General features: G+C 50.1%; 1 protein-coding gene across 3 annotated transcripts; it reads left to right on the top strand.

Annotated features, from left to right (window-relative positions):
• Nucleotides 1–49,623: 49,623 nt before the first annotated feature.
• GRM4 (glutamate metabotropic receptor 4) lies at nt 49,624–258,135 on the top strand. Of its 3 annotated transcripts, none has more exons than XM_074935866.1 (11): nt 49,624–50,158; nt 77,146–78,123; nt 121,880–122,096; nt 176,930–177,065; nt 182,295–182,449; nt 188,978–189,118; nt 211,007–211,207; nt 217,050–217,186; nt 228,210–229,145; nt 243,988–244,234; nt 257,296–258,132. In XM_074935866.1, the coding sequence occupies exons 2-11, from the start codon at nt 77,596–77,598 to the stop codon at nt 257,343–257,345; spliced, it is 2,748 nt and encodes a 915-aa protein (XP_074791967.1). In that variant the 5' UTR covers nt 49,624–50,158; nt 77,146–77,595; the 3' UTR covers nt 257,346–258,132. The 3 variants fall into 3 exon arrangements, with proteins under 3 accessions (XP_074791967.1, XP_074791969.1, XP_074791968.1); XM_074935867.1 differs by lacking the exon at nt 49,624–50,158 and adding an exon at nt 50,467–50,584; XM_074935868.1 differs by lacking the exon at nt 211,007–211,207 and having other exon boundaries at nt 257,296–258,135.
• The last annotated feature ends 28,229 nt before the right edge of the window (nt 258,136–286,364 follow it).

Raw genomic sequence — 286,364 nt, 5'->3', positions numbered from 1 at the left:
GTGTGCTGTGACTGTGTGACACTTTTGTATTTTTGTGTCTGAGTCTGTAAGCAAGTCGTGTTTATGTGAGGTGAAACTTGGGGGTACGCAAGACAAATCAGACTCCTGAAAGGGGTATGGTCATCTGGAAAGGCTGAGAGCCACTGAGCTAGAGTACAGCTCTCTAATGTATCCCTGCTGATGGAGCCTAGGTATCCAGACAGGCAGGTGAGTCATGTGTTTATCTGTGAGCTTTTGTGTACTGACTACGGGGGATGTATCAGAGGAGCATGTGGGAGTCTCACCTTGGACTGGTGTTAAGATAGAGGTGGGGGGAAGGGTTCTTCAGCACTGCAGTCGAAGGTGTATTTCCCAGCTGGGGTTAGGCCTCAAATGCGGAAAGAGCTGTCTGCAGATAAGTAGGAATATTTGAATGAGAGCACGCCAAGGCATGCACCTCCCTGCTACGGTGTACCCACCCTGGTCCTATAGCGCACACTAGCTCACCTCCCACAGCCAGCCTATTCTCCCACCCTCTCCTAATAAGTGTGGTACCTATGATAGTTGTGAATGGTTCATCAGCTCTTCCCTTACTAAGCTAGCCCCAGTGAGACAAGCCTGGGTTTTCTGTGGTGTCCTGGGGAACATCCCTTCAAAATCTGTGGCCAGGACTTTGGAACAATCAAAGACCTCGTCTACACTATAAATGCTTTGCCCGTAGAGCTACGCTGGGAGAGCCCACCAGCCTCCTCTCTGAATGACCCTCTGTTGTCATTGCTGGGGTTTTTCCCAGAAATAGCTATGTCACTGGGGGACTCACGAGAGACAGACAGACATGTCTGAGGGGCTGCCAGTCACCTGGGCCATCCCTCCCTCTGCATATATTGAGTCATTGGGGGACTCACGAGAGACAGACAGACATGTCCGAGGGGCTGCCAGTCACCTGGGCCATCCCTCCCTCTGCATACATTGAGGTTGCTTCTACACAGGTAGAAATGGGACCCACAATCCCTCGGCAGTGCAACTGTATCGGTGGTGGAGGCTGTAGTGTAGACAGGGCTCCATCTTTTAACCACTGAGCTAGGTGCTTCCCCTGTGTCCTGTCTACAGTAGCACTCCTGTAGGTGGAGCTGCTCTGGTGAGGAATTATGAGTCCCATTTTGCCAGCACAGACACAGTCTTATTTCGTCCAAATCTATTCTCTTTCCACCAGCTAAAGCTGCTCCTGGGTCCTGCTGAGGAGCCCTGATGATGGCACAGCTATCCCTGGTTGCTTGCTTCTTGGATAAGCTATGGTTGCAACTAAGCCCCGTGCGGTGGCATTGCAGGTGGGAATTTGATTCAAGAGGTATGTGGGAACTTTATACTTACAGACGTACTGTCTGCTTACAGAATACTTCTGTGTCACTTCCCCAGCCATCTCCCAGCCCTCAGCTGTTCTGCAGTAGGGATGTGCTGGGCCCGAGCTCTGGGAAAAGCTTAGTCTGGTGGGACTGTTACCCCGTTTCTGCTTTGTACCCCATAGTCTGCCTTGCTCAGGAAGTATTTACATTGTTGTCTGAGCCTCCCCAGGTTGGCCAGAATTTTCCTAAGGGCTCAGCGCCCTCATGGGAGACCCGATTGTGAAAAAGAGCTCAGCATATGGGTTGCTGAGCTCTTCAGAAAATCTGACTCTGACTCTGGGTGCTGCTCAGCATTTGAAAATCCTTCCCTGACATTGGAACTCTGGCTTGGTATCGCTGGGCCAGGTTCTCTGCTGGCGTGACCCCCTCAATCTCAGTTACAGTATTGCCACCGCTAAGCGTTCGAAAATAGCTAGTCAGGCCTCCCTAAAAATCATCCGATTGGCTTCAAAATCAAGAGTGTTTTTGATTTATTTTAAAAGTTGGTTCTTTTAATGTGCCTGCTGGTTTCTGAACCTTTAGAATTCATGTTTTCAGGCTTTCCCCCCAAAATACAAGGGTGAGGAATATACTTTAAAAATATATATATTACTCAATCACATGACTCCGGGAGCTGGGGGCTTTAAGAGAATCCCCAAATAGCACAAGAGTTACGACAGTATCCCAAGAGGTGGCAATGCTGCGTTACACTGTGGGAGAATTTGGCTCGCTGAGGCTGTCCAATGGATTTGCCTCCTTGGGAAATAGAATTGCGTTCAGGCCCAGAAGATGTAGCACCCCAGCTTCACCCCTCTTCGGGGCAGGGACTGTCTACTACTCTGTGTCTGCACAGTGCCTGGCACAATGGGGCCCCATTCTTGGTTGGCCCTTAGGCAGTGTCGTAATGCACATGATTAAACCACCAGGGCTTGAAGGGCCTGGTTTTCCAGGAGTGTTGAATAATTGCAACTCCAGTTGACCTGAATGGGAGCAAGAGGTGCCTTGCAAATCCGACCCTAATTGTACCAATGGGGCACGGGGTTAGTGGGAAGTAACAGGGGTGCTGGAAATAATTTCTGACTCATAAGATGGGCCTGAATTTTACTGCCAGGTCTAAAAGGGAGTTGGCAGCGGGAATCCAGAGATAGTGGGAGACAATCTATTTACCCTGCCACACCTACTAGAGTGTTTGTCTATCCCTTCCTCCTCCCATGCATGCACAAACAGGCTAGGTACTAACCCATAAAAATCCCCACTGTCCACCCCCAGGCTCCTGGGTATCTATTCTGCTGGGAGCTGCTGCTGGCCTCCATGCTTGTTTATCCAGGGGCTGCACTTTGCTTCTTAACACCTGCCAGTCGGCTGAGCTGCGGTTTTCCTGGAGGAGGAGGAAAGAAACATTTCTGAAGCATGTGGGTGGGTGGCAGGGGCTGGGGGATGCTAGGAAAAGGCCCAGCTGAGCTTGTACAGTTTAGCTGCCACTGTCCTCCATGTGCCCAGGATTTAAAAGTAAAAGGTTGAGAGAGGAGTCTGGTTTGATCTGAAATTTTGCATCCAAACATCCCAGAGCTCGGATCCCCATAATGGGCTTGCCTGAAATACTAAATGCAGCAGGCTAGGATGCAGGGGAAGCTTGAGTCTAGGTTCTGATCCAAATTGTGTAGCTGGGGTCCATCTCTTTAAATAAAACAGAGAAATCTGTTCATGCTGAAGGTATCACTTGATATTTCTCTGAGCAACTAAGCGATAGTTAGTTTTAAAAATTCCTGTGCCCTGCCCATTCTGTACCCTGGGTCCCACCCACACCGTCTCTTTTTCCCCCTCCCACTCTGTCTTTGTCCCTGGACCTTGCCCGCTCCTGAGGCTTTGTTTCCCCAAGTCCCTCCCCACTCCATACCCTTCTGCCCACAACACAACTTCTCCTTTCTCACGCTCAGTTGCTCCTGTGCATTTTTTCCATCCAAGAGGCAGCTGGATTTCAGATATTAAGTGATTTCTGCATGTCTAATCTATGAAGCATTATGAGACTTTCAGATGAAAATGCTCCATAAATCTCATTGTTAGTCAGGGTGGATTGATTTAAATCAGCCATTTAAATCATGATTTAACTCATCAAACAGAAACCCTTGATTTAAATAGTTGATTTTAATCTCATTTTACATTGCACTTTTTATTTACCTAGGGAAGTGGTCATTCTGATTGGTTGGTATAACCACGAAAACATAGAATCATAGACATGTAGGGCTGAAAGGGACTTTGGGAGGTCATTTAGTCCAATCCCCTGCATTTAAGCAGAACCAAGTATATCTAGATATATGTTGATTTGCAATTAACTTTGGACTAAATTTGGGACTTCTTTTTGCTAAGCAGGAGCAAACACTGTATCTATACACATTTATTTAAGCATTTATGTAGTTTAACATATGTGTGTACAGATTCTTATCTTTTATGATGTTAGAAAATGGTGAATGACGCATTTTGTATGATGATTTTCTACTTGGGATTTGTGCCAAGCGGCATTTGGATGGAAATGAGAATTCAGTGGGAATGTGCAATATTGTTTTTAATTAGTTAAATAAAACTACCTGTCATGTACTGGATACGTGAGGAGAAAAAAGTAAGTTTATCTAAACATGTTTTAAATTTAAAACTCATTTATTAAACAAAGGAAGTATTAATTGCAGGTGGTGAATGGACTGATTGCTTCTGGTTCCCAAGGGCAAGAATTTCAAAGGTATTTAGATGCTTAAAAATGCAGATAGATGCCTGGTGCAATTTTCAAAAGTGGCTAACTGGGTTAGATGCCTAACTCTACTGAAATCTAATCTGCTTATGTGCTTCTGAAAATTGCTCTAGGCGACTCTCTATAGCTTTAGATGCCTAAAGTCCTTTGAAAACCTGGCTCCATGTCCTTCAGCTTTTTAGAATTAGTAGATCTCATCCTCTCCCACCTGGTTTTTATTCATAGAGTGGAAGAGGAAAACAAGTTTTCCTGCTTTTTCCATTCAACTAGACCAAATGAAGAGAGTTTTCTCTCTGCATCCACTAGTTAAACTGAAAGCCAGAGTAATTGAGGCAAAAGCTTTTCAGTCCACCAGAAACTGAAAGTACTTACTTTTGGATATATCTAAATGCCAGCATTTGCTCCATTGTGAAGACTGAAAATCATAGAGACAGTTAACACAGCACATGCTATGGTGACAAATTCATACAGCTTGAGTTGACCTCAAAAGTTAAAGATGTTTTTCCCCTGATCCTGTATATAATTAAAAAACTCGTTAAATATTGAGGAGTGCTTATGGATGCAGCATTTATTTATTTAGATCATTCTAATAGAACACAGTAAATTTGGGCCTTCCCATAGGTTGTCATAATTTCAAATTTAATTTTAAGCAGGTGCATTTTTAAAAAGAAAAATGTATTTTATTTTAATTTAAAAAATCTGATTTTTATTTATTGTTTTTAAAAATCAATTTCTATCCACCCTGTTGTTACCAGTACTAATAAGAGAAACTGGTATAGCTGTGGTCTCATAGCTGAGCTGTAGAAATACTTCTTCTGGGTGCTGTCTCCTTGTCCCTTTGCACCAGTATTTCTCAAACCGTGGTCCAGGGTGCACGTGGTGGTCCGCAGAGAGCTGACTGGTCACAAGGTGCTGGCCCCTCCCCTTTGCTTCCAGCTGCAAAATTCCATTAAAGACAGCTACTCTTCTGCTACTACAGTGTTACCTATGCTCGCAACAGGTGGTGTTTTTGTTAAAGCTCGAACTCCTGGAGTCACTGGATTACATGAAAAATTCTTTTTTTCTCTTTTTCTTTCCTTTTCTCTCTTTCTTTCCTTTTTTCTTTCATAAGGTTTCCAGCTCATGTGGTTGTGGAGAAAAACATGACCTGTGAAGGCTCAGAAACTAGAAGACAAACTCAAAAGAACCCCAGATTGTATTAGTTTTTCAACCGAGTTTTTTAACTTGGTCTCATGGGTTTTGGGGGCCTGACTCATGATCTTTGAATGCCTGGGACAGGCAGTACTACACTATTCCATCCAAAGCAATTGCTGTATTGTTCACAATGATGTTACACAATTGGGAATGGGATGGGAGGCATCCCTGAGATTATCCCTCTGTTAAAATGTGGTTTCCAGTCGGAGGAAGTAGGAGAGTTCTAGGTTTCTAGGTAGAGCTGACTGGGAACATTCTAATGAACCACTTGTTATTGGAATTTTCCAATTTGTTGAAATGGAAACAGTTTGCAGAGACAGTTCAATTTTCATGACGTTCCGACAGAAACCTGCCAGCTTGCCTGTGCATCTCTGGGGCAGCCTCCGGGCTGCTAGAGATGTCAGGGCTTCCGGATGCAGAGCTGTGGGTCAGCCCTGGCATTCAGAGTGCCCTGGGGCAAGGGGCACCAGGGCTTCCAAATCCGGGGCTCTGGAGTAGCCTGCTGAGTGGGCTGCCCAAGAGCCGGGGCTCCATTCCCATTTGCAGAGAATTTTGAAAATTTTGGGGTTTGTTCCAAACTGGAATGAAACCGAATTTTGAAATATCGAGCTCCTCCCCCAGATGGAACGACCTTTATATTCCCATCCCTCGGCCTGCTCCGAGACAGACTCACTCTCGTCTCCCGCTAACATGAAACCTTTGTCGGGCAGCCTTCTTGGCCACAAAGCACAGGATGGTGGAAGCAATGAACCTGCAGCTCCACATGGTAAATGCGGACAATGGAGCCAGAGCTGAACTTCCCCAAAGTTTGAGATGTGCGCGCCGGTATGTTGAGGCACGGTGTGTGTGCACATGTATGTTGGGGGGGTGTGTGCGCATGCATATTGGTGGCTGCGTGTTCATTATCTCACACGTGGTTCTGGAGCAGACCTGTCTGACAAAGCAGGGGTAGTAAGGACGTTGGGTGGTGAGGCTCACGGGCGCCTTTGGCTCAGTGAAGATGAGCAGCCCCTCTGGAGTCTGTATCTGAGGCTGCTGCCATGTGCTTGGAGGCTAGTGAGCTGATAAGTTGCATTAAGGACTCCTACTCTTGGAGCTTGGAATCCAGGCCTGATACTGAGATTGGCCTGTCAACCTGAGCCCTTGGGGGGTTAACCACAGCTTGAGTCACAAAGGCAGCATGGGGGAGACTGAATCTGCTCTGGGGAGCAAAGTGCTCCAGCAAGAGTATGGAGGGTGGGAGGGCAGAGCTTGGAGACTGTACACAAGAATGTACCTGCCAGCCTCCTCCCACTGAACAAATCCTCCCTCAGCCCCAGCCAGCTGGCACGAGGGATACGAACAAAGAGTTGTAAAAAGGCCAGAGAGGAAAATTATTAACTTGGGGAATGCTGCTAAGGAGGAATGCAAAGGGACAATTAATTGAGGACTCAGTGCTTGGCTCAGAGGTCTTCTCTTGCAAATGGAGCATCCAAATTAAGCTGCAGGAAAAATATTGTAGCAATTCCATGAGCGCCTACAACATCATCTCTCTCATTGTGCTGCTTGCCACAGCCACAGGGAACTTCGCAGCAGCAGGGATACTGCACAGATGGTCCTGTTCTGAGAGCACTGGCCTTTACCCTTTGTGCTGACAGAGAATCTCCATTAGCAGTATAAGGCCTATGATACATAGCTGAGCAGTTCTGACTCCACCCAGTAGAGGGCAAGACACACACACACACACACACACACACACACACACACGCATGCACACGCTAGCCAGCTCATTATTTGTCATCACATTCAAATATGCAAATCGATTTTACAGTTTCCAATGAGCTGTGCAGCATTTTTATTTATCCAGCACCTAACATTCGTTAGTGCTTTAGAGGTAAACAAAGAAACAAGGTTCCTGCTTTAAGGAGCTTGCCAATCAAAATATCAGCTGATGGCACTTCTGGGTCTGATTCTCCCTGGCCATGCATTATGGGCAGCCATTTTTATCCGTGCAAAGTAGGTGTAAAAAGCATTCTCCACTCATGGTGGTGGGACTGTTTTGAAACCCTTGCCCGGGTATAAATTACGCCAGGGTGCAAAGCAGTGAAGAATCAGGCCCACTGGCAATAGCAATAGAAAAAAGCTTGTGGAATATTTGAGCGGCTGCTTGTGTTTCTGTGAAGCATTTTCAGTTTCTAGCTGGATTCCTGCAGCTGCTCTGTTTTGGGTCAATGTCCCCCCCCCGCCACCCCCGGGCTTTTGGTCTCCGCTAGTCGCACAAGTTCACTGTGGCAAAGGGGAATAACTCAGGCAAACAGAGAGCTTGTCCCAGCGCCAAGAAAACATTCTTCCAGGCCAAATTCCTTGACACTTTCCCTTTTACTCAGCTCCGGTTTGAAAAGTACCCTGGTGGAGGGACTTCCCTTCTGTGAGTCACCCCTTGGTCATGAGGGGTGACTCAGCACTCAGACACGAGGCCAGCCACTGGCCTGGGACTCCTGCAGGAAACTGGAAGGAAGGCGACTGGAGAACAAAGGCTCAGGGGAGGCGAGGCGGGAATGGAGGTGGCGGGGGTGTGTGTGTGTGTGGGGGGAGAATTACAGGTGATAGGCAGGAAGCGGGCAGAATGAGAGATGGGGATAATGCCAGGGGAAGAGAAGGAGCAAAGGGGATTAAAAGAGATAGAAGGAGCCAAATTCTCTGCTGGTGTAAATGGATAAACTCCACTGATGTCAGTGGAGCTGCTGTGCCCATTTACACCCCCAGAGAATTTGCCTTCCCTCCCTCCCCCCCCCAGCTACTACAGCATGGAGAAGGCAAAAGAACAAAGAAAAGGAGACGGACGCCGGGGCCAGATCCTCAGCTTGTGTCCCTCCAACAGAGTGACACTGATTTACACCAGGGAGTGAGCGAGGAGAGGTGGAAGGGAGAGACAGGTGGGAACAAAGGGAAAAACGAGACAGGAGAAAGGAAGAGGCAGGGACGGAGAACCGGGAAGTAAAAACAAGCACCCAACTAAATGAGTTTATTATGGCTTGTCTGGACTGGAGAAATTTGTACTCATGTTGTTACACTGGTAATACTCTAGCACACATCTGCTGCACCAGTGTGACCCCTCCCTCTTGCCCCCGCCCCCCAGTACAGGGGCCCTGCGCCAGCTGATTCTGTGGCTTTACCTAAATCAGACTCTCTTGAGGCGCTGCACACCTGCTCCGATACAAACTAGCCCTGGAACGAGCCCACACTGAAGTCAAAGGAAGTCAAGCTGGGCCCAGTGTTTCAAAGCCCGTGGTCTGACCCAGGAGTCCATCTCCTTTTGCACATTGTACAAAGCACCATTGATCAGCTGGGAATGACTGATGCTCTATGACATAAACTAACCTGCTGCAGACCCTGCTCAGAGTTACAACTCTTCCAAGGCTCCTCCCGCTCCTGCCTCCGAAAGGATTAACCATTATTTCTGCCCCTAGAGTGAAAAAAGGGCTAAGATCAGGGACCCAGCATCTCATCATCTGGGTGATGGCTTGCAGAACCACTTGCTTCTAGGCTGCTGACCTGAGTCCAGCCCACATCAGTAGTGAGGGGCTAGTCTCACTGTGTGAAATGAGCTGGGGTGGGGGAAGTGAAGGTTTCAGTCCCATTTGCCACCGGGACAAGTTTCTACATCAGAAAAACCTTCAATTGGTGCTGTGTGGTCTCTTTTTCAGCAGCTGCAGCAGAATGGCCAAAGAGACTGAACTCCCCTGTAATTGCTAACTCTGCGGCTGTACTTCAAATAAAAGACTTCAGGGCCCGATTTTGGTTTACACCAAGGCCCCTTTACATCGCTCTGCCTTTAAGGGGGTGTAAACTTGACACCTGATGAATTATTATTTTATTACAGGAGTACCCAGAAGCCCCATGTAAGATCAGGGCTTACAAGCTTTCAGCGCTTTTCACCCACACACAGATTCACTGACATTTATTTTAAAGAGAAAATAAAAGAAAGCCAGGCCCATGCTTAGCATACTGGAGTTCTGATCCATGACTGGGGCCCCTAGGTGCTACCACACTGTAAATAATTAATAAGGCTTAAGCTGCAGCTATATGTCTAAAATGTTCATCACCCTCTCCCCCCTGCAAATATTTACTGTGCTGTTACTTCTCCTTAATACAGTACCTCCGTTTCAGATGATGGAAAACTCAGGAATTATATGATAAAAAACATAGCTTCCACCATGCATTTGGATTCGTTTGGGTCGCTTTCAGCAGGTTTCATCTGATCTGGTGATGGAGATTTGACCTTTAATTAATAATATAAAGGCCGAAATGGAGACAGAAGGGAGAAAAAGAAATAGATATGTGGGATAATTTAAAATATACTCCCACTCCATGTGGCATTATTCAAACATTGTAACTAGAGCTGTTCGAAACTTGGAATTTCCGTGGCCGTGGGAAATACCAGCATTTTGGGGGGAAATAAAAAAGTTCTGGATCAGAATGAAAAGTTGAACTTTCAAAAGTTTCCGCTACATAAAATTTACAATAAAATGCATTTTGGATCAGTTGAAATGTTTCCATTTTTACCTTTTAATATATTATTTTTATTATTTTTCCATTGGATTTGATTTTTTTATTTGATTGTATAATTTGGCAATTGGTTTGGTATTTGGTATTCTAATTGGTTTGGTAATTTGCATGGTCACTGGTCATTTGTAATTTGTTCTCTAATTGGTAATTGGTGTTGAGATTGGTATAATATAAACATAATATAAAAATAAAATTAAAAAATATACAATAAACTTGGATATAAAAAGGCATTTTGAAATGAAAATTCGAAACAATTCATTCTGAGAAGGTCAAATCGGAACATGTTGGATTGATTGAAATGCTCCATTTGGATTTGGGTTCTAAATTGAAATTGCCTTGAGATTGATATGTTGCCGTGGAATGTTCCGAGTTTGATGAAGTGGTATTTTCCGACAGAAAAACATTCCATTGGAAAATTTTCAGCCTGCTCTAATTGCTACTGATATTATGGCATTGCTTTGTGCCAATGGCAGCATGGCCCCGGTGGGTAAGTGCATGACAAGCTCAGGGCTGCTTTCAAGCCGTGTAAATCAGCATAGCACCATTGATTTTAAGGGAACTATGCTGATTTACACCACCTGGGGTTCTGGCCTTTGGACTTCAATAGAGCAACTAGGGTGACCAGATAGCAAGTGTAAAAAATCAGGGTGGGGGGTATAACAGGTGCCTATATAAGAAAAATCCCCCAAAATCGGGACTGTCCCTATAAAATCGGGACATCTGGTCACCCTAAGAGCAACACCAATTTATACCAGCTGAGAGTCTGGCCCAAGATATTTAAGCAAGTGCTTGAGTTGCCATTCTTGCTATATCCCAAATATTGTGTGCGTGAGCGTCTGCGTGTGCATGCCTTTGTGTAAATTTGTCAAGAGCCTTCGAGCAGAGGACTAAGGACAATGTGGTCTGGAGGAATGTGAATGAGAAGAAGAGCCCTTAAGTTCCATGCCGGATCTGTGACTGACTCACTCTGTTTCCTCAGGCAAGTCACTTCATCCCTCTGTGTCTGTCCCTCCCCACGCCCAGCAAAAGGGGAATACCAATATTGACCTAACTCATGGGCAGATTGAACTTCCACTAGCACTGTCCATGCAGGCACTGACACAAAAGCAAAGAGCCTAGGGGATGCACAGGCTTTTAAAGAGCTGATTCTAATTTTCTGTGTTGCTCAAGTCTTCCTCTGACCGTGCCGTTCTCTACTTTTTACACGCAGCACGGTTAGCCTGTGGAACTCATTGCCACATGAGATCACTGACGGCAAGAGTTTAGCTCTAGAAGGACCCGTGGGCTGATCCAGTCTGGCAACCTGTGTTCCTATGCTCTGTACGGCACTCTACATGCTACCAGCATGCAGCAAATCATCAACAATAATCAGGTTGAGTTTGGATTCAGAGGTTTCTGAGTTTTGTGTTTTTAACTTTACCCGCATCCAGCTGTGCCACTGACTCGCTGTGTGATGAGAACTTCAGAAAGTTATTGCTCTTCTCCGGGCCTCAGTTTCTCCATCTGAAAAAATGGGGGTAATGACACTGAGCTGCCTCCAGAGGGGCTGTGAGGCTTAACTTTTTAACAAGAGCCTCAGATGAATTACACTCTATAAAAGGCAAAATGAAATCATTTTTTTAAAACAGGGAGAGGCAATATGGTCCAGTAGATAGTGCACTGGCCTGGGACTCAGAAGACCTGGGTTCTGTTCCCCGCTTGACCTGGGGCAAGTGTATCGCCTCTTTCTGACTCTGTTTCCCCTCCCACTCTTTGTCTATTTAGTCTGTAAGCTCTTTGGGACAGGGATTGTCTCTCACTATGTGTCTGTACAGCTCCTAGCATGATGGGACACAGTGATCTTGGCTGGGACTTGTAGCTGCTACTGTAATACAAACAATTAATCAGACTCAGGAAAGATGAGCCATACAGGTCCATCCGCCAGACTGTGGTTTCCTGCTGCCATCTAATGTGCAAATGGGGCACGGCAGCCCTAGCTGTTTGGGAGGATGTACAGCGATTTGGCTTGTGGAATGCAATGAATGCAGGGGAATAAGGTTACATTCCCTTGCGGGATCTGTGCTCTCTGTTCCCTTGGGAAGATTTTTGCTTTACAGCGTAGGAGTCATCTGGGCCTCAGAGCTGCTTTCCTGGGCAGGGCCCGCCACCAGCTCTTGCCAATCCATTTTATGTGCTCATGGCATTTGCAGCATTCACCCTAAGTGCCGCAGGAGCTGGCCCCCCTGGGCTCTAGTTCTCCCCTGTCTGGCGCCTTGTGGCGTCATTTGCACCTGTGCACAATGAACGCAGAGCAAATTCTGATCGGGTAGCGTGCTCCACACGCCCACCTTGCGGAGACGGCACAAGGCAGGAGCCAGCGGGGAATCGAGTGCACGGAGACAATAGATTGTCTCAAGAGCTCAGCTCCCATTTAGGCCCCACAGGTAGGAGTTTGGGCCAAAGCTGAGTGCGTTGGAAATGTACACCCCAGAAGAGCTGTTCATGCTGGTTGCTAATTTAGGTGTCACACAATGGGAGCTGAGTGCTTGTGAAAACCTGGCCCCAGCTGCGGGGGGATGAGCCCATGAAAATCTAGCCCTATTTCGCTCTTCCTCTATGGTGAGAAGTGAGCACTTCCTTGTTTGCCACCATACCCGGTTGGATATGAGTATCTCCCATAGGACTCAGAGCTCACAGGGGAAGAATGGAGCCCTTGTATGAGATAGCATGGGTGCTTTTCATGATGTCTCCTTTTGGCCTAGTGGATCAAGCAGTGGACTGGGACTCAAGGGACCTGGGTTCTAATCCCAGCTTCACCACTAGCCCAGGCAAATAGCTTCCTGTGCCTCAGTTTCCCTAACTGTAAAATAGTGATACTGACCTTCTTTGTAAAGTGCTTTGAGACCTACTGGTGAAAAGTCCTCCACAGGCGCTAGGTATTATTATGAGTGAGATTGTACGGTAATGTGACATAACAACAGTGGCGAATCATGGTGCCCGAGACACTGTGCTACCCTGTGAACTCAACTCAAAGGCTGTGTCCTTGACCAATGGGGCGACCTCATGGATTCTGCGGTGGAGGGGTGTGCACCTAGCGACAATTTGGGCTTGCAAATGCGAAGTGCTTCCAAATCCTCCTGCCAGCCTCGGGCAGAAACCGGGAACCAGGAGGAAGGAGGGGCAAGCTGGCAATGCCAGCAGCCAGGAGAAACAGCAGTGCCAGGGGCCGGAAAAGTAGTCAGTGTCACTTAGGAGTGGAAGCCGTGCCAGCTAAGAGAAGCAGGAGTGCCAGCAGAGCAGGTAATGCCAGCCCAGAGGAGGTATTAGTGGCAAGGAGAGGTCGCATGGTTGTTCCCAGTATACAGGCTCCTGGATAATTTCCACACTTGTAATTTGCCATGTTGAGTCTTGCACTCAAATGCAGGACAAGACCACAGCTTGGCATAAGGAGCGTCTAGATATCTTAGTATTTATATGGCCCCCCCTCACTGGAGTATTTGAGCATCTCACAATCTTTCATATATTTATCCTTACAACACCCCTGTGAGGCAGGGCAGCCCCATGTTACGGAGGGGAAACTGAGGCACAGAACAACTCAGATCCTCAAAGGTATTTAGTCTTCTAAGGCCCATTGATTTCAAGGAGCTTAAATATCTTTCAGGATCTGGGCCTCAGTGACTTGCCCAGGGTCATCCAGGGTGTTTGTGGCAGAGTACAAATTGAACCCAGAAGCTCCTACGGTCTAGGCTAGTGTGCTAACCACGGGACCCTCACCAGTATAGCTTATTCATCTACAGGAAGGAGAGTCAGCTGTACCAGTATAGTGCTGTCCACACTAGGTGTTGAACTAATATCTCACTAGAAAATCACATCCCTGACCAATACAGTCATGCCAAGACAAAAGCTTGCTCAGGCCAGGCCTAACCCATGGTGTTAACACCAGCCAGCTGCTAGCTCACACGCAAATGAAGTGTTTCAGCCACAGCTGGCCTTAGAGCTGAATCACTTAGCCCAGAAGGCTGAGCTTCTCGAGGTGCACAGTTATATAAACCCCCAATTTGCAGGGCCTGCTTTCTGTACAGAGTAAGGTATCTGTGGCTTGGAGCTGGTGGGCTTGGCTGCTCTCTGTGGGCCAGAAAGTCAACAGGAGAGATGAGCGGAGAGGTTTTCCCTTTGTGCAATTTAAGCAGTGTTGTGTTTGAGATTCTGCCTATACAATTAAGAGCAAACTCCCATAAGAGATGGGTTCCTAATCAGCCCTTTGTGTTTGTAGCAGCCTAGCCAGCCCCAGGGAAGAAACAAAGAGAGAAAAGGGAGTGCTTGATATCTACCCCCCAGAGCTCTGCTTTCAGGGCCCCTCAAACAAAAGAGCAGCCCCTCTTGCTGTGAGTTTGCTGCTACTCAGACCCCAGCTGTTCCTGAAAATTAGCTCTTCTCTTTCCCTCTGAACTAGGGAAGCCACTCCTTTGCATTCCCTATTTATCTCTGTGTGGTGATAACCCTTGAGCCTAATGAAGGTCAGGGAAATGGGCAGGGTTGGCAATGACCGAATCCCTTAGTCTGCAGAGAAATCAGCTGAACATGAGGCAACGGGTAACTTTCTGCATGGGAGGTTTAATTTGAAGTCAAATGGATGAACACTGTTGTAGCTGGCTGGTGTCCTGGGCAGCATATTTTGCGTGGAAGGGAAACTGAGGCACGATGTGTTTTAATGGTCCTGTGGTGGAAGGCTAGTATGACACCTTGGCGTCGTGGTACGAGAGTGATCTTTAGTATCTGATCCAAGCGGCTTCTGGGTAACAGAAGGTTAATACAGCAGGAGAATACTGCAGTAGCTGCTGTTGTGTGGTACAGCCATAGAATCTGGTGTCACTAGGGCATAGCATGGGGTGGTTCATTTCCCAAATGATATGGGAGCGTTATTTGTGTTGTGGTAGCACCTCAGAGCCTCAATCGTGGGTCAGGGTCCCGTTGTGCTAGGTGCAGTACAAACACTGAACAAAGACGGCCCCTGCCTCAAAGATCTTACACTCTGAGCTTAAGAAAAGGGATCACAGGTGGCTACAGGCAGACAGACTGGGAACACAAGGAAACAGGAAGGTAGTATTGGAAGTGTCGTGATGACTCCACAGGAAAGCCATTCTTAAGCTAAAGATGGGCCCACAGCCTTGGTTCTGAACAACCCCAGCGTGGCTTGGGGCAGCATCCTGACCCAGATTTATCTACTTGGGTCTATATCTCGATGCTCAAAGATGCATCAGATACTCTTTAGCTATGTCTTTGAGGGGTGGGGTGGTGGTGAAGGAGAGGTGGTACTTAAATATAACAAAGCCCTGTAGAAAGGGTACAACAGGCAAACGGCCAGTGGTTTGGGGAAGATGCTTCATTGATCGAAATAGGGGTGCATGTCAAATTTTAGCACAGGATGGGTTTCCATGGGGTTTGAGTGGGGAAAGTGTATTCCTATGTATCTGTAGTTATGCGATTCAGCGGCTAGATGTCTCTGTGTGCTGCATAAACTTCCAGACAGCATATAGTACCTGATTTTTAAAAAAATGCCAGCTGCAAAGCGGGAGCTCAAGCTGTGTGGAAGACAAGCCTGTCTGTCTGTAGTTGAAGTTGTTTTGGATGACTGGCACTTGCTGTTTAAGTGGGACTAGGATTCCTTATATCCTGACGGGAACCTTTCCTGTCGATTTTCCATTTAGCCTTGGTGTGCAGTGCTCTGAATTAACGATGTGCTCTGACTCTAGTGAGCCCCAATGTCCGTTTGATACTTTGGCATTTACTGCAGTCTTGGCAACTTGGAGCCTGCCCTGGGCTCGGGCTCATGCTAGCTTTTTAGGGCCCTTTGTGAAGTCAAGTTGTGGGCTCTCCTCCAGCCCCATCCTGTCACTGAGGGTGGTCCCTTTGCATTAGGGTGACCAGACAGCAAGTGTGAAAAATCGGGATGGGGTGGGGGGGTTAATAGGTGCCTATATAAGAAAAAGACCCCAAAATTGGGATTGTCCCTATAAAATTGGGACATCTGGTTACCCTACTTTGCATACTCCCCTCCTTCCCCCCAGGAGCCATCACCACAGGCTGTTCACTTGCAACCCAGCCCATTGGGATGGGGAGAGCATCTCTGCCCCAGTGTATGAGCCTCCGTGTCCTAGAGTGATTCTTTATACGAGCAGGAAGGGGAACCCAGATTCATGTCCTTATGGTGGGCAGTTAGGGAGTTCGCCATCTGCTGTGATAAAGCTGATGCAGGGGTTGGATGAAGCCAGAAATGGGTCTGTGTGTGTGCTGTATACATATGATCAGGGACAGATCCTGTTCACTACGGAGATCTTCCGTTCGAGTGATAGGGGCTGGTGCCAGAAAGGAAAGGCCAGGTTCTCGTCTGGGCGGTGCAGGTGTTTGTGGGTGATGCAGCTAATAACTGTGTCATGCATATGTGTTACACCGGTGTCAGGGGCAGGCATGTAGTATGGAGCCAGGGGAAGAAGGGACTCCTGTGTGGACTGTGCAGGCCAATGGGCCACCCTGGTTCTGTTCTCCCAAGTTTATTGTGTAAGCTGCAGTTTATTGCATACTCCAGTCTCCCACCATCCATCATTCAAGCAGCTCAGTGGGAGTTTACAAGGTTGTAATTTACCTTCCTGAATGGCTCTCGGACTGACTAATTACTTGCTTAGCAACTGTTCATTTGTATGTTGCTGGTGAAGCCAGGGGAGGAACAGAAGGGAAATATGCATGTCTTACCTAGAATGGGACACTCACTGTGGAGCAGGGTGGCTCTGCATGGCTGAGCAGGGGTGGGAGGTGCAGATGAGGGGTTCTAAAAACAAACGTGGGCCTTTCTTGCTGATGAATGAGCCTAAGAACCCAACCGTGCTTCCTCCATAGGAGATGAAGTGTTAAACCTCCATTGATACAGGGAATGTATACCAGCCCTAAATGAAACCATCTGCTTTCAAGCATAGTCATTCATGGGTGAGATGAGTAGTTAGTCTCAGCTCTGCAGTGTCATACGGAACTGTCCCTCCTTGTGGGGGATGAGGGGAAGGTGTTTATTGTATTGATTGATTTTTTTTATTGGGCAAAATGTTTAATTTTTCAAGTCTCTCCTTCCAATACCTCCACCCCCCTAGATTGATCATCTGTGCTATTGTAGCTTGGAGAGGTCCCATTGTGTTAGGCACTGCACAGGCAGCCCCTGAAAACTGAAGGGTACTGAATGAGGAAGTGACTTGCCAAAGGTCAAGCGGGGAGTCGGTGGCAAAGGTGGGAATTGAGCTCAGCTCTCCTGAGTTCTAGTCAGTGCCTTCAGCATGGGGTGGTCCTTCCTCTCAGGGCACTTTGGAAGTCAAGCCCAGTTCCTCTCTGCAAAGGCTCTAATTTATACATTTCAGAGCTGGTTGTTTTTATGTGCAAGCTCATCGGCTGTAGTGTCGTAGCTGCCTCCCTCGTTCAGACCTGGGCCGTCTTGCAGTCTGTGCTGCACAGGGGAGCTGCTGCCGCCCCAGCAATAAGTCAGGTTTTGCTGCAGTTGGGAGCAGCTAGTGCAGGGAGTGGAAGGAGTGGCCGATCTTTCCTAGGCACCACAGATGCATAAGCGGCCTCTATGCAGAGGCTCCCCATTCATGTCGGCTTTGGACTGCAAGGAAACTGAAGGTGAAGCTGGGACTTGAGGGCTGGAGTGAAGGACGGGTGGTGATTGAAAGAGGGGTTTTTTGCACTTGCTCTGTTTCAAAGGAGCCCAATCAAGACAGCACTTGCAGTGCGGAGGGAGGGGGCTGCTGGGAGTACAGGGGGACCACGGGCTGATGGGACAATTGGAATGAACCATTATGAACTGTAGGCACAAAAAGATCCAAAGGGTTAATGAGTTCTACCTATCTATTGCAGGGCTCCATCGCTGTAACATCTGGGGACCTCGTAATGCTTGTCTTGACAATGCCCCCGGGAGGTAGGGCAGTGCTAGTAGCCCCATCGTACGCATAGGGAGCTGGGGCGTAGAGAGATGAAGGGACATGCCAAAGATCACTCAGGAAGTCTGTGGCAGATCTGGGAATTGCGCCTGGTGTCCCCAGTCCCAGGGCAGTATCCTAACCACTGGACCAGCCTTCCTGCTTCCACTGGTTTCAGTGGAGGAAGATCAATCCTGGGGCAAGGAGCGATGGGCCTGAACGGGAATCCCAAATCCGAACAGCCTCAGACTGTGTGTTGTGTTTGCATTCGGAACCCGGGTTGGAATTCCACCGCTGGCTCGAATGGATGGGAGGAGAGAGAGCCGCAGATCTGAGCACTTCTGAATTTTGGGGGTGTTTGAAATCTGGAGCCAATCTGAAATTTGGGCGTTTGAAATCTGAATCACAGGAATAAATCACCGAGGCCCTTCTCAAACTCTGCCATCATCTCTGGAATCCCAGGAGAAGGTGAAACCCCAGATCCAAGCAGCCCTGAGTCTCAGGAAAGTCTGGGTCTGGAGCTTAACGTTGCGGGCTCACTCCCAGCTCTTGTCCCCACTGACCTGCACCTTTGCTGGCTTTCAGCCCAGCCGTGTGGACCCGTCTCACCAGCCAGGATTCCAGCTCCTGCCTGCAGCACGAAGCACAAACCTTTTTGTGCCGTTCACCTTTGCACGAAGCACAGCGAGCGGGCTGCGGAAGGAGAGAGCCTCTCAAAGCAAGGGAGTGAGAGCTACAGGCACAGACTGAGGGCAGCCTGCGGCTTCTTGGTGTCAAATGATCCTTAAAATAGATCTTAAGCCCTGGCTTCAAGGAACAGTCTTGTGTGCAGCTTCAAAGACCTGTTCCGTGAATCTTTAGTGACCCCTCCCCTTCGAGACCCATCCTGTTCTAAATTATTAGAGATGGGCACTAAACTCTAGACCCAAACACCCCCTGCCCCAATTTTCTGCAGGTTGGAGCTCCTTAGTAGCAGGTTCCTGGCTTTACAACAGGTTGAACCAAAACCCAGGACTTAAATGCCCCAGGTATAACTTTTGGTATCACAACAGCTCCTAGAGTACTAGATGGTTTGCATTACTACGGTCCCATCTTGCTGGCCACTGTACATGCACATCATGAGAGACAGATGTTCCCTCCTAGAACTTGGTCGACGAGTAGACAATGCAGCAAAAACACACATTATCTGAGGCAGAGAGATGGAGTGACTTCCCCAAGGCCACACAGGCAGTCTGTGGCAGAGCTGGGAATTGAAGCCCAGATTCATGGAGGGTCCCAACCCAGTGACTTAACCACAAGACCATCCTTCCTTTTGACCTAGGCTCAGGATTGCTGCTAACCCTGAGCTCCTGTGTACGATTTGTTTAGTGCAGTCTATGTATAGTAACAGCGTACATTTGCAAAGCGCCTTTCAGTGTGTAAGGAATGCTTCAGTGACTCTATGTGGGGAATGCCACATTGCTGAACTGCAGCCACCTCTAGGGTGGGGCGCAGCCACTGTAAAACAGTGCACAGCAACACCATACTACAAAGTGAGAACTTTGCTCCATTCCCGCTGCGGTTTCAAATGGATGCAAGTGCTCAAACTGGAATCTGGCCAGGAGCTAGGTTCATACCCTCAATTGTTGCATTGAGCGCCCTGGGGTCCATAATAACCAAGTGGTTGGGATCTTGCGTTTCGTGAGTGGCTGCGCCTCCAGCAGCACAGGGCGGACCCCTCGCCAGGCTGGGGCATGGAGTCTTTTGTGACTCCAGGGGAGAGAACCACTTGCTCAAGAGCCAGCACCGGTGCTTGCAGCAGCCTGCTGGATTTTTCTTGTGGGTCTCGCATCCAGGCAATAAATCTGGCCTGACCCCGTCCAGCAGGTGAGATGGTGGCCCGCTGGAGCTGGGCCGTAAGTGCCTTCCTGTTAATTAACCAGCCTAGAAAGTGCCTGGTCCCTTCAGAGTCCCTGGAGTGCCATGTGGCTGACATCTCAGTGCCATGGCTGGAGCCTGTGTGGAGCAGCCTCACAGCTGTGGCTCATCCCTCCTGGTGCCTGTGCCTCTCCTGTTCTCTCTCCCATCACTCTCCCCGGCTGTCCATCTGGCTCCTGCCAGCCCCCATCCTCTGGCATCTGCCTCTGCCGTCAGACGTGCTAGCACTCTGGTCTCCCCGTATCTTATTTCAGTCTCAGGTCCGCTTCCAAAAAGAAGAGTCACTGGCTCCGATTGAATGAACGGGAGTGTTTCCAGCTAGTGGATTCCACAGTTTGCTCGCACCACTGGCTACTGCTACATCCCACGTCTAACTTCCCTGTCGGTCCCCATGGCACAGCTTGGGCCGTATTGCTAGGGATGGGTGCAGGCTCCCTGGGCAGACTCTGGCCATTGGGCTCCTGCAGCTACAGGCCACTAATGTGACTGTTTCCCAGCCTGGTTCTTGGAGGCAGCAGGTCCTGGCCTGTTCCTCAGTGGCCTGGACTAGGGTGAGAGCAGACCCAAGGGGACCCACCCCAGAGGAAAGAGCGACCCTGTTGGTTGGCCCATTCTCAGGCATCACCAACACCAACCTTGGCTGCCCTTCAGCCTCATCCCACCATGAAACCTGTCTGACCTGCCTAGTCCACTCTCTGCTCATCTGGCTGTGGAGGCTATTGTCAAATGCAGGGCTCTTCTTCCCAGCCTTCCTAATGGCCACTGAGCTCAGCAGGGCTGGACACTTCTCTGGCCTTGGGGCCCATCCTTGGAAAGTTGCTTGGGAAGACTCTGCGTTGCAGGGTTTTATTGCAGTGTACCGTGTAGACTCCCCCAGAACTGCCTTGCTCTGAGCATGGCTCAGGGCTTTTCCTCTAAGGCAGAAGCCTCTGGTACCAGTGTCTGGGGCTGAAAGAGGGATCACGTCCATGCAATTCACCCTGCCACCAGTACAGCAGTCTCTTGCATGAGATTCTCTTTTACAGAAGAGCCTAGAGATGCCTAACAAGGGCCCCACTGTGTAGGGCACCGTACAGACCCATAGGAAGACACTGTCCCTGCCCCACTGACCTTACACATAAGAGCGGGGAGAACAGACAAGGAACCAGGCCACAGAGAAATGACAGCAGTGCTGGGAATTAAATGCAGATCTCCTAAGCCCCCAGTCCATCCCGGCCTTCCCTTCTGTGCCTTGCTGTTGTACATTCTGCCTTTCCCTGCGCTGTGACACCGGCTGCATGGACTGCAGGTGTGCAGGGGGAGAGCTTGAGTTCTGTTCTCTCCGCTCACCTACCAAGCAAATAAAATTAAACTAATGAAGTGCAGCTCACCTCCTGGCACGCGCCGTCGTGCTCAAGGGACTGCAGGATGAGTCATGCGTGCTGCTGGGGGCTGTGCATGGACCAGAACTGCCTCCGATTATACTGCTCTGCGGGTACCTGAGAGCAGGGGCTGGATGAGTCAAATCCATTCGGGATCTGGACCTGCAGCTTTCTTTCATTTTGTTTTTTTTTTTAAAAAAAAAAAAGATGCTCTCCCCAGCCCGGCCTTGCTGAGTTCCTGGAGCGATCCTAGCTAATGACTGGTGCCCCTCGCCTCTCCCTCTGCCAGCTCCTGTGCAATCCCTGCCTGGTGCTAGCCAGCCTGCCAGGACGCTGACTTGTGCCTCTATTGCGTGTACACTGCAGTTCACGTCTCCCTGCTTTTACTCTGTTCCCGTCTCTGTACATCACTGCCCCTTTCTGCCTGTAGGACTGTTGCAGCCCTTACTCCTCCTGCATGAGGTACCCCCCACCAAGGGGAGCATCAGGTAGAGACTATGGGGTGCACGAGAGGTTGCTGCACTCCCAGAAGCCCACCCACCACTCCCTTTTGCGGGGGTTCTGGAGGTGCTGGCCTATTGTACATTGACGCCTGGCTTCAGCAGCAGCAGCTTTGCTGAAATTGATGAGACTGACCATACTTATGGGGCCTGATCCAAAGCTCAGTCTTTCCATTGACTCCAACAGGCTTCAGATTTGGTCCATAACGCCAGAGCTGGATCTGACCCAGGAGCAAAAAAATGCTTGTCTCCTCCCCTGTGTGAATCCACACGTTTGTCATATTGGTGAGCAGGGGGGGAATATGCTGTAACAAGAGCATCTGACGACTGCAGTATCCTGTTGTCTGGTCTGGCTTGCGGCATGATATAATGTGGTGTGCTGGAAGCTCAGTTCCTCTATGATCCCCCCCAGACACTGGCATTCTTGCTGTGCAGGGCCCCAGCTTCTGACTTGACTGACACAAACAAGCCTTGGCTTGCCTCAGCCCCATAGAGCGAACGCGCTATGGGAGAGCCAGCAGGAGTCTATTCTGCTGCCACCTCAGCAGCCCTGTTCTGAGGGCAGCACCTGTATGTGGGGATGATGTGAGAAGTGGAGAGACCCAGCTGCATCTGGCAGTTCAGTCAGAAAAATCCTTGTCTGTCTTTTTTTTCTAATCAGTATTGATTTTTTTATGCAAGTCTTGCCTAAAGATCAAAAGGATACAAATGGATATTACATCTGCAGAGAGGCTTGGCATAGCTTCACGCCTAGGAGACCGGGAATATCATCGTTTTGACTCCTACGCTTTGCAAACAAGATCTGGATTTGCAGGGAGGCTCCATGAGGCATTTCCAACTCGGGGCGCAGATGGGAGTTGGAAGCTGTTTGGGGCAGGCACTGTTGTACTGTGGACAGACCCTGGCATGGTGAGATCCCAATCCAGATGTGGAAAGATACCAGGCTCTTCTTAAGTTAATTCTGGCTCAACAGGGACTAAGAAGAATCAGAAGCCTCCCCAAACCCAGGCGAGATTCCCAGTCTGATCCCCAAGGTGCAGAGAGATTGCGTAAGCTATAGTGAAGCCACTGAGCTTCTTGGTGTTTGTTCAAATGCAGCCATCAAAGCCCATGGCATTCTCCCATCCCTGCTGCTGCGAAAAGCAACATCTGCCTGGCATCATCTCTCTATTGCAGAGCTTAATTTTCCTCTTTTAAAACAAAGGGAACTATCTCCTCCAGATGTTTCGGGGCAGGGGAGAGGGGGAAGGAATCTGTCTTTCTAGAAGCCATCTGTTCTAGTCAGAACCCCAGATCCAAGCTTTGGAAGTCTAGGCGTGGAACCCTGGTCTGTTCGTGTAGCAGTGTAATGCCTAACCAAAATCCAAGCCCTGTGTCTCTGTAGGCAGAGTAAGACCGTTGTTGATCCCAACAGCTTCCAATCTAAATAGACCAGACTGATAGGTAGGAGTAAGGATTATCCCCATTTTACAGATAGGGGAATTGAGGCATAGCGGTGAAGTGACTGACCCAAGGCAGAGGGAGTCTGTAACAGATCCAGAGCTCTGTTCTCTTGCCTCCCACTCCTGTGCCCTAGCCTGTTCTTTTTTCCTGGGGGTGGCTCTAAAATTTGCAATTGGTCCCAGCCTTTTAAATAGGCTGCACCAGAATCCTGGGCCCAAACACCCTGGAGCTTTGACATTTCAATCGTGTGTTTGCCTTGGGCCCTGTTCTGGCTTCTGTTTTACTGTGCAATGAGTCTGGACAGCCCAGGCCCTGGTAGAACTGGAGCAGAAGCCACGTGAACCCATTTTAAGCACCGTCCAAAGCGGACTCTTAATCCTGGATCACATTGTGTATCAGTTTCTCCAAGTTGTTTTTCATCGTTTGGTGAAAAGTAATCCATCAAGCTGTTTGTTTGTTTTTTTTTTTTAACCTGTCTCCTGTGGCCTTTTGTCTGGTTTTATGCCGCCGTCTCACATGATCGTGCAGAGATCTCTCTCTCCTATTGCTTGACTGCTGGGATTCGGCAAGGAGCCTCTTCGCTGTGTGATGTACCTGATTTATTCTTTCTCCGCTTCTCATGCACTGGGGTCTCTTTACATGGGCTTGTTAAGGTTACTGCTGCTGCTAGTGTTAAAATCCACCCACTGAAGGAGGTCAGCATTGTACCCAAGTGTCTTGCACTGCCATGGCAGGGCGGGGTGGGGGGAAGGTGTTGATTGGGGGTGGTGTGTGTGTGTGTGTGTGTATACACACGTATCTCCTGATTCTCCAAGTTCAAGGCAAAGCTTGAGTAATTAAAGCAGACCTGTTGTCAGAGGCAGTTTTTAATTGGCTTATAGTGTGAAAAACCATGAAATCTGGGCCATGTTTTATTAGCGTTCATATCGCTCTGAACAAGATGGGAGTAATTAAACTAATGCTGTCATTTTAACTCTGTTCCAAGAGAGGGTTTACTTTTAAGCTGTACAGATACAGTGTAGCTCTCTGATTGCAAAGTCAGGGATATCTTTTTTTTCCCCCTCTTTGTACATATCTCTGTGCTTGCCCGTACCCTGGATGGAACTGCAGCTTGTGAAACAATGGGGACTATCTCCTTAGCCAGAAGATTTAATCCTTCAGCCCGGGCTGTGAGCAGCCGATTGTTCTGCAGCTACCAAGCAGAACAGTACTGCAGAATCTATTTCATGTAGGCCTGATCTTAAACAGTCTTTTGTACTGGTGTTAGCAAAGTGACTTGAACCAAAATAGCTCACTCAGTACAACACCTAGCGTAGATGCGGGTTTATTGATATAAAGGTGTCTTAAACTGGTATCGTTCCCTGACATTATGGGAATAACCTATAGCCGTGTAAGCATCGTTATAGCAATGTTATTGCACCCACACTTGGGGGGTTGTCACTTCAGCTAGATCTGTCTCAAATTGATATAGTTAAAGAAATCCTGTTAGACAAGCCCTTGGGGTGCACGTGTCTGTTTCTAACCCTCATCACTAAGCTAAATTTGAAAACATGAACTGACTGTAAACTGCTGTATTGTCATCTCGGGCAGAATTCTCTGCCCAACTGGGTGGTTTTTTTTGTTTGTTCGTTTTGTTTTCTGTGGTGTGCCTTCATTGACTTCAGTGGAGTTACTCCTTATTTATACCCCCATGAAAGCTGTGTCTGCAGAGGTTCTGAAACAGCTGTGAGAAGTACAGACAATCTCTGTTCCTCTGTGGGGTGGTGACTCTGGAGCCTAATGATGGCAGCTGCTTTTTAAAAACTACTCAACTATTTCACAGCTGCTTGCAGAAAGAGAAACATCTAGCTGGAGCATTCCTCCTCTTCCCTGCAACTTGATACAAAAAAAATCCACAGCATGATAGCTTGCAGTGAATTTGCAGTGGGAGGCTGGAATCCGTGCTGTGTGTGAAGGAGAGGTCATAAGACCCCTCCCTCACTCTAGCACCTCTCCCTCCCCCAGTGCAGAGGCCACCGGTCATTGTGGTCTCTGTGCTCCTCCAAGCGCAAGGTCCATACAGGGCTCTTGCCACGATCCGGGAGGGGATGGGTTGGCGGCCCAGCCCTTTAGAGAGGTAGTGGGCTGGGAAGGAGAATGCATGCTGCTTTCCCCCTGCAGGCTGTGCAGTGCCCCCTGGTGTTCCCCCATGGAGCAGATCCGCTCCACTCCACCCAGAGTACTTTAAAGGCACCGTAGCCCCCTTATTGTATTAAGTCTATTCTCCTCTCCCTTGACCTGCACAAATGGATGTGCCCCCTCCATATGAGCCCGTATGGGGGCAGTGTGGTGGTTCTGTGCCTAGGCTCTAGGCCCCTCTTTCCCAGGAATGGTCCCAGCCCTGAAGCACTTCCCAGCCCCAGCATAGCAGCCTTGCTGTTCTCCTCTTTCTTTCCCTGGCTGGGGGAGGGAAGCAGTGAAAGCTTTCCTGGCTCTTTCCGCAGATACGGCCCCAGGCTGCGCGGCTGCTCTGGGGAGGTATTCGGTGTCGGGAGCGCTGGCTTCTGTCCAGACAAGGAAAGAAAGGAGAGGTTCCTTAAGGATACACCCTACTTGGCAGTGTGCCTGCCTGCTCCTCATAGAGCTGAGCAAGAGCTGGGAGGGAAGAGACAGGGGTGGCTAGGGTAGAATGCTGCTGGCAGGAGCGATGCCAAGAGAGGAGAACTCTGTGCCTGCTCCTGGCATCAACGGGATTAATCACGTGGGCCAGGATGGCTGGATGCAGCTCTGAACTGTTTCCATCGCACCAGTTCTCATGTTGCTCAAAGTCCCGGGATCTGCCCCAGTGCAGCTCACTCACACTTTTGCTTCTAGATCTGAATGCCCTCTCCCTTGGGGTAGCTTCGCAACCGGAGCTGGTGTGACCTGGTCCGTACAGTGCGAATGGCTCTTCTCCATCATAGGATGGACTGAAAACCCAGATCCGAATGCTCCTGACTCTGAACCACTTGATTTTTTTTTTTCCTGTGGCTCAAGCTCATGTCTCTTAAAAAACATCAGCAGGGAGTCATTGACTGACTGCACTTAAGGCCTAAGATGGTGGAAAAGCAGGATTAATTTGAGATAGTCTTCCTTAATGGGTATTGCTCTGAGATCTGCAGTCAGCCTAGTCCCATCCAAAGCAAGGGGAGTCTCACCCAGTTATTTGTGTTATGGTAGCACCTAGAGGCCTTAACTGAGATGGTGCTGGGTGCTGCACAGACATGTTGTAAAGGACAGGCCCTGCCCCCCAAAAGCGGTCAGTCTGAATAGCAAGAGTCTGGAAAGGGGTGGGAGGAATACAGGATTGTTCCTTTTTTATAAATGGGGAATTGAGGCACAGGCCGGCTAAGTGACTGGCACAGAGGTACAACAGAAGTATCTGGCAGAGCTCAGAAATGAGCCCAAATTTCCTGTCTTAACCACAAGCCCACCTTTCCTGGAGCGGAAGGTGTGACTCCTCTTCCAAAACCTAAGCAATTATACTCTCAAATAATCAAGTGGTCCATTGCTTTGGACTTCTCCGTTTAAGTCCCCTTTAGTCTGATTGCTGGGGAGCTGAGCTCCTGTTATCAGCTGCGAGACCGCAACGCTCAGCACCCGACAGGACCTGACTCTGAATGCAGAAGAGCCCTTGCTTGGGCCATTGAAAAGGAGATGAGATTGGGCAGGATCACATTTTAATAGTGATTGTCTTGTGGGCCCCTCCCCTAACATTAGTGATCACAGAATATCCCTGAAGGCAACTCCAGCCCCCACTGTCATGGAAAAGCAACCTAGGGATGCCCTGAATGTTTCCCCAGCTACATTGAATGCAACCCAACAGCTGGAAATGAAGAGAACCAGCCCCATGGCTCAGACCCTCCAAGGTGCCAAATTCCCATAGGGAATTTGAGGCCTAAATACTCTTGAGGATCTGGTCCCATGTAGCCAGCATCATCAAGTGCTCTGCAGATAAGTTTGGGACCTGCTGCCACTTTAGACAGCGAGCGGTGGGGGAACAAAACATCTGTCTCCAACATTGATGGAGAGGGACAAGCACATGCAACCTTAATTCGGGCATTTGCTGACTTTGGAGTGTTTGGCTTTGCAAACTTCATGTAGCTTTTTGGGTGTAATTAAATCTAGGACTGTGTGCAGGGAATGGGGTGCAGCTGCCCCCCTGAATCCTCCCATCTGTCTGCTCTCGCCATTCCCTAATCAAATCACTTCTATCCTTGACACACAGCGGACAGGAGCTCTGTTAACTGCTCACATATGAGGACAAAGACCAGACTGTTGTGTGCTCTGCCCCCGCAGTTGGGGCCAGATATTCAGAAGGGCTCAGCACCCAACGCTCAGAGCCATTCTGAAAACCCAACCTCTTCTCTGGGTGCCTTAAACAGGAGCTGAGCTAGTTGGGAAACTCTAGTCCAAGGGGTTGGTGGGGAGATGGGCCGGGAACAGGTCAGGGAGGGGGATCAGCTGGGAACATGATGCCACGGAAAGGGGGGTGGAGATGGATGTAGGAGGGTCAGGATCCTTGCAGATGGGGAGCTGCGAGACTGCAACGCTCCAGAGCCGGGAGTGGTTGAAGGGAGGTTTTTGCCTTTGCCATCAATAAAGGTTTTCTTGGCAGCATTTCGGTCCCTGGGATTCATGTCAGTAATACCCAGTGGCTCATTTGGAAGACAGGTGGGAGCCCAAGGGAGAGCTGAGGAGTGAGAGAGGGATGGAGATGGAGCTGATGACAGGGACACAGCTTATGGGCGGCTCTGGGCCGGCAGGAGGGCATTGTGGCCCCTCCGATATGGGTGAGCATTTTTTGGCGGGGCTGGCCCTCAAATGGGGATGAGACCTTGGGCAGATGCCTGTAGCCCATCTCTAGGGGTTAGAGGGCTTGATGGCTCAGTGGGTCAAGGCCGCTCACTGGTAGAGGAATGCTGATGGGGTGGCCCGAAGGGTTTCATCAGCTGGAAGAGAGATAGGGAAGGGTTTTGGTACATGGGGGGCAGGGGGGTTCCTTGGGGGCTGTTGGGGAGGTAATGGGGGGGCTTTTGGCAGCTGCGGGGGGTTTATGGTGGCTAGTGTGGTGCTGGGAGGGGGATAATGGGTTCATGGGAGCCTATTGTGGGGGGGGGTTGTAGGCTGCTGGGGGTAATGGAGTGGGGTTTGATGGTGGTTTGGTGGGGTGGGAGTACTGAAGCATGGGGTTCTGGTGCACTTTTTGGGTGGGGAGGTGCTGGGAGGCATTGCAGGAGGTCCCTGGAGGGCTCGTGGGGAGGGGTCGGGGAAGGGGGTAGTGAGGAAGCTGCCCCCCGCCTCTCCAGCTCCTTAGCTCCCATGATGACGGGCTGTCCCCAGGGAACTTTCAGCTGCTGCTGGTTTCTTCCGCCACGATGGAATTGGCCAAACACCAAACGGCCCTGAGCAGGCGCAAGGTGCAGCTGGACCCGTGACTGTGGTGAGCTCGGACTCCTAGAGTGGGGGGCATCCCCCTTCCCCTCTGCCAGCACCCTAACAGCTCTCCTGGCTGGCGTGTGTGTGTGGCCTGCCTAGGGCGGGACGCAGAGCCTGCTCGGACCCCGCCACAGTGGAGCCGGCTCTGTGGGTGGCGCACACTGTCATTTGCTGCAGAGCTGGGATGGGAGAGCAAGGAATGGGGCCATGGGGAGCTGGCGCTGTATGGGAGGGAAATGGATGGCCTGACTTGGCACCAAGTACAAGGCAAGGGAACCAGCAGCTTCTTATTTAGCCTCCCAGACATTTGTTCCTCTCCTTGTGTTTGTGTTTAACCCTTCTGGTGCCAGGATGCTCAGAGCGAGTGAGTGGGGTAAGAGAGGTGCGGATTAACATGGGATCCTTTCAGATCTCAGCATTTGGTAGTGGTGGTGGGGGGGTTGGAATGTAGAACCAAGGACTGGTCTGTCCTGAGTGAAATGGGGTCATCTGGATGATTGGCGGGGAGGTAGAGGGAAGGTTAGTCCAGACTGGAAGAGAGATTCTGTCCCTGGTGGTGGGAGGGGGGGATGTCTCGGGGGTGGGGTGGGGCTGGCTTGACTTACTGGTGAAGGGCCCCTTTTTTGTCTCCCTTCATGGGAAGAAGGGGATCCCCAATGGCTGGGTTCAAGGTGAGAATGGGCGTGTGTCTCCAAACTGAACTCGGAAGGGAAGTAGAGAATAACCTACAACTGGTGGCTACCTGGGGCTGCATTCATTAACATGGCATTACCAAATCTTGCTACGTTTAGTGTGTGTCTTAAAGCCTCAGCTTCTGGGGTCCTATGACGTTAAGAGAATCTCAGCTTTCATTTACAAAAACTAGTAGTTTCTCTGCAACCACAGGGGCTAGAGACACTTAGAGACATGACTCATGTGTCCCCTGATCGCTCAGAAACCAGAAGGCAAAGGAACAATGCAGAATATTTTTTTAAAATCTCATGACTTTTAAACTAATCTCATGGTTTTCGAGAGACCTGATGGATTTTTTTTTGTTTTTAATGCTTGGGGTTGGAGACACTGTTTCCATGGCCCCAGTAAAGAATAAAGTTAGCAGACCTGAGAGTAAGACAGGTTTTGGGCAAGCAGCCCTAGAGCACTGAGGAATGGGAGAGAGAGAAGGGCTGTGCTGTTTTACTTCCCAAAGTGCAGCCTTTTCATCATAACACTGAATCAATAAGAAACATAATTACTTTAACAAAGGAAAATCCATGCTGGCCTTGAGGGTTTGGGCGTGCCCACAGGAGGAGGCGGTTTCATTACAAAGTATTAGGACATGAATATTTTATGCCTGAGAGGATTTTCCTTTTGGGAGATGGTTGTATGAATTATGAAAAAGTTCCAAAAAGAACACAAGCCATTATTTCTGCCGGGCTGTTTCCCCCTGTGCTCCCAGGGCTGTCTCCTCTCTCTCATCACTGGTGCCTTTCAGGAGCACTGGCGAGGATCGAGGGAGGGGTGGGGGGGTTCTGTGGTTGAACTGGATTTGGAACCGGAGAGACCTGGGTTTGTTTCCTTGCTCTGTCAGACTCCCTTGGTAGACCCGGGATAAGTCATTTTAAGGGTTGTCTACGCTACAGGGACTATACTTACGGCGCCAGAGCTATGCTGCCATAAAGTCTTAGCATAGACGCCGTCTGCAGTGACTGAAAGGGTTTTCCTGTCGCTGTAAGAACTCCGCTCCCTGAGCACCAGTTGCTACATCACTGGAAGCGTTCTGCTGTGGACCTACCTACGTCTCTAGCAGGGGTTAGGTCGGCTTAGTTGTAGCACTGTGGGGTGTGTGAATTTTTCACACCCCTGAGTGCTGCAGCTGTGTCTAATTACATTTCAAGTGTAGACCAGGCTTTAGACTCTGTGCCTCAGTTCCCTGTCTGTAAAAGCAGGCTAAATTGTAAACTCAGGGCCCATCTCACTCTGTCTGTATAGCCCCTAACCCTGTGGGCCCCGGTCTCCGTTGTGGCCTCTAGGGGCTTCTGAAATAGTCAATACCTCTGGTATTTTCTGCACATCTTGCAGCAGTGTTCAGGTAGCCAGCCAGCATAGGCAGTTACTCCAACCCTCAAGTGTATATCTTTGTCAGGAGGACTCGAAGGCAGGCCCTTTGATGCCAAAGAAGAGCTGCTCTTGTGTGTTACCTCCACCAGCTAGTGGACAGAATGCTGAATGAGCCCGTCTTTTCGCAGAGGCTTGAGGAAGAGGAGCCCATAGTGTCATAACCTGTTGAATATAAAAAGCACCATAAAAGGTAGGCCTGGAAGGGACCTCAAGAGGGCATCCCATCCAGCCTTTTGTGCTGAGGTAGGACCTAATACACCTACACCACCCCTGACAGGCATTTGTCCAATCTGTTCTTAAAAACCTCTGGTAACAGGGATCCCAGCTTGTTCCAGAGCTTAGCTATCCTTCTAGTTATTCTCCCCCCGCCCCCACATCTAACCTATATCTCCGTTGCTGCGGAGTAAACCCATGACTTCTTGTGGCCCTCATCACCATAGCATCTAAGCACCTTCATTTATCCTTGCACCACCCTGTGAGGCAGGGCAGGGCTGTTGTCCCCACTGGCTCAGTTCCCATCTATACATAGGGGCTGAGTGCATCTTCACCAGGAAAAAAGCTGGGTTCTGACCTTGGGTTGGCTCGTGTGAGGTAAAAGCCTAGTGAAGACTAGGCACGCTGTAGCTTTCACCAAAGTTAGCAGGTCCCATTAAAGATCAAGGGGGAGCCTAGGTCCCATACCTATCCCTCAACCTGCTAACTCATGTGAAAACTACACACTACCTGGGCTTTGCTTGGATTTTTATCTCATGGTGGCTACCATGTTTTAGTGAACCGGAGTTAAAACACACGTTTTCCCCACCCCTGTCAAGACCAAGCTTTCAAGAGGCTGTCAAGTGACTTGCCTGAGGGCATGCAGGGATTCTTACAAGGCAGGGAATTGAACCAGGCCTCCTGAGTTTGAGGCTAATAGCCTACCCACTACACCTACCGCTTCTGTAAACTGGACTGGCCAGGTGCAGCAGTCTGAGCGGATTAACCCCCACAGGTTTTGCTTTGGCTAATGTGTAAAGATTTTTCTCTAATCATCCTGTCAGGAGCTGAGGGAGCATGTGCTGTCTGGCCGTCACTGTTAATTTTACTACCAAATGCTGCTGCTGCGTTTTTAGTTTTTTTTTAAAACTGCTACCGAATGATTGCTGCAGGTGGAAACAGCCCCCACACATCAAATGGAAACCCTAATGATGTGTCTGTTCTCTCTCTGGAAATCTTCTGAGCTGGAGTTTGAGGACACGAGCGCATTTCTGGAGTATTGCACGTCCGCGGGACAAGGGGAAACTTCTTTGCTTTTTTTTAAAAAAGAGACCCAACACTGTGCAGCATACTAGGCAGGGTTGCAGGGCAGCACCCACAGGAAAAATCCAGCTGAAGATGCTGCTTTCCTCTCGTGGATCTTCCATGCCTCCAGCTTCCACTCCACCCAAGATAATTCATCGCCCTGCTGATTATTTTATGATGCATGACAGTTTGTGCCTGGGGCTCCCATATTGGCTCGAATCTGCTAGGCACTATTCAGACACACGAGTCCGTGCCCTGAAGAGTTTACAGTCTGAATGGACAAAGGGATTATCATTAGCCCTGTTTTACAGATGGGGAAACTGAGGCACGGTGTGATGAAGTGACTTGGCCAAGGTCAATCTGTGGTGTAGCCCAGAGTGGAATCCACTTCTCTTGAGTCCTGGTCCCCATCCTTCCTCCTACTGCTGAGGGGAAAACTTTAAACGATACCTGGTGGGCCTGGCGTGCTGGAAACAAATTTCCCAGTGAAAAGATAACCTCGAGGGGATGACCGAGATGCCTTCCGTGTGTGCTGCCATTGTCTGTTCTGTGTAGCCAGGTCACTCCTAATGGCTGCCCCCTGCGGGTACAAAAGCCTGTTCCTTTTTTAGGCATCTGAAGGAGTTTTAGCGGTGCTGAAGGAGCTAGGTCTGAGCCACACTAACAACCGTGATCGCTGTACCACTCCAGCAATGGCTCACTGCACATTGTGTCTTACAACGGGGTCTCCAGGGCTCCCCTGGTTGCTCTGCATCTCAGATGCATAAGGGCAGCGCACACAGACTAACGTTCTAGCAGGCCAGCATTCAGGCTGTAAAACGGATTGCTTCTATGCACCGCTTTCTTGGTAATCTGCAAGACCAGAAATGGAAATGGAGACTGGACTAAACTCAGGCCTGGTGTAAGGAAGCACAGTGGAGTTGCACCCACTTACATTAGGCCCGGAAGGTATAGTAGACTCGGGGGTGGGATAAAATCTTATAGGCCAGATTTATCTCTGGTGTAATTCTTGTGCCCAAGTGAATTTTGCCCTTGCGTGCAGAGGTGTCACTTTAAAGCGTGTGTCGAGCCCCCTGTCATTCTGCCGGTGCTGGGCTGTGTGGTGCATGCCACGTGGAAGCCCTTTTAAAGCATAAGGTAGGAGTTGTAAGCTCCCACTTGGGGCTCCTGCAGCCGTGTCCATGAGATGACTTTTTTTAAAAAATAGGCAGGCAATAACGGCCCCCTCCAGTCATCGCCCTGGGCTTCTTTTAAACTGAGATGAAAATGGGTTTTGCTTTGCGCAATAGTTAGCCTAAAACAAATGGCAGCTCTCATGATATTCGCCTGGCCAACGTTCTGTGCTTATTAGCCAACTCTGTCACTTGGTCACTGGAAGGAATCCCTCCAGGGCTTGATACTCACTGGCTTCATGTTATTACTGTAACAGCGTGGCTGCTGCTCCAGCTCCCAGCCAAAGGGAGAAGAGAACAGAGATGTTTCTAAACTCGTCGTTGGCTTATTTCATTTTTTTTTTAATTCCGTTTCCTGCGTGACCTTGGGCGAGCCACTTAGATTCCCTGAGACTCAGCTCCTCACCTGTTACACAGGGATCCAAAGGCTTCCTCGTCTGGTATTCCTGTATCGCAAGCTCTTCGAGTCGCTTACCATGTGCCTGGACAGCACCTAGCCCCATGGGGTCCTGGTCTCCAGTTAGCTGCTGAGATGCAAGCAACTGCTGGTTTCCATGCATCGTCTGACCTTTCACCCCCACGCTTGTGCCTCTGGTGAGGTGCGTGAATCCCACGGGGGATCTGTAATGGGGGAAGACATTGCTGTGTCACTGCTGTGGATGTGAGGTGACTGGGGAGGGGGGTTGCTCTCTTTTTAAGCCAATGGCAGAGGGGTCAGGTTAGCCCCAGGGTTCAGTCACAATCTGCTGAGCCATTCATTTCTAGATCTGTGGTTCAGATCCCAGCTCAAGAGTGATGGGAAGCTGTTTTTGGTTGGTGTCCACTGGGTGTACATGTCACTCCAGGCCTTGGTGGCAAGGGTCCCCATTGTGGTCTGGTCCCAGTGGCTGGCCCTTTCAGTAGAAGACAATTGGCAATTAATTGATCTTTGACTATTAGCGGTAAATATGCCCAATGGCCTGGGATGTTAGATGGGGTGGGATCTGAGTTACTACAGAGAATTCTTTCCTGGGTGCTGGCTGATGAGTCTTGCCCATATGCTCAGGGTTTAGCTGATCACCATATTTGGGGTCGGGAAGGAATTTTCCTCCAGGGCAGATTGGCAGAGGCCCTGGGGGTTTTTTGCATTCCTCTGCAGTGTGGGGCACGGGTCACTTGCTGGAGGATTCTCTGCACCTTGAAGTCTTTAAACCATGATTTGAGGACTTCAATAGCTCAGACATAGGTTAGGGGTTTTATTACAGGAGTGGGTGGATGAGATTCTGTGGCCTGCGTTGTGCAGGAGGTCGGAGTAGATGATCATAATGATCCCTTCTGACCTTAAAGTCTATCAGGTAAGACTGAATGGGACACAGAGACTGAACCCCTCTGTCTCAGATGCGGTCCCACTGTCGGGGCTGGGGCTTGCTGGCAGGGAAGTGTGGGGGAAGGGTAGACAATTGCACTCCTCAGGGCTATCAGTCACACACTTGATGCCAGCACAGACATTCTTGGTGAGCAAAGGGGTGATCAGACCCCCCCTCCCCTGCCAGCCTGTGTAAATGGGCACACGGCCCTTCTAAAGTATTTGCAAAGCCTCCCGCATGGCTCTGGGCTGAGACTCATCTGCCCTCGTTTGAATGTGACCAAGTAATCCGCAGCGAAGTTGGGAATTGTTCTAATTGCTGAGTGTGTGCTTTCCCGCTGAGACGTGCTCGCCTTCCTCCAGCTCTCTCTGGCTGTGATGGTTAATTAGCGTAAGTTTTAACATAATCTCCTCTGATCCCGTGGCCTCGGTTTGTTAGTGTTGTAAAGAGACCATGACAAGCGCTAATAGAATCCCCCCTTCCTGCAAATTCCATATGAGGCTCCCCCATCCGCCTTTGCTGGTTGAGAGGCGTATGCAGAATGATCTTACTCTTCCCTGTCTAGTGTAGTGCAGAAATCGCCAAAGTTTCCTCTCCTCTAGCTTTGCATGTAGGGTTTCCAGGGAAAGAGTCACTGGTCTCTCTCGGAGATTGGTCAGCTGCTGGGCTTCACCCATTCCCGGATTGCACCAAGAGAGCCTCATTCATTGTATGGGTGAAATCCACTCAAGTCCTATCTTAAGTGGTGCATGAGCCTTTGCAGTGTTGTAGCGCACAGAGGCTCTAATGAGGGATCCGGGCCGCAAGGTGCTGTACGTACGCTTGGGATGTGAAGATTCCACACCCCCAAGGAGCTTGCGATCTCAGGGCCAGATGCCGCTTGCGTGGCCTTTCTGCTGGGGGTGAATTTCACCCTCTGACTTGCTCAATCTACTGCAGAGGGTTTTGCTGGCACCTCGTGGATTTCCCTGTGTCCACCTAACAATTTGGTCTCTGCTTGCCCTTTACTCAGTGACTTGACTTGTCTCTGTCTGCCCATTTGCAAAGAGGAGGGGAGACTGCTCCAGGTGGGAACAAAAATCCACACAGGGCTCCTTTCCGCCCATCAAGGCTTCATCCCAGAGTCCATTTCAGGATGATCCCTAGAGATTCAGTCCCAGTTCTCCCTGCATCCTCAGCAGTTCAGTCTCATCATGAGGCAGAGGTGATGTGCTGGTGGCTTGGGGTGTATGTTAAGATTTCCCAGCAAAATCCTGCAGCTCTAGAAATGTATTTGGTACAGAGAGAGGCTGCTGGACAAGGGCCAAGCAGCTCAGAGGCAGGGATGGCACTCTTAGCTCACCCTCCTCCTTGAGGTCCCCAACACCCCCAAAGGTATGAGTTAAGGATGGATCTGTTCTGCAGCTGGGTGATCTGCAGTCAGGTGACCTGCACCCTTGGCTGTGCATTTCCTGCTGGCTGTTCAAACACTTCATTACTAAATCTATGCACACTTAGTGCTGGGGAAAGCTTCTGGACTGACAGCCCTGGAGACTGAACTATTCGCTCACAGAAGAGGGAAACCTAGGTGCCAGCAGGACAATCGTGCCTGCCCTGCACAATTCCCTGCTGATGTGCCTCAATGCAAACTCTTTGGATGAGTCTCAATGGCCCATATAGTCCTTCCAGTTTTAGGTCTTGATCCTGCAAGAATGTACCCACTCAAGTACTTAAAGTAAAACCCTTTGCTGGATGGGGGCGGAGTACTCTGAACCTTGCAGGGTTGAGCCCTATGCAAGTTCTTATCCTGCACTCATCACTGGATCACCTTCCAGAAGTGCACTGGGTACCACAGAGAGCATCTCTGGTTATTTGGCCTTTCTGCTGAGAGCAGCAACTGGCCCCCTTTGCCGGCTAACGGGTGGTGTGGTTTTTTTTTTCTTCACTGAAGAGACTAGCAAAGTCTCAGGCCAGATCCTCAGCGGGTGTGAATCAGCATAAATGGGCATCAGTGGAGATGAGCTGGCTTCTCCCAGCTGGGGGTCTGGCCCCTTGCTATTCTTAAACATCCTTGTTGGGCCCCTAAATGTACAACTTACACAGGATTCACGAATGACTTCCCAGGTACAGACCATGGGCAGAGCTGGCTTTTTTAATAGAACAGGTTCCATGAATTCTCCACCTTTGGTGTCTAATTTCAGAACTAGGCCATGCATTCTCCTGAGCCCTATCAAAAATGTGCTAAGAGTGCACAATGGGAGGTATTTCAGACTTAACACTGTGTCTCAGCTTTTCTTGTTTCTTTGTTGTTTAGACCAAAAAAAAAAATGGAGTAATCGCTTACCCAAAATAGCCTCTTTCTTTCAAACCATGTCACTGGTTTTGAACCATGTAAGCATCTGCCCTCCAGAGGGGGGAAAAAAGCTTTTAAAAACCAATTCATGTGACAAATTTAGTGACTCTAAGCCTACAGTAGAACCTTAGAGTTACGAACACCGGAGTTACGAACTGACCGGTCAACCACACACCTCATTTGGAGCCAGAAGTATGCAATCATGCAGCTGCAGAGATGAAAAAAAAAAAAGCAAATACAGTGCAGTACTGTGTTAAACTATTAAATATAAAGAGAAAGTTTAAAGATTTGACAAGGTAAGGAAACTGTGCTTGTTTTGTTTAAATTTAAGATGGCTAAAAGCAGCATTTTTCTTCTACATAGTGAAGTTTCAAAGCTGTATTAAGTCAATGTTCAATTGTAAACTTTTGAAAGAACAACCAAAACATTTTGTTCAGAGTTATGACCATTTCAGAGAAACGAACAACCTCCGTTCTTGAGGTGTTTGTAACTCTGAGGTTCTATTGTAGTAGCAACAAATGTTAATGTGGAGGAAGAGACTTTCAAACATATTGATACAGAGGTGATATAATGTGCTTAGATGTTCTTTATTAATTGCAACAGTGACTGGGAGCCCTAGTCATGGACCCAGGGCCCATTGTGTTCAGAGCTGTATGGACACAGAACAAAAGATGGCCCTGCCCCTAAAGATCCGACAGCCCAAGTAACACCAGGGTTAGAGCAGGTTGGGAACTTTCTAAGGGAAAGCTTTTTCCACCAGAAAATGTCAATTTGTCAAAACTGAAACGGTTGACGAAAACAGGTTGGTTTAGACAAATCTGATTTGAAACCATTTTGAAATGTCCAGTTTTGATATTTTGAAAATGAAAAGCTTAATATTTCAATCTGAAATGATTTTTTGGGGTTTGAGAGTTTTAGTTCAGCTATATTAATTTTTAAAAAAAAGTAAATAAAGCTCCTAAACAGAAATTCAGCATACTGAAATGTTTTGCTTGACTCAATCCAAATTGTTTTTGGGTTTCTTGGTTCACAGGTTTTTTTCCCCAAGATTTGATGTTTTGTTCTGATTTGAGAATGAAATGTCAACCTCTTTTCCTAACTTTTGAGGATGTGACTTCCTGCTCCTCTCTAACTGGGATACTAGGAACCTGGCTGATGGGGTGGGTAGGCAGGGCAGAACAAGTGGGTAAATCGAGAAAGAATAAGTTGCAATTAAGCAAAGGGAAACGTAAGTGGCATATCAGGAAAAGCCTCCTAGTGGTGAGCTGTATCGAGGTTTCTGTGAGGTTGCCCATTAAAGTGGTATCTGGGCGCTGTAAGGCTGGAATGATCTCCCCAAGGGACATGGTGGCAGCCCCATGGCTTGGAATGTTTAAAAGTGGCCTGGTAAAAGCATTAAAATATGTAGGGGCTGATGGCAGTGGTGCTGTAGCCATGTTGGTCCTGGGATATCGGAGCGATCAGGTGGGTGAGGTGATATCTTCTATTGGACCAACGTCTGAAGGTATTGCCTGACTCACTGTCTCTGGCGGCTGATTGTCAGTTAAGCTAAAGTCCCCTCTGATGCCTTTCTGGCCACACAAAGGGGCCTTAGAGTGGGTGAAAAGGGCCCTTGAGAATCCTCCCTTGAGCTGGCATAAAGGCTCCCAGCCTCCCCCTGGATTGGGGGCATAGATAGAAAGCCAGAGAGTGTTGCAATTCTCTGCCTCTCATGCCACATGGTTTGAGAGGCTGCTCGTAGGGGGAGTGGGGGTGATGGTGGTGGGCAGGGCCAGAACGTGTGGAGTGCAAAGGTGCCTCAAAAAGCCAACTTTGCCTCTTCCTCTGTGTGCTGGGCCCAGGTGCGGGAATGGAGCAAGTGAGAGTGAGGCTCTTAGCGTAGGGACTAATCCTAGATTGGAGGGGTCTCCCGGTCTGACTCTCTGAACTCCTAGGGAACTGGGGTGAGCATTCTAAGCTCCCAACTGAGCGTTTGGAGTTGCAATGGTGGGTGTGGTCCTGTGTGTTCATATAGCCAATGCTAAGCATCTGAAAATCACAGGCAGTGGTGTCTCTGGGCTTTGGTGCCCGGTATTTAGAGGCTGTCATTCTATTTGCTCAAGCTCCAGAAACCAAACTTTTTTTTTTATTCCCTCTCCCTCTCTCCCTCCCTCCCTCCCCATGCACAGTTTGGTTGCACTTCAAGCCAAGAGACTCTCCTTACCAGCGTATTAGTCATCTTTCTGAAACGATTGCTAGAAGCAGCTACGCTGGTTCTTTAATAACGGAGTATCCGCCATGTTGTAGATTGCACAGGTGATAAATGCTGAACAGACAATGCTGAGGATGATGGACTCTTATAAAGATTGTTACACAGTGTCAACACAATGTGTGTTGGCTGAATGCACGAGTTTGTTAGAAAGCTGGCTGTACAATTTAATTAGGCATTGTTTCCAGTTGGGCTTGCCACTACCTGGCAACTTCCCAGAAAAGTCCCAGTCCTGTATATGGGGAACACTCAAAACTCCCACCCAATACTCCTCATATCTTTCTTGGTGTGATCCTAGATCCACTAGTTCACGAGGTTCAGTGGCCTCAGAGGCATCCTTTAATGACAGGTGTTTCTGGGACTAGGTCTATGACAATGGTGCGGGCAGAAGTGAGGACATCTGATGTGTCTCTCTGGGATGAGTCTCTGAGGTTGGTTTTATCCGAGGCATGTGCTAGCCAAGTTTGCTTCTCTTTACAGCAGTTCCGCCTTCAGGGGAAAGTGTTGCTGAAGAGAAGAAACTGGTTGCTTTATTCTGCCTTGGGTTCGCAGAGCAGCTCAAACAGATAGTGAAGGTGCAGTGAACTCCAGAATAGATTCTCCACTCCTTTTTTTCATAATGTGGCAAAGGGGTACATGTTTTAGGGGATGACAATGACCCAAGGGAAAATTGTAAGCTGAATGTCTGCCAGAGCAATTCCTGCCAGTGGGAGAGTCTGGCAAGGGGAAGATTTAAAGTCCAACTGCTTGAGTCATTCAAGTCTCAAGCCCCAGTTGCAGGAGGGTACCGTTACCACAGTTCCCTGATTGATTGTGGATGTTCACTTCTTTATTCAACGACAACACACAGCTTTAAACATAGACAGGCACATTCTCTTTCCTTCCCTCTGCTGTCCAGGACCTCCCTGGAGCACAAGTTCTAGGGCAGCAGTACTCAAAGTGGTGGTCCGCAGACTGGTGCCGGTCCGCGAGCCATCCGCTGCCGGTCTGCACGCACGTTGGGGGGGGGAACACACAGATAGCTTGAGAAGCACTGTGCTAGGGGACTCTTTCAATAAGACTTTACAATGATCAGGTGTATTTGTGAACTTACCCACAAGTTATTTATTATTTGTATTAATGTAGCATCTAGGCCCCTTGTCATAGACCAGGCTCCTCTTCTACAGCACACAGGTTGTGTGGGTGTGCAAACATCTGTAGGTCTGCACACTTGCATGAGTGTGTGTACACACACCTAACTGTGTGTAATGTGAGTGCATGATTCTGTGTAGGGATGTTGTATCATTCCATGCAAAGATGCTGTTGCATTTGCAGTCTATTCTCCTCACTCTTTTTTTCACCTCTTCCATGCACTTTTCATCTGATGGGAGCAAACTTTTGCCTGCGCCCGGCAGCTGTGGATTTCAGCAGGTGCCTGTGCGCAGGGAGGCTCTCAGGCTGGCCCTGCTGCAGCCTGGATGCAAACTCAGCTAATCCAGCCAGCCAAGCAGGATGCATCTGAGCACTAGACGGCGCCTCAGTCCACAAAAGAATTCCCTGCTCTGCACACGCCAAAGAGTCTGGGTAGCATCCCAGCCTTTGCAAAGTAATGCGGGCGTGGGGGAGAAGGACTCCCAAGAGCTCTCTGAACGGCCCCCCACCGCAAACCTGGCAGATAGTCGACACTGCTTTCTTCAGTGATTATCGCTGACTCCAGAGGAGGAGGTGTCAGACAAAGAACAGGCATCCCTCTTTTCATTACTGATTCCTTCACATGATCCCGGATGCTTAAAATGCAACACTTTCCATAGAGAGCTAGTTGAGTCATGAGGCAACATACAAGGTTTTTTTATCTCTATCTATCCAAAAATGGTCTGTCATGCGGCATCATGTTGTTCTTTCTGTTCTGGGAAAGCACGGGCTAGATGTGTGAATGTTGATCCAATATGAGAGCCATCTTATTCACTGAAATATCCATATCTATTCCCCACATTCATGTGCTGTTTGTGTGTAGGAGTTATTTTTTTCTTGCAGAAAGAAATCGGAGATTGGTATTTTTTTTTGTGCCTGTTTTTATTTTTTATATTTATTTAATGTTTTGGCAGATCTGTTCTCCCTCCTGACCACCCCACCCCCACATCCCTTGGTAACTTAAATCTAGGCTTTCATTGCAAAACACAGAAATGCTGGATTTTGCAAGTGGCTGATTTGATTTCAAAGTGCTGGACCGGATGTTCGGCTGGAGTATTTCTATGTAGCTCTGTTGACTCCATTGACCAACGCTAGTTTACACCAGTTGGGGATTGGGCCCATGGGCTCAAATGAAGAGATGCTGATTTACACTTACTGAATATCTGGTCCTTAGACATCAGCCGGCATAACTGTATTGAAGCTGACAGAGCTGTGACACAAGACTGAGCTGAGTCTCTCACCCAAGATTTTTAGCATAAACTTTTTTTTAATGGGCCCTTCTCTTCATTTGATGTAGCTTCCCTGCTTTGCTCCAGCTGAGGATCTAGCGCGCTCTTCTCTAATAAACAGCTGAACAAAAATGGCATTGTGTTTATCTTTTGGTCTTCACTTCTCCACCCCCCCCCCGCCCCGGTTTAGAAATTGGCCCTTTGACTTCCACTGAGTCACTGGCACAGAACAGGAGCCTTGAACTGAACAACAAAACACCTCGTTCCTCTGTCTGATCTTGCGGCAACTCGAGCGAGAAGATTTCTAGTCTTTGTTCTATTTCCGCACAAGGGGGATGCTCTTTAAAAAGCAATGGCCCCTCCCTCCTGAAACATATATGTGCACGCATGTTCTTGCCAGGACCCTTTATGGCTTTAATTGTGTGGATATTATGCCTAGTTATAGTTCTATTAATATTTCGGTTTGAATTAGATTTGTCTCCCCTCCTAGCCCCCTCCCCATTCTTACCAGCAGGGAATTCGCTATGTACCAAATCCAATCAAACACAATTCAAAGGGAACCCATAGGAAAAGGCCCGTGTTTTTGTGTGTTTCAGACTTTTTTTGACTGACACATAGAGGGGTATGAGGCGATGGCTTTGGCATAAATCATTGAACTGTTTCTGCAGAACAGAGGAGAGACCAGGTCATATGATGTGGTTTCCTTTTATTAAAGAAAATTTGCGGATGGCACCTCTGCGTGCTTATGCTGAAATGATAGGAGCCAGTGGATGAAATGACCTTCTGGGCTGGAGAGGAGCCAGGCACTTTGAGGCTGGATAATATTTGTACCTACCGATTTTTTTTTAAATTGGTTAGGAGTTGGTGCCCATGGTCCCCACGCTCTGCTGATCTAAGGCTTTGGTGAAGGCGATACCGTTTATACAGGCCCTAATCCTGCACTACGCTCGCTGTGGGTGGATCCTTGTGCCATGCCCCACTGGAATGAAGGATTAAGTAGCACCTGGGCCTCGTCAATGGGGCTTTGCATTGGCTGCAGGTGCACATCCACGCAGAGATCCGTGAAGAGGGGCACTTTATGGCCATGGCTGCTTGCTGGGAGTGGTACCTTGTTCTGGGATTAGCCCCATTTGCAATCAGTTGGACTACCAGTGGAGTAAGGAGCTGCTTGGCTGGTGGAATTTCCCCAACCTTTTCAGAAGGCCGGCACTTGGGTCCCTCTGGTTTACGTGTTGCATAGGCCTGGTGTTTGCCATTTGCACGGGTGAATGACCCCCACTGCGAGTAAGTATGGCAGAGCCATAACCCTACAGGGCCAGCTCCCAAGCAGGTGAAAACCAGCAGGATGTGTGGCGCTATTCCCATTTACACAAGCTGTCTCCTGGATTGCAAACTCCACCACAGGGGAGGTTGTTCTCTAGTGGCTTAGTGCCCTGCCTCCCAAGATGGGCGAGCAGTTGATCTGTTTGAATTCCTGTCACTTGACTCCAATGAAGCCGTATCGATCTTTGCGGATGATGAATATTGTATTTCATACTGCATACGGCAAGCCATTTGCTGATGGGACTGAATTCACGGAGTGTTTTATCCTTTTGTTTTTTTTTTTAATATGATCAGCCGTCTGAAGAATCGGATCTCCGCAGCCCCATTCAGCAATCATTTTTGCATTATTTGATAAACGCTTCCTGTGTGCTCCCAACAGCTTCGAAGATGAGCAGTCTGTGGCGGAGGAAAAATATTATCTTAAAAACATCCCCACGCAAACTGTGCTTCACTCAGTCCTAATGAAACAACATATACCTTTATTTTACTGCAGTAGAAACTTGTCTTTTCCCCCCGCCGCACTCAGAATCAAACGTGCTTCCCTCCTTGACTGTCACGTTTAGGCCTCTCTGCTTCTGCCGGGAGATGTTATGCCACTGAATGGCACAATGTGTGCTGGGAGTTGGGACGAGCCAGGTTTTTAAATGTCAATTGTATTTTGACATTTTGCTTGTGACACCCATGTTGAGGATGGTTGACTCCCGGCTGTCAGAGTGCACAGAAAGAGGAGAAGTCACAGCTGTTTTGAAGGGGGATGTGCTGTTTGTGAGTCTTGGAGGAAATCAGGAAGTGATGGTGTCATAGGATGCTTTGGAAAACGTGGTTGCATAAATCTGAGTAACTCTGTGTCTGGGTCCCTAGTTTGAGGCCCCTGTGGCCTGAGGTTTTTTTGGCTGGGCACTTGAAGCTCTGACTTCAGCTGGAGTGACAGTGGCTTAGCACCTCTGTGGTTCAAGGTGAGAAGCCAGAATCAGTGGCCCCTTTTGAAAAGTATGGCATGGATGCAGAATGAATCAAATCGACTGTTTGGGATTTTTGGAGTGGGAGGGAGGATGACCGAGAGACAGGCACAGTGGGAAAGGAGAGGAGAAAACTTAAAGCGTCCACCACAATCCCTTGCTTCGGAATTGGTTCTTTCTCTGTCACGGTTGCCTGTGGAATTAAATGTAGGCACAAACTATTTGTCCCACTGTATCCGATGGTACATTGCTTCCAACGATCTGCTTCTGGCAGTGGGTGGTATGCGATGCTTAAGAGGAAGGTGGTTCTCCACTGCCCATGCAGTAGATAGGGCTGGTTGCATGATGCTATTTGTGGTGAAAACTGTTCCTTATACCTGTTTGTGGTCATGATGTTATGTTTGACTATGATATTGGCTTATCTTGCTTTAGCCTACTAGAGAAAAGATGAAATTACTTTCCTCTTACCATGTGCCCGTATCTGTAGCTCTCAAAGCACTTGAGTCAAGCATGTAAGTGCTGTTTTCCCCGACTGAATGAGGCACAGAGAACTAAGAGCTTTACCCAACTCCCTCTGGAAAGACTTGAATGGGAGTTGGGCCAATCGCTTGAGGCCTGGCCCAAGGTTGACAGCCAGGAATAGAATCCAGGTCTCCTGACTCCAAGCTTTCCATTCCCTCCACTGATTCCAGCTGCCCCTTGGCTGTGGTCTCAGACTGGGGCTGGACCAATTGATCCACCACTCTAGTATCTAGGCATGTTCATTATCCCAAGCATGAACTTACTCGGGGTATTTGTATTGTCCCCACTGAGTCCCCAAGCAGTGTTAGAGCCAACAGTCAGCTAGGAACTTTTCACCATATGGTAACTGGGGGAGAAGAATGTGTCACCAGCTGAGCAGATCCTTAGATTAAGGTCAGATGGGACAAACATGATCTAGTCTTTACCCAGGGATTCTTGCATCTCACCCTTATCTTATGGTTGAGTGTGCGCGCATGTGTGTCTAATGAAGACATTGTCCTCTTTCAAACCAAAGATCTTTAGTTTGTTTTCCTCTATTCAACTGTCCTTATTACACAGGGACTAGAACCAAAGGATTTGCAATGGGATATGGAGACTTTTCACCTGTTGCTCACTGTTGTGAATTTACTTGCCGCCAAGGAAAACTGACACTTGTGCCATCGCTGGCTGTTCACTGGCCTGTGGGAGCCGAGTTTGGTGGGACTCCATCCAGTCCCTGGTTGGTGTTGTGAAAACCACCACCAGACCTGGTCCCTGTTGGCAGCTTCCAGCCAAGATGCCAGTGATTGAAGGGGAACAGACAGTGAATAACTCACTGACATTTAGAATAGCTCCTCCTTCCCTCCCTGGTAGGGTTGACGTGAGGTTAAAGCCATGCTTGCTTGTGAGCTGATCTGATAGTATGATCAGCATTATAGAAAAGCTCACATTAATAAATACACAAAGATAGAGCCCCTCCAGGGCAGGGTATCTGGTCACTGGCATGGGGGAAAAGTAGGGCTGTCTGGGCCATACCCATTTTGCAGAGGATTACGGCCCTCCAGGGCTGTCAATCTACTTTAAAATCAGTGGTGTTTTCTAGTAGCCACTTATTTAAACTGATGGGAAGGGACAGTCGTCATTTCAATGTTTTTTAAACAAGAACTGTCTTCACTTCCTGCAGTGGAGGGCCAGGACCCTTGCCTCCGGCAGGTGGGGCTCCAAAATCACATTAACGAGTGATTTGCAAGCTCTGGTGGTGGCTTTTGCTACGGGAGTTGGACTCTCACCTGGAGGAGGAAAAACATCTACTTTGGGCTGCCACAACCTTGATTCCAGGCATGCGGGAGTCAGCGGGGCTCTATTCCTGATTCCTGCCCTCATGGAACGGGGATGGGGAGTAGGTGGAGTCTTGCCCAGAATATCTTGAGCTTAATCCCCCAGGGATAAGGAGAAAACGGGAGAAACTGTGTCAGAGTCCCAGCACTTCCTATAGATATTTCTGAGGGTGGGGAGTACAGCTTATTCTGTCATTTCCTTAGCCTCTTAGCTCCCTTTTTGTAACCACCCCATTGCTCAGGGCTGCCTAATGCCCCAATCCAGCCATAAACTTGCCATTCCACCCAGCTCTGGCTGGGGCTTGGCTCAGAGCACCCCATATTCTGGATTTGTAAGGGTCGGGGGAGGAGAGGGCTGCTTCTATGTTCCTCGCAGTCATGACTAAGCTGCTCATGTGGTGACATTCCCTTCTCAACAGAGACACTGTTGGGTGTGCATGTTCTATATTCTTCTCAGATGCGTGAGGCAATTCCCACAGCCTGATTGGCTGACGTCCCAGGCTTTCATTGTCTTCTAGGGATGCTCCTCTGACAGCAATAAAGACCTTGATGCAGGGTGCTGAATGGCTTGCTTGTGTCTCTAGGATCATCCCTTCCCCACAGTCAGTCGCTGACCCCCACCAAATGCCTTGCACTGGGATGATGGTTGTTTTAAGTAGCCCCTCCTGATGCAGATCTTTCCAAGTGAGGGTCTTCTCATGGGAGTGGTTGGGTTCAGAGGAGTCCCAAGGGCTATATTATGTCCTTAAGCTGCTGCAGGTGGGAGGGGGCCATTCAGACCAGACTTGTCACCATCAGTCCTATGGGAGCCTGACCTCTCCATGCCCATTGCAGAAGGGGCAGGGTGCAGCCTATACTGTGCAGGCCGTGAGGTAGGACTGTGGTCCCATGCAGTCTCCCTGCCTTTGGAGAGGGTGCCCTAGATTCCAATAGCGCTCAGGCTGAGAGGTTTGATCCTGCAGCTGTTAGAGATCAATGGGATCCGTAGAAGTAGAAGCCTGGCCATTGTTGAGAGGAGCAAAGTAAGAGTGGCTCCTTGTAGCCTCTGGGACCAGGGATGTTGGAGCATAGTGACTGCAGGTTGTATTCAGGTGAACAAGTCTGTTGCTGGGAGCAGTCATTAATATGCTATTTAAAATGTCTGGAGATATTTTATTCTCTTTAGCTTCTTTTCCCCCCTCCCCATCTCAGAATAACATTGAAATGGCCCACTATACTTTCCATCATGAGATGTTCAATTCTTAAAAAAACAACCCAACAACCACCCCCAAAGGGCCGGATTCTGATCCAGGTATGCCAGTGTAGATTTGGAGTAACTTCACTGCCTTCAGTAGAGTTATTCTGGATTTACACTGGTGTAAATGAATGAGATTTGGCCTAAGGGGTCTGAATCTCCTCTTACTTGCACACACTTTACAGGTTGAACGTTTTGGGAGGCTTTGGGGATTGATTTGATTTCAGGACCCCTCCTCCCTCTTCCAGACCAGAACAGCAACAAAAATCCCAACTACTGTAGCTTTCTATAAATGAGATCATTTTAACAAAATAAGCTGCAGGACTGAAGCTAGGAACATGATCCTGCAGGCATCCAAGTCAGTTAGAATGTGGCCATTGGCTTCATTAGGAATAGGGGCTATTTTCAGAAGAACACATGGGTTTGGGTGCTAGGCTCTGTTGCAACTTGCTGATGGTGTGTTACTGGGAGCTGCTGGATGCTCTTTCGGTTCCTCAAAGGGCTCTGAGCTCTTTGGGAAGTCCAGCCTCTGAGCATTCAAATATCAGACCCTGAAGTCTTGAAAATCCAGCTCTGTAACAATAGCTAATGGCTGGAGCACTGGACAGGGCCACGGAGACCTGGGTTCTGCTGCTGGGTGACCTTGGGCATGTCCATGTCTCCACTCCGTACCTCAGTTTCCACACCTGTGAAATGGGGGTAATGATACTGACCTCCTTTGATGTTTTGAGATCTATGGATGAAAAATGTTTATATAAGAGCTTGGTGGTAGTGGTATTATTTATTAAGGATCTTACTTAACCCTACATTGGGGCATAAGATATCTTGGTATGTGCTCAAGCTCCCTGCTGTACACCTAGATACATTATTTCAGGCAGGCCTGAGAAGCGCACTTCAGAAAGTCCTGATTACCTTTGTAGGTGAAAATCAAGCTCTAAACCTTCATTTTAAGAGTTGGTTTGTATTTAATTTCACCCGTTAAAGGGTGAGACAGGGAAGCAAATCAAATTAGTGACTCCCAATGCAGGGCCAGATCCTCACTGGGGTAAACAGCTGTCAATGGAGCAGTCACACTAGCTGAGGATCTAGCCCATGGTTTCTATTGTGTTCTTAACTCCTTTTGCTTTAGGTGGCTTAAAGAGACACTTTGGTACACACTCCAGTTACAGCTTTCAGTGGTCTCCGAGCGCCATGCTATGGAGTGAAAGGCACATTTCAGAAGCCCTCTAGTGACCGATTAGCGACCAGTCATTACCATGATGGATTAAAGCAGTTGCTGTGTCAATGGTTATTACTAGGGGCCTCTTTCCTGCCCCCCTCTGGATTAATGAATTGATAGACCGCAACGACTTCTTCAGAGCCACTAGAGTCTGCCAATGAGTTGGTTTATTAGCAAAACAAGACACTATTCAACCCACATGCTGTGCTGACCATGTGCAGGAAACAAAAATATTATTTGTACTGCTGGAGTGCCTGGGGGACCCAGACCCAGAGATCAGAACCCTCTTGTGCTTGTGTGTGTGTGATTTACTTACACACACACACACACACTCTCTCTCTCTCTCTCTCTCTCAGACAGTCCTTGCCCCAAAGAGTGTCCTCCTATAATAATGCCTTTCATTTGAGGATCTCAAAGTGCTCTCTGTAAAGAGCGATTGCTTAAGTTTTGCCGCACTCCTGAGCGGTAGTCGATACAATTATCCCCATTTTACAGGTGGGGAAATTGAGGCATGGGGAGGGGCTTTCTTAACACTCTTCATTTTGAACCGTAGCAGAGGCATGACTAGACTCCAGGGAGCCTGAGCGTTGTAACCACTGTCATACTGTAAAAATACTCTCGGAAAATTAGTTGTTGCCCCCAGGCACTGATCTGTCTATCAAACACCTACTGCCAGGTACCCAACCTCCTTAGAGACCGCACCGTGCCTTGATTTTAACCAGACGTTTCTTGTATTAAAGGGGTGAAAATATGTCCTAGAAATGTTAAGGGATGAGGTTATCTATCAATCCCCTCCTTCCCGGGGCTTAGAGAAGGGTGTGTGTGTGGGGGGGGTTAGTTCTGAACAGGGAGTCCTAGCATGGCCAGCTAGCCTCCAGTCGCAGACCTGGCGCGGAGGGGTGCGTTGTTTTGACAGCCCTATCTGAAAAGGGGCCCGAGTGGGGTGGAAGGGGGGTTTCTGATGGAATCCCTGCCTTCGCTGCCCGGTGTGCGGGGAGGCCGAGGGGCCGTTCGGTGTGAGGTGTGGCCGGGTTAGTGCGTGGAGGGGGTGTGCGTCGGGCTTTGTGGGTGGGTGTAGGATGGCTGTGAAGTGCATTTGCACACACGATCCTCTCGCTGCCCACCGCCAAGGTGCACTAGTGCTTTAAAAGGCTGGCCGCAATCAGAGCCTTGGGCTTCACCGCAGCTCGCTCTGCAAAACTTCCAAGGCTCGCTCGCTCGCTCTCGCTGGCTGCTCTGTGTGCTGCTCAGCAGATGTTATCCGACTGAATTTAGTTTAGCGTGACTGCAGCTCCCTTCCTCTGGCTCATCTCCTACATCTCTCTCTCGCTCTTTTTTTTTTTTTTTTTTTTGCAGTGCTGGGGGGCGGGAGGATGCACGGACCGTTCCCTCGCAGCTGATCTCTCTCGTTCTTCCTGGAGGACCCTTTTTGAGGTTTTAAATCAACCGCTGACGGTCAGCCAGGATTCTCCTTCCCCCCCCTCCCCCGACGCCAGCCAGCAGCTCCCCTTTTCTCTTCCCCCGCTCCCCAGCGGCAGTTCCGCCGCCTTATGCGTCAAATTTAAAGGGTTTCTTTTAAATTCATAAAGCAATTGGATGACGCGCGCTGGCGGAAGCGGGTTCATCTCATTGCCCCTGGAATACAGCTTTCTTTCAGCAAGATCTGGGGTGGATAACAGAGCCCCCTCCCCCCCACCCCCCTTCCAACTCCCTATCTGGCTGGCCTGGCTTGGGAATCTCCTTCAGCACCATGCAAGTGGGCAGCTCCTCTGGGTGAGCCGTGTGTACCTAAACCGGCTTGTCCAAGGGGGTGTGTGCGTGTGTAGGGGGGGATTGGCACCCCCACAAAACCAGGACCGAGTCTGCATTATTCCTTGCTATCGAGGCGTAGAGTGGAGGAAGCCGGGTCTCCGTTGCAGCCCCGCGGAAGGGCTCGGAGATTACTATTGCTGGAGTGGGGAACTGGCCGTGCCCAGGTAAAAGAAGCCAAAGAAATTAGCCACCGCTCTCCGGGCTGCCCTGGGTGCTGGGCAGACGCGCGCCCCGCTATAAGGCTCGGGGAAGGAGACGAGTGAAACCTGCCATCGGTCGAGCCGCTGGGCAAAAGGCCAGGGGAGGGTGGGAAGGCAGCCAGAGGCTTCAGCACCTTAGGATTCGTGGACAGCTCCTTGCGAGGCTGCTCCGGGAAGCCAGGGGCTTGGAAAGCGCCGAGAGGATTCGGATTTCGCCCAACTTTGCCCGGGTGCGGAGGGGTAAGTTCTTCAATTTCTCCTCCCCCCACACCCCTTGATCCCCGTCGGTGCGATTCTCGTGGGGTGGGGGTTTCAGTCAGGCCGGACGGGGCTTCTCGCCATGAGCCAAAAGTGGCTTTTAAGGAGCAATCCCGGGGACCGATCTCCTTCTCCAAGACCAAAAATGCCCCCTCTTGGAAAGCATCTGACCTGCAGGGCTGTAATTAACAAGGTGTGTGTATGGGGGGGGAGCCTAGGTCCCATTGAGCTATCCGATCCTTATTACTATTTCGATGGGGGGGGCAGGAGTGGGAAGACGGTTTACCTCTGAATTGGGGGCTTTGCTTGTTCGAGGACATGCTAATGAAGCCATCAGCACAGCCAGGGGCTTTGGCTAGGCGATGAAGGGTCCTGCTGATGGATTGCAACGCCTCATTGGGATTGCAGGTTTGAACAGGAAGGGGATGGGACGGGGGTGGTGGTGGTGGTGGGGGGGAACCCTTCCCTCTCCTGCCATAAATATAACCGCACCCCAATACCACAGGGGCAGAGAGAGATACGGCAAAGGAACCTTAAGTCAAGATGTATCTTCCGGAGCAGGCTGGGTTCTGTTCCTTCTCCCCCTTGTTCTTTTAATGTGGCATCTGCATCAAGATTGAGGTATTGTTTGAACCCCGATAACAGTTTTAAGGGGGGGGGAGGCAGACTGCGCCAATCTAAGGTTCAGCAGAAAGACTTTCAATAAGGATTAAATCGAGCCTAACGTGGAGAAAGATGCTTGCCCGGGCAGCCAGGGAAAGCAAAGGAAAGGAACTAAGGAGGAGACGATTGAAACCGGTCCGGACGCTGGCGGGGTGAGCCGGATTCAATGTGCTTTCCGAGGCTGCTTGGCTATTTCAATTTCACTCTTTCCTCAACTAATTTGCATCGTTAGTAGTTTGCATCCGCAGCGCCCCCAGTCGTGCTGGGGACTTTCTCCCCCCCCCCCCCCCTGCAGGTCTGGCTGGCTAATCCTGCCTGGTAATTAGCCCCACCACCTTCCCCAGAGCGTGGCTCCGGGACTGGAAATCAGTCTGGCTTTTGCTAACCGCTAACACCCCCCCGCCCTGCTTGCTTGCTTCTTGGCTTGCACACCCAGTCCCCCCGCTAACTCATGTCCGTCTAGCGGAGGCTGGGATCCTAGCACAGCGGTTAGGGGAGGGGATGCGTTTCCCAGGGCTCTCTGCAGGAGCGAATAAGAAGGGAGGCCGGGGAAGATATTGCAAATGCGAGAGCCGCGGACTGTGACTCTCTGTGTGGACCGGTCCAGTAGATCCAGGCATGTGTAGTTACTGGTCAGGCTGTCTCGTCCCTGGCATCTGCTTGGCATTGCTGCCCTGGCCTCGAGCCCTCCGGGCTCCCACCCACAGCAGAAGGGCAAAGGGGCGTGTTGCCATTGCAGAGGAAATTGCAGCTGCCCCTGTTAGGCCAGTGGGAAATCTCGGTTGTCAATGGAGTGTGAGAAGGCCAGGTGTTATCTCGGCTGTCTGTAAAGAGCAGGGGCATGAGCCTAGCTTCCCAACAGCCTTTACATTTCCAATAAGCCGGAGGTGCTGGTGATCCGCGCCTTGCCTGTGTCCTGGGTACAAACGCATCCCTGTGTGTGTTTCTTTCCAGGGCTGTGGCTCTCTCTCTAGTCAGAGCTGTTGTAACAGCAGAGCTGGGATTTCTTTTGAAAAGGAAATCTGATTGGTACCTGACAGCCCAAAGATTGGTACCTGGTCTCTTCCCCCCCATCCCCCACTTTTCTATTGTAATGTATTTTAAATGTCATAAGTTTGCTGGGCTCAGCTCATCCCTAGCAGGGCGCTTTTGTCTCCAAAAACCACCACCATCATTTTGCTTGTGTCTGCACTTAGGAGGCTCAGGGATGAGTCATCCTTGTTGCTGGCTGACCTTTGGCTCTGGGTTTGAAGAGGGAACGATACAAGGCTGGGTTGGAGGAGAGAAGCGGAGGAGGTCCCACGTGCTGGCTGGTTGCCCTAGGCACAGCCTGTGGGTGAGGAGAGACCATCCGATCCGTTGAATGCCTCCAGGAGCTCAGGGAAATACCAGCAGTTAGATCAAGAGCTCATCTCACTTCTCCATTCCTCCTACAGCATCTTGTTTCCTTCAACTACCAGGGAGAGCCTGAGTCGAGGGCGCCTTCCTTGTGGAAGTTCCTGCTGCTCTGGGGGAGAGGAGGCATTGGCCTGGGAAAAGGCTCACCCCTGCCTTGCAGTGCAGCTCAGGACTGAAGGGGAGAGGGTGAGGAGGGGACACCCCTCCCCCCATCAATCCCAGCTGCAGTTCCAAAACAACATGCTCCAAGGTGCAGTGCTCCTTTTCTTCTGCCAGGAATACCTCACACTTCTCCTTCATTCAGCTATCAGAGCCATTTCGCCAGGGGATTGGCCCTGGGGTGGGAGCTCTCTGAGGGGAGTGAGGGGTAAATCACAGGAACGTAGGTCATCCCAGGTCAGACACTGTCTCCCACAATGGCCAGCACAAGCTGCTTCTGAAAGCAGGTTCTCCCTGGCTCCCCACAGTTTGGGCAGCTTTCCTGCTTCCTAGCATGCTCTAAGGGAGGAAGGGTTGGCTCCATGGTTAGTGTGCTAGCCTTGGACTTTATAGACCCAGTTTCAATTTCCTGCGTGATGTGCCCTTGGGCAAGTCTCTCTGTGCCTCAGTTCCCCATCTGTACAATAGGGATAATAGCCTTCCCTACCTCACAGGCTGCTGTCAGGATAAATGATTGTGAGAGGCTCAGATACTCTGGTGTTAGATCTAGAGATACAAAAAGCAGAGAGAGAAGTGAAATAGAAGTTTACACTCAAAACAAAATCCCCCCTCCCCGCCACGATGCTGATCCTTGCAGTCCCAATCCCCTTCCGTAACCGCTTTCCATGGCCTCAGTGCTTAATTTGTAATGAACGAGATACCAGGGCTCCAGCAATTTTTTTACTTTGATAACTGATACAGCAACCCCAGAAGTGCTGGGGCTCAGCCCTTGCAAGCCCTGCCACAAATTAAGCCCTGCATGGCCTCTTGTCAATATCAGACTGGAAAGTGCATGGGGCTATTGGCTGACAGTTCCTCTGTCAGCTGAGGCCCAGAAATATTGTCACAAAATACCAGGGGGAAAAATGTGCTTTTCAACTCTTGCGTTGCTTGCCTGATTGTCTTTCGGCCTCCTGAATATTTGAAGGAGGTGGAAGAAAATCGATGTGCTGAAAACAGCTTCACCTAATCATAAACCACCATAAAATACCCCTCTCCTCTTCTCCCACCCTGAGTATTCTTCCGCTAATTTTGTGCTGGCCCCTTAATCTTGCTGTTGCTGCTTGGCTCGGTCAGTCTCTTTCCCCCATTGTCGTCTTGTAGCAATAAGGGTGTCGCCTCTCTGAAATGTAAGGACTTTACAAGCACATGCATTACACATCACGGCCTAGCAAGAAGCCTCTCTGGGGACATCAGGATATGCTCCACTGAAACTGCCTTGCCAATGATGGCTGGTTAGAAAAGGGGTGTGTGGAAGGGGGGGTAGTCCGTTAATAATACCGTGATATCCTGGGACTTGCACATGGGGTGGGGGCGATGTACCTGTGCATCTGGCAAGATCCTGGGCCCCCGTTTGCGGCTGATGATTTCTGATGAGATGAAAGTTGGGCAGTTCTGTCATTCTAGGCCTGAGCTGCCCCAGTGAGCGAGTGGTTATCAAAAATTAACGTAAAGTTTTCATTGCATTTGTACATGCAGAAATGAAGACCGACTTCTTCCAACTCCCATACATCGGTTGGGATTGTTTATTAGTACAATCAGCTGGTTCAAATCAGAAACCCTGCTTTGCTTTTCTGCCTGTCGCTCTGTGAACTCCTCTGATCTCTGGCTGATACATTCTCCCAGTCCTCTTCGATGTTCCTTTTTGGTGCGATACAATCCGTGAAAGCAAGGGATTAAAACTGGCTCTTTTTTCCAAAGAACAAGAGAGGGAGAACTTGCCTGCAGTTACATATATTCAGATGGCCTGATCTTTCTGTTGACTTCAATGGGCTTTGGGTCAGGCCCCACGTGTGTGTGTGTGGGGGGCGAGAATAGTTTTATAAGGATCTAAATGAAGGCTGCTACTTCCCTTTGGAATGTTGTTTATTATTTATGAACTTTATTTATTATGAACAGTATGGTTCAGAGATTTCTACTTAGTAGCGCTCCGCTTTCCTTTTAAAAAATGAGCATGCAGAAGATGTGGCCATTAGCTGGACCACATCCAGTGGAGGTAGATATTAGCTCTCTTTTAATTGGGTCACCATTGCGTAAGAGCTCATGGTACTGGCCATGCTAGTTAATCCAGACATCATTGAATTGGGGCCATATTTTAATTAATTTTCTTGTTGTTTAAAGTACAGGATCTGTGTTTTTCTACTAAGACCTTGCTCATAGGCCTGGGGCTACTTTTCTAGCTTAGGCAAACAAATACTGGGCTACTTAAACCTGAATTCTTTAGGCTTCCACTTTGTTTCAGCCCTTTCTTGACTAATTCTTCGCCCGCCCTGCTTCTGCTATACTTAACACAGGCTTGGCAGCAAAATCTACAGCCAAAGCAAAGTCCCCCATAATAGCCTCTCAAGTGGGGGGAAAACTAGTGCAAGATAATTGGAATATTATGCTTTGATGAGATGGTCCTCGCTCTCCAAAGGGTTAGCAGGTGGAGAAAAGGGTCTTGATGCTGGTTTAAACTCAGAACAGCCACAGCAACGGAACAAAGGGAGGATCTCTCCTTGTTGAGCTTTTGCACTGGGGAGTCCATGCTATTTAGGATTAGTGGATTTTAATCACTTCATTGGCAGCGCCTCTTTCCAGTAGGGAGGAGGAACTGCGGTTTAGGGGTTAAAGCGGGGGACTGGGAGCAGGGGCATAATTTGCTATGTGTCAAGGGGGGCAGTTGTCTCCCCGGACCTTTAGTCTGGCACTTCCTCAGACTTCTGACAGGTGTATATGCTCCACTCCTTTGCCTCCCCCGATGTCGCAGGAGATAACCTATTAACCTAACATTTTCTATATGCTGACGCAGTTTTGCCCCCCCGGTCCCTTCTGCCCCAAATTTTTCTGAAATGGTTCCCCTGCCTGGGAGGCAGGAATACTAGGTTCTGCTCTCCAGCTCTGTAAAGGTGTGGATTAGTGGTTAGAGCAGGGGACTAGGAGGCAGAACTCCTGGGTTCTATTTCCAGCTGAACAGGTGACTTTGGTGGGTGAAGTTACATAAGAATGGCCATACTGGGTCAGACCAATGGTCCATCTAGCCCAGTATCCTGTCTTCCAACAGTGGCCAGTGCCAGGTTTCCCCAGAGGGAATGAACAGAACAGGGAATCATCAAGTGATCCATTTCCTGTCGCTCATTCCCAGCTTCTGGCAAACAGGGGTTAGGAACACCATCCCTGCCCATTCTGGCTAATAGCCATTGAGTTGGGCAAATAATTTCAATCTCTCTGTGCCTCAGTTTACCCATCTGTAATTTGGGTGTGATAATATTTTCCTTCCGACCTTGCACAGGCTGGTGAAGCTGAATGAATGCCTCTACGTCCCTCTGAAATCATGGGGCAGGGGACACAACCGTGTGATGTGATGATGTTACAATACAGCTCCAATAAACTCACCTTTGTATTGCAGAGCTGTTATGGTGACCTAAATCATAACCGTTTGGGAATCCCAGCCCAAATTCTGCTCCCAGTCACATGGATGTAACTGCATAGAAATCAATGTGGTTGCAGCGTTCGGAGTAAGAGTTTGTCCCCTCCTAGAGCTGGTATGTAGTGTGCAAAGAACTGCCCTGGTGTTGTGAAATCCTGTGATCTGTGTGCTGCAATCACACAGTTGCCCCTGTTTTCCCTTTGGATATGATCTAATCCTTGAAACCACTAGGAGGGCCATTTGGTTTATGGTGTTGTGGAAGAATTTAGCTTAACCGTTCTGCAATGAGGACCTCTAACCACTTCTGGTTCCTCGCTGAATTTCTACCCCTCTAATTTGAAGGCTCTGTTTGTGCCCATTTCACTTGTCAGGTGTCAAGATTCCTTCCCCACTCTGAACTCTAGGGTACAGATGTGGGGACCTGCATGAAAACCCCCTAAGCTTATTTTTATCAGCTTAAGTTAAAACTTCCCCAAGGTACAAACTATTTTACCTTTTGCCCTTGGACTTTATTGCTGCCAACACCAAGCGTCTAACAAATATATAATAGGGAAAGAGCCCACTTGGAAACGTCTTTCCCCCCAAAATCCTCCCCGAAACCTACACCCCCTTTCCTGGGGAAGGCTTGATAAAAATCCTCACCAATTTGCATAGGTGAACACAGGCCCAAACCCTTGGATCTTAAGAACAATGAAAAAGCAATCAGGTTCTTAAAAGAATTTTAATTGAAGAAAAAAAGTAAAAGAATCACCTCTGTAAAATCAGGATGGTAAATACCTTACAGGGTAATCAGATTCAAAACATAGAGAATCCCTCTAGGCAAAACCTTAAGTTACAAAGAGACACAAAAACAGACACATCCATTCCATTCAGCACAGCTTATTTTATCAGCCATTTAAACAAAACAGAATCTAACACATATCTAGCTAGATTACTTACTAAGTTCTAAGACTCCATTCCTGTTCTGTTCCTGGCAAAAGCATCACGCAGACAGAGCCTTTGTTTCTTTCCCCCCTCCAGTTTTGAAAGTATCTTGTCTCCTCATTGGTCATTGTGGTCAGGTGCCAGCAAGGTTATCCTAGCTTCTTAACCCTTTACAGGTGAAAGGGTTTTTCCTCTGGCCAGGAGGGATTTTAAAGGGGTTTACCCTTCCTTTTATGTTTATGACAACAGGCAAACAATGTGGCTTCAGTATGGGTGTTACTTTATACACCTTAAGGGCCAGCTGCTGTACATTGACATGCCTCTAGTGAAGTCAACAGAGCCCCATTAATTTCCGTCAGGTGAAGAACTGGCCCAAGCTTTTCAAAGGGGCTCAATCCTGCTCCCATTCACTGCCGAGCTTCCACTGACTTAAATGAGACCAGGATCTGGCCCCATAATTCTCACTGCCTCTACTGGGAGCTCTGTGGTTGGTATCCCAGAGACTTTTTGGCAGCACAGTAGTTGCAATGTGGCTTCTGCTCCATGAAGTCGGACAGTGCGGGGGTGCGATATTTTTGTCTATGCCAACATATCTGTGCCAGTACAGTCTCTGTAGCATAGACATACCCTCAACGATTGCCAGACCAAATTGGCTCTTTACAAGTCAAAAGTGGATGGCCTCTTGCTGCTGGAACTGCCAACTCCAGCTGAGGTCTGAATAACCCTGCCAGGTGTCTTCTGCTTGGTACATCAGGGCCGGCAATAAAGACTCTGGAATTGAAGTTTAACTGTTAGTGGTGGCCCGTGGGGACAGGCAGTACAGTCTGCTTGAAATCGCATGGAAAAACCTTTGTTGAGAGCAGATTGGTCCCTTCAAGAATAGTTTGACTGAAACCTCTGCAGACAAGGCACTACAGGCTTCAAGTGTTTCATGCCACATTTGCTGAATTGATGGCTAAAAACACATTTCCCCCCTAATTGCCAGTCCTGAAAATTCACCCTAAAATCTGGGATTCAAGGTGGGAGTGGGGGTGGGGGGAGAGGTGGTATCTTTTATTACTCATGCAGAATTATCATAGGTAACAGATTCTGTAGCCAGGTGGTCACGATAGGGTTAACTGGGATACCCGGAGTATTTTAGGGGAGAGCTATGTTCCACCCTTCCCTTACTTCCTGATTTAGTTACCCCTGCTTTGTTGTGATGCAGTTTAAATAAAGCAGCAAGCTCCCAGCCTGCAGTCTTGAATAGACTTAATTTTGCTACCCTGAGCGGTCCCTTCACAAATGATTCCATGGGCCTGTCTAGACAGCTCCAACGCAGGGTAGAACGTGGTTCGGCAATGCAAACTCTGCCCACAATTTTGGTGCTGCTGCATGAGCCGGAGCGGAATCCGCTTCCCCCTCCCACAGCTGCGTTGGCTCAGCTGGCTAAACAGGAGGAAAAAGAAAGTAACCGCCGATGTTTGTAAGTCCTGCAGGGAGGAAGGCATTTGTAACATAGCTGCTTTTCAGAGCAGAACCCCACTTTAATGGAGACCCCTATAGCCAGCTCGGGGGGGGGGGTGTGTTCGGCATGAATTCAGCCTCTGTTGCAGAATTTAGAATATTTTCCAGCAGCAACATGGGAGTGGGAATGTGCCCTGAGTCTGTTTGTAGGATACAATGAGCAAGCCAAATTCTGCTCAAATTGCACGTCTGCACCCTTGTTGACTTCAAAGTGCCTTTGGGCTTTGAGAGCTTGGATGAAAGTGCCCTTGAAATTGCCCTGTAAGGAGTGTACTCGATTTAAACTGAATGTGGAATTTGGCCTGGCAAGTTGATGTCTAGCTCCATTGCTTAAGCGCGAGGATACTGTGGCCTGACTGTTTCCCCGGCTCTGAAGTGCTTGTGCTGCATTGGGAGTGGATCTCATCTTGTGATCTCATCTTTGAATCTGACATAGCCGGGACAAGCCACAGCTACTCTCTAAGTGCAAAGCATCGGCCACTCCCTTGCATTGGAAGCCTCGCTGCCCAAGATCTGCCGTAATTCCCACCACCAGCGTCTGACTTATTGATACCCTGGTGGATTTGCATAGCACATCGTGACTACGGAAAGCTGAGCAAATGGAAGGTGCAGATCTGTTAACATTGTTCTCTCTTTGTCCCACTCACCGGATAAAGCTATCCATGAGAGAAACAACCACACTGCAGCCAGGACAGAGCCGCTCACCCAGTCCACGTCTCACTGCCCTTTATGGAAAAGATTACGCAGGTGGAGCGAAGTTTTCAAAAGAGCCCAGCACCAACGTAAGTGGTCAGATTTTTCACAAGAGCTTAGGATGCTGGGTGCTGAGCTCTTGTGAAAATCCGGCTGTCGGTGTCACGACGCCAGCTGCTGGGCGGCTAAGCTGTCTTTGAAATCTGGTCTTTCTTTAGGTGCCTAAATGGGAGGAGAGCTCTTACGGATGCTGAATCCTTAAAAACGTGGCCCCGAGGACCCTGGAAATCAATCCCTGTTGGCCAGAGATGCTGAGGCCACACTATCAATTGATTTCCCTGAGCACTGAGCATTGTAGGGCCAGATTAACTTGATTGCATAACACCATGTCTCTGGGTGGATCTCACTGGCAGAGGGAATTGAACCCAGGAGCTCTGGTCCGAAAAGCAGGAGCCTCTATTGCCTTAGCCAAAAGACCTGACTCTGCTAGCCAGGGCTGTAGCAGGCTCTGTATCTGCAGCCCTGTCCTCCGCGAGAGGGTGACAGAGCACCGCAGTGAGTGGGCTACAACTGCACCATTTGTCGGTGATGTAGAAGTAAGGTGGGGGCTCCCTTGAATCCAGTAGGGACAATGTAATAATACTCTGTACCGAGATGACAGCTTTCAGCTGGGGATCTCCAAGTGCTTCATGCGAGGTAGTGGTGTGTTAGGAGGGATGGGTATCCTATTTTACAGATGACTAAAGAGAGATCGCTTATCACTCCTGGGAGGTAGGTGAGGGCTATAACGGACTGGTTAATGTACATAAGCACCACTGCCCTGTATTGGATGGAACTGTGTGACATAGGTCCTGTATGGTGAACAGCTAATGGAGATTCTCCGTCACAGAGGGAGGGCTTTTGGAGCAGGAAGGTCTGGGTTCTACCCTCACTGTTGTTGTGAAGTTCCCAGTGGCCACAGGCACAGGGGGTGGCATGTGACAGCTGTGAACTACTGGGTGGCCCTGGGTTTAGTATGATATTCCTGTGTAAGAGGGGTGTGTGTGTGTGTGTGAGTGTGTGGAGGGGTGGGTAACACAGAGGCTGTTGTCCTGTCTATGCTGCATTCAGATGTGTGATTGCACCACGTGGAGACGTGCCCAAGCTAGCTGTGGTCTCGCCAGCTCCAGCAACAAGAGCAGCTGAGGTAGCATGAGCTAGCCTAGGGTACATACCCAGGGCCCTGGGTGGGTTGTACAGCCCAGGCTGCCATGGCTTCATGCTATTGTTACTCAAGCTAGCCTGGATATGTCTGTGGGCTGCAGCCACACCTCTGCTTCCTGTGCAGACAGACCTTAAGTGACGGGCCTGAGTGAGTCACCGGCTCTGAGTGAGTTCCAGCTCCTGGTCCTCCAGCTATCAGACAACACGCCTGCTACGGAAACCATTGATTGTAGGCAGCTGGCAGAGACCGCTCTAGAGGAGTTGTCAGTCAGATGCAAGCAGGGAAGTCAGTCACATAAGGGGCCTACAAATCAGGCTGGGAAGTACGAACCCTCTAGAGCGACAGCTGTAAACCACCAGCACTTAATGCAACACAGTGGTTTATTTAAAGCATCCTGTGTTCAAGGCCATTGCAATCAAGCTTAGTGAGAAATGATGCCACGTAAAAATGGGTCTGAATACATCGGGATGACGCCAGTGAGAGCCTAGGTGCGTTATAGAGGACAAGATGCAGGCAGGATGTCAGGGCTATATAGAATAATGGACAGTTAGGGCCAGTTCCTCAGCTGGTGGAAATTACCAGAGACCCACTGGAGGCAAGGTGGTTATGCCTGTTTATGACAGCTGAGGATCTGACCCTTAGCACGTAAACAGGGCTCTGCTGCAAAGAACTGTGAAAAGATGGACTCAGTCCCTCAGCTTGAGGGTGCTCAGAACCTTAATGGGTTGGACACACAAACCCTAGCTACAAACCCTGCTGTGACGTGGGTTACTATTTTTCTCTTCATTTGGGGAAACTGAGGCAGAGAAGGGCTGGGAGTTGTCTAAGTTTCTACAGTGAGTCACGGGCAAAGCTAAAACCAGGCTTAGTGTATTCCTAGCGGTGTGCTCCGTGCACTAGACGCTGCTGCTTCTGCCCCGCCCCCAACCCCCCACCTTTTGCTGTCCTATGGCCAAGACACAAGTTCCAGGTATAATTCAGTCTGCAGCACAAGGCAGCTTGCAAACAAGGTCCCACCCTCACAGCAGCTTCCCTGTGTAACAGAGCGGGTGACGCAGCAGTAATATGGATGCGCGGCCCTCTCCATCCAAAGACAGACCTGAACCATTCCTTGAACACCTCTTAGCGCTTCCCAGGCACTTTTCCAACTCCTCATTGGTGGCATTGTCCGCAGGAAGGGCCACCCAGCTGTGCGCTGGAGACACTAAAGCGGGCCGTTTTGCCGAGCGTCGAAAGAGAGATGTGGAAAAACTCCCTAGCCCAGTGCTTCCATCTCCCTTCGTGGGATAATGCCATCTCCCAGCCAAGTGCCATTCGCCCACTGCTGTGCCCAGGAACTGCAGCGTGGTTCCTGGCACGCGCTGTGCTCTCAAGGAACAGGCACAAGTAGTGCAACGACTGCTGAGAAGCACCATAAACGCTGGGTATTTTTGCAGTTGGACGTGTCAGATCTCAAAGACCACCCCTGTGGCGGTAGCCGGTATGGAGACTGTGGTGTTGACAGGACTCAGGTGGCCTCAGGTTCGATGACCACGTGTTAAAATCCTAAATCCTGCCCACACTACAGTCTGCACCAGGGGAACTGCACCCACTGGGAATGAAGGGTCCAACCCTCCCTAGCACAGACCCAGCCTAAGGTACCCTTCCCACATGGCACCTTTCCTCCGCTTCCCAGGCGAGGAGATGACACTAACAAATGCTAATTAACGGCTCAATAACATTAAGCTGAGCCGCTCTCCGAATGCTTCCATTGATGATCGAGTTACAGAAAGTCAGCCCAGGAGCAGGGCGCTCAGAGCGGGGTAAGTGGACTTGGCAGTTCTTTCCGAGCAGGATAGATGGAGCAGGCAGACCAGAACTGGCCAGCAGCATTAATATCCACTTGTGAAATTCCTGATGTTCGTTAAGTGGGTTTGACTCTGGCTGAGCGATAACCAGAGCTGGGGATTTACGGCCAAGGAACCCGGAAATGCACACATCATCTGATTAGTTATCGTGCCTTTTGCCAGATTTCAGATCCAGCCTTTGGAGCCGGGAGTGCGGCGGGGCGGGGGGGGGGGGGGGGGCGAATGTCTCATTTGAAATAGAACGAGCCATCGAGATGGGCTCATTATGCGCTGATCAAGCGCTCGTCTGGCGTGGAGAGGCTGGAGTTGTGCTTTGCTTTCCTCTGGCTTCCGTGAATAAATCTCAGGCTCTCTCGCTGTCCAAATAGCTCAGCTACAGCTGAGCTGAGTGGAAACAGAGAAGGGGAAATGCACCAGCACACGCTTTCTGTGTGTTTGCAGCTCTGTGGGTTTTGTTTTTTTGTTTTTTGTAACTGAAAATCTGGGATGGGGGGGACACGATATTCTAGATCTGCGGATGTAACACTAACATGGCCGTTGTTCCTAGAGGCTTCAAACAAATCAGGGCTCCGTTGTGCTAGGCGCTGTACAAACATGGATGCTGTATTTTGAAATGGTGAACAGGAAGGGGAGCCTATCTTTTGCTTTAGCCGCTCAGTCCTGTGTAGTGACTCATGGGCTGTCACATACAGCTGCCTGTGTGGATCCCCTGGTGGAATGAGCAGAATTACCCTTGAACAGCTGCTCCTGTATCATTTTGGCAAGCGCTGGGATAGGTGCAGAGCACAAAGATGGGGGATCTGTTGATTTAACTCTGATTTTCTTTTCTTATGCTTCTGGGTGGGATGGGTGCCCCAGGGCTAGAGCCGCTGCTGCAATATCCATTGCCTTTGAACTAGGATTCCCCCCCATCTTAATTGTGCAGCTCAGACTCACCCCCAAGTCCAGATATTTAGGCCTTGCTGTATGCAGGGGATAGCTGAGTGCTTTGCAGCAGGAGTGAAATACCTACGGAGCTAGGCTGACTTGCACCAGCTGAGGATCTGGCCCCCTGGCTCAGTGGAATCGCCGGCTTCGGTATCTAAATGACTCTGTGCCAGCTTTCAGAGGCGAGGTTCGGTCTGCATGGGGATTTGGGCGTTTGCAGCTCTGCCATGCGTCTGCATCCAGTGGCACTTTTCGTGAGAGTGGGGGTTTGCCTCTGTATCCCTATCCAAAATACCTGCTCCCCCACATCCCCCTTAGCGTGCTATGTGCTGGGCAACTGCCGCCACCCCCCAGAGGTGAGTGCATTCCAGTGGGGGGGTGATTCTTGTGTAAGTGCTTTGGGATGCAAGTTGCCATCTAGATGTAAGATGCAGTTATATAAAAGAATAACCTAGCTCAAGGGGAAGAGTCCCCAGGCCTGGAGGATGCACCAGTAAAGCTGTTAGCAGCTGAATTATTCATCCACTGAGTATGTTAGACTTCCCAAGTCCTCTCTCCCCATCCTCCCACCCAGTGCTGCTTTCGTCCTTGTTCAGCTTCCCAGAACTGCAGGAATCCAGGGGAATGGATGGGGAGAGCGGCGGGTAACAGCCAGGTAATCTGGACTGTTTGCAGAGTCTGAACAGAGGAAATCAGCTAGGGCTCTGAAGCACATTGGTCATTTTAGAGCTGGGGGTAGGGGGTGGAAACTCACTTTCCAATTTTGTCTTTTCAGACTCAAGATTGTATCCTCTTTTTGGCGCAAGAGGAGGGGGTCAGGGTGTGTGTGTGTGTGTCTTGTGGGGAGGGGTGGGAATCACTCCTTTCCTGCCCCATTTCTATCACACTCCTTGGATCCTCTCTGGCTCCTTGTAGCATCTCATTTGAGATCAGGAGGGGGATTCAGGGGAGCTCTTGTCCTCTCATTATTTGCACTTCTTTGTTACCTGCTGTGATATTTTTGCTTTCAGCTCATTCAGATCATATGATCAAAAGTTACATGAAAAAGGGAGAGAGAACAGGAGGGAAATTATTTTATTTTAAAAGGGAAGCAGCTTTCTGGGTGCTCCAGGCTCTGCTGACCTTTGCTGTTGGGCCTCATTCCAGGGCTGGGATATTTCCCTCATGGTTTCGTGGCTGATGTCACAGAAGCTGGGACCAGCTGAGCAGGGTATCTCGTCTTGCCCCGCCCAGCCCTCCTTGCATTGTGCAGAAATGTTCTGGCTTGTTGCATTTGCAGTCTGAGCCAGTGAGATGGGCTTTGGGTCACTCAGTCCTCAAAAGGAAACCCACAGAACGGCTGGCTGCTGAATGGGTCTTTAATCAAAGGGCGAGCCGCATGGGGATGCTTTAGAGATCGCTAGATAAGGGATTTCAGGGATCCTGGGCACATCCCTTCCCTTCCCTCCCCTGCCCCCTGTATTCTGGCCCTGTCCATGCTTAGCAAGGGCAATTGGCATACAAGGTGATTGGTGGGAGTCTGGGGGGAATCTCTTCTTCCTAGATCACCACCCTGTCTCTTCTGAGTGTCTGGGTTTCACTGAGGGAGGAGGACTCTGCACCTGCTTCCCCAAGCAGAGAGTACTTCTGCTTCCTGGAGCAGAGAACATTGCATATGTGGGTCCCTCGCTGCTCAGTGTCAAGGCCCTTAGCACTTAAGCGTGTTCTAGCTTGCGCATTCCTAGTGTTAAAACCAAACCCACATTTGTTAGTATTAACTAATAGAACAAAAAGTTGTTAATTTGGTTCAATGCCAAGATCAAGCTCCTTATTCACTCCAGAAGTGGCTGCATTTTGGTGGGGGAAGAAGTGGTTCCTGTATATTCACAGAATGTATAAGGAAGGCTGCCCCCCTTAACTACAGGTCCCTAAACAGGCCTGCAAAGTTCTGATGAACCTACAACGGCTGCATTTGTGCATCAAAATGTGGGTTTGAATGCGAGAACCAGGTGTTTGTGTGTAGGTGTGCAGGGATAGTTACCTGTGTAATTACCCAATCTGTGTGCTCACACAGGTGGGTTTGGGCAAGCTGCTTAAATGTACAGAGCAAAGACAGCTTAGCCGTTAAGGTAGTGGGCTGGGACTCAGGATATCTGGGTTCTAATCACTCGATATGTCTAGGTCCTCTTCTGGGTTAAGGTTTCTAGGCACAACTAGAATACAAATAATCAATCAGTGTTGCATGCTTAGCTTAGGCATGTGCATAGAAACGCTTTGTTCTGTAGCTTTCCAGGAGTTATGTACCTGTGCAAGATTTATTATTCAGATTGAACAATGAATATTTATCTAGCTCAGCATTGCAAGAGTGCAAGGACAACATACTGGTCCAGGCACAGAATCTCAACTACCCTTTTACAATCAGTGATGGAGGGAAAACTAACTTTGTTCACCTGTCTCAAAAATATTATGGACCCAGGGTGAATCAAGTTCTGCAAGGGTGTATTACCTAGACGTGGATCCCAAGCCCAGTCAGCGTGGCCAAGTAGCCACTGGTTGTACAGTCCTTTTGTGGCAGGGGAGATAGGACTTGGCAATAAAAGCAATTATTTGAGGCTGCTGGACACAGACAGACCCTGAGGTGCTCCGTGGAGCCCTGATTTTGTTGTCTAGTCTCACCATCTATGGTTTCCCGCAGTCATGGAATAGATCGCTAGCCGCTCTCCTTTAGCTCAGGAGTGAGGAGAAACGGGTCTGCTCCTCAGTGATTGGCTCTGAACGCTAAGCTTCCCTACAGGTTGGAAGTATCTAGGTCTGGTGTTTGGGCCTATGGCCATTTCTACTGGTGATAGTTTTGGGGCCTGATTCTCCATTTTCCTGGACCCTGCCTAGTTACTTGCACCGCCGCAGGGGAAGTGTAAACTGCTACCAGAACAGAAGGGTAGCGTTTATCCCCCCTGTGCACTGGTGCAAACTGTCCCGCGCCGATGTAAAGAGCTACACAAAGGAATCCACTTGCAGCGTGCAACGAGAAGTTTTATAGGTCCTGGGTTCTGCAGGACCAATGCTACATGTAAGTTGCCGGCAGATGGTCCTCCAGAACAAGTGACATTTATACACACCCAGAGCACTCTTGTAACCTCAAGGACAGCCCACGAGTCCCGGCAAAAAACTGGGCACTTGCTCTGCCAAATGCAGCAAGAGGGCGGATGCCTCACGGGGAGAAACGCCACTTCAGACTTCATCCCTGTGAGAACTGCTACTGTTGTTGCTTAATTAAATCCTGTCCTATTGACAAGGCTGCTCTGAAGCTCAGGCCCGGCCGGGGTAGCTCTGTCAATCGAAACAATTGATTGCTTTGTTGTAAATTAATCTTTGGCTTGGGTTTCTTTTGTGACCAAGATTTAGGTCAACCCTCATTTATATAAGGCCAACATTCCTCTTCAGCCAGTCAATGTGGTGATGCGGGAATCGGACAGTAATGAGAGTATATGGCACATGCCATTCATGGGTCTGAAAGCCAGGTCAAGTATCGCTAGCCAGGTTTAAAGGTGGGGAGATTGAAGCAGAGAGAGGCCAATGGCCTCATTTTTATTTTTTATTTTTTTTAAAGTGTAGTGAGCACTGGTGTCCATTTACCCATGCAATGAGCCCAAGAGCTTGTGTGTGGCTAAAGCGTATCTTCCAGAAAGGCAACCAGCCTGGATTTGAAGACATCTGGAGAGAATCAACCACTTCCTGTGCTAACTGTCCTGGTCATCTTTCACTATGTGCCTTCTTTCTCAATTTGAATTTGTATGGCTTTAACCTTCCAGACACCTTTTCTTGTTCGGCTTTACAGAAAGAGCCCTTTAGTACCTGCTATTTTTCTCCCCAGGAAGGTACTTACATTTAAGTGCTCAGCACTTGATAAAATCTGGCCCTAAGGGATTTTCTCCGAGTTCAGCAGCAAGGCAGTGGAAGACAGGGAGAAGAACCTGACTCCTATGACCCCACTGGCCTGTGCTGCCCATCATTGCAGAACTTTGTTGAGGGTTGAAACTCTCAAACCCCTTGTCCTGGGTGTCCAGGACTTCTGGATGTCCCTGGTTTTGGATCACTGGGCTCTCCATACTTGCATCTTTGAGCCAAGCCTCTGTTGGCTAGGACCATGAGGCACTGTTACGATGTGGTAAGCACGTCTTCCCAGCGCGTGAGATCCAGGGCTTTCTGGCTGGGAATTTACTTTGAAACTACAGCGGAGGCAGCCTGGGAATCGGAGGCTTTCATGCTGTAAAGCTCAGATGCTCCTTCACTTTTTGAAGCAAACAGCTTGGCTCTGGGTAATTCTGATTGCTTAAAAGCCCCGGCTGTCAGAAATGCTTTGGAAATTGGCCTTCAGAGCAGCTTTGACAGGCGGAGACGTACATAATTTATTGGGGTTAGTTCAGGCAGGGCCCCTCCCATCCGGGAAAGCCACAGATCAGCCAGATCCTCAGGTGGTGTAAATGGGAGGCGCTTTGGTGACTTCAGCAGAGCAGTGCCCATTTACATCCGCTGGGGATCTGGCCCGACACATCTAGCTCAGATACCAAGTTCTGTGTTTAAAACAAGATTAAATGAAACTGTTTCCTTGTGCTAAATTGTCAAGAGCTTCCCGCTCAGGGAATGCATTTGCCTGCTCCGCCTCTCTGTTTTTTCTGTGGTTTGCATTAATAATGCACCATCCTTAGAATAGCCAGCGTCTCTCATCCCCGTATCTCAGAGGCTTTGTAAAGGTGGGTGAGAATCATTGGCCCCATTTTCCAGATGAGGAAACTGAGGCACAAAGGTGGAGCTTCTCAAAGCACAGAGGCAAAATGACTTGCCCAAAGTCGCCCAGTAGCCGAGCGAGGACTAGGACTCAGGCTTCTGAGTCCCTGTCCAGTGCTCCAGCCACTAGGCCGGAAGGGCTGTGCAGACAAATTGATTGATGTTTGAGGTCCATGGATGCCTGAATATCAATGCGATAAGGAGGGCAATAAACCCCCTAGTGGGTTTTGAGACTCACAACTGAAGGGGTCATGTGACTTGTCCTAGGCTAGACAATAAGTCAGGCGGAATCAAAACAGAACGTAGCGCTCCTGGCTCCCAGACTGTTGTGTTAGCCACAAGACCGACCTCCTCCTCCCGTTATGATATGCTAAGTATATGACGTGCTCTTTGGCCCACCGCTTTGGGGCCTTTGCAGTGGCTACCCAGGACAAACCTCAGCTAGGTCAAGCATTATCTCTACCACACAAGTGGGGAAACTGAGGCACAGAGGTGAAGCAACTTGCCCAAGGTCACATGTTGAGTCAGTGTCCAAGCGGGGGTCAGTTCTGTCTCCCAGTCCCCTGCGTGAAGTCCTAGACCCTGTTGCCTTCTCTAGATGGGGCTCACATTCAGTGCACTTTGAGCTGGACTTAAACAAGGACATAAATGAACCGAGTGGGTGGGGGGAAAGAGGGCAGCCTCTGGCTGAGGATGGAAGAGTGCTTAAAAAGAAAGCAGGAAATAGCTTTATAATGGGAGGAGTTTCTTGCAGCCAGGGATCCTTTTGAGAGCCCCCAGATCACCCCAGGTGAAACCCAGCTGCTACCGTTGAGCCTGGCTGAGCCGCGAGCCCCTAGAGTGATCCATTTGTGTGTCAGGCTTTGAGAATCCCGGGGCTTTGAGAACCCATGGGGAAAGTCAGAACATGCTTCCCTCCCCCTGTGTGCCAATACCTGGGGGGCGGGGGGGAGGGGGAGATGGGACTGAGCCGGGGCTTCTGTTGCTGCCCAGCTTTCAATGCAGGTAATGGGGAAAGAGGGACTGGCTCAGGGGGGATCTCTCATGGGGGATACCATTTGCTTGTGTAAACTGCTGGAGCACTCTTGCAAGGCATCACAGCCCAGCTGGCAGGGCGAGGAACAGTGGAATGTGAATGCCAGAGAAGGCTTTGGCAGAAGGGATGCATCTTCCCTTGGTTCTAGCAATGGAATCGGTTTAAACGCTAACCGTTAGGTGCATTGTATCTTTGTGTGGGTGCTCTTCCCTCTGAGTCAATGCCCCAGCATGGTGGAGAAGGGCACTGCTCTGTACCACAGGGCTCCTCTTTCGCAGGAGACGTAAGGTGGATCTCCTGATCATTTCTGGCCATTAAAGAGCCCGTGGCCCTTAAGAGTGCGGGCCTTTGGGGCTAGTGCTTTGATCTGATTCTGGTGACTTCCCATTCTGCCTCCCTAAAATGAATCCTTGTTGTTTCAATGTAATAAAACATTGTTCATTGCTTCCTGTCCTAAGTTCCTTGGTATGCCCGAGAGGTGGCTGCCTTGCTATGTTGGGGTGTGTAGACCGATAATAGGTTTGTAAAGTGCTTTGGGATGAAAGGTGCTGTGGCAGGAGGTTCTCAAACTTGTTTTCCAAGGCTGGGCTAATTCTTCACAGCAAGCCAGTCTTGTGGACACCTTCCTCCCGCTCCCCTGTTTTTCCTGTTTCTCTGCTATCTGGTCCCCTGCTCCTCCTTCCCACTGCAAGTTCTACCTAGACACCCTATCATCTCCCTTTGCTCCCTGGGACCCTCCTCTCCCTCTGGCAGCTTCAGTCCCCTTAGTGGCTCGTGTGGTGGTCTTTACATTCCAAGCTATGAATGCTTCTGAGCAATTAAATTATTCCTTTCTTCAAACATTATGTAGCCCAGTAGCCACAGCCTGTTATTCCGATGGTCCCCACAGTCCCACCCCCCCGCCTACCAAAATGGAGGCCCCACCAACCTGTGGTCTCTGCAGCTGAATTCTTACCCCCAAAATCACAGAATATCAGGGTTGGAAGGGACCTCAGGAGGTCATCTAGTCCCACCCCCTGCTCAAAGCAGGGCCAATCCCCAATTTTTGCCCCCAATCCCAAATGGCCCCCTCAAGGATTGAACTCACAACCCTGGGTTTAGCAGGCCAGTGCTCCAACCACTGAGCTATCCCTGCCCCCAAAAGACCCCCTCCTCCACACAGGCCCTGCAGGGCAGCTCCTGGTTCCTCCCCTCCCCGTGGAATGGTGTTCCCAAATATGGACCACTTGGGTAGCCTCTCCTTATTTCTTGCTCCTCCAGTGAGGAGCTTGGAGACCTGCAGAGGCAGCTCCATGTGGTAACTAGCCGCCTCTCCCTGCACCATCAGCCCATGTGGACCACTGTACTGTCACACTGCAAGATGATGATGTGAAAGCATAAGTGCTAGTGACTGCTGCTGGAGTATTGTGGGTCAGCTTGCTTACCCAGGGATGCGAACAGCTCTCTGTGTACGAGTGCTATAAGCAGGGCAGCGCCTACATCTTCTCACAGAAAATGGCAATGGAGCAGAAAGCACGGAGATCTGGGCTCCCGTTAGACCGGTGCGGGTGAGAAATGATGAACGGCCATGGGACTTGGAGAGGGAGCGAGTAATCGGAGGTTGGTGCAATATTTTGATGTGCGTGGTTCAGGCATGAAGGAATGAGTCTCGCCCGTGGGAAATCTAAGCTATGGTAAGGGATGTATGTGTGTTCAGGGAGTCTCGGTGAATTGTGCTTTCATGAAAAAGACACTGAGAGAGACCGGCATCCTAGATAATTTCACACTCCACATCTCATGCCCATTTGCCAGCTCAGTGTCACTTTACAGGGGAAATTTGAGAGCACAGATGCAAATTTCCCTCTACATGCAGTTAGCATGGAAATGAATTGGAGAAATGTTGACTTGGCTGGATGGAGACAGAGGAAGTGGGGTTTGCATGACCCAGAAAGATGATTCCCCTGGAGTTGCGGGCGAAGCTGACTGTGGTAGGGTAGCACTGTCTCCGTTGTTTGTATTCCAATAGCTTCTAGAGGCCTCTTTGTGCTGGAGGCTGCATGTACACAGAGTGAAAGACAGTCCCTGCCCCAGAGGCTAAATAGAGCAGACAGAGTGGGAGGGAAAACAGTGTTGTTAGTCCCACTTTAAAGAGAGGGAGCTGAGGCCCAGAGAGATGAAGTGACTTGCCCCAGGTCACAGAGAATCTGTGGCAGAGACAGGAACTGAACCCAGGTCTTTTTGCATGCCAGGCCACAAGACCAGCTGTCCTCTTGCCGCTTTTGACGGGCTGAGCTGGTGGTCTCATGGGAGCCCTTATGGGGAATTTCATGCTCGCTGGGGGTTCAATCCTACAGGGCACTTAGCGTCTGCAGCCCCCATTGATTTCAATGGTAGTTGGGGGTGCTCAGCAGCACCAGGAGTTGCTCAGCTCCTTGGGGAAGTGAGGCCTGGGTCAGCAGGGTCCAGATGTGCTGTGGAGACAGGGATGGGAATGCTTTGTATGGCTTTCAAGAGGCCTCCTTTAGCCAGTGCTCTGGGAGGAACTGAAGACCCCTAGCAGGACCAGGGTCCAGCCCTACTGAGGTCACACCAGGCACGGGCAGAGCTGGCCTTTCTGCTGTGAGGCAGTGTGGGAATCAGGCAGGGAGGGTCAGGATGAGGGGGCCATTTTATCTCACAGCTGTTGGTGAGCAATTGGTCGGACAGGAGCATGGGGTGCCGTGCAAGGGAGCACATCATATTACCAAAGGGGCCATGTGAGTCCACGGCAGCTGGAAGGAGGGTGGGGTGCAATGAGGTCCCTCTGGGAGGGAGACTGATTTGGGAAATGGTGGAGAAAATGGGGGATCCCTTCTCCTCATCCCCTGCGATCTCCCACACATGGATGCCACCCTCAGCCAAGTGTCAAGGAAGACCCGATCCGGGAGAAGGAGAGGAGCTGGAGCCTGGATCGCGACTGATGGAGAAAGGAGAGGTTCCTGGCATGCTCATGCAGCAGGGTGGGGAGGGAATGCCGTATTGCTTCGGCATCACTTAACAGCAGCTAAGTGCAGCCCAGGTCAGAGTCACTTGAAGACCTGAGCAGGGACCAGATGGGGGTTGGGAGGCAATGGAAGAAAGGTATGTGGTGAGGTGTGAAACCGCCAGGTCCATACGAATGGACACTGTGCTAAGGGAAGTGTCAGCATCAGCATTGCTGCTTAGCTCAATGAGCCGAGGAGGATCCGCTCCATTTAGCCCAATGGGCCAGTTTCTGCTTTATCCTCAAGCACCTCAGTGTAAATGCAGAGGGAACCCTCCAGCTTTGCTCGAGTGAGCTGGATGGTTTACTTCACTGTACAACCTGCATCGTACTGGTTAGTGCAGTGTTCAGGAATTGAGGAGCATCCCTTTAAATAGCTTGTGAAGCCTCTACTGGTGCTCGCCGCCTTCTATACGTTGCTCTTCTGGGGGCTTCCCATGTGTAGGTGGGGCGAGGCCTGATGTGTTGTGTATAGTCAGTAAACATGGGGATTTGGATGCTGCCGTGCCCATGTGGTTCCTCCCTGACACCTTTCCATCAAGAGCAAAAGACTTAGCTCGTTTCCTGCTAAGTCACTGAATCAGGGGAGAGAGACGGTAGCCGCGGACACATGTAACCAATAACCAGCCCGGTGCAGATGTGGAAATGGGGACTTTCCCACTCCCTGTTCGCCCTGCAGAGCCAGCACGGCTCAGGGGAGAGGGAGCCGGGTTCTGGCCTGGCTCATGCATCTTCAGTGCAAGTGTTAGCAGTGTCCTGACTAGCAGGCGCTGCCCAGCCCTGGCAGTGGATGGAGGTGGGGTGGTGGGGGAATCTCAGGCCACACCTGGCACATTGGTGGGTGGGGAGCTGTGTGGAAGCCCTGCTGTACCCAAGCCAGGGATGGGGGGGAGTGGGCTCCCCTGTTTTATAGCATGGGAGGGGCGGCTGTGCTTCCCTTCACCATCCGCTCTATTTAAAACGCCTGGTGATTGCATCCCCTCATGAGGTAAAGACCAATGGGGGCAGGAGTCCATGGGAGAAGTGGACTCTGAGGCTCTCCCATATGGACATCGGGGGGGGGGGGGGGATGACTCATTTTCACACACCCCCTCCCCCTGGAGGAAAAGGCCATGAAGCCAAACCTGGGAAATCTCAAGGGATCTGTGGAAGGCCAGTGCCCTCTATCTTGAGGCCCTGTGCCTCCATACTAGGCTTTAGTCCACAAGCACCCCCATCGCAACTCCTTAGCCACATGACTCCCCTTGGGGGTTGGGGTTGGCTCTATGGAACAGATAAAACAGCCCTAGGCCTGGGGACGGTGTGTCCCCTGCAACCCCTTCCCCGCGACTCATCGTCTCTATCCTCCTCTCTCTGTGCAGACCTCTGAGCCATGCAGGGCCTTAGGGGTCTGCAGCGCATGAGGGGTAGGGATGAGGGGCAGTGCTGTGCAGGCAAATGACCCCTCCCTTCCCCACTGGAGGGCCAACGTCAGCACCCAGAGGGTCCTCTCTGTGCATTGTGCTGAGGGTACAATCCAGGCCGGGGACTCTGCATCCTTGGTGATGGTGCAGATACCACAATGCACTGTTTGACTCTCGGAGCCCAGGTAGAGTTTGTGGGGCTGGCCATCAGTAAAACCATTCCTCCTCCCCCCCCCCGCCCCCCCGGGTGTAGACTGAACAAATCTAATCTGGAGTTGCTGAGACCATAAACCTGGAACCCCAGAGTGCTATTTTTAATGGGCCGTTCTCCAGAACTGAGCTGCTCTTTAATTACGTCTCTTCAGGGGGACCAACTGTTAATGCTAAAATGATTCCACTTTGTTTCTTTTGCAGACTTTTTTTGGTGCTGGAATGTAATATTTCATTTTCTCCTATCTCCTCCCTCCTCTTGGGGCTGACTCTAGGCCTATAGATCTGTGAGCAGATATAATAATGGGAGTCAAATTCTGCAGTCCTCCCTTGAGCAAAGCTTGCAGCAACTCCATCTCCAAAGTCCAGGCCTCCACCCCTAGAGAATTGACCCAAATGCTCACGCCCTTTTGGGAGCAACCAGTTCTTGCTGGAAGTTTCTTGCAGTCCAGATGCTCTGCTCAGTTGCAGACAGATCGGTCCTGGCAGCTTTAGCCTCCAAAGCCTCACAAAGGAGTTAAAGGCTGAAGTGAAATTAGCTCGTAGCTAAGGCCAGTCCTTTTTGCTCTGTCACTACTTGGCTCTAGACATCCCCAATACCTGACGGTTTCAAGGTAGGTGAACGCTCTTCATAATGCACCTGGCCAATTGTACCAGGAGATACATGGGGATATTTGAAGCAGCGTTGCACATTGGCCATTTTTTGGTGGGTTTTTCCCCCCCCCCCTTGAAACTTTAGCTCCTGGAATCGTTCTTACATGACCATCTTAGTTTACATTTAAAAAAAAAACGTTTCTAGCCCTTGTGGGTTGTGGAGAAAAGCTCAAAAACATGAAGTCTAAAGGCTCAAAAGGCCAATAAAAACCTCAGACATATTCTATTTTAAACCCCATGGGGTTTGGAAGCTTGATGAATGATTTTTCAATGCTGGGAAGAGGCAAGGCTATAGGCTAGAATAGGCAATGCTCCTACAAAATCCCTGCAGTTCCAGTTGGTTCCCTGAAATCTGAGATTGGATTGCCCCAGCCTCAGCTCTTGAATAGCTCCAGCTGTTGCTATGGCAGATGGACAGTTGCTCTGTAATCATTTTTTATGAATCCTGTGTGTGACAGAATCTTGGAGATGGACTGTCTAGCTAGATTGCATTTATGCACGTTACCCACCATCCATATGTCACTGTATGACCCCCTCTTCTTGTATGGTTGGGCAGTGTAGAAGGGAGGCCATGATGAGTTACGTAGAGCCAGCTTTTCTGAAACACTCAGGCTGGCATCATACCAGGGTGCGGGATGCAATGAAGAACTAGACTAGGCAGATCAGATCGAGGTGTGAGTCTCAGGGCTGGTGTACAGGAGCATTGCTCCACTGAAATCAACAGAGCTACATGGACTCATACCAGCTGAGGACCCGACTGTGTGCATCCATCATGGATATACGGAGTGCCCCTTGCCTCACCTCTTCGGATTTGTGCCGGATGTGTTGGTGGAATGCATCTAGAGCATAAAGGGGTGAATTTTTCTGGGATGGAGGAAGAGGGCTTTCTGGAACAGAGGTGCAGCAGCCATCGCTAGAAGAAATTTCAGAGGCTGCGTCCCTTTGCAAGACATGTCCACGTCTGTATGTTTGTTGTCTCTGCTTTACAAACCCTTATCCCCTCAAATGGGTTGTGTGCATGGGATCTGATTAGGATCTGGTCCAACGGTTTTAAAGATAAGAATGACACTCTCAGCAATGACATCTCTTAAATGGCACCAGCCAAAAAGAAAGAAATTAATAAAATCGTTAATTAATTTTTTTTCAAAACCTCAAACACTGCCCCAAGCCAAGTTTTTTACCCTGCAAATGGAGAAGAGCCAGAGACTCCATGGAGTCTGCTAGGGACTTTGCTATTGCTATTGATTTTACGGGGAAGTCGCTTGGATACTATGGCGATAGGCAGCAGGATAAAACCCTCCCACAGACCAGTGAAGCAGCCCTATGCCTGGTGCAGTCGCCCGCAGGAGACAGCCTTCTGTAGAGCATTACATAGCTGCCTCTTTTGGGATTAGTAGCAATAGAAATCTAAATAAAATATAGCAGTGAGAATATTTCCACTGGGTGGAATTCACCCCTCTACACAAGGGCTGGCTCCAGGATTGAATTTCACCTCCCAGTGAGCAAAAGTTTCCACTGATGCTCTCGCTTTCTGCGGAAGTTCTCAAGACTAGACCCTTGCTTGCCCAGGTGTTGGTGCACTAGCAAACACAAGGGAGGGCGTGAATCCCCGCGGATCGGGGCGATCGAATTCTTTCGCTCTATTCGCCCAGCTCTGATTGAGGCCGGTCAGCCCGGAGGTTCTTTGGCAGAGTGTGTGTGTGGGAGCTCAGGATGGTACCGCCAGGAATGCTGCAAGGCAGGCTGAATATATATCAATAATTCAGGCCATGCAATTTTGGGTGATTTTATTTAAAAAAAAAAAAAAAAGGACTTAGAGGATTTTTCTCTCCCTTGTTGTTTATCCAGCTGTGATTAGAAGGGAGGAGATGATCCGCTGTGGAGCGGGGAAATGTTGCAGGATTGGAACTGCAGACCGAGCTGCAGGTCAGGGGTGTGAGTGCCGATGGGATCCTGGCTGCACTCTGCTTGGCTCTTATCAGTCTCTCAGCTCCATGATTGAGGAATGTCCCCATTTGTTCTCCTGTAGGCAGCTCTGCGCCCCCCTCCAGTCCCCAGGACCCTGGATCTCTGCTGGGGGAGATGGGTGACACGGTGGAGGGAGCTGTTTGCACACTTGCATTGAGTTGCTCTAGGAAGGAGGGAACAGAAGGTTGTACCCTAAGATTTGTGTTCAGCTGTGACTAACAACTTCTCCTGGAGGGGCTTTCTTCGCAGACAGATGTTTCTCTCTCTGAGGTTAGGGTAGTACCATACACCAATCCTGTTCCTTTTCTTCTGCTTCCTTGCTCTTCTTTAGAGCCTTTCAATAAGTAGCATCATCCCAAAGTGGGGCCTGAGGATCAGATTTACTCTGAGGTGTCTGTGACCACAGAAGCCCAGTCCGCAAGGACTACCACTCCCAGCATACAATGCTTCCTCTTGATCTGAGTAGCTTTGAGCAGGGGAGAAAACAGACTAGAGGAAAAGAGCTGGCTCTGGAGAGCTGGTGAGTGCCCAAAAGAATAGACTGAGGGCAAATGCCATCCCAATGGTGGAAGGAGGGATGCATTGTCCCAGCATCCAATTGCAGATTATTAGCTCCTGTAGCTGACATGGTGCCTGTTAGCAAACGGGGCCTGGCCCTGTAATTCCCCAGCCCAGCGAACTCCAGTTAACATTGGTGTAATGCATGCACGCTCAGGCCTGACAGCAGTGAGGATGCATTTCCTAGAGGTTAAAGCTTGAGGCTGGGGTGTGAGGAGATGTGGCTTGCACCCATCTGCCACTAGCATTGTGTAACTAGTCTAGTTGCCGCCCCTCTCTGTGCCTCAGTTTCTCCATGTGTAAAAGGAGGAGAATAATGTTTTCCTAACAGAGTTAGGCGTGAGGCTTAATTAATGCTTTGAGATCCTTGGCTGTGGACAAGCCCCTCCCAGAGCAGTCAGCATCTCTTCTGTGGCTGCTGAGCCTGGCTCAGAATTTAGGGAGAGACCCAGCGCGGTGACACTGGGCAGCACAGGCTGGGAGTTACAGAGAACCACAGGGTCATTTCTGTTGAGCTCCCTGATGAAAGGTCTGAATAGCTGATGTCCTCTTTATGCCATGATTTAATGCTTTCTCTCTTTCTCTCTTTTTATCCCTTTCAAGGATTGTGGAGACAGGAACAGAGGGTTTTGGTTGGTTTGTTTCTTCACCCTCTTCTTAGCAGAAAGTTATGCAAAGCCCAGAGCCTTCCTCTGGCTGCTCAGCTGGAATCCTCCAAAGGGCCGGGCAAAGGACTTTGTAAAAACCAGCCCAACCTAGGAACCTCCTGTGCTTGGCCTCCTGCTGCGAGATGGATGCTGGAGCAGACCAGAGCTGCTGATGGGAAAGTGACCGAGAGGGGAGACAGAAACCATGCTGCGTCTCCTTGGAAAGGCTGCAGCCGACCTTGACGCTGCCTCTTCCTTGGCTCTCTGAGAAGCTACCTCCCACGCTCCCTCCCTGGTAAGACTTAAAGGTGGAGCCGGGCTGTGGAGCCAGGGAGACGAAGGGGGCTTGGTGCCGCATGGCTCTCTAGGCTGCGTATTGGGGCAGGGTTTCGGCGTGTTGTTGGCGATGCCTGGGAAGAGCCGGGGATCTGTTTGCATGGAGCAGCTCTCCTTCTGCCTACTCCTGAGTGTTTGCAGTTGCTGGTGGAACCCAGCCGGCTCGGCTAAACCAAAGGGCCAGGGGCATCCACACATGAACTCCATCCGCCTCGACGGGGATATCACCCTGGGAGGCCTCTTCCCTGTGCATGGCCGGGGCACCGAGGGCAAGGCCTGCGGTGAGTTGAAGAAAGAGAAGGGCATTCACCGGCTGGAGGCCATGCTCTTTGCCCTGGATCGCATCAACAACGACCCTGACCTGCTCCCGAACATCACCCTGGGCGCTCGCATCCTGGACACCTGCTCCCGGGACACCCACGCCTTGGAGCAGTCGTTGACCTTTGTCCAGGCCTTGATCGAGAAGGACAGTACTGAGGTGCGGTGCATTAATGGTGGGCCCCCCATCATCACCAAGCCGGAGCGTGTGGTGGGGGTGATCGGTGCCTCGGGCAGCTCCGTCTCCATCATGGTGGCCAACATTCTGCGCTTGTTTAAGGTAATGTCCCATCCCCTGCCCTGCCGGGAACCCCTCCCGCCTTCCCTCCACCCCTTGCAGCCGGGGAAAGGAGCACATGGGGTGACTGATGGTAGCGGCTAAACTAACCCACCAGCGACCGTTCAGAGCAAAGTATTGCAGGCATTTTAACAATAATGAACGGCACTAACTGCTCCCTACCAGGCAGGGGAAGCAAAGAAGGTGGGCAGGTGGGGAGTGCGAACTCTCTGCGGGTGTCCAAAGAATCCCCCATCTCTCCAGGGGATTCTGGTTCTGCCCTTCTCTCCCCCTCCCACCCCCATGATGATACCTTTAGTTAAAGGGCTCCCGCACCCACCCCTTTGTTCTCTCCTGCATGTGTCCCTGATTTTAATGCAATTGGATGCTCTGCAGAGGGCACGGGGAGGAATTATTGTAGGGCTCTTTGCAGATGAGAGAAATATGCATGCTGCTGGTGTGGGCAGGTGGGTGAAGGGAACGGGAGGTTGGCCGTGTGACAGGCATTCCTCACCTGCAGGAGGAGGGAGATCCGTGCCCATGCATGGGGTGAGTTCCTTTGCCTTGCGGGGGCGGCTTACCAGGTTCACGTTTCGCTGGCCGTTTTAGAGGCAGAAGGGATGACCTTGTGATGGAGATGTGAGGGCTCCTGGGTTCTATTTCCAGCTCCGCCACTGATTCACTGTGTGAGTTTGGGCAAGTCTTGTCACTTCTGAGTCGCAAATTCCTGGGTCGGTAAAATAGGCAATAATGACACTCAAAGGCTGGCCTACTGGTTGGGGCGCTAGCGTGGGCCTTGGGAGACAAGGGTTCAATGCCCAGCTCTCCCAGACTTCCTACATGACTTTGGCAAATCACTTAATGTCTCTCTGCCTCGGTTCCCCATCTGTACCATGGGGTTAATAGCACTGCTGGGCATCGCAGGTGAGGATCAATACAGTAAAGATTCTGAGATGCTGATTAGCTGCGGGCCATATAAGTTAGACATTTGCCTCTTCTACCATCTGGGGCAGTGGTACTGGAATAGTTTGTATAGTGTGGGTGCTGAGAACCATGGAAGCAAACTGTAAACCCTGGATACGATGGAAACCATGTCAATCCAGGGGGTGCTGCTGCACCCCTAGTGCCAGCACCCTTGGTCTGGGGTAGAGCTCCGAGCCTCTCCGTTCCAAAGCTCCTAGTGCTTGAGCTACAGGCGAATCACAGGTGGTGGTACTGGGCCTGTGACACACAGGTGATCAGTTCTGATTTCCTCCACTAGAGGGCAGTGCCCACACACACCAGGTTGCTAATAACCTCCAGGCAGCAAAATTAACTCACTGTTTGCAGAGCAGGGTTCCCGCTCCCTGATAGAAGGTGCTATATCAGGGTAAAATACTTTACCTTGTGGTCCCATGCTGATCTGGTACTGTAGTCCCTCCCTCTCCACCCAGAATGAGTATCTGAATCCCACCCCTCCTGTCTGCTTAACAGGCTTGCAGCGTCTCCTTTCTCTGCGGCATGTGGACAATTGGCTGAGCAAAGCCCTGTGGGGTTACAGGTGGAATGTGCTAAGCGTGTTTGGTGTCCCTCTGAGTGAGCACTCCCTGGTGCCTCGTGGCCTTGTGGCTTCATTATTGAGACAACTGGCCTTGAGATACTTTGGGAGCCTAATCAGAGCTGGGTGTCTGGGAGGACACGCTGTCAGTGGGTGTGAGAGAAGGAAACTGATTAAATGGATTTGAAAGGCCAGTTTCAAAATACAAACACTGCTCTGTTGCCCTGGGGGGTGATGAGGGACCCAAGGGAAAGCCTGGGCGCACCATAGGAAATGGAGTTGGGGGTTCAACGGATGGCACTGATCAGTTCCCCATATTCTAGCAGGATTCCATGCAGTGCCAGCTCCCAGAGCAGGTCTGAAACTGAGGTCCTGACCTCTCGGGTCGTTAAAGGTTCCGTGGCAACTTTTGAAAGAGTTATGGCCGAATTCCTAATGATTTATAAATGGGGGATGACAGCACTTCCGCACCTCCCAGGGGTGCTGTGAGCATGGTGAAGCCCGGTGTTGCTAATGGAGATTCTCCTTTAGCTCAAATTGCAGGGGTGTGTGCTTGTAAGAGTGGGGAGTGAGGGTGATCAGAGATCTACCGCAAAGTGACCACAAGGTGCAGCCTAGTAACAGCTGTGAATTTCCTGGGGGTGGGGTGGGAGAGTTTTGTTGCACTGTACAGTGAAGTGAGAAAAGTCGGTACCTCGTGTGGAAACCCCGCTGTCTGGCGATACCACTATGCTGTTGGAGGACAACCTGCAAATTCCTCCCATCACTCATATTCTACTCTCCTTGCCATGCTGCTGCTTGGTTGCATTCCTACTGCCTGGGGCGATGAACTTGGCAGCTCTCCTGAACTAGCAGGCTGGAGCCTGGTGTGCGTGTGGACGGGAGACCTCCAAGGGAAACCCAGGGTGCCGCAAGAAGGGGGCTTGATTTAGCAGGCTATGCTTTTCCTCTCAGGTCAGTAACGAGCTAGTGCCCCGTGCTGCCAGAGATGCCTTCTTAGGGATGAGACATAAAATTGAGGTCCTGACCACATGAGTTCTTCTAAAATAAAACAACAAAAGCCAACAAGCCCGGGGCGTTTTTCATAAAAGCAGGTCTGTTAGCACCAGTGGCTAAATTCCAACCCAGGTAACCTTTTCAGCAGCTCAGATCTCATCTGGAGACTGGTTTACTAATATGAACAAATTGCACAACAGAAATCAACCTAGGAGTCACTTGCGGGGGTCCTTTTTGCAGTGTTGTCAGTGTTCTAACGGCCAGTTGGAGCTGTTCATCATGCAGCTCTTAGTCATGCATGGATTCCATGGAGGTCATTGGCAGGGTTTTTAACAAAATACTGTTCCACTGAGTTCTTATGGTGGCTGCTCAGCAGATGGAGGGACTTGGTAAAGTCTATAACCCCTCCTAGGAGAGAACAAGCACGTTGGAAACTCTTCCAAATGGCGAGATGCGTTCTACTGTTCCTATGATGGCATTATGGGATTGTGTCCCACTCTGATAGTTGCTGCATAGTTGGGCATGTCTACACCTACCTCTGGAGCGATCGATCCAGTAGGGGTCGATTTATCACGTCTAGTGAAGATGCGATAAATCGACCGCCGAGTGCTCTCCAGGACCCCACCAGAGGGAGAAGCGCAGGCGGAATTAACGGGGGAGCGTCAGCAGTCGACCTATCACAGTAAGGACGCTGCGGTAAATAGATCTAAGGACGTCGACTTCAGCTATGTTGTTCACGCAGCTGAAGTTGTGTAACTTAGATCGATCCTCCCCTCCCCCAGTGTAGACCAGGCCTAAGTAAAGGACAGGACCAGCCCAGCAGAGCTTGCTGGGTAAATAAAGATGGGCTGTAAAAGATGGGTGTGGGGGAGAGAGAGCCCATGGCTACACAGACCGGCTGTATAGACTGTATTGTAATGCGTGTGCAGAAGGGCACAGATTAAAGGTTGCAAGGGCAGCCTAAACACGGGCATTTCTACCGTGGGAGTGTTTGACTTTACAGCCTGTGTCGTTATTGGTATGACCGAAGCCCCTCGGAGTACATCTGTACTGCAGTTGGGGGTGTAATTGCACCATGGGTCAACAGACAATGGCTAATGCTTGCCTGGCTAAGAATAGTGGTGCAGCCACAGTGGCGTGGGCTGTACAAGCCTTGCAGGGATTCTGCGTGCATACCCGCTTTGCTAGCCCACACTGAAGCCCTTCCTGCTTTGTCTACACTGCTATTTTTAGCCCTGCTAGCTGGGGTACGTCTACCTGAGGCACTATTGCACCTCAGATTGCAATATAGACCTACCTGTAGAGGCCCTGTGTATAGACATTGTCCCCCAAACAGCTCACCATCTGAACAGACAAGATGAGCCAAGGGTGAGAGAAAGGAAGGATTATCATCGCCATTTTACAGATGGGGAACTGAGGCCCAGTGAGATGAAGTGACTTGACTAAAGTCACCTGGGCAGTCTGTGGCAGAGGTGGGGTTTGAATGCAGAGCCCTAACCCCAAGGTGATCCTTTCTCTCTAGCTAACTATGGGGAATACAAGCGGTGGGAAACAATTCTGCCAGGGCTTTGTTTGCTCTCCCGTTCTGTGGGCTGATAAGCCCTTCCCATCTTTCATGGTTGTGATGGGAGCAGTCAGATATGTTTGAGACTCCCTCCACGCAGTTATCATCTATAGAAGGATGCTCTCAATTCATCTGCCTGCAAACAGATAGCACACTGAGGCATTTTAATGTATATCATCATGACACCAGTTATTGCAGATGATTGGATAATGGGCTATGGATTATATACCCAAAGCTTGAGATCATATTTTCCCTTAATTCCTGAGGAGCAGAATGATTGCCATAGCTTAAACTGTTTATCACTGGGAGATGAAGGCAGCTATCTGTTACAGAGTCATGGTAAGGACACCATTGTGAAGACCGCATCTGTACTCCAGGGGATTCACGGTGTCCTGTTGCTCCTGGCATTTGTAGCATGTGAGAGTGTTGTGAGAAATGTATGCAAAGCGTGAATAGCCACATGATGGACTGATGCTTCTTGGCACCTCTCTGTTGCTGTTATGAGCTAAAAGCTTGTGGCTCTGAAGTCCATCCGCAGGTGCAACCTGCCTTCTGGGAGTTGGATGAGTAAGGTCAAAAATGGTATTTTGGTTCTACTTCGGTCTAGCTTTGTCCCTCTGAAGGACCGGGTATGGATTAGCTAATCAGTTCCTATGGATCAATACCCCCTGTTGAAAATTATTTACTTTAGGTCTCTAAGTATCCTACCCTTCCTAGTTCAACCTCTTAGAGGATTATTAGTAGCTGATCTGACTACCTTCTCTCTCACCTCATGTGTGTTATCTTATTGCCAGGCTTAGTATTTTACTCCTGGGGGAATTCTGCGCCAAAAAAATAAACAATTCTGCGCACAATATTTTAAAATTCTGCATGTTTTATTTGTCAAAATAACACAATATAATCACGCCAGTTTTCAATAATTTTGTCATTTCTCTCAAAATACCTGTCAGCAAATGTCTGTAACAATGCAGACCAAAAAAAAAAGAAAAGAAAAGAAAAAGAAAAAAACAAACCAGGAAATGGTTTTTGATAAATAGATTCCTTACTAGGCATATTAATACAGAACTTTGAGTAATTCATTTAAACTACAATATAGAAATGTATTTTCTGCACCCCTCAGAAGCAGTTCAAAGGCTTGGGGGAGTCAGGATAACGGAGGAGCTGAGGGAGAGGTATGGAGCCTGGGAGTAAACCTGGAGGGTTGTTGGGTGTGGGTGGGAGAGTATGGAACAGGATTTTTTTGGGGGGGGAGTTGGATCATAAGGGAGTTGGGGAGCCTCCCCCATGCAGATGTTGGCTGACCGCAAGCCTCTCCCATTGAGTCAGGCACATCTGGCTCTGTCCCCATGTGGCCCTGCAGCCCACCTCCCATTCAGCCCCTGGCTCAATGCTGTCACCCCACTAGCTCTTGGGTCTGTGATCCCCAGGTGCCCCACTCTGTCTGTCGTAACCTGGCTCCATGGGCAAGGTGCTGTGATGAATGCAGCTGGCTGTGGGCTGTTCTGGCCTCTGGGCGTGAAAGGCAGAACTGCAGCATTTCTTGGCTCAGTGTATTTTCTGAGGTGGGTGGGGAAACTCTGTGCCTGACATGAATTCTGCGCATGTGCAGTGGCACAGAATTCTCCCAGGAGTAGTATTGGTTAGCCATTTGGTCTAGCCACTTGTGTGGCTGGCCTGTTGGTTGGTGTATAGGATGTGGCATTACTGTAGGAACCTCTGGGTTCTATGCCTGGTTCCCCTGTGAAGCCTTTGTGTGACACTGAGTAGCCATGTGGCTTTTGTGTGCCTCACTTTCCCATGTGTAAAATCAGGAGGAGGCCTAGCGGATAAAACACTGGACTGTGACCCAGGAGACCTGGGTTCTATTGGTAGCTCTACCCCGGCCTTCTGTGTGACTTTGGGAAAATCATGTCATTTCCCTGTGCCTCAGTGTCCCCATATGTAAAATGGCGTAAGGATACTAGCCTCCTTTATAAAGCACTTTGAGATCTATGGATGAAAAGTGTTAGATAAAAACTAAGCCTTATTAGTATTATTTGTCTTGTGCCATTTAGATTGTAAAGCATTTCAGGCAGGGTCTGTCTCTTACAAAGGTGGGGTGGACAGTCATGGCACTCTGGAATCCTAGATGCCACTGTAATACAAAGAACAATGAAGAGTCTTGAAACTCTGATCCTTCTGGGTGAACGGGGCTGTCTCTAATGCAGAAAGTTCTGTTCTGATTTTTGTCCCCACCTCCATGTAATCCCAGTAGAATTCCAAGGACTCTTTAATTACTTTCTTTCTTGCTGAGCACTTATTTATACACGGTAATGTCCCTGGGCTAGAAAGTGTGTTTGAACAAGAGCCCCCTTAGCAGCAACCGGCAGAGATACAGGGACACGCATAGATAAATGTAAATATAATGCAAATGTAGAAGCAGCTGCAGTGGAATATCTACAAGCAGAAAACGTGGACCAAGAGCAAATTCTTCGCCCAGAGTGCAGGTTCCCAGCTCTGGTTCACGGCATCTATTTCCTTTCCCAATATCTTGGCATTCACTGTCTTCTCTCCAAGATTTTTTTTGGGGGGTTTTTTTTTTGTCCCTCTCCTCTTCGTCCCTTTGCCCTGCAAGCTGCAATGAGTTTTGTGCTCTCCTGGGAGAGCTGGAGGCTGTTAGCTGAGACAGCAAAACAGATCACTGATGGAGTTTGATTTTTCCTGGGTCCCTTTTAAAAACACGTTAATGTTCCAGACGATGAGCGAGAGGGCTATTCAATAATTAAAATAATATAAATTGGAGAGAATGGGAGAAAACTTAAAAGCCATTTGCTGAGACAAAAAAGATTGAATGCATTCACTTCAGAGAGGAATGGAGAGGGAGGGAGAGAGGAGGCAAGAATGAGAGACAGGTGGAGGAGAGAGGAGAAATGTTCTTTAATTTTTGGTTTCAGAGTAACAGCCGTGTTAGTCTGTATTCGCAAAAAGAAAAGGAGGACTTGTGGCACCTTAGAGACTAACCAATTTATTTGAGCAAAGCTTATGCTCAAATAAATTGGTTAGTCTCTAAGGTGCCACAAGTACTCCTTTTCTCTTTAATTTTTATTATTTTAACCTCAGTCCATTTTTATTTTTATGCAAAGAGCCATGTAAAAGTGGCAGGAAGGAGGCTGCACAACCCTGTCTAGGGTTCAGTCTGTCTTAGGTGCTTATCCGGCCTCTGCCACCATAGTGTAATCTGAGCCCCTCACAATCTTTTACGTATTTATCCTCACAACTGCCCTGGGCAGGGCAGGGCTATTACCCCATTGTACAAATGGGGAACTGAGGCACAGAGGCGCTAAGTGACTTGCCCAGGGTCACACGGGGTGGGAGTGGGGGTCTGTGGCAGAGCAGGGAATTGAACCTAGGTCTCTGTGTGCCTTGGCTACACAGGAAAGCTTTAATGGTTCTACTGATGTAGTGATACCCGTGTGAACCCCTGTGTGGACGCTTATTCTGGTCTCAATGGATTTTTTCTGTTTAGCATAACCCCTTTTCCAAGCTGCATCTGCTACACCAAAGACAGGCACTTTTATACTGGAATAAGAGTGTCCAAATGCGGGATTATACTGGTATAACTATATAAGTTTAAATTTACATCCCTTTTTTTCCCCTCATGTAGACAAGGCCTAAGATATGGCTTTGACACACCTTGCAGGAATTAATCTATTGCTTTTCCTGTGCTAGAGGAACACAGGAATTGCCACATTGGAGCAGACCACCTAGTCTAGTATCCTGTCTCCAACGGTAGCCAGCAAAAAGCTGCCTCAGGGAAAGGAGCAAGAGCCCCCTGGAGGAGCCAGAGGTGGGATAACCTGCTCCCAGGGGAAGTTTCTTCCTGACCCCCAATAGTTGGAGCCTGTTTCGCTGTTAACCTGCTAGAGGTCTAACTGGTAGGTTTCGATTGCTCCCCAAGCTCTTTGTGGTTTTTCATCTGTCACTGTTAGAACTCGCAAAAAGAAAAGGAGGACTTGTGGCACCTTAGAGACTGACCAATTTATTTGAGCATAAGCTTTCGTGAGCTACAGCTCACTTCATCGGATGCTCACGAAAGCTTACGCTCAAATAAATTGGTTAGTCTCTAAGGTGCCACAAGTCCTCCTTTTCTTTTTGCGAATACAGACTAACATGGCTGTTACTCTGAAACCTGTTAGAACTCGGATATTTTCATGATCCATGTAAACATCCAGTCTTTGTATGCTGGTAGGTTCCCCCTCCCCCCCCCCCCCCCCGGCCCCGGTTATCTTGTGGCAATGAGTCGCACAGGTTGATCATGCATCGTGTGGGAAAATCTCTCCTATCTTTTCATCGGGTTTAAATTGGGTGCTTAAGTAGCCTTTGTTTCCTCTAGCACGATTGTGGAAGAGCCCTTTCTCCCTGTCCGTGTACATAATCTCCCCAATTGGTTAACAACCATGCTAAATGCACTGGGGTATTCTTAGGGCTCAGTATCAACTCAAACTCAGTCTCAGTATCCACCTCTGTCCTTTTTAGCAACAAAATAGAAAGTGGTCCTGAGTGCAGTAGCACAGCTCGTGTAAATGGTTTTCCTGCTGCTATCCCACATTGCCCTGGTTCACGGCTGAGGAGGCTTGTGTGGTTTCTTTTCTGATCTTCAGTGCACTGGAGAGAACTGGGCACTTTCCAGTACAAACAGTGTTGCACGCGCCTGGCCCCTCTGTGGTGACCAGCTTCTATTGGCATTGGGCTGTGATCTGACCTAGACAATGACCATTGTTAGTAGCCACTCTTCTTCTGGGAGCAGGGTTGCATCAGATAAATCTGGTCCCTTGCAAAGTCATGGGCTCCAGTCCATGGAGAGACCCAGATTCCAGTTTTGTGACGTCTTCTCCTTCTGCCTGCCCCAAACTCCTACACCATGCAGGCTGTGTGGGTGGGGGGGGGGGAAGGGGGGGAATGGGGTGTTGAATCTGTAGCATTGGGCCTTGCAGTGCATGCATGTGTCCCAGTGTGCCTGTTATGGTTGTCTAAAACAGGGCTGTAGTCTCAGCATATGAGGAGGAATAGGCATGTGACCTACGGGAAGCCAAATGTAAGGCTTTCTGCTTCTTAGGCAGGGTCAGCAGCCAGGAGAGGCCCAAGGCTCAGAGAAACTCTGGGTGTTTCATGTACTGCATGGTGGAAAATAACATGGGAGGACTCCATGTTTGTAAAATGAAACTGTCTCTTTAAGAGAACTGTTTACAGAGATGCTGCAGTTGTAACAGCATTCTAGCCATGTGCACACAGACTGACTTCCCTGGTATCTTCTCCAAACTCATTCTTCCTACAACCTGTGCTTCTCTCTTCAAATTCTGTGCAGAATTGATACACCAGGGGTATGGGGTCAGAGGATCTCTCCATAATAGCCAGCAAGGGCTATAATAGTGTGTCCTCTCCCCTCCCAGCTGGGAAAGCCTTGGGTGGTTAGTCTCTGGTATCCGAGTTTATTTGGCATCTTGTTAGCTGACAATAAAGTGATCCCCAGGCATGGGGACTTGATGTGCCTTGTAGTTTGAAGTTTCACAGCAGCTTACACTTAAAATGTAGGGGTTTCCAGTGGGGGAGAGAATATAGGGGGCAGGCAAGCCCCCTGTATCTAGAGTCAATGGGACAAAACCAGGGTCCTCCCATGAGGATCAGATTGCGTGACTGAGGCCTGAGCAGAAAACTAACATTTCCGGGCGGTGAAATGATGCTGAATTTTGCAGGAGGTCTCCCCTTCGAATTTTTGTGTGATTCTAATCACCCTCCCCTCCCCCATGATCTTGGAGCCTGGGGGATTTTTAACGGTCAGACCACGCAAAGATCGGACAAATGTCCCTTGTGCTGGAGAGCATCCTGCAGAGAGAGTTGCTGGTAAAGGAGCCCTGTGGGCTGGTGCTAAAGTCGGCTCAATCAGTCAGGATGCGTGAGCAGCTTGTGGTGGTAAAGGGGTTGTTTATGCAGCTGCAAGAATTTTGTGTAAGAAGAAATTGACTGAAAATAAAACGGGAAAAGGAAACGTGAGGGAGGAAAATAGAGAGAGAAAAGAAAAGCTTCTAAATGGAACCGTAAAACCAATAAACAAAGCCTAATTATTGTACAGCTAAAAGCGAGATCTTAAGGACGCAACTTCCTCCTTTTGTTCCGGGGAGAGTCTTTTGTGGTGGCTTAATTAAAAACAAGTGTTTTATTTGCAGTGGAATCTGAACGCTTAAGCTTAAGCATGCACTTTGCTGGATTGGGGCCCCCAAGAGAACGTGAGCAGGATGTCAGCTGTTCCTTCCATGCTCTGCCGTCTCATGGAGGCTTCTCTTCCTCCAGGTATCCGCCTTGATCATAGCCAGCAAGGGGGGGATGCGGAACAGAGCTCCCCACCTGAACTAATTTCAAACCCTTGCTGAATTCTCCCCTTCTCTGACAGCCAGTACCCCTGTCCCCCCATGGCTGATGGACAGGTGTGGTAGCTTAGCTTGGATACACTCGCTAAGCAAGCTGGCCTCTTGTTTTGTATGCATGGTACCTAAGGAATCTTTATTGATCTCGGAAATGTGGCTGCAGCACCATGTTTCCTCGAGGCCTGAAGGCAATCCCTGGGTGACCTGTTAAGTGCGGGTTGCATTCCGGGAAAGGAGGAGTGCGTGCGAGTGACAGGTGGGGCTTAGCATTGAGTCGAGGCATTGTTTGTTTGGCTCCAGGGCATATGCCGCCCCAGATGCGGTCGCTGCTGCAGCGGTATTTCATCAGAATTAAATTGTTTGTGAATTACGCTTGCTGCTGCTTTCGGGGCTGAGCCAAAGCTGTTGGAGATAATTGCGGCGAGGCCCAAGGTGGGCTTTCTCCATAAGGCTTGGGCTTTCTCCATGGGCTTTCTCCCCTCTGAGGCAGGCTGAGAAGGGTAAATGCCCCCACACAAGGCTGTAACAGGAGCAGGTTCTTTGCACTCAGAATATGTCCACGGCATGGCTGTGGCTGGCCCAGGTCAGCTGACCCTGGCTTGGGCTGCAGGGCTATAAAATCGACATGTAGATGGTCAGGCTTGGGCTGGAACCCAGGCTCCGGGACCCCGTGAGGGCCTGAGCCCAAACATCTGCACTGCAATTTTTAACCCCGCAGCCTGATCCCTGGGAGCCTGAGTCAGCTGACCCACGATCTGCGATTCGGTCCCTTGGGGGTTGTATGGCAGTGTAGACGTACCCTGAAAGGATGGGCTCTGAGCTCAGCTGTCTGTCTCTCTTGAACGCTCACTTTCTATCCAAGCCATTGCAAACACGAATGAGTCAAACCTCCAAGCCTCGAGGGGCAGGTTCGTGTCAATGTCCCCATTGCGCAGATGGGGACCCCAGGATAGACCCTCCGTCAAAGGGCCTGCAGCTCTTAATTGCTGACTTCACTGGGACTGCTTCCATGAGCACAGAGCGGTTGGCGACCTGCACCAAATCACGCGGAGAGGCTGTGGCAGAGAGGAACAGAACCCGGGAGTCCTGCTTCCCAGGCCTGTGCTTGTAAAGTCATAATTTCTCTGTGCCCCTGACCGTCTCTGATGCGGAGAAGTCAGGAAGGCATCCCTCTCCGGTAGGTCCGGACTGGATACACTCAGTCAGATGCATTGTGGCAGTGGATCACCATCTTCTCAAGGAGCAGGCACTGGCCGCCACTGGAAGCAGGATCCCAGGTTTGATGGATCTTATATCCCTAATGCTCCCTCTGTTCTAGCTGGGGATGGGGGAACCGGTTGGGGTAAAATAACTGGTCTGGCTGTGAGAGTTTAATTCCCTTCCCCATCACTTCCTGCTCTACACTGCCTGGACTAACCTAACCTTTCTTCATAGCAAGAAAGCACCAGTAAGAGTCTCCGACTCGGAGATCTCTGTCCCACTTCTGTCTGCCTCAGCAGTCTAGACATTTCAGATCCAACTTAGGGGTGCTTCTGTTGAGATCATTATACCTCACCCATCACAGCATCACTGAGGGTATGTCTACGTAGCAACTGGAGGCGTGTGCTTGCAGCCTGCGTACGCATAACCCAGCTAGCTTGAATCAACTTAGCTCAGGTACCAGAACAGCGAAGCTTCAGCACAGACTAGCCGCCCAAGTAATTCCCCAGTGGCCTAGGGCTAGGAGAGCTCACACTGAAGCCTGCCGTGGCATCACTGTTAACTAGCTAGACAAAGGTGAGCTAGCTCTCCTCCGAGCTGCAGTCACAGCAGGGGAGACATACCCAGTACTGTTCCCACTGCATGTGGATCTAATCTCTCACTGTCGTATTGCGCTCTGTTAGAATGCTTCCTCTGTTATCACTTTGTCTCAGAAGGCCACTCTTGTACGTTGGACCCTGTTCCAGTCCGTCGGTGTAGAACTTACTCGACTTAGACGTGTCCGCCAAACTCACCACCACGGTGTCTGTGGGCCCTTATGAGAGGCCGTCTTTAGACAGTGCTCAGCCCACTTGGCTGGCATTTTATGGGGGCTGGCAGCAAGGAGAAGGGGCCAAGCCTTCTCCCAAATGAGGTTCGCCCCAAACCATGCCTGTTCTTGACGTGTTGTGGGATGTTTGACACTCTCTCTCGTGTGTCCAGATGTCATCATCTATGTGCTGCTCTGGAAACCAAACAGAAGAGTCGACAGATTCCAGGCAGAATTGCCCCCTTGATTCAGGGCTGGGTGAGTGCGTGCACACCCCCTTTGATTTGAAGGAAAGCACCTGTCCCCAGCAGCCAGTTTGCATCCGATGCGGCTGCATTCACTTCTGAGGAGCTGGATGAATTTGGCATTTTAATACGTGGCCTTGTTGTCTTTCATCTCCTCCTTCCTTATTTCATTTAGAGGTACTGTTGCAAGCTCCTTTGATGGCAGAGCTAACACCCTCTGGAGGTTACTCCAGTCACGTTTTTCCTTTAGGCCCATCTGTCCTGCTGTATGTTGTTCCACTCTATGGAAATACAACTCCCAGTCCACCCCTGCTCTTGCATCAAAACTGTGAGGTTTGCCCCTTCCCTGCAACAGGACCAAAGAACAGAGATGGCCCTATGTGGCAATGTCCCTGTCCCAAAATCAATCACTGCTCTGTTCTTCTTTCCTTGGGTCAGAACCCAGCTCAGCCATTACTCAAGATTTACTCATTCTAGTGCAAGCAAAATTACCGCTGAAGCCAATAGGAGCTTGAATGAGTAAGGTTGGAGTAAAACCTCCTTGAAGGATATCAGGATTTTGGCCCTTTGTCTGTATAATTCCCTACTTCAAAAGGGTTTCCCTATTTCTGCTCAGTGGGGCAGAGGGCATAGCTTGAGATCCAAACTGCTCTGAACCCACCTACAATAATGAGTCCTTATGGGGCCTGATTCAGATTTCACTTCATTGACTTCACCTACCCCTGATTTACATCAATGGTTATGCTGGTCCATGTTTCATTGGAAATTTTTTTCATGGAAAAATAGCTTGTTTCATAGATACTGAGGTCAGAAGGGACTATTATGATCATTTAGTCTGACCTCCTGCACAACGCAGGCCACAGAATCTCACCCACCCACTCCTGTAACAAACCCCTAACCTATGTCTGATCTATTGAAGTCCTCAAATTGTGTTTTAAAGACTTCAAGAAGCAGAGAATCCTCCAGCAAGTCAGCAATTAAGAGCTGCAGGCCCTTTGACAGAGGGTCTATCCTGGGGTCCCCATATGCACAATGGGGACATTGAGACGAACCTGCCCCTCGAGGCTTGGAGGTTTGACTCATTCGTGTTTGCAATGGCTTGGATAGAAAGTGAGCGTTCAAGAGAGACAGACAGCTGAGCTCAGAGCCCATCCTTTCAGGGTACGTCTACACTGCCATACAACCCCCAAGGGACCGAATCGCAGATCGTGGGTCAGCTGACTCAGGCTCCCAGGGATCAGGCTGCGGGGTTAAAAATTGCAGTGCAGATGTTTGGGCTCAGGCTCCAGCCCAAGCCTGACCATCTACATGTCGATTTTATAGCCCTGCAGCCCAAGCCAGGGTCAGCTGACCTGGGCCAGCCACAGCCATGCCGTGGACATATTCTGAGTGCAAAGAACCTGCTCCTGTTACAGCCATGCTACAGAGGAAGGCGAAAAACCTCCAGGGCCTCTTCCAATCTGCCCTGGAGGAAAATTCCTTCCCGACCCAAATATGGCGATCAGCTGAACCCTGAGCATATGGGCATATTCATCAACATGGAAAATCCCCTTGGAAATGGATGACTTCAGCCGAAATATTTTTGGTTAGTTTTAGTTGAAAAAACAAACCCTGAAACACTTTAGGTTTTCAGGAGTTGAAAATTTGTGGCTGAAAACCCCTTGCATTTGGAACTGGATTCCATTCGGAATCCTGGTTAGTACGAGGCACACGGCTGCCTTTCGTGGCCGCAGCCTGAAACATGAACCTTGTGGGTTTTTTTTTCTTGCTGGAGGAAGGAGCCCCGCCAAGCTTACAGTGAACACACATGGGGTAGTGCTGTCAGGTGTGAAATTTGCAATCGACAATGCAAATTTACAGCACTTACCCCTCAGCAGCTTCTCCCTTCTTCCCATACCCAAACTACCTATGTGGCTTCATTAAAACACACCCCTGCCCCAAGTTCTGTCTGAGCCATATGGGTGGAATCCTGTAGTCCTCACACAGGCAGAACTCCCACTGACATCCATGTATGTGTATATTTGTGATGCGGGGGGTGGGGGGGCCAGACAGCAGCCTGAATCCAAACCGCCCCCTGTGCGAAGTCCGGAGCTGAGAAGGAGCACAGAGAAATGCACCAGTCACTGGGCCTGGAAGCAGAATTGTCTCTAAATGGGGAATTTGGCACTGCAAAGGCCCAATCCTGCGACGCACTGAGTGCCACCCGATGCCTATATCGAGGACAGCTGCGGCTGAAGGTGCGCCACGTGTTGCAGGATCGGGGCCCTACTTGGCCCAATAAGGAAGGGCAACGAGAATGGGAAGCTGAAAGGGAAGAGGCCTCTCTGTCCTTGGGGCCAGATCTGTTGCTGGTGTGAATTGGCCTTGCTGCATTAAATGGAATGGAGGCTAATGCTGGTTTATACCGGCTGGGGATGTGACGCCTGTATTTTATAGGAAAGCCCACAGGATTAAACCTCCATTGTTCTGGTTACATTTTATTATCCCTCCCGCCCTCTCCTGCTCCTTCGGCCAATGGAGGGCATCCGGGCTATCTCCTGTAACAGATCCATGCACCGCCTAATCAGCCTCCCCCAAAGCAATTAAATGGGCGAAACCCCCACCCACCCTAAAATGCACCTGCCATCAACTCAGCTTTCCTGAGAGTGACTGACTGATTCTCGGACACAAGCAGCAGGAAACACAGGAGACACTCAGAGCTTTTAGGAAACATTTGGGCTGCTAATGATGCTGAGCAGCAGCCTGATCTATTAGGCAGTGGAATGGTCTCCTAAGGGAGGGCCTTTTATAGTCGGCCTGGAGAACAGACTGCAGGGAATGATCCTGCACTCCCAAGGAGGTAGCTCTTTCCCACTGCTAATGTCTGCGGCTAATTCGGCAACCGTCACTCACGTTGAACAGTGCTTACTTGCCCTGAGCTCAATGGCTCTCCTTGCACGAGTAGTGATGGGGTTGGGGCTGTTTCTGTACCGGTCCCAGGGTCCATTAGTGCAGCCTTGAGGCTGCTCTAAAGTACTCTAGCTGGTAATGGCTCTTAAGGGGTTGTGCACAGGCTGGGGAATGCTGGAGCACAGTCATCTCTGGCCATACCCCTTTGTGCTCCTCCTCTGTACCTGCTATGCACCATGGGGGAAGAGGATGGGGTCTGGCGCCTGTGCAAGCTGGCTTGCCTCCCCCACCCTACACTTTTGTTGGAGAAAATCCTTGTCTGTGGAGATGTGTCCAAGTTATGGCCCATGTTTTGCCACTGAAGCAGCGCAAAGGGGCTATCTCGAGGTAGAGGATCCAGCCTGTAGTGAATAAGGGATGCAGAGTCGGGCAGGATTTGTGAAGATGGAGGAACAGCAGCGGGTAATTACCGAGTGTGAGATGTATCCAGGGGGCTTGGAGGGGATGCTGTGAGGGCAATGGAAACGTTAAAATGCTCCCTTGCCGTGACACCTACAGAAAACTTGACTTTGGTTAGGCTGCTGGTGTGTAGAGACCACTGCCCCGCGTGCTGCCCACTACTGTCTCCTTGTACTCCCTTGCCTTGCTGTATCCATCTGTAGTTTGTTGTCTCAGACTGGAAGCTCTTTGGAGCAAGAGCCGTGTGTTTGTACTGCACCTAGCACAGAGGGGCCCTGGTGCATGACTGGAGCGCCTAGACTCTTCTGCAATACAAATAAGAATAACAGAGCCACAGCCTGAAGACCAGAGGAATCCAAGTGGAAACAGGGGTGTGAAAAATGCAATAACCCTCTCCTCTAACAAATACGACCTGTCAAAGGATAAGGCCTGAGAGTCCGTTCAACCCTTCCCTTTCAGCATGTTTCCTGGTTGTGGCCAGGGGATTTGGTAGGAAGTGCGAAGTGTTGGGAAAAGTTAAGTGGCTTATGAGTACTTTGATTATTTTAAATGGCTTAAGTGCCTTTCTGAGATAGTCGTCAGGCAGCCCGGTAAGTGACACAGATGCAAAATCAGTTACGAAGTACAAGCTCATTTCAAGAAAACTGGATTCCCTTCCTTTCTCCCACCCTCCGATGTTTTGTGATTTGGGAATTCTCAGCCAGATGGGAGGGATTCTTGGAGCCAGCGTTTATCAGCCAATTCTTGAGCTGTGTTGGGAATTTGCCCTCTTCCAATCAGTGCCAGGAATGGGGAAAAATTGCACAGGTGCAAATGGCAGCTTTGTCTGTATGCATGTGGGGTTTGCATTGGTACAGCTATAAAATCCCAGAAGGAAGAGAGATGCCATAGCAAGCTAATCTAGCAACAGCACCAAGGAATTTCCCTTACAGATGTTCGATCCAGATCCTCGTCCAAGCCATCTTTGCACTCCCCAGATCCTGGATCAGCTATGAGCCAAGCTACTTTCCTGATGTAACTTCCCCAAGTGGTGATTCAGACAACTGGGGATTGCTGCGGTACAAGGAAACCTGAAACACACCCTGTTTCCTGTTCCTATGGCCAGGCCTCTTGAACAGACCACAAGGAAGGGGAAGGGAGGTAGGAACCGCTACACCAGCTCTAGACCACGGGGAGGTCTGGTTGGATTGGCTTTGCAGCTGCTTTCTCCCAGTGGCACTGCAGGAAGCGGCCCAAATGCACAGGAGAATTCTGGTCCTTTGTTTCTAATTGCTGTTTTTAAATGTTTGGGGGTGCATTTGAGATCTTACCAGAATGGGAGACTCAGCCAAGCTCGGTGCAGGCTGTTTTCACACAGCTCTGTCAGTCCACCTCCTTTATGAGCTAGTTCCACCCACGTTCCGGTTCTGAGCCCCTCTCCCCTGCCTGTCACCTTCACTATTCCAGTCCCAGGTCCCCTCATGCTTGGCTAATGCACCGGGCTCATGAAATACAAACCTCTCTGCTGTCCCAGTCCTGGGAGGCCCACGAGCTCTTCTGATGCATTTCATTCCTGATCTGCAGCAATCCCAGTTCTGCTAGTCCAGGGGGCCCATAGCTCTGCCATGGGTGTTTGTATTACCATAGTGGGTAGGAACCTGAGTCGTGGACCTGGATCCTTCTGTGCTAGGCGCTATACTAACCCAGATGAGAGAGACTTTCCCTGCCATTGTTAATCATTCATAAACCATGATCCCAGGGCTCTCCTGGCACTCTGCTAATTCAGAGCTGCCTAACTGGTAAGTCGGTCTTGCCTGTCACTTAAATGCGGAGGACAGGTGGGAGGCATTGTCACTAGCTCTAGCTTGCAGGAGCAAACACCATTTCTACGCATCCCGCCAGCACTTTCAATATTTGATGAGCGGTTTTTAGCTGCTGTTCAGAGTGTGTGTTTTGTCATTTTGTGTCTATATGAATAAATAAAGTGCCCTTTATTAGATGCCATGGACTAATTAAAGCTGTACATCAGAAGAACAGCTTTCAGATGTGGAGCCTCTTCTGCATGCTGGTTTGATCAGCCCTGATGGTTTGGTATGCAAGAAAATTTCGTAGGATTAGAGAGCTTGCAGTCTCCTGTCTCATCTGTTGCTTGCTCACTGTTGCTTCCGCAATGCACGCTCCCCCTCCAGCCAGCTCTCACGATCTTCCATGCTCATCTCCCTTGTCAAAAACACCTCCTTCCCTCAAGTCGTCTTGCTTGACACCCTCAAATGCCCCCACCTCACCACACTATCCCAATCCCAACAGTGACGCTGTCAAACAAGGAAATTCCCATGCCGAAAACACTCTTAGCGGAAGGGTCTGGTTGCATGCATGCCCTTCCGCCACACATGGACAAATCTAGGAAGTGAGGAGCAGTGCTGTGGTCTCTGGCTGCTGCCGTTGGTATGTGCAAATGGGGCAGGGATATGGTTGGGGGCCGGGGGGATGAGGCAGTAGTGGGAGTTCTGCTGTTTGCAAACAGGGCTGCCATGGTTCATAGCGGCACTGGGCTAAAAAGTCTGGATGGGGAGCAGGGGCCACTGATCCTGCTTCAATGAGAGCAGTGCAGCCTGTATGCTAGGCCTCTGTGTCCCAGCAGGGGTGAGGCCTCAGATGGGAACACACTAAGCTCCTTGTTGGGACGATGAACCACTCTCTGCCTGGGTCTCCTCAGCCAGACCCGAGCAGAGGAAGGGTGATCTTGTGGGTCAGGCACTAGACTCGTACTAAGATGACCTAGGTTCTGCTCCCAGCTGTTCTACTGATTTGCTTTGTGACCATGCCTAAGCGAATACCTACGCTGCAATAAAAGACCTGCAGCTCGGCCACAGCTGGTTAGATGGATTTTTCAAGTGGGGCACCTATCCCCTATTTAAATCAATGGGAGTTAGGCACCTAGTGGGATTTTACCAAAGTCCCAAAGCAGGTTAGGTGCCTATCTGTCTTTAGGCACCTAAATATCTTTGTCTCTCTGGCCGTTCGTCTCTGTGCTTCAGTCATCAATCTGCAAAAGGGAGATAACGATTCCGTTTTGTGTATGGCATCTGTAAGGGGTTCAGAAAAGGGAACGTCGTATTGTGGATATGGACAGCACCTTGCACAACGGGACCCTGATCTCAGTGGGGGCCTCTTGGTGCTACTGTAATATACATAACAAAGTCCCCTCTCTCTTGTGCTTTTGTGGGAGCAGGTGTGCAAGGGGTTTGGGCCTGCTCCGTGTCAGGGGGGCCATGATGCCCAGTGCTTGCCCTTGTGTACCTGTGCCCAGGCGTAACCTTCGAGGATACTTAGCTGGGAGGGCGACTATCCTTTTGCCTCATAGACTATCAGGGTTGGAAGGGACCTCAGGAAGTCATCTAGTCCAACCCCCTGCTCAAAGCAGGACCAGTCCCCAATTTTTGCCCCAGATCCCAAATGGCCTCCTCAAGGATTGAACTCACAACCCTGGGTTTAGCAGGCCAATGCTCAAACCACTGAGCTATCCCTCCCCCTTATGATGTGGATCAAGGCCAAGCGATGGCCTCACTCTCTAGTGTACGTTTGTAGCTTTTCTCCTCTAATTTTTATTATTCAAGCTGTAAGATGCTGCTGTCTGCAAAAGGAAGGCAAGAGCGATTCCCATTTTCCTCTGGTGTCCACCGCTGTGAATGTCGCCCAGCCCTGAACTGGAACAGTGCTGGTTGTTTCGAAGAACCCCCAGCTCAGGAGGTGCTGTCCACTGTTCTGAAATAGCTTGCATTCCTGCCCCTGCCATTGCCGGGAGGCACAGAGACCAGCAGGCAGGCTGTCAGCCGGACTGGAAATGGGCACACATCCCTTGATGTCCAGGACGCTCTTGGGGGGGGGAGAACGTGTGTCTTAGGAAAACATGTTAGACAAATAGATGCTTTTGATGTTTTAATTGAAGCCTAGAGGGAGCCGCTGTCTTTAGCGTGCTAACAATGTATGGAATAAATAATTCAGCTAAAGAAGGATTTGCCGGCTGCCTGCGTTCATGGGAGTATGTGCGTGCACACTTTTGCTGGAAGATTTTGTTCAGGGGTAGAAGGCCATTCTGAGGTGCAGCATGGTCCGGTGGCTAGGACACTGGCCGCAGACCCAGGAGCCCTGCATTCTATCTCTGATTCGGCACTTCCCCTCTCTGTGCCTCAGTTTCCCCCCCCAACTTTTGTCTGCTGTGTCTGTGTGGAGTGCAAACTCTGGAAGGGCTGTGTCTCATTATGTGCACTTACAGCGCCCAGTGCGATGGGGCCCTGACCTCCGCTGGTGCTGCTGTAACACAAATAAGTAATAAGAGTTAGGGCCAGAGGCCGAGCTTTGGGTAGGATGTAGACCAGGGGTCGGCAACCTTTCAGAAGCGGTGTCCCGAGTCTTCATGTATTCACTCTAATGTAAGGTTTTGCGTGCCAGTAATACATTTTAACGTTTTTAGAAGGTCTCTTTCTATAAGTCTATAATATATAGCTAAACTATTTGTATGTAAAGTAAATAAGGTTTTTAAAATGTTTAAGAAGCTCATTTAAAATTAATGAAATAAATGAAAATGCAGAGCCCCTCGGACTGGTGGCCAGGACCCAGGCAGCGTGAGTGCCACTGAAAATCAGCTCGCTCACTGTCTTTGGCACGCGTGCCATAGGTTCCCTACCCCTAATGTAGACGGACTCTGGTTAATCATACAAGGAGGGGTTAGGAGTGGAATGACAGAAGGTTCCCTGTAACCAGCACCTTCCACTTTGCTACTAGGAAAAACTGCATGAGACAAAAGCAGTTTTGTTCTCCATGGTGGCCAGCAGCTGTCCTGTATGGGTTCATACTCGGGCTGTTCGTGGTGCTCCCAGTTGGGGGAGTAGCTGTGAACGCCTTCCTCTGCCTTTGTAGTGACTTCTGCTGGCAAAGGCTGGGATTGGCGTATCTGGGAGCTTGCTAGCACCTGTGCCCCCACACTGTTCCCTGCAGTGTCCTTCTGGGCGAGGCTGGGAGGGGAGTAGCTGGAAGGGCTCCAAGCCAGCGTTCCCAGGCTGGTCCCTGTGGGCACTCCAGCAGGGAGGGGCTCTGACTGGCAGTGCTTCCAGGCTAGATGGTCTCTTGCTCTGCCAGTGCACAGGGGTCAGGAAGAAATGCACCCCAATGCATAGATTCCAAGGCCCAAAGAGACCATTGTGATCATCTAGTCTGACCTCCTCATAACACAGGCCAGAGACCTGCCCCACAATAATCCCTAGAGCAGCGTTAATAAAAGGGTGTAGCAGGGTCTACTCCTCTACATAGTCCCTCCTCCTACTGCTTGCCTGCCTCTGGATGTGGGTATGTGCCTGCAGCCCCTCACCTGCCTCCAGGCTTGCAATCTTGCTCTGCTGCAGGGGCCTGGAGGAGCCTGCAACGGAGCATCCTTGCTGTTTTCGGTGGGTCTTGTGCGCTGAGCGCAAACCGCGGGAGCGAACTGCCTGCCCGCCCCCTCTGTTGAACACGCTCAGAGGCAGCATTTTAATAAACCCCCATCCTGCCTCCCTTCAGATTCTGTATAGAGAGAGAATCCAGCCACACGTTTAGCCTCCCTGAGAACAAGGGAGGGAGGAGAAATAAGTCATTCAAGTCCATGTGTTCTCACTTAGCGGATAAGTAACCTTCATTAAGATGGGAAGGTGGAAATCGGGCAGGGAAAACTGATTAATCTCCAGCTCTCTTCGCACTTGTTAATTTCCTTGTGCTTCACTGGGATTATTAAAACAAATAGCAGCTGCATTCCTCCCCCCCGGGCTGCTCAAGCGAGCCAGCCTCCGCACGCAGCCCCGCCAAACCTGTTTCCTTGCAACTTTGTCTTGCTTTTGTTTTCCCCTTCTTCCTCCCAACCAGTTCGTGACAAACGAAATCCACCTGCATGGCTCCAGAAAGCCCACGTTCCCTTTGTGGGAAGCCTTCCATTCTCCTCCCCCCAACTTGAGATCTTGGGGTGCATAATCAGACAAAGAAGAATAAGGGCCTGATTAGCAGGGAAACAAAGCAGATGGCAGCCTGCTTGACGTACCGCTCCAGAGCATGGGCCACGTGTCTACCGCCTCCGTCGCTGCTGGGTGACCAGGTGTCCTGCTTCTGTGGAACAGAGCCGTCCGGCTACGCTGGTTCCATTTCTGCTGTGTCATCCCTTTGTGCCACTCTGCCAGTGCAATGGGTCTGACAGCATCTGCGTGGCCTCCCTAGCAGCCCCTCATATGGGGCTCACGAGTGACCATGGCTGGTGAAATGGCCACAGGGGCCATAGCCAGTTGGCGTAGTTTAAAGCAGCCCTGAGACTGCTCTAACCTATACTGAAGCTAGCATAGCGTCTGCTCCAGAATCAGGAAGAAGCCACAGCCCATGGCTACTCCTTTCAGCAGATACCAGGTGGCACTGAGAATCTGGCCTGTAGGATTTGCCTGTAGGATCTGGCCTGTAGGATCAGTCTATCTAGTTTGATACCTTGCCCGATAGCTGATGTGTCAGCAGAAGACCTTCTCTTGCTCCAGAACGTGCCTTGCCGATTATTATGGGGATGCCCAGAAATGGCTGGCTGCCCCCTGCAGGTACATCCTGAATCATTGGAAGTGATGGCCCTTAGCTTAGCTCGAATAGCTGCATATGTTAGAACTGGCCATAAAACAATCCTAGCCAGTACTGCCAGGAAGGTTAATAGATCTGCCATCCCTTCTAATGGGGATTCCTTTCAGCACACTCATGAAATATGGATTGGTTTGACGCATGGGAAATTCATCCCTTTGTTCGAAGCTGTTCCTTTTACCTGGCTGGCTTTCTAACACAGCTTCCCCTCCTGGTGTAGTGGGAGGGTACTTTTATGACTGGCTTGTCCCTTTCTCTGTTAGTCATTTAAATGGACCCTCATTTGCACAGCGGGACTTAGTGCTTCAGTGGTGCATTTCATCTTGAAAGCACTTTGCAGCGCCAGGTCCGTGTCAGCACAAGCACCAGGGTCCCAGCAGCAGAAAGGCCAAGCTTGCAGGGGCCGAAGGCTCCGCCAGTGGGAAACCAAAGCAATCTGAAATCTGTAGAGGAGTGGGCATGGAGGATTCAGTGGCTACCCTGGGCCCTATGGTTGGAATTAAAGCTCCTTTCCGTAGTAGAGAGATCTTCCCTCCTTCAACCCCCTTCTTGAAACTCTCCTTTGCCCCACCGCCTACAAAAAGATTGGCATTGACTAGGGTGCTGAGACCCTGGCCCATCCTTCCGGCCAATATTGTCTCATTGTTTCCTTGTGCTCCCGCCGTCTGTCTGTCCCCACTTGTTGTCTCTTGGGGCAAGGGCCATTTTTCTGCGGTGTTTGTACAGCGCCTGGCAAAATGGGATCCTGGGCCAGGACTGGGGCTTTTTCAGGGGTACAACCAGAATGTTCCTAAGGCAGGGGCCCAGAATGCTCCCACACTGACCTCTTGCCCTGCCACTCCCCCATGCCCAGCAAAGCTGTCTCACATGGTCTCTCCACCCAGACCCATGTTCTTCCCCCTGCATCTAGCTCCACTCCTGCTCCCCTCCTACTGCCCCACACCTGTCTCTGTTCTTTTCCCCCCACATTACCCCACACCCAGCTCCGTGGTCTCCTCACCCGGCCCTGAGCTCTTACCCAAAGAGGCTGTTAGGCTGCGGAGCAAACCCCCAGCAGATGCCAGGCAATTCTGGGAACGGCATCTCTCCTTCCCCAGGAAGCACCAAAAGCCCAGATCCAATCCTCCCATTCTCCTGGGACCTGGGGGTTCCTGGCCTGCTGCTCCCCAGGGGCTGGGAGTGCCCTGTGCCCATGGGTGCTGGAAGGATTGCAAAGGTTGGGGGGGGCCAAGCAGGGGTTGCAGCACCACTCAAATTTGTTCCAGTTGCCCCTCTGTCTTGTCAGCAGGGGAAGGGGGTCTGCCATTTTACCCCTTCCCTCCTGCCCTGTTGTGCCCCTGGGCGCCGAGGCACTATGGCAATACAAATACGTAATAGAGAACCTGGGGCAGGGAGATGCTGGGAGCATCCACCCCTGCCCCCCCTGCCCGGGGATAACCCCCTCTCTGGCTCACCTCCCTGTGCTAGGTTCCATGAATCATCCTATTGATTGTGTTCTGTTCAAGTTCTTATCCCGCCTTCATCACCGCCTAGTATCTGAGCCCTCTCCAGTCGTGTATTAAGTGCTGTGACTAATATCTGTCAGATGTCTCTCTCTCCCTTTGCTCCTCGATGGGAAAATCATGGGAAGGGTGTTTTGGTTTTAAATATTTGCTTGTGTGTGTTGTGTTGTTGAAGGAGGGTGCTATGCACTCAGAACTTCCTCATACCTCCTCCTGCGGGGAGATTATGGGTCTCTGAGGCAGGGGGAATTACTATTATTTGTATAATGGTAGCATCTAGGGTCTCTGTCGTGGCCCAGAACCCATTGTACTAGGTACTGTATGGACAGAGAACAAGTCCTTGTGGATCACAACCTAAATATGAGTGAACAGTGTAACCCTGTTGCAAAAAAAAAAAAAAAGTGAACATCATTCGGGGATGTATTAGCAAGAGTGTTGTAAGCAAGACACGAGAAGTAATTCTTCCGCTCTACTCCACACTGATTAGGCCTCAACTGGAGTATTGTGTCCAGTTCTGGGCACCACATTTCAGGAAGGATGTGGACAAATTGGAGAAAGTCCAGAGAACAGAAACAAAAATGATTAAAGGTCTAGAAAACATGACCTATGAGGAAAGATTGAAATAATGGGGTTTGTTTAGTCTGGAGAAGAGAAGACGGAGAGGGGACATAACCATTTTCAAGTACATAAAAGGTTGTTACAAGGAAGAAGGAGAGAAATTGTTCTCCTTAATCTCTGAGGATAGGCAAGAAGCAATGGGCTTAAATTGCAGCAAGAGTGGTTTAGATTGGACAGCAGGAAACACTTCCTGACTGTTAGGGTAATTAAGCACTGAAATAAATTGCCTAGGGAGGTTGTGGAATCTCCGTTACTGGGTGCAGACGTTGGGAGGGGAAGGGTGTGCAATCTAACCCTTAAGAGCAGGTTAGACAAACGTCTTTCAGGGATGGTCTAAATAATACTTAGTCCTGCCATGAGTGCAGGGGACTGGACTAGATGACCTATCAAGGTGCCTTCCAGTCCTATGATTCGATTAACAAAAAGATGGCTCTGACCCAAAGAGCCGACAATCTAAATGACACGAAACAACACTCCCAAGGCAACATCAGCAGGATTTGTTGTTGGAGCTGGGATGACATCTTGGGGGCTCCTGACTGCCAGTCCTATGCTCAGGACACTGGGTTATGCCGCCTCCCTTCATGCTTGGTTGGAAAATGTGTGCTCTAGATACACAGGTGATGCTTACACCCCTCACAGCTCAGCTGGGCTCCCATCTTTTAGCTTCATTGACTCCATGTCATACTCCTGGTTTAATTTACTTTGCTTTGCATTGGAGCGGTGTTGTTCAGAAAACACGACACACATTTGCTTTGCTTCTTGGGTCCATCAAGCTCAGCTCCTCTCAGGTTGGGCTCCCAGGCGGGTTTGGGTTCGATTGCAACCCCTTCCCCTGCCAACATCTGCACACAGAGAGAAACAAAAATCCATTTCCCGGTCTTTCGCTCCTGTGTGCTGTAACCAGAGCCCATTCCAGGTGGGTACATCCAGTCCATGTCTTGCTTCTAAAGACAGAGCTGAGGAATTCTTCACCTCTACAGCTCTGGCTCTGGATTTCTGCGTACAGCCCCATGGAAAGGCGGAAGGAAGGAAGGGAACTGGATTTCTGTGGCCACCTGGAAGGGACAACAGCACCAGTCCCCCAGAGCTCTTTTGGGTCACTGCTCTTTCAAGGGTGGGGTGGCAGCAGGCAGAGAGCAGCTGTCTAATCTCCCATATTTATATAGCTCCAATAGCCGCTGTATTGAGGTGCTGGAAAGCCAGAAAGAAAATGGAGGCATCTTGAAAACGGGAAAAGGGTGTGAAAGCGAACACAAAGCAGAAGAGAAGTCGGAGCCCTCTCCAAGGAAGGGAGAGCTCCAGAGTATGTACAGCATTATCGATGAAATAATAGGCCGGCTGCAATATCCAATTACTTTAGATCTTAATTATCGATTGCACCACAGCAAAAGCCGGTCTCCATATATTAAAACACAGGCTAAGTACTGGTGCCTGATGACAGATGGGGAAATTGACAGGCCTCATTGGAAGGCAAAGCCATCGGCACATGTGCTGAGAGCCCCCGAGAGACTGGAGACTTGAAGGGGATGTGTGTGTGGATGGAGTTTTGGTCTTGTTTTCCCTGCATCTTTCTTGATCTATACCTCGCTTGGAGCTTGGTGGATCTGCCATGTTCCTGCTAGTCAATCACCTCACTTCCTCTGCTTTTTGCACCAAGAGATGAGAGGAGAGATAGTCCTGGCCTTGAGCGTACTCCAGCCTCTCCAGCTCTCTCTTCCCCAGCTGTGCAGTGGGCAAGCGCCAACAAATGCACAGGGGCTGGAGAGAATTGCTCTTGGCTTCTCATTAATCAGGAAATCCCCCACCCGCCCCTGGCATTTATTTCCCCTTCCACCTTCTGGAGGGTTGAACAGAGGAATGGTGAGCTGCTGGCTCAGGTCGGCCTCTTGCTGCACGAAGCCTGCCTTCCATCGGGGCTAGTAGCTGATACTTTGCAGGAAGATGTAAATACTCCATAGACAGACGATGGAAACTTCAGGTGTCCCTCCTAGGGTACAGGTACTACCGCTGTTGGGAAAGTCGTGTTCCAAGCAGCCTGAGGGCAGCAGCTACCTCCGTCTGTAAAGGAAGGTTTGCTTTATTGGCACAGATTTGATGTTCGCATCAGATACCTACTGATGTGCAGTTTCACGGTCGACACTGTGAGTGTAAGCCAGGGCTAGCAGATGGCCCTATGCCCTGCAGCAGGTGTGCTGGTGGCTCGAGAGATCTTGCAACGGCTACAATTGTTTGTTTCTTTAATAGGTCCCATATAATTCAATGATGCAGTGCAGACTGTCAGGGCCAGAGCCCCAGCTGGTGCAAATCGGCACGGGAAATGCATCGATTTACATGGGCTGAGGATCTGGCCCGCAAAGCTTCACTGGAATGGAGGAAGATAACAAAAGCAGCAGTTTCTGGGGCAATATTTAAAAGAATTGGATCAATCAGCTGTGTGGAAAAGATGATTTTTTGTTGTTGCTTGCACATCTATTTGCCCACCCTCTCAGCAAGGAGCTCCGGGGTTGGATTTACCCACAACTGGTTAAAAAACCCTGTATTGGCTAATGAATTAGCCCAAAGGCACAACTGATTACAATGGGATAGAGTCATGGGATATAGGACACTTCGGTGCTTCCTCCACATACTGTGTATGTGTTACGCAGCTGCCACGGTCCATTCCAGAGGTGGCTGCTTTTCACTGCTGGGTAGAGCTGGGTGAATTAATTATCTGTGATATTTATACAGCTCCCACATTACCACAGTATCTGGGATCTTACTATTTTTAACCTATTTATCCTCGCAAGCCCCCTGTGAGGCAGGACAGAGCCTTCTCCATTGTGCAGCTGGGGAACTGAGGCATGGAGAGACTGAGTGACTTGCCCAAGGTCACACAGGCAGTCAGTGACAGAGCTGGGAATTGATCTTGTGCTGCTCTAACTGCACCCCACACTCCCTAATTGCCTTCAAAACTACCACAGTAGCTTCGGGGGCCAGCTTTTTTCAGAGGCACTGAGGGCTGAAGTCTGTGGAGCTGCAGAGCGCTCAGCTTTATTGCAGATCAGATCCCGGGTATCTCCCTTTGCAGAGGGTGGTTGATGTGATGCATGGGGGTTCTCTCCCCACCGCCTCCCTGGATCTTGGTGGGGGAGCCAGGCCTAGAGGTTAGCAATTTCCCTTTGCTCACGTGCAAGGAATCCGATAAGGGGGGAGGAACAGACTTCTTAGAAGAGCCAGAGGGGGAGATGATAAGCAAAAGACCCTGCAGCTCTCTCCAGGCCCAAGAGAGGGGGGAGAGAGAGAGAGGTGATTAAGCTGCCTGACTCTCCGCCTGGAGAATGGGAAGGGTGGAAGGAGGCGACAGCTTCCTTCCTAGCTTGCCTTACACCCTGCCCATGTGTTTCTTCTTTGGCTTGGCTCCCTTTCCTGGCTTGGCATCCCCCTTTCCTTGGCTGATGTATCACGCTTGACAAGGTTATGGAGTCAGCATGTTAAACCTCGAAAAGTGAGTGTAATTTATTGATCTACATTTCACTTATGAAATAGGACAAGTGCTGATTTGAGAATCTTGTTTCCTCTCTTTCTCTCTCCCATGTGCGCGCGCTCTCTCTCTCTGCTTCTCTTATCTTCAGTAATTCCTCTGAGCTTGCATCAAAACTCCCTGATCCTTTTGTTAGCCCTTTCGATTCAGTGGCAGAGTCTGAGCTGTCTATTCTTCCCCAGCTGCCTCACCTTATCTCCCTTCCCCTCTGCCCCCCCCCCATCTCTTTTCTTTCTAAGAAAACACATAGGCGGGCCAGAATCATCCCTGCTGTAACTTCGTTGATTTTGCTGGCATTTGCACCAGGGATAAATCTGGTTCCTAATGCTTGAGCGAAGGGATTGAATAAAGTGGTTTTGTGTGGAATTAAGCCCCAATCCTGCAAGCACTGACTCTTGTGCGTGGTCCTTGCTCGCAAGAGCAGCCTTATTGAAGTCAACAGGACTAACCTGGGTGAGTAAAGGCTACTCGATCGAGTAAGGGATGGCAGGATCAGGCCTATATTCATTCAAAAGCCCATCCTTTAAAACATCTGGGCTCCCTGGCAGAAAACTTATTTCCACCTTTATTCAGGGCCAGGCTTGGCTGTCAATTACGCTGGTGTCAATCAGGAATAACTCAGCAGCAGTTGGTCTGTGGGCATTAATATGTGTTTCCAGCTTTTCTCGTGCAGGGGGGTGGATCAAGGGCCTGTCAAGGTTTAGAAGACCAGATTCTGACCTCTTCTACTTAATTGAAGTAATTGACTTAATCTGCAGCAAAGGAGATTTAGGTTAAAATTAGGAAAATCTTTAACTGTAGGGGTAGCTAAACTCTGGAATAGGCTTCCAAGGGAGGTTGTGGAATCCCTGTCATTGGAGGGTTTTAAGAACAGGCTGGAAAAATACCTGTCAGGGGTGGTCTAGGTTTACCTGGTCCTGTGACAGTGCAGGGAGTTGCACTTGATGACTTCTCGTGGTCCCTTCCAGCCCTACATTTAATAGGCAGCGGGTTTAGAACAAATAAAAGGAAGTATTTCTTCACACAATGCACAGTCAACCTGCGCCAGAGGATGTTGTAAAGGCCAAGACCATAACAGAGTTCAAAAAAGAATTAGATAAGTTCATGGAGGATAGGTCCATCAATGGCTATTAGCCAGGATGGGCAGGAATGATGTCCCTCACCTCTGTTTGCCAGAAGCTGGGAATGAGCGACAGGGGATGGATCACTTGATGATTCCCTGTTCTGTTCATTCCCTCTGGGGCACCTGGCATTGGCCACTCTTGGATGACAGGATACTGGGCTAGATGGACCTTTGGTCTGACCCGGTAGGACCATTCTTAAGTTCTTATGTACATTTCTATGATTTTATGGTGTTGTGGCTCTGGCCTGGAGTGTTAACAGGAAGTTGAGTCCTGCCTGCATGTGCTGGAGTTGACACTTGCTCACAGAATCGCGTGGATTTACGGCGACACTGCAAGTACTACAATATCTAGGCTATTTAGCTGCAGTTTCCCGGGAGCTAGGATCAGGAAGCTGCCAATAGCCCCAAAAGGCCAATGAACTAACAGCATCTCTACTGCCCTGCTTATTCCAACCACCCATTCCAGAAAGAGTCTTCCAGTGGCAACATGACAACAAATGCCTCTGCATTAATCTAGAGTCCTAGATCTCATGGGGTCAATGCAGGAATCACTGGGTGAAGTTCTGTGGCCTGTGTTATACAGGAGGTCAGACATCACCATAATGGTCCCTTCTGGTCTTAGAATCTAGAAATCTTAGCCAGGGAGACCTCAATGGTGTATGCAATGATGTGGCTTGGGGGTTCTGTGCCCTGGCTATTCCCTGGATGCTACAAGGTCTGTAGAGACCTCACGCAGCTGAGTCCAAGTGAGGACAGCTCTTAGGAGCTAGGGTGTCAAATGGCCCAGGAAGTCAGTCCTTGCACAGGGCTCTGCACCAGTGCAGGGAAAAATAAGACCCCTTCTCTATCTCCTCTCCCTTCCTCAGAAAGGAATCTTCCCTTCTGTTCAATTAATTCTCTCCGCCCCTCCTTCGTTACGACACGTCAGACTACAATTATCTTCGCCCCTCAGAAGCGAAGGGGGAGGCAGGAGGAGGATGTGTACCAGATATGGTTTTAGGAGCAGCTAATTCCTAAACATAATTATTAATTTCATGCTTATCTTATACTAACCTCTGGTTCACAGAGAAGATGGAATTGATTTAATTAGAATTTCCATCATCAAGCAATTTGGATCAGAGCTTTTAATTAGGATAGCGTAATAAACCGCAGGGGCTGTTGGAACAAGGGTTTCTAATTGATGCCTGCTGGCCTTTTTAATCAGCGCTGGAAGGTAAGGCAGTCTCTCACACAGCCCACTACCCCTACCAACTCCCCGCAGGAAATGCCGGAGGTATGGGGTGGTAAATCTGGCCTTGTGAAGTGTGATGGGCCAAACTGCAGACCCTACCCTTTCAGGCCACCTTCAGGGAATCCCCATGCGCACGTCCCACCAGTAGACGTTTCGCGATGGTTGTTCCAATGGCCAGCACAACCCTTTGAATAAAGGTAGCTGCATCCCAGGCAGACCGCAGGCTGCAAACACATATGAGCTCTCTGTCAAGGGATATAGAATCACAGAATATCAGGGTTGGAAGGGACCTCAGGAGGTCATCTAGTCCAGCCCCCTGCTCAAAGCAGGACCAATCCCCAATTTTTGCCCCAGATCCCTAAATGGCCCCCTCAAGGATTGAACTCACAACCCTGGGTTTAGCAGACCAATGCTCAAACCACTGAGCTATCCCTCCCCGCCCCGCCCCGCCCCGCCCCGCCACCCAAGCATCTGAGCACCTTCAGATGGGGCCGCCTTCAGGTCCTGCGACCTGGGCAATGCTGTTGAACAGCAGGTCCGTCCAGCCCGGTCAATGTTTTTCAGTATGACCACTGATCTTTGGGGGCCCAGCTTGGGACACCTTAGGGGGCCATTTTTCATAGGTGCTGAGCACCCGGGGCTTCATAGGGAGGTGTGGGTACCCAGATCTTTCTGAAAATCAGCCCCCTCAGCTGTCTCCAGTTGAGCTTCCAAAAATCTAAAGGCACCCCCCAAAAAATCAGCGTGCAGTGAATATTTTGCCCTAGGTGGCCACTGGCCAGCACCAGGCGCTTCCAAGAAAGGACCTCATTGCTCGGTGCTGGAGGAAGGGCTGGTGGGGGAAGGTTATTCCTGACCCCACATGGTAGCCAGCATCTGCCCGAGACTGATCTCCTCTGGGAACCCACCCTCATGGGGATAGCAGCTCTGTGACTATGCATGGGGACATCATTTTGCTCTCCCTACCAGCATCGTTTCTAATGCACCTGATCCTGTAGTCACTGCTGATGGGCCCATGACTCCCAGCACTGGGTGTCTCCACCCTCCAGGCCCTAGAACACCAGTTAATTTGCAAGACCAGAGTGACCTCCACACCCTTTGTGCCTCCCCCCCAGGGGAACCTCCCAGTGCCCAGCCCACCTCAGGGAATTACTATGGGTGGCCAGAGAGAGTGCCCTGCAGAGCCAGGCAAGGGTTGTTTCCACTGAGTCACTCCCCCCAGCCCTCACTTAGGGTTTGTGCCTTAGCCTTTCTGATTTTGTTCCTACATGTTTATGCTATTCGATTGTACCCCTCCTTAGCAATCTGTCCATATTTCCACTGTTTGTAGGATTCCTTTTTGAGTTTCGGGTAATTAAAAGCTCCTGATGGAGACATATTGGCCTCTTACTACTGTTGTCTTTCCTTCGCATTGGGATAGTTTTCCAGTTGTGTTGGCTCCTTGAGAAACAGCCAGCTCTCCTGAGCTCCTTTTTCCCTTCGATTTTCTTCCCATAGGACCTGACCTACCAGTTCTCTGCATTTGTTAAAATTGGCTTTTTGAAGTCCATTGTCCTTGTTCTGTTGCTCTGACTCCTTCCTTGCCTTAGAATTGTGAAATCTATCATTTGATGATCAGTTTCACCCAAGTTGCCTGCCACCTTCAGTTACACTACCAATTCAACCCTGTTGGTCAGAATCAAATCTAAATCCTTGGTTTCTTCCTCCACTTTCTGGAACAAAACGTTGTTGCCAGGACATTCCAAGAACTTACTGGAAATTCTGTGTTTTGCATACAAGACAACAGCTTAATACTAAGATAAAGATATAGCACCATCTACCAGTGGAGGTGCTGTCTACACTAATCATTACAATATTTTGGGGTTCTGTTAAGGAAACAAGACATCCTTTGGATTCTCTGGCTAGGTTTTTTAGGAGTTGCTATCACAGTATTGATCAGACGAGATCAGGACTCCACAAAATCCTCCAAATGAGTCACGGAAATAAGACGGGTCACTTGATCACTGTTCATAATCAGGATGACAGCCCTCAGGGTCTCTGTGACTCCAGGTCCTGTTCCACAGGGGGACTTTCCTCTGGCTGCTATGGCATTTGGTTCTGAAATTTCCCTTTAGAACTCTTTTTGTTTTTTTCCCCAGCTATTACAGCTCTAGCTAATTGTGCTGGGGCTCAAATTGATGGTTTAAGTTCAAGAATTCCATCCCTGCAAACCTCGGCTGGTGGGATAACAGAAAATTGCTGTCTTTGTCTAATTTTCTTCAATCTGAAATTGATTCAGTTAAATTGGTGCCTTCCACTGTTATTAAATAAAAATGGTCTATTAGCTCATAAACTGGCAGTAATGAAATATATAAGAAATCAAGGCACCTTTTCATTTTGACTGTCAGGAGGGAGAGGCAGCTCTTAAGGTAGATCACAATGATCCTTTGATAGGAAATGTTACCCACCACTTCACGCCAAAGATGACTTGCAGTCCCCGGGGCTCCCTATGTGCTATCTAACTCTGCAGGTGAATCTGATGGGATTCCCAAGGCAAAGGGCCTTCTGTAATGATCTTCGGTCTGTTCTGATTAAGATAAGGAGGGTCTGAGTCTCCATTCAGTTGTTCCCAGAGTAACTCAGCTGACTTCAGTGTGTACTGATCACACAGGGAAGCTGGTGTAACTCTGTGAGGCCTGATTCTCAGCAGCTCCACTCATGTGCTTGGGATGGACCGAAGGGAGGGCTGCAAAAGGGGTCTTTGTGCTCTCCATCTTTTGGGGATGGCCAGCATACAGCCTTAGGGTCACTCTGCTTTGCATGGCTCTGCAGGGCAAGTGAAGAATACTGCTCTCCAGCCATGCCCTAGTCTCACCCTGACCTGCTGTCTATGCTAGGAGCTGGAATTGGGGGGGCCCCGTTGATCTCTTATGCCAGCAATATATCGGCCAGGGAGACCCCTAGCTACCAGCATAAAGGGGCCTTGGTTTACTGAACATTTGCCCATTGACTTCAGTGGAATTCCTCGCACCCCAGCTGGGTATCTGGCCCTGGGAGTGGATGGCGTTGGGTCAGTTGCCGATTACCTGACACCTCTGTCCTTAGACTGTCAAGAGTGGGGAATGGGGAGGGGAGGTGATCAGGGATTCTCCTCATGGAACCTGCTCATCAGTATCTCTATTGAATAAAGATAAGTGGAGGATGGTGGCGTCAAACCTCTGCCAGGCCTCCTTTACTGCATCCTCTGCTCTTAATGGGAACGGAATGGGGTTTCCCCCCATCTCTCTTCTGGCTTCTGGGGGAATAGGGAATCGTGTGGCTGCTGAGAAGCTGGGAGAGGAAGGGATGTCAGCCCTTTCTGATGCTGACAGCAGTTCAGGAGGATCAGTGTTCAGTTGTGCTGTGAGAGAGGCTGGATTTCAGACGCTGCTGGATTTCAGGTTTTTTGGGGTTTCAGGAGGTGCTGCCTCTATTTGCAGTAGAATTGTCCTTCCCCCTTCGTTTCTTTTCTTTTAAAAACTTTGAATTCTCTGCATGCGGTTGCTTTTATGTATCTAAAAGCACTTTTGTCTTTCATCTGAGAAAAAAGCTGATGTCGGGAGTTAGGCTATTGTAGAACAAGAGATCAAAAAGGAGGGAAAAAAAAAACCCAGGCAGAAGGATTGTTATGAAACTGTAATTGGGAACTGGCATTTTATTTCCGCCCTTCTCCCCCGAATCCAAAGCAGGTTATAGAGGAAAAGTCCCTCGGTTTCTTTGTTCAGTTATTTAAACTAGAGCTTACAGTTTGTAGCTTGAAGATCAACAGGTATTTCCGAGGCTCAGTGTAGTAACAGGCTAAAACAAAATCTGCAGACCAAATTTGCCAAAAGAGGGACTTTGCCTAAAGGTAGGCATAGCTGTGCAAACTCCTATGCAGTCCTGCCACACACTTCAATTGTAGCTCTGAGTTCCCTCTGCTATACCAGTAGTGAGGACCCCCCCCCCAACTCTCCCAATGCACTTAATCTTGACCTTCAGCACCCTCTGCTATTGCAGTCCTGGGCCACTCGTATAAAGAACATCAGCTGTATGTAGCAAATCCTGCTCAGTTTGATGTGTGAACAAGGGACTCCTTAGGAGCTAGGTTGATGTCACTGAAGTTTGTGATCAAAGTCAGGTTTAAATCCAGCTGTATTGAGATCAAAGGCTATCTTGGCGTATACCCATTGATCTTCTCTCTGCCCATCCATATTCCATATGGGAACTGTGTGAGGATTTGGGTTTCCACCTTGTGTATGTACCGTGTGTGCATTTGGCATGTCTGTAGATGTCCGCGGGTGTAATATACTTGTTCTGTTTGTGTCATCTTGCCTGGCAATAACAACCTGCTATGTACTCCCAGCGAGGGAAGGCACTCTTTTGACTCCAATGGTAGGGACTTGCCCATGAAGAACCAGGGTTCAATCCCCAGCGATGCCATGGTGTCTCTGTACATAGCTGTGATTCATTTGGGATACAGGCACCCATGTCTCCCTTGGGAACTGCGTGTGTGTGCAGATGGATGTCTGCATATGCATCTGTATATGCATCGGCCATGGCTGTGTATGCATCTATGACAGGACTTGCAGCTGAGAAGACACAGGTCTCCACGGTAATGAATACAAAGGGGATTGTTTATTGAGACCGACTCAGGCTCTCTCTAGCTCCTAGCCTGGGCTGCCTTGCCTCACTACACAGGAGCTCCTTAAGTCCTGGCCTGGGTGAAGCGAGCCTGGAGTGGACTGGTGTGAATTCTGCTCATGCTGTTTCCCAGCCCACTTTGCGAAGCTAGACCAGCCCTATGTCAGTGGATGAATCTCAAAGCCCGAGGCTGAACGTTGGAAGCAGCAGAGCAGGCTCAACCAGGGCATTTTCTTTCATTTCTTCGCCCCTGCTCCCGCAGCCTCCCCCTTGGGAAGAGGGCTGCTCTTGGTTTCCGTCTGGCTGGGTTTCGATCTGAAGAGACAAAAGCAGAGATGTGCGACTCTCTGGGCGCCAGGGTTTTGTGCAGGCTCCCGCTTGTGGGATCAGGAGCAAGGCACAATGCACAATGAGCTCCAAGTTAATGCATGGAAGGTGAGGCTGCCGCTGGGAAGCAGGTGCTGGAGGGCGTGGAGGGGAGAGGCTGGGAGCCTGCACTCCTCTGCTCAGAAACTCATCCGGATCCTGAGACCCTGGGGATGCGTGAGATAGGATGGGCCCACTGTGAATGTACTGAGTCTGAGCAGCCCATGGCCACTAAGTCTACAGGTGAGATAGCGCCTTCAGGGGAAGCATGGTTGAGCGGTTAGAGCTCTAGCCTACAATGGAAAGACCTGAATTCAGTTCCTTGCTTCCCCATGGACTCCCGTGTTAACCTTGAGCAAAAGTCCCCTAGTCTCTCTCTCCAATGGAGGACAATAGCACTGCTCTATCTCACAGAGGCGGCGTGAGATAAATGCACTGAAGGTTGGGAGGTGCTCTGGTGTGACTGTGATGGGGGCCAGGTAGATATCTTACAGGTTGGGGATGCTGGATCTTGGTGGAGCCGGATGAAACTTTTTCATCTGAAACTTTTTTTGGCAAAACCATGTAGATTTGGCGACACTGAAGCGTTTTGCCCCCTGGTCCTGTTTTCGCTGAATTGCTCCTTTCGGGAGAAACCAGCAAAAATTCCAAGGAGTTGAAATGTTCCATTCTGACATGATCAAAATGGGACCATTTGGATTTTTCAGCGGCAGCATGGCTTTTGGTCTTGACTTTTCCTTCCGTTTCATTTAAAACCATTAAAAAAAAAAAAAATTTGGTTTGGGCCCAAACCATTTTTATTTTTTTCCCCCAACTATACGATTTGCTGAATTTTTTTAAAAAAATTTGGTTTTGGGGCAACCCAAAATGACCCCTCCCTCCGTGCACGCAATTTTTTGGGAATCGCCTGCCAACCACTAATCTGTTTGCGCAGCTGTAGTCCTGGGTACCAGCACATAGCTCCTTCTTTGTTTCGTTCCTGCTCCCTAACTGTAAATCTCTCTAGTGTCAGGGGATGTTAAAACGAGGCCCTTTTACAAAGGCAGAGCTCAACATGGGTCTCAGTGGAGCTGGGAAGTTTATGATGAGCTTCAGAAGGTGGGAGCTGCACTCCATTAAGCAGCTGTGGGCCTGGTGGATTGGTGCTTGGAAGAAAGATGGGCAGCCAATTGGATTTTGCAGGGTCTTTCCGTGATTCCCCTGCTCTAGGGGGTGACCTGACAGCAGCGACTTTGACGTTACCAACCCTACCTCTGCAGTGGAACAGCCCTACCGCTCACATGCACTCTGACACACGCATCCGGGGCACATTCTAATCCAGATGAGCACACCTGTGCACACTTGTCTGTGGCACATTCTAATCCAGATGCACACACTCATCCAAACTCACATAGGCACGCTAACCCACATGTAAACGTGCACTCACCGCACGCCCGGACACAAACACAGCCCTACTCCAGCACTCCTCCTGTCTCTCTCTCTCATCCCTTCCCTCCCTCACCTTCTTGCAAAACATGCTATGCCTCTTCTTTGTGTGTCATTTTTGACTGCACAACTTCCACCATCTTTGTCTCAATGAGAAAGGAAGGAAGAAGAAATGGAGACAGGAAACAACCCCCTCCCCCCCAACCGAAAACCAGTTACAAGATGAGCGCTTTATTGGCTGAGCAGAATTTCAATGACGTGTCTCACACAGACACACGCACTCTCTCTCCTGGTCACAGATATCCAATAAGCAGATCACAGCATCTTGGAATGGAGCACAAAGCAGATTGTCACACAGAATAATCCTATTTGTGCCCTGATAAAGTTTCTCTCTCTCTCCCTCTCTCCAGGTAGTTAAAACAGAAGCCACCACTTTACAAGGGGCTTTTAATATTCTGGTGGAGTCGTGGGCTAACAACACTGGCATTACATTTAATGGGGGTGGGGGGGGACTAGAGTGAAAGAGAAAAGCAAATAAATAAGAGAATCTGAGAGATGCAGCAAGGGGAAAAGAGCCAACTAGAGTGAGAAAGAGAGGAAGAGGAAGACGAGAAAAGAGGGCTGTGGCCACAGGGAATGCAGTGTGTCAGGGGAGCACCCACTATGGGATTTGGTAGAAATGGGGATTTGCCATTTGGGGTTCTTTATATGAGAGCTTTCTTTGCTTGTTGCCCCTTTCTGGACAAAGGCAAGAATGAAGGATGCTGGGGTGTTCCTTTGCAGGATAACCTCTGACTCGGTTGGTCATTCCCATCTGTTCACTGGAGTGAGACCCTCAGCTGGGTTTTGAACCCCTTAGCCCTGGGATGCAGATACCCCATGTGGCAGTCCTGGGGGTGCATTGCCGGAGGACTGCAGTGGGAAGCTTTTGCCTGAGCCAAAGCGTGCAGTCTTTGCTCTGTTATTCTAACAGACCACAACCCGTGTCTGCTGTTCCCTTCTAACGGCTCTCTGGATGCCTTGGGTCTTTGTTTTCATTTGCTGGTGACTCAGCCAACAAGTAACTTCTATTCATCTATCAAGGACAACATAAATACAAGAAAATCGTAGGCTTGTGTGCGTTGATTTCTGGGAGGGAAGAGTGACTGCTTCTGTGCAAGTTCATGTTGCCCTTGAGGTCCATGCCATGTACCAATACGCTTCTCGATTCCAGGGCATTTGAGTGCCCCACTTAGCACAAGTCTTCCCTATAGCTCTGCCAGGCTACCTCCTAGCAATTGCCTTATCAGGAAGGTGGCCTACAGAGTCCTGTTTTTGAAACACACAGGCAAGGGCGGCTTGTGGGTGATCACCCTAAAGGGCGCTGGGTTACACCACTAGTTATGCAGGAGCAAACCACTTCATGTGTACCCATAATTAGAGGGGGCGTATAATCAAGCTCAGGGCCAACACTACAATTGCTTGATCTTGTAGCTTTCATTATGAACAGCCTAGCACGCAGCTTCTGGGCATCTAATCTACTTCAAAGGCTCAGGTCAGACTGACCTGTCCCTCCCTCTGCCTCCGCTTTTAGGCTGTGGGCTACCTGATTGCTTGACCCAGGTGTTATGCCTCCTTCAGAGTGAGCACAGTCTGTGCCAATTTGCCTGCATTCAGTGTATATCCAAGTAGCCTGTGCTGATTGCAGCATTGCTATAACCTCTAGCAGTCTTCTGGGGCTATTCCCTGATTTTAAACTATATGGGGTGGAGGACAAAGATTTAGGTTGTAGCTCCTAAACTGATGGTTTTGGTAACCCAAATCAGATTTGACTCCTGGCTTCCAGAAGGGAAAGATGGGTTTAGGTAACATTCCCTTGCTGCCCCAGCTCTCAATCCGTTCTGAACCATTGCTCTAGCATGGTGTTCGAGGACACTGTACTGCCAGACCATCTTTCAGATGAGATGCAAAACCCAGCTCCTGATCCTTTTCACGAAAGATTCCTGAGCAATTCAGGTTTTTTTTTTGGCTACCGAAGAGTGATACCCTCATATCCTGGCAACACTCCAACTCGGGTAACTACATTTCCCCAGGTCTTTTAAAAAAAAAAATCCCCTGAAGTTTTAATTGAGCTCCACTGTTTTTCTTCACTTCCTGCCCTCAAGTGCTGCACTGTATTGTTGTGTGCTGTTAGACAGCTGTTGAGTTCTACCCCAGAGGTGGCTGCCTTTAAGTGGTGGCGGGATTGATTCCTGTACACATTGTTTGCAAAGTGCTTTAGGAAACGAGGCAAGGTAGCAATATAAGCCTGAAGCCAACAAACTCGTAGCTGAGAAAGCACACGACCAATTTAACACTGGATACATCTCCTATAAGGGAACAGCGGGTTGGTGAGGGGAGGATGGACTTGATTTAATAGGCCTTTTCTATCGCTAAGATTAATTAATGTCTGCAGAGCGTTTTGAAGTGCTATATAAGTGCTAAGCAGCTCAAGATCATAAATCATTCTAATGCACCATTCAATGCAAGTCAGCTCTGATTAATTTTAAAGGCATATTTATTGCTTTGTTTGGGGAGAATTTCAGAACCTACACCTAGCGGAGGGTGAAGTCAGGGTCCTCTCCTTCCCCCAGGCTCACTTGGATGGTGGACTGTGCCAAAACTAAATCCTGGAGAGGCTCTTTAAGGCTATGGGGCCTCGCTATCATGGTTGGCAGGCGGAGTTCCTCTTGGCATTGTCTGGGATTCTCTATTTGGCGGCTCCTCCTGGTTGCCTTATTTGGTATGTCTTACCTTCACCCCATCCCTGTCTTTTTCCATTGGTTGTCCCTGATTTCTGGGCTCTGTAGCTCCTCCTTTGACTGGGGGGGGCGGGCCTTTTGTTCTGGTGGACTCCACCCATCTTCTCCAGAATTCAAATAAGCTGCCTCCCCTCCCCTCCCCATGGTCTTTCCTTGGTTGTCCCCCCGGCCGTTTAGTTAATCTTTGTGGTTCCTCCCTTCTCCTGATGGGGAGCTGCTGTTATTGTTCCAGTGGTGGAGTTCTTTCCCAGGGGTCAAATGGCTGGACCTCCTCCCATCCTTGTTCTCCTTGAGTTGCCCCAAGTTATCAGTCCACCCCAGTCCCTTTTTGGCTCCTCCCCTTCTCTGAGAGTGGGCAAGGTAAGCGGGAGGAGCCTTTTGGGGGCTTTTCTTGTCAACCTGGGCTGCTAGTGGTGATATAGACTGTACTAAGGCTGGGCCTCTGCTCTCTGGGGTTGCACTTTTGCTTCCAAGCCTTGTCAGCTGAGAAACGGTCCTAAGCTTGACTGGCGAAGAATGCTTACGCTCTCATGCATGCAGAGAGCACACATAGGAGATCAAAGTGGCCCGACAGGCCAATGCAGAGCATACTACACTCAGAAAGCTGGGGAGGGGAAGCGGGGTGCGGGAGGTGTTAACTGCTCTCTGTCAGCCAGCCAGGCACAGAGTTCCCATGCTACTCCAAAGGCAATCAAAGAGACTTGTTGAGAGCTCAGTTGCTCTGTGGTTCTTCCCCCACCCTCTTCTGGGAGTTGAGGGCTGTCCCCTTTGAAGATCGACATAATTAGGCTCAAAGCGTGGGAGGAGGAGAGGCTGGTGAGAGAAAAGAGGAGATAAAAAGGGGGAAAAACTAAAGCATCACAGAACCGTTTTGCCGGCTGTTTAGGCAGCATCAGACCTGGCTGACACAAGCCCTTTAGTTCCTCTTTTCCGGCAGGGCCTGGGAGAAGGGTTTAGAATTGATCTAGATTTGTTGTGTTCTCTTCTTTTTCCTCTTGTATTTTTCAGGAGAAGAGGGTTGGTTTCTTTTCTTCTCGGGGAGACTCTGGAGTCTCCCCATCTGCTTGGCTCTGTTGCAAAGCTAAGAACTTTTGTGGGAGAAAATACAAAGGAGCAACTGTGTTTTTTATTTTTCCCCCTCCCAGCTCTTTGTATGTGTCATCAAACCGACTCTGTTAATCGGGGAGCGAGGAGGAGAAAAATATCCCCGTCCTTTTTTGTTTCCTCTCCCAGGCTCCTCAGTGCAAGAAGCTTTCCAGAGCTCAGGTCAAAGCCCTTGGAGTGTCAAAAAGTCATGGCACTTGGAATCAAGATCCCTCAGTCTTTTCATCTTCCCTCACTCTGTTTTCTCCTTGCGTCGCTGGCCTCTGGCTGCTGTATTTGGAAAGCATAGAATCATAGAAATGACAAGCTGGAAAGGACCTGAAGAGGTCACCATGTCCAGCCCCCTTTGCTGAGGCAGGACCAAGTCAAACCTAGCTCATCCCTGACAGGTGTTTGTCCAATGTGTTCTTAAACTTCCAATGATGGGGATTCCACAACCTCCCTTGGAAGCCTGTTCCAGAGTTTAGTTACCCTTCTAATAATAGTTTATTTTTCCTGATAGCTAACCTAAATCTCCCTTGCTGCAGATTAAACCCGTAACTTCTTGTTTTGCCTTCAGTGGACATGGAGAACAATTGATCACTGTCCTCTTTATAACAGCCCTTTACATATTGGAAGTTATCAGGTCAACCCACCATCTCCTTTTCTCAAGACTAAACATACCCTTTTTTTTTTTTTAACCTTTCCTCACAGGTCAGGTTTTCTAAACCTTTGCTCATGTTTTGTTGCTATCCTCCGGACTCTTCAGTTTTTCCACATCTTTCCCAAAGTGTGGTGCCTGGAATTGGACACAGTACTCCAGCACAGTACTCCAGTGCTGAGTAGAGTGGGACAATTACCTCCTGTGTCTCACATACAACACTCCTGTTAATACTCCCCAGAATGATGTTAGCATCACGTTGTTGATTTATATTCAGTTTGTGATCCTCTATCGCCCCAGATCCCTTTTGGCGGTACTGCCACCTAGCCAATTATTCCCTGTTCTGTAGTTATGCATTTGATTTTTCCTTCCCAAGCGAAGTACTTTGCACCTGTCTTTACTGAATTTCATCTTGTGGAATTCAGACCAATTCTTCCAATTTGTCAAGGTTGTTTTGAATTTTGAGCCTGTCTTCCAAAGTGCTTGTAACTCCTCCTGGCCTGGTGTCATCCGCAAATTTTATAAGCATACTCACCACTCCATTAGTCACATCATTAATAAAAATACTGAATAGTACTGGACCCAGGACAGAATATGCCCTCCCAGTTGGACAGTAAACCATTAATAACTACTCTTTTGAGTACGGTCTTTCAACCAGTTTGTGCACTCACCTTATAGTAACTTCATCTAGCTCACATTTCCCTACTTTGCTTATGAGAATGTCATGTGGGATTGTATCAACAGACTTTCTAAAAATCAAGATGTATCACATTTACTGCTTTCCCCCCCATCCATTAGGCCAATAACTCTGTCAAAGAAGGAAATTAGCTTGCATTTGCATGATTTGTTCTTGAGAAATCCATGCTGGCTATGCCTTATAACCCTATTATCCTCCAGGTTCTTACAAATTGATTAATAATTTGTTCCAGTATCTTTCCAAGTATTGAAGTTAGGCTGACTGGTCTACAATTCCCTGGGCTCTCTTTGTTCCCCTTTTTAAAGATAGGTACTGTTTGCCGTTCTCTAGTCCTCTGAGATCTCACGCTCCCCCTATGAGTTCTTGAAAACCATTGCCAATGTGTGGTCCGTTGGACTGGGCCAAAGGAGACCAGAGTTCTATTCAGCGCCAGCTCGGTGGGCAGGCGAGCAGAATGGATGCCCTGAGTGCCAGTGTCCACAGAGTGTGTTTTTGTTCTTTGCTTAGCTGCTGGTGTGGGCGGTGCGAAAAAGTTTTCCTCTGCCCAGGCCGGCACAACAGCTAGGGCCATTCCTGGTTCTATTCTTAACCCGCTGTTTGACGTTGGGCAAGTCACTGCCAGTCCGTGCCTCAGTTTCCCCATCTGTAAAACAGGGGAAATGATACAGACCTGCCTTTATGAAGTGCTTTCAGATGTGGATGGAAAGTTTCTGTACAAGAACACTGTTATGATCTTATTGCACCTAGATGCATCTACAAAACACTTGTCTACTCCTCAGCTCCACCCCCGTATTGCTCAGGTGCTGGTAGAGAGCTGGGGAAAAACTTTCAGTGTTCTGCTGGCATTGAGTTGCTTGCACCCAAGAGTCCTCACGGTGCCGTGACTGGGAGAAGCCCAGATCGGATTGCTGAAGAACTGCTGCTGGAGGGAGAACTGGAGTATCCCCTGGTAGCATGCAAGCAAAAGTCTTTGTTTTCTTCCTTCCCAGCCCCCTTATTTGAAGTCCAAGGGTTGGTGAACATATCTTAGTGCCCGGGAAGGTGCAGTATTATTGGGAATCTAAGTCCGGGTTTCTATCTCTAGTGGTGACCGATGGTGCGCTTATTCCAATAGCGAGAAAAATCGGTTTAAAAAAATAAGACTTGAGGGGTGGGAATGGGTTTTCAAACACAAGGGTAGACAATGATTGTGAATGTGAGTCAACAAGGCTCATCCGTCGGTACTTCATATATCCACAACACCCCCGTCTTGCCTTCTTCAACTGTTGCACCTGCTGTGTGATTTGTGTGCCCTCCCTCAAGCCGTCCCGGGTCATGTCAGTGAGATGGCTTGTGGTCTAAGGCTCCTGCAGTTTGCTCCTCTTTATTTCAGTGACCTCTCTTTCCTTGCCCCCGCAGATACCCCAGATAAGCTATGCTTCCACTGCCCCCGACCTGAGCGACAACAGTCGGTACGACTTCTTCTCCCGCGTTGTTCCCTCCGACACCTACCAGGCCCAAGCAATGGTGGACATAGTCAAGGAGCTCAAGTGGAATTACGTCTCCACCTTAGCCTCCGAGGGAAGCTACGGCGAGAGTGGGGTGGAGGCCTTCATCCAGAAGTCCAGAGAGGACGGTGAGTGAACTTCCTGCCGAGATACAGGCCATGGGGTTGAAATGGGGTCTGGGAGCAAAATACAGCTGGATCTCTTGGGGTGAACTGCATTATGGGTCATGGTGTCGGGAACTGCAGGGAAGTGGGGGGCGGGGGGTAGAACGTATCTGGACACAGCTGGGGTTGAGTTAGTCCTTAAGCTTGGACGGCAACGTCTGCAGATTGGAAGCTGAAGGACGTGGGTTCTAGGCCCACCTCTAATCTCTCTCCGTCACTGATCTGTCCATACAGCTGAATATATCAAGCAGGTGAGGAATGGCCTCTCTCTGGCTAGCTAGCAAAGACAGAGGTGATAACTGAAGGGGAAAGGGCTGGTTTTTATGAAGCTTCTTGTGCGATCATCCTAGGGGCACTTGTCCTCAACTGCAAGTGTAAACTTTGTGAGGCAGCTGTGGCTCGGTCTGCTGTGGTAACAGCTGCCCATTGGAGGTGCTGCATTAGCCCGCACCCAGGTCGTGTTGCCGGCACGGCAGAATTGGGAAGCGCCTGTTGGCATCTGGGAACAGCGACCACTGCGGCCTGTCGGCAGATTGTTGCAGCTCCCTGAGGCCCGTCTGTGGCACTGGGGGTTAGGCTGCTTTTTGAATTGGGGGGGGCAGCTTGTGGGGGACTTGTGTGGTAGCATAACATAAAGCTCTGTCCACGTGGTTAGGCTCATACAATTCAACCTCAGTCATGATCCACCCTAGGGGGCCTTAGGGTCCGGCGCACGACCCAGGTGCAATCGAGAGATGCTAGTGTCTGGCACGGGGCATGTGAAGAGTCAGGCCGAAGGGAACAATCAGCATGAAACGCGACTAGAACACCGAGTCGAGACGAGGCCTGTGCTGGAGAGAGGAAATATATGTGGAATGGGACGGATCCTGCTGTCTTTGCTTGCTCAGGGTTGGGCCCACTTGGAGTTTTGCCTGAACAAGGGTCTCTGGATTTATCCCTCTTTCCACCTCTTCCTCTTTCCCTGTGCTAAATCCCCAAATAGCCTAATGCGTGCTAATGCCTCTGTATATGTGCTTTCGGCCCATCAACCGTATTGTAATTGCTTATTCCTGCAGACCACATGGTGACCAAGTGCTCTACATTGGTACCACCCTGCAGCTAGAATGCCACCATAAATCTCGCCTAAGCACTTTTAATTGCACCGCTAAGGGTCACAGCAACGGTCTGCGGGGGAACGGCAGTTTGTGAGGCATCCCTGATGGCTGGGACTTGATGTCCAGGCTCTGCCTGGGCAGTCCCTGTGAGACTAAGGGAACTCTAGCGGTCCGGAGAGGAAGAAGCAATGCAGGGTGGGAATGAAGTGATAGACAAGCCCTCTCCCTTGCTCCTCTTCTCCCCCTCTAAGGTGCAGTCTCTGGCACAGGTGAGAGTTGCATTGGGGGCAGACTTAACCTGTCTGCAGCTGCTTAGCCACTGTGAGCTATTGGGGTGACTAAGATGAGCCGCCCCCTCCCCCTCCTGCCCTGACACCCCTCCGGCTCCAGGGTGGTTCCTGAGGGGCATGTGCCAGTGGGGATATTCCCTATGGGGAGTGTTGCCTGGCTGCCTTGTGGCCCCCTTGCACCTGCACAGCTGACAAACGGACCCAGAGTGTGGGGCTGTATCTCCCCCCACCAGTGGAGCATTGCATCTCTCCTGTTAACTCTGACCTCTCCTTCCAATGGGGTCTCTCCCCAGGCAGCCCCCGGTACCTGGGCGCCCTTCTGTGTCGCTAGCACGGACAAAATAGCCAGCCCATTACAGCGGTGCCCGCCTGCTAAATGAAGTTTGATGTTTCCAACTTCTTTAACTGCGGTGCAAGAAAAGAAGGAAGGCAGGAGAGGGAGAGAAGAAAGAGAGGCGCTGATCTCCAAATTGAAATCTGAATGGAACGGCTGTGGGCTGCTGCTGACGTCCCCCTCTGCAGCCTAATCCTTCTGCAAGATTAAAGATGTCTTTGGCCACATATTGTATTGATTCATTCCCTGAAGTATAAATCATCCCTTTGCAGGCTGGCAACGAGTGGCTACAGCTGGGAGATTTTAAAAAAATGATTCTGGACCAATGATGAACCAGGCACGACACAAATTTCAAAGCCTTGATTAAGACTCTTTGTGTGAGCTGCACTGCCTATTGCTCCTGGAGGCCAGTGAGATGGGGGGCTAGGATGCTGAGGAGGAATGTTAGGGGCTCAGGGAGAAATTGTCTGCAAGGTCAATGCAGTCCTTTGTCGTTTATCCCCATCTGGTACTGTGTGATCCAGGCCAGGACTCAGAGGAGACCTGGTGTTGGAGTCTGGAGTAGCAGAGGCTGCCTCAGTCTGGGAGTTGGCGAGCCAGAGAGAACCACAGGGACTGTCAGTGTCCAGCAGCCTCATTGGACCACGCCTTCACATTCACTACAGCTGAGCCCTCACTCCCTGCGTGTCCACGGGGCTGCAGACTTGTGACAGTGTCCTGAGATATACAGCCATGACAATGCAGGGATGCAAGGTCATCGCCCCAGCTGTTGCAGTGGGGAATTTCTGCCCCACCCCCCCCTTTCCTCTTACACTGAAACAAGCTCCCTGTGGCCCAGGCTGATCAGGATGCCAGGCCCCCATCTTGAACTCGCCGTGACAACACAAGCACATTCCCCTCGCCCCCTCCTTGTGGCATTGGCAGAATGATGCCACCTCTGATCTGGTATTACCGGCTCCCCCTTTCAAGAGAGGAGCCCCCATGGCTGAAATTGGAACAAAACAAGGGTAGAGAGCATGTTCCAGTGGCTAATTACTCTCACAGTTAAAAATATATATCTTGTTTCCAGTCTGATTGCTGGCGCTGAGTTGCCAACAGAGATGCCCCAGCTGTTCTCAAGTTGGTGATGGCCTGCATACAACACAACACATTTTATCTCAAGACACAGGACCAAATTATTTGCTGACTTTTCCCCCGTTAGTTGGGTTGTACAAGATGTAAATCAAGACAGAATATGCTCTACAGAGTCAGTGACTCCTGTTATTATTAAGGTTTGTACTTGGGTAGCACCTAGGAGCCTCAGTCATGGAGCAGAACCCCATTGTGCAGGGTACGGTACAATCACAGAATGAAAAGACAGTCCCTGCCCCAAAGAGCTTATGTCGCTCCCGGGGGGTAGCACGGTCCATCCTTTGGGCACCAGCAAGAGATCTAGATTCTGTTCTCCATCACTGGCGACTTTAGAATCAAGACTGGATGTTTTTCTAAAAGATCTGCTGTTGGAACTCTTTTTGGGGCAGCTCTATGGCCTTTGCTGTTCAGGAGATCACACTGGATGGTCCCCTCTGGACTAGGAATCTGAGTCAGTCCACAGCAGTTTCTGGACCGCAGTGTCTGCTGCCTGCCATTCTTTCTGCGTAAGTGGCTAGGAAACTCATTCGCTGTGTGTAAGGAGACTTGGAATAAGTTGGGGCTTTGCTGTGGCCCAGCCAGTGAGCCTATTCCAACTCTCCCAGCCTTTCCAGATCAGTCACCGAGCGGGGCACTTTCCAGGAGAGAAGACGTCAGACAAACACTACCAGGCTTTAACGGAAAATAAAGTTTGGCACCGTTGCTTGGTTCTCCCAGTTGAGTGGAATTATCCCTGCGGGCAGGTGCTTTAACTTGTCTCTAGACTTTGGACAGCCTGAATGTCTGTGCTCAGCAAAACTCTTTGCAAGGATTTGACAGGAATCGGAAAGCATTCAGCTGACGGGTGCCACTGGATGCTTAGAAAGGATTATCGCCAGTGAGAGTAGGGGGGAGAGGGCTGGCTGCATTCTGGGAGCTTGCAGCTGCTGCAGCTCCAGCCTCCCCCAAGCGGGGCTGCTGTGGAGAATAACACAGGAGTCCTGGATGTGGAGGGGGAGCTTTGAGTCACACCAGTGCTAGCCTCCCCCACCAGGAACCTCTGAAAGGAGTGGGACAGGAGCCCTCCCACTCCTTCAGGGGTGGGGTGGAAATGAGGTCTTAGAGCCTCCTTCTGGGAGAGGCTATAGGGAAATCTGCAGGAGCAGTCAGAGGGCGTGGGGAAGGGGAGAACAGACAGCTACTCCAGTCCCAGCCTCTGTCAGTAGGAGGCGCTGTTAAGAGCTGATATGGCACCTTATCCACTAACTAACTATTGACATACATGCAAATACCGAGCACTCCTGTAACGGTGGTGCAAGTTCATTGGCTGGAGGCCATCTCACTGCTACTCCGCACCCAGCCCCTCCCAACAGAAGGCCCCATAGGAAACGGTGGGAGGAGCTGCCCAGGCGTGGGGAGTTCCAGCCTCTCCCAATAGGAGGCACAGCAATGCTGTCTGAGGGGTGCTCGCTAGGTGCTAACCTCTCTTAGCAGGAGTATGCTACAGGGAATGATGTAGAACTGGCTGTGGGGAGAGCTCGGCTTGGCCTATCCCTGTTCTGCGTTTCTTTGGCTATCTGCTGCATAATAATCCATGGAGAGACGAGAACTAAAGAGTGTTTTCAGAGGCAGTTAGAGTCCTGCCGTGCACTGATGGCTGCCTATTACTAATTTAACTGTATCTGAATGGCACATTACATTCTGGCAAGATCTGTGGGACACCAGTCCATCTAATGCAAGTCAAACTGTGTTACGACCTTATAAATGGATAACGGGAATAAAAACTTCTAGGTGACAAGCTTCTAATCAAAGCCCTATAAATAGGAACCGCATTAATCCAGTGGCTCTGAGAACCGGCTGCGCTTTTAATATGCAGAAGCGTCCATCTAGGGATTCAACTGGGAATCGCTGCTCTTTAGGATTTTAACCTGAAAAACAGAATGTTTTGGCAGGTCTGCAGTTGTACACGAGTGTGTGTGTGCTTCAGAGCAGGCAGGTGTGGCTGTTCCTGGATGCACAAGTACTTGTGATCGTGTGGACGTATGGGGGAACGTACTTGGTGTGTATACACCTGCATCTGTACATACGTGAGCGGGTCTATGTGTGTTATTCAGGGCAAAGGTGTCCACATCTAGCACTGTGTGTACGTGTTGATTGTCGGCGTTTCTGCATATACCCGGGGGTGTATGGACCTGTGGGTGTGTGCGTAGGGGTGGGTGTGTAATGGAGTGTGTGTATGTCTGGGTGCATCTCTGTAGACCTTGAACGTGTGTATGAATGTTCAGGGATATGTGGCACATAGCAGTGAGAACATGTGACTAGATGTACCTGTGACTCCATAGGTGTATGAGTGACAGGGTTTGTGTGTGTATCTCTGCTTGTCTGGATGTAGGCTGTGTGTGCATGAGAAAGGGGGAGGGAGGCAGGGAGTGCAGTGTTAGCATAGAAAAAGGGTTTTTATTGCTCTCCGTTAAAGGCTTAGCTGCTAACCCGACTGGGGTTTGTCAGTGCTAAGCAGCAGCCCCATCTGAACCGTTATAACACAAATCACCTGACAATGAGAGGAATAAAGGGGAAAGTAACCGTTTTTTTGTTGTCGTTTTGTATTCTCTCTCGCACAGATTTGCCATCCAAGAGACCGAGCTCTTTTCTGCCCGGCTTGTACAGGTGGGGGGGACCCTGTTCCCCTGGTGCTGTGTGAGTACCTTTCCTGCAGCTAGACAGTCTGTCACGCCGGTGGTGGGGGCAGTGGTAGAGGAGGTGTTAAGAATATTGGATTTGCAGTATTGCATCAGAGCGCTGATCCCTCAAGTCCAGCGTGCGGCCTCTACTAGTGGCCGCTGACTGATGCTTCCGTTCCTGATGCATGTGTCTGATGGAAAGGCTTTATTTTAAAGGCAAATGGCACTTGGATTCTATCCCAGCAGGGTGGCTTTGCTGTCATGTGGCTCAGGCATGTTGCCCCAGTGCAGTAGCCCTTTCTTAGAGATCTGCCTCCAAAACAGAGTCTGAGGGTATGTCTACACTGAAATTAGACACGTCCGGCTGGCCTGTGCCAGCTTGGGCTCATGGGGCTATGGATAAGGGGCTGTTTAACTGCAGTGTAGACTTACCCTGAGCCAGTGGCATTTGTTGTTGACAGACTTTAAGGCCAGAAAGGAGGAACCATTAGATCATCCAGTCTGATCTCCTGCATAATGCAGAGCAGAGAATTTCATCTAGTTACTCCTGTACTGAGCCAGGATGGAAGTTTGACTAATGCATATCTCCTGGACAAGGCTCCAATCTTGATCTGAAGACTTCAAGAGATGGCAGATCCACCACCGCCCTTGGTAATTCATTCCACTGATTAATCGCCGTCAGTGTTAAAAATCAGTGCTTTATTTCTAATTTGAATTTGTCTGGCATTAACGTCTAGCCATCCGTTCTTGTGCCTTTCGCACAAGAGCCCTCTAGTACCTGTTGTTTTCTCCCCATGAACATACTTATACACGGTAACCAAGTCGTCAATGAGTCTCCTTTTTGACGAACTGAACTGATTGAGCTCATTCAGTCTCACTGTAAAGCATGTTTTTGTTTCTAGCCCTCCAGTTGTTTTTGTGGCTTTTCTCTGCACACTCTCTCCAGTGTGTCAATAACCTGTTCAAAATGGGCACACCAGGACTGTACGCAGCACTCCAGTATTGGCCTCACTAGTGCCGTATCCAGAGCTAAAATCGCTTCCTTGCTACTGCTTGACATGCCTCTGTTCACATGTCCGAGGATCGCATTAGCCCTTTTTGCCACAGCATTCCCTGGGAGCTCGTGTTGAGTTGCTTGCCCACTTTGACCCCTGCTTTCCAGGATACACCCCCGCCCCCATGCTGGAAGTGTGGCCGGCATTCCTTGTTCCTCGATGTATGACCTTGCGTTCGGCTGTGTTAAAATGTAGTTTGTTTTCTACCTGCCGACCCGAGTTGTGGGAGCTACAGTTTCCTCTTGGTGGTTTCCTCCCTTCTCTGGGGCTGGGTTCTGACAGGGTTCTCAAGGTCTATAAAAATGTTCTTACGGGGTGAATTTCAATGGGAGTTGCAGGGGCTCAGCACCTTGGAAAGGTGGGTCAGAGGAGTTTCTTGACTCAGTGCAGATGCTGGCGGGGTCAGTTGGAATACTCGGGGGACTTCACAAGGTGGTGCTGGGTAACTGCTCTTTTGCCCTTAAGGAGACACTAATGCAAGAATCTGCAGAGTTCCAGAAGCTGAGCCTTGTTCTGCCTGTTAGGGTCGAGGGAGGACTGGCGTGTCACTGGGGCAAGCTGCAGCTCTACTTAGGGTGGACTGAAGCTAAATGTATCTCCAACAGATTCACTTGCAAGGACCCTGCATTGTTCTCAGTGGGAGCTGGGGCTGCTGGAGCGGGGTAGGGAGAGGGAAATGCTTCTGGAAGTTCCTCCTCGAGAGTTATGGCATCAGACCATGAGGCCTGGATTTGGTCCTCCCTAAGGACTTGATCTGAAGTCAGTGGAAAGACTCCCGTAGATTTCAACAGCTTTTGGATCAGGCCCTTAATGTGGCATTTTCTAGAGGAACTAAATTGCCTACGGACTCCCCAAGAAGGGGGAACCCAAGGTTACAGTTCTGCTTCACCTTGGAGGTTGTGTGTTCAGCCCCTCACCTGCCTTCTCCATCCATCAGCTTCATCCTCTGCCAAAGAGATGTCTATAAATCTTTTCAGCACCACCTGTCCTTGCTGCATCATGCTGGCACTGCCAGGAGTGCTGTCTGTTCCAACGCAAATTCAGCACAGCAAGGGGACAGCTCTGAGGAAAGGCCTGCCAGGTTTCAAGGGGCTTCTGAGGCTAGGGTAGGGGCTGAGGGAACCCAGGTCTGCATCCAGGCCATAACTGCCTCCTGAAAGGTTTCTTTTACCTTCTTCTGAAGTAATTATTACTGGCCACCATTGGAGACAGGATACGGGACACGCCAAGGGCTAGACGCATGGTGGGTCCGATCCAATGTGGCAAGTTGTCCGTTTTCTTTGCTGTCCCAATGGAAGGGCTCTGGAATGAGAGGGATATTTAAGGGCCCAAATTATTTGCCTCCCCTTGGTTCTTTGCTTTGTTCCAGAGATCAAGCAGGTCACGTGACCCCACAATGACTTGGCTCCCACTAAGCAACAAGTTCGGCCTGATGTGAGTGCCCATGTGATAAGCTGAAATAGCGTAGTGATTAGACCTGGTGAGCCAGCTGCACGAGGGGTGAAGCTCACGCCTGTGCAGAGGGACGGTGTCACTGAGCCCTGGGATGTAAGTGATGCCTAGGCCTCATGTCTGCATCAGGGGGAGTTTTGCCATAGTTGAATAAGCAGATGCCACTCCACTGAAGTCAGCGATGTTCCACCCTCGCACTCAGGGAATCCAGCCAGATGTTGAGGGTTGGTGTGGGGTAGACTCGACAGGGGCTGTTTTGGGAGATGATGTGATGGGAGCCACAGAAGCGAGAGTCTCTTTCCTGAGCAGCCCAGCGGCAAAGCTGTCTCTATTAGTCTCACTTCCCCACTGGGGGAGTGAGAGGCGGAGAGGGAAAGTGACTGGCTGAAAGTCACAATATGAGCCAATGGCACAGTCGGGATGAGAACCCAGGAATCCCGACTCCCCTCGCGGCTTCCCAATACAATGATTATAATGACTTAGAGTCATCCTCCAAATCCAGCGTGGCTGTGGTTTAAGACAAGTGAATTTGTGATAATTGCAGGTAACTGGACAGTTACCTGCATCTGACTTAGCAATACAGTGTAAATTAATGTACCCGGAGTCTAGACACACATGCATTAACTGAAGACCGAGTGCCACAATTCGTTTATACAGCTAACCTTCTGGTTATGTGAATTAGTGTTAATTTGGTTATCAGAGAGCCTAATTACACTGTAATTACAGTATAACTGCAGTGTAATTAGTCACTGTATGATCGGAAGGAACCCTGCTGTATCTACTGGAACACACTTATTTACAGAGCAATAAAACGCTACCCTATGTCACGGGCCAGGTTGGGTCACTCACCATGGTGAGCAGTTACTCAGTGAGCAATGCTGCTGGAGTGTTTACAATCTGGCCTACAGCTACTGGGGGAGTAATATGCCTGTGTACAAGATACATATGCATCAAGGGGCGTCAGTGCTTGGGTCATCAAGGAATGTGTGATCAGCCCAAGATGCAGGTCTGTTTTGTCTTCGCTGAGCACACGTTGTCAGAGGGACCCAACCCCCACAGCTGCATGTGGAGCTCTGCCTAGAAATGTCCCTTGAAAATCTGTCCGTATTTCGGGGCGTAAATGGGAGCTGAGCTCTTCTGAAAAACCTGGCCCCCGGACCGTCGAGATAGGAGTGGGATTTTCAAAAGGATTCCGTGTTGGTCCAGCTCGGGACGCCAATGATTCAGAAACTCCCATTGACTTCAGTGAGGGCAGAGTCCGGCAGATTTTCAAGAGCCCAACGTGCACCCAACATACTGAGCGTCTCCAAAGAAAATAGCTTGGGCCTAATTCTTCTTTCTCTTCCACGGGTGTAGATATGGAGTGGCCCCACTGAAGCCAGTGGGGTTACAGTGGTGTCAAGCCTGATTAAGTGAATGAAGAATATATAAAAATATACATATGGGCCAGGTTTTTCTTTACTCTAAGGCCCATTTGCACCACTCTGGTAGTATAAAGAGGCATGTAATTTATTCCTGTTTCAAAGGTCCTTTACACAGCCAGAGTGATGTGAATGAGACACGGGCAGTTTGTCAAGCCACAAAGTTTACCTGAAATCAGCTTGCATCACTATATTATGCCTCAGTCAACAGGCAGCCTGCTTTCCTTGGAATAATCAAATGCTGCCTTTTCCTGGCATCTTTCTCAGCAAAATATTTAAAATTAAAGTCCCAAATTTCTTGGTGTGCCTTTATACTCCCTCTGCATGTGTGCACGCCTGCCATCTCCTCCATAACACAGCTGTGCTTCAATTCTTTATGCCTGTCCTGAGTCTTTGGAGTACATTTGTATTTTCATAATGTGGTGGTGTTCATTGTTGTAGTTACCAGGAAGCATTCAAGCTGTTTTCTTTCTGGTGCATTATCAACTTGACCTGCCGTTACAGTATTTACCAAAGTCTCCTATTAATGCTGTTGCATGTACATTCCTGCCTCAGGGTGTAAACCTACTAAAGAGCTGAGCAGAAGCTTCCCCTGGGGGCAGACTGTCCCATCACTGAAGGGTTTCTTGCACCCACCTCTGATGCAGATGGTACTGGCCACTGTCCGAGACAGGGCATTGGACCAGATGGGCCAGGGGTGCAAGACCAGGATAAGATAAACTTTGACCCAGGATTGGCAATTAAAAAGTCAATATTTACCAGTAGTTACCAGCCAGTAGTACAGTTTATTTCCTATATTGAGAAAGCAGCATTAGTATATGTGTAGATAGATAAGAATTGAAAGAGCACCATCTATTGCCTTGTAAGTATAGGGTGATTTGTGTTGTTCGTAAGTCTGTGGGTTCAGTAAAGTTGTTGTGCATTTCAGACTGTCTTGTGTGCAGCTTTTAACAGCCGCCACTTTATCCTAGTGCATCCTGAGTGCTTTACAAAGGCAGCTAGTATTTCTAATTTTACAGGCTGGTACTAAGGCATGAGGGTGTGTGAAGGTATCCGCCCAAGGCTGCATAGGAAATTAGTGGCGGAGCCAGGAGCAGAGCCCAGGAAATTAATGGCAGAGCCATGGACAGTGGGTGAAGCTTCCCCTGTGGGAGGCGAGTTCCTCATTCCACCTCTTCTGCCCATGGCCCTGCCTACACTCCACCTCTGCTCTGCCTCATGCCCTGCCCCTCTTGGCCCCCCCCCCACTCCCCATGTCCCTCCTCTCCCACGAGGCCCCCGCCATCTGCAGGGATGTGGTGGGTGGGGTGTGCCTCTTGCAGGGAGGTGGGGTGGAGGAGAGGAGGGATGTGGGGAGCTCTGGAGGGGGGAGATGGAGTGGAGGACAGGAGGGACTCACCAGGCAGCGGTGTGGGCCTTGGGGAAGGGGCAGAGCAGGGATGGGAAGAGGCGGAATGCAGGCAGGGCCACCACGGCCCAGGCATCCGGCCTCCTCCCCTGGCCTATTATAGGCAGTGTGTAAGGACAGAGCCAGAAGTTTGGGACGCCTTCCCAGTCCCCTCTTCTAGTCATATCCGAGTCTGTCTCTGATCCCAGAATAGTTGACCCTGCTTCAAACGCTCTGGGCAGGGAAAGGACAAAGCCCGCTTGCAGTGCCATAGGATATGCAAACATGCATGCTCTCTGGCCTCTTCTCGCTCCATCGCCAAACACACTGAGATGAAATATTAGCTTTATATTTATGTAATTTAACCGGTGTGCAACACATGTTATGCAATGCTTCATAATGTGCAGCTCTCTATTTTGTGAAGAGAGTAATATTTCGAGCCAAATGCAAGATTCCTTAGTCATCTGTCTGAATCAATTTCATATTGTCATTTTTCTCCCTCCATCCTGTTTTATCCTTCACTGGGTTTTCTATATTTTTCCTCAAGAGGCCGATATATATTTATGATGCATTTGTTCATTACTATGTGATATTCGTGTCTGTCTATTTCCAGTTGAGCTGGGTTCATTACTTGCGCTCGGTGTCTCGGCATGTCATGTAAAAGAAGTGACTCAGCTAGCGAGAATGTAAAGAAGGTTTGGATAATATTAAATGGAGGTTTCGGCGGCTCTAACGTCTTCAGGTATAAACAAGATAGGAGTGGGGTTGCAGGTCAGACTTGTGCATGCAGTTGCCGTGATTGTGCATGCAAATTGGGAGATCGCTAATCAGTCACTTCCACAAACAACCAGTGTGACAATGCATGCAAAGGTGTTGCAGGATCATTTGTTCACTTTTCAACACGTGGTTGCCCACCTGATGTAAAGATCAAGCACTTAAATTGTCATTACTGGAAAAGGTGACGATATAAAAATGACTCCTCCTTATTACTGGTATTATGGTAACTCAACCAAGATCAGGGCACCATTGTGCTAGACACAGTACATACACGTAGTAAGAGACCGCGCCTGCCCCAAACAGCTTACAGCCTAAATAGACAAAGGGTGGGAGGGGAAACAAAGACATGAAGAAGAAGGGAAGTGACTTGAACAAAGATGCTCAGCTGATCAGGAGCTGGGATGAGAACCCTGGTCTCAGGAGCGCTAGTCTAGTGCCCTACCCACTAGACCATGTTGCCTTGCCTTGACCTTTTATCACAGCAACAATCAGCCCAAGCTGAATGGGAGGTTTCTCTGTTTTTCCACATGAAGACTCTTCAATCTGCAATTCCTAGTAACTTGCGCCTAGATGTTCCAATGAGAGGTACATTGGAGATGCATCCGTAGATAATCAACAATGGCATCTAAGACAAAAAGAACACAGTGATTTTCAGATCGCAGGCTGAATCTGTGGCACTGGCAGTTAGTTTATGAGTCTGAAGATTATATTGCTAAGCAAATTAGGTATGGGAATCACTGAAAGGGAATGGATTTAGAACCATCCAATGTCACTCTTTTTTTCAGTGTCTCTTTTCAGAGTGTAATTACCAAAGTGAGGAAATACTGGAAACATATTTCCCATGCATACTCATTTGGATTTTCAAATGAACTCACTTTCCCCATATTCACAGCCCTGTGGTATTTGTTCCCTAAAAGTGCCTTGTGCAATCTGGCTCTTAACAGCATGAATGCTTGGTGGAAAGTGAATGTGTGGGAATGATCATTTAACTGATGGGGAAAACAAGGCACACAGCAGTGAGTGACTTTGCTCAAGGTCAAGTAACCAGTTCATGTGGCTCACAACCCAGTGTCTTATCCACACTGCTGCCTCTGCTTTTATTAACACCAACCTATTTTCCTTGCATACGGAATTTGTTGCAGCATTGTTCAGGGAATGCACTTAAGGAGAGCTGCTCAGGTACCATGGTGATGGGTGGCATTACAAAACCAGAAGGTGGGCAGCAGAAAAACAAAACACCCCCCCAACTTTCCTTTGTGTTTTAATTACACTCCGTTGGATTTCAGACCGGCTCGCAGTAGTTCATTGCCCTGATGGGAACTCAGGAATTCATTCTCAAGTTGGCTTCAAGTTGTGTGTTTCTGTTTTGCAGTGCACAGCTGTGAAATCTCCACCTATCTAATCACAGGCGTACGGAGTATTGCTTCGGCAGATAAGTCTTGTTGAGATTAAAATAAAACAAAACTTCCATGCTCTTGACCTTGGTAAACTGCCTCCTGTAACCCTGGCACAAGGCTAATACAACTAACTGCAATTAGAGATCAGGCACATAGGATGAATGGAGAAGAGAAGCAAACACCTGCCCCCTGGTAGCTCCCTAAAGGCATGCACATGGTGCTCTCCTTTTCTCGGCACAACTTTTTGTGGCCCACCAGCAAAGAAGGTAGGAATTGGAGTGCACAACCTACAGCCTGATGGCAAAAGAAGGGTGGTGTTTGCAGTATTGCATGGTTTGTGGGGAGCAGCTGGCTCCCTTTCCTCTCAAAGATTGCCGTTCTTGTGCAGCCAGCGCTCAATTATTGAGTCTCGCTGGAAGACTGTTGACTGCAGGAGCTGCTGCTGTCCAGCTGAATTCAGCACCCTGGACAGAGCTGTAATTACACTGTTGCCAGGGCCTGACCCACACCCTGCTGGAAAGGCTCCTGCTGATTTCATCGGGCTTTGGATCAGATTCTCAGGTGAACGAGGGGGCTCAAGGATTGGGCCCATAAATCTGTCCCTTGGAGGCTAGGCAACTTATGCGCTGTGCAGTGGGGGCCATCTCAGCCATTTGTGGGACTTGAACCGAGTTGGGAGCTGACCAGGTCAATTAGAGAATTTAATATCCCACCATAGGGATGTCCCAATTTCAGGGCCTGGAAGAACACCATCTGGGGTTTGTACTGTGCCCCCTCGCTCATTGGCAGCGTGGCCTGGGGTTTGCTGCTCCCTCCGTCTGTCCCACTCCCAACACTGCCGCGGCAGATTGCCCTGGGTGAAATGGGTGAAAAGCTTAGCGAGATATACGAGGACTGGGGAGCATCTTAACCTCCCCGGGGTTTGTCCCGTGGCCTCTATCGTGCTGCCGCCTTGCCCATAAATTAGCGCCAGCTCTTGCCAGAATGCGGCGCCTGCTTGTTCCTGTTAATGGCTCTGTGCGAAAAGGAGATTTCCCCTTGACTTGTATAACAGGCTGATAGGAAATTACCTTAATATGCCCACGTGGGAGCTTCTGGAGAGAGGGAGGGTGCTGCATATTGATCACCCTCAGCCTGTTAATACGGTAGAGTCAGTGGGCAAAAATCCTTATTCACTTTGGTCCTGATCCAAAGCCCATTGATGTCCAGGGAAAGACTCCCATGGACTTCAGTGGACTTGGAATCAGTCCCTTTGCAACCAAGGAGCTTTGAGCAGCTGCGCCTCCCATCACTGTCTTTACTCCCATTGACTTCAGTGAGACCTTGCCCGAGTATGAGCCTCGGGATTTGGCTCTAGTATTAACACAGAGACCTAACTGCTTTATCCAGTGGATCTGCGCTGGTCGGGGATGACCCAGTATTACTTACATGTTTCCAGTGGGCTAGCCCAGCATGGACTGGGCCTTGGATAGACCCTTCATGGGGGTGGGTGCTATTCCAGTGGTTCCAAAGTCCTAGTGAGGAAGCCAGGGTGGGGTCTCTGCAGGATGTTACGTGGCCTTCCAGAAATCACATTCGTTCAGGGAGAATATTCCCTACACTTCTAGTGCTATTTGTCTGAGGACCCTCACGCTTGGCAGTATGTCTGAATGGTGCCCCTGCCAACAATCTGCTCCATGCAGCCCTGACGGGAGGGAGCATTGTCCAGTGTGACTAGAGGGGGCAATCAGACATCAGGACTCCTGGGTTCCATTAACCATTTCCTTGCTGTGATGGGAGCTACTGATGCGGCGCACTCCTGTAAATCTGGCCCTTGTTCAGGTTCCTACACGGGAGCTGAGCTCTACTGAAAATCTGGGCCCAGTTGTGGGGGCTGAGCACTTGAAAACCTGGTCCCATGTATTTCTCGGGCTCACTGTCCCTGCCTGTAAAACAAGGTAATCCTTTTTTCATTCAAGGAGTTGGGGTGTATGAAGCTCAATGAATGACAGTGATAGCATGCTTGGAGATGTGTAGGTGGAAGATACTGGTAAAGGGCTTGAATCCATGAACTTTCACAGCAGAGAAATCCCTCCTTAATTACCCCACTGTTGTGTTCAGAGGCAGCTGTCCTCTTGTCTAGGTGCTGGAGGGGCTGTGAGCCTTCAGCTCACCTTTTCAGGGAGAAACTGTCCTCTTCCCTTGCCCCCTGGTCTCATCTATCCCGCTTGCAATGGGTACGCTGCACACGTAGGCATATCTGAGTTAGCTTTGACCTAACCAGGGCTTTTCCTGGCTCTTTGCTCTGAGGCTCAGAGGCCCTGTTTGCAGAGTAAACTTCAGTCAGGGCAGACGTTCCCCTGTCAGCACCTGTTTCACCCCCAAACCCTCGCCCCATTCCTGGAGCTGGCAAGCAGGGCAGTGCCTCTTGCTCAGGCTCCGAGACCACAAAGGTGCTGTCCAACAGAGAGGATGGCAGGACATGCCAAGCTGTCAGCCCCTTCCTTTCTGGCTGAGAAAGGGGCGTGCTGCTTCTCTTTGTGGTCTCTCAAAAGCCAGGCCAGAGCATGCTGGCAGGTAAAGGTTATGCTGAGGGGCAGTGGAGCCAACGTGCTCACTCGGAGAAGGGCACTCAGCAAAGGTTGCTCGGCTGAAAGAGGAAGATTATGTTCGCCGAGCGTGGCTGGTGGAACAGAGCCTCTGCTGAGCATCCTTTGCACAAGACGCTTTATCTTACAGGTGCCAGCTGGGTGATTTATGGCCCAGTGGGTGGGGGAGCTGACTCTGCCTCAATGCAGCTCATTTGGCCCTGGTTTTTGGAGGTGCTTAGGAAAGTCACACGTTCAAGGACACCAGGTGCGGTGCTGTCCATCAGCATGAGCCGAGTAGGGCAGGGACATGGCTGGCTTGCAAGCTGGCCCCATCTCAGTCAGTAGGACTAGAGAGTGAGGCAGCCTGGCATCCATCTTCCTCTCCATCAGTAGGACCAGAGCAAGAAGCAATAGGGAGTAAATGAGCAAAGTCACCACAACAGGCAGGTCAGGTGGCTAAACAGGGTGGGGGTAGGAGTGGGGAGGGAGGAATTAGCTTTCTGGCTCCACAGCTTCTAAGAGACCCAGGAGAGAGCAGGAAGAGACTCAGGGGAGTCCAGGAGGGGCTGAGGGGTGAGAGCGAACCCCAGGGGGTGGGGGCTGAAGAGTGTTGGAGCTTGAAGAGGGAGGGAGACAGACAGACACACCCTCAGGCAGGAGGGGCTGTGCCCAGCTTGAGGCTGGGGTGGAAGATGGTTTTTGTATTTTGTTTTGGACTTAGCAACCCCAGAAGGGATGGACTTGAACAACTTTAGTCATAGGGCCGAGCCCCAGGAGCAACCAAACCAGGCTGGAAGGTTGGGAGATCCAACCGGAGGGAGGGAAACCGAGGCACCAGCTAGCCTGAAGCCACGTCAGCTTGGTGGTGTCACACCAGCTCTCCACATCACTAGTCAATTTAGCAGATCTTGGCGATGTGTAGATACAGTATAATGGTATCCGGTCATTACCCTAGGAAGGTGTATATGTGCAGGTACAGTATACAGACTTCTTTGCTATTCTGATTGTTGTTGTTATTGTATTTAAAGTGTGGTAGGACCCCTGGTGTGTGGCTTTTTAGGACCCTGGTATATTTCATTTAATAGATATTACAGCAGCTCCTACCTCTCTCCAGCACTTTTCTGTGCCTGACTAATTAATTCGTTTCTATTATAAATGACCTTGCTCTACTCTCCGGAGCTCTTTGGTCTCTTGCCGAGATTCCGGGGGGGAGCGAGAAAGGGAGTGGGAGTACGTAAGTGGCCTTGAGATGGGGACCTGTGTGAAATACATTGCTTTACTCAGGCTACCAGAGTCAAGGTTTCACTGTGTCACCTGGTTATAGCAATTGGGGGACATGCACTTGCCTGGTTAGACCAGAGCTGGTGACTAATAGTACAAAATATTTTTATTACAGGAGCAAAAATGGTCCCCGATCAAGGTCGGCGCCCCACTGTGCTTGGTGCTGTACAGACACCTGGTGAGAGGCAAGACTGCCCCTAAGAGCTTAAAAACAAAGTGAAGATAGGAAAAAGGGAAGGTTTTTAATCCCCATTTTACAGAAGGGAAACTGAGGCACAGAGCGAGACCAAGGTCACACGATAAGAATTAAAGTGATAAGAATTAAACTCCATCTCTGAGCCCCACACTGGTGTCATAGCTACCAGGCCACCCTTCCTCTTGGGTGGATATCTGGAGGCCGGCTGTAGGGTTGGAGTGGTACTGTTTCCTTCATACTTAATTTCCCCCCATTTGGCTGCTTGTGAAAATAGCTCTGCCAGGCAAGGGAGGATGTTGCTGTGTGAGCTTACCCTGCACTGCTCAGCCAGTGCGCCTGAATTGGGACCTGCAACCCTGCCCCCCTATTAATGCAATTCTGGGCCCCCGCATGCAGTCCTGCCAGTGCACGTCAATCGTGGACTGAAATTCCTTCCGCATCCTGTCCAGCCCTGGGCCTCACTTGACAGACTGCTGCTTGTCCTGTGGTCTGTCAAGAGAGGAGAATCTCCACTGGGTGGATTAGGTGGACACTTGTCACTCACTAAAGCCATTTCCAAGTTCCATCCTAAGCCAAACTTGCTCAAAGATCTCCTAGGTTAGTTCGCAAACATCCCTTGTCTTGCTAAGTTCTTCCTAATGCCTCTCTCTCCTGCAGGACACTTGCTTTGTACTAGCATGTAATCAGCTTTTAAAAGACTGTTTTAAACTGCCATTCAGACAAAAATAGGCCCTAAGATGTAGGGCAGCCCATCCAGGAAAATGAAGCGTACGGAACAGTTATAAAACCAGGGCAGTGTTAGTAAAATGCTGACTTTGCCACCTGTCACAGAGACGCATGAGAATTACTGGGGTTGGATACTTGTAGTCAGATTGGGGAAGAGAATGGTCAGGACAGTACCACTGGCTTTCTGTGGGTCGTTGGGCAATTCACTTATCCCTCTGTGCCTCAGTTTCCCCATCTGTAGCACAGGGTGGAGCTGACCTGAGGATGGCAATTCTGTTCTGCAGCAACTCCCAAGGTTTGAAAGCTCTTTCCATTCCATATGGGAATGAAACTGCGCCTTTTGGATGCTTTTGGGAAGACGGAATTGCGTCAAAGTGTCTGTTTCAGTAAGAGGTGGCGTGTCCCCAGCTGGCGGGTAGAGGGGTAATTCGGCATCGGCCAAGGATGTGGGAGACCTAGCTTCAAGGCCATATTTGGCCTGATTCCAAGCAGAATTTTCCTTCCTAGATCACTCTGATTCAGTCAGAGCAGGGACTTGAACCTGGGCTTTCCACATCTCAGGGCAGGGTCCCAACTATCCACCTAACAGGGTGTGTGAAAGAGGGGACTCTCTCCCCTCCCCCGGACCCAAAAAAACATTTGGATAAAGTCTGCATTGAAACCAAAATGCTCTGGTTTCAGCGAAATTTCATTGTGTCAGAAACATTCCACCCAACTCTAGCCCAGGGGTAACAGACCTTCCCTTCGAGGAGTTGGGAGGTTTAATATATTAAGGTGTGTGAAGTGCTTTGAGATCCACCGATGGACGGGACTAGGTGGTGGGGGTGGCACAGTGGTTTCAGTACAACTCCGTGCTCCTTCATCAATCTCGTTCCCCAGTTGTAGTAGGTCTCTGATAAGGGAAGTTATCAGTCTCACTGGCAGAGATCTGCAAATCACCGCCAGTGTGTAGGTCCGGTGCTTTAAATGGCATAGATCTTTCCTATTAACTCAGCTGCTTAGTATCATGCCTTAAAATAATTCTTCCTTGTGTTAGAGGTAGAAAACGATGAGGGTCAAGGAGGTACCACTATAGCTGGCTGAAGCTGGTGCATTGGCCTTAGTTCGGAGGAATCCAGGGGAGTGTTTGGCTTCAAATCCAGATGCATTAAACTATGGTAGTATCTAGGGGCCCACCAAGAATAGGGCACCTTTCGGTAGCTGGTGTACAATCAGAATAATAGTTCGGGCTCTGAAGAACTAGCAATCCAAATCTAAGCTGTCCTGTGGAGTGTTCAGACACATTAGAGCCAGGAAATAGATCCCCTTCGGGTTTTGGTTCTGACCCAGATACAAAAAAAAAAAGGATTGAAGAAGGATCTGCGGACTTTGAATCTGAATGTTCTACCATTTCAGATGGGGATTGAATTGAATTTTTTTGACCTATCTTTAGATCTAAAATATACAACTTGCATAAATCCCCCCCCCAATAAATGCACCATGCGAGAGTGATGGTCCCACTAGCTTGTGCGTCCCTAAACAGACATGGGAAGAAAGAAATAGAACCTTAGCACAGGATGGCTTTTGGGTGTCTAGGTGACATGGGTTGGCAGGTCTCAGCCTGGTTACTAATAGACTGGTGCCCCCCCATCACAGAAACCCCCACCCAGCTGGCACTAATTGGCTCTGTGTCGCTAATACCAGAGCACAGAGAATGAATAAGCTTGAGGTGCACTGGAAGAGCAGCAGGTGGGAAGATGTGACTGCTACCACCTGTGACCCATCTTGTCGGTCTCTGACCCTTCTCAGCGGCTTTTGGAAATTCAGATGGATCACTTCCATTTTACATTATTGTGTTACGGTAATACATAGAAGCTCCAAGCAAGAGTAGGACCCACTGAGCCAGGCGTCACACAAAAGGCCCCGCGAGACACTGCTCCTGCCACAGAGAGCTTACAACTGAAACTATCAAGGCAGACAAAGGCAGGGAGGAAGAAAGCAGCATTATCCCAGTTTTACAGGCACGGAAGGTTCTTGTTCTGGTACTACCTAGGGAACAACTGAGAATGGCCTGGACCTGTGATTTTTTTGAACTTGTGGGGTTGGCGAGACTGGAGTGGAGCAGGGTGAGGGAGACATATCAGAGGAGGGTCAGTGGATCTGGTGAAATTGCTTTGAAGGGACTAAGACAGACAGGGATTGAATTCAGGGCTCCTGGGTAGTGCTTAGCCACAAGACCATCCTTCCTCTCAAATCAAAAACTATGGTATTATCTGTGTGAAATCTGAATTTCCCACGTGAGTCCCATCTTGCCGGGCTGGCGCGTTAAACTCAGGTTAGCCTTTGAGCCGCATGCCACCTTCCATCCCCAGGCTTTCCGCTGAAGGGTTTCACATTTCAGTCACCTCCTTTTTATTATTTGCAAATTCATTAATCACTGATTGAGCCGAGCGATGCAGGCAGTTGAAAAGCAGGCGAAATTGCCCAGATTCATAACCTCTGATGAGATTTCAAAACACTAAAAGAGCAGCAGGTGAATGAGTTGCAGAGAGAGGGAGGCATAAGATGCCAGCGACGGGAAGGCGGGCCGGAGGGAGAGGCGCGCGGGTGCACTACAGCCATGCTGAGCTACCTAATATTTAGCCTTATTGCCCCAGTTCAGTCACTCTCTCGCCCTACGGAACCTGTGTTGTTGCATTTTCCCATGCAAGAAGGCACTGATGGAAGTCACTCTGGGTACGTCTACACTGTGTCGTAAACCTGGGTCTGGGGGACCCGGGCTTGTGGACTTATTGTTTCCAAGCGTCCGCACTGCATTGTATACCTGGGTTTACAATTGCTGGATCTGGGTCTCACAGCCATGCTAACGTGTCCATCTGGCGCTAGGCAGACCTTCTGACTCACATCGGCAGCTTCACCTTCCTCCGTCCTGCAAAAGGAGGGGGATGGGCCCTGAGTCTCAGCAGGAGTTGGGCTCAGACCCACCCCCCAGCAGGGTCCTAGGACCTGCGTCCTGACTGCTGGCTGACCCACGTCCAACTGATTTATGTGTGGACGGAAGCGGGGCTTGGGCTCAAACCTGAGTTAGAGCCGGGGTTTAGTGTACAATGTAGACATACATACCCTCTGGAGCTAGATTGGGAGAGAGACATTTAAGGCCTGATTGTGTCCCCCTTAAGGTGTGTCCACATTAGGAAGAAAGGTGGTATCTTACCATGTGTTAGCTGGCCGGTGGTAATAGTGAAGACAAGGCAGTGTGTAGTTTCTTCACATGTCAGCAGGTCAAAGTAAAGCCTGGGGGGTGGGAGGAATAGGGTTTACCGGGGCCTATTAATGCATGTTAACACTACAACTCCCTTGTCCTCACTGAGCTGTTACCGCCTATTAGACAACACATGGTGAGAGCACACTTCCTTTCCTTGGAAAGCTACTCCCTCCCGGCGGTATGGGGTGCGTAGCTATACAGCTTTAAAGACCACCTTTTTGCAGAACATGAGCAGTGAGCAAGAGGTTGGGTTGCTGGTAGCCCTGGCGGCATAGAGCTGGAGATCTGCCAAGCAGCCAGACCCACCCTCAAAAGTCCAGGCTTGCAGGTGTTTGCAGATCCTGTTTCCTGGATCGTCTATGCAGACCTGCTAAATGGGCAGCCTCTTGGAAAACCCCTGCAAGCGACCCCCACACATGCAGTGCTGACCCCTGGAAAGGGTTTTGTGGGGGGGCCAAAGGAGCCGGGATTTCAGGTCGCCTCCATTTGTTTCAATTTGGAGAATGAGTGGGATGCACAAGCTCTGGTGTGTCACAAGATGTGGAACCATTTGTAGACAAGCATATGTGGACACTGCCTGTCTTGTGCCTGCAGCTCTGATCCTATGATGCTTTTGGTTTTCTATGTCCTGTGCATTTCTAAGGATGATCCCTGGGTGCAGAGTCCAGCAGCCATTGTGTTCTCAGAGTGGGCTGCAGTATGTTCGGGTGTGTCTTCACTGCATTAGCTCCAGCTATAACTTGAGTTTTGCCCCTAGCCCCGTCCACACACAAAAGTCTCTAGCTTGAATTAAGTGGTTGTTTAGGCTTAAGCTAGCTAAGCTAATTGGTCATGGACCTCGAATGCTGCCAAGCCAGTAATGCAGTAGGGATACAGCAGCTCAAGTGACCACAACTCATCAGCTGCTAATCCGATCGTAGAATCCTAGAATATCAGGGTTAGAAGGGACCTCAGGACCAATCCCCAACTGGACCAATCCGATTACCCTCTGCAAATGCAATCACTAACCAGATCACTCCAGCTTGTTTCACAGGATGGTTACTCTCTCCCCTCTCGGGGTATGTCTATACTGTAGAGGCTCAGCTGCAGCTCTTGAGTGTGGACGCTCACTACAGCGGCAGGAGCACCACCTCCTCGAGAGGCAGTAGCTGGGTCGACGTGGCCGCTGAGAGACAGTGGAGGGATGCCGATGTCCGTGTTCAGGGAAGAGCTGGCCTCGCTCGAGCTAGGCTAGCACGAGTGGAATAACTCGCCTGTGGGAAGCCGAGCGAAAGCGCTGTCTCCCCAGCGAACGCTGTGGGCTAGCCTGTGGCGTGTCTATGCTACAGGGCTAAGTCGACTTGAGCTGCCTTGCGTCCACCTAACTGTGGAAGCGTTTTCACTTAAATTTGGCTCCTGCCGAAGTAAATGCCTCTCTACAGCACCCTACATCTCCCCCCCGGCCCCGAGCGGCATAGATTCACGGTGGACGTAATTAGGTTGATGCAGTATCAGTGGAGACACTGTGTTGCTTACGTTGACCATTGCTGGCTTTCGGGAGCTGCCCCATGCGGACAATGCAGTCGATGTAAGTATTCCTGGTGAGGACACGCCCCACCCACGCAAGGAGCCAAGTGAGCACAAGCTATTTGATAACTGCGGTGGCTGTGTGCTGACGTAAGTAGGTTGGTGTGATTTTTGTAGCCTAGATGTGGCCTGTCTGCGCTTGGTGAAAGACCTTGCGGCCTGCCCATCGCTCCGCCAGCTCCGATTCTGCCATCTTGGGTGCTCGTCACACTGGCGTTGCGGGGAAGCGAGCTGGCCGGCAGGGCGGCTTTGCAGCAGCGGGCGTTGGGAGACGTGGGCATATCCCAACGTGCTGCTGCAGCGCCAATCCGGGTATCGCTCTCATGGGGGCTTGGAGAGGAGAAAGGAGGGATTAGAGCAGCGCTTAATGAAGGGCTTGGGCAGCCGGCTGATTATTCGTTTGGTTTGTCTCCCGCTCTGTGCTGAGCGGGACAGAGCAAGCACATTCGCCAGGCAGCGGCAGAAGCTGCCACCTCTGAGTTCTCCCTTAGTGTCCATCACTGGCCTGATCTGTTGCAGATCTCTTCCCAGCCACCTGCGGCTGTGTCCAGCTCTCCTCCAGCAAGAGAAAACAGGGCCCTGTCCTGAAGTCCTTACCTGGAGCTGGATTGTGTAGTTGTCACACAGCCCTGCGGGGGGTGTTGTGGAGTTCCTCTGCCCCTTGGGGAGCACCGGGAGAGATGGCATCCAGGAGACGCTGCACCCAGGGGCAATGCACATGGGCTGTGCCATCCATTCGGCAGCGAGCATGTGCTACTCTGCAGGTTGGCGTGGTGAAGCGGGGTAGGGCGACCGCCTCCTCTGGTCCTTCCCCCCAATTCCCTCACCCTTTGGGGCGATTTGTTCCCTGGATGGTGCAGTCCTTGCTCACGGGGACAGCTATCATGATCAGCTCTTTCATGAGCCATGGAAGGAGTGGGAGGCTGTGTGGGCACTGGGGCTATTCACAGTCTGGCCCTTGTCTTCACTCCTGCAAAACTCAATAACGAGGAAAGATGAAGGGCTTAATTCTGTGAGCCCTGTTTGTGTCTGACTCACGGGGTGAGTAACCCCACTGCATTCAGTGGGACTGCATCCTTCTGTAAGGCTGGCAGTGAGAGTCAGCACTCAGCCCCCCCGCTAACTCTGTAGGAATAACATGAGAAAACTTAAGTGGTTAGCAAAGGGCATTGCTGATTTGTCTACAGGAGGAACGTGGGTAGGGAAGGAGAGTAGCTCCCAGCGGACTGAGTTGAGGGATAGTGATTAGCTTAGTTGGTTTCTAGCCCACAGGTTTCCCCTGCAGCCTGGACATGCTCTGGATATCCGGGATGGTGTAGGTGGGGAGCGAGAGTCAGGAGACAAGCCCTTGTGATGCTGTTTCTGATCTGGCAGCAAGGAAGCCGTGTGAACGTCAAGCTTGGTTCGCCAGACAACTCCAGCTGAGCAGTGCAGGTCCCCCGAGGTCTGGTTTGTTCAGCAAGGACACCTGAGCTTCTGGTGTCTTTTCTGAGCATCCCAGCCTCCCTCAGGGTTTCCTGTCACCCTGTTTCAACTTCCCATGGCTACTGTCAGAGCCAGTCCTGCCTGGGCGAGGTTAGGGAAGAGGAGATTCCAATACAGGCTTTGTCTAGGCCAGGATTTCTGCCATAGGCCCTGCTGCACTGGTGCAATGCCCTAGCCTTGTCGTGGTTTACATTGGTGCCCTGTGACCTGCAGCTGGAATCCCAGTGTGAATAACACTGTAGTAGCCTCCCTTCCCGGGCCCTAAGCTCTCTTTGTGCAGCTGCAATTCCAGAACTGCCCCCGTCCTGCAGTTCTTGCTCTCAGGCAAACTCCTGCTGACTCCAGCGGGAGCCTGGCTGGCATAAGGGCAGCAGGATTTGTCGCCAGTGACGTCTTCTCTAATGAGCTGGTTCCTGGAGGCTTTGAAGTGACATGAGTGATGAATCCCGGGGCAGGGAAGCGCGAGCCTCGACTTGCCAATTAAAAGACTCCGGGCTTCAAAATCTAATTTAAATGGACCCATTTTGGAAGCGAGGGTAGGAGGTGCTGGGAGTGGAGTGGGAGGGAGCCCGAGACAGGCACAGAGCACAGGTGCTGGGGAAAGGAGATTAAATCCACAGTATTAGCTCCTGGTTGATTTGCACTACCTGATTAATGTGATGTGATGGTGCCATGGGAGAAGCCGGATGTTCCCATTGGCAGCTCTGGCCTGCGGACCCACTGCTGGGCCCTAGCACTCAGAGTGACGCAACAGACCACTGGCCAGGACTGTAAATAACACACCTAGCTACACCGTTCCCTCTGTATCACTTCCTGGCTGAATTTCCTCCCATGCATATTTGGGGAACTGTCTCTGGAGAATCCCCCCGCTCCCATTTGTCCTCAATCCCAGTGCTACCTTCCCTGGCCAAGGAGGGCTGGGAACAGCCACCTTGACTGCCTCCCCTAGCTGCATCAGCAGGGGCACCAAAGAGCAATAGGCAATGCACCCCCTTTCTCACAGGGGTTAGATGAGTTTCTCCCAGGGCGTTTGCAGGAATAAATGTCCCGGCCACCGGTTTAGCCAGCACCCTGGGGTTGAGCTGAGGATCTCCAGGGAGAGGAGCATGGGCCTGCATAGCTGGCGCTAAAGAGCCAGCTGCTGCGGTTGGGGGCTGTAACTCATTTGGACCCACTGTGGACCAGGCACGGAGGGAGATGTATAACACACAGACCCATGGGTTTGCAGGCGGTGGGGTTGAATTTGGTTCCGCAGCTGACCACCCTGAGGATTGCTGAGGTGCATCCGTCCTGTTGGTCTGGGTTGCTTTGTTCCCTAACTCCGTCTCCCAGGTTCAGCTGTCTGCAATCAGGCCCACGCATGTACCACCTGCAGCGCGGAGATGATGCCAGCGTTCCTGGCACTGGCTGTCCTGCCCTGATTGAAAGAAATCTGCTTTTGATCCCAGGGGGTGTTTTCCCAGAGCCGGTAGCGATTAACCCCATTACCTTGCTCCACGCTCCAAGAGCAAATGAAACCTTCCACCTGCCTGACTTTCCTTCTAGCCTGAAAAACAGTGAATCAAGAAAGAACAAAAGCAAAGTCCACACGAGGCTGCACATGCTGTTCTGAGACCGTCTGCGTGGTGGTCAGTGTACAGTGCCCTCCTGCCTCTGCAGACGGCAGAGGACGTGGTCTCTTTAAAGGTGCAGCACACAGAAAAACAAGAGCATAACCATCCCAGGCTAATGGCCTGGGCAAAGAAATCCAGGCTGGTTCCTGGTTTCATGCCCTAAGATGTGCAGGAGGTCTGCTGTGTGCTGTTACGTTCCAACCCAGATGTGCCAGCAGTGTAGGGTTAGGTGGGCTCACCTGCCAAGCCACTCCAGTGCCCCCTCCCTGCCTCCAAAAATTGCTTGCGTACACACATGCACACGCACCCCTCCACCCCCAAATTGCCTATCCGTAGCCGCTCTGAGGCTCGGGAAGCCTCTCGCAAAGCGGTGCCACAGCCTGGCTACGCTCAGCCAGTCGGAAAAGCTAAATTGCCCCCTGCTAGGCACAGCTATGGGGGTCAGAAACAAATGGCTGGTGCCCTGGGTCCTTTTCCTGCAGTGGAAGCTTAGTGCAGGCTTTAAGGTATGCTCCCCTGCCAATCCCCTGGTACCAATCCAATTGAACTTCTGCACTCTCCCTCCCATGCCCCCCTGGCATGGTGGCTTCCCCAGACTGTTTGATTGCACAGCCTTCTGCGGGGCTCCTTGCAGCAGGGAGCCTGGACAAACCCGTCCCTGATTGATGGTGTCTGTTAGAGACAGCAAAAGCTTATTATCTACCTGCAATCAAGAGGGCACTTCAGTGGTGAACTTCTCCAAGCAGCGGTGGCTCCCACAGAGCCCATAATGCTGCAGATTAAACCCTGACCTGTGTTTGACAACACACATTAACCCTACTTTAATGAGGAGAATCCCTGGAGCCCTGGCTCTGAGTCTTTAGTGGCACAGCAGAGATCTTAATGGCTGGGGGAGAAGAGTACAGGAGCCGTCTTCCCAAGCACAGACAAGCCTCAGAGATTTCTACACCTCTGCACACTGAGTTGGGAGACTCTCGGTGCCAGGGAGGTGTGTCACTTTGGCACCCTCGTGCAAGGTTTGATGGCCCCAGCCTCCAGGTGCAGGGAAGTGTCACACACTGGAGCACTCGTGCGAGGGTTGACAGCCCCAGCCACTATGCATGGTAGAATTCACTTGCCAGCACACTCGTGCCTGGGTTCTTCCCCTGGCATCTAGAAGCCGCCCACCATTGAACTACTGTCAGGATCCACACCCCCAGCTTCTGCTGGATTCACGTGCGGGTGCATTAGTGCCAGGCTCCCAGAGTTCATTATCTCCAGCTCCTAAACACGAGAGGGGTCCTCGGAGCACTAGCATTGGCATTTGGCACCCAGATGATTTTTTTTGTTTTTTGTTTCTTTAGCCCTTCTGAGTGTGCCGCTCCCATTGATATCCGGACTCGCACTCCCTCCTATTGAAAATTCCATGCTCGATAGGTTCTTATGCGGTGCTCGTCACCATAGTATCTGAGCGCGATCTAGCCATGCATTAAGCAACGTGAATGTAAGGTCTATGGAAGCCAGTGGAGGACGGGTCTCAGTGTTGCAGAGGAGGAACCGCAGCAGTGTTCTGTACTACCTGGAGTTTCCTAAGCTCTGAAGGCTCCATGCTCAGGTATATGGCGTTGCTGCAGCTCTTAGCTGGAGCCATCCACATCCCAGGGCACCAGTACCTGGATTTGCAAAGAGCACAATAGCTGTGAAATTAAGGATGATTGTATTTGAGTTGGATCATTTCCGAGATCATCATTTTCTATTGCAGTTTTTTAAGAAGTGTATTGCTCTACCCTGCCCAGCTATGCCATTCATTTTCTCCAGGCTCGAGGCCTGGGGCAGGCTGGGAATAGCAGTAATAGTTATTATTTGTATAACAGTAGCAGTTCTGGTCCATGACTGGGGCTCCTATTTCCTGTACCATGTGCTGGGTAGTCACATGAGAGGACTCCATGCTTGTAAAACTAAATTCTCTTTTTATTAAGAGAGCTATTTACAGTGTGCATTCTAGCCATGTGCACACAGACTGACTTCCTCCTACTTCTATCAAACTCTTCCCTCCTGCAACCTGTGTTCCTCCATCCAAGTTCCATGTGGGTGGCTACTGACCAGGGCTCCATTGTGCTAGGTGCTGTACAAACACAACAAAAAGACGCCCCCTCCACCCAAAGAGCTGACAATCTAATCTAATCTAACATGTTTTGATCGAATGGATATTTTGATCAAAAGCATCCTGGAGTAAGCAGGTGCTGCTCCTGTGGAAGTCTCTGCTAGCACCAGCGGCTTCTCTGTCTACACCGGCTGCGTCTTCTCCTCTGGCTCCAGTTCAGCGGAGATACTCCATAAATGATGGTGTAAACTGGCCAGAAAGAGGGAGTTAATGGGTATAGGTGGCTAATAAGTGTAGCTGTCCCTATTCCAAGCGATTGCTGCTTACAGGCCAAGGGGCAGAGTGTGACAGGAGCAATGACTAACAGGGGGTGCCAGCTAAAGCAACACCTCACTTACAAACACTCCTGGGGCCTAAGCGGGACCCTGGTGTTAATAGGCACAACTACCTTTGACTTCAGCTGGAGTGGCTGCTGCTTATGTGGGCTGAATTGGGTGTCTGCCTCGGCGCCAGCTGTGCCGATTTTGCACGACCGCCTGCACCACTGCACTGCCTTTGCCACTTGCACCTATTTCCTGCCCAGCTGATGCCCGGGGGCTCGGTTTCTGCAGCTGATGCTACATCCAAACAATTCCAGTCACCTGGAGCCGCTTGCATGCAACAGCTGCAAGAATCTGTGGCTATGACGTGCTGCCTGCGTCTCTGCCGAATATGGCTCCCCGTACTGAAGCTCTTTTTTGTCTAGTCCTTGGCGCAGGTGAGCTCTCAGAGGGACGGATGCCCACCTGGGCCTGTGAGCATGGACAGGTGTGGGGATCTGGCTTCCTTTTCACCCAAGGGCAGTTTGCTTTTAGACCAGGGGGCAAAGGAGGGAGGGAAATAACTTTATTAGCTGATGTCCACTTGTTAAGCAAGTCATTTCATGAGCTAGATAAAGGACTTGCCTGCGGCCGGCCGGCAGCAAGACATGCTTGGCCTCCTCTGGTAATTACATTTCCAACATTTCATTTTGCTTGTCAGTTTCCACTTCTCGGGATGTGAGCTCCTGAATATTTCATCCACCGCAAGCACCAGCAGCTTCTCTGTCCACAAAGTCTGCACCTTTTCCTCCGGCTCCAGGGCAATGTGGGTTCCCTCTAGCCAGTCCCCTGTCCTCCTCCTAGAGGCATGCATACAAGAGAGGAGTCAGAACCTGAACCCCGCATTCAAATGCCTCCAAACTTGGGGAAATTGTGGCTCTGGAGCTGAACTTCGTGGTTGGCCTGCTATGAGCTCAGCCTTGACCCCGAATGGTGTCCTGAGCCTTTCTCTTACGGTGAGTGCTCCAAACCTGCTCAGGAAGCAAAACACTGCTGTACGGGGGCTTGGTGATAGCACACCAGTTTAGGGAGCTAGAAATCCCTGCTTCAAATCCCCTTCTGGGCTCTAGCCTCAGGTATGAGCCTAGATCCGAGAACCCTCCAAACATTGGGAAAGCCTGGATCTAAACTCGGAGTCTCAGTCCTGTCTCCAGCATGATTAGCTTTGGGTGCTTCACTGAACAAAATCCCTCACCCTTTGAAGTTCTCCTCTTTTCAGTGTCCCCTCCTCTACTCCTCTCCCTGGAATTGTGAGAGTGTGGGATAAGGACACAGTCCTGGAGAGGGAAAAGTGTTCTGGGAATCGTCACCTCCTGGAGAGTGAGATGTGGCGACTTAACAACCCAGCAGGGAAGTTTAGAGGTGGGGCTAGAAAGCAGGACCCTGGAGGTGGAAGTGTTGAAGTTTGAGCTGAAGGGTCTTGTGCTGGAATCTCTCTCACCCTGAACCATGACGTTGTGTGTCCCACCTCTATGGCAGGAAGAGCAGAAGGATGCTCTATATGGAAAGCAGTTTAGCTCCTGTGTTTGTGAACCGGGGGGCGGAAGGGGGGAGGGGGAAGGGACACTCAGCCCCCAGTTGCTATTACTCATATTCTTCAACAGGTTCTACATCGCTGTAGATCGACCTCGTAACAGGTCAATTTCAGCCTGGCCGTGTGCACTTCTGTGTAGGGAAGCCTGTGTGGAATACCCTTCAAATCCCTGAGGAAGCTGGGGGAGTGTGGCTGCCAGTTCAAATCTAGCCCCCAGGGCTAAAATATTCAAAGGTGTCTAGTGATTTTTGATGCCCAGTTGGAGATGCCTCGAAGTGCCCCAATTTCCAGAGGGGCTGGTGAAAATCAGGCCCCTTTGAGATGAGCCAAGCTGGGCCCCCTAAACCCCTTGTCGCTCCTGAAAAACCTTGGCCTAGATCCCTGTGGAATTTTTGGCCCTCCATGGAGTGGGCTCTATAAATTTGAGCTTGCTGGGCCTGGGTGTTGGCCACCACTTCAGTTAGCCCCGGTGCCAGCAGAGAAGCCCAAGTTTGGCTGGCTGTGGGGCCTGAGCTCCCCCTCTCAGCCCTAGCGGGGGATCCCTCCAGGGCAGAGTGCTCTGTGGCTGGGCACGCTCCGGGGTAACCAGAGCACGGTCAGGGCTGCCAACCTGGCACCTCTCCCCAGGAAGACGTTGACCCCCTCTCCCAGCCCCCTACAAATCCCCAAAGCAGCAAAGTGAGAGGAAGAGCTAGGGCGGGTCTTTGCCTTGTGAAGAAAGGAGGATTTGAATCCCACTCGCCCCTTTGGTTTTCAATAAGGGGAAGAGAAAGAAAAGGACGGGTGTGAAATGGGTCCCTCCTCCTCCTCCTCCTCCTCTTTATTTCTCTCTCGCTCTCTAGAAGTGTTTTGACTAAATGGGTTTTGTGCTAAGTTATTAGGAACATCACTCAGCAAATTCCCCTTCCTGGTGTGGTGCCGAGAGGCCATGAATAATGCAGGCGTTAAAAACCTCGGTTGCTCTAGGTAAAAGGTTTGCAAAGATGAAATATTCCGCGCTTTTGTTCTGCTTTGAGGACTGTCCCACCTGCCCAACTACCTCCCCCCCCACCGCCACTGACCCCACCAGCTCCATCCATCCATCCCTCCCTCAGCACCTGTCACCTTGGTATCTCCTGCCCTCGCCTCTGCATGACTTCCCCCACTCTGCTATTCTCGCTGTGCGCCCCGCCTGCCCCAGTTCTACCTCCTACACAACACAGCATGTGTGGGCAACACTGCATGGGGAGGAGGTGGCCAGCCCTCTGTGGAGAAAGAAGTGGTTAGGGACTATTTAGAAAAGCTGGACGTGCACAAGTCCATGGGGCCGGATGCGTTGCATCCAAGAGTGCTAAAGGAGTTGGCGGCTGTGATTGCAGAGCCATTGGCCATTATCTTTGAAAACTCATGGCAATCGGGGGTAGTCCCGGACGACTGGAAAAAGGCTAATGTAGTGCCCATCTTTAAAAAAGGGAAGAAGGAGGATCCTGGGAACTACAGGCCAGTCAGCCTCACCTCAGTCCCCGGAAAAATCATGGAGCAGGTCCTCAAGGAATCAATCCTGAAGCACTTACACGAGAGGAAAGTGATCAGGAACAGTCAGCATGGATTCACCAAGGGAAGGTCATGCCTGACTAATCTAATCGCCTTCTATGATGAGATTACTGGTTCTGTGGATGAAGGGAAAGCAGTGGATGTATTGTTTCTTGACTTTAGCAAAGCTTTTGACACGGTCTCCCACAGTATTCTTGTCAGCAAGTTAAAGAAGTATGGGCTGGATGAATGCACTATAAGGTGGGTAGAAAGTTGGCTAGGCTGTCGGGCTCAACGGGTAGTGATCAATGGCTCCATGTCTAGATGGCAGCCGGTATCAAGTGGAGTGCCCCAGGGGTCGGTCCTGGGGCCGGTTTTGTTCAATATCTTCATAAATGATCTGGAGGATGGTGTGGATTGCACCCTCAGCAAATTTGTGGATGATACTAAACTAGGAGGAGTGGTAGATATGGTGACAGGTAGGGATAGGATACAGAAGGACCTAGACAAATTGGAAGATTGGGCCAAAAGAAATCTGATGAGGTTCAACAAGGATAAGTGCAGGGTTCTGCACTTAGGACTGAAGAATCCAATGCACCGCTACAGACTAGGGACCGAATGGCTAGGCAGCAGTTCTGCGGAAAAGGACCTAGGGGTGACAGTGGACGAGAAGCTGGATATGAGTCAACAGTGTGCCCTTGTTGCCAAGAAGGCCAATGGTATTTTGGGATGTATAAGTAGGGGCATAGCCAGCAGATTGAGTGACGTGATCGTTCCCCTCTATTCAACATTGGTGAGGCCTCATCTGGAGTACTGTGTCCAGTTTTGGGCCCCACACTACAAGAAGGATGTGGAAAAATTGGAAAGAGTCCAGCGAAGGGCAACAAAAATGATTAGGGGTCTGGAACACATAACTTATGAGGAGAGGCTGAGGGAACTGGGATTGTTTAGTCTGCAGAAGAGAAGAATGAGGGGGGATTTGATAGCTGCTTTCAACTACCTGAGAGGTGGTTCCAAAGAGGATGGATCTAGACTGTTCTCAGTGGTAGAAGATGACAGGACAAGGAGTAATGGTCTCAAGTTGCAGTGGGGGAGGTTTAAGTTGGATGTTAGGAAAAACTTTTTCACTAGGAGGGTGGTGAAACACTGGAATGCGTTACCTAGGGAGGTGGTAGAATCTCCTTCCTTAGAAGTTTTTAAGGTCAGGCTTGACAAAGCCCTGGCTGGGATGATTTAATTGGGGATTGAGCAGGGGGTTGGACTAGATGACCTCCTGAGGTCCCTTCCAACCCTGATATTCTATGATTCTCCATAGCCTCTGACTGTGTCTGCACGATGCATAGGCCCCCCATGGCCTGAACCCATAACCTTTCTCTCTGCTCCTTCCATGACACCCCCATCTGCCACTTCACCCCCCTGTACGCCCCCCCTCCAGTTCTGTCTGCACAGCATGCTCCCCACCCCCATGCTGCCCCACTTGTCCACTCCCCCCTTGGCTCTGTCTGTACCACGCACCATACCAGCGTTCCCCATCCCATCTGGGGATGGGGAACGCTGGGAGCGCTTACTGCAGGTACATGGGTGTCTGGCAGCAGCTTGCTGTGAATGTGGTGGTGGTTGGAGGGGGGGGCGGGAGAGGGAGACGCAGGTTAAGACACCCAGTGCACTCTGGGACACAGGTGGAGTTGGACACGGCTGGATGCCAGCTCTCTGGACCGGCTTCCCTTCCTGGGACCTTCCCCTTTCCCAAAGCAGGAGTCCTGCTCCCTCCCGAATAGGGAGGCGGCATGATTTATCCATTTATTTTGATTCCTTTTTCTTGCAAGTGTAGAGGCGTGGCACATTGATTCCTACGGACAGCTGGTGAGTATGTAATTTCCATTGAGAAAATGTGACCATTCTTCATCCAGTGCAATCCTACGGGGCGGTAATTTTTGATATTGGCACTAGCTTTTTCCACTGTGGCATTTATCAAAATGATGTGAGTGACTTTCATCCTGGGGCTGCTCCCTTGACCTTTGCGCTGACAGCTCCCCTGTGGACCCCAGTGCTTGCTGGCCAATGGAAATCCAGAGTACATAGCCAAAGTATCCGATGTGTATACTGATTTCCCCTGCTGCAGACTTTGCCCTTTCAACAGGCTTCCCCCATGCTGTTAGCTGTGTGGAATTGGAGTCACGGAATCAGCAAACCTTGGAAAAAGAAAAGGAGGACTTGTGGCACCTTAGAGACTAACCAATTTATTTGAGCATAAGCTTTTGTGAGCTACAGCTCACTTCATCGGATGCATACTGTGGAAAGTGTAGAAGATCTTTTTATACACATAAAGCATGAAAAAATATGCTCAAATAAATTGGTTAGTCTCTAAAGTGCCACAAGTACTCCTTTTCTTTTTGCGAATACAGACTAACACGGCTGTTACTCTGAAATCTAGCAAACCTTGGGTGAGTCACTTACTCTCTCTGCTTTACTTCCCCATCTGTATCATGAGGTAATAGCCCTGCCCTGCCTCACAGAGGTATGTGATGACTGTGAAGTGCTCAAATACACTGAGGATGTGACCGAATGAGGACCTAGATAGGTACTCAAGTTGCTCACCTCGTCTACATACACAATTTATCCATGGTAGCCAAGAACAGGAGCGGAACATGAGTTATTCTGAAGCTGGTGGTTGAGTACTTCTGTAAACCAATGTCAGTGAGAGAAAGAGAGAAGCTTCTGCAACCGGGAGAATGTTCCCACAGCTGCTGGTCGAGTGGTCCTTGAGAGAGGGATAGGAAAATTGAGAGTGTCCTTTTTATTCTGTGACACTATCCTGGCGTCTTTAGAAGCTCAGCTGCTTCTATTCTGGAGAGGAATGACTCGCTCTGGAACAATACGAGCCGGAAGCCTCGGCACTCCCGCACTGAGAGTTTTGGGGGCAGCTAAGGGATGGGCACACTTGAGCTTGGATAAAATTAGAGACTGGCTAGAGCTGCAGAGCTGGGGTGTGGAGTTGGACCGGTCTGAAGGTCATGATGAAGTGGGGGTTGGTGTTCAGAACTCGGTGGCTCTTTATAAAAAGGACTGTTTTCAGAATCTGGCGTCTGATTTGCGCACACCAAAATGTGGAGCTGGAGTTGGAATGGTCCATATTTTGGGGAAGGGGGAGGCAGTGGTGAGGGGTGCTGGTGTGCAGAACTTGGGGGAGGAGGGATGGGTTCAGCACCTTATGAAATAGGCATTGTTTTCAAAATCTGGGGCCTGATTTTGCATGCTCCAAAGTGTGATGTTGGGGTGTGTGTTGGTTTGGACCATTACAAAGATAGGCTCCATTTGCCGAATTTGGGTCAGGTGCGTGAGATTTCAAACACACCCCAATATTGGGAGGGTGGGGACTTACATCTGAGGGGTTGGTTTGGGTTCATTGCTAAATGAAACGAGAATGGACTCAAACTCCAAAGCTAAACGAAACCCAGCCCTTGCTGAGGGCCCAGCAATGCATGACGACTCCCTCTGCCTGGCCGTATCCCCCAACTTAAGCTTCCCTCTTGTTTTTCATCTTTGCTGCATGCCTCGGTGCTTCCTGGATCCAGACAGAACCAGACATGTAGAAATGCCCCCAGAAAGGCAGTCCCTGTGATCGAGCCAGTGGGAATGACTGGGAATCCTGTTCTCAGCCTGCTTCAGTGTGATTTCTATGCCCCAGTTTTGCAGACTCAAAAGATTTAGCTGAAGCCCAGGTTCAAGACCACCTGCAAGGTCTGGGAATACAGATCCAGGTACTGCCAATGGCCCCTGACCTTCCAGCGAACTGAGCCAAAGCCACACCTGCATCCCCCCCAATTCTGCATATGAAAGTCATGTCTTGGGCTTCTTTCTGCTTCTGAGCCCTGCCCATCTCAGCATGACCACTATGGCCCCATCTTTCTCCCCACTCCCAAGCAGGTGCTGCATGGCAGCCCAGCCCTGGTTTGTTGAGCACATCTAGGGTGTTAAGTGCTACTTCGTGAAAATCCCTCCTCTGCAGCTAAGGTGGAGACTTGGAGATTTCTCTAATCCTAATTCTCTGTTCGACCAGCGAGCTAGTCAATAGCTTCTAGCCCTTCTGGAATGTTTCCTGGCTCTGGGAAGCTAGAAGGAAATGTGTCCCTTTAACCCTTTCAGATCACAATGGCAGACTCCCTGACTAGTCACTAGTTTTTGCACAGACAGCGTTGCCTTGCCTGGATGTTCTGTGGTGCTCAGGCATAGGGTGCTGTATGTGTGGCATGTGCCAGATTGCCATGCACTGGAATCAGCAACGCTCTCCCCACACAATGCCAATGGTTAGTTAGACAGGCTGTGTGTTGTGTATTTCACTGCAGCTGGGAGGCTGAAGGGGATGTTGGGGACTCTAAGGCAGCTATTTTGTACGCTGAGTGTAAACGTGAGTGGGCAAATGTGCCGGCGCGGGCTGCCACGCACTCAAGTATAGGTCCATGGCACTTGCCTCAGGGCAGGTTTACTAAGCATCAGAAGAGAAAAAGGCTCAAAAAATAACAAAAGGCCCCCTAGGAACAGACCTTTCCTGCTTTCCACAGCTACAAAGCGGGAGGTCTGTCCTTCTCCTTTGGGTAGCCCTTCCTGGCTTCTGGGGAGAGGCCCCCATCCGTGAGCCTGGCTCTCTCCTATCTGACCCCCAGCTTAAGAGGCAGGATGCCTTCAATGGGGCTTCTTGTAGGGCACATGACTAGGGGCAAGCTTGCGACCTGCAGCCATGGCTCCTGGTTGGAAAGGGTCGTGGCAGCCACTCTGGGATGCATGAATCCCAAGGCCTAGCGCCCTGTACAGTGAGGCTAAAGGGAACTGCCTTCAGATGGCAAAGGTCAGTGGGGTCACTTGCAGCCAGAGGCCAGCCGACATAAGCAAAAATGTCCTACCCCTTCATCCTGCTGAATGCCATGACGGGATGCTAGTCCCTGGAATATCCGCTCTCCTCATCCAAATGTGGTTCTGGGCCCTGAGTCCATCCACAATATGCCTGGAATCTCTTCCTTTATAGCCCTCTGGGCCCAGCGCCGTTCTTGCATGCCTGGGTTCCTTTGTCCCCTGCTCCCAGGGCAGACAGCAATTGTGGGTTTGACTTGTGGATCTTTTAATGCAAACTTCTCCTCCTCCCAGTAACTGGCCAGGTTCTACGCTCCCCTCCCACCAGCCCAGGGAGTGAAAGGAGTAGAAATGGGGCCCCTCCAGTGCCACCCAATATTTCATGGCTGTCACCAGACTATAACAGCAGGGGTCGGAACTGATTAGATTGGCAGTGACCAGGGTGGGATGGGGGGTTCACCTTCCTCTGCAGTATGGGGCATGGGTCAATTGCTAGAATCGCTGGGTATATCTCATTTAATCACTTCCCTGCACCTTGCTTGCTCCTGTTCTCTACCTGTGGCATGTAATAGTTTAGCTCCTGAGGGCTGTAACGTTTTGGTTGAATTCCAGTTGATGTGTTTTAGTGGGTGCTGTTAGTGGCCTGTGTTACACAGGAGGTCAGACGAGATGATCTGATGGTCCTTTCTGGCTGTAAACTCTGACTCTAGGAGGGTGTGAGCTCACGCTTTGAAAACGCAATCCCCCGATGAATATGCCAAAGGAGAATCTCTGCTGGGTGTTAGCACTGCAGGGCCAATGGGATGCAGTTGAGCAGATCCGGTTCCTCCCAGCAGAGGGCGGTGGTGCATGTATTCTGGCTAGTTTATTGCACGGTAACGAAGCTGGGACGAAGGAGTGGGTGGTGCCTGGCCTTCTTGGAGAGGAATTTCAGTCCTTTCCCTGGTAACCGCAGCATCTCTTTAACAGAAAGAGTCTTTCCTCTCTGGGAGGGGATCGCAGCAGACAGATGCCTGACCGTTTCCCACTCCTGGCCCCATTACAGCCTCTGTGTTAGTTTTACTTGAGACTCGGGAGCTGATCCAGCAGCAGCAGCTGTATTTAGATGGCACTGCAAGGTGCTGCAGCCTTCTTCGCTTCCTGATGCCTTGCAGCGGTTCAGCTTTAGGGCAGTTGCTGCTTTGCTCAAGTTCCCGGGAGGGGAGAGAGAATCCAAATGGGCAGATCATCAGAGTGGAAAATTGTGGCTGGTTTTATCTGATGACCTCCTGCCTCCAACAGCAGCGCTGAGATGTGGGAGCGAGCAGACCCCTTCTCTCCACCTGCTGCCCGCCCAGCTGGAGGAAGTGTGGTGTTTCTCTTTAAATGGAGGGCCTGGGGGAACGGCCTGAAGCCGCTTTTGTCCTGCTGGTATTCTAGGGTGGCGCAGGGGCCTGCTCATCTCCCAGGGTAAGTTAGAGCAGCCTCAGGGCTGCTTCACCTCTTGCGGCCTGTGACCCTATATGGGCAGCGGAAATGCGCTGCAGTCTGGCTATGCCTCTTTGCTGGTGGGGCTGGGAGCAGAGCCACCTGTTAGAGCCCTTATCCCAAACAGGGGAGCCCCCAGTGCAGGGACTCTTCTCAGGGGGCCATTACCACTCTTTGTGCTCTCACAACACAGCTGTGTAAAAGGGCCTTAGCATGATCATGGATCAGGCCTGTAGTTTTGGTGTCATGGAGTCCCATGCGTCTGAATGGAAGCGGGCAGCTCCTGCCCTGCCCACCCCTGACAACACTTCTTCTCTGGGGGAGCTGGTGTAAAGTAGTGTGCAGCTGGCTTTGTGCCAGCTGGGATCCTCTACATGCTAGTAGAGCTGTGCTTTGCTCACCGTGTTGAGGGGCCAAATGCTTAAGGCGCAGAACTGAACGTCGAGAGACCTGGGTTCGAATCCAACCAGTGCTGTGTATGTGTCATTTCATCTCTCTCTGCCTCCGGTTCCACACCAAACTTACATGTGGGGTTGTGAAGTTGAATTACTTCAGGCTCTGTTTTGGTTACGGGCTCATGATGGAGTGAGTGAGTGTGTGTGTATGTGTGTGTGCGCATGTGCGCGCGCGCTTATGGCAAATGGCATCCAATCAGCAGATATACATCACATGCTTCTGAATAACCATCTCTGCTTCAAAGTCCAGAGGGGATGGCCTTGGGCTACAGTCATACCCAGAGATAACGTGCTGAAGAGAGCTAGTAACCACTAATCAGCACCTTCCCACATTAGGGAGCTCCCTGGGGATTGTTGTGATGTGAGGACTCACAGCCCTCCTTACGGAAGAAGTGTTTTGTTAAAGAAAACCGCTGTAATTGCAGAGCCAGAAACAGGCTTGCACATAGCTCGAGTGCCAGCTTTGTCTTGTGTTTACCAGGAGCCTCACACTGCCTGGATCTCTCTGCAGCACACAGGGACATCTGGTGGCCGAATGATATAATGGCAAGTAAACATAGTACAGGGATGGTGTCTACAAGCAAGTTTTCTGGGCAGCTCTGGAAATGAGTGGGGAAAACGGGAGAGAACATGCTGATGGCTGTGGCTCTGAGACACACCTACATTGGTTCCGTCTACACAGGCAATAGATTGGGGGGCTGACTCTGCCAGCCTCTTCGCTGGACACTGGCTGCTCTCCTTGCTTTTTTGTTCTGAGTGAGCTCTGCTGCCGGCAGTGGACGTGGTGCAGACTTTAATAATCTAGACAGAGACGCTTTGCAAACAGTCTCTGAAAACAACCCACCTTGCCTGCCGCCCTGCTATGTTCCACCTCCCTCCACTGTCATTTTTACAATCTGTGGCCAAATGACACACGTGGTCACGTTTCCTGGTCTAAGGTACCTCTTCTGCCTGCTGGCTGCTGTGCAGTGGAGAGGCGCACCAGTTTGCCCACTGACCCCTGGGAGTTGGGCAGCTTGGAGGGGTGTGTATCTCACTGCAATTCTTCATGCAGATTTAGGACTGGGTTTACTAGAGCAGGTGGGCTGCAAAGCTTCATGGAGGCGATCGTGGGGAGAAAGGAGAGAGGTGAGCTCCCTTCTCTGTTCTCACTTGCCCTTTGCCATTGTACAGCAAGCACTGGTACAGCCAGCAGATACCCAGGGCATCTGAGTGCTGCCAGTGTTTGGGGCAGAGAGAGTCCTGGGCATCTCTCTCTCTCATAGCTGTGTTGCAGCTGCCAGCAGGTATATCCCAGGGCACGTCCCTAGTTCTGCCTGATCCAGTGCCCAGGGTAAGCTAGAGCAGCCTCATGGGCTGCTCTAACTTATGGCTGCCTCTGGGCTGGACCAGAGCATGGACTGATACTCCTTCTGTCCCTGCTCTGCCCCCCTTGGCCAAGTCCTGGTATGATGCTACCCTGGGGGCTGTGGGGAGAAGTAGGGTAGGGCCAGATATGTGACCCCACCCCATTCCTGCACTGGGGCAATTCACCAGGCATTCTTTCTGGCCCGTTTGAGCCACAGGAGCTGTGTAAAGGAGCTATTGCAGGGACCAGAGTCTGTCTCCATGTAGGTTTCATAGGTATGGATGAGGGCAGATTCTGGCCCTTGCAGTAGCCTCTTTACACTGCTCCCATGGAAAGGGGAGCCTGGGAAAAGGGATCCATTCTTGCCCTTATTTATAGGGGGTATGCTGGTTGAAGGGATGGGTGGGCACAGTGCCCTCTACTGTTCTAATCAGTGCCAGGTGTATAGAGTGAATGGCGATGCTGCAGGCGGAGAATCAAGTCTCTTCCAAATGGGACTGCCAGCCCCACCCCATTTACCCATCATTTCTAGTTCGTTCCTTCACTATTGAGCAGCACCTCCCCAGGATCAGGGTTTGCATAAGCATCCCAAAGACTGGGATGTGATCTTTAGCCCCTTGGGTGTTTCCCAGCTGTACAGCATTGCAAATTCCCATCCAGTTTGCTGAGTGCTCTCATCCGTAGGTCACCGCGGGCATTACAACTGTCTGAGCCCGTTCTTCTGATTTGAAATAGCTACAGGAGTGAAACTCTCTGGCAATACAGGAGAATCAGACAAGATGATCTAATGGTCCCTTCTGGCCATAAAAATCTGTGAATCCATGGATTATTTTTCTATTTGTTCGCATTTCTCCAAGACTGGGAAGCTTGCATTTTATTTCCAGTTGTGTCCTGCCAATACAGCTAACCCTTTGCTCATCTGTCCTCCCTGGGCCTTGCAACACCTCTCAGTTTAATCTCATCTGCAAACTTGATTAGCCCACTGTTTGCCTCTTTTTCCAGGTCATTAATAAAGAAGTTAAATAAAACCAGCCGTAACACCTGTCTCTTGCATTTGCCCCACGGGACATCTCTCTCTGCTCGCCACAGTGCTGCCTAGCATTAAAGTGTTTACATTCCTGCTGCTAATTTCTAGCCTGTGCGGTGGTACTTATACCCCAGTCAATTTCGAATTAAATTTCCAAGTAAAATTATGTGAAGATCTATAATTAAACTTTATTAAAAATCTGGAAACATTATGTCTTTTACCCATTAAGGCGTAGCTCCTGCAGCCACTTAACATGTGCGTATCTTGCCTCGTGTGGATAGTGCCATATGGAGGCAGGCTGATCAGGTAGGGACAGTTGAGCTTAGAGGAGACATGATAAAGGCATACTAAATAACCAGTGGTAGAAATATTAAATCAGGAGCTTATATTCATCCTTTTTCACGATGAAACAAGGGGACATGTACAGCATTGCCAGGTCTTGCATTTGTATTCGCAAGCTTTGCAGTATCTGGTGTTTTTGTTAAAGCTCCAGCTCCTGGAGTCACGCAATTATGAGAGAATCTCAGCTGTCATGTTTATTTTAAAAAAAAAAGTTTCTCGCTCTTGTAGTTGCAGAGAAAAACTTTAAAATGTTGTCTCAAAACCCAGAAGACAAAACAAACAGAAGTCCACATTTATTATTTGAAGAGCTCACGATTTTTAAACCAGTCTTACGATTTTGGGGGGCCTGACTCATGACTTTGGCATGCTTAGGGTTGGCGATGCTGCCTTCAGTGAAACTGAAAGGAAGCTCATTTTAAGGGGAGCAAGGGTAATCTTTCCCACAATGCAAAGTTGGCCCATGGAACTCCTTGCCACAAGGCATCATATGGGCCAAGAATGTAACAATTTTTTTTTTAAAGGATGGGACATTTATATGCATAACAAGGGCATCCTGAGTCATCATAGAAAATAAATGAAGAGTTCCAGAAGGGCTGTAAACCCTACTGTTTCAGGGCACAAACAAACCTCTAATTAATAGGGGACAGGAAGAATTTTTTCCCCCTGGGGCAGGTTATACCATAGCTGTCTGTGCAGGGTTTCTTACAGCTTCCTGCGAAGCAACTGGTATTGGCCACTGTTGGGGACTGGATACCAGATTATATAGACAGCTGGTCTGACCCAACTTGGCAATCTCTATGTATTCAATGGGGCTTCTCTATTGAGTAAAGTTACTCAAATGCTTAAATGCTTGGAGGATCAGGCCCTAATTCTGTTGTTCAGACTGTGTTTTGAAAGCTTATCGATGCTCTGGTATGAGCTGCTTTTTACAAGCCCCTCCTGTGTACTTTTCATTGGATACCGTCTCCTCTTTTTCCTGATCAGTTACATTCTCTCTGAACATTTTACTGCTCCCTTTTGCTAAGAGTTGGCATTAGATTAACTAGATAGTAACCGACAGGCTCAGGCTTTCCCCTGTTTATTAAAGATTGGTACTTCTCTAGCTTTCCCACCCTCTCCTCTGCTGCCTCCCTCTGAGATGCAGCCAATGGCACATTAGTTAATCTTCCTAGGGCCTTGCAAGGTGCATCACCCAGAGCGGCTACTGTGTATATATTCAGTTTCCCCCTGTATTTCTTCACCTGCTTCCTGTCAACTGCCCCATTGACAAGGATTTCCTTACCCCCTAATTGTCCATGTCCCGTTTTGTTGTGTTAGGCTGATTTAATGTAGCTCCTCAGCAGCTCAACTGTTTCAGAATCACCACTGATTTAGTCTCCCTTCTTCTTTACTAATGGGTCTACAGCCGCCGAAATATATGAAGAAACACTTCACCCCCATAGCTAACCCGGCCTCGCACAGTCTCTCTTGGGGCCCTTCTCTCTCTGGCAAACCTGACTTGCCGATAGCCTTGTTTGGGTCTTTGCTCCCTATAAAACCACAAAGCCAACACATGGTCCTGCTGACAATTCTCTCGGGCCGCGATGTCTACGAAACGCTCGACAATAGCGAGGCAGCTGGTCTTCTCTGACTACTGCTTATTACATCATTCAGGCTCCTCACCTGTGGCCTTGTATTCCTAAATCGTTGCTTCCTCCATTGATGTCTTCTCCTTTCACGTGAACCTGCCTAGGCATGTAGGCTGTCTCCTGTAGATCTCAGCTTTGGGCTCCCTTGGGAAGCACCCCTCTGCTTGCTCTCATCTCACCATGGCTCACTGGGATTGCTGGGCCTTGGTTGAGCACCCCCCTGTTGGTATCCTTCATGGTCCAGACTGGACTTGGCTGTAGTGAATATAAAGGGGATTCTTTACTACAGCTGCTGGACACAGACAGACCCTGTGGTTCTCTCTAGCTCCCAGTTTATGCTGCCTATGTCACTGCACAGGAGCCCCCTGTGTCTAGCCTGGACTGGGGAGACATTATTATTTATTGTTGTGTTGTGGTAGCACCTAGGAGCCCCAGTCATGGACCAGCACCCCAGGGTGCTAGGTGCTGTACAAACACAGAAGGATATATCTTCAATGCAGAGTCAACCTAGGCTCTTTACCTGGCTTTTACCCTTGATCCCCCTACTGTCCACACAGAGAGCCCCCAGGCTGGGGTGTGGAGGTGTTTTAAGCCTGGGCTATCTGACCCAGCTGGGGAGGCAGGAGAGAGCCTGGGTTGCACTTTAAATGATTCTGGAACCTGCCCACTTTGCAGTGAGGATGCAGGGAAATCACTCCAGGGCTGAAAGTCCTCCAGTGCCTTCCCACAATTCCCCTGCAGGTCAGACAGGTTCTCCTGCAATTGATACAACTGGCTGGGAAGGAATCCTAGAGCATCTCAGCATAGAGAACAAACAGCACCTGGTTGTTCAGAGCCCAGTGCCAATGACCCAGGCTAACTGTGCAGTGAAGACAAACCCAGAAAGACAGTCCCAGCCCCAGAGTGCTTCTGATCAAGTAAAGAAGGCATGGGATGGATGACTGATTCTGTTAGACCACTCGCCGCCAACCCTGCACAGGGCTTCCAAATATACATCCGTCATTAAACAGATCGGGCAGCTCCAAAATCCATCCTCTCCCCGGCTTTAATTGGCTCTGCATGAAACTTCCCTCCCCCCAAAGGCCGCTGGTGTCATTGGCCTGATTCCCTTTGGTCACAGCTGCTTCCCTCATTATTTTGCTGCGTTGTTTTCAGCGCTCAGCCGTGTTAGTCACTCCGCTTCTTTCGCCCACTCAGCCACACCCACCTCTCGTACTGTGTCTGTCTCAGATGGCTTTCTCTCCCTCAGCTCTCAAGGCCTCAGTAAACCATTCGGTCCCTCCCCACGCGCCCTGTTATGCCAGTTGTGGCAGTTCCCATTCCCACTCCACCCCTTCAGCAGGCTCGACTTGCACGTGATAACAGGTGCCCCCCTGATTCACCCTGTTTGTGCAGTTGCTGTCCCCCGCATTGCTGATGTAACGTGGGACATATGGAGGCCAGCCACTCTTTTCCAAAGGAGCTCCCAGTCAGGCCAGATGCCTCCTCATCAGGGCTCCCTCAGCTGATGCTCACTCCAGCTGTCCTTGCAGCGCTCTGGTGAGGACGGACAGTCGGTGGGTGAAACTGATACACACAGGGTGTTTGGGGCAGGTAAAGATCATGCCTGATCTGATGCAAAGGCTTTTATTTTGGACACTTGTCTTGCCTGCCCTTGGGACCCTGCACTGCAGAATCGAGAGCAAAACACATGCTGCGTTCTCTAGTCTTGTATTTTATTTTATTTTTTTTTTAAAACCTGCCAGTTTAATTACTTTTTTTCTTTCCTAATTTAGTAGCAGCGGGACTTGAACCCACCATTTTCAGTGAGTGAGAGGGCGATGCACTGGACTGAGCCACTCTGATGCTGAGCCTGGGAATCCCTGGCTGGACTCCACAGAGGGAGGAATGTAATGGAGGGGGGAAAATCCCACCCTGTTCCTTGGTTCTCTGCCAAGCACCGCAGTAAAGAGCGTGATCGGCACCGCACGAGCCATGGCGGAATCAGAGCTTAAGCCAGTTAGCGTGTGTGACAGCTGGGGACGACAGCAAGGAGTTAGAAGTCAATGGAGTAACATGCCAATGAAGATGAGAAGTCCCTTAGGTTGCTGATGTCATGCAGAAGGAGAGAGAGGCTGGTCTCTTGCCAGGCTGCGACCCACAGGGCTTGTGGGATGGAGCTGATGCTGCTTGTGTGGGGTTAGCACACACTGCCTTGTCCGATGTTCTCATCCGGCAGGTGCTCAGGTTTTTGCATTGGGTGATCAGATAGAAGGCGACAGCGTTTCCCCGCAGACATGTCCTGATACGTGGACTCAGCCTCTCAACCCCTTGTGGGGACGGAGGTAGGGTGATGCTCAATCCCTGGGTGTTGGGGTGGGGTAGGTGCTGATCACTCAGGAATGCAGCTCCCCACCACAAGCAAACTGGGGTGATGGGCTCCAACACAGCCCCGCCAGACCCGATTATGCCTATGGACACTCTCTGCAATGGGGGAAGGGTATGGGTCTCCAGGGCATCCTGTGGCAGCCTGCATTTCAGAGCCCTGGGCTTGCCTCTGCACCCTGAGTGCACAAGCTGGTGTGTAGGTTGCGTTGTGTGTTTATGGCAGCGCTTGTGTGGGTAGACAAGTGACTTTGGGAACATGGACTTATGAACATGTGAATGTGTATGTGTGAGCGTGTAATACAAGTGTGTGTACATCCAAGTGTGATTGCACGTGTGCACCAGGACTTTATGAAAGACTCTTATGTTTGCAAACTGCTCCCTATGTTGGATTTTCTCTCTTGATTGCCATGGAAACAATAATTAAGCTGTGACGGCTCCTTAAAGAGCTGGTGTCTCTGATGCGTAAGCAAGTGTTAGCCCTAGCCTGCCCAGGGGCTTGGCACCATGCCTGGCGGGCTAGCCAGTCCCTGATAACTCACTGTGGGGCGGATCATCCCGTATCTGTTGACATTGCTGGGTGCTGTGTCTCTGGTTTTGCTGGTCTGCTGCCTGTCCTGGAGTCTGTTTATCCAACTTCCTCCTCTCCATCCATCTGCCTCCCCATATGGGAAACAAACATAAAATTGGCCCAGTTTCCTCCCATAAAAATAGCCTGTACTTGGCTATATTTGAAGTGTATCAACTCTGCTGAGTAGACAGGAAGGAGAGGCTTGTGGTTCAGACACTGGCCTTTGGGTTACTGGAGCAGGAGGTGTAATTTCCAGCTCAGGCAGACATACTCATGCTAGCTTTGATGGAGCTAGGGTGCTAGAAATAGGCGTGTCCCCACAATGGCAAAGGTGGTGGCTTGGGCTAACTGCCCAAATACAGTCCCGACAGAGATCCTTGCTATGTTGCTATGTTTTTGGGCCCCACACTCCAAGAAGGATGTGGAAAAATTGGAAAGAGTCCAGAGAAGGGTGACAAAAATGATTAGGAGGCTGGAGCACATGATTTATGAGGAGAGGCTGAGGGAACTGGGATTATTTAGTCTGCAGAAGAGAGGAATGAGGGGGGATTTGATAGCTGCTTTCAACTACCTGAAAGGGGGTTCCAAAGAGGATGGATCTAGACTGTTCTCAGTGGGAGCTGAGGACAGAACAAGGAGCAATGGTCTCAAGTTGCAGTGGGGGAGGTTTAGGTTGGATATTAGGAAAAACTTTTTCACTAGGAGGGTGGTGAAACACTGGAATGCGTTACCTAGGGAGGTGGTGGAATCTCCTTCCTTAGAGATTTTTAAGGGCAGGCTTGACAAAGCCCTGGCTGGGATGATTTAGTTGGGGATTGGTCCTGGCTTTGAGCAGGGGGTGGGACTAGATGGCCTCCGGAGGTCCCTTCCAACCCTGATCGTCTCTGATTCTCTGAACACGGTTGCTGTGGCCACACTGCTATTTGTAACACACTTGCTCATTTAAAGCTAGCGTGTGCACATCTACCTGAGTTGGAAATGACACCTGTGTCTCCAGTGTAGACGTACTGTACCCTTAGAGACCTGGCTTCAGCTCCTGGCTCTGCCACCAACGCCCAATGGGACCTTGGACGAGTCACTGAATCGCTCTGGGCCTTGGCGCTCCCATTTGTAAAATGAAGCTGCTAATACACTTGGTCTGTCTTGTCCAGCTAGATTGTAAACACTTCGGGGCAGGAACTGTCTTTCATTATGTGTTTGTACAGCACTGAGCACAATGTGGCCCTGATGTCTACTGGTGCTTCTAGGTGCTGTGAAGACTAATTGATATTAGACAGGTCTCTTGTGCTATGATTCTGGTCCAGTTGAATGCATCTCTCCTGTATTCCACAGGTGTCTAATATACTGGATGGGCTATACGGGTGTGTGTGTGGGGGGGGTTACAGAGAAAGCTTGCATCATCTGTGTGTCTGCTGGTAAAACCATTGTAGATTTGTCCCTGCAAACTTGTTCCCTTTCTGAGCATGCAAATCCCGTTATTTGTGAATGGAGATAATATATCCTGCCTCTTTCCATCACCCACCCCCAGCTGCAGGTGGAAGCCTCCTGTTTCTGCCCTAGTGCCAGCTGTGGGGTGTGATCGCTGTTGGAATTTGGAGCTGGGAAGGGCGCATGATTTGATGGTTGGGCGGGGTTGTTTTTTTGGTCTGTTCTCATGGCGGTGTAAATCCAGAATAACCTCATTGAAAACCATGGAATTATAGCAGTAAAACACCAGTATAAACTGTGATTATTTATTATGTGTATTGTAGTAACGGCTACTAGCCCCAGTCCTGGAGCTGGAGCCCATTGTGCTAGGGGCTGTACAAACAGAGACCCAAAGAGACGGCCCTTGTTCCAAAGAGTTTACAATCCAATAAATGAGATCAGACTTCAGCAGGGGGCTGTCAGGTTTGAATTCCATGCCAAAAATTCCCCTCCAGTATCTTTCTTGAAGGGGTGTGTGTGTGTGTGTGTGTGTGTGTGTGTGTGTGTGTGTGTGTACATGGAATGCTATTTCACCTAACTCGCTTTCCAAAAATATTCAGGAGGACAGCATGTGCAGTACACGTGCCTTTGGCATGGGCATGTGCAGATGTGTCTATGTGAGTGTGGTTGTGTTGAACAGGAGCTTGTCATATTCAGCAAATTCCACAGTTTCGCAGTAGAATATTTGCAAAGATAAATTTTTTGTCCCTGTTCAACCAGAGTTTTGAGTGGGTTTGTACACCTGCATGTGTGTGCGCACGCACACAATGGTATGTTAGCTTTTGTATACCTGTGTGTGTGTGTGTGTGTGCAAATGTGGCCCCCTGCTGCATACCCCCTCATGGCCAGGAGTGGCTCTGTGGCACTGTGCCTCAATTTCCCTTCTCTCTCAGGGCTCCTCAGTAGGGGAGTTGCTGGAGGATCCCAGGCTGGGTTTGGAGTGGATGACGCCCTGCTCTCTGTAGCATCTGCCAGCCTGTGATCCTGTAGCAAACAGGAATTCCCATTGGGAGAGGAAAGCCAGATGAAGCTCTGCATACACTGAAGCTTCCCTAGCTTGTTTGCTCCCCAGCTTTGTGTAGGCAACTGACAGTAGGAGAGAATCATAGATACTGTGTAGTTGAAAGCTTCCCTGCCTGTCAGCCTGAATCAAACCGAATGTAAGAGGATGTGGCATGACTTGCCATGCGCTGTGTGTTGTTCAAAGGGGTGCTCAGAAGTTCCAGGCTTAGAGCCTGGTGACAGACAGCAGGTGCTGGGACTCGAACGGCTCCTAAACCAACCTCCTGCTCTCTGACGTCTCCTGGCTGGGGCTTGGTGAGCCAGGCTGGAGAAGATACAAGGAGCTGAGACTTGCGTTCCTGAGCTCCAGCTGGGGATCATTACCGAGAGCTTGAAAATATCTCAGACCTCTGAATGGCAGGGGCGGGTGTCTCTGAATGTGAATGGTACAAACCTTTGGGGGGAGGTCACCTGGGACCAGCAGTCACTCACCTTGTTGCCACGCAGCGACTAGCTTTCTGACGGGGCAGCAGCCAAGCTAACACGCTCAGACCTTGCTGGGCCTGATTGTCAGCAATGCTCTCCTCCAAGACGCCGAGGCAGCTTCCTGGATTCTGGGCGCTGGTGGGAACCTGAGGTCGCATCAGAGTTTCTCAGACCATGCCCGTCACAGGCCATTCCCAAGGTGATGGGGCAAAGCCCAGTCCAACATCTACTGCAGTGGTTCTCAAACTTCATTGCACCGTGACCCCCTTCTGGCAACAAAAATTACTACAGGACCCCAGGAAGGGGGACTGAAGCCTGAGCCTGCCTGAGCCCCGCCATCCCGGGTGGGGGGAGGGCAAAGCCCAAGCCCCACTGCCCCAGGCTGGGGGGCCAAAGCCGAAGACCAAGGGCTTCCGCCTGTAACCTTAGCCCCACCGCCCAGGGCTGAAGCCCTCTGGCTTGGGTTTTGGCCCCTGGCCCCAGCAAATCTAAGCCAGCCCTGGCAACCCCATTAAAATGGGGTCGTGACCCACTTTGGGGTCCCAACCCACAGTTTGAGAACCACTGATCTACTGGATTCCCAGGGGAGAGGGAGATGGCTTTGTATTGGGCAGTACCGTGTGCTTGAGCTGAGTAATGGAAGGAATGGAATGAGGGTGGGATTTGTCCCTTTCTGCTGTGCCCACGAGACTGACGCTAGCAGCCAAGTCCTCTCCTGGCCCTCGGATCAGTGTCTCTTTCCCAGGGGGGATGAGGCTGAGGGACACCGGGACGACAGAAGCAGCTGGTGGATTCCTGCCGCTCACGCTGCCAGGCACAGTCAACGTGGTGCCTGGCAAAGGTGGGCAGGAAACTGTTTTTACATCCCACAAAACCATTTTGGGATTTAAAAAAAAAAATTAAAGAAATAAAATCCTTTTTCAGGATGAAAAGTCGAAATCTTAAAAATTTTTGCAAGCTGAAAACCAGGAAACACAAAAATTGGGTTTGGGTCGACCAATTGTTTCATTTAGATAATTCTGGAACATTTTGTATCGCTGTCAAACTGTCGTAAACTTTTTTTTTTAACTATAAATTAACTTAAATTTTGAACTGGAAACCCAAACGTTTACGTTTTAACCCCTTTTGACAATTCTAAAACACTTTTTCCCCCCAATTTTGTTTGGAAATAGGACGTCCGTCTGAACTGATCCGTTCCCACAGAAAGTTCTGGGTTTGACAGATTAGCATTTTTTGACAGAAAACCGTTCTGTGGAAAGATGCCCGACCAGCTTTGGTCCCTGGAAGGAACCTGCTGGGAAGGGAAGGGAGAAATCTCTCTGTGGAGTAGTGAGTTATGGAGAAGTGCAGAGATCAATAATTAATTATGACTCCTTGTTGGGGAGCCTTCTGGTTACCATGGCTCCATGGCCAATAACATGCAGGGGGTCGGGATTTACCAGTTACCTAGGGGCCTCTGAGGGATTCCTGATTGAGCCAGGCGACCCATTCCTGTCTACCCTGGGGACTCGCTGACACACCCAGATCTCATCCTGCCACATGTCCGTGCCACGTGTTCTAATGGGGCTTATTCCTCTCCCATCAGTGCACACGCATGCACAGATCATGCTGTGCACTAGGAGACAGACTGAGACAAATCTAGAGACCCAGCTGTGGACAGACGCGCACGGAGACCAACCTGTGCACAGCAAGATCACACGCTTGGACAGGTGCACAGGGGCCTGTTGTCAGTCTGTCTTTCATACGCACAGCTCAGCCTTGTCTCAGTCATAAACAGGGATGTGTGTCTGTTTGGCTGGACCCCGGGGGCGTTTGCAGTGCTGCACACAACGTGAAGACCTAGGGGTGGATCTTGTGCTGTGCTAGGAAGAGCCAGGATGTGGTTTCAGTAGCAAGACGTGGTGCTTAGAAACCCAAGGGAGAGACACCTTAGGAATACCTGAGCTAGCTCCATGGCATAAGGTGGGGGCAGCCATGAATCCACCACAGGAAAGACCCCTGCATTCAGTGCCTATGGGGTGTTGCCTCCTGGACCTTACGAAAGGCCTATGCATGGCTTTGTCTCTGAATGGGGGAGGCTTAGCCAGGGGTGGGGTGAGAAGGGAGAGGGGGAAAGAGATACAGAGAGAGATACACTGAGGCTAGAAGAGGCAGAATTAAGGAGCGGTGAGGTGACCCCCGTCTCCATGCACTAGCCAAAGGGTCTGATCCAGCACCCACAGGAGGCAACAGAAAGGCTCCCAATGGCAGATCATTGGATCTGGATCAGCCCAAGGTGGCACCAGATGGAGAACAGGGAGGGAGGAGAGGGAAGAGCTGGTGAAGAGGCGTGGAGGAGTCTCTCCTACCACTCATGTACAGCGCCTAGTGCAACAGGGCATGTTAGGGGTGATGGCATGTTGGATCCATGTGACAATATTGACTGGTCTGATTGTTCTCCTTGTGCTGTCCATGAGGTCAGAGCCCCTTCTGTCCCCAAGGGGGGAAAAAAGGAACAATCTGATCAGCTTAATAAAACAGCTCTGGAATCATCTGCCTTTCCTCCCGGCCTCCCCTGCCTTCCCTTGCTCTGTCTTTGGAGGGCTCTCCAATCCAGTGCAAGGCCTGGGCTTATTCCTGCCTTTGCCCCTGGTTCAGTGTGGGACCATTGGCCGCTCACATCTCCTTCCCGTGACTCCGTTTCCCCATCAGTAAAAGGGAGATCATAAGCCTTGCCTACCTTGTGGGAGTGGGGTTAATGTGGCGTTTGCCCCCTGCAGAGGACCAGCACAAGGTGTCAGCACTGCTTAAAGGCCACTTAATGCCTCCAGCTGGGACCAAAGGGGCGCACAGGCCAGCGCCACTGGTGTGAATGTCACCCAACTGTAAAGCGCTTTAGGATCCTCAGATGGCAGGTGCTGTAGGAGTGTATAGTGGTATAGGAGGCAGTGTGCCTAGTCGACAGAGCACTGGACTGGGTCTCAGGAGACCTGGGGTCTATTCCTGACTCTGCCACTGGCCTGCTGGGTGACCTTGGGCAAGTCACTTCACTGCTCGGTGCCTCAGTTTCCCCATCTGTAAAAGAGGGATAATGATACTGGCCACCTTTGGAATGAGCTATGAGATTTACTGATGAAAAGTGCTAGATAAGAACTGGGTTTTATTATTCTTTCTGATACTGACGGAATAGCCACGGTCCCTAAGACCCCACCAACGCTAGTCCCTACTTGGAGCTCCTAGGCTCTACAAATAACACTTATAACCCAATCTCATGCGTAAGGCTGCAGGTTTGAGCCAAGGGGCAAGCTGCTCATCAGTGGAGCTGCTCTGACTTCCGCCTGCTGAGGATCTGGCTCTGGGAGCTCCCCAGCCAGCTGGATGAATGCTCCGGTTTAAGAATTCCTTTGCATCGCCGTGCCTTCTGCTGTTCCCTTGCTGTCATTCCCCTGCTGCACGGCTGCCAGATTCTCAACTGGAGGAGGGGACTGTCCTCTCTGGATGGCAGGAGTTCTGGGAAATCTCTCTGCAATGGCAGTTGTGTGCTAATTACTCTGACCTTTGCTTAAGCGGGGATCCTTCAGCGGCAGGCGAGGCATCAGCCGTGTCATTTACTATGCAAATTGAGACCATCAATTATATCCGGAAGGTCCTGGAATGTTTAATTTTCTTCCCATCTCTTTTCCATTTTTTTTTACTGGTGCCTGCCAAAAAGTTGCAGTGAGGAGCCGTTGGCTTTTGGCGGGGCCAGGGCTGGCAGGCGTTCAGGGTTAAAGCCCAGCAGACAGAAGCCTGGTTACTCATCCAATTTTCTTTTCACTCTCTCCTCTCTCTCTCTTTTTTTTAAGTTTTAATTAACTGCTATTTCAAATGCTCAGCAGCTGGCTTGGTGAGTAGGATTGCAGAGCTCCCGTCTCTGTGATCAAGCGGTCACTCTAGTCCAGGGAGGAGTGGAAGAACTGCTTTCGCAGAATAGGTCAGGGAACCATCTGGTCCTGTCACCTGTCTATTACAGCGAATGTGGCCAGATGCTTCAAGGGAATACGTGAAACCCTTGCAAGGTGTGAAATGCACCCCTGGATGGAGGCGCCAGCCTGAGGCCTTGCACCATTTAAACTCCTAGGACTTGGTACATGGGCCTCGTGCTGGGGTGAATTTCACCCAGTGTTCCTAAGGGCTGGCTATTCTGCACCCACAATCAAGGCCATCTTTTTCAAAGAGCTCAGCAGCCCATGAACTGAGCCCTGCTGGAAACCTGCCACCGCTTATTTTGGTACATTTAAATGGGCGCTGAGCTCTTATGTTCAATTTTTTCCTGACCCAAACAGGGGCCTGGAGCATGAGGATGGAAAGCCCTTATTAGCCTACCTGACATAACTGCAGATTATAAGCCAACCTCATCTCTCATAAAATTCAATGGGGTTGCTCCTGAGATGAATTTGGCCCCGTGATTTAGATTGTAAGCTTTTTGTTCTGTGTTTGTACAGCACCTTGCACAGTAGGGTCCTGATCAATGACTGGGGCGCCTAGGTGCTACCGTAATACAAATATATCATAATTGTACGTACATTATATGTATTTCTAATGGCCCCATTGCCATAGTATTCCAGAGCCCTTATGTAACTAGAACAGTACATCTCTGCTCCATCACTAACCAGAGTAGGGGCTAAACTGGTGATGCCTATTTCTGGGAGGACAGGGAGCTCGAACCCTAAGGGGCCAAGCCTCAGGCAATAGGTCTGAAATCCAGAAGGTGTGTTTACACACACACTTGCAAGAAGCCGGGCAGGGACTCAAAAAGGAGAATGCGAAATGATGAGCTCAGCTGAAAGCTGTTTGGGAAGCAGGAATGAAGAGTGGCAAAGCAAGGAGGGGATGCTCCCTCGAGATCTGAGATTAGGGAAAGGGTGAATGCAGAGGAAGGCTTGGAGGAGACGCCGGAGACAGGGGAACTGCCGAAGAATTGAGACGAGGAGGGGAGAGAGCGGTTATGGCTTGAAATGACAGATAATAAAAGGAGTAGGTGGATGGTAGAGATTAGCTCTCGAGACGGCTGATCGGAGGGAGCAACACGACAAAGGGAGGATGATACAAATCAAAGTGATGTGTGAAAAAACAATCTGCGGCAGTGGAAATAATGGGAAGATATTTGTCTCTTCCCGAGGAATGCGCCATAGGAGGGAAGAACGCATTGAGCAAATATATTCGGAGCACTAGGGGCCCATTGGTGTCAGCCCCTGGTGCAGAAGGAGGGGAGAGAAAGAGCCCTGTGGAAGTCACCGGTACTTCTGGCTGAGGACGGGCTCAAACGCTCACAACGGCACTGTGATGATTGTTGTTTGTTCCAGTAACATCCAGAGGCCCCACGTGGATCATGGCCCTGTTGTGCTAGGTGGCGGTGCTGTGTGCACACACCCACAGAGTAAAGGATGGTCCCTGCCCCAGTGATCTTACAGTCTCTACACCAAACAGACACAGGGTAGGAGAAGAGATCTGAGCTCAGTTCTTGGTGCTGCCACTGGCTCGCTGGGACAAATCACTTCATCTCTCCACGTCTTCAGTTCCTGGCCCATAACACGGGGGTGGCCGTACTGCCCTTCTCCCATTGCCGTCTGCTTAAGCGGTGAGCTTTCTGGGGCAGTGTTGGGAATAATTATCCTAAGGAGGTTATGAAGCATTACCGTGACTCAGTTTCCACACATGCATTCCTTTGTTAGTCTCAAAGGCCACTTGGTGCTGGTTACATCCAAAATATCAATACAAGCCTATATACGGCCTTCTATGCCCTAGCAACAACACACCTATAAGTGCTGGCCAACATAATTACAACAGGTTCAGGCCCAGGAGACAACTTGCATCATGGCATGACTCCAGACGGTGAGGCAAAGCTCTGCTAAAGAGCCCCTGAAAAACCTTGCTTTGTATACGCTATAATAAACAAGTGATATTACTACTGGTTATTGGCCCTTAACCAAGGCTAGATGAGGGAGTTTTAGGAAGCAGGTTCCCAGTTAACCACGCTCTCTGTTTCTGTTACTTCCGCCCCAGCCCTAAAAATGATAACGCTGGTATTCGCCGGGTCACTGCAAAGTTAACTCAACAATTCTTCTTTCTCAGGATTTTATTTTCTTTGATCTCACGCTGGGAGCCTGTTTTTCATGCTAACATCCAAACTTCCTTACAACCATAATTTATGTAGGTCCCATGTAGGCCTAGATTCCTACAGGCTGGGCCAGTCTCTCGCTATGTGTTTGTGCAACGCCCAGCAAAATGGGGCCCCGATCCTGACTGGAGCCTCTAGGTGCCGCTGTAATACAGAGCATGTTGGCAATTGCTTCCCCTACCCATGTTAAATGGCCTCACGCTGGTCTTTTGCTGGTTTCCTTGGGTTATAAATAACCGGCATTCCACACAGGCAACTGCAATGCAAATCCCATATGCTCCAGTCCCGCACTGGAGGAGGTGCTGAGGTTTGTCCATTTCCAGGGTCGAGCTGCTTCCAGAGATGTGTCGATCTCAAGCATGTGGGACCCAAGAGTGAGCCCTCCTTCCTGCCCCCCAGCAATTAGGTATCCCCCCAAAGGGAGCTTGAGTAGGGCCGGCCGGTTCGAAGGCATGTCTAAATGTGCCGTGTCTTGTCCGCCCGCAGGGGGAGTGTGCGTGGCCCAGTCTGTCAAGATACCTCGGGAGCCCAAGGCGGGAGAGTTCGATAAGATCATTCGCCGTCTCCTGGAGACCTCCCACGCTCGGGCCGTCATCATCTTTGCCAACGAGGACGATATCAGGTGAGTGGATAATGGGCTGGCCTAAGGGTGGTGTGGGGGGCAAACCACATGAAGCGAGGAGGGGGAACACAAGGTTCTCTGTGTGTTGGTATCTCTCAATGCTGTCTGCCCCGCAGTGTATCCTACAGTTCCTTAGCACTCCATGGACCCGGTAGCCTGTTTTACAGGCCACATCACAGCGCTGGTGGTGTTTGGTGCAGAGGGTACATAATTATAATGAGGAGAGTGGGGGCTAGTGGTTAGAGAAGCAATCCGGAGTCAGGGCTCTGGGATTCTGTTCCTGACTTTGCCACTGACTCTGTGTGACCTCGGGCAAGTCATTTAGACCCATGTTTCCAGAAGGGGCTGCTAGTTTTGGGGTCCTCAGCTTCTGGGAGCTCCACCTGAGTCCCTCAAGAAGATACTCCATCGCTGCGTGCAGTGGGGAGCTGCAGGATTACAGGCAGCAGACAAATCAAGGTGACATATGGTGGCTTACAATGTTTACGGAGCCTAATGATTCACATTGATTTACACCTGCTTTTTGTAAGTGTCTAATTTATTAATCAGCAAACATTATGTAAATGTGGGTAAACGGAGATTTTAAAGCCGTTTACATCTGATATGCAAACGATCCAAGTTTCTTTTCCCTCCTTAATAGAAATGTCTGAAAACCTGACATTTACGCTCGCTCGCTTATGCGCTGAGGAATCCGGGATTTACCTTGCTGTGTAAATGGCAAGCACCATTAAACAGGGGTTTGTAAACGTTTACCCAGGCGAGGGGTGTGTGTAAAGGGGGAATTACCTCCCACTAGCACTCATTGACACACGTACACACCTGGAAAATGTGGTTTGTTTTTTTTCTGTGCGGCAGCAGCCTGATACCCACTGCTGGTCAGATGCAGCACTGTTACACCAGGGGAACGACACTGACATCAGTGGGATTGCTCCAGATTTACAGCAGTGTAAATGGGATCGGGGACTGGCCCCTTGCCTACTGATCAGTAGAGATGCATGCAGCACCAGCTCGCTTATTCTTTATGGGCCACCTGCCCTGCTGATGTAATTAACATTAATGGAGCTGCACCCACGTTCACCAGCTGAGGAGTTAGCCCAGGCATGGGTGTTTAACCCTATTGTAATGCGCCTGTCGCAAAGCTGTGCAGTACCTGGCACAAGGCGGTCTTGGTTCTTCACTAGGGTTCATGGGTACTAGGGTAATTCAAAGACAGACCAAACTAATCATCTTTCATTAGGATTGTGGTCGCACGCCAGGACCCCAGTCAGGAGTGGAGCCCCATTGTGGTAGGTGCTAGACACAGGACAATACAGTCCTTGCACCGAAGAGCTTAAAGTTTAATTTCCACCTGGAATAAAAACCATGATGGAAACCATTTAAGGGCCAGGTGTCATTTGGCGTAGCTCCATTCATTGGTTTCAACAGAACGACCCCGATTTACACCCACTTAGGAGTTGGTCCTATACCCCAAGTGGAAAGGACCAACAGACGTAAATCCACAGCCAGACCAGTGTGCATCAGCTGCCCCCAACTCCCTCCCAAAGCCACTTGATCTGAGTCCCGTGGTTGGGCTGGGATTGTGCCACTTGCTGACCCTCCCATCCAGCTTGGGCGATCCTTGTGCTTGTCACCGCACTGCAGGGGAGCCGGTGGTGGGAGCAAGGGAAGTGGCAACGCAGCTAGCGTTGGTCACAGATGTTTGGCATCCCTGCGGCTCAGTGGAGTGTGGCTTTTAAAACAAATATAATAATGCTATCTGGACTCGGGTAGCAAGTAATTCAATCCCTGACATAGGATGTGTGAGTCATAAATCTGCCTTTATGGTTAATGAGAAACAACTGGGGGTGGGTGGGTTCCTCAGTTCTCTTCCCAACAGTGCACCTAGGGCTCAATCCAAAAGGCGATGAAGTCCGTCTCATCAGTGAGCTCTGGATTAGGGCCCCCCTAGTTACCTGTGCAATGCTGCAGATAGAGGCTGATGGGGGAGGAAGGGCAGGGAAAAGAGGGAGAAGGGGCAGATGATGACAAGTAAGGGGAATAGGAGAGGACAGAGGTGCTGCTGAGGTTGATGGGCCCTGTTATAAGAGCTTAGATAGACCGAGACAGCTGGATGCTGAGTGCTCCTGACATCGTTGGAAGGCAAAGGTGTTCAGTGCCTCTCAGGATCAAGCCCTCTAGGGAGTTGGAGAGAATAAGGAGATCGCGTTTCAGGGCCTGGGAGGCCGAAATCCGTGAGACCAGGCCAGAGATTCAGGGTCTGCACAAACACCTGAGGAATGCAGGCCCTGCCCCAAGCTTACAATGTACCTGAGGGCCATGCAATAAAAATCATGGCGCAGAACATTTCAAAGAAATCCCCCCCAGTGGGTGTAAGTCGGCACCATTCTGTCAAAGTCCGCGGATCAGATCCTTCGCTGGCGTACGTCGATTTCAGTGGAAAGATGCCAGTTTGCACTAGCTGAGGATCGAGGCTGGGGAGAGAGGGGTGGTGCTGGGTGGCAAGGATCACCAGCAGTTTGGCAGTGGCTGGCTGCCTGAGTGGCACTTGGGCACTGCCAGGTGATCAGTTCAGTGGTTGCACTGGCACGGGTAGGAACATTTCTCTCACTCCAGCGGCTCACGAGGCTGATCCGAGTTGCCTCCCTGCCTGCAAGAAACCCCCTCCTCAGCGCTGGAGCCTTTCCAGCCTGCTGCTGTGTAACCTGATTTTCCCTAATGTTCAGTAGTTAAAGGGGGAATTCAATTACCTTCAGTACGTATGCAAATAGGGCTGGAGAGCCAGTCTCTCTGTGCAGCTCCCTCGGGAGGGGGCGATGAAGCTGCAGCCGTGCGGTGGAGTCGGGGACTTGGCTGGCTGCATGCTCAGCTGGGGCCTCTGTACATTTCTTGCCGCTGCTCCAGCTGGGGCGGGAGAGGCACAGAACGATGCAGTTCCCTGTCGCTGGCTGCAACGTGCACCTCAGTGCCCTAGTTCACCTGCTCGCTTTACCCATTGCTATGGCCTACTGCCATCTCTCTTCACTAGAGATGGGCATGAACCCCAGCCCCATGCTCTGTGGGTCAGGGCCATCTCCCTCTGGCATCCTCCCCACTTTCAGGCTCAGCATCGTTTCTCCTCCTCCTCCTGGCTCTCCCCTTTTCTTGCCCCTCACTTGCTCTATCCACCCTCCCTCTTCCTTTCTTTCACTCGCACCGCATCCCTCCTGCCTTCCTGCCCACCATTCATAAACATGCCTGCACTGCAGGCTGGGTTAGAAGCACAGGGCAGACACCAATGGAAGGACAGGGCAGGGTAAATTATTCAATGAATTTTCCACTGATTGCCTAACGCTCTGCAATATTTAATAACTCTCTTGCCTGCAGCGCTTCCCTGCTTAAATACCAGGGGTGTCCTTCTCCCCTGGCCTGCTGCTGGCACAGTCCTTTCCATCCTGGGCAGGGTGGGGACTGTTCTAACTGGGTAGCATATCGTTGCTCCCTTTGTGTCTGTGCAAAGGGACAGCACACAGCAGGGCAGGACTCGGTCTAGTCAGAACAGGAAGTGGAGATTTCACCTCTTTCCCTGGGCAGCACTTGTGCCCAGCAGCTGTGAAGGCAGGCAGGAAAGGGCTGGAGACGGGTAGGGGTAAATGGCAGGAAGGGGGATAGACAGTGTGTGTGATAGGAAAGGGGATGGCATAAGGGTGGAATGGCTGGGATTTCCCCTTCCAGGAGCTGCCACGAGAGGGGCAGAGATGGGTGGGGTGGAAGATGCAGCAGCCGGGGTGTGTGTGAGTGTGAAGAGCTCCTGACGTGGCCAGTGCATATCCTGCTGCCATCACAGCATAACTGTTTTAAAGCATAATTATTCTGTGGCTCTTCAGCTCTTGAACCAAAGATCCTGAAGCTCTCAGTCCCTGGGTCCCTCCTCTTGCGACTTAAATTTTAATAAATATTTGTCCCATCATTTTGTAGGGGATGAAGTTAGACTCACACCACAGTAATTGCCAGGCTTTCTGTTTTTCCCCTCGAACACTGGTACCGTAATGTCAGCTGACCAGGGTGAGGTCAGTCTAGCTTTGTGGTGGGAGTGGGCAGCAGGCCTCGTGGCCAGGTCAGTGTTGTAGTCAGTTGTCGGGAGCCAAAGCCACTGGGAAAACCTGGAGGTAGAAACTGGGTACCAGAGCCAGGGGATCGAGCCAGAGGCCGTAGTCAGGAGCCAGAGCCAAGGGTCAGACCGGGGCAGGAACTGGAGCGAGCAGGGTAGCAGGCAACGAGGGATTCAAGGAAAGGGCAGGACAGAGGCAAAGCAGGAGCAGCAGGAACCAGGTAACATGAGAGCAGGTGCTGTGGTAAGCAGCATGAGTGTTGAGAAGCCAGCGAGCTGCTGCTGCTGGCTTATGAGCCAGCTTGCTGACCTCTGCAGCCAGTCGGGTTTTGTGGCTAATCCGGCAGCCTGCTGCAGGCCAGCTGTATTAACGAGGCAGCCTGGAGACTGGCTCTGCTGCAGACCCTGATTCCTGACACACAATCCCCCATCCTCCACTGCTTCCTCCGTTTCCTGGGACTTCCCAGAAGTAACGGCCTCAGGGCCCTGGGATGCTCATCTTCCCGACCTGCTCATTTATATAGGGATGTTTATTTTGCCAAGTACCTGTGTTCCCTTAATCACTTTTTAATCAACAGCCGTATTGACAGGGTCTTCCTCATAAAGAGGACAGGTCATTGATTCAGAGCGATCTGGGCCTCTTGGGGCAAGCAGACAATATGTGTCTTAATACGGCTAACTATAAATGTGTACATCTAGGAACAAAGCATGTAGGCCATACATACAGGATGGGGGAACTCTCTCCTGGGAAGCGGTGACTCTGCAAAGGTTTGGGGGTTGAGGTGGATATGCAGCTGAACATGAGCTCCCAGTGTGACGCTGTGGCCAAAAGAGCAAATGCGATCCCGGGATGCATAAACAGGGGAATCTCAGGTAGGAGTAGAGGTTATTTTACTTCTATATTTGGCACTGGTGCGACGGTTGCTGGAACACTATGACCGGTTCTGGTACCCACAATTCAAGAAGGATGTGGATAAACTGGAGAGAGTTCAGAGAAGAGCCACGAGAAAGATTATAGGCTTAGAAAACATTCCTTAGAGTGATTCAGGTGCTCGATCGTGCCCCTGCTTTCTCTCTCCCACACTGACCTGGGTGCAAAGGCTACGAGCTCAGAACCTGCTCTTTGGCTTTTCTCTGCACAGGAGGGTGCTGGAGGCGGCGAAGAGGGCCAACCAGACCGGGCACTTCATCTGGATGGGCTCAGACAGCTGGGGCTCCAAAATCTCCCCTGTGCTCCACCTAGAGGAGGTGGCCGAGGGATCTGTCACCATCCTGCCCAAGCGTGTGTCTGTCAAAGGTACGTGGGACTGGAGTCTGCAGCTCCCCCCGGCTGTGTCTCAGGGCAGGCTTGTGGGCAGAGCTAAGAGAGTGGGCGGGACTTGGGTGAGTACCGTCACTTTATTGTTTTTCCATTTTGAGCCCTACTGCTTCTCTGCCGTAGGGCTCATCCAGTACCTTTGCCTGTCCACTCTACTGTGCTGTGCCACCCCATTCCCTCCGCCCAGCTGCCTGTCCCCTCTGCCTTGCGACTTACCTGGTTATACCATTGCATCTATGATCTCTGCTTTCCCCTTTGCAATTGCACCAAGCAGAGGCAAGTCCAGAATCCATTCCACACGGACACACAAACCTTGGTGCGGCTGCAGGAGCGCCCAAAGACGGAAGGCTCCCTTGATCATGCAATGACCTTTGAATAGCGAGGAGAATAAGGCAAGTGCCCAGCTGGGAAGAAATCTAGGTGTAGCCCTGGGCAGTGGGAGGAAGAACCCTGGAACTGGATTTCCGTGCCCCGTTGGTAGGGGTGCTAGGCAGAGTCCCTAGGGGAGGAGGAAGAGCTGAAAATGGATTTCTGTGCCTCTCCAGAATGCAAAGAGCCTCTGCCTCCCTCTCTCTCACGTGCTCGGCTTAGAGAATTCCTTTCGAAGAGCCCAATAATTATTCTGAAGCTTTACGGTGAGTGATGGATCCCAAGCGAAGTGGATGAAAGGCTGGCAAATGAAGGCATTATCAGGACTATTGCAGTGAATTATTCAATAAAGTATCATCATTCGTTTGCTCTGGTTGGGTGGCCGCTGAACTTTAGCTGAGGGCATCTCCGCACAGGGTGAGAGCTGCACAATTAGCAGGTCCGTTACCCTAACGCCAGGCTCCCCATCCAGGAAAGCATTCACACTTGGGAAGCTTGAAACACCCCCATCTTCCATGCCCAGCCAGTTCAGCCTTAAAGGGGCCACCCCCTCTTGTTAGCTCCCTAGAGATGGGGGATACGGCTCCACTCTGGCTCTGCCCTGCTCAGTGCTGAGGCTGAGGCCCTTTCCCTCTTCCTGGTGCAGTCCCAATTCTTTGGCCGAGGTGTTTGCTCAGCCGCTGTCAGAGGTGGTAACGTAGACCAGGACCCTGCCAAGGCACTGCTTGCAAAGCCAGCAGCTTTCCCGGGTTCTGTACATCCTCTGCCATCATGGAGAATGGCAATAAGAAGCTCCTGCGTGACAGTCTGGGCACCGTCACACAGCACTGTGATAGCAGCAAGAACCCCGGCAGCATAAAGACCCCTGTGAGCTTTGCAGATTGTGGGCCAGACCCTCAGCTGGGCCCTTGCCCCTTGCCAGCAGCACTGTGGATCTGGCCTTTTGAATGGCATCATGGTCCAGTGGTTAGAGCACAGGGGGGCCTCCTGGGTTCTATTCACAGCTCTCCCACTGTCTGGCTGTGTGACCTTGGGTAAATCAGTTTACTTCCCTTTTCTTCAGTTCCTCGCCCCGCCCCCCGGTAAAACAGAGATCTTAATGCCTGCCTCTTTGGGTGGGTCGGAGGACTAGTTGAGGAGTGTTTGGAAAGTGCTGCGAGATATGTGGATAGAAGGTGTTGTGGAAGGACAACATAATCTCACAGGAGTGAGATCACCCACCACTGAAATGCAGCCACCTCTGCAGTGGAAGAGGACAGCTGTTTAATAGCACTCTGCAACATGACTGAGTAACTTAGAGCATGAAGCAAAGGGCGATATCCTACTCAGCGGATCCATCAGTGATACTTGACATCAGTCACATGTGGCTGGAGCCTCCCGTGCCACCCTCAGGGCTCCGGGGGCTGAGCCATGCCCCACTCGTTATGCTCAAGACTTGAGCAGAGCATTGGTTGTTGGGGAGTGCACAGGATGTTGTGCAAACTTGTTAGCGCTGTGCGAAGTGCTGGGAGCCGCGCTCCCTGCATCTGCTGCGTGGCATAAGGGTGGAATGGCGGGGATTTCCCCTTCCAGGAGCTGCCACGAGAGGGGCAGAGATGGGTGGGGTGGAAGATGCAGCAACTGGGGTGTGTGTAGTGTGAAGAGCTCCTGACTTGGCCAGTGCATATCCTGCTGCCATCACAGCATAACTGTTTTAAAGCATAATTATTCTGTGGCTCTTCAGCTCTTGAGCCAAAGATCCTGAAGCTCCCAGTCCCAGCCAGATCTGGCTGGGTGCCTTGTGGCTGGCTCCACCTTTATAATGATCTGAACCAAAGCATTGGCTCCCAACGCTCCCCTGAACTTTGGGAAACCCTAGGTCTGCATCTGAGCTTGGGATCTGCTGAGTACCCCTAACCCAGGGGATCAATATTATATGAAGCCATGTGGTTACTAGGTCCTGCATTGTATCCCCCATGGGCCCCTTTGCCTCTCCCATGGGCAGCAGCTCCCCATTACATTGAAGACCCCCATTTCCTTTCCCTTGTTTGTTCCCTGCTCAGCACAATGCCTGCGAGACACAGAGCTTGTCAGGGCACATTACGCTCCCCACCGTCAATCACTAACTCGTCTAGAGACCGAACCGCCAAGCGCATTGATGTGCTGAAAGCTTCTGACGGCTGCTCCCCGTGGCTTGGGGGCGGGACACTGATGCTCTCTGCCCTTTGCGGCATTGGCTGCAGAGCAATGGGGTGAAAGGGCCAGGGGCACAGCGGGGGGCCCTCAGCGTCCAGACCTGCGTACGCTTTGTGGCATCTTTGAATCGGAACCTGGGGGCAGATGCTACCCCAGGGACCTGCATTTTGACGTGTGGTCCAAGGATCAGCGTCTGTCTCACTGCACGAATGAAACGACTCCCACTGACATCAGGGGAGTCACATGGGCACTGTGGTGACAAGATTCCTTAGAAGCTTTTAAGGTCAGGCTTGACAAAGCCCTGGCTGGTATGATTTAGTTGGGGATTGGTCCTGCTTTGACTAGATGACCTCCTGAGGTCCCTTCCAACGCTGATATTCTATGATTCTAAGATAGTGCCTTTCCCCGGACCTGGTGTTTCAAAGGCAGGTGAAAGAAAAGGGAGGCAGAGAGCCAGGACCTGACTCGTATCACTGGGCTTGTGCTGCCATGGCCACGTGGTGTGTGTCTGTCTGCCTGCGCTGGGAAGTGTCCTCCCAGCAGCTGTGGAGATGTACTCCGGCGTGACAAATGGGAGGCTGCCGGGGGGGTGGGTAAGGGTGAGGGCTGGGAATTAGAAGACCTGGGTTCTCATGCTGCTGTCAACTCGCTGTGTGACTGTGGGCCAGTTGCGTCTCCTTACGGTGCCTCATTTACCCCGTCTGTAAAATGGCGACACTGACACTGCTCTGCCTTGGTGAGATCTGGGCATGCAGAACGCTGCGCAGCAGGGCCAGCAAACTTCAACATGTGCAGAACCCACCGTCCGGGCCAGCTTTTCCACCGAGCAGCGTGTGTGCCAAGCTCTGTCCAACATCTGCCCCAGCTGCTGGTTCTGAGCACTTGAAACATCTGTCACGGGGCTCTTGGGGAAATCAGCAAAACAGGAGCCTGATCGGCCTTCTCTGTGCGCTGCGTTATTTTCAGCCCCTCCATCGTGCTTGTCTTTTGTCACATTTTTCTTCTTTCCCGCTTCAGATGCCCTTTGCGCTCTCCCACTCGGATGCCTTTAATCATCCTTGCCCTCTCCTTTGAGAGAAAGTCAGCACAACTAACTACGTGACCGAACGGATCCTCGGCCGGTGTAAATCGGCATAGCTCCGCTGACGGCGAGAGCTGTGCCAGTTTGCACCCGCTGGGGAGTTGCCCCATGGCATTTAGCGGGAGAATGGTACTCTCCGTTTCTATAATGCCCTAATCTTTCCTGTGTTGTTCTCGGTGCCTTGAATGCTTCTTCCTGGCTTTTCAAAGCAGAGAGCAGACCCCTCCACAATGGCACCTGGATTTTTTTTTCCCTGAGAGGTTACAGGTAATTCAGACCCCATCACTGTGTAGCGGTGGTTCACATTGGTCCTTCCAGCACGCCGTGCCTTGCACCTTGTTGCACTGAATTCTGTTCCACCACTGCCTTGCCTAATTACCTGCTGTTCCCAGCCTCTTCTGGGCTTTCTCTCAACCCTCCTTTATCTTGGCTCTTGCTTCTTGCAAGGGACTGTAACAAAAGCCGACTGAGAGTCTACCTACACTCTGTCCCCTGCATCCCATGCATTGGGGGAAACCATCTTAATGGACAGCCTAAGCCACCAGATTGTGGGGCTGGGAGGGCAGAAGAAACCCTCCCTCCTAAACGGTACAGCAGCCCTCTAGCTGATCCGTGGAGGGGTTGACTTCTGCCCCAGGTCCTCCCTTACCTCTCTCCTGCCTCCCACGTCCCCTCGGGATCCTCAGTGGAGGTAGGAGAGCCATGGGCTCTGTGGGGGCATGGTATGGGGTTGATTTCCCTTTGCAGGCTCCTGGAATCCTGCCCCCATAAGCAGTGGGACCTCAACAGTTCTCTCTGGGCCTGCATAAGGGGACATCAGGATCTGACCCTATGTGTTAATACCAATGGCACCCATTGGCAGATGGGGCCTTGGCAGATACTATTCTCATGGCCCATTCCAGGGGAGGGCAGAGGGTCTAGTACAGGTTTTTCTCCCATGTGGTTGTACCCAGAATCCATTCCAAGAGCTGCAGTTGCATAAAAGGGCCAGTTTTGGGGTTGGAGTGTGGGGGAAATAAAACTTAATTGTGAAATAACAAGCTGCAGAGTTACTGCAGCTGTTCAAGGAGACACAATTGCATGTACTGGGCCAGTACACTCCTGGGTTTTTTTTGTTTTTTGTTTTGTTTTCTGGAAGGCTTCATGTCAAGCTGCTCGCAGTAACCTTATCTTGCCCACTGGGGATGTATGAAGTATTGTGGGTTATTTATGCTGTTGCATTTATAAGCAAATGAGGGAAATACGATCTCGATGAAATTACCATAAGGTGGGTGCACAACTGGTTGAAAGATCATATTCAAAGAATAGTTATCAATGGTTTGCTGTCAAACTGGGAGACTCTATCTAATGGGGTCCCATAGGGGTCTGTCTTGGGTCTAATACCATTCAGTTTCCTTAATGACTTGGATGAGGGAGTGGAGAGTCCGCTTATTAAATTTGCGGATGACACAAACTGGGAGGGGTTGCAAGCACTGTGGAGGACAGGGATTAGACTTCACAATGATCTTGGTAAATTGGAGGATGGGTCTGAAATCAACGAGATGAAATTCAAGACAGACAAGTGCAAAGTAGTACAATTAGGAAGGAAAAAAATTCAAATCCCCAGATACAAAAGGGGGAATAAATGGCTTGGCAGCAGTACTGCAGAAAAGCATCTGTGGGCTGCAGTGAAGAACTAAATGACTGAGTCAGCCATCTGATGCTGCAGCAAATGTCATTCTGGGGTCAGTTAACAGGAGTGGCATAGGGAAGACATGCGAGGTAATCATTTTGCTCTGCTCAGCACTGGTGAGGTCTCAGCTAGAGTACTGTGTCCAGTTTTGGGCACCACACTTGAAGAAACTGTGGTCAAATTGGAGAGAGTCCAGAGGAGAGCAACAAAAGTAAGGTTTCAGAGTTGCAGCCATGTTAGTCTGTATTCGCAAAAAGAAAAGGAGGACTTGTGGCACCTTAGAGATATTGGTTAGTCTCTAAGGTGCCACAAGTACAACAAAAGTCAGAGGTTTAGAAAACGTGACATAGGAGGAAAGACGGGGGCAAGTTTAGTCTAGAGAAGAGAAAGCTGAGGAGGGGCCTGATAACAGGTCTTCTAAATAAAAGGTTGTTGTAAAGAGGAAGGGGAGCAACTGTTCTCCATGTCCGCCCACGGTAGAACAAGAAGCAATGGGCTCAGTTTGCAGCAAGGGAGATTGAAGGTAGATATTAGGAAAACCTTTTGAAGTCTAAGGATAGTTCAACACCGGAACAGGTGACCTAGGGAGGTTGTGGAATGCCCGTCATTGGGGGGTTTTAAGAACAGGTTGGACAAACACCTGTCGGGGTGGTCTAGGTTTACTTGGCCTAGCCTCGGCTCAGGGGGATGGGCTAGATGACCTCCTGAGGTTCCTTACAGACTGGATTTCTATGATTCTGTGAAATATCCAAGTCCAGGTCTTCTCCTCCCTTCTCTCATATACTCAAGAGGGCCAGATCCTTGGCTGGTGTAAAACATGGCAACGCCTCCAAAGTCCATTTCATATCAACCGGCCCAGAATCCTCCCTTCCCAGAGCCCGTCCCAGCTGGTCCCAGTTCCCTTCCCTCATTCTAAGCTACAAGTTGGCCAAATGGCCTAAATATTACCCCAGTGCATGCAACCCTTGGGTCCAGACTTGCAGAATGCAGAGATGGGAGGGGCTGCTGAGGGCTTTCATCTCCCACTGCAGCCTGCGATGATGCCTCTCCCTAGCCACTCTGTCACTTTCTGCCCACTGGATCTTTGTGGTTGCCTGGAATGGTCCCTTCACCCACTTGCCTCTTCCCTCTCCAGCCTGTTTCAGACCCAGCTGCTCCTGTTCCGGCTGGCTTTGAGATTTCACACTTCCCTCTCCTGTTCCCTTGGCAGGTTTCGACCGATACTTCTCCAGCCGGACGTTGGACAATAACCGGCGGAACATCTGGTTTGCTGAGTTCTGGGAGGACAACTTCCACTGCAAGCTGAGTCGGCACGCGCTGAAGAGGGGCAGCAACATCAAGAAATGCACAAGTAAGAGGCGAGGTGGGAACAGGAGGGGTTTGGAGCGAAGCCCCATAAGGCCAGCGCCAGAAGGAAGGGCAGAAGGGGGCCCTTTGTGACCGGGTAACAAGGGGCGCTGTGGTATCCAGGGAGGGAGGGAAGGTGAAACTAGATGGGAGCAGCCTGCTAAGATAACGGGAGCAGCAGGAAGAAGCCCGGTGGGGTTTGTCATTGGTGTTCATGGGTCACTCTGCTGGGTAAGGGGAGATGACACAGCCCTGGACATCTGGGGTCAAATGGGACTCATGCAACAGGGCCTAGATTGCCATCCTATGACCCATACAACTCTGTGGGCATTTGTGCATATCATGAACCGTACCCTTACCAGTGCTGTTGGGCTCAGGCTCTCACGATCTCTACCCTACAGAGACGATCAGAAGGATGGGGCTGGAAAGAGGTGATGTGGCAGAGGGGTGTGTGTGGGGGGGGTCTAGTGTTGCAATATCCGGGGGTGCTGTAGGTGAGGACTGAGGTGCATTGGCAGAGCTGTGTGGGGAGCCCAGGGCTGGAATAGCAGCGGTGTTGTAGATCAAATTTAGGGTGCACTAGCAGAGCTGGGCCGGAACGAAGGATGTGGCTAGCGAGGAGGTACTGCCGGTCAGGATTAGGATACATGGGGAGGACTGTCTGGGAGCTAGGGACTGGAGAAGCAGGCATGTATTATATGGGTTGTAAGCCATGTGCATTGGCAGAGGAGGGTGGAAGGTGTGAAGCTGGAATAGCAGGGAGGGCTGCTGGTCAGGACTGAGGTACGTTGGCAGGGCAGTGGGGGCTCAGGACAGGAATAGCAGGGTTTGTGGCAGGGCGGGCCTGGGATATGTTGTCTGCTGGGTGGGGAAGCTGTGGAATCCCGCATCTCCCATGAGCAGTAAAATAGCATAGATTGCACTTAACTAACCACAGCTCCTTTTCCAGTTCCCCTCTCCTCCCTTGGGGGCCTTTCTGCTCTCTCCTCAAGGTCCCCTTCCCCCCAAACAGCCCTTCCCTTAGGCATTAATTTTCCTTTGCACTAATTCTTCCTTTTGTTTGCTCGTAAGTTTCTATTACACCACCGCAGCATCAGCCAGACTTATCTGCACAGATCCTCTCTGAGTCGTTGGTGTCTTCTTTTTTATTACCTTGAGGAAACCCGTTTAAAATGGGTTATTTAAAAAATGCATTCAAACAGGTTAGAGAGTTGTGCCGGGTAGGGAGGCAGCACCATGGAAATGTGTCTCCAGCCCGCTAGATGATAGAAAATATTCAAGACATTCATAGTACTTGGAGCAGCTTTAAAAATGTTTCCTTTTGGTTTCCTCTTCCAGCCTCTCAGATCTGCCCGGTTCTGCTCCCTATTGGTGTGGAGCTGCCTTTGATTCTCCTCTGAAATGGGAGCTGACAGCCAGGAATCTCTCTTAGCCCCCTCTGCTCCTGTTCAGTGTTTAATGCTTTACACGCAGCTGGGAATGCCACAGCGTGAGTTGCATCATGTCTTTCAAGTAGACCATGCTTCGAAAACTGTCCAGACGAGCAACCCAGATCAGACAGACATGGGGCTCTTTCGAAAACTGTCAGTTCAGCGGTGCACTGGGCGTGACTGTGAGCATAGTCTCACACTCATATGCACCTACACATGGTGTCCTCCATGCACACACATATGCTGTAGCCTCTATGTGCCAAACACAGATCTGCTGTAACCACTGTACAAATCACACTCATCTGCATGTATGTGAGTGCACACCCAGCCATGCTTTAATACACACACACTCAGATGTTTGCACATGCGCTTGTTTGCACACCCCCTCACACCCACTGAAATGTGCGTGCCTTCGTTCTCACTCCATCTCTCTCTGCTGTGCACTGTTTTTCTCATCATCCCCGTGTCCCTTCTACCTCCTCCACCTAGAGCCAATGAGGTGCTTGGCGCTGTTTTCTGGGAGCACAGACCCACCACCATTCAGTGTGTGTCCGCCCTGCAAATAAAAGGCACGTTCTTAACCCACAGTGGCTAACACTGAAGTTAAAACAGGAGTGAAGTCACAGCAATTTAACTTGGGTTAACTGCTCAAGTTCAAGCCCAGACTCAGCGAGGCCATGTCTACACTGCATCTTGACCGGGCGGTAGACCGAGTTGTGGTAGTGGGACTTGCGCTAGGGTGCTAACGTTAGCAGTATGGATGTTGTGCCTCGGGCTCTGAAACCCATCCAAGGCTTGAGAGCCCAAGCTGCAACGGGTGACTGGGTGACCCCTCCTTCTGCCTGTGAATGGCTGTGATTGCCTGTAGGTCCTTTGGTGTAAGCAGCTAATTTTCTGTATGACTCGCAGCAATGAGGTCGTGCCTTGATCGATAGCACCGTGTCGACCATTCGAATTCTGGCAGCATGTTCATGCATGTTGCAAAGGGGACTGGAGATAGGGCGGAGAACACTTCATCCCCCACCCCCGGGCTGGAATTTGGTTTAGTGATGCTTCCGCAAGCTGTTTGGTGGAACGAGCTGGGAGCTCTCAGCACAGACGCGGCTGGACAAAGGGCAGTACTGTGGTTTGTCTGAGTACATGCATTTACTACGTGCCCATCGCTGCAGGGCCAGAGCTAAAAGCGGCCCTCACAACTGGCACTATCTGTCTAGCTCGACAGCAGCCTCAGTAGAGAGAACAAGGGCTGAATGGAGCACGGAGCCTCTATTCCTGCCTACAGGTGGGTCTGGGCGGAGGCACGTGCCCGCAGCAGGTGGGCAAACATTCTCTGCAGGGCTGGGGTAAGGGAACTTCATCAGCACTCACCTCTCCTGAGAGCTGGCTGGCCGCTTTCCCTGCTGGTGTCAACCGGTGCAGCGCCGCAGGGTTCATCCCTTTACAACAGCTGAGTATGAGCCCACGCGCTGTGTGTCTGCTGGCCCTGCCTTTCCCCATCCCTCTCTCTCTGACTCACCGTGCTGCAAGGGTCTGATTCCCATTTACACCAAGGCCCCTTTATGCCGCTCCGGTAGCACAAAGGGGCCTTAAATCTGGTATAAACTATATTTACACTCCCTCCAAGTGCCCTTCACGCTCCCAGGGTGTGTGTGAAGGAGCCTGGGGGCCACTGAGAATCACAGCCACCTTGTCCTCCTACGCTCTGTGGCCCCAAGCAATGATCTCACCCTCTCTCCAATGTACCCCCAAACTGATTCCAGCCACATGCCTAAGATGGCCCTGCGCTGGGTTAGCATTAATGCTTCCTCTCGGGCCAGATCCACAGCTGGCGTAAACCGGCCGTCGTGAGGGAACCGCACTGATTCACACCCACTGAGGATCTGGCCCCATGCCGGGGGCCACTTTGCTTGCTGTGGATTCTGGCATTCAGGTAAAGCACCCAGTCTAGCTCCCTGCCCCCTAGCAAACACTCTGAACCACTGTGAATGCGGCTGCAATAGGCCGTCTGGCAAGGAGCATGAGCCAGTGTGACAGACTGGAGATAAAGGGCTCCAGTCACTTTCTGTGCCCCTGGCTCCAGGACTCAGTATCATTTACATGGCAGCCAGCATCTCCGGGGTTTCTTTTTTTCCCCTCTAACAACAACTTTTCACTGCATTTCCCCGCGAGTCTAAATAGTTTTATGGAGTGAAATATTTTAATGGGTGCTGGAGGCAAAAGGTGGCGAGCACCAGGGAATCCGTCATTTTGCATCCGTGTTTGTGTGTGGGCACGTCTCAGGAAAGTCAGAGAGAGAGGCATGTCTTCCCTGCCTGTGCTTTGCCACTTCCTCTGCTTGCTGGCTAGAGGGAAAGCACCCTCTTCTCAGTCTGGCCCTGGCTTACAGCCCATGGGTTTGTAGAGGAGGACTCAAGTGCCCTCTGCCCAATTGATCATGTTTGGCTGTTGGGGGCTAAAGGAAGGGTAGATTTCTAAGATACTTATCTGACTCCTTCACCTTCCTATCTGAGCATCTCACAGTCTTTAATGTGTTTATCCTCCCGACACCCCTGTAAAGCAGAACAGGGCTGCTATCCCCAGGGCACAGATGGGAAACTGAGGCACAAGGAGGCTAAATGATTGGCCCAGGGTCACACTTGGAAGTAGTGTGTGGCAGAGAAGGGAGCTGAACTTGGGACCGTTCAGTGCCAGGCTAGCGCCTGACTGCTTGGAGCCCAGCATGCAATGGGATTGATGTTCCTAAGTCACTTAAGCACTTTAGAAAATGTTACTTTCCGTGCTTCAGTTTCCTCTGCTGTAGACAGAGCCAGGAAAACATGTCTTCCCTGGCTGGCAGGGGGGATGTGTCAGCGCGGTACAGAATAGAGGCAGACATGGCCCCTGCCCATGGGCAGTCTGAAGCCTAGTCTAGATATTGGTATCTGATTGTGTGCTGCCCTGGTATGGACTGCAGGCCCATGGGCGTTACAGGGGAGTCCAAATGCATCTGGTGCTTGTTTGGTATGAGCCTGCTCTCCCCTCTGTGCTGTGAGGGTGGGGCTCTCGAAGGGCCCAGGAAGCCCCAGCAGAATGGAAGCCAAGGGCGCTCCTTGCACCTCTAGAAGGCAAGGTGTGCGTTTGCATGGATTCTCCTCTCCCTTGCGCTGGCGTAAAGCAGGAGTGACTCCAGTGTGAAAGTGACACAGGCGTGAGGGGAGAATCGGGCCCCATCATCTTTTGGAGCTGGGGGCTGTTCCAACCAGTGGTGTGCGTCCCATCCTGGGTCCCTACCTGTCCCTGACCACAAAGGACTCTGGCACTCAGCCACCACCCTGACCACCCCTTCTCATGTGACCATCTGCATTTTTAGCCCTGGCCAGCTAGGGATGAAAGCAGTAAACAAGGCAAATAGGGAATCTGTCTTGTTGACAGCCCTGCCGTTGAGGTGACGGTTGGAGGCTCAAGGAGGTGACATGTTTACTGAAGGATTGGAGAGATTTACTGCTTGCCTGGTGCTGGGGGAAGACAGATAACAGCTGGGCTCTCAGACTGAGACAAGGAGAGATTTCAGGACATCTGCTAGCTCACCTATGAGCCCCAAAGGGAAACTATCTTAACTCTTGGAGTGCCATGCCACATGGGAACCTAGCAGGGCAGGGACGTGAGTCTGTCTCTACCAGCCCGCCCCGCACAGGGTGGGCTGTGCTGGGTGGTGCTGAAAATGTTGATTGGGGTGCGGGGGAGGGGGTGTGAAATTTTGGAAAAGGTGTGGTTTTGCCCACAGCTGTTTTGTGATTCAGGGACACTGGTTTTTGCGGGGGGGGTCAGCAAGGCAGATGGTGTTGCACCAAACTCCACCAAGGTTAGAATTTCTGCCTGTTTCAAGGTGCAAATGGATCTTCATCTCAATTAAGTCCTGACCGTTTTTTAATTGGGCCCATTTCCCTTGAAGAGGCTCCTGCTTTGGAGTGGAAACCCATGAAATCTCACTGGTATTTTGCTCCTCTCCATCCATGTGATCAGATCAACTTACACAGGTTCACAGTTGTGGGGGTTTCCAGTTTGGTTGTATTTCACCCCGTCGTAGCCCGGCATGATACGCGTGCACAGTGAGCGGCTCACCCGGGGGAGGGAACATGCTTACAAGAGGAAGGATGGTCTCAGGGCTAAGACACAGGACGGGGAGATCTGTGTTCCAATTCTGGCTCGGCCGCAGACTTCGTGGATGACCTTGGGGCTGGATTTTTCAGGAGAGCCGGGGTGGGCGGGGGGCCTTTGGAAAATCTGCCCCTTAATCTCTCTCTCTGCCCCAGTTCCCTGTCTGTAAAGTGCAGGTAACAATGTGCATTTTCTCCCAACCTCTGTCTTGGCTGCTTGCATTGTCAGGCCTTTGAGGCAGGGTCTGTACAATGTTCAGCACAGTGTGGCCCAGATCTCAGTGGAGGCATGCAGGAGCTACCATAATTCCTAGATTAGTAATAATTACTGAAGAACCCTGAGTTACCAGTAGCTTTTCTTTCTTTTTCCTGGGTGGGAGTGTCTTTATATGCCTCTCGGAGACTCCCTGAAATACCACGTATGCCTTCCGTTCCCGTCCTATCTCAGGCCAGTCGCCCTGTCCCCTTTCTGAACTCATTCACGCTTTGGCTGAGCAAGCTGTAGGGGGTGCTACAGAACAACCTGCAATGCCCCGGCTTGGCCTGCTCCCAACCTCCGTTCCGTCTCTTATGCCAAGGGTCTGGTTTCCTAAATTCCTGGATGATAGGCCAGAAGGGACCACTGTGATCACCTGGTTTGACCTTCTGTATAGCACAGGCCATAGGAGTTCCCTGACTGAATTTCTGTTTGAGCTAGAGTAGGTCTTTTAGAAAAACATCCAGTCTTGATTTTAAAATCTCCACTGATGATGGATCCACCACAACCGTTGGTCCATTGCTCCAATGGTTAATTAAACCTCCCTGTTTCAAATGTGCACATTTCTTCACTCTGAATTTGTCTCGCTTCAGTTTCCAGTGGTTGGGTCAGGTTAGATCTTTCTCTGCTAGATCTGAAGAGCCCATTATACTATTTGTAGTATAAGAGAATGCGATGAAGTCACCCCTTAATCTTCTCTTTGTTAAAATAAACAGATTGAGCTCCTTGAGTCTAGCACTGTAAGGCAGATTTGCTAATCCTTTAATCAGTCTTGTGGCTCTTCTCTGAGCCGCCTCCAGTTTGGATGCACTATCCCAGCAGTGGTCACACCAATACCAAATGCAGGGGTAAAATAACCTCCGTACTCCTACTGAAGATGCCCCCGTTTATGCATCCCAGGATCACATTAACACTTTTAGCCACAGCATCGCACGGGGAGCTCGTGTTCAGCTGATTATCCCCAAGTCTTTTTCAGAGTCTCAGCTTCCCAGGAGAGAGTCCCCCACCTTGTGAGAATGGCCGACCGGTTTTGTTCCTAGATGTGTGACCCTGACAATTGGCTCAATTGAGAAACATGTGGTTTGCGCCCCGTTTACCAAAATAACTTTTGTTTTGCTCTGTCTGCACCCGGACGGGCGATGCCCCCCCATCAGCCTGGCTGCAGCTGGTAAGACTGAAATCTCTTTCCCCTCCTCGGAGGCAGGAACCGGGGGAGGCCCAGGACTTTGACGTCTCTGCAAAGGCAGCAGGGGAACGTAAAAGACGCCAAGTGTGAAATGAGGTGAGATGTAGCCTCACCCGACTCGCGGGGTCCACTCTCTGGAACAGCTACAGAGCTATTTTTCATCGGGTCATTTTTGCCTGCACCACAGAATCTGCCTTCAGCTCTCTGGGTCTGAACAGGGGGCCTGCATCGCCTGCGTCTGTGCATTACGAGTGTATTGAGGTGGTTTGCAAGGGTCATCTCAAACACCAGAAGTGCGCTCCTCCAGGCACTGTGTGTTTGGGCTTGTTCTAAAAATGGCAAGAATATTGCACAGCGCCTTCATCTGGCGAGAGTTGCAAGGTAAGAGGCACTGTTTAGGGTGCCGGACTGGACATCAGGACACCTGGTGTCTATTCCTGGCTCAGGGAGCAAGTGGTGAGAGCAGGCAGCAGGGACCCATGTGTCCTGTGGCCACGAACAATGGAGCTGAGCCGTGCTGAGCCCCTTGCACCTCCTTTTGGCTTCAGTGAGGACAGAGGGTACTTAGTATCCCCTAGGATCAAGCCCTTTGTGGACATGTCCAAGGTAATGAATCTCCATGGCTCTGCACAGCTGCTGTTCCAGTGCCCAGTGCTTGCAGCATGCCTCCTGGGGAGGAAAGCCATGGCCATCCCCCACACCCCCTGGGTAGTAAATTCCCCTTGCTCCCCTCCCCGACCTGGGACCTGACAGGGGTGTGATGTCTCTTTCCCCAGGTACCATGAACAATGATGTGTTTGTGGCTTTAAATCAGACGTTCAGCCCCACGTCACGCTTGGGGATATGGCACGTCCCTGACAAGGGCTGCAGAAGGAACCTTGTATCCTTATTTCCTGTCAAAAACGCTTGGCCGGGCTGCATCAGAGCCACCAGAGTAGATGCTGCATTTGACTCCTTGTCTCGTGCCACATGTTGTCATTCACACCTGTGGAAACCAGAAAGATAGAAATGACCATACGTGGTGCAAGGCGTTGGGAAACCAGGCCCCTGCATCTGGGGCATGTGCATGGAACCCCATTTAAGAAAATCCCCCCACTCACACGCTGGCTGGACCTTTTTCCTTTTTATTTATTTGTATTCCAGTAGCACCTACAGGTCCCATGCAGGGATCTAGGTCCTTTTGTGGCAAGTGCTGTGTTGTAGCCTGCGGGGGACCTGGAAGCAGAGGAGCATGAGTTTCAGGGGGGAAGAGTTTGGTTGAGGCAGCGGGAAGTCTGGGGAGATATAAGGGGGGATATGATTGAGGTCTATAAAATCATGACTGGTGTAGAGAAAGTAGATAAGGAAGTGTTGTTTACTACTTCTCATAACACAAGAACTAGGGGTCACCAAATGAAATTAATAGGCAGCAGGTATAAAACAAATAAAAGGAAGTATTTCTTCACACAACACACGGTCAACCTGTGGAACTCCTTGCCAGAGGATGTAGTGAAGGCCAAAACCATAACAGGGTTAAAAAAAGAACTAGATAAATTCATGGAGGATAGGTCTATCAATGGCTATTAGCCAGGATTGGCAGGAATGGTGTCTCTAGCCTCTATTTGCCAGAAGCTGGGAATGAGCGACGGGATGGATCACTTGATGATTATCTGTGCTGTTCATTCCCTCTGGGGCACCTGGCACTGGCCACAGTCGGAAGACAGGATAGTGGGCTAGATGGACCCTTGGTCTGACCCAGTATGGCCATTCTTATGAAGTCGGTCTGTGTGCACATGGCTGGAAATGTTAAGCTGCAAGTGGAGTATCTCTGGAAATAGAAATACAGATCTGGTTTGGTTTAATAGACATGGAATCCTCACCTGTTCTCACCCAGCATGCCGTACATGAAGCACGGTGGTAGAGTGGCATCAAGCTTTAAGAAGACAAACCTTGCCCTGAAGAGTTTATAGGCTGTGTTAATGACAAAACGCAAAAGGTAAAGGAAACAAATTGTGGTGCAGGGCTATCTCTTTCCCCTATGCCCTGCGTCCTTTCTATCTCCCTTCTTTCCTTCCTCCATCTCGCCGTCTCTCCTTCCTGTTGTCTCTTCCCCTTAGCGGTGCTTGTGTTGTCTGCATACGCTGATATTTGCATAGTGTCTGTGCTTTCATGAAATGCAAAACCTGGGCATGACCTTAAGGAACACATCAGCGATATTGGCTCTGGGAATTCCCCAGCACCGGGAAGCGACCCACTGGCTGCATTGTCAGTTGCCACAAGCTGCTGATCTCTTAATCTTAATAGTAATGTAGCATTACTCGTGATATTTTAAGGGCACAGTATCAACAGAGGCAGCTGAAATCCTGAGCCAGGACAGATATTTAAATTATCTGAATCCCTCTGCACATAAATTGTCTCCAGAAGGATTGTTTACCAGATAAACAGAGAGGGGAAATAATAGCGCTTACAGCTGGCAATAAATAATCTGGATCCCTGGAGTTGGTTGGTCTTGCTTCCCAGGGTTGTGAAAATGTTTCCTTTGGAGTTGTTCTGTGTGGGGTTCATGCCCCTGGTTTCCCCTTAGGTCTGAGCAAACCCTCAATCTCCCAGTGAAACTCTCTCCAGGCTGCTCTGTTTCAATTGCTCTTGCATCAAAATCCAACAGCTCTAGGGCCAGGTTCTCAGCTAGTGGAAATCAGGTAGCTCTGTTGACTTCCGTAGATTGATGCTGATATACATCAGCTGGGGAGCTGGCCCACAGAATCCAGATCGACCCCAACTTCACTGCTCTTGCTTGGGGAATAAGTCCCTAATGCAGGAAAGCACGTACTTTGCATATAAGCATGTTCCCAAACAGAAATGTTTTCCTGAATTGGGACCTAAGTCGTGGCAGATCCTCGGCCATATTAAATAACATTTTGCTTCTTCTCTATCCCCTTCTTTCTGAGGAAATGAAAGCAATATACAGGTATTCGAATGAAGCCTTGCAACATCCCTGTTAAGTATGTATTCTACCCATTTTATGAATAGGGAAACTGAGGCACAGATTTGTAAGCTCTTTGGGGCAGAGGCTGTCTTTTTGTTCTGTGTTTGGACAGCACCTAGTACAGCTGGGTCCTGGGCCATGACTGGGGCTTCTATGCGCTATGGTAATAGAAACAAATTATAATTGTAAAAGTGACTTGGCCAATAGTGACTTGGCCAAGAATAGAACCCAGGAGTCCTGATTCTCAGCCTTGCGCTCAGACCATTAGACTGAACTTCTGTCTGCTATTAAAATTATTAGATTTTGGCTGCACTGGTTCATATGAGAAGGAGCTTTTCAGTCTGTCTCAGCAGTCAAGCCGCCGAAAATGACATTTGTCATCTGTCTTGGGGCAGGGGTTAGCCGGGGAAACGGGCTGCTGATCAAAACATAATAACAAGACACAACAGTCGGAATGTCAGCAAGCTACTTCAGCCATAATCACCGTGACCAGAAAAGACTCCATCCACAGTGATATTCTTTCCCTTGCAAAAAAAATAATAATCCCCTCCCGATCTGAACCAATAGAGTGAGAATCTTATGGCTCCAAGGAACCCAAGTCTCCAAAAGTTCATTATGCTTAGGGCCAGATTTTCAAGAGAGCTCTGCTCCCAGTTAGGCACCAAAATAAGTGTGCAGGAGAGCCCTGTGTCATGTTGTCTGGAGTGTCTCATGAGCGAGAATACCAGCTTCAGGGCAGACTGTTAGGAAGCAGGGCACAAACCCCAGACTGGTTGTGAGTTCTATACTTAAATTTCACCAACCAAGTAACACATGTAAACTCCTCGGGCACTATAGCAGTCTTAACATGGGGTCAAAGACAGTGTTCTTGGGTACTCAGATCTATCTTGCCATCGAGGCAAGCTTGACTCTTGGATATATGGTCACTTAACACCAAAGATCACAAAATATTCAGGTTGCTCACAGTCCCAAAGGGCTAGTCATTTACCCCAGATCAATTTGCACCTTAGATCTCTCATCAGAGACAACGATTGTAGCTAATGCTATAGTAAACTAACTAAGGATTTAGTAACTAAGAAGAGTGATTTATAAGGTTAAAACAGGTAACCATACACACACAAATGCGTTGCACTCTTAGGTTTCAGATAGTGAGAGACCCGCTGAAATATGCCAGGGCTATAAATCCTCCAGGGCTAACCCAGGTTAATCCCGGGGATCTCTTGCTTAGGTTTAGGAATCTTTGCCCCTTAGAATTCAAACGGCATAAAAGCCCCTAATTCCTTCTGGTCAGGGACATTTGTCCCCATCTCTCTAGAGTCCAGGCTCATGGGACAAGCGCTTTGGCTCGTCCCCCTCTTCCTGGGTGTGCTGGGAGCAATCAACGAAGTCCTTGGCTTACAATGGATTCAATAGGCCTTCCTGATGGGCTAGAGAAAATCCCTCCTCATGGGTGCAAAGCAGTATTTTGCACTCAGTGATGTTTCTTTCTGAACTGGATTTACAGTTACAGAACAGACGATTAAGTATTACCTTGTAGCATGGGATTCAGATATTATAAGTAAATTAACACGTGCAGCAACTTACAAGCAAAAGTCTAAACACTAAACATTGTTACGATTGTAATATCTATCTTAGCAATGCTCATGCACAAGTGAATCAGACTGGTTTCCAGCTATGCTCTTGAGAGTGTTCACTTGAGGCCTAAGGCCCTTGGCAAAAGCTGGCACCTGGTCTACCAGCCTTGCACATTGGGCACTGAGCTCTGGAGAATATCTGCCCATCCGTGTCCCAGTGGGAGCTGCGGAGCTATTTGGAAAAGCTGGCCCTGCTTGTGATGGCTGAACCCTTGAAAAAACTGCCCAGTAGAGAATTCAGCCCCTGGTGTGTTGGCAGGCATCCTTGGGAAGCATTAAACAGGGTATGTGCAATGGGAGACGGGCCTTCCACTATCAGAGCATCGTATGGACGGAAATGTATGTTCAGCTGAAGCAGACAGAGAGGAGTTGGGGAGAAGTTTCCTAATTGGATACATGAAGAGAAAATGTTGCTGTGTTAAAATACACTGATGACATCCCCCCTCCCGCCCCCGGACCCCCTGAGGTACGGCAACCCCTTGCTGTTTGTAGTTTTCTTTGTCCATTGGAACAGCTTTTTGAAATGAAATTCTTTTCCTCTTGTCTTTCCCTTTCTCTCTTTTTTCTTTTTTTCCCCTTTTCCTTTTCTTTTCTTTCTTTCTTTTTTTTTTTTTTTTTAGCGGCTTCTGATTATCTCAACCTTGAAAATTCGTTTCAATTACAGTTTACAACCCGCAAACAAAGGCTGCGGTCTCCGTAGTAACGGTAGCTGCTGCGCTTTGACGGGTGCGAATCCTCTGGAAGTTGGTTCCCCCAATTGTCACTCCTGCCTCTTCTTGTCTGGCTCATTGTGCCCCAGGACACAATTAGGATGTCTTCACACTGCGATGTGTTGGTGAATTTACTTCCTCTAAGAGCGACGGGAGATGAGTGCCCTTATTGCTTCGCATAACCGCCAATTCCTGCGGTCGCTTCCCGCCTCTCACCACTCTCATTCCAGCAACGCCCCCGCTCCCCTAAAGGGCAAGAGAAATCCTGCATCTGTCATACAGTCCTCCTCTCGTCCCCCTGTGACCCACCCCACAGCCTACGCTCACTTGGAACGCCTAAGGCCGTGGTTCTCAGCCGTTCAGAAACTGAGACTCCTCTCCAGTCTGGCTAGGATCTAGCTGGGACCAGGCCAGCGCTCTTCTCCCATCTAGTTGGGACCCTTCTCCTTGCTAGCTGGTGGTAGCCAAGACTCCTCTCCCATCTCGCCAGGCTCTAGCCAGGACCCATCTCCCACAGCCCCACATTCCCCATGGAAGCAGGAGCTACAGATGCTCTGGCTTTGAACCGGTGGTGGCTCCTGGTGCTCCTCTCTCACTCTGCCACGCGGTGCGGCCCGCGCAGACTGGCCAAAGAGGCTCCTTGCCTGCTGGTGCCTCTGAATAATTCACAGGCTCGTCAGTACAGAAGGAGGTGGTGTGGGGCGCTGTTGTAATGAGACCTGCAGAGGGTTGGAGCAGGGCTCACTGGGGACCAGAAGAAGGGCAGTAATGGGGGATCTTGAGGGGAGACAGGAGGGCGTGTGGCAGGGCGTGTTTTCGGAACCCCAACTAAGCAGACATCTCCAGGCCAGAAGGGTTTTCCCAGACGCCACTGGCTGTTTTACTAGAGAGCTAATTAATGACCTTACTTTTGCAAGGTTGAATGTTAATGCTGCCTTGAAACTGGGCTGGGGATCCTCCACGCAGCTGTGAAGCGGCTCAGATCAGGCTACTGATGGATGCATGCTGAATATTAATGTAGATGGAGGGGGGATTTTTGGGGGCTGAGCTTCTTCATGTTCTTTCGCCTTTATGTTTTTGTTCCTCCCTGGTCTCCTGCTGATAACATGATGTTGTTTTTTCCCCTCCACAGCATGTATCAGTCAGGTGAACATATGTGAGGATTTGTCCTGTGAGCCTGTTGCTTAAGTGGAGAAGGCGGATGGGGCTGGCTTGGAGGGAGTGGAGAGAACCCTGGCTGGGGATCTGGGCTCCAGCACTAGGTCTGTCACTGCGGGCAAGTTGCTTTCTAAAGTGGCTGCTCATGCCTCCATTGTTTTAGGTACGGGACTTGTTGTACCTGGAGTCTGGGTTGCAGAGGTGCTGAGCACCCGCGACTCTGCCTGAAGTCAGTGGGAGTGGCAGGGGCTCAGCAGCTCTGGAAATTCAGGCTCAAGCTGGACTCCCACTAGGAAATTGTCTCACAGCTGCCAGCTACTGTGGTGCCCTGCTGAATTGCTAGTGCACATAGGAAGCCACGAAAGGAAGGGGAAACTGAGTCTCAATTCTGCTTCCTGTACCGGTACTGAAAGCCAGGGCAGGACTCCCTGCTCCGCTAAGGCTACTTTGCGCTACGTGGCCCAGTCCGTGAAGCACTCTCCCTGCACAGGGAAACTCTCCGCCAGGGGAAAAGGATGCCTCTGGCTGGGAGAGGCCAGGACTGGAGTAGCTTTGAGCTCCTCCATGGCCAGTGCGCCTGACCCATTCCATACAGCACCTCCTGCTGGGAGAGGCCAGGACTGGAATTGATGTCAGCTCCCCACAATCCTTGCTCCTGCCCAATTTCCTACAGGATCATCTGAAGGAGAAGCAGAGACCAGAGTGTGTGGATGCCTCCCCCTTGGCCCGTGACCATTCATTTTTCTCCGTGGCGAGACTCAGGAGAGGTTGTGGTACAGAAGCCGCCAGTGGTCTGGAGCACCATCACTTCAGCTCTCAAGAGAAGTATGGGGAGTGATTTTGATTAACTCCAGCAGAAAGCCAGTGCTGGGGATGTGATCAGAATTGCTGCTAATCCTTTCTCATGACTCGCCTGAGAAGATAGCTACGGCTGCTCTTGGAGGGGTGCCCAGCTAGACGCATCACAAACTTGAAAATTAATTATCAGACCGGCGGAATGATGCACGACCCTGCTATTATAATCAGCAGGGTCACATTGGCTTCACCATCCTAATCTACTAAGAGCTTCAGAGAGAATTACTGTACTCTTGCCTGGAACATGGCGTTGCAAAACTCTGTTCGTTGATCTGCATTTTCCTCTCCCCGCGTAACCTCATTTGCTTTTGGAAAACATTTTAGTCCTGATGAAAGGTGCTGGGTTGACAGTCCCGGAGCCTTCCACTTATCTCCAGTACAAGGTGCAATGGAAGCAGCAGGAGAGCAACCTGGCTAATGTAGCTCAATCTTGACTAGAGGGAGCCCTTGGAGTGATGAGAAGGGAATTCAGTCCTTGTGCTCTGTGCTCAGGCTGCCAACGAGTGGGCCAGTTAGTGCCAGGAAAGTGAACAGCACGGGTGATTTGTAACGGGATCCAGAGCCTTTCACGAGTGCACAAGGCCCCTGTTCAGACCAGGACTTCATTGTCCTAGGCACCGTACTCACATAGTTCTTGCACACAAGAGTTTGTCATCTAAAAAGCCGAGGCTGAATTCTTATCCCCATTCTACAGATGGACAATGCGCACATGACATGCGTGGTGTCCTGTGGTGGCATAACATGCATTGGCTGGAAGATAGCAGCCCCACATAGCCAGGCGCTGGGGGAGCAACCCCTGGTGCTTACCTTTGGAGTAAAGTCTATTGCACCCTTTTTTTAAATGGGTAATTACCTTGGCAAGATAGAGTGGCTTGTCTTCCTGCTGAGAGATGAATGCATGGAAGGGCCCTATGCTGAGGGAGAAGATTAATAGCCCTTGTCAATAGCGTGGAAGAAAGGATAACTTGATGGGTTTCATATGAGTAGTCTCCATGTACTCCACGAGTATGTGGATAACTTCAAAGAATGGGCTATAAGTTTACCTCCTTGATGCAATCTTTTCTCGTTGGCCCGTTCGTATCCATTTGTTTCAGCGCTTGGTTCGCCCGGCATGCGGGTTGCTGAATGCGTCCGTGCTCTCATTCCGAGGTGAAGGTGGAGAGAGAGGCACGAAAAAGGGGGACACTGGCTCACATCACTCTTATGACTCTCTCTTCCCTTCTGCTTGCCCAGGCAGGCAGCTGCTATTGTGGGTGGCGGAAGTGATGCTGCATGTTACCCCCAGGGACGCGCACACCATGCTCTCTCTCACTTCTGCTCTTCCTGGCTTCTGGACCTTTAATCTCAATGGAGCATCACAGATATTGGAGGTATTATGGTGGCTATTTATGTACAGAGAAAAGCAGAACAGAAACCTCTGCCCTGGCTCCAGAGGAGTGGGAAACTTAGAGAGCGTAGATGGTTCAGGAGCAATGATGGGGGAGGGGTATCGCAGGGTGGGAGAGATGAGGGAGGAAGGGTATGAATAAAGGGAGGCAATCCCTAGGACTACCCATTGGTGGGACCTAAACAGGATGCATTGAGACCTCAGCCCTCAAGGAGACCTCCCATGGGAACCATGAGTTATGCTGTGTGCCCCAAGGTCTAGCTACTCAGAAAGCATGTAGTCCTACATTTCTGTGATTCTGTGTGGCTCAGCCTGCAGGTACAGTACCGTGGTGTCCTCCATTGTCTGCACTGTCTGAAGTGGTGCGAGGAGTCCCGTAGGCAGCTGCAAGTAACCAAATGTGGCTCCCCTGCTGCTGGCTTTTCTCCCAACAGTCATGCGTGGGGGGCTCTGTGAGCAGTCAGAAGACCTAGAATCGCAGCATCCTATAACAAATGGTCCTGACTGGCTGGCCACCACGGGCAGTGAGGCTGGTGGCATCCAGTGCAGTGCATGATGTCCTAGAGAAAGACGTCCTTGTGGGGAAGGGGATTAGGCTAAGGCAGAAAGAGAGGAGGTTCTGGGTTCAAGCACGCTGGGAAGGTGGCTGAGGACTGGCCCCTTTGTTTCATTTGTGATCAGAACTTTGGTAGCCGAACAGTTAAAGCACAGCTGATTTGGGCTTTGTTGCAAAGATGGCCTTGGCTCAGCTGCACAGAGGGGATTCTGGTTCCAAGCAAGAGGAGCATGCTTCCACGCTGTGCCTTTCCCTCTGCTGGCTGGTCACACAGAGTACAACAGCCTACTACTCTTACCAGCTAACAAAGCTACTCCTCTAGCTCAAGTGACCCAGGCCTGTCCTTTGGTGAGGAGTGTCCCAGGTTCAAATCCAGCTGATGAACGGGCCACTGGGCGATTGTGCGAGCCTGAGATTGAGTCTCCATCTCCTTCTCTCTTCCGCAGCTTCTCCTTCTTATTGCTCTCTCCTGTTCCTCCAGCCCGAGTCCCCACCCAGCTTGGGTAGGGGGCACGCCCAGCACAAACACGGTCTACCTGGGGAGCACACGCGGTGCCCCTGCTGGAAGGGGCTGGGAGAGCACTTGCAGGGTGCACATCTCAGCACTGCTCCCAGTTGTAAGACAGAATCTCACTGCAGCGCTCCCTTATCTCTCTCTCTGCTACCTTTGTCTCAACCTCCTCAGACGACCAAACCCAGTCATCCCCTTATGTCCCTGGCTGCAGCTCAGGTGTGGCTTGGCTCTCAGACACGCTGTGCTGTCTCCACTCGCCTCAGACGTGCCAAGAGGGAGGCAGGGAAAACAGACGTGAGGCGAGAGCATCATGGCCTGAACCATGGCAAGGACCAGGGCCAGCCGGTCTTGGCATGGGACAGGTGCCTTTTAATCATATGCTGCGCCGGCTTCCAAGTCTGCACAGGGAGGCTCACGTTTCATAGAAGATCAGGTTTGGAAGGGACCTCAGGAGGCCATCTAGTCCGACCCCCTGCTCAACGCAGGACCAACCCCAACTAAATCATCCCAGCCAGGGCTTTGTCAAGCCGGGCCTGTAGAGGTTTTTAAGGATGGAGATTCCACCACCTCCCTAGGTAACCCATTCCAGGGCTTCACCACCCTCCTAGTGAAACAGTGTTTCCTAATACCCAATCTAGAGCTCCCCCACTGCAACTTGAGACCATGGCTCCTTGTTCTGTCCTCTGCCACTACTGAGAACAGCTGAGCTCCATCCTCTTTGGGTAGCTGAAGGCTGCTATCAAATCCCACCCCTAACCACTCTTTTCTTCTGCAGACTAAACAAGCAGGGTTCCTTTCTCAGTGTTCCTTTTCTCCTCGGCTCTTCCGGGGCTCGCTGCCTGGGGGGACATAACCACCTGCAGGAGCCTTTCTGCCGCTTACGCTCTTCAGGTTCCCTTCCTCCCAGGGCTTTGATGTGCGCGAAGCCTGGCAGCGAGGTGGCAGCTCACAGAACCAGCTGGATGGACTGGCTTTGAACCCAGTGCCTCGTCCGTTTTGCTTTGCAAGGGCAGAGGGGACGTTTCACTTCAGTTCCCATCCCTCTGGGGCCTGCCCTGAATTTTCTTTGCTTTGCAGGTTCAGAAGAGCCGATAACTTCCAATTTTAGGTGCGTTTTCCCCCAGGGGCTCTGTACGAGCCGTGTGAATGCTGCAAAACTTGATTCCAAACCAGCCCTGCTTGAAAAGAGATATAGGCCTGACCTGTAACCATAGATTCCCCCGCCCGATCAGACCCGGAGAGTTGCTTCTCTGTTCAGGCCCACTCCTACCCGAAAGGGTCATGACTTCTCATGCAGTGTCTCTAGGCTTGGGGTTGTGTAACCAAACCTGGAGGCTTTTAGCCATTGCCTCTCTAGGGGGCTCCCTTCCAGGCCTGCCTGTGGGGAAATCAAATCTGGCATTGCCCCATGGCTTAGCTGTGGCTAGAATCCACTGGGGCTCCCACCTGGCACATCTTGGGGGCTTTTGGCCTGGTTCCTCGCACAATAGGGTGGGGTAGGGAAGACAGAGTGGAGTGGGAAATCCAGTAGGTAGTGCAGGAGGGATTCCTCATAGTGCTTTGCAGCTTCTTCCTCACCACAGCATGCTGCCCCTTTGGCTGGGTGCTGTGGGGAGCTGGGAACTTGCAGCCGGCGCTGCTCAGAAATGGGGAGGGGCAGAGACCCTTCATCACCCACAGCTACCCCATGGGGTAGCTTGGGGGGTGATGGAAGCACATCTCAAGGCACTGGAGGCTTCTGAACCTTTGGCTGCAAATCTTAATCTACTGCTGCAATCTCCTGAGGCATGCACCTGGCTGGGTTGGGTACTGAGTGGCCTGGGGACATTTTTCCCTTGTGCAGGGACTGCCACATGTAGCCTAATTCCTCGAGCCCCCCAGTGGTAGAGAAGAGACGTAGTGAATATAAAGGGGATTCTTGACTCGGGCGGCTGGACTCGGACAGACCCTGTGGTTCTCTCTGGCTCTCTGGCTCCCAGCCTGGAGTTATCACACAGGGTCTCCCTAAGGCCCGGCCTGGAATCAGCCACCCTGGAAGGAACTGCTGACATGTACAATCCAGTGCACCACACCCCCAAAATTCACCCCCACGCTGTCCCCACCCAGTGTCTCCCTCGTACCATTCCTACCATGCCTGGTAGCTGAATGCCCCCTCAGATGGTTCCCCACAGGCCCTCACTTCACAAAGCCCACTCCTTGCCCTGTGTTAAAGCCCCCATCTGCTTTGCCGAGCTCCCATGACATTAGCCCCCTGCGCTAGGTGTCACTCAGCTGGGCATCTGGAGGGTTCTGTTATTGGCTGTGATGCCGGAGTAGCGAGAAAACCCCTCTCGGACACCCACTGCCACAGCGCCACACCCCGGGGGACTCTTTCTTAGCTCTAATTAACAGCATGTTACATTAATCGGTGTCTTTCGCTAAATGATTAACATGTTTCAAGTCCCATTAGGAGCAGTTATGACAGGGAGAGGCAGGCAGCTGTCGCTGGTAATTACCGCACACTTGAACGATTCCACCATCGAGGGCTGGCTAGGGAGGTGGGGAATCAATCTGTGGGTCAGCGCCTGGGGGAGCGAAGAGGGCGGGTGGGGGAGCAGGAGAGGAGGAGAGTTCAAGGGGGATGGGGAGGGAGATGGGGAGAGCATGGTAGAGGATGCGTGGCTAGGGATGGATGTTGCGCAGACCGTCCCTTCACACTGTGGATAGCTCCTGAGAGACCGATACTGTCACAGCTGATGGTGAGATTGATGAGCACAGCATGCTGGAGGATGGATGATATTTGCATAAGCTGTAGCTCAAGCTGTGACTGGGGTATGTGAACTCGGGGATGCCAGGGAATATGTGCCGTGTGGCCCAGTGCCAATTGCAGACAGCTCTAGTGTGGTGGAAATAAAACACTCCATAGGCCAGGCCCAGGGGTGAAGTGGAGGGCAAGCTCAGGATGGGGTCTGAATTTAGCAGCTAGCCACAGTCCTGAGCTCCCCATCGTGTACAGGGAGCATCTTCCCATCGTGAAGTGAGAGTGCTGTGACTCTCCATGGGCAATCAGGGATCCAGCCTTCTGCTCGGGGCTGGCCAGAAATGTTCTATCTAAGCTGGTTTTTGACAGAAAATGGGGATTTCAACAAAATGGAATTTTACGTGAACTGCATCTGCCTCCTCTGGGATATTTCCGTTTTTGGTCTAAAAACAGAACATCTGAAAGCGGGAAGCGGTTTTGGCTGAAAATGAAACTAATTTGATTCTGAAACGCCACCGCGGTGCCTCCTGGAAGTTGTCGTTCAGTTGCCTCATGAGCCAGGTTCTCCCATTGGACTTCATCTCCCAGGATGCACTGGGGCAGCACCTCCATTCATGGGGGGGAGGGTGAGCCAGTATGCATCATGGGAGATGTAGTCCAACCAGGGAGCCCGGCCTACAGAGGTACATGAACTACAACTCCCATCAGGCACCACAGTGGCATTTCAGAGCTGAAATATTTTGGTTTTGAACTGAAGCATTTCAGGTTTTGATTTTTTTCATTGAAAACTTGAAATTTTCCAGCCGTGTCTAGTGGTACCAAATAAGCTCTGGGCAACACATTACCTGCCTCCCAGTTAAGTATTTCAGGGCTCCCGTATAATGGTGATCACACTGACTAGGAAGGAACTGTGACCAGCTCTGCGCTTTTAATGGCTTGCAGAGGCTCTGCCAGGTTATTCTAATGCTCCTGGATGTCTTGCCTCCAGAAGGTGGGACTTCCTGAAAATGTTTATCGCAGTCCTGGGAAGTTTGGCAGAGCTGGAGGAGATCTCTCCCTGAGGCGATGCTTGCAGTGCAGTGAGATGACATCTTTCCACTCCAGCCATGGGTACCTGACTTCAGACTTTGGATACTGGCTATAGTTTGCCGCAGCTTCAGAACTGTCCACTGCAGCCTCATTCAAGTTGCATGAAGAGTTTGCGGCTTGCTTGGACTATGTTTTCAGCCTGATGCTGTTTACCGTGTAAAGTTTATGTACCATAAACTTCCTGGCTGGGAAAGATGAGTTCTAACTAGCTGAAGAATTTTATGGGGTTTAGAGTAGAGATCAGTGTTTAAGATGGAAGTGCGAAGCAACTATAAGTGATTAAATGACGCTGCTATGCATCCTAGGGGAATTTCTGCACAATAGATGTCTAGCAACTCACAGCTACAGCCAGAGAAATATATGTTAGTGTTGGAGATGTGCTCAGAGTATAAACTTCAGATCAGAATTACATATACCTCAGTATTTGGGAGTATTCGAATCAGAGTAATAGTTGTAGCTAGGAATTTAGATAGGACTTATCTGTTATTATCTGTAACAGTTGTGCTAGGTGCTCTACATATGCCTGGTATGATGAGGCTCCTTTGAGCTTATGATCGAAATAAACAAGGCAGACAAAGAAATGACTGTTTTGCAGTTGTGGAATTGGGGTGCAGAGAAAGATTAAAGGGGCAGATTCTCAGAGATGTGGGGAACCCACAGCTCCAGCTACAGTCGCTGTCATGGGATTTGCAAGACATCATCTGCTTGGAAAAAAGCAGGCCCCTGGTGACTGGTCTAAGGTGTCACAGCAGGTCTGAGGCAGAGCTGGGAGTAGATTGCATGAGTCCACTGCTTTGAACCGCAAGGCCGTCCTTCCTGCCCCTTTATAATTTGGCCTGGTTTTCAGAACATCTGAGCACCTGCGCCTCTGACTGAACTTAATGGGAGCCACCCTTAAAATCAGAGCCTTTCTACATTACTAGACCCCGCAAGCATGGCTATATCGGGAATGGTGTAAGGCAGAAGGGCCAGCTTCTTCTAGCAGCGATAAATGTCTGTAGTGAGCTCCCAGGTACAGTAGTACCATCCCCATCCCAGATACTTGGTACCATAGGGACTAGAGAACATATGCTGACTCTGGGGAAACTCCCTCGGACCTGAGTTCAGTCTTTCCTTGCAGTAACGACTCTAGGAAATGGGGGAGGCCATTGGCAGCTCCCGGCTCCGCCAATCCTAGTGAGAGGAACCTTGGGAAGTGTGGTGGCTGCGGTGGGATTGGTTGAGGGGAGCGACCAGTGAGCTGGTGCTGCTATGGCCCCACGTTGTGTGTTTGCAGACCGCGAGCGGATCGGCCAGGACTCCTCGTATGAGCAGGAGGGGAAGGTGCAGTTCGTCATTGACGCCGTGTACGCCATGGGTCATGCCCTGCACAACATGCACAAGAGTCTGTGTCCCGGCAAGGTCGGCCTTTGCCCCAGAATGGACCCGGTGGACGGCGTGGAGCTGCTCAAGTACATCCGCAACGTCAACTTCTCAGGTCTGTCTGTCCGCAGAGGGTCAGGCTGTCTGGCCTTCAACATGACGGGGGAAGTGGGGGCGGTAAGAGAGGAACAGGGACCAATTTATGCTCTGAGTGACTGGAGAATGACTCTGCTAAAGTCACTGGAGTTACTCTAGATCTACAAGGCTGTGAATGAAAGTGGAACCAGGTCTCTTCTGCTCCCGGCCTGGACTTTCTATTTATTATGTGTATTATGGCAGGAACTAGAAGCCCCAGCTGAGATACACATACACCTAGTGAGAGACAGTCCCTGCCCTAGAGAGCCTACAATCTAAATAGGCTCCATGGTTTTATTATTGTTCCCATGTTATAGAGAAGGAGTTGAGGCACAGGTTGATTAAGAAGCAGATTTTCAAAAGAGCTCAGCACCCAAGCTGCTGAGTGCTTCTGAAAATTAAAGCTAGGAATTTTAAAGAACACCAGAGTGACACAGGAGCACCCAGGAAGTCAATGAAACTTGTGCTCATGAGTCACGTAGGAGCTTTCAAAAATCCCATCACTGGCCACTTATCCAAGGAGCGAAATAGGAGCTGACCCTTCCCGAAAACTCTGGTGGTTTTTTTTCCCAAGGTCACACAGGGAGTCAGCAGCAGGAATCGAACCTGGATCCTTTATAGTGCTAGCTTCAAGCCTTAACACAGCCCCACCCTTCCTTTGTTAGCTTCTGTTCCTTGTTCTACTTCCATTCCTTCTCTCTCTTTCCTCTCCCCCTTTGTTGAAATGAGCTCCTCGTCTGATTCATTCTGCTACCGCTTTGTCTTCCTTCAGATCTCCTCTGGAAACTCATCTCTTCCCTGTACTATATCTCTTTAATAAACATTTTCTGTCCCTTCCTTCTTATTACTTCTATTTATCTCTCCCCTGCAATCTCCTCTGCAATCTGTCTTCCTTATTTATTTTTCCTTCTTCCCCTCTTGCCTGGTTTTCTGTTCTCTCCTTGTGTTCGTATTTATTTGCACAGTTCATTTGATTTTACTTGAAAGCAAATTTTTTTTTTTAAATGTGGCAAAGCCATAGGAAGCAAAACTCCCACTTCCAGCCGCCATCCCCTGTGTGCTGCAGGAAATGTTTCCATGCCGCAAGCAGCTGGTGGGGCTCCCAGGTTGAGCATTGGCCGCTACTGTTTTGAAGTATTTGTATTGCGTCCCAGCTCCCACCCACTCTCCCTCCCGGGCTACGTCCCTGAGTGCCAAGCTCGGGCAATCCCCGCTGCCCATGAGTGGCAGGAAATGTCAAAGCCAATCACTCTGTCTGTACTTCAAGCGTAATGAGCTGTGGGGAGGGGAGGGACCAGCAGCTGAGCTGCCATTTGCAAACGGAGAGTGTCCGCCCTGACCGGCGTGCCCAGTGCGGAGTGGGCTGCCAACATGACAGTCAGTAAGGCAAGCCATCATATTTCTTCCGCCCTCCTCTGCCTCGCTCTGTGGGCCGCTGACCCTAATGGAGATCCCCTTGTTCAGTCCAAGTCTGAATCAAACCCTGCTTCTTTATCTGAAGGGCTCAGTAGTGCAGTGGGTTAGTGCAGCCCCAGGGGCCTGGATTCAAAGGCTGCCTCGAGTTACAGGAGCCTAATGACTAATCTCTGCTCCTTGTCGGCCTGCATCACGAGGCGTGGTGCCTGCCTGGCAGCCTGTGTTGAGCAGAGCCCCAGCCTCAGGAATCAGATAGCATGGGGTGTTCAGGGAGCAGGGGTAGGGATGGGTCGGTTAGTTGCCCGCATTGTCTGTGTCTCTTCAAATATAGTTGGCAGAACTGTGTGAGGTCCAGGACTGGAGTAGCAGGAGAACGGCAGGTCAGGTTTAAGTGCTTGCAGGGGGAAGCATGTGGCTGGAATAGCAAGGGAGGCTGTGGGTCAAGATTGAGGTGTACCAGCAGAACTGTGCAGAAAAATTATGCACAGCATCTGTCTGGGCTAAGCCTGCTTGTAGCCACTGCTTCCAGCCCCTCCATTTCATGAAGTCCCTTTTCGCCCAGCCTGTATCTAAATGCGAGAGATGCCGTGTTGTTGTTTTTTCCTCGGCAAGCTCCGTAGCTGAATGTTGAGAGGAGATCACCACTCCTGCTGAATGAATGATATAGCATCACAATACCCTGACACTGTGTATGGATTTATTATTCAGTGCGTTAGGAAAGAGACTCCCAGACATCTGGAGATGGTGTGAGACCGTGCAGGCTGCTCGTGGGTGGGGAGGGAGCCTTGCAGAGTGCCCTTTGCAATCTGCTTTACACGGGTAATGCGATTTGATCGGATAAATGACACAGGTGAGGAAAAGCCGGCTGATTTCCACATGGGAATGAATTAGTTCTTCTGGCATCTACTCTAGTCCTCCTCTCTCTGGATGTGTCTACACCAGAAATGCTACAGCAGGACAGCTGCAGCACTGGAGCGTAGACACTTGTTGCAGCGACGGAAAGATTTTTCCATCGTTGTAGTAAATCCACCTCTCCGGGAGGCAGTAGGCAGGTGGAAAGAAGAATTCTTCTGTTGACCTAGCGGTGTCTACACTGGACCATAGGTTGGCTTAGTTAGATTGCACAGGGCATGACGTTTTTCACAGCCCCGAGCGATGTCGTTAAGCCAACATAACTTTGTAGTCTCATTTCTCTCTTCTCTCTCTCAATAATGTGCCCCCTTTCTTCCCCCTCCCCCCTCTCTGTCATAACGTCTCAGCTTGCCTCCCTGCTTGGCACCTTTTGGAACCATTTGCACTTGTGCAAAGGGGGTGTGAAATGCTACCACCGGCGTGGGTGGAGAATTCTGATCTGGAGGTGTTCTATGGGGGCCTAAGGCTGCAATTCAACAGGCCGTCCTGACGGGGCAAAGCACCTACGCTCACGCGCCCGTCCCACCGGCCATGAGTCTTCAGCACTTCCTGATAGTGACGCACCATGCTTCGCTGAAGAGGGATGGACTTACGCATGTTGTTTAAATGCCTTGCTGAGTTAGCGCCTAAGACTGATTGCACAAGGTGCAAGGCTGGGGGATACCAGCCCCAGAGTCTGTCCAAATGGTTCTGCCATTGCCAGGCCAACAGCCTTCCATATCAGGCCCAAGGAATTTCTAACAACCCCCCTCCCTGCAGTATCTAGGCACTGATGATGTGATATTTATTAATTAATTTCAGCCTTACCAAATTCTAATCACCCGCTGGCCAAGGGCAATTAAGTAGTTGTTGCCAGGTGAGGAGGCCAGTTGCTGAAAGGAGCTGCACTGACATATGCCAGCTGAGGATCTGACTCCGTGCCTTTTTGTTTTTTTATGATCTTCATCTGCATGTGCAAGTGGATTTGTTTTTTATCTGTTTGTTTATTTTGGACATTTTAAACAAGTTTACAAATCCTTGCGGGTAAATATCAGAGATGAAACGATCAGTGTCGGAAGTAAGACATGGGAGGTCACTGTTCCTCTCTACTTGGCATGGATGAGGCCACCGCTGGAGTGCTGTGTCCAGCTCCAGGTACCGCGCTTTAGGAGAGATGTGGAGAAATGGGAGCGAGTCCAGAGGAGAACAACAAAAATGCTATGAGATTTAGAAAACCTGACCTGTGAGGAAAGGTTTAAAAAAAACAACTGGGCATGGTTAGTTTTGAAAAAAGAAGACGGAGGCGGGAGGGACCTGGTAAGTCTTCAAATATGCTAATGACTGTTACAAAGAGGATGGTGATCAATTGTTCTCCAGGACCACTGAAGGTAAGACAAGCAGTAATGGGCTTATTCTGCAGCAAGGGAGGCTTAGGTTAGATATTAGGAAAAAACTTACTATCAGGGTAGTTAAGCTCTGGAACGGGCTTCCAAGGGAGGTGGTGGAATCCCCGTCACTGGAGGCTTTTAAAAACAGGTTGGATAAACCCCTGTCAGGGAGGCTCTAGGTTTACTTGTTCCAGCCGCAGTGCAGGGGGCTGGACTTGATGACTTCTCGAGGTCCCTTCCAGCCCTGCATTTCTACAATTCTACGCTCATCAGTACAACAGTGAGCTTTTGTTTAGGGAAACCTTCTGCAGTAATATAATCATCAAATCTCTCTGTTTAAAAGGATGTTGGCAATTTGAAGAGGGAGCCCCTTTATACTTCCCAGGATGTGTTGTTTCTGTGATTTTTATTAAATGGAGTGAAACTTCTGTTTACACATATTTATCGGACCAGGCATTTCTAGCCAAATGTTAATAATAAAAATTGGGACAGGTGTGCTCTTTGTTTAGAAGGCAAATGTATTATTGTCTGACTACTGAATTAATGGTAACCAAATAGCTAAGTATCTGTTTGTCCTCTGTCTCTACAGGCTGGTAAATTGTCCTGGCAGGTTTGCAAGGCTGGTTTATTTTTTAAATTGTATTTATCAAATGTCACCAGAATGCATGACACTGGGAAGAGACCATGGAAGAAGAAAATAATCTAAGGCAGTGGTTCTCAAACTTTTTTTTCCGCGGACCACTTGAAAATTGCGGAGGGTCTCGGCGGACCACTTACTGATCTTTCCAAATGTTGTTTGTACCGTTAACTAACTATTGTAAAGTGCTTTGGATAAAAGCACTATATAAAAAAAACCCTAAATAATAATTAAAGTTTTTTTGTTCTACAAGTAAAAGCACACAACTCATATTTTAATATCCGTAGTCTTACCTTTCTAATGCGATGGACGTGCCCTTTCTTCCCCGCCGCGGCAGCCCCAAGCTGGGGCTGGGAAGGAGGGGGTCTCTCCCCAACAGCCACAGCCTTGGAGCTGGAGAAAGTCGCCTCTTTCTCTGGCCACCACAGCCCTGTACGTCCCAAATTCCCCCCACCTCCTCTTCTCACCTCACTGACTGCTCCCACCTACCCTCTATTCCCCCTGAAGACCACCAACTCACCGTACATGGTGCGTCTTCCCCAGGGTCCAGGCACCTAATTAGCAGAGCCACGCTTGTGCGGCTCCACTAATTAGATGGTTAGCCCTTCATTCTCTCGGGCATGACTGCCCAGGCACGCACCTTAGAGGGAACTATCCGCGGACCACCTGAACGGAGCAGTGGGCCGCAGACCATAGTTTGAGCACCTCTGATCTAAGGACTGTTAAGGAAAAGTTAGCACATGTGACTCCATTTTGGTTTGGGGCCCACCATTGTTTAAATGCCAGCACATCATACACCAGGAGGAGTAATCCTTAGATACTGAATCCCTGTGAAAATCCTCCTCCTTGTCTCCAGCCTGCCTTGATTCCCAGTATCTGGTTTTTGTCAGTCTCTAACTCCCTGTCTCTTGGCCTTGATGTGAGGCCTCCCATCCTGATAATAAAAGTTACTGATGCATGGCTTTAGGACCATGCTGTGTAATTAACATACTGGTATAGCACGAGGAATGCACCAAGCAGGGATAGGTGGTAGATAAGAAAAGGGTTTGTTTATTGGCTAAGGTTTCCGATGCACGAGGGCAACATGCTTTGCTAAAAGGTATATAACCTTTGTATAATTTGCATTCAGGGTCCCCTCCTGGCTAGCAGGGGGGCACCACGCTCGAGCGTAATAAACTTAGTGTCTTTTGGGAACTCTGCAGTTGTGGACTTTATTTCTGTGCCTCAGCCTAGATTCGAACTGTGCGTGTCCTACAAGGTGTAATTCGTAGCACTTGTGTGCGTGTCCTACCAGGTATAATGCGCAGCAGTTGTGTGCGTGTCCTACAAGGTGTAATTCGTAACAGGACTCTGCTGAAGTTAATAGCAAAGATCCCATTGACTTTAGCAGGAGTTGAATTGGACACTGCGCTAGATGGATCAGCCACACTGCACAGCACTGGAGCAGATGTTGTTTTACGCTCTGACGTTAAAACTTTCCTGTCTTGTAGGCATTGCTGGGACTCCGGTGACGTTTAATGAGAACGGAGATGCACCTGGCCGTTATGACATCTACCAATACCAGATCAAAAACTCCACTGCTGAGTACAAAGTCATTGGGCACTGGACCGATCACCTGCACTTAAAAGTAAGACCTTGGACTGGTTTTGCATTTGGCTGTGGAGTCAGTGGAGATGGTCCCAGCAAAGAGACTGGGCAACAGCTTTATCCCTGCTTCCCTAGAGCTTCCATTAGGGAGCATTGTTTTGTACTAGTCGAAAAGAGGTGACATGGCAGCTGGCTTAAAGGGACTGGGAATTCCGAAACTAGACACACCAACCAATTCCACTAATTGTGCCGAATTGTTCCCATCCTGTGCTTGGTACACCGTTAAGGTATATTAGACCCCGCAACGAACAAACAAACTCTACGTAAAAAGAACATTATTAAGTTTGCAAAATCAAGCAGTCGAAAGGTAGGGAATGCGAGGGTTGAAGTTGCTTGTGCTACATTATTTCAACCCCCCTTATGTGTCTGCATCGTGATACTGTGTTTCCTTACATGGTCTCGTGCTCCTTTTTCTACTCTTATTTTTTCCCCCAAGGGTTTATAATTTGGCCCAAATCAGGCTGATTTTCACATGGATGGCAAAAGGCACGTCGCTGACACACACAGACCATTCCCCTGTCTAATTGCAAGTCCCTCCTCAAAAGCAGGGGGGTGCTAGAGCTTTTCAAAGAAGAAGTTGCCACAATTTTGTAACGTAGGCCAAACAATTTATTTTTTCCCTTGCCTTGTTCTGGGCGTTGGGGCTCGTTATTCTCCCCCTGTGGCTCACAGCTTGGTCTGTGTTGGGTCTTTGAATGGGGACTAATGAAAGCAATGATTCTCAGCCTGTAGCCTTTGCCGCCTTTCACCCCAGAGGTGGCTGCAATTCAGTGCCTGCTGAAATGATCCCTGTATGGTCTGTAAAGTTATCTGTGTACTTTGGCATCATGGGGTGGATGGCGGTATATTCAAAGAAGCCATTATTGTATCATCGAAGCCAAGAATAGGTTTTCAGGCAACAATTTAATCTTTCCCCCTGTTTTTTAAATGCTAGTAGCTCTGGCAATATTATGGGGAGATCTGGGCAGGAGAACGTTTTCCTGTCCCTTGAGAATGTTACTGAAATTTCAGAAAAATCTCATTTGCACATTTGGACAAAAAGTCAAAATCCTGAAAATTTTCGTGAAGTGAAAATTCAAAAAAAGATTGGATTGGGTCAGTGGAAACATTCTGATTCGATTTTGCCTTTTTATTTTTTCTTTAAATTAACTTAAAATTTCAAAGAAGACGTCATTTCAAATGGAAAAATGGAACGCTTTTTGGTTTCAAGAATGTCTTAAACAGACATTTCAACAATTTCACATCAACTTTTTCCCCCAACTCTTTTCGAAACAGGAAATTCGTTGAAACTGACTCTTCCCCATGAAGAGTTTCAGCCTTGACGAATCAGTATTTTCTGATGGGAAAATGTTTTGTCAAAAAAATTCCTGACCGGCTCTGCTGAGGGGCTATTTTGCTCTGGTGTGCAGTCTTCTCTCCTGAACTGCAGGGCTCTTTCTTCTTATCTGTGCCCCAAGAGGTGTCATAGGGCATTGCCTATACTTCAGTCTGGGGTGTGATTCCCAGCTCAAGGAGACAGACCTGCGCGAGCTCTGATGGAGCTAGCATGCTAAAAATAGACTGTAGCCACAGCAGGAGGGGCTAGCCGCACTGAGTACATCCCTATAGTTGCAGATGGGATCGTACTTGGTGAGGCTAGAACCTCCCGCTGCTTCTGCTGCTGCACTTACCCTTTATTTTTAGCATGTTGTCTCAATCAGAGCTAGCGCGGGTATGTCTCCTTGAGCTGCGGATCACACACCCAGCTTGAAGTATAGGCGTAAGCTAAGTGGGTAACATGGATAGTCCATGGGTGTAGTTTGAGGAGGGGGGCAGGTGGGCATTATCCCCAAACTGCAAGCCTCCAGCAGGCATGGAATTTGCCCCCGCCCCCCCCGCATGCAGCCCCATTGGTCTGACTGCAGCTGCCCCTCCAAATACAGAAGTCAAACTACGCCTGTGAGGTAGTCAGTCCTTCTGCTGACTGTAAGGGGAGGAAGTATTGGGTTCTGACCCTCTCAAGCTGCCTACTCAGAATAGAAGATGCTTGACCCATCTTGAGGGAACAATTGACTGCCTAGAGCCTGCGTTTTCCAGTGGTTATGCCCATGTGAGCCCATTAGCCCTCTGGGACGGCTGAGATCATTTGGACCTCAGAGCTCCACCCTCTTGCACAGTTTTCTGTAATGGTGAGCAGAGAGGGGCATGCTAGGAGACGAATGCACTAGCATTGCCATTCTGGGGACCTGGAGTCTTATCTATCTTACGGCTTGTCTACTTGGGGGATTTCATCTGCAGCTTTATGATACGCGTCAGTTCACGTGCAATATGCAAGCAGCGTACACACGGGATGATGTGCCCTCTATCGGTGCATGTCATTGTGTACCTATGGAGGCGGTTTGCTGCAGATTCAGGGCATGGCTTTCTAGGAGGCTGTCCCATGGTGCTTTGCTTCACTGCTGAGCAGTGTGCATTCTGGGATTTTTCTCACTGTGAATAGTGGGATGCAGCGTAGCAGCCAGGTGAATTCACATTTAAAAAAAATCCCATGATTCATCTGTCTCCACCCCGTACTTTCTTTCTGGGGGGGCTAGCGCCATTTTTGTAGTCCTACCAGACAGCGTGGGCCCAACAATTCTCCATGCCACTATGCTGGCAACCTTGAATATACAGTGGCCACTTGAGGGGTATTTCAGCACTCAAAGCCGGATGAATTTGGCTTTGGACTTGGCCCACTGAACCAGCGACCAGTTGATATCACAGTAGCAGCTCCTCCTGCAGCAGGAGGGTTTTCAGTGCTGGTGGAACCGGGGCAAGAATGAAGAAACCGAAGAAGACGCCAAGCAAGTGATAGTACTGGGCTGATTCCTGGAGCAGCCTCACACCATGCAGCGACACTCTTGGGCGTGGGATTGGTGGGGGAAGTTTGTTCTGAGCTAACAGGAAGTTGCGAGAGAATTTCAGGATGGAGAAGGCAAACTTCTTTTTTGAGATATGTGCTGAACTAACCCCGGGAGCTGCAGTAGCAGCATGCCAACATGCCCCGTACCCATGGAGAAGTGGGTCACCACTGGCATCTGGAAGCTGGCCACCCCCAAATGCAACCGGTCCATAGCGCACCAGTAGAGTGCAGGGAGATTGACCATTGGGGTTATGGTCATGCAGGTGTGGGAAGCCGTGGAAGAGAGGTTGTGGCACCAGGTTCTGAAGCTTGGTAATGGTCAGGAGTTTGCTGATGGCTCTGCGCAAGTAGGTTCCCAAACTGTATTGGGGCAACTGATGGGACCCAGGTGCCTATTATTTGCTCTACCCCCACTCAGGGTTCAGAATTCATAAACGCAAAGGAGTATTTCTCCGTGGTGCTCTGCAGGCTGGTTGCCCCACCGCGGTAGATTTGCAGACATAAATGCAGGGTGTTCTGCAAGGGATCACAACGCGAGGAGATTTTGGAACGCCGCTTAATTGATCTTAATGGAGAAAGGGCTGGTTGCCCTCAGGAACACGACAGACATTAACGGCGTGGACATTTCCTCCAGTTCATCCTCTGCTTCCTTGGCTAATGAAGCCGTTTGCAGGCTGCTTGGACAGAAGGAAAGAGCTGTTTCACTCCAGTCTCAGGGAATGGCAGCAGAGTGTGCGTTTGGCTGTTCGAAAGGAAGATGGTGCTGTTGGTGGACTAGTTTGGAAACAGCATTAAAAACAAACATTTCAAAGTGTATAGCAACACATTGTATTCTGCAGTAGCCAGTAGGTGTACAATACAAAATACAAGCAGCCGGGGCAATGTTGTCAGGTTGCTCTTCTTCTGCGTCTCAGGCCCGAAGTCGTGCAGCTGTACATCTAGCTGTTAACCTGGGGGAAGGGAGAGTTGGAAATTTTTTGAGCAGTTCAGGGTTTATGAGTCGTGGGAATGTAACGCTGTGGCAGTCCCTATTGTATCTTGTGTCTTTGCCTGCCTGGTGGTGTAAAACCATATGAATTAGTGCAAACTGAAGGACTTTCTGTGGAAAAGAAACAGTCAGCACCTTATGAAAAATGTTTTCATGATTAAACAATCTATATGTAACAAAGAGAAATGAACCTTGAACTGAAATGATAATAAACCAATGGCTTTTAATTATTAAATGACACATTAAAAAGCAGTCTATTCTGTAGCGACAAGGAACCATTTCATTAAACCAGCCACAAACAGAGCAGCAAGAACGGGGCACAATGCAAGGGGTGGCGTGGGGGCTTAAAGCCACAGATGAGTTTTCCCCTGGGCTCGGCTTCTTCTGGTTCACGGGCCTTCTGGAGTGGAGTGCCAAGGCTTGACGTTACCAGGGGCGATAGAGGGCTCAGAAGAGCTGGGGTCCCAGTTGCCATGGTTCTGAGTGCCCTGGGCTACGGTCTGTGAAGGGAATGGCCTCTTTGGGAGCACAATTTGGTGGCATGGTGGGATGAGTTCTTGTTGTTGCCAGTGGCCTGCATTGCCCAGGGGCTGCATAATGTGGCTGGGGTGCCGGTTTGCAGGACTTTACTGCCTGCTGCCCAAATAGTAATCCATGCGGCAACTGGGCATTTTAGCTTTGTATCACTTCCAGAAGTTGCCTCTCCATTTCCCTTGGTCTTTCTATACAGTCTTTGGCCATGACGATGCTTTCCCTGGCAACTGCCACACTCTCCTTGGCCACTGCAGTAATCTCCTTGGAGATGTCCTTGTCTGCTTCCCTCTCCATCCTCAGATACTGCCCTCACCTCTCTGCTGTGTCCAGCAGTTTGGGGGCTTTGCAGTGATGTCCGTGAACTTTTCATCAGGAGTTTCCCCTCCCCTGATGTTGGCCAGACACTCAGCCATTGATGGTCCCTGTCCTTGGGGGCTTGGCCAGGGCAGGTGCCGGGGATGTGGGAGTAGTAAATAAATCACAAGTGGTTATTGTTTGTATTCTAGAGAGGCTGTGACAGTGTTTGTGTGGGGGTTTGTATTTATTTCTGGCTTTACCCCACTGCGATTCTTCTCAGGCTTGGGGGAACCTCGGAGATGGTAAATGATGTGTGCACTGGGATTTTTGTCTGTTCGGCTTTGCCATTGTATCTTGGTGGCTGGGGAAGGGGGATTTAATGGGGTTGCAGTCGGGAATTATGTTCCCGGGTTGGTTATGCCTCAGAGGTGCTTATGTGGCATCAGAGGGATTAGTGGGGTGAACATGGGGGCAAGCTGGATACCTCCCTTTTAGGCTGTGCTGACTCTGGATGACTTGCTGAGGCAGGTGACTGGTGTTGCATCTACACTGCCTCTCTGTTGACCCATCAACATTGAATTAAGTGCTATGCCTCTTGCAGATGTGGAGTACAGAAGTCAATGTTACAGGCGACTTAGGTCGGTGGAAGGGACCTGGTAGTGTAGACGCATACATTATTAGGTCAACTTAGGGCAACTTCTGCCGACCTAAGTTTTGTAGCGTAGACCAGGCCTAAAAGGCAGAGAATGGCTTTATTTAAGAAGATGAAGGGCCAACCAATGAGAGATCATAGAATCATAGAATCATAGAATATCAGGGTTGGAAGGGACCCCAGAAGGTCATCTAGTCCAACCCCCTGCTTGAAGCAGGACCAATTCCCAGTTAAATCATCCCAGCCAGGGCTTTGTCAAGCCTGACCTTAAAAACCTCTAAGGAAGGAGATTCTACCACCTCCCTAGGTAACGCATTCCAGTGTTTCACCACCCTCTTAGTGAAAAAGTTTTTCCTAATATCCAATCTAAACCTCCCCCATTGCAACTTGAGACCATTACTCCTCGTTCTGTCATCTGCTACCATTGAGAACAGTCTAGAGCCATCCTCTTTGGAACCCCCTTTCAGGTAGTTGAAAGCAGCTATCAAATCCCCCCTCATTCTTCTCTTCTGCAGACTAAACAATCCCAGCTCCCTCAGCCTCTCTTCATAAGTCATGTGCTCTAGACCCCTAATCATTTTTGTTGCCCTTCGCTGGACTCTCTCCAATTTATCCACATCCTTCTTGTAGTGTGGGGCCCAAAACTGGACACAGTACTCCAGATGAGGCCTCACCAGTGTCGAATAGAGGGGAACGATCACGTCCCTCGATCTGCTCGCTATGCCCCTACTTATACATCCCAAAATGCCATTGGCCTTCTTGGCAACAAGGGCACACTGTTGACTCATATCCAGCTTCTCGTCCACTGTCACCCCTAGGTCCTTTTCCGCAGAACTGCTGCCTAGCCATTTGGTCCCTAGTCTGTAGCGGTGCATTGGATTCTTCCATCCTAAGTGCAGGACCCTGCACTTATCCTTATTGAACCTCATCAGATTTCTTTTGGCCCAATCCTCCAATTTGTCTAGGTCCTTCTGTATCCTATCCCTCCCCTCCAGCGTATCCACCACTCCTCCCAGTTTAGTATCATCTGCAAATTTGCTGAGAGTGCAATCCACACCATCCTCCAGATCATTTATGAAGATATTGAACAAAACCGGCCCCAGGACCGACCCCTGGGGCACTCCACTTGACACCGGCTGCCAACTAGACATGGAGCCATTGATCACTACCCGTTGAGCCCGACAATCTAGCCAGCTTTCTACCCACCTTATAGTGCATTCATCCAGCCCATACTTCCTTAACTTGCTGACAAGAATACTGTGGGAGACCGTGTCAAAAGCTTTGCTAAAGTCAAGAAACAATACATCCACTGCTTTCCCTTCATCCACAGAACCAGTAATCTCATCATAAAAGGCGATTAGATTAGTCAGGCATGACCTTCCCTTGGTGAATCCATGCTGACTGTTCCTGATCACTTTCCTCTCATGTAAGTGCTTCAGGATTGATTCTTTGAGGACCTGCTCCATGATTTTTCCAGGGACTGAGGTGAGGCTGACTGGCCTGTAGTTCCCAGGATCCTCCTTCTTCCCTTTTTTAAAGATTGGCACTACATTAGCCTTTTTCCAGTCATCCGGGACTTCCCCCGTTCGCCACGAGTTTTCAAAGATAATGGCCAAGGGCTCTGCAATCACAGCCGCCAATTCCTTCAGCACTCTCGGATGTAACTCGTCCGGCCCCATGGACTTGTGCACGTCCAGCTTTTCTAAATAGTCCCTAACCACCTCTATCTCCACAGAGGGCTGGCCATCTCTTCCCCATTCTGTGATGCCCAGCGCAGCAGTCTGGGAGCTGACCTTGTTAGTGAAAACAGAGGCAAAAAAAGCATTGAGTACATTAGCTTTTTCCACATCCTCTGTCACTAGGTTGCCTCCCTCATTCAGTAAGGGGCCCACACTTTCCTTGGCTTTCTTCTTGTTGCCAACATACCTGAAGAAACCCTTCTTGTTACTCTTGACATCTCTTGCTAGCTGCAGCTCCAGGTGCGATTTGGCCCTCCTGATAGCTTTCCTACATGCCCGAGCAATATTTTTATACTCTTCCCTGGTCATATGTCCAACATTCCACTTCTTGTAAGCTTCTTTTTTATGTTTAAGATCCGCTAGGATTTCACCATTAAGCCAATCTGGTCGCCTGCCATATTTACTATTCTTTCGACTCATCGGGATGGTTTGTCCCTGTAACCTCAACAGGGATTCCTTGAAATACAGCCAGCTCTCCTGGACTCCCTTCCCCTTCATGTTAGTCCCCCAGGGGATCCTGGCCATCTGTTCCCTGAGGGAGTCGAAGTCTGCTTTCCTGAAGTCCAGGGTCCGTATCCTGCTGCTTACCTTTCTTCCCTGCGTCAGGATCCTGAACTCAACCAACTCATGGTCACTGCCTCCCAGATTCCCATCCACTTTTGCTTCCCCCACTAATTCTACCCGGTTTGTGAGCAGCAGGTCAAGAAAAGTGCCCCCCCTAGTTGGCTCCCCTAGCACTTGCGCCAGGAAATTGTCCCCTACGCTTTCCAAAAACTTCCTGGATTGTCTATGCACCGCTGTATTGCTCTCCCAGCAGATATCAGGAAAATTAAATGCTCCTGATGGTCCCGAGATGGTCCCCTGGAAGCGCTGCAGGAGTGGACAGGAGTCGGGAGTTATCTTAGGGAATGGCTGTGCCGCCAATCCTCATGATGTCTGGACAAAAACTGAGAATTTTTCCAGCCGAAGATTTTGCTTTATTGCCCCAGCAGATTGGGTGAGAGGGCAGAGGAAAATAGATAGGCTTTCACAATGATTGCCTGAAGCATTCACTGTTCCCGATCTTTCTGTATGTAAGCCTGTGAAAAGCCGTGAAAAGCTTTTCTATCCCCACAGCAAAGCTGTTTCATTGTAAGAATGCACGTTACAGGGCATTTCTACCTCAGTTGCAAGCTGTACTCTCTGTAGCTTTACAGGCATGCAATGCTCATGTCTACCTCACGTAAAAGCTTCTTTTGCTGTAACCACAGTCTCCTGTTACATAAAGGGGTGTTTCCATTATAGAATCACAGGACTGGAAGGGACCTTGAGAGATCATCTAGTCCAGTCCCCTGCACTCATGGCAGGACTATTATCTAGACCATCCCTGACAAGCGTTTGTCTAACCTGCTCTTAAAAATCTCCAGTGATGGAGATTCCACAGCCTCCCATGATGGAGATTCCACAACCTCCCTAGGCATAGGCATGAGGCAAATCTGCCACAGATGGCAATGGGGTAGAGGCTGCAGCTGTGCCATGTTGCCAGCCACCATTGTGAACTGGCAAATAGGGTGTGAGCGGGAGGGCAGGTGTTTGCCGGGCAGGACAACTGAGGGAAGGGGAGAAGAAAATAGGTACGGGCAAGTGCCCCCTAAAATGTGGGTCTGAAAACGGTCAATAGTTGGGGCTTTAGCATGAGTTGGAGGCTGATAGCCTGGCCGGCAGAGCCGCCATTTTGGAAAGGGGAGCCAGGGGTCCGAACAGAAAATGTGGATCGATGGAGGGAAGCGGGGACCTCAGCTTCAGAAAGGCTTCTCGCTCACAACCGCCTACAAGGGCGGTGGCCATGGGAGGCCTGGAACAGAAGCTAGCATGGTAGGATGGCATCATCATAATACATTAACATTTAAATATTTTGTTATTTAAAAAAATTATAATAATAAAAACGTACATGCTGAGGTTCCCTCCGTAGGATCAGCCTCCTCCGTTCCGGTCTGGGCTGTACTGCCTGGGAATTGGGGTTGATTGCTGCAAGGCAGAAATGGGGCTTGTCTTCTACATGGCTGGCATCAAGGTGTACTTGGTCCCGAAGAGATCCTGGCTTTCCCGGGAGATCTCTTCGTTGGCCTCCTTGAGCTCTTCCTCCAATGAGTCTTGCTGGTTATCCTTGGAGGGGACAGGTGATGTTAGTGGGCAGGAGGCTCCACTATCTGCCTGGGTTGGGTGGTCATGTAATTATGCAAAGTCCTGTCCAGCGCCTCAAAAAATGGACCAGTTACATGTTTCCCGCTGGACCTTTTCCTGTCATCTCTTGTTTTAATGTATGTTCTCCTGAGCGGTTTGCTCTTCACCTAGCGCGGTTTGGCATTCTGGTCAGAGCCCCTCGCAGTCATCTGCCCAGCAATGTCCACAGAAAAGGTCTTTATTGCAGTGGCTGGCATGAGCGCTTCCAGCATCGGTGCTTCTCCCCAGCCGCCGCTGGGATCCAGCACCTCGGCATGGCTCCACGCGGCCGTTCGAGGCGTGCTATAGGGCTTCTTGGGTATTATCACAGCTGTTGTAGTTTATCTGAATCCAGGAGCTAATGGACAAAATGTAGCATCTGTGACAAAGTTCCTTTGCTCTACCTTGGTGGGTCTTGAGCTTATTGGCGGATTTGCTTGCCTTGGAGCTTCACGGCAGCCCTCAGCTTGGCCGTTTTTCTGAACCCACAGTCCAGGTCGACTCCTCCTGTGTCTGACCAGGAGTTGGGAGGATTTGGGGGGAACCCGGGCCCACCCTCTACTCCGGGTTCCAGCCCAGGGCCCTGTGGAATGCAGCTGTCTAGAGTGCCTCCTGGAACAGCTGTGCGACAGCTACAACTCCCTGGGCTACTTCCCCAGGGCCTCCTCCCAACACCTTCTTTATCCTCACCATAGGACCTTCCCCCTGGTGTCTGATAATGCTTGTACACCTCAGTCCTCCAACAGTCCACGTTCTCACTCCCAACTCCTAGTGCCTCTTGCTCCCAGCTCCTCACATGCACACCACAAACTGAAGTGAGCTCCTTTTTAATTGATTCTAGCAGCTTCTTGATTGGCTGCAGGTGTTCTAATCAGCCTGTCTTAATTGTCTCCAGAAGTTTCCTGATTGTTCTGGAACCTTCCCTGTTATCTTACCCAGGGAAAAGGGACCTACTTAGCCTGGGGCTAATATTATCTGCCTTCTATTACTCTCCTATAGCCATCTGGCCCGACCCTGTCACACATCATACATATCGGGGAGGGGACATCCAGTCAACTTGACCCCCGAGCAGGGGAGATCAGTAAAGGTCATGCACAAAGCAGTGTGGGGTAGCTGTTGGGAGACTGCCAAAGTAGTTTGCAGTGGCATTGCAGGCACAAAAATGATAGAGTGGACTAACTCAATTTTAACTTGACTTAATCCGGTTTAAACTCCCCAAGTGGACAAGCCCTTAGGCTACCAGTGACATGAGTTTGGGGGATTCAGCTTCACGCCCCTGCGCATATTTGTCCCCCTCATAAAACAAGTCTGTGTGTAAGAAAAGGTGAAGGAAGAACAGGGTGAAGCATAGGAGGGAATGCAGGTCAGGAAACACGTGTGTTGGCAGAGCTGCAGTGTGTGTGGGGGCTGTGAGGATGGGGGGCAAGGGCGGAGTAGCAGGGAGGCAATGGGGGGCAACAGTAGAGCTGGGGGGAAGGAGTTTAGGACCGGAATATCAGGGCGTGCTGCAAAGCTCTTGGAGAGCCCATGGATACAATAGCCAAGGGGATGGCAGGTCAGGAGTGAGGTGCATCATTCAGGCTGCCTGAGGCAAGCTCACCCAACACTTGTCCACACTGTGTTCACAGCGGGTCTGTTACCTGCCCCTTGTGCACTCAAAGGACTGAGTTCCTTGTTGATCAGCGAGGCCTCTCCTCTCTCTTCCCGCAGATCGAGCGCATGCACTGGCCCGGGGCGGCCCACCAGCTCCCCAGCTCCATCTGCAGCCAGCCGTGCAAGCCGGGCGAGAGGAAGAAGCTGGTGAAGGGCATCCCGTGCTGCTGGCACTGTGAGCGCTGCGACGGCTACCAGTACCAGCTGGATGAGTTCCACTGCAAGATGTGCCGCTTTAACGAGCGCCCCGACGAGAACCACACCAGCTGCATCCCCATCCCCATCGTCAAGCTGGAGTGGAGCTCGCCCTGGGCCGTGGTGCCCGTTTTCATCGCCCTCATGGGCATCATCGCCACCCTCTTTGTGGTGGTGACGTTCGTGCGCTACAATGACACGCCCATCGTCAAGGCCTCGGGGCGGGAGCTCAGCTACGTGCTGCTGACAGGCATCTTCCTCTGCTACGCCACCACCTTCCTGATGATCGCCGAGCCCAGCATGGGCACCTGCTCGCTGCGGCGTATCTTCCTGGGGCTGGGCATGAGCATCAGCTACGCGGCCCTGCTCACCAAGACCAACCGCATCTACCGCATCTTTGAGCAGGGCAAGAAGTCGGTCAGCGCCCCGCGCTTCATCAGCCCCGCCTCCCAGCTGGTCATCACCTTCAGCCTCATCTCCCTACAGCTGATGGGCGTCTGCGTCTGGTTCATCGTGGACCCTTCTCACTCCATCATTGACTTTGAGGACCAGCGGACTACGGACCCCCTCTTTGCCCGGGGTATCCTCAAATGTGACATTTCCGACCTGTCCCTCATCTGTTTGCTGGGGTACAGCATGCTCCTCATGGTGACGTGCACAGTGTACGCCATTAAGACCCGCGGGGTTCCGGAGACCTTTAATGAAGCCAAACCCATCGGGTTCACCATGTACACGACCTGCATCGTCTGGTTAGCCTTCATCCCCATATTTTTTGGGACATCACAGTCGGCGGAAAAGGTAAGAGGGACGGGCAGGTTGGGGGGAGCCTGTGGGTTTGGTTCATGCCCCATCTCCCCCACTTTGCTGGAAGGTAACGGGATAAGAACGCAAGGTGCGGGGAGCAACATGTCCAGAGTGAGGGGTGATGGTTTCCCCCTGTGAGCCTTCTGGATCTCAGTGGGTAAGGGAGCTTCCTCTCCCACTGGAGACCTGCCAGACTAGAGTGAACTCACTGCCTTTGCTGGTTCTCCCTCTTGCTCTGTCTTCCTTTCCTCCTGCCCCCTTCTGTCTTTCACGCCATCTTTCTTGTGCTCTTATTTCACTTTTCCCCCTTTTCCTTCTCCCTGTGTGTGTCTCTTTATTACTTTCTCTTCCCCAATATTTCTCATTTTCTCTCTCTTTCTGCACTCCTCCCCATCTCCTCCCTGTCAGATGAGGCTGTGTTGCAAGGCAGGCAGTGTGGTCCTACTGGGCTGTGCTGGCTGAAGTTGTCACACACAGGACTGTGGCCCAGGATGAAGGGAGTCTGGCGGAGGCAGAGCCTGGGCGAGTGAGATAGCCGTGCATGGTTCTCCCTGGCACCTGGAAATTCCTGCTCCCACGGTCGATGGGTATCACAACCCTCTCCCCAGTCTGAGCATCCTAGCACATCTGGAGTCTGGCTGCTGTTGGCACCATTCCTGCATGTGCAGACCAAGTGGGCATGGGTGGGAGATCTCCCCGACGGTTCATGGCTGGGCCCTCACCGCCATAGTTATTGGCAGTGCCCTTAATGTACCCCACAGCCCTAACACTGACCAAAGCCAGAAGCAAAGGCCCCCCCACCCAACCTGTATATGCCCTCCGGATGGACAAACAGCACCTCCTATTGCTTGGTGCTTGTCTGATTATATAACCCACCGGTGAACGTGTGTTATAGGTCCCCCTCTCCAGCTGGATGAGCCCCCACACGTGTGATGCCCCCCATCTTGGCCAACACACTTGGGATTGAGCTGGGGACCTCCAGAGCTAAAAGGACGAGCTGCTACAGCTTGAGCTAAAGCTCCCTCCCTGGGGCTGTAGCAAACTCCTATCCTCTGAGGATTGGGCACCAAGGGAGACACTTGCTAGTGGCTTACACCGTTACTTCACTCGTCCTCCCTCCACTCCTGCTTAAGCTACAGATTAAAGGCCAGATCCTGCGTGGCGCTGAGCACCCTCAGCGCCCGAGTGTGCCTCTCGGGGGGTAAGGGTGACTCAGCATCTCCCTGACTGTTGTTAACGTCCCTGGTGCTGAGAAATGGGATGTGCCGCTGGTCCTGACTGCTGCCATTGTCAGGATGCTGAGTCTCTGAGCAGAAGCTGTAAGGGGGCCAGGGGTCCTTCTGCTACACGTGTTCTGGCTGCCCACCATTGCCTGAGCCCGAGAGTAACCTCGTTTCTGGAAACACAGCTAATGGCTGGTGGTTCTGCTGGGAATCCTGGGGAGATTCCCAGCCTGCGGTAGGTAAATACCATCCTGTTTGGCTGGTATTTCTGTGCTTAAGCTCAGCCCGGAGGTGAGCTATGTCCTCCTAACACCAAGCATGGGGCATTGGAAACATGCCACCTCCCATGCCCAAAGGATCTCGTAACCCTCCAGCACAAGGGCAAATAGCCACCCAGACGTCAGGTCTCAACCCAGCGTCTAAAGGCCAAGTTTCCACATTCAGTAGCCACCCTTGTGACTGGCAGCCCCAACAGACAGGTCAAGGAATGGATGGGCCCACAGACCCTGGTCTCCCCTTACTCTCTTCAAACGGGAGATGAGAATGAGACCCTTAGCTCCTCTTCCCTGCTCTCTAACTGGAGTGACTTGTTTGTGTTCTGGGGGTGCCTAGCCCCATTGTGCTGGGTGCTGTACATACCCCCAGGGCAGGGACTGTCTCTCCGTGAAAGCTGACAAGCTAAATGGACAAGACAGACCAAAGAAGGACCGTTCTCCTGGTTGTACAGATGGGGAACTGAGGCAGCGAAAGATTTAGGGTGCATCTACACCGGGAGCTGGAGGTGTCCCTTCTGGCTTGAGGAGACACATCTGCGCTCGCTCTGAGGGAGCTGCTGTGCTAGAAACAGGAGCAGGAGGGGTGAGCTACCCCAAATACACGCCAGCCTCTTGGATGATACCTCGCTTGGGGTGGCTAGCCCCTCCTGCTGCTCACCCCACCATGGCTACCCCTCTATTTTTAGCAGGCTAGCTCGATCGGAGCTAGCGCATCTCCTCAGGCTGGGATTGACGTCTCCAGCTGGAAGCAGAGCCATACCCTAAGCGACTTGACCGAGGTCACGCCAGGAGACAGTGGCATGGCTGGGAGCAGAACCTGGATCTACCTCCTCTCTGCCTTGTCCTGTTCTGCTTCCATTCATCCTCTCTCCTCCCCTTTCCCCACCCCAACTTCCAAGCAATAAGCACCCCCCTGGATAGTTTCAAGGCACAGTGTGCGCCCGGGAAGCTTGCCATGCCACCGCCCACGCACTGTATATAAACAGAGGTCTTCCAGGTTGCCAGTCGGGTGCCTTTGCACAGCAGTAAACTCACTGAAAAACGGAGAAGTTGCATAACAGTGACACTCTCGGCATTACCAGCCCAAGAGTTCTGGGGAGAGAGACAAAGAAGAAGAGAAAAACAGCCCCTTGACTCTGCCACTTCTCACTCGATTACTGGGTTGCTGTGATTTTAATTAACACCCGCGTGTTTTGGTAACACAAGCTGCTGTGACACATTCCTCCACTTGGCTGTGGTGGGGGAGAGAGCTCATCTTGTAGCCGAGAACAGGGCAAGCGGAAAACGTAACCCTCTTGCTCCAGGCACCATCACTCCTGGGCCTTGTCTTCAGTAGCAAATTAGGTAGTGTCAGGCCATGACCCCAAGGAGTCCTGCTGACCAATATGATGTTAAAGGTGACTATGCAGTCAGTGTAGATAGAAGCAAGTTGGGCCGGATCTTCAGCTGTAATACAGACAGACCAGTGTTGGGAATCATATTCTCAAAGGAGCGTGGTTAACGAACGATATCGTTGCTTCCGATATTCTGCTCCGTTCATCTTGGGGAGACGATCTAAGCCTGGTTGCTCATCTTTAACTCCAGCACTATGATGTACTGCAATAACCAATGGTTATTAATGTCATTGAGCAGTACTATGTGTGGTGGGAGGGATATCTAAAAGGAGGCACTGATCAGCATTCGCTATACCCTGCGTGATACTCAAAACCTAGAATTCTTCTCCGTAGTGGAGTGTCACGTTTTCAATAGCTGTGTCTATGACTTTGGGTGCCTATTATCCTCTAGCAGTGTCACTGTGTCAGCAGTGTGGGTGAGAAATGCTATCGAAAATGAAAATTGAGATTGAGATTGTAATTATCTGTCTGTCTAGCTATCTAGGTGCCTGTCTGTCTGTCTGCAGAATCTATTGGTGGTGTCTGTATGGCGTCTATCAATGGCATCTGTCTGGCTATTCTAGGTGTCTCACTGTCTATCTACAGTATCTATCTATATGTCTGTCTATCTATCTACCTATTGGTGTGTGTACATGTAATATAGTATCTGTGTGTCTAAGGTTTCTGTCTATGATGGTGTCTGTCTATCTGGACGTCTGTCTACAGCTTCTATGGATGGTTTCTGTATAGTATCTATCTGTCTATGGCATCTCTGTATTTCTCTATTGATGGTATCAACTTTCTCATCATAAAGTTAGCTCTAAAGAAACCTCCTTTGTAATGAAGTGAGAATGAGCGTCCTGAATTTGATAAAGAAAATATCTGTCAATGGAGATGACCAAATTCCCTCTCCCAGCCAGAAAAGAAGTCCAGTTTCAAAGTTACCACCACTAACGCTCCCTGCCCCAGCTTGTGGTCTGTGGCAATGAACCTCTACGCTGTTGTCCCTCTGAAATCTGTGACTGATGAGCCCTTCCCCACCTCACTTTCTTCCCTCCTGGCTGCCAGCTTGGATTCCCTCTTACAGGAGTGGAAAGCTTAATCAGGCTTGGTCTTTTCTCGGTGCCTCTTGTACCCGATATTATCTCAAGGCCCTTCCTAGGGTGATGAGCCCTTCCCAGGGTGGTAGGCCGGGTGCAGTAGGTAATAGATTCAGTCCTGCTCCTCCATCACATTGCTGTCACACTCACTGATTCTTACCGCAGGGTCCACCTGCTCCACTCCCCTCTCTGTCCTCTGCTCTCCCAGCGCCGTGTGCTCTTCTGAAGATGTTGCACGTGCCATGATGTGCTAGGTCCACCCCTGCACGGGAGAGGCTTCTGCAGGCACTTTCTGGGGGTTGCTGGTGGGGGATTGCTGCACCAGAGTGGGCCGGCGGAGGAATCTCCCTTGATCCAGAGCCTGCTCTCAGGGAAGTGCCAGAACGTACTCTCCTGTCTGCCTCCGCCCCAGCTGTCGTGGTGGGGTAGCACTTGTGCAGGGAGTCACAATGGCACCTTGTACTCAGTAGTGGCTCCTTGAAGGCTTGGACATTAGAACCTGTTACACTGCAAGAGCTCCCTGCAGTTCTTTGGAAACCTGCCATGAGCTTTTAAACGGAGATCCTTTTCTCTGATGCATGTGGTTAAACATCCCTCCTGGGGAGACGGCACCTGCCAGGGCACCAGAGCGTGCAGATGAACCCAGACCCCGCCATGCAATTTAAACCTTCCAGCACCAGGTACCAGAGATGAGATTTGCTACCAAGTCCAGCTGCTCTGGTTAAAAGTGGGAAGGCGAATTAAAGAAAATAAATAGGGCCTCGAACAGCATTTCCATTTTGATGAGCTGGCAGGGGAGATACTAACAAGAAAGTAGGTTTCTTAAGGAATTATTGCAAAACAAAAGCTCCCTGAAAGCTTCCGTAATGTGCTCGGCACACTGTGGGTAATAAAGATGGAAATGATAATGATTGTAGATTATGCGCAAGGTTGCTCACCTCCTTGCTGCTGCTTGTCATGGGATAATTTAGGGCTGCCAAAAGCTGGCTGTCAAGTAGCAATTCAACGATAAGGCTTTCCTCCCTTTAGGGGCTCGTACTGTGCCGGGCTCCCCAGCGCTCAAGCTGCTCACAAGCTGATTAGAGGCTAGCATCGCGCTGTTCCGAGCTCCCTTTGGAGGCAACACAGTCGCGGCTTCTCGTCAAAGTGTACCCACTCCCTCTGCATCCACTGACCTGTAAGAGAACAGTTCCCTTTGGACGTGCACTCCCCTGCTGGGGATGGTCGGCTCTGGGATGCACCTGCTTCGTGTGGATGTTCTAGGGCCGCTGTACGCCGAGCTGCCCTAAAGGGCGGGGAGGGGGGCGAAGTTGATATTTCCACCGGAGAGGAAGGAAGACAGAGTGCCTAACTCCCTTAGTTTCTGTTCAACAATCCCAATCAGAAGATGGTCAAAATTGGCATCTCTTTGACAGTCCCTCTCCCCCCCACTTTAATTTCACATCTAAACCCCGGCAGGGGCCGATATTCCCTTCACTTCTTCAGATAAAGCAATTTCGGATGCTGCACCTGTACTTCCCTGAGCATTTCCAAACGTCCGAGGGGCCTGAGTCGCCTCTCGCCTCTGCCCCCAGATCTCCGCTTTCTCCACCGTTACACCCAAACCGGGCCCTGCATCTCTTTGCTCTGCAGCTGGGGGCAGAAGACTCGCATAGATCAGTCTTCTGCATGCTCCTGGACCCGACTGGGCAAAAAATGTTAATGAAGCTTTTTTGCCTGCCCCTCCGAGTCGTGGAGTTCTGTTCAAGTTTGCAGTGATGGCCGGCAAACTCTTCTCCATGGGAGCTTGTGTTTAAACACAGTTCTTTCCTTCTTATCTTTGCATCTGTCTAACAGCACGTGAACCTGGCACCTGCGCCTCACAGGTCTCTGCTCTGCCCCGCTTGGCTGTTCGGGTTCACCAGCTACGCCCAGCACTCGTACATAGCAGCAGCTGCTCCACACAGGTGGTATTACACCTGAGCCCTCTGCCCATCTGTCTGTGGATCTAGGCCTCTGCTGTTCTGCCTGCTAAACCAAGGCTTATTGAGGATGCTATTTCAACCTTGGGCCCTCTGTTGCAGGTATAGATGGTGGAACTAGAGTCTACTACTCTCAGAGGAGGAAGCTGAGAGAAATGATAGGAGGACTTGTGGCACCTTAGAGACTAACAAATTTATTTGAGCATAAGCTTTCGTGAGCTACAGCCCACTTCATCGATGCCTTTGAGGTTACAGTGCTGGCCTGGGAGACAGCGGTTCAGTTCTTAGCTCTGCCACGGATTCCCTGTGTGACCTTGGGCACATCACTTAGCATTCATGTGCGCCTGGGGATGATAATCCTTCATGTGTTCTGATTGTAAACTCATTGGGGTAGGGGACCGTCTCTTAGTGGGGGTGAACAAACAGCACGTTGCCCAGTGGAGCCCTGATCTTAGATGGGGCCTTAAGGTGCTACCACAACATAAATAATATAGCGCCCCCCCAGATCTAAGGATGCCCCCTTAAAATGGCTTAATGGTGTGTGAGCAGATGGGTGCGTGCACAGGCACACACAGTTTTTTTCTGCCAGTGGCTGAGATTAAACCCTAGACGCTTCCTCAAAGCATCTGTGCTCAAGTCCCATCGGAGTTACGTGAGCAAGGCTGGCTCATTGTTTTCTACTGAAGGAGTCAGATGAGATCTCAATTTTATTTCCTCCCTCTCCCCCCCCTCCGTCTACAACTTTGGATGGAGGTGGTATATTGTTATAACAAGTCCCCAAGCCCTTTCTCAAAGGAGCCTCTTATCCCTGCAGATCCCGGCGGATTACAGAAATAGCAATAACAGAGGATCTAAAGAATGAGACAATTTCCTGTTCCGATAAGGCAGAAGCCGAAGAGCAGAGTCGTTGTAAATTTCTCTGTTTATCACATTTGCTTTCACAGACGGAGAGAAGAGGATAAAACGTGGCCACTTGTTTGTTTAGCAAGGGCTCTTGGTGAAATGAATCATGAAAGGGACTCTTGAGTGGCTTGTCCATATCACCAGAGCCCCAAGATTGAATGTCTGGGGGATGGGTGTGGAGGGGTAATGATACAAAGGATTTGGTGGATGGGTATCAATTTAAAAGCAACCAGTGGAAATTTAACTATTTGTTCCACTTATTAGCTCCCCTTGCTGAACCTCCTACCATGCCTGTGTCCCCATTTGACCCTCCCACATGTTGCACCCATTTACACTAGGTCTGAGGCCATCTGACTACTCTGCAGTTTTTTAAAGTGAATTGAGCGCTGGTGACAGGCAGCGGATCAGCAGCACCAGAGATGGGCGCTGTGCAGTTGGCCAGGCAATGGGAGCTATGGAAGCTGATCCAATGGCTAGAAGCAGAAGCTAGGCAAATTCAGACTAAGATAAGGTGGAATTTTTTAGCAGGGAGGGCAATTAGCCATTGGCAGAACTTACCAGGGGTTGTGGTGAATTCTCCATCGCTGAAAGTTTTTAAAATCCAGATGGGAGGTTTTTCCTAAAAGACTATTTTTGTATAACCGCTGCTATTGGGCCTGAAGCAGGAATTAATTCAGGGAAGTGATGAGACTTGTGTTCTGCAGGCGATCAGACACAATGCTTCCTTCTAGCCTTAAAATCTATGACTCCGTGACCAAGAGGAGTGCAGGAGGATTATGCAGTCACTTAGGTTTGGATCTAGATTCCATTGGAGCTAATGGAAAGACTCCTATTGAAGTCAGTGGCTTTAGCTCAAGCCCTCCGGAGGCTGGTGTTCATGGCTTGGAGGCAACATTGTTTTTGTTGCTGTTTGTTTCTAATGTTCTTTGTGTGTCAAGGTTTAGGAGGCTTATAGCTTCCAGCCCCCTGGAAAAGGATGGTTTGCGGAAGGCGGGAGATGGTACGGCAGATGGGGTTGCGAAGGGGAGTGCAACCTGGAGAAAGGCCTGGGGGCCAGCAGAATGGGATGGGGCAGCAGCCAGACAGGGGCTTGGACTGAGTGAAGAGAGCAAAGAGGAGGGAGGGGAAGGAGAATAGGGCTGAGCTGATGCCAGGCGAAAATAGAGGACATGGCTGTTTGAGTGTTCCCAGTGGCTGGGTTGCTGTGTGGCCTCTTGGTGCCATTCCTGCTTAACTGGCTTGGCTACCCCCTTCCCGGGCTCTGGCCCAGGAGCAGTGGCCAGAAGAAAGGGGCATGGCTGGGGTGCCTTTGTGATCCAATGATCCCTGGCTGCATTAATGACCGTTGGGAGGGCCTGATGTAATAGAGTATCCCTGAGGCTGCGCTAAACTACATCATGGCCTGGGATGGGATCAGAGAATCCACACAAAGCTTCTTTGCTCTCCCGCCCTTATTGGGTGCAGCCAGAACTTTTTGGATACATAGAGGATGATGTAGGCAGGCACATCAAAAGATCTCAGGCCACTAGGTAAGATGGCTCTGAACCACACTGTCACCACACAAATATATGGGTGGTAGATATAGCTGGGATGCCATTTCCAGCTCTCCCATGGGCTCCCTCTGTGGCCTGGGGCACTTAACCCAAGAGTAGCTAGTTTCTCCGCCTGACCTAACTTTGCAGAATAACGTGAGATTCTTGGATGGAAAGTGCAACTGGTGAGTAAGTGCAAACCTTATTTGAGGCTTCTCCGTTGCTTAGCAGCATCATTTACATCTTCACGGAGCTTCGTATGATTGGCTCAGTGCCCTTCCTGCTGTCAGGGCATGGCTCTCCTGCGCTCAGCACAGTACTCTGGGGTGTGGGAGAAAGGAGTAACAAGATACTTTCAAAGCGCTTCACAACCTTTAATTAATCCAGTTTCATGCTCCCCTTGGGAGGTAGGTCAGCATCTTATCCCCATTGTACAGGTGGGGAAACTGAGGTGCAGAGCTGGGCTGCAGAGTTGGGAACAGAACCCAGGTCTCCTGCTCTAACCACTAGACACGTTGCTTCTCTAGAGCAATGGTTCTCCACTTTTTCCATACAGGGACACACCATCTAGCCAGGGTCATGCTCCATTTAAAAATGTGGGAGGGGCATGATGGTCGTGACCCCCTGGCACCAGTTCAGGCCATTGGGTTGAGAACCCCTGCTCTTGGTAAGTCGCTCAGAGGCTTTGCAGCCTTGGTGTCTTCCTGGGTTCAGGGCTGCTCTTGGATCCCCTTGGACTGGCCTGTAATGTGATTGTTTCATCCGCGGCTCATCTGCAGGCTGTGACTTGGCCGACCTCACTGCAGTGTTCCAGTCCTTTGAAAGGCCCAGGCTGGATCAACTCAATGCGCAGTCTTCCAGGTTGTACTTGAAAAGAGCCCAGGCTAGCTGGCTCCATGCAGCAACCGCAACAGCCCATCTCCATGGGCTGAGTCACTTTGAGCACAAGACACCTGCGCCCTGATCTCTGCACTGGCTGCCAATGTGCTTCAAAGGGGGCCGGTCATGATCTAGAAGGCCCTATGCCAGTGAGGGGTCTGAGTTCTTTGAGTGTGTCGTCCAAACAGTGGATAAGGGAGAAGTGGAAGATATAACTTTTTAAAAGCCTTAGACAAAGTTCCTCCCAAGAGGCTATTAAGGAAGCAAAGTACTGTCGCGGATCAGAAACAGGCTTAAGAGACAGGGAACAAAGGATAGCAATCAGTGGTCAATTTCCAGTATGGCAGAAGGTTACCAGCAAGGTGCCTCAAGGTTCCATGCTAGGTCCAGTGTTGTTAAATATATTTATCACTGATCTGGAAAAGGGGGCAAACAGGAAGAGGAGACAAAGTTACTGATGTTGATCAAGGCTAGAGAGGACTGTGGGGACTCTTACAAAGCTAGGTGAACGGCCAGCAGGCTAGTAGATGAAATCCAGAGGAGACAAATGCAAGGTGATGTGTGCTAGAGGGAATATTTGAACTAGTCCTGCACTTGGCTGAGTCTTAAATGCAACTGTAACCACTCAGGAAAAAGACCAGGGCATCGTTGTGGCCAGCACAATGACAACCTCTGCTCAAGGCACAGTGGTGCTCAAAAAAGCAAACAGAATGTTAGGAGATGTATGGCGTAGGAGACAAAATAATACTGACAATCTCATAATTGCATGCACTCTCCTTGAGCAGCATGCCCCATCTTGGCCACCCCAAGTCAACAGAGAAAAAGGTCAGCGGAGCTACACTGATTTATACGAGTTGAGGATTTGGCCTAAGGATTCTGAATGCAAATGTATTTGACCAGTGGGATGCAAACAGCGTTCCAAGAACATAAGGGATTCCTTAGTTAGAGCTTTAAAACCCTTTCATCTGGGTCGGCTAAGGAGTTATTAGCAATACTGGGCCAAATGAATCCCTGAGCTCAATGGGAAGTGTCACCAAGCACAAATTTGGTCCCAGTGGGCAAAATTTGCTCTCAGTTACACTGCTATAAATCTATTGAGTCTGCTTTTGCTTTCGCTGGTGTAAGCGAAATTGGAGTGGATGGAGTTACACTGGTGTGAGAGGAGAATCAGGCCCCTTGACTTTAAGGGAATGAGTCTGGATTTGCAGTGGGGTAAGTGTGAGCAGAAAGTGGCCCATAGAGTCAGACCAGCAGCTAACGTACATTGATTGATACCAGCTGGGGATCAGGGCCCAGGGCTACAATGGAATTAAATCAGTTTAAACCAGCTGGGGGGAATCAATCTGACCCTTTCCCTGCAATGGAGCTACATCCATTTACAGCAGGTGGGGATATGGCCCATGACATCTGTCTTGACAGCGTCCCTTTAAGGCTGCCAGCCTGGTTCAACTGCCCAGCTCCTGGCTGGCAGTGAAATCATTAAGCCGCTGTTTCCCCTGGAGTCCCTCATGGTTAGTGAATCCAAATAACTTTTTGTTTTCCCCTTCCCATGCCTGTTGTATTAATTGCTGCTAACAGCCCAACATGGGCCTGACACGCAGAGATAATGCTCCAGTCATCTCAACATGGGTCCTCTTTTGTACATGACACACGTAGCAATCTGTACTAACCCTTTTTTTTTGGTTGTTGTTTGCGGCGTGTGTGTGTCTGTGGGGCCATTCAGAGGGTGTTGGATTATATGCATCACCAGAGCTCGCGGGGATTCATCAGTCGTTAGGAAAGTCTTTCAGAGCGTCTGGAAATCAGTCACACTCCTTCTTACTTTGAGTGCAGGGCTTAGGTCTTGCATAGTGTCTCACTTCCCGCTCCAGCCTGTGTGCTGGCCTTGATCTGTTTTTTCTTCCTTAACCAACACACTTTGCTGCCTTAGCAGGCCTGTCCTTTAGTGCATTGACCTGACCCCAAGCCAGTTGAAATTAATTGGATTCTTTCCATTTGCCTCACTGGACTTGGGATCCAGCGTGTACTGCTGAGTTAGATATGTGGAACATCTTTCCGGACCTATCTGGTTCCAACCTGCCTGCCTTTCTGGGTGCTTGATGATTTGAAGCCAGGTTCTTACCTCACTTAAACTGATGTACATCCAGGGTGACTTGATAGCCTCTGGCTCAAAACCTGGGTAACTCAGAGCAGAAAGTTTGGTCCATGAACTGTGTTTTGGGCCACAAACAGAATGGGTCTGCTCGCTCTCCATCTAATCCCCAGTGGACATTAGTTTGCAAAAACCAGCGTACTGTTCAAAGACATGGCAGGCAGGCTCTGCTCAGGATTAGGCGCGTAGGGGAGCTGTTTGTCGACGGTGAGGTGCATTGGCAGAACTGTATGTGTTAAAATGAGGGCCAGGATAGCAGGGGATAGTGCTGCTCAGGATTGAGGGGCATTGGTAGAACTGTGTGGGAGCCCAGAACTGTGGTAACAGGGTGCTGCAGACGAAGAATGAGATGCACCAAAAGAACTGGTTGTGGAAAGCTTGCACTTAGGCTGCCTGAGTGATTCTAACCTCCAGTGCCATCCACTGCACTTAACACCCAAGAGCCTAAAAAGAGAAACTGAGGCACAAAGAGACTGGGGAAATGACTTGCCCATAATCACACAGCCTGTCAGTGGCAGAAATGGGAATAGAACCCAGGAGTCCTGACTCCTAGAGCCCTACAACCATCCCAGACAGGCTAAGGGTGGGATTCGCAAAGGTATTTAGGCACCTAACTCCCATTAATTGAGTTAGGTGCCTAAATACCTTTGCGAGTCACACCCTGAGTTGCCATAGGTTTCACAAGAAATCTATGGCAGGGCAGAGAACTGCAATTGGGTCTCCTGAGTCCAGGTAGTGCCCTAATCCATGGGCCATCAGCCAGGACTGCACTGTCTAAATGCTATCAATCCTCACGCCTATTGCTGGTGCTAAAATCCACACGAGAAATGTATAAAGCAGACAGACACCATGCCACAGCTGAGCCAGAGGATGAAGTTCAGAAACTGTCTTGAGCCTCGTTTGAATCCTTGTTAGCAACTGGAGTTCACAGCCGGGAACAAATAGGGAGCTGGCCTGAAATCCAGAACTTGTGGTCAGGGGCGGGGAGATGCAAGTGGAAGATGATGCCAAAGAGGGGGCTGAGCAGGGAGGAGGGACATGTAACCGGGGCCCTGCTCCCTGGCTGCGATAGGGTGAGACGTGGGTGCTCCCCCTCTTGACGCCGTCTGATTGACACATCTCCAGCTCGCGAGGTGCCTGCCAAGCCCTTTCCATAGAAAAATGGATTATTCTACAGTCAGATTAATGGGCTTTCATTTTGCAAAACATCTGTCACCGTTAGTCCTGGACAGTGAGCGTGAAATTAGTTTTGACTGCAGAAAGGCTACGTCAGTGTGTAATATGTGACTAACATTCCAACGGCTCAGGGAGCGAGCTAGTGAATGAGCATTACCTGTTGAAAGAAGACAGGGCCGCATCTGTATGCACAGGAGAAGGGAGTGTGTGGGTGCTGGAGGGGCCTGCATGTGTTCTTATAGTCAGGTTTCCATACCATGCCCTTCGCAGGGGTATCTGAGCCCCCGTCTGTTGCCAGTGGTACGCACATATGTAGGTTTGAGTCTTGTTCCGAGAGGGGATGTGTGTAGTAGAGGGTGTGGGCGTTTCTCTGCTTCTCTCTCGAGTGATTCTAGGGCTTTCTAAACTTTGTGTTTGCCGCTGGTGTCTTGACAAGTTCGCTTGCCAGGTCTGTACTGACACTGTACGGGGAGGGCTGTCGGTGGTTTCTGCCCAGCTATGCGTTACGCTACTAGAATGCATCTGACAACCACAAAGTGGCTGAGAGGAGTGGGGAAGTTCCAGGATCAGAAGCCTCATTTTTCAGATGAGGGAAACGGAGGTACAGCGAGTGGAAGTGGCTTGCCTGCAATCACACAGCCTGTCAGTGGCGGAAATGGGAATAGAACCCTGGAGTCCTGACGCCCAGAGCCCTGCAGTAGCTACCCGACCAGGCCCTCACCAGTAGCGTGCAAAGCGATACGTTGTTTTCCTACATGCTGGACCCTGAGATGAGGCCAGATAGAGTCACAGAGTTTAAGGTCAGAAGGGGCCACCAGATCATCCAGTCTGATGTCGTGTACATCACAGCAAGATCCCTCAGCACCTGCACCTTAAACCCAACAACGGAAACTAGACCAACCAATGCCAGCCCCCAGGAGACTCGGCTGTTCTGTGCCACAGGCAGAGAAGAGGAGGGACTGAGGGGCACCAGTGCCTGAGGCCCCCGCAATGGCAGACAAATGATGTTCTTCTGTGTTTCGATGCACACATTAAATATCTGTACCTATCTGTCTTGTCCCACCCAAACTATCCCATAATGATTTCAGTCCTGACTTCCATTCGATGCTCAAGTATCCCCCCTCCCCTCTCGGTTTCCTTCTCATAGCTGACCTCCCTACCCCTATCCCCACTCCTCTGAAGTGATGAACCAAGCCCTGGGGATGCTAACCTCTTGATGCAATCACATTCCCAGGGCAATGAAACCATTCACATGCCAGCAACATCCCCCCTCCCAACCTCCCCAGATTCCACATTGCTGACTCCCGTGGTAAAGTGATGGAGGTACTGATCCCATCCCAGCACTGCTAATATGCTGATAAACTGGGGCACGACATAACACACCCTCATTCCAGCAAAGCGCTGGAGATGCCCATTTCGATTGGATGGATTGATCCCATCTCTAGGTTAAACCCAACAGCTCTTTCCCCACCCCACCGCCTTCCAGCAGCTCCAATGAATAACACAACACAGGCATGCGGAGTGGAAGCTGAAATGTCTTGCATCCTGCTCTGGAGAAGAGCTGGAGGGCTCAATTTGGTAAGGGTGCCTTTCACCTCGGCGTTGCCACTTCTATGCAAGCTCACCTGCAGTCCTGCCAGAGCATTAAGGCATGTTGGGGTGATCATATGGGTAGGGGGGCGGGAAGCTTACATGGCTGCTTCCTGTATTTTATATGTTTATGCTGAGGTCACTTAAGTTACTCCAGGTTTACACTGGGGCACTTGAGACCTGAGCCTGGCCTTAACCTGAAGACTAATCTCTGCCCTGTAAGAGGCGATTATGGAAAACAGATCCACCAAAATGCAAGATCCTTATTTTAGACAGCAGAAACCCTTCTCTGTCTCATCCTTTCCCTTTATTCCCCCGTCTGTACACCCCACTTCCTCTGTAGCCCTACGTTCCATCCATCCACCCACCCATCAAAAAAGCCATTTTTAATGCTTGTATCCATCCCATTGTTCGTTTGCTCATTTGATCTTCCATCCCGCCCATTTCTCTCCATTTAGCCTTATTCCAGATCTCCACCTGTTCCATCCGTCCTCATTTCCAACCCCGACTGATTGCTCCATCATCTTTTTATCCACATTTCCCCTCTCCTCTCGGTTGTCTTTGTCCCTAGTTGGATGTTTCTCTACGTAGAGGCAGTTGCAGAGGGAAGGGGGGATTAACGTGTCTGGGAAGGGATTCGCAGGCCTGAGCGCGTTACCTTGTGTCTTCCAGATGTACATCCAGACCATGACGCTGACCATCTCGGTGAGCCTCAGCGCCTCCGTCTCGCTGGGCATGCTGTACATGCCCAAGGTGTATATCATCCTCTTCCATCCAGAGCAGAACGTCCCCAAGCGCAAACGCAGCCTCAAGGCGGTGGTGACGGCCGCCACCATGTCCAACAAATTCACTCAGAAGGGAGGTTTCCGACCCAACGGAGAAGCCAAATCAGAACTGTGTGAAAATCTTGAAACGCAAGGTAACATCCCCTCACCCGCATGGCCAACCTTCCCCGCTGTCAAGGAAACTGGGCCAAGGCTCCTTGGTGGTGCATGGGCTGCCGGTGGGTGACTATGGCTGCTCCATTTGACTCCGCGAAAAGGATGAGCTCGTTCCTTTGCAAAGCACATTGTGGGACCCCTGGGCAGAGGGGTCAGCACAGCAACTAGGCGTCACTCCAGCCCTCAGAATGAGAGAAAGTGCTGTGTAGGGTTTGTGTGGCTCTTCGGCACAAGGGGTGAACGTCACCTGGCACAATACTGCATATTAGCCCAGTCCTGCTTCCGTGGAGGTCGAGGGGCATTGTGACATTGGCTTTAACGAGAGGAGATGGGGGCCCTGTACCAGGCAGCTGTGAAATCCAGGTGTCAGGACACTGAGGAGTTCTGATGTCTGGAATTATGGGCCCAGTGCAGCTCCCATTGAAAATCCCTGGAAAGATGCCCACCGGCTTCGGGGGTGGGGGAAGCGGGATCAAGAGATAAGAGCCATGCTTTAGTGGATTCCATCATCCCCAGAACCCCAAGGCAACGGCCTCAGTAGCTAGAGATGGGGTGCAAGTTTCAGATCCGGGTCTAAGCGTCCCCAGAAGCCAGGTGCAGGGACTTGATTTGGGCTGCTCTCTAATTATAGCCTCATAACTGAAAAAGCCTTGGCTGGTTTTTAATTTGCGAGGGCATATGGATCGGTTTTAATTTTTGAATGTCTTCTCTCACCCCTCCTGCCCTTGGAGCTGGGAGAAGCTGCTTGTTAAGCAGTCAGTCAGTGCCCCTGCCTGCCGCTCTGGTCGAAGAGCCGTCTAGCTGACCTGTCCCGAAGGGTTCTGTCTGGGTTTTCGAAGCTGCGTTTGTATTTCCCATGTTTGCGTACTGGGGCTTCACAGCTTTCACTGACTTTTCTGAATGCCTTAGGGAGCCCTTTCGGAGCCTGCCTTCACCTAAAACCCCCACAGAGACACAAGTAACCTGTGGTGAGCCGCTGAGGTTTGGGAGGGTGGATGGTCATGAACTCCAGACCCAGTGCGTTTTAACTCACCGAGCCACAGACTCATGGACACTCAAGGTGGATAAAATGTGTTAGATCATCCAGATTATGCCCCTGGTTCCCAGGTGGGATCATTGCCCCCTCCCATCACAAAAGCCACAACCATAAATTGAGACTAGTGGGCTCCTTCTGTTGCCAGTCTCCAAGGACTAGATGATCACGATGGTCCCTTCTGGCCTTAAAGTCTCTGATTCTGAACAGGCCATGGCATGAGCTCCCCTTTAGAGGGGGTCCCTGCGAGTCAGGGGTGAGGCACTTTGGTGGTACAGTGAAGGGGAAGCTAGCGCTGCAGATATGCTGTGGACAGAGGACTCCAATCTCCAGGGCTGTGAATCCAGCACTAAATTCACTGCATTTTTTGGTTTTAAATATCTCCCGGTGGGCTTTGTGCCAGAGCCCTGCTGGACAGGTTGTACAAATCAGTGGTTCTCAACCAGGGGTATGTGTATCCCTGGGGCTACGCAGAGGTCTTCCGGGGGTACATCAACTCATCTAGATATTTGCCTACTTTACAACAGGCTACATAAAAAGCACTCATGAAGTCAGTACAAACTACAATATCCTACAGACAATGACTTGTTTATACTGCTCCTATGCTATACGCTGAAATGTAAGTGCAATATTTACTTTCCAATTGATTTATTTTATATGATAAAAATGAGACAGTCAGCAATTTTTCAGTACTATTATGCTGTGATTCTTGTATTTTTATGTCTGGTTTTGTAAGCAAGTAGTTTTTAAGTGAGGTGAAATTTGGGGGTACTCAAGACAAATCAGGCTCCTGCAAGGGGTACAGTAGTCTGGAAAGGTTGCGAGCCCCTGGTAAAAATTGACTTAAAAAAGCAGAGCGTGGAGGATGACATTGTAGCAGATGAAATACCAAGACTGTCACACTGGGAACTGGTTCGTTTTCCTTAAACTCTCTCAAATCTCAAGCTTGGGACTTGTCACTGGCCCTTTGGCAAATCAACAATTCATCTGAGCTAAGAATGCTGTTTGGTTTGTTACCTGTATGAACCCCCCCAGGCAAATCATAGGTTGTAGATTTCACATAGGTTTGTATTATTCATATTGGTGTTATTTAACCTGTGTATCATGATACCACCCCAAAACCACAACCAAGCTGAGTCCCATTGTGCAAGGTGCTGTACAAACGCACAATGAATAGCCTTCCTTTCTATTGTGCATCCCTGTTCTCTCTCTCTTTCTATTCTTTCCCTAAAATACAATAGTCAGAAGAGAGAGAGGTTGGCCAGTGGTTAGGGGTCTAGCGTAGGACACCTGGGTTCAATTCCCTTCTCTGCCACAGATTTCTTTTGTGACTTTGGGTTAGTCATTTAGCATTTCTATGCCTCATTTCCCTGCCTGTAAAATAGCATGTCTTTACCTCACAGGGGTGTTGTGAGGACAAATATGTTAAAGATCATGAGATATGGCCCCCATCATAAGACGCACAGCACATGAGGCTTCTATCCTAATCAGGGCTTCTGGCTACTGCTGTAGTATAAATACATTAATAATCTAGTCATTTTTATTAGTCATTTATTAATATTAGTGAATGGGGCCAGGCTGCAAAGATGATCTGGGTTTTACGCTTCCCAAATTTCAGGGGAGTTTGGATCTGGGGATTTAGTTCTGACCCACCTCCAATATAGTTTAAAAACAATTGGCCACTTGTCTTCCTCTATTGGTATGATCGTGCAGGATAGTAAACACAGTCAGGCAGCCGTGGGACCACAGCTTGTTATGCTGATCGGTACGGTCTTGTTGTTTCCTTAGACACCCCGGTCTGTGTGTACTCACCTGTTGTCTCTTGTCATAAAGTGTCCGTCTTTGGGGCACGGGCTGTCGTTTTGCTCTGTGTTTGTACAGCTCCGAGCACAATGGGGTCCTGCTCCAGGGCTGGGGCACCTAGGGGGACCGCAATACAAGTAATAATAAAGTTTCTGTGTTCCCATCTAGGCTCCCTGTAGGTTCAATGTGCATGCAGCATGTGTGACCAAACCCAACAAATACATGGAAAGTAGACAAAAAAAAATCGGTATGAGTTTGTTTCCATAGCAACCCTCCCTCTGTTATCCCCTGGGATGGGATCCCAAAAGCGCTCTGAAGAATAACAAACCAAGGCTAATCCCGGTGCAAGGGCTGATTGTCAGCAGCACTCTATCATTGCAGCTCTCATGGACTTCAGTGGGAGCTTGGGGTGGGTTGTGTGTGCGCTTGATGCTACTGAAAGCCAGGGCTTCCTGCGGGAAGACTCCTGGACCTGCTCCTTCCCTGTGCTGCACCTCAGGTTGCCATTTCCATGAGTGCAAAGTGTGTAAACTGCTACCCCGGCTGCAAGGCACAGCGGTATTCTGATTCCGCAGAGATTTTACACTCGGCAGAGGTGTGAGCGGTACAAGGGAGTGCGGGGGAGGGCAGAATCAGGCCCTCTCTTGTATTGCTGTGCTGTGCATGCCCCTGTGGGCTAGCTGCTCATAACCATGGTCATATGGTAGAGGTGACGTCCGAGCACAGGCCTGGAAGCTCGGAAAGCCGGAGTTGTAATCCCAGTTTTGGCACCGATTCCCTCTGTGACCCTGCACAAACCATATAACCTCTCCCTGCCTCTGTTTGCACGGCTGTCATAATACTCGGGTTTTGTGGTTAATGTTGGACGGTGCAGTGTGGCGGACAACAGCTGTGTCTTTATTGCCAGTGTTGCTTCCTTGGCTTGATCCATGGCCTCATATACTCACACCCTGCTATTGTCCGCTGAGCCACACACAGTGCGGTATGGAGACTAGAATTCACCACCTTTGCCTCCAAAATTAGCTCTCTAATTTATAAGGCAAAGAAGAACCCGTGTTAACCCTTGTAGCTTCTTTAAACCCCAGACAACAGAGGCCGAGACAACCGCCAACTCATACACAATTCAAGGAGGACTGCCAAAATCCATTCAGTCATGGGCAGCATAATACTAACCCTCAAGCCAGCTTGGTTGTGTCCTGTCAGACCACAGAGTTGCTTGTGTCCCCCTTATTGTAAATAACAGATGCTCTCATTCCGTGTTGTGATGCCAGGAGCAGGCCTGGAGCATTCCTGGAGGTTCCCTGTCATTCCCGGCAGGAGATAGAGCAAATTGCTGTCGGTGCCTGTCACCTTGCCTCAGACTTGCAGGCAAAGCCGTCAAGTGGCATATGGGCCTGCAGGGAGCCCGGGTCGGTTATGACCCCCAAAGGACCCACACTTGCACCGTAACAACCATGCTCAGAAAGACAGGGCCTCCCCCACGTCTAATCTCACATGCTCCACTCTGCTCCTGGCGCTTCCCAGCCCTCCAGTGGGCCCCTCTTGTGTCTTTATCCCGTAAAGATCATTGTCAGCCAAAAATAAGCTAGAAACCTACTAATGCTCTTGCTTTGTAACAGGCACTATAAATCTGTTCTGATACTGCAGATACACGGGGAAAGCCGGTAATGACAGCTCACCAAAGGAGCTGTTATAAACATTATGAACATTATCATGTAGGGCACTTAGCACGGAGGCGCTCCAAGAGGGCTGAGATTTTGTTGACCGATAGCATGGCTGATCACTAGCGCTGACTTTGCTGTCTGACTGTGTGGGCTATTCACAGTGGGGCAGGTTGGGACAAAGGGTTTTGCATTGACTTCAGTGGGACAGCATGGGTGAGGAACTGCTCTCCAGTGGGAGGAAAAGGTTAACAGTCTGGCTCAGGAGGATTGGGGAATGCAGCCAAGCCAAATCTGCGCCTTTTTGGCTTGAATTTGCAAAAACAAGAGCTTTTGTGAGCAAGAAAGAGTCAAAAACTGTTAAATGGGTAGAATTTCAAAATGTGACATTCCACTGGGGCAAAGTTTTCACAGCAAAACAGCCAGGGAATGGAATCCTCCTGTGTTTGGGTGAGAAACCTGCCATTTCGCTAACATTTCATGAGAGGTGAAATTTGTGGGTTGCAACATAACCAGGATAGAAACCATAAATATTTTTCCATGCAATTTCATGTTTTGTTTTTCATTTCACCCTCCCTCTCCCCCTATTTGTCATTACTTCTATCTATCTATCTATTTATCTATCTAATCATCTCTTCTCTGTATCTCTGATGTAATGTCTGTCTGTCACACCTGCAATATCTATCTACCTACCCACCCCCTTCCCTCCCCGCTCTCTATGTGCTTTAAACAGATATATCAATAATCTTTGCCACCCCTTTGGGTTTCGTTATCTGTACCTTCTTTTCTCCATGGCTTCTGCCCATGCCCCTTCCAGGTTAGAGTCTGAGAGGAGGCTTGGCCAGGTGCCTTAACTAGTGCTAACTGATGGCAGAGTTGTACATGTGACTTCCCCTTGAGTGGTTTTGGATTGGTCCCAAGTTCCCCTTGTGCTCAGACCCCTCTGATCCTTCCTTTGTGCTGCCTCCCTTGCAGCCACTGAAGTCCGACAGACAAGATTTGTTTTGTTGCAGTAAGGGCCGTTCTTTTCTGTTCTGTTCTGTGTGTGGTTTTGTACCCCTCTCATCAGTGAGGTATCGGAGCGCCTTTCAATAGACTTCTTCTTTGTTCTTTCCCCTGTCTCCCTTTGACTCCCTCCAAAGTCCATTTAGCTGGTTTGTGACTCATCTCCCACTACAGGGTTCCTTTGGCTTTTGTGCCTCTCTCTGCATCCTTGCTTGTACAAAGCACTAGGAGATCCCGGGGTAGCAGGAGATAAGCATTATCAAGATACCTGACTCCAGAAGCTGCCTGTCCTTTAGTTCTCAGCCTGCACCAGCCACAGGAGGATGCGCAAAGTGTGTGTGATCCTGTCTGCCTCTAATGGCTCCTCTGTGTGTTACACTAATATCTTGGCTCACCCCAGTCTGGATCCTCTGAACTATATCAATTTGGGTCCCAGAGTCCCTGGACTATGTCCCACTATTCAGCATTTGCTCCTAAGATGTTGCTTTTCCATTGGGTTGCCCTGACTTACCCCTTTCAGAGGTGCTATTGCCAGAGCAATAACAATACTTAGCACTGATATAGCATCTTTAACACAAGGATCTCAAGGCTCCATGCAATCACTTTGTAAATAACCCTCCCAACACCCCACTGTGTTAGGTGGTCAGGTACCCGTTTAACAGAGGCACCGGGAGGTTGTGACTCCCCCAGGCTATACAGTGCATCAGTAGCAGAAGTAGGAATAGCATCCAAAATTCCGGACTCCCAGTGTCTGCTCTCACTCCTAGGCCCTGCTCTGTCTCAGGTCTTCCACCCCCAAAACGTGATGATCTATTTTATTGGGGGGGGGGTTGCAGTATGGAAACCAACCAAAAGCAGGGCCCCATTGTACCCTCCACTGACCCATAGTAAGAGACAGTCCCTACCCTAAAGAGCTGACAGTCTAAATAGACCAGACAGAATTATTACCCCATTTTACAGAGGGGGAACTGAGGCACAGAGAGATGAAGTGACAGGATTACACAGGAGCTAGGAACTGATCCCAGTTCACTTTCCTCCCTATGTTTGAGGTGGTGGGCAATGGGAGCCCCTGCCAGCTGTATCTGTCAGCCGGCTAGTGGAAGCACACAGCAGCGAGAGACAACGCTCCGTTCTGCAGTATCTCTGGCTCCAATGTGTCTTGCATTTGCAATGTGGGTGCTCAGCCTGAATAGAAAGCTGGCACCGCGGCGTGTCGAGGACAGTCTCAGGAAGCTGATTGCATTATTAATTTGAGGGACGGGAGCGACTGTGGAGTTGTCAACTATGGGAAGGGAGGGCTGTTTTTCATTCTGTCACTGGCAGGTCACGTATCTTTAAATAAACAACAGAATAAATAATTTACAGGGCTTGATTGCAAGCAGATTGGCTATGAAAACATTTCAGTTAACAAATAGCGCTGTCAGCTCTAATTTCTTATGGCCCATCTAATTGTTATCTGAGGATAACAGCGTCTGAAATCTTCAATAAGGTTCATTTGTCAAGGATGCACCGGCACCGGGTGGAGGGGTGGGGGAGAAATAAATAAATAAGTCTCTGACTGCCACAATCTGCTGGAGCTGCTGGAGGGAAAGGGCGAGGGAATCCTGGGAAGGCTGAGAGGGAGGGAGGGAGCGAGGACCGGATGGACGCCCTCTCGGGGATTAATTGCCATCCCCCATCTCAGACACCGTAAAGCCGCCAACCAGCTGGCAGTGATATCAGCCCAGCCTTAACCATGTAGAAGGTGGGGGGAAGTCATGGGAAATCACTGTGGATAAATAAGGAAGATTTAAGGTTGGGTTTTTAAAAACAGTCTCTTTTTTTTGTGGGCATTTACAATATGTGGACACAGAGCATAATCTGCTCTGTTCATGCAATTGGGATGACCACGAGCCTATTTAGACCTGGAAAGGAGGTGCTTCTGTCTGTCTATAGTACCTAGGTGTCTTCTGGGATCAAGGTATCTGCCTGTCTGTCTTTAGTATTCTAGGAATTTCTCCTTCTCTCTCTCTGGTCTTATCTAATCTATGCATCTAAATGACCTAAACTGCACCTACAAAATGGCAGGAACCAAAAGGGTTGGGGTGGAGGGGCTGTTTGAGAGGTCCTGAAAATGGAACCTGTAGTCTGTGACCATCCTCTCCTGACCTGGTGCCTTCTGTGACAAGCTTTGCCTCCCAGAGACTCGAGCACTGCCCGGTGGGGCTGCGGGTGGGTGGCGAGGAGGATTTGCTCCTCTCGGGTGTTTTATGGGCTGGAGCGCTCATGAATTTTCCCATGGTGTCTCTGTCTTCTCCCCTCTTTGTTTATGAATGGTTGCACCCATTCACTTAGGATTATGGTGGCAACATCCAAGGAGCCGGAGGGCTGCACCAGATTTGCATAGACATTTACATATATACATTTTTAATCAGTTGTAAATGTGCAGGCCCCTAATATTTACTTGTGTTTGTGGCAAGCGAGTGGGAACCAGCAGCAGCAGCTCATGCTTTGAACCATCCCCGGAGTTAGCTGGGGAGGCAGCTGTGGGTCACACTGTAGGTCTCCTGAGGGCTGCATATGTTCACTGGGCCACAGGTCGGCCGCTCGTGGGTTAGGTTGCTGAGCAGCACGGGGCGCATCTCGGTTTGGAAGTCTAAGGCACTGGCCAAGCATGTCTTTGTTCCCCACTCGTGGCCAGCCCACGTGAAAGGTTTATGAATGTGCTAAGATCGTCATGCTAATAGACCTGGCCCTTTAGCTCAGACAGCAGCCAGATCGTTGGGGTTTTTTGTTTGTTTGTTTTTATGTAGCGGTCCCAGGTTGAGTCCCTGTAGACGAGCCATCTAGGGAAATGAGGCCATGTGCTGGCACGCACACACGTGCTAGCTGGAACCTGAAATGGAGGTGATCCTGGTGACTAAGCGAGTGGGGATCTGCACCCTGACTTTACCCTACTTTAGGTTGGTTGTCTTGAGACATGGGAGCCGAGCACCGAATCTGAGCTGTGTGGGGTGATACAAGCTTCCTGCTCTCCCTCTGCGCTTGTACCCTTCCTTCCACCTGACCAATTCCAGCGCTGCCATACCCCCCTCAGCGTTACGGCTCCGGCTTCAGGCTCCCAGTCTTGGGTCTGTCCGTTACTGCACAGGCCCCACCTCTGCCGGAGCTTTGAAACAGATCAGAGGGATGGGGGGAGGCTGATGCTCAGGCTTTTGAAACTGACAAGGGAGGGGGAGGCTGGTCCACTAGCTCTGATCTTCTTCAAAGGAAGGGTCAGCTCCAGCTTCCTCCAGCTGGAGATATTTCCCCTTAAAGCCGTAATTGAGGGCTTGTACCAGGGCATATTCATATGAAAGTAATCTCACTGGAGAGGAGAACTTTTCCACAGACCCTCTTCTAATTAGAATCCCTCTTGAAATACAGAGCAGGTCACACACTCCATCCTCTCTCTCTCTCTCATATCATTTACAGGACAAATAAATAGCCTCCAAATTGTTCCACAAAGGGATCTGTTTCCAGTGCCACCTACATCCTTAGCTTTTAAAGGAAGGGGTTTGAGAAAGGACCAGATCCCTGGCTGGGGTAAATAAATCAACATCACTCTGTCCGAGTCAATGCAACTCTGTTGGTTTACACCTGCTGAGGATCTGGCCCAGAGTTGCAATAGTCAGAGCCAAACTCCTTCCAAGTTTGGAAGTCCAGGTTTTGGTGCCATCCCCCGTGCATTGGAGATGGATCAGAACCAAAACCACAGGTCCGAGCTATGGATCTCGACCATGCTTGTGGGCCTGGTGCTGCTCTCACTTACACCAGTTTAACAACAGGGCAACATCACTGATTGAAGTGGCGTTATTCCTGATTTACCCCAGTGTCAGTCAGAGGAAAACCAGGCCCTCCATCCCCAGAATCGTCCCAATCAAAACCCTGGATCCAAAGACTGCTGAACTAACAGAGATTGTTAGCACTTTGGGGCAGGGACCATCTCATTGTACTGGGCTTAGCACAAAGGGGACTTGGCCTCTCTGCATGCCATGGTACAACTAACAGCAGCAGAATCCAGATCTAAATCCAAATGGTCCCAGTTTTTGTGGCGTTACAGGCTTCATCTGCCACCACAAGACAGCAAAATTGACTCAACAACTTTAGGCAGGGCTCTTACTCTGCTAGCAGGACAGCTCAACAAGCAAGTCGCGCATCCCTCAGCTGGGTCACACACCCTGCCACCTGCAGAGGCCTGCTTTCCAGACAGGTTCGAGCGGGGGGCTCGGACCTGGGCCCATTTGCAATACAGATCTGGGTGCTGTCTGCAAAATTTGGATCCAGACGCACCTGGGAACTTCCCAAAAGTTCAGCTCTAAAGCTTTGATCCAGCCCCTTCTCTAGTCACAGTGCTCCAGACCTGGAGAGAACCCCCTAAACCCCATGCCCTGATACCTGAAGGGGGTTCAGTGAAGATGGACCCTGGGGTCAAAGCACATGGAGTTTGGTTCTTTCAAGACCAAATCCAAATTTTCAGGGTATTGCAGAAACCAAAACCACCCCCCAAGCTTTGCTCGGCCCAAGAGATGATCTCATAGAGTTACAGGCCTTGCTTCTCGGCTACCCCATTCCTGCTTTTGAAGTGGAGAGAGGGGAAAGCAAAGGTGATTTTAAGCCACCTTTGTGCTCCCCATATTCTGGGGCCATGTGGAGCCATGCCCAGCTCCTTGTGTAAATTACAGCAGCCTCTGGGCCCTGAGAAGCGGAGAACAGACATACTGCAGGGGATTCTGGCCATGCCCCGATCCATCCCCAATGCTGGGAGCTGGGAGCAGGGCTGGGGTAGAGTCCTTACACCATCTCTATACCAGCTGGAGCTGAGCCCAAGGGGGTGGGGGTGGGGCTTCTCAGGGATCCAATTCTACCTATTCAAGCAGCGTTAAAGCTCCTTAGAGCAACTGAGAATCAGGCCCATGTGTTCACCCTGGAACTTCAAAGGGGCCAATACAGGAGGGATGTGGGGGTGGTGGGGGGTGGCCGGGGGCTTTCTCTGTCCCCATGAGGTTAATCTGTTACCATAAAAGAAGCAGGTTCCCATTGGGAAATGTCTCTTTAATTACCTGTGACTCATGCAAACTCTGGTGCCCTGAGACCAACCTGGGAAATCATTTGCCTTTTCTTTGGAAATCGCTCACAGTTTAATGCATAAAGAAAAGGAGTACCTGTGGCACCTTAGAGACTAACCAATTTATTTGAGCATAAGCTTTCGTGAGCTACAGCTCACTTCATCAGATGCATTCAGTTTAATGCATGTTGTCCCCGGCTGGGGAGAGGTGAATTGCTCCAGATGAGCCTGATTCTCCAAGTGCAGCTGCTCGCTAACTTCTGACTCCGCCTTTGCTCACTTCTATTCACGCTACCTGAGGGATTGTCCCCAAAGCGTGGGCCTGTCTCTAGGGTCCAGCTCTGCTGCGCTTGCTGGTGTTTTTGGGGAGGGGAGGGATACAAGGGAGCCACGGTTTTGCCCATTGCTGCCCACTCACTCCCTGCGCACCTGCACAGGAGTGGGAGAAGGAGCTGTTTTCATGCCCCCATCTCCACGTGATCTTTGGCAATGCAGTGGCCCACACAGGAGAGTTAGAAGCTGGGTACAGCTCACTCCTGCCTTATTCTGCCCAGAGGGCTCACAATGAGCATATTGGCTTTTGTAGTGGGTCTGCTCCAGCTTCAGTTCTCATAAGATCCTAAATCTGAGATGAACTTTTCTGCTCTGGCTGGTAATATTAATAATCTGACTTCACACTTTACAGGGCTTTTGATGATATTCAAACATAGGCAGTGCTACTTTTCGTTCTGTGTTTGTCCAGCCCCTAGCACAATGGGGTCCTGGGCAGTGAGTGGGGCTCCTAGGCATGAGGGTAATATAAATAAGAAATAATAATATCCATTTTTCAAAGCACCACACTCACTTTAACTTGTTAATAACAGGGTCCTACAGGTTAAATGGTATTTGGATGCATGGCTTCTTTAAATGTTTGGCTAAAGCTGCCAGTCTGGACTGCTTTTAAAACCCCCTTGTCTTGGGGGCTTGGCCTAAAACTAAGAGAGTGATGTTCGCTGAAGGAGTTTGATTCCTGAACTTTTGTCATGGATCAGCACTTGGAGACCAAGCGGCTCATTGTCAGAGGTGCTGATCCTATTGGGCCTGATTCTCTGCCGCCCTTCCCCTTCCACCCATGTCTAGTGGGTTGGGAATGCTCCCAAGCCAGCAGGGTAGAGTTTGCTCGCACGTTACACTGCTGTACCTGACTACGCAAGGAGCAGGGGGGCTGAGAAGCCAGCCTGCTGACTTCAGTCGCCGTTCAAGCGCCACTCTCATGAAACGCAGGCCATTCGCCTAAGGGACTCGCTCTCCTGGGTTTGTTGTTTTCTAGCGGATGAGCTGCCGCAGTGCAAGGCGGAACTGCCGCTGGTGCCACTTACAGCTTGATGTGAGGGGGTGGCAAGTTGCACGCGGTGCAAGCCCTGTGTTGCTTGGGTGCAAAGTGCCTGCGTTAGGGGCTTGCACAGGTGTAACCTCATTGCCACAACTGCAGCCAGGGCACGTTTCCCTAGTCTAGCCAGACCCGAACACCCAGAGATGGCCCGATTATCTGTAGTCAGGGTTCATCCAGGTGAGGCTTCCAAACCACTGGCTGCAGGAAGGCTGTCTCTGGTTCTTTGGGCCCCACCAGGGCTAGCGTGATGTTTGCTGCTCACAGTCCAGTGTCACAAGGGTTAAATACCAGCTGCCTCCTGCTGGCTGGGAGCTCTGTGGCTTGAGATCCCTGGGGAGTCAGGACATGGGAGTCAGCTGGGATGATTTAGTTGGGGATTGGTCCTGCTTTGAGCAGGGGATGGGACTAGATGACCTCCTGAGGTCCCTTCCAACCCTGATATTCTATGATCTCCCTCTTTGTCACTGGCTAGAGTATATCACTGGATCCCCCCTCGTCCTGTTTCCCATGAAACCTCCCTGCACTCTTCCCTGAACTCCCTCCACAAACACAGGCACCTGTTCTGGATGCTCGTCTTATTCTCCCCCCATCTTTGGCACCTCTGAGACTCCACCCTCTGCATCCTGTGTGGGGCAGGTGGAGGGTGGTCTTCCCCCTGCATCTTGGGCCTTGTAGAACTGGGGCCTCACAGCCTGATTTGCGGAGGTGCTGAACATCTGAGACTCTCCTTGGGTCCAGCGGGAGCTGAGCAATGTAGGCCGTGGCTCACTGCCTTTGCATGGAGCTGCAGAATTGACCCTGGATGCAGCAGGATGTCTCTCTGCCTGGCAGTCTTCAGAGACTCATAGGTGCTGGAACTAGGGGTGCTACCACACCCCCGGCTTGAAGTAGCAATTACAACCCAAATACATGGTTTCCGCCTTCAGCACCCCCACTATAAAAATGATCCCAGCACCACTGCAGAGACTGAGCCTTATCTTATATGCCCACCCAAGCTGTAGTGGCATAAAGGTCTGCTCAAGGTCACGGTACAGGAAGGCTTCATTAATGATATATATGTGGTTTCTCTCTCCTTCCAGCTCTGGCTACCAAACAGACTTACGTCAGCTATAGCAACCACGCAATTTAACTCCAGCTGATCACAACTACCCCAGGAGGAGTTGCTGGGGAGGAGGAGGAGAAGCTGGAGAGTTGAATCACGTTGCTCATCGCAGGAAGTCGGGGGGTGGGGAAGTTGGATTCGATTGGAAGACGGCATTGTGGGTGCCTAATTCTACTGGCTGGGCTGGTGGAGGATGCTGCTTGGGAAGATGGCCATTAACGTCGGCAAAAAAACCAACCAACCAACCAACATCAAAACACACGCCTCTCGGGAGGAGGAAGAGGAACAACCGACCAGGGTGCACGTACAGTGGGGCAGAAGTGACAGACTTTAATAAATCTTTGGGGGATTTTTTCCTGTATCTTGGAAAAATAAAAAAAAAATGCAGATACCTTTTCCCTTTTCCACAATTTGTGAGATCGTTTGTGGTTGTGAAGACTCTTTCACTTTCTCTCTCTTTTTATTTTGTTCATTTTCCATTTTTCTTTTGTTCTCTTCTTCCTCTGCCTCTCTTCACTTTTTCTCTCTCTTTTTCTCCAAGTTCTATGTGTTGCAAAAAAAAAAATTAAAGATTTAAAAAAAAAAAACAACAAAAAATTAAAATAAAATCTAGACTGTGTTCAAAGTGCTGATTTCTATAGGTGGTACAATTGATGTATGTGATGACCATATGGATTGAATTATGTCTGCTTTATGTACTGACCAATCAAAAAAAAAACCCAACAAAAAAAACCCCTAAGTTCAGTGCCTGGATGTTTATGAATTATTCGATGAAAAGTATAGAGCATGATCATTTTTATACGAGGAACTTTCTAATAAAAGACCATGGTTTTGCACTCCGCATTTGTCTTTTATTGGTACATGTCGCTGGCTGGCTCAAGGGAGGCTCTTCAGCTTATCAAAAAGAAGGCAAAGAGGTGACTTGATCGCAGTCGATAAGTACCTGTGTGGGGAAAAGGTTTCTACTATCAAATGGCTCTTTAATCTACCAGACAAAAGCAGAACAAGAGCCAGTGGCTGGAAGCTGAAATGAGATACATTCAGGCTAGAAATAAGGTGCACATTTTTAAGGGAGGTTTATTAATAGGGCTTCTGTTCTTCAGGGTTTGTTAATTTCATGGGGTGTTTCAGAGTAACAGCCGTGTTAGTCTGTATTCGCAAAAAGAAAAGGAGGACTTGTGGCACCTTAGAGACTAACCAATTTATTTGAGCATAAGCTTTCGTGAGCTACAGCTCACTTCATCGGATGCATACTGTGGAAAGTGTAGTTGATAACGTTGAGATTTATGAAGATGTCCAAAAATCTGGGAGGATGCAAGACTTTTTCCTTGTATATTCTATACATTGCTCATTACAGCAGTATATACTGTAATGAGTGGTCACTTTGTAATGTTCCCTTGTGTACTTTAACATAGTAACACACTATGTTAAAATGCCGTAGTACCTTTAGTACCCACCGCCAATAGGGGGACCCATGGATCAATTAATGCACCACACGTTTGTGAGCTCTAGAAATCACATCCTTGTAGTCTGCGTGACAAGCTCTTAGATATTTTTGTCCTGGGGTATTTTATTGGTGTTTCTCCATTAAAACCGAAAAGCCGTACAGTGTGCCTAGGATGCGGTGGATTCTCCAGTATGTGAAGGTGTGACATTCAAGATCACAGGTGGGATTTTCAAACGTAACCAAGTGATTTAGAAGCGTAAATTTCAATGGCTTTTGAGGGCACTTCTACACTTTGAGCTGGGGTGTGGTCCCCAGCTCACTGAGACATACCCACACTAGCTCTGAGCAAGCTAGCGTGCTAAAAATAGGGTCGCCATGGTGGTGTGGGAGGGGCTAGCTCCCCCAAATACATACCTGTCTGTGACACCAGGGGTGTACCCAAGCGGCTGCTTGTGTTGCCACACAGATCAGAGTTAGTGTAGGTATGGCTCCTCGAGCTGGAATTTACACCTCCCGACGTACCCTGAGACGCGGGGGCGTTTGCAGTTCCCACCCTGGCTCGCTTTCTGAAAGATTTGCTCTAGTTCAACCAGCCCTTATCGCTCCAGGAATTTCGGGGGGAGGGTCCCTGGCCTGTGTTTTGCAGGAAGTCCGACTAGATGCTCATGAGGGTCCCTTTTGGCCTGGAAATGAGTGAGGTGAGGTGTGGGCCTTGATTGCACTGGTGGATTGAACGGGTTGCAGTTGAAGAGGCTCCACTGAAGTGCAAAGCGCCGGATTCCTCTCTCATCCCAATGGACGCTGAGAGGGCCCCTGGTTGGCAGACTCAGTAGAGGCCAAGGATAGGCTGGGCCATGGAGACAGAGCCACCCTCTCACAGGGCCGACTCTAGGGGCAGGCAAGCAGTGTGGTCACCTGGGGTACCCACTTCCAGCAGGTGTCACATCCTGGGGCTTTTTTATTTTTTGTGTGTGCTCTGATTGGCTGTTTGGGGGTTTCCTGGCTCAGGCGCTGTGGCAAAATGGCTAGAGCCGCTCCTGTCCTCTCCCTCCATGTGGGATTCCCTCAGAGCAGGGATGAGGCGTGCTGGCAAAGCAGAGTGGGAGCAGCTTGCCCTGACTCTGCCTGCTCTGTAGCCAGACAAGGCCTCCGGCCTGCAAGGCTGTCAACCGGCCCCAGCACTGGGATCAAAACTGCTTCTAATGGCCTTTTCTGCTGGAGCCCCGTGGGCAAGAAGGTGCACAGGGAAATGGTGCCAGGAGAGATGAAGGAAGCGCTTGATGTGTCTGACATGGCTCAGTCAGTGGTGGCTGGTTAGCAACGAAAGGCAAGATTCTAAACCCCAGGTTTAGGGAAAAACCACTCTGAGCTTGTAAAGCTGCCTGCAGTGACCCAAGAGCGTGAGGCCCAACCTCAGGGCAGACAGTTAGGAAGCCAGGCACAACCCCCCAATTGGCTCTGAGTTCTATACAGTTATCTAGTATAAACTCCTCGGGCACTGTAACAGCCTTAACATGGAGTCACACAGTCCCCATGGAGCACTCCGATCGAGCTCGCCACCCACGTGACCCTGCCTTTGTGATAGCTGATCCCTTACACCAAGAATCACTGCAATATTAAGGTTACAAAAGACCAGTCACTTACCCCAGGTCAGTTGCTCCTTAGAGCTCACGCCAAAGACAACATCTGTAGCTGATTTACTAAACTATGTAAAGATTTGTTAAGTAGGAAAGGGAAATGAGAGTAACTTACGAGGTTACAGCAGGTAAACTTAGCCACACAAATGAGTTACGCTCTTAAGTTAAAAAAAAAAAAAAAAGCTTGCTATTTATAGAAGCTTCTAATGGGGCTTTAGGACTAACCCAGGCTGAGCACTGGAGATCTCTTGCTTATGCCTAGTAAACCTGCCCCCCGCACCCCAGAGTCCAAGCAGCACAGAGCCCCAGTTCCTTCTTGTTAGGAGTTTTTATCCCCCTCCTACTTTGTACTCTGAACAGCAAAGTCAGCTGATGGAAGGAATCCACTTGCATGATGCCTCTTCACTGGGGGAGGGAGGAACCACAAAGGTCTTTTGTCCTCTTTAACATCCCATGATAATCCGTCCGGTGTCAATGAACCTTTCCCATTGGGCAGGATGTAACACCTTCTGTTGGAGACCAGCACTTCACACAAGTTAATGTCTCCCTCCTGTTTGGTGATTTACAGTCACAGAGGCTCATCATACAATTGCTCAAATATTACCTTACACTGTGAGATACAACTGCTATAAATGAGCTTAATGAATGCAGCAGTTCAGAAGCATTCAATAGTCTAAAAACTAAACACATTCTTATAATTGTAACACCTATGTCAACAATACACACAGATGAGCCAGACCAACCACAGTCATGGTTTTATCGGTGTTCAACTGAAGCACATCCTACTTGTCCAACCCTGAGTCCCTGCACTGATCCATCCGCTCCCAGCCTGCCCTGCTGCTATCCAGCACCTCCACTATTCCAGCCTGGGTCACGCCACTCATGCTGCTATTATGCTGACATCTTCATGGGTATAAGTTGAGACCAAGCAAATTCTTTATGCTTGTGGGGCAGGTACTCTACCTGGGTAAAGTTTGTGGGGTAATCAACAGGCTGCACTAGGCAGTCTGTGAGGGCCCCTCTTCACCTGGAATATATGAAAACACACACAGGTGGGGGGGTGGGGGGTTGACCCTACGGGTCTTAGGGGCTTGGCTATCCATGGTATGACTATCCCCATCCACAAGTATTTATTTATCTGTGTAGTGCAAATCGGAGTCCCAGTCATGGCCCAGGACCCCACAGAACTAAACGATGGTTCCCCACCCCAAAGAGCATGCCAACTCAATAACCCTCTACAACACATGCACTTCATGGCTGTTTCATACTGTTAAAGGGCCATTTGTCATTTATTGACCCTTTTAAAACTATTGACAAAGGCAACACTGTAAAGCGAGACCCAATTGCTAAGAGGGCCTTGTTGAAATGAACAGGTCATAGGCAGCAAATTGTTTGTGCCACCCATTCAGTGGGTACAGAGCCCTTCAGGGTCTGTCTGTGCTGCAAAGAAAAACCCACGGCTCTGAGGTCCAGAGCCAGGGTCAACTGATGAGTGTGGGACTAAAACTCGCAGTGTAGATGGTTGGGCTTAGGCTTGAACCCAGGTCTGAGACCCTTGCTAGGTTTCAGAGGCCAGGCTCCAGCCCAAGACCAAACAGCTACACTGCAATTTTTTGCCCACGAGCCTGAGTCAATTGACCACCAGTGGCAAGACTTCTTGCCACAGGGTTTTCTTTGCAGTATAGACAGATTCTTGGAAAGTGACGTGGTCTAGTGGATAAGGCACTAACTGCTGGGTTAAGAATTATGGGTTCTAGGCTCTGCCATGTCATGGATTAGCTGGGTCTTCAGCAAGTTGTTTAATTTCTGTAGTCCTCTGTTTTCACTCCCATCCGTTGTCTATTTAGATTATAAACTCTTAGGGGCAGAGAGTGTCTCTCACTCTGTGTGTATGTATAGTAGCTAGCACAAAGGGACGCTAATTTGGGAAGATGAGGATGGTTTGCAAACAATTCAGGGATGGAGCAAAGGGCTCCTTTTGGTGGCTAGTTTTATTCATACTTAATCAATCAATCAGCTGTCAAACGAATTAGTTTGGACCTGCAACTGAACCTGCCCACAACCTCACCCCTCCTGCGAACCAATGCTGGCCTCTCAAGGGAACGGCTGTGCCAGCATAGAGGACAGTACGAGGAAGCTTAGATCCACGTGGCCCTTAGAAAGCTCAGAAGCAGCTGCCGTTGATTTCTTGGGATCTCTTCTCCCTTGGGGTGTCAGTGCCACTTGGCAATTAATTAAAGACTAAACATTACAAAGAGCTCCGGGGTGACTCTGCTCCTCGTGGCTAGCATTCCTTGTCAGGCACTCCAGCTGAAAGCAGTAGATCAGCAGAGGTGAAAGGGGACAGTGTGGTGGAGAAACAGATGCGTGGAGGGAGAAAACCGGGAAGGGTGAGGGCTTTGCTCATATGACCACCACAGTTATGACTAGAACGTACCATGAGGAGATCACTTCATGCTAGCATAGATTCCCCTGGACTGGGCCTGCAGCCTCTCTTTGTCGCTACTTTATGGCCTGGGCCTGTTTTCCCTTCCTTCTCCAACAGTCACATTGTCTTCAGTCCCAGGCTGGCCAGGGAACCTGTGGAATGTCTGACTTGCAATCAGGCAGTGAGATTGGCGCATATGTAGAAACACCCACGCTAGCTTTGATTCAATGCGATTAAAGCTAGCACGCATAACAACAGCAATGTCGCTGGGCGGGCCAGTCAGATGAGACATACCCAGGGATGTGGCAGGGTGGCATAGCCCCCCACGGCCACAGTTTCACTGCTATTGTTACTGGCGCTAGCTAAGTCAAAGCTAGCGCGGGTATGTCTACACATGCTGCTGTCACACCCGACTGCAATGCAGACATACCCTAAATCCCAGCGGTTAGAGACAGCTAGAGCCATGCCTGAGATATTAGGGACTGAGCTTCCCAGCCAGAGAGGCTCAGTGGGGCGCTGGTTGCACACAGCCAGGTGGCACCAGACACAGAATAAAGCAGCACTGCTGCAAAGGTATCAAGCACGGCGCGCTCGCTGAACACCACGCAGTTATGGTGCAGTTGGTGTATGCATCGCTGCTCCTGGCCCCGGCTGTTTCACCGATCATCCTTTCCTCATCTACTGAGGCCCACAGCTCTGTCTTTGTGCTGCACCGCCTGGCCCAGTCTGGGAGCACCTTGGGCATAAGTTTTCAAAAGCATTGACAGCCAGCCTCGCTTTCGGCAGGTGCAAGCAGCACATTCACACACACCCCCTCCCCCGGCCATTTGCCCCTGCGAGTCGGGCAGCCACAATACAACTCATACTTCAATTACAGGCATTAAAAGGTGCGGGCAAGTGAACTGTACCCTTTTACTGTATGTGCTGCCCCAAGGCCCTACCTGAGGTGAGGGGCCCTTGCATGCTAGATTCCTACACCTGGCGGCACTCCCTGCCCCAAAGTGCTCACGGTCTAAACAGACATGACAGGAGAAGGCTGGGAGACTGGAAGGCTCATTATTCCTTGACATATGGGGGACTGAGAGGCAGTGATGTGCCCAAGGCCATAGAGGGAGTCGGTGGCAGAGGTAGGATCGCCTGGGTCCCAGTCCATTCCCTTAACCACAAACTCATGCCACTGGCTTGCTGCCTGGCCTTGGTCTGCGCACTCTCTTGCTTTACCCAGCTGCTTCTCCTTTGTCCGTGGCTCGTCAGAACTCTCATTAGTGTGTGGAGACGCAATGGCACGCTTGATACATGGCAGCATTTCCACTGCTGCACACGCTCTCGAAGGGCCCGTCCCTGGGCACAGGAGCCTTTTGAAAGGGACCTTTAGTCCGTGTTTACAGTTAGCACTTTTTGTTTCCATTTCAAAAAGGCACACACAGTGTGAACATCCTTTCTGCCAGTCAGGTTCATTAGCATTTTAATTATGTTCTCGCCCCGGGAGGGCTGCCTGCCTCCTGCATGTCTGCAGCTCGTACACAAAGGTGCAATACAATAGTTTTTGCAAACACTCCGTAGGTCGAGCAGTGCCACTCGTCCTGCCTGGGCCCTGCGCTGTTCTTTCATCACACGTGCTAAGAGCGACCACCACCCTCACAGCGCCTCCTGTTGGGAGAAGCTGAGAATATGGTAACCACAGCCACATTTCTGCAGTAAACACTTCCGACTCCTTTCCTTCATCTGGGGCTCCCAGCCTATTGGGGCGCCTCTGCCAATCATCTCGGCTCTGTCACTGCTCATTCACCATCCCTGGAGCTTGGAGCACTCCACCCACAGGGTCACGATGGTTAAACACCACTGGTGGTGAAACTGGAGGCAGAGGTAGGCAGCCCCCCCGGGGCGTAGAGACGCCTCATGAAGGTAAGGGAGGGAGAGACTGGGGAAAGAGGCAGTGTGAGAGTGTGCTATCCTCTGGGAACACTTGTACCACAGGGATTGCAGCGTGGCATGGTACACTAGGGCTAATCATTAGCCTTCCAGATGGGCCTACGGCAGCTTTGCCAGAGCTGAATGCCTCTGGGCAAGTTTGACTCTGGTGTGTGTGTTGGCCGTTTGGGGAGGGATGGCTCTGGAGCTGGTGTGTGTCTCCACTTAGTGGCGTGGCGCGGGGGGCACGTGGAATCCAGATTTAGTACATGGCTGCACTGTGGAGAGGGACGGATCAGGACCAGGTGTGTGGCGGCATTGTGTGGAGGGGTGAATCCAGATCTTGACCCAGGTGCATGGCTGCACTGTGGGGAGGGGGTGGATCCAGCCCTGGTGCCCGTCTATTCTATGGAGAGAGGTGAATCCACTTCAGGACCCAGGTTGTGTCTGCATTTGGTGGCGCAGACCTATCTCAGCTCATGTGGCAGGTGTCGTTAGAGCAGCTAGTCGACTTTCTGTGTGAGCCAGCCCTGTAGTATTCCCCCCCGGTCCACTGGGTCCTGTTCGTGTGACACTGATGCCTGCATCAGTGAAGCTGACCCTCCCGCTAGTGCTCCCCCGTCACCGGGCCCGGCTGCACGGCACTGAGGCTCAGTGCGTATTTCCCATTTCCAGGGGAGGTGTTTGAGGTTCAGGTCTGGATGGAAAGTCTGTAGCTTGGGGGCCCCTGTGTAGCGAAAGCGAGTGGAGAGTGAACCTCGACCAGTTCAGAGCTCTGGGTGCTTCTCTGGACTAGCCGGTGTTCTTGGGTTTGCAGATCTGGGCGGCAGATCCTGCCATTTGCATGTGGAAATGTGAAAGCGATGACGGTGCTGGGCCTGCACCCGTCTCCTGGGGAGCCGGGAAAACAAACGGGAGCATTTGGATCTGGGCATGTACAGACACACAGTAAGATGCAGTCCCTGCCCCTAACTGTAGGGGCTTTCAGCTGGGGAGGGCCTCATTCAATTCCTACTCTGGCTGGCTAAGATAGCAGCTGTCACACGAGGGGATCCTCTAACTCTGCATCTTGCCAGCTGGTCCCTAGGGCTGAGCGTGGCTCCTTTTGGGGCCAGACAATGCTGCTCCAAGCACTGACTGCTCCAGGTGGGTCGGTGGTCCAGAACAGTGCCAGAAGCTGAGTGACTGGGGAGCTGGGAAACAAGCCCCGAATGAATCGCTAAGGGCTGGAGCACCACAATTGTAGTTTCCTTTGCCGGGGAAGTCAACAGCCAGAACTCCAAATACACAGGGAGTGGGGGTGAGGTGGATCTGTGAGGCAAGAAGGTGGAATTTTACTTGGTTGATCTTCAAAGCAGAACTGCACACTGAGAGCTCTGGGCAGGCTAGTGTGTTGGGACAGTGCGTACAGGAAAGGTTTAACAGAAGGTGTGTGTGTGTGTGTGTGTGTGTGTGTGTGTGTGTGTGTGTGCGTCCGTCCCGCGCGCAGGAGCTCACAGCTGCAGAAACCACCCCAATCATGGAGGATAGGTGCTCCAGTTGGGGCTAATTAGCAACAGGCCATAAAACAGGAAGCTGGAAGCCCCCCTGGTTTCCTCTAGGGGGGAGAAAGGCAGGATCTGTTCTCAGGGCTAATAAGCTGCTGCTTGTCACCTTGGACTGCTGAGTCTCGTGTGCGCCGTGGAAGGTAGGAAACAAGTACTGTGGTCCTTGGACACCTAATTATCCACCTCCAAAGGTTTTTCTGTATGCCGCTCCCAGCTGTGAAGGGCTGCTTATCTTTACTTCCCTGATGCCAGAGGTCTGTGCTGGGCTTGTATGCCAATGATGCTGCTTGTTCTCCAGCCTGGGCATAGCTGTATTGCAGACAGGGTGAGAAACGGTCTCCTTGCCCTTAAACCACTGTTAGCCCAGGATGGGGTTGGGCAGACTGAAAGCTGCTTCCATTTGAAGGCTGGTGGGTGGTGCTTGTGTCTGATGAGTTCAGTAAGCCTCTGCCATGTTCCTAGTGGAGAAATGGCCGCAGCACCAAAACACCTCCTGGATGAGTTATTAATTGTAGTCTATGCTCCTGTTGGCAGCTGCAGGAGGCAGGCTGAGGGCTGACTGGGTCATGGAGACTTATTGTTAGTTGCCAGCTCCTTGCACTGTAGCCTGGCAGAGATTGGGTCTTGCTGTAATCTTGGTAGTCCTTGGCAGTTAAGGCTGTGGTGCTGTCCCCACCGGGGCCAGTGATGGGCTTGCTTATTAGACTTGGCTTTTCCATTAATACCCCTCTGACCCTGTCCCCGTCTCTCTCCTTCCTCTGCTGCTTGCTCCCTCATCTTGGAGCGGCCAGTGTTCTTGTGCTGTCGGAGACACCTCTGGCCTGTCCAGCAAGCTGGCTGCTGTAGGGCTGTGGGAGAACTCTGGCTGCCCTGGTCTCACCTAACACCCCCCACGGCAGCCGGACAGGTGTGAGCACAGCACAGGGCTGGAGGCTAGGAAGGGAACAGTGTCGTCTCTAATAGCTGCTGGAGGAGTTGGGAGGTGGCTGGTATGCTGTGGGGCGGCAGGGGAGGGGTGTTTGTAGGTTGGGGGCTCCATGGGTTAATTTGCTGCCTTTCCTCCTCTGGGGCTGATCGCATCTCTGCCCCTCGGGGATCTCACTCACGAAGGCCAATTTGCCTTGATCTTAATCCGACATGCCACTCACGGCTGTCAATTTAACAGCACTCGCTGCAAGACATAGGTGCTGTGGTGGGCAGGTCTGCTCCTGCATCCCAGCAGGGAGCTCCAAGGCAGCAATGGGTCCTTGGAGCGCTGCCTTTGCTGAGCAGCCCCAGCAGGGGCTAGGGGGCTGGGAGCGCTTTCCAAAGTGCTGTTTAACGAGTACGGTGCAGCCCATGCCAGCCCCCAGTGACCACACCCCCAGCACGGTTAGCTAGCACCCCTCTGCTGCTGGTACAGCTACTGAATGCAGCTCAGAACTGCAATACGGGGACAGGCAGGACTGAAGGGGCATAAGCACTGCTAGGTGGGGTCCAGGACAGTAATTGCATAGGCGGGGCAGGGCACGATTGAGGGGTCCTGGCAGAGCTGTGCGGGGGAGCCCAGGACAGGAATAGCAGAGGACTGCAGGTCAGCCTCAAACTCAGGTGTGCGTTTCACTTCTCCCCCGTCGCCAGCAGTGCCCTGACTTGCTTGGTTGAGCTTTGCTTTACTCACAAGAACACATGCAAGAGCTTTGCTAGAACTGCATAAAAAGTGCCTGTTTTTGCCCGAGAGTCTGAGTGTCACGGCTCTCGTGCTCCACAGCCAGCCAAGTGCACCTGTCACGGAGGGCTGGCTGGGAAAGGCCTCCTGCTTAAATGGCTTTCCAGCCTGCATGAAACTCAGTGGCTGGCTGGAGCCAAGGACCCTGCTGGGTGGGGATGTCTGGAGTGCCATGGCAGCCTTTTGTTTCCAGGAGCGGATCAGACCAGAGGTCTGAGCTCTAGGCCCTGAGCATGGTGACTGGTGCACAGCAAGCAGGTGACAGATGTAACCTTGCAAGAGCAGGAGCACAGCTGAGTTGCCTTATGCATCAGGAAGCATAGCTGGTGCTGCGTGCATTCCATGTGCTCAGGGGCTACGGCTGGGATGGATGGAAAGTCTTTCCGCAGCATGCCTGCTTCCCCCCTGACATGGGTGAGAACTGTGCTGCTGACGGGGCCAGCCAGGGGCAGTGTGAGTGCCACAGATTGCTGCAAGAGGGGCGGGCGCCTAGCATGCGAACTGGGCCTGTCTAGTTTCTGCCTTGCTGTGCGCTCATGTTGTGTTGCCAACCTTTCTAGACTCCTGTCCCCCTTTCAGGAGGCTGATTTGTCTTGTGTACCCCAAGTTTCACCTCACTTAAAAACTACTTGCTTACAGAATCGGACATAAAAATACAGAAGTGTTTCAGCCAACAGTACTGGAAAAATTGCTGACTTGCTCATTTTTACCATACAATTCTAAAATAAATTGATTGGAATATAAATATTGTATATAGAGCAGTATAAACAAGTCATTGTATGAAATTTTAGTTTATATTAACTTTGCTAGTGCTATAGCCTGCTGTCCAACTAGGTAAATATCTAGATGAGTTGATGCACCCCCTGGAAGACCTCTGCGTAGCCCCTGCCTGAGAACCACTGCTCTAACCTGGGTTCAGTTGGTGGTGGTTGTAGGTTGGTCTTTGTTGCCTCAGTGGTCCCCTCTGCTGCTCCTGACCTGTCACCACCCTCAGCTGTCTAGTTTTTCTGTGCACAATCAGCCTATATGCACAGCCCCCAACTTTGCCCACTCCTGTCTCCATGCGCACACACCAGGTACCCTATGTGCACATGGTCTGTAGTTACCCTCCTCTTTTCCCAAAGGGGCGGGATTTGGAGGAGATAGAGGGAGCCGTATTTGAGAACAAGTTTCTCATCCCCTTCCTTGTCCCAAGCTAGGCGTCGCAGAGGCTTCGTTGGCCACGGTTAGGGAGCGGGTGGCTGGGAGCCGACACGCTGTTCCCCTTGGCTCTCCGGGAGTGGAGAGGAAAGTAGAGCTCTGCATGCAAGGGCAGGCTGGCTACGGGGAAGGCAATCAATCAACAGCAGAAAAAGCAAATGTTCCTTTGCTAGTGAGGAGAGGACGGGGGGGGGGGGGCCTGAAGACAGGAGTTAAAAAAAAAATAAAATAGAAAGCCTGAAATCTTGATAAGATCATACTTGTCGAAAGAGCTTTCTGGGAGGGAAAAAAATGACTCCATCCCTCCGCATTCATCATCTTCTGATGGGACGTGAAACACCAGCTAGTTCAGGTGGCTCACATAAACCGTAGCCTGCTTCTGATACTGTTCGGAGCTGTTACCACAGTGCTATTTTTACAGCAGTTTTCCATCTTCAGTAGTGATAGGAGCTATTGAGCCCATCTGAATTAAAGCAGCTACTTCTTTCCAGCCTTGTTAGGGGGATGGGATGCCATGCCCTTGCCGGAGAGCCCTTCACTAGGGGATTCATGTGCATGGCTGCTAGCTGGGGCCAGTTGCTTTCTGACTGTTCCCTAGTCATGCTCCTGTCACTGATGGAGCATCTTTCCTTCTAAAGCATCTCTACATCAAAACCATCTTTGCCCGCACTGTACTGCAGCCACCTCTGAAGTGCACCGAGCCAGCTGTGTCATGGTGCATGGCAGCATAGGGCACAAAGCTGAAGCCTGTGTCAGAATGAATTGTAGGGAATGGGAAGGAGAGAGCTTCACATTCCAGTTGCGGTAACTAGTGTCCCTATGCATATTGCAAATAAAAACAGGGGACCCTTAGTGAGCTTCAGTGTTAGGAAGACCCTCTTAGCTCACCTCAGAGGCCATTCTCCCTAGCATCAGGCTCGAGAGTACTAACCCACAAGGCAACATGCCACTTACTGAATCATCAGTGTTACGACTTCTAGCCAGTAGACTTTCTAGGTAGCTCTCCTATCCAAGGAGGGGTAGTTCCTCTGAAGCTAAGCAGAGCTGGTTTATAATGGGACAGCTGCAGAAATCTGACAGCTGCCGCCTGAAGGGCTATTCAAGAGATGAGTTTAGCTGCATTGTCTAACTCAGTCAAGTGCCTCCTGCAAAAGCCCCATCCACATCTTCCAGGTGGCAAAGATGCCAGAGAAATTAATACTGGAAAGATGAGACCAAGAAAATCTAGGTGCTGTAGGAAGTCCTGTCAGTAGGTGGTGCTCTTCCCTCTGTCGGTGTCAAGCCACTGCCCCAGACTGCTTCAGGTACCATCTATTAGAGGCAATGTGAAACTGGGGTCCTGGTTGGACATGGGAAAGATCCCATGATGTAAAAAGAAAAGGAGTACTTGTGGCACCTTAGAGACTGCCACAAGTACTCCTTTTCTTTTTGCGAATACAGACTAACACGCCTGCTACTCTGAAACATCCCATGATGTTTCACAAAAGTACCGTTAGCCACAAGGTCCTGGCCAAATGCTAAGTTGCTTGACAAACTTCCCTGTGGTCTTTCAAATGAATATTGGATTCAAGTCCTCTGTTAAGCCTTGACTAAACCCAAAAGCTACACTAATTTAACTAAATCTGTTTTTAAATCAGCAGCCTCTTGTGTGCAAGAACTTATTTTGGTTTAAGAGTGCCTTCTATTGATTGACTCTTTGCAGGCTTAAGCTAAATTGATACGAAGGCACTCTAAACAGATGTGTACCCACAAAGGGGTTTGTGCTGGTATTGTTAAATTGGCTTCTAAACAGATATAATAAAAATGGGACCAATTTAAATACGTTTAGATAAGGTCTTAAATTTCTGCTTTGTTGCTGTGTGCTGTTAAATGGATGTAGCATTTACAGTTGAGTGCAATTTGTCAGCTGCCCAGTAAATATGCTGAAAAACAACTATTTGTGAATTCTTCAAAATTTTGTTCAGAAATTTAGGTAGATTTACCCTTTTTGGGGGGAAAAAAAATTAAAACACTCACCCAGAACCTTAAATGAAATAAAACAAACAATGCTGCAGGTTAAACAATGTGGTGCTCTATCAGAAATGCATTTGTTTTGTCATCTTGTGTTGTGAAGAAACTGGAAAACTTAAGTTTTGGTTTGAAATGAACCAGAAAAAAGTTCAATATATTTTTTGGTTCTGCCACCAACCCTCCCCTACCCCAAATTTGCTCATGTCTAAGTGCACTTTACCCCAGAACTGTCTACATCACCAGTGCCACTGAGAATGAACGACTTGTTAATTTTGTATGGCACTGCACGATGAAGTGCTGGTGAAATGTAGATGTTTGTTTGATTTGAAACATACCTGAAAGAGGGAAGTCTACAAGCATGGAGATGGAGGCAGAATGAGACAGATCTAACAGGCTATGTAGCTCATTTCTGGAGAGAGGTTACAGCTGCTTCTGAGGGGGCTGGGATCTCAGTAGCAGGTTAGCATCTGGGGATCTAGATTGTTCTGCCAAATGCTTTTGAGCTAAGTGGTGCTGATGATTAAGCAGAATGAGGGAGATGCAGTGGTTCTTTGAACTGAAAAAACCCCTCCTGGGAATTGTTGTTTTTTAATACTTAGTATTTTTAAACTGTTTCCCACTATCTTGAGAAATCTGCAATTTTCCTCCCCTTTTGTGCAATCTGATGGCCTTGGCTCGTTTTTCTGAAAGGGTTGGTGAAGTAAAACTAAAATAAATGCTACAGTACCTTAAACATCTGTGTTTTTGTTTTGAAACTCGAAAGCTTAGAGAGGGGGAAGAAAGACTGGAAGCTTCTGGCTTTGCCTAGTTCTGTTGTGACCCTTCATTAGAGGGATACTTAAGGGGAGCAGAGTTACTGCTGGGGGGTTGTTTTAGTCTTGTCATCCCGACTGGGCTAGCTTTGCATTAGAAGCTGCAGGTTTTTATTGGTGCCTTGCAGGAAAAGGGTGGGATGGGGAGAAAGAGCCCTTGGGTTCTGTCATGAATAAAGATGCTGCTTGAGACGCTCTTAAAGGAGATGATCTTAAGGCTGCCAGAAAGGGAGTCTTAGGGCTAAGTGGAAGTTAATGTAACTGGATGGACTGAGGGAAGCAGAACAGGTAGAAGATAGGCAGGAGGGAGGAAATCCAGAAGGAGGTTGGAGTCCCACTGGCACTGGGGAGTGATTGGTTTGGGGTTTGGGGGGGCGGAAATGGGGACAATAAGGATATTGGTGGGGGGAAACTCCTCCAACTTGGACAGAACCTGACCCTTCCTGTTGAGTATTTTGCGTTTACCTGACTAAAAAATTGTGCAAACTCAGGGTGGGGCTGAGAACTAGAATCAAACCATCCCCCTCAATACCCCAGTGAACCTGCCGTGGCAAGTTTCACATGGTGGTGGCCATTAGCTTAAGGTGCTTTAACTGTGAGAGCAGGACTATTTTGGGGGGCAGGGGCTGCACTCAGCCTTTAAACTCCCCAGTCCAAGGGCTTACACTGGGATACTGTCCCTTCCTACCCACACCTCCTTTCAGCTCCCTCTCCTCTGCTAGGAAAATATAGTAAAATAAACCAGATCTAAGGGTCGAAAGTTCAGTGTCTCCCTGCTCTTTCATCTATTCTTATTCCCTTCTCTACCCTACCTGTTTTTTCCCCCTTGTCTCTGTCTTCTGTTCTTCCCCCCATCGGTTCAGATTCCCTCTCCTCACTCCCCCTCAATCTTGCTCTCCCTTTCTTGGTCCCACTGCCTGTATCTCACCTTCCCTGCGCCAGTGGCTCCCTCTGTTGTCTCCACAACACACCTACCCCCAGTGCACTGAGCCCTCCTGTTCCCTCCACCTCCTTTCCCACTGCTGCTGTATTCCAGGGGCCTGGGTGCTGGCCTTCCGCAGCCGCCACAATCTCCGTTCCTCTTGCTTTAGGGCTTTTCTGCAAGTGCTGCAAGTCCCTGCTCTCTCAGGGCTCCACCTAGAGTGAAAGCAGAGGGCTGTAACCTTGGGGTGAGCAGAGCTGCTGTTTTAGGGATGCTGTTGCTGGTCCAGCCATGCCTGGGATCCCCAAGGGCTAGAGATCTGGGAATGAGAGAGAGTGAGTGTGTGTGTGAGTGTGTGTGTACATGCACACTCATCTATCAAACCCTGTGCGGAGAGGCAGCAATGCAGGGCCTATCATTAACTGCTCCGTGAGAGGCAAATTACAGACTTAGCGACACAATTAGGCCAACACTATAGGAAATGGAAAAACCAAAAAATCATTTCTCTGAATTCCTTACCTCCCCCTTCTCAGTACTACAGACTTGTGCAAAATTAGCTCCTGCTCCTCTCTGACGGGGCTGATAGAAGCCGCTGGCAAGGGGCGGTGATGGAACAGTTGGCCATGGCGACAGCAAAATCATTATTCCATTAGTTGGCAAATCTGGGGAGAAGGAATGAAAGGAGCGGGGCAGGGCAGCTGTGGCAGGCGCAGGCTGTGTCCTAGCACGGCTGTCTGTTGCTCCAGGGAGCTGCTGTTGCAGGTCTCCTGTCAGACACCCCTCCGGGCAGGGCCGGATTTAGGGGCAGGCGACTGCCTGGGGTGCCAGGCTTGCGGGGGGGCACCAGACTCAGGGGGCCAGTTTTGTTAGCGACAAAAGCGAACATTTGAAGTGACATGTTTCAGGTATTCCGTCTGTGGGGTCATTTGTCATCAGCCTCCTGGAATGTTCTGGGCTGTTGGGGAATCTCGTGGAACCTTCCAGCCTTTCCGAGAGTTCCTTTACCTCAAAGCTCCTCGCGCGTTGTCAGCCGGGCGCTCGCGGGTAGACAAGGGGAGGCGCCGGTCAGTGAGATACGAGAACGCACGGAAGTGAAGTGAGAGCCCAGCTGCGATATTGTGAACAGGGAGAAACCATGCGTGCGAATCGCGCATCAACGTTGTGAAATGGGCTGCGAATGCAATAAAAATAAGGTATTCAAATGTTCAACAAATGGGGAAGGGGGTGCCGAAGATGCTCCTCACCCGGGGTGCCATTTGGTCTAGGGCTGGACCCGCCTCAAGGGGGCGTTGCTGCCGACCTGGCTCTGGGTGAATGCCAAGGGTGAGACGGCCACCTCTCCTCTCCCGCGGGTGGCCCAGAGTGAAGGGACAGGGGTTGGGGCTGCGGGAGCAGATGAAGGGGTTTAGGGGTGCGGCTGCGACTGGAAAGGAATCGGAGTTGTGTGGGAAATCTGACTGCTTGACAGCCCTCTAGAGCATGGGTGGGCAAACTACGGCCCGGGGGCCAGATCTGGCCCGTTTTAAGCCGGCCCATGAGCTCCTGCTGGTGAGCCGGGTCAGGGGCCGCACCATGTGGCTCCTGGAAGGCGCAGCATGGGAACCGGAGAAGGGACATGCCACTGCTTCCGAGAGCTGCTTGAGGTAAGCGCCGCTTGGAGCCTGCACCCCTGAGCCTCTTCCCACGCCCCAACCCCCTGCCCCAGCCCTGATTCCCCTCCCGCTCTCCAAACCCCTTGATCCCAGCACAGAGCACCCTCCTGCACCCCAAACCTCTCCTCCCCCAGCCCCACCCTAGAGCCTGCACCCCCAGGTGGAACCTGCACCCCTTCCCACCCTAGCCCTGATCCCCCTCTGAACCCCTTGGTCTCAGCCCGGAGCACCCTCCTACACCCTGAACTCCTCATCTCCAGCCCCACCGCAGAGCCTAACCCCACAACCAGAGCCCTGACCCCCTCCCGCACCCCAACCCCAATTTTGAGAGCATTCATGACCCGCCATACAATTTCTATTCCCTGATGTGGCCCTTAGGCCACAAAGTTTGCCCACCCCTGCTTTAGAGACATGCTCTTCTCTGTGCCTGTGCGTATGGAGCATAGTACAAGGGGACAGCGTAGGCATTCCTCTGTGCAAACCACAAGTGGTGGGAAGCCCAGGAATCCAACACCCTGCCCCATGACAGGGAGTCAATGCTCTTTATCCTCCTTTCCTGCCCAGCCTGGGGCTATAAATCAATAACCAGAGTGGCTGGAATGGAGTCAGGTCAGTCACAGGCTCCTTTGTCTGCTCCTAGCACAGCTGGAGGGCTGCTGGTTCTGGAGAGCTCTGGGAGGTTCGAAGGAGTGTCCATTCCCATTGCACTCAGGGCTGGCTGTTCCTTTCCTTGTGCATGCTGAACTGTTTCTTCCTAGAAGAAGTGGCTGTCTGGGTGATGGGAGGGGAGGAGAGGATACACGCACAAGGGCACAGATACCTGTAGGCATTTAGGGATGGTCTCTCAGAAGGAAGGAACTCTTGTTGCTAATACACACTCTTGTGTATAATACACAGCGCTACCCTGCAGTATAGATGAAACCAAGCCTCATGTCTGTCTGGGTGTTTGCAAGGCTGCAGCTGTACTACAGAGCTTATTACAAACATGATAGGCTGAGATTTTTCAGATGCCTCTAGGCCCCTTGCAACCCAGAGCTTTCAGCCCCTCTGAGAAAACTCCATCCCTATTATAAGCTCTCCAGGGCAGGGATTGTCTTTTCCTAGGTGTTTGTACAGCACCTAGCACAAGGGACCCTCATTTACAGTGGGCCCTCGGGATGCCACTGGAATATCGTAACACTCTCCTGGTCCCAAATGGTGACAGTCCTTTTCTCCTGCTGCCTCAGTTGCTCGGTGACTCAATTTAGCACCAATGGGCCCTGGGTGTTCTGTGCTCATGTCCCACCAGCTAAGGGCTGGATGCAGAGCATGATTAGGCCCCTGTGAGTAGGACTGGCTGGAAAACAGCATTTATTTTTTTCCTCATTTCATGAGCATTTGAGGCTTTGAAATTCCCTTTTGTTCCAAGGCACAAGGAAAATGAGTTCTTTGGAAATGGTTCATGGCCAACTTTGAGAGATGCCCTCAGAAGAGCCTTGTGGTTTGGGCGCTCGCCTGGGATGCTAGGGAAACAGGCTCAAAGCCCTGCTCTGCCTTGCTTTTGAGGATTTTTTTAAATTTCAACGTCTGAATCTGAGAAGAAGCAGGTTAAAGAAATGCACACTGCCCTTAGTTTGGAAGGTGGGGAGGTCAGGGAGGGTCTCTAGTTCCTGTGGGAGCTCATTCCACAGTCTGGGACCAGCCCCTGAGAAAACTCGCATGCAGCAGCACTGTCCTTCACAAGAAGGAAGCTTATCTGTGCCTGAAGGGTGGAGTTCTTGACCAAAGCCTTCATCAGGGACCTCTGGGACCGGGCCAGGGAGTGCCTTGAAGATAAGGACTGAGGCCTTGAACTTGACACTCACCTGGGAAGTCAGTCCAGAGAGTAGAGGACAGGTCTGATGTGCGCAGTTCGAGTTGTTGAGAAGATAGCTGTAGCATTCTGTACTAGCTAGAGCTTGCTAAGGGCTGAAGACTTCTTGCCCAGGTGGGCTAAAGACCACAAACTAAGAAAAACTAACAATCCCCCGCCCCCTCTCACTGTGAGGACCTGGGCACTTAATAAGTTTGGCCCCATCTGTAGTGCAGAATGCAATGTGTTAACCATGTTTGGGGGTTGGACACCTGGCGGTAAACTAGTCCCTGCCACAGCTGGTCTTGTAGTATAGGAGGAGCAACAAGTTTCCTCTCTCCAAAGGAGAATGTATTATCTGCAGGTTGAGCCTGCTCTCTTGATGGAACAGTGCATATGTGACTTATGCGTGAGGTTCTCTCCCTGTCACCACTGTTCTTGTGTATGGCCGAACAAGTCAATGGCAGATTGTTAAAATCTCACTTCAGCAGCAGAAGCGGCAATTAGCATGTAATGAGGCTTCTTGCTTTTATTTTTAGGTAACCTCCGAGTCCCTGACTGTAATTTAGTCCTCCATTGCTTGGGGATAATTAAAGTATGTCACTATAATTTGCTTTTTTAAAAGCCTGTAATTATGTTTTTATTGAGTGTTTTTGTTTCTCCCCCCCTCTATTTTTTTCCAATGTTGGGGAGAAGACTCATGCTGGGTAAAGAGGGATTTCTCCTGGCTTTGCTACTCAAGGGACCTGTCCAAGAAGATGATGTGGTTAGGATCTGTGACTGGAGAGAAACCTCCCCTGGGTTGGTTTGGCTAAACAGTCACAACTTGGAGCTTGCATCTGCAGATGTGGATCATATGAACAGGGGGATTTAGCCTTGCCAGTAGCCCCCTAATGTAGATGTCACTTGCCTCCATGCTCTCTAAGATGCTTACTTGACCCCCATCCCTGTAGCTTCTGAAGGTAACGACAGAACCACGATAATGTTAAAACTACTTGCTGCCTATGCCTAGAGGGGCTTTTCCTGTCAAATTCCCACTCTGGTGGTGGTTAAAGATGTGTCCATGTCCTGATCCAGTGGCGATGAGATGTTAAGAATATGGAGTAGCTTTATGACTGATTATAAGGATGGAAGCCATTTCCAAATCTCAGTCTGGCTTCATTGCATCAAACCTCGGGTGTCTGAGTATAAGAGTTGGTTCAGGCCCTGTCTCGGTGGCTTCATTAAGACATATGGGGTTCTGGATCAAAAGGCTGGACGATTTCTGGGTTGGCACAGAATGCATGTAAACTGGAAATGGATGCCGATGTGATGGAGAGCTACTGTTGGACACTGCTTGGGACTTGCGAATGACCAATGCAGCAGTCCCCCCTGCCTGACCCAAGTGGATAGAGCTCCAAACCCACCCTAGGCTTTAGCTAAGGATATTGCTTGCCTGGGGCTGAGTACCTCCAGGTTGGTTAGTTATGGATCTTTGCAGCTATCCAGTACAGTGGGACCAGCTCAGTAAAGACAGTAATCAACTTCCTCTCATGCTGGGTCTTAGCTTATTAATTCCAGGCTCTGACACAAAGCCTACCATGTTGGCGTGACTGTGCCAAGATGGAAGATGCACTTGATTTCCTTCTTTGTGAGTTCTGGTGCACACTGCTGGAGGGGAGAGAAGTGAATAACGCTTTTGAAATTGCTCCCCTCATAAGGTCTCTTCCCCAAATGTTAGACATAGGTTTGGAAAGCTGCATGAATTCTTCCCCAAGAACAACCTTGGTTTCATACATGAAATACAGGGTGTGCTGATGAAGTGGCTTGGATCAAAGGGAAAGTCAGACTGGCAAATGCAGAGCTTGGTCTTAAGGGCTGTATTTTAAACTCCTGTGCAAAGCCATGTAGACAAAGGCTACGTAAATGGGGGAATGGAATGCTCCCTTCTGACCCATGTAGGCCGCAGAGCATCTGTGGAACCTCTCCTTGTAGCTTCAGGCTCTAGTAGCATCTGCAGCCCCTGACGCAGGGTGTTTGGGAAGCAGCTCTGTCTAGTTCTGGAGCCAGGGACTAGTTGCTCACACCCTACCCTCGGTAGCGCAGTGCAGAGAGATGCTGCGATGGACTGCTCCAGGATGGCTCAAGGGAAGTGGATTCCCGGTGTGGAACCGTTTGTGAGATCTCAACAATCCCATTTCAATGAGCTGCAATTTACAGACTGGCAATCAGCTTCTGAATAATGAGTAACAAATACGTTGGAGGAAATTGTAATCGGCTCACTGGCAATTTGCAGCCAGAAAGAGGCAAACCCCTGTTGAATCGCTTGTTACAAATTCTTCTTGCACTAGTTGAAATGTTGCAGAGATAGAGTGAAATTAGTTGTTCAGAGCTGCAGAATTCGGAACCGTGCCCAGATTCATTACTTGTCAGGCTGGGGGAGCTGAGCCAGCCACAGCAGGAAAAAGCCTGGCATGTTGGAGGAGGGGCAAGGTCCAGATGATGGGGCACTGCCCTGGAAATCAGGAGACCTGGGTTCTAATTCCATCCCTGCTGCTGGCCTGCTGGGTGACTCTGTACAGAATCCTTGACCTCACTTGGCCTCCTGCCCTTTCCCTCTCTGGCATATTCAGCTTGTAAAGTCTTCAGAGACTCACTCTGGGCATTTTGATACTGCCTTCCTGTCCCCATTAGGCTAGGTGCTTCAGCGAGGCCTGTATCAGACTGCCCACAGCTGTAGTGTTAGCCCATGCTGGGTCCATGCCACTGTTTTTGCTGCTACTTTTAGCCAGGGTAACTAGATTAAAGCTAGCACGGATGTGCCCCCTGAGTTGCAATCAAGCTCTGATTGCAATGTAGGCATACACTTGTTTGTACAGCACAATGGGGACCTGATCTCAGTTGGGGCCTACTGATGTTACTGACATATGAATAAGTTTGGACCCATCTTGTATTCAGATTTGGATTTGTTAAAATGCAGTTGCTACAAGGCGTGCCATGACGTGACAGTCCCTCAAGTGAGGCTCTAATAAGGCCAGTATCCTGGCAGGGGGTCACAGTAATGCAGTGTCACAGTACAGTGTGTGCTCCCTGGGGGCTGAGCGGTCTCTGCCCTTCTGAATCACGAGGTGGCAGGAGCATTGCATACCTGAGATGACACACCTGTACAGCCATATTGTGGTGGATTACGTGCTTATGAGAACTTCACCCTGGCTTTGTATCAGACTCTGAATCCCCTGCATGAAAACCTCCCACCTCTTCTGCTGGGTGCCAGTCTTCCTTGATTACAAAGCCTTCCTTATCTTCATGGGAACAAAAGAAAGGAAAAGTACTAAAAAAAACCACACAGGAGCCCTTTTTTGGTGCTAGTTGCTATGGGAACCCTCCATTAAGCGGGAAATACTGGAGTATGCAAATCAGCTCCTTAATTAGTTCTCATTCCTTCATGCCTGGTGAGGTGATTTGATCATTAGATGAACATGCCATTTAATTATCAGAGGCTTAACCAAACACAAGCCAGGGTGACCTCTGGGGGGGCAGCGTGTGATCGGAGCTTGTGGGGAAGGGAGAACTGAAGCTAATCTTAGTGTGGGTTAAAACTTTTGCTGGCAGTTTTCCAGAAGGCTGCGGTTTGAAGTGCCAGCTATGCTGCAGCTGTAACCGAGTCGAGGGTTGAGGCACTGGACTGGGACGTGGGAGATGTGGCTGCAGTTTCCCTGGGGGGGGGGCGGAGGCAGACGTTTAGCAGTGGAGCCAGAGGGTTTCAGAAGTGGATTGGCACTCTGTGTGCTGAGCTCCTCGGAAAATCTAGCCCTTGGTGTCGGTCTTTAGCACTCTTAAATTCTGGTCTGAGTCTGTCTTAGTTCACCACCTGTACAATGCGGGGGGGAGGGTCATTTCCCTTCCTCATGGAAGTACTCACATAGTGTGGTGATGGAAGCACCCAGAGTCTGTACTAAAGGGTTAACAATATTGACCTAATCTCACTGGGAGGTTGGTGCTGAATCTCATTGTGATCTCAGCCTCATGGAGATCCTTCGAGCCAGAGATGTGCCCAGTATTTATATTAACCCTAGTTTCTATACATGGGTGTAGTTGGATGAAATCCAGCTGGGGAAACAGTGCTACAATAGCTCTTAAATGACCTTCCTTTGCTCCCTGGGTGGGGCCAGTGTTTATGGACCATGGTAGCCCTTGGCGGGGCAGTGTATGAGGTTCACAAACGGCATGTCCAGCCGGTTTCAGTGGTGGGGCCTGTGCAGAAAGGAGAGGAAAGTTTTGTTGCTTGTGCATCAGACTTGATGGATTATCCTGAGTGGGACCCATCCAACTTCCACTTGTGTCAGAGCACCCTCTAGGGAAGTATCAGAATCCATGTCCTCTCCCTAAGTAGCAGATGGTCTGTGCATCTTGAGCCAGCAACCTGAGGGCTTGGGGAATATCCCATGAACTCTAAGCACTGCGGCAAACAATGGTCAGCTACACCTGGTGTGAATCTGGAGTCACTCCATTGAAATCAGCGCAGCCCCTCTGGGTTGGCTAGTGCATCAGATCCTAGGGCCTGACTTGCTGCGTCTTAGCCAGTATTTCTTACACACAGCCAGCTGCCTGCAACTTGCGCTCTGTAAATGCTATGAGTTTTTCACCAAACAAGCTTCATTAATCGTCTAATAACCGGATTAATTAAGGACACAGAAAGTAAACAGCAAGAGTGTAATTTGCCTCAGATTGCCATGTAATTGCTGGAGGATGGCTTCATTTGCATATGCAGAAAGCACTGATAGAGGCAATGTGATAACCATTCATAGAAGACAAATATGGTGTTGGGGCCTTCTCACCCCCAGCTCTCCTTCACAGCTGTAGCTGGGGCATGTTGCTTTTCCCGCTCTCCTGGCTTATTTCTAACCAGGCAACTCTCCCATTATTCATGGATCTTCCCCAGCTATTGAAGAGGATGTTAGTGCCCATGACTCCCAGGCTGATCTGCTTGGTTAGAGCCTGTCCTCCACGGTCATAGGAGACTGCATCTGAAAGAGCACTGCTGGCTTGGTTTGGCTGAGGATTGCTTCTGCTACTGGCACTTCCCTGGTGGTGTCCATTGCCCCTGTGGGATGGCGGGTTGAAGTGCGGCTCTGTCTCCAGTGCCATGCTGGAAGCATAATAGAATCCAGCTCTCCCAACCTGCCAGGGACCAAATATGGGACATTGACAAGGATGACGAGAATCTGTGGAGTTAGAATTAAATCAGACCATCCCAGGGAGAGCGCTCGGCACCCACCCCTCCCAGTTTTGTCCAGAAACTCCATCCCACACTGAACATTTTGTCCTAACCACCTGTATCCCACAAGCCTTTGCCAGCATATCCCCACCAGACACTGCCAGCAGCAGAACTGGCATTCACGTGCAGTCTGAGTAATGTCCCAGATCTGCTTTATTTTATATGGTACATTGCAGATCTCTACCTCTTTGGGGGCCTGAGCTGCTCAGTCCTAGGAGCAATTCCTCCAGATAAGGTTCAAGGCAAACTTTTGGGGTTATATAGGGGAGCTTAGCTTATTAGAGCTCTATGGAGATATAAGGGACTTCAGGGCTCTCTGGACCTTTTGGGAATACTGAATTCACAATAGATGCACCCAATCCCCATGGACTGCAACAGGAACTCTGTATGTGATGGCCCAAGTAACTGAAAACCCATATTTTGGCCTAGCTGGCGTTAATCTTGTTAATCTTGTTATCTGTGGAGATAGAGGTGGTTAGGGACTATTTAGAAAAGCTGGACGTGCACAAGTCCATGGGGCCGGACGAGTTACATCCGAGAGTGCTGAAGGAATTGGCGGCTGTGATTGCAGAGCCCTTGGCCGTTATCTTTGAAAACTCGTGGCGAACGGGGGAAGTCCCGGATGACTGGAAAAAGGCTAATGTAGTGCCAATCTTTAAAAAAGGGAAGAAGGAGGATCCTGGGAACTACAGGCCGGTCAGCCTCACCTCAGTCCCTGGAAAAATCATGGAGCAGGTCCTCAAAGAATCAATCCTGAAGCACTTGCATGAGAGGAAAGTGATCAGGAACAGTCAGCATGGATTCACCAAGGGAAGGTCATGCCTGACTAATCTAATCGCCTTTTATGATGAGATTACTGGTTCTGTGGATGAAGGGAAAGCAGTGGATGTATTGTTTCTTGACTTTAGCAAAGCTTTTGACACGGTCTCCCACAGTATTCTTGTCAGCAAGTTAAGGAAGTATGGGCTAGATGAATGCACTATAAGGTGGGTAGAAAGCTGGCTAGATTGTCGGGCTCAACGGGTAGTGATCAATGGCTCCATGTCTAGTTGGCAGCCGGTGTCAAGTGGAGTGCCCCAGGGGTCGGTCCTGGGGCCGGTTTTGTTCAATATCTTCATAAATGATCTGGAGGATGGTGTGGATTGCACTCAGCAAATTTGCAGATGATACTAAACTGGGAGGAGTGGTGGATACGCTGGAGGGGAGGGATAGGATACAGAAGGACCTAGACAAATTGGAGGATTGGGCCAAAAGAAATCTGATGAGGTTCAATAAGGATAAGTGCAGGGTCCTGCACTTAGGATGGAAGAATCCAATGCACCGCTACAGACTAGGGACCGAATGGCTAGGCAGCAGTTCTGCGGAAAAGGACCTAGGGGTGACAGTGGACGAGAAGCTGGATATGAGTCAGTGTGCCCTTGTTGCCAAGAAGGCCAATGGCATTTTGGGATGTATACGTAGGGGCATAGCGAGCAGATCGAGGGATGTGATCGTTCCCCTCTATTCGACACTGGTGAGGCCTCATCTGGAGTACTGTGTCCAGTTTTGGGCCCCACACTACAAGAAGGATGTGGATAAATTGGAGAGAGTCCAGCGAAGGGCAACAAAAATGATTAGGGGTCTAGAGCACATGACTTATGAAGAGAGGCTGAGGGAGCTGGGATTGTTTAGTCTGCGGAAGAGAAGAATGAGGGGGGATTTGATAGCTGCTTTCAACTACCTGAAAGGGGGTTCCAAAGAGGATGGCTCTAGACTGTTCTCAATGGTAGCAGATGACAGAACGAGGAGTAATGGTCTCAAGTTGCAATGGGGGAGGTTTAGATTGGATATTAGGAAAAACTTTTTCACTAAGAGGGTGGTGAAACACTGGAATGCGTTACCTCGGGAGGTGGTAGAATCTCCTTCCTTAGAGGTTTTTAAGGTCAGGCTTGACAAAGCCCTGGCTGGGATGATTTAACTGGGAATTGGTCCTGCTTCGAGCAGGGGGTTGGACTAGATGACCTTCTGGGGTCCCTTCCAACCCTGATATTGTATGATTCTATGATAATCAGGGGTGCTAACTGAAGCTACAGGCCCTCAGTCACAAGAGACACTTGGGTTAATCTCTACAAATAGGTGTTAAAGGGATGGATGAGAGGGCTAGGCGTATATACTGTATAGGCTGGGAGCAGTAGCTTTTTCCTAAGCATGTTTATTTGTAGAGCTGGCTGAAACGTCTTTGGCCAATTTCTTTATTACAAAATGGCTGCCTTCCAAGTAAATTTTAACTTCCAAGACATCTTGTTTCTCTTGAAAGCTTTCTGGATTTTTTTTACTGGGGAGGCATGGAGAGAGGAAATAAACAGTTTGTTTTAAAAAACACAAACTCAATTGTTTGGAGTTTGAACAGTTGTGTTTTGGGTTGAAAAAGCCACAATTTCCACAACATTTAAAAATGTTTTTCTTTCAAAAATGTTTGGAAAATACCACTTTCCAAACAACTCCATTGTATTTGTTTTGTGGTAGCACCTAGAAGCCCGAACTGAGACCAGGGTTTGGTGCAGTACATACACCTGGTGCAAGACCGTCCCTGCCCTAAAGAACTTCTAGTCTAAATAGGTAAGGCTGATGCAGGTAGGGAAGGGAGGCAGAAGCACAAAGGGAGAAGTGACTTGTCCAAAGTCACCCAACAACTCGGTGGCAGAGGTGGGAATACAATCGATGTCTCCCCACACCTATTTCCGTGTCCTGTCCACTGGACTGTGCTTCTCCTCTCTAAGTCTTGTATGCGTCTCTACTTTTTCTCCCGTTGTTTCTCTCTATTCTACCTCAAACACAGATGCGTAAATTGCAACTAATGTTGCACTTGCTTCTTCCCTCCTGCCAGCCCTCAGTGAGTTTTCACCTAATGTCTGACTTTGTCAGGACTCTACTTAGCTGCTCGTGCAGTGAACATGTGCAGAATTTTGCAGGAATAAATGCGCAGCAACAAAAGCCGTAAGAAAGAATTTGTAGCAACACAAGCCCGAAGAGGTCCACAATAATTTTTTCCCCTAGCAGAAGGGATATCTTGTCTGAGACCTAGGAAGTTTGAGGAAACTGACATTTTCGTAGCAACACACAGGAAAAAGTGCTGTGACAAGTCTTTCCTGTGTATCCATTTTTCTCAGGGGAAGTGCACTCCATTGGTTTGTACACAGTATGTCAAGTGGGTGTATCTTGAGTAAATATGTGCATTGTTCATTCCTTTAAAACACCTGCTTGTTCGCATGTGTTGTAACACGTGCTCTCATGGGTGAGAAACTGCAAATACAAGATTGCAACACTTAAATAATTGGTTGCAAAATGGTAAGCATATTCACCCCCTTTTGGTGGTAAAATTTCCAGGTTTTTTAATATTTGGTAGTACCTAGAAGCCCTGATCATGGCCCATGACCCCTGCTTTAGGTGCCGTACAAACCCAGAACAGAGGTGATCCCTGCCCTAAAGAGTTTAGTCTACCTTTTTGATGGCAAACTTTCAATATTTTCAAAAGGTGAAAGACTTAGGAAGAAATGAGAATTTTCTACACAAGAAATACTTAAGAGAAAAGACCACTTGTCACTGTTTTGAATGATAAAATTTCATAGCAGTAAAAATAAGACAAGGTCCTATTTCCAACTAGTTGTGCGGACTTCATGTATGCCTCATGGCTTGCTTAACTTCATTGGAATGTCTAGGTAGGCATGTTATTCCAGATAAAAAGCTTTTGTTTCTGGTTCCCAAGGTCCCCTTGTAGAGTGGATAAGGGAAATACCTTTATGCTGAACAGGATGTTAATCTCCCAGAATCTCAGATTGAATAAGGTTCTATAGTGGGTGTGGTCTTCATCTAAGTGTGTGTGTGTGGGGGGGAATTTTCAAAGCCACAAATGAGTGAGGCACCCAATGCCTTTTGACTGTTAATGGGAGTTGGGGGGTCTGTCCCATCTATGCCTCTGAAAAACTCCCTCTTGAAAGGGAACCCTAGCTGCTTCACCCTAAACATCCTACTGAACCTGGCCCTTTATAGTGTTTTTAATAGACATGACCTTTCAGCTAATTAAAATCCCACCAAAAGAGGTGGGGGTCGTCTTTATCCACCTCTTTAGTCTTATCACAAGAGGATAAGAGTCTACTATAGCTGTCAGGTAATGAAGTGCTTAAGCACTGAAGACTCCATCTTTTAGGGGTGATGGTCAGAGTTGGGTTGGTTACAAAAGCTGTGCACCCCTGAAGCCAATTCATCTATTGAAATGGAGTGGACAAAGGAAGAAAGTGTGATCCTGGATGTGTGCCTAAATAAAAAAAACCCAATAAACAAGCCCAGTTGCTTCCCCTGGATTTTAGAGCCCACTTCAACAGTCCCATTGGTATCTCTGTCCTAGGCAATGTTTCTCAGCTGGTAGGTGATGGGGTTTAAGAGGCCTTGAAAATTTTATTAGCATCTAAAGCAAAGAAAATCTGACTCCCCATATTGACCCTTCAAGGTCAAGTATTGTCAACTTCTTGAAATGCACAGTACACAAATCATTTATCTAGTCTTAGCATTAATTTGCTATTGTTACTCTTCTATAGTAAATGTAAGGGGGTTGCAAAAAGTTTAGACTTGAAATAGTGTCACTGAACTGAAATGGTTGAGAAACAATTGGCTAGACCAAATTCGCCACCCCATCGCCTCTCTTTGG

Source organism: Natator depressus, chromosome 21 (genome assembly GCF_965152275.1).
Source record: "Natator depressus isolate rNatDep1 chromosome 21, rNatDep2.hap1, whole genome shotgun sequence".
Lineage (NCBI taxonomy): Eukaryota > Metazoa > Chordata > Testudines > Cheloniidae > Natator > Natator depressus.
This window is presented reverse-complemented; position numbering and strand designations above follow the sequence as displayed.

Excerpts from the sequence above, each read along its gene's own strand:
- GRM4 (XM_074935866.1), top strand. The coding sequence starts at position 77,596 with ATGCCTGGGAAGAGCCGGGGATCTGTTTGCATGGAGCAGCTCTCCTTC. Across the intron at positions 211,208-217,049 it reads CCGCAACGTCAACTTCTCAG|GCATTGCTGGGACTCCGGTG; the intron begins GTCTGTCTGTCC and ends CCTGTCTTGTAG. Across the intron at positions 229,146-243,987 it reads CATCACAGTCGGCGGAAAAG|ATGTACATCCAGACCATGAC; the intron begins GTAAGAGGGACG and ends TGTGTCTTCCAG.